This window comes from Amblyraja radiata, chromosome X, assembly GCF_010909765.2.
Source record: "Amblyraja radiata isolate CabotCenter1 chromosome X, sAmbRad1.1.pri, whole genome shotgun sequence".
In the NCBI taxonomy this organism is placed as follows: domain Eukaryota; kingdom Metazoa; phylum Chordata; class Chondrichthyes; order Rajiformes; family Rajidae; genus Amblyraja; species Amblyraja radiata.
The window spans coordinates 1,082,962-1,353,146 of NC_045999.1; the positions used below are offsets into that span (position 1 = coordinate 1,082,962).

The 270,185-nt window shown below is 42.8% G+C and overlaps 4 protein-coding genes and 1 long non-coding RNA gene across 20 annotated transcripts in view; 3 read left to right on the forward strand and 2 right to left on the reverse strand.

The window, feature by feature from the left end:
- Positions 1 to 28,412: 28,412 nt before the first annotated feature.
- LOC116968142 lies at positions 28,413 to 41,429 on the reverse strand. The gene is made up of 3 exons (XR_004410416.1): positions 41,419 to 41,429; positions 33,711 to 33,716; positions 28,413 to 28,540 (listed from the first exon to the last, which is right to left on the reverse strand). It is a non-coding gene; the product is annotated as an uncharacterized LOC116968142 (long non-coding RNA).
- Positions 41,430 to 47,286: 5,857 nt separating this feature from the next.
- nr2e3 (nuclear receptor subfamily 2 group E member 3) lies at positions 47,287 to 71,435 on the forward strand. Its single transcript, XM_033014812.1, has 10 exons — positions 47,287 to 47,302; positions 49,494 to 49,628; positions 56,889 to 57,038; positions 61,624 to 61,774; positions 62,788 to 62,897; positions 63,053 to 63,295; positions 65,538 to 65,719; positions 66,596 to 66,836; positions 68,260 to 68,365; positions 71,246 to 71,435. The coding sequence occupies exons 1-10, from the start codon at positions 47,287 to 47,289 to the stop codon at positions 71,376 to 71,378; spliced, it is 1,467 nt and encodes a 488-aa protein (XP_032870703.1). The 3' UTR covers positions 71,379 to 71,435.
- Positions 71,436 to 77,887: 6,452 nt separating this feature from the next.
- On the reverse strand, positions 77,888 to 231,744 carry myo9a (myosin IXA). Of its 12 annotated transcripts, none has more exons than XM_033014732.1 (43): positions 231,631 to 231,738; positions 208,902 to 209,817; positions 188,404 to 188,498; positions 186,270 to 186,332; positions 184,657 to 184,756; positions 184,430 to 184,486; positions 177,654 to 177,754; positions 177,077 to 177,203; positions 175,564 to 175,653; positions 171,662 to 171,775; positions 169,912 to 170,046; positions 157,513 to 157,634; positions 153,170 to 153,311; positions 150,325 to 150,532; positions 145,092 to 145,211; positions 142,625 to 142,700; positions 136,830 to 136,973; positions 134,641 to 134,680; positions 130,987 to 131,109; positions 129,962 to 130,042; positions 128,628 to 128,738; positions 127,583 to 127,705; positions 126,378 to 126,527; positions 125,133 to 125,437; positions 122,983 to 124,632; positions 120,384 to 120,489; positions 119,391 to 119,603; positions 113,413 to 113,519; positions 111,897 to 112,102; positions 108,547 to 108,776; positions 107,521 to 107,637; positions 107,005 to 107,193; positions 106,091 to 106,138; positions 104,156 to 104,267; positions 103,548 to 103,609; positions 102,254 to 102,446; positions 101,353 to 101,481; positions 99,867 to 99,972; positions 98,086 to 98,217; positions 96,848 to 96,971; positions 84,167 to 84,369; positions 81,236 to 81,378; positions 77,888 to 79,833 (listed from the first exon to the last, which is right to left on the reverse strand). In XM_033014732.1, the coding sequence occupies exons 2-43, from the start codon at positions 209,742 to 209,744 to the stop codon at positions 79,364 to 79,366; spliced, it is 8,010 nt and encodes a 2,669-aa protein (XP_032870623.1). In that variant the 5' UTR covers positions 209,745 to 209,817; positions 231,631 to 231,738; the 3' UTR covers positions 77,888 to 79,363. The 12 variants fall into 12 exon arrangements, with proteins under 12 accessions (XP_032870623.1, XP_032870620.1, XP_032870624.1 ...); XM_033014729.1 differs by having other exon boundaries at positions 79,364 to 79,833; positions 208,902 to 209,820; positions 231,638 to 231,744; XM_033014733.1 differs by having other exon boundaries at positions 79,364 to 79,833; positions 177,654 to 177,751; positions 231,631 to 231,739.
- Positions 231,745 to 231,857: 113 nt separating this feature from the next.
- On the forward strand, positions 231,858 to 236,292 carry senp8 (SUMO peptidase family member, NEDD8 specific). 3 transcript variants are annotated; one of them, XM_033014771.1, is made up of 2 exons: positions 231,858 to 231,935; positions 234,751 to 236,292. In XM_033014771.1, exon 2 carries the CDS (start codon positions 234,758 to 234,760, stop codon positions 235,391 to 235,393), a length of 636 nt encoding a protein of 211 aa, XP_032870662.1. In that variant the 5' UTR covers positions 231,858 to 231,935; positions 234,751 to 234,757; the 3' UTR covers positions 235,394 to 236,292. The 3 variants fall into 3 exon arrangements, with proteins under 3 accessions (XP_032870662.1, XP_032870659.1, XP_032870660.1); XM_033014768.1 differs by lacking the exon at positions 231,858 to 231,935 and adding an exon at positions 232,967 to 233,104; XM_033014769.1 differs by lacking the exon at positions 231,858 to 231,935 and adding an exon at positions 233,829 to 233,888.
- A 14,283-nt stretch (positions 236,293 to 250,575) lies between these two features.
- Positions 250,576 to 270,185, forward strand: part of iqgap1 (IQ motif containing GTPase activating protein 1) — a 54,526-nt gene continuing 34,916 nt past the window's right edge. Inside the window, exons 1-3 of one of the 3 annotated variants that reach the window (XM_033014988.1) lie at positions 250,576 to 250,734; positions 255,954 to 256,053; positions 269,167 to 269,323. In XM_033014988.1, the coding sequence (XP_032870879.1) occupies positions 250,680 to 250,734; positions 255,954 to 256,053; positions 269,167 to 269,323 (312 nt within the window). In that variant the 5' untranslated portion in view covers positions 250,576 to 250,679. Of the gene's footprint in view, positions 250,735 to 255,953; positions 256,054 to 269,166; positions 269,324 to 269,981; positions 269,987 to 270,185 lie in introns of those variants that run through there. The other 2 variants (XM_033014989.1, XM_033014990.1) reach the window with 2 other exon arrangements.

Genomic DNA, 270,185 nt, shown 5'->3' on the forward strand with positions numbered 1-270,185 from the left:
AGACAGAGACAGAGACAGAGACAGAGACAGAGAGACTCAAAAACGTAAAATACCAGGTGGAACTAAAGGAGAATAAAGAGGGGCCAAGATGGAAAGGTGGACATAAAGTGCCAGAGATTGAATGGGGTGTGACTGTAGAGTAGAGGACATGACAGGGATATTGAGAGAGGGAGAGGCAGTGGGAGAAAGGGAGGTGAGAGAATGAAAGAACAACAAGCAAGAGGGATCACAGGGCTAAGAATTAGCGTAAGGGCTGATCAATGTTGAGATCTGTGTGATCTCTCACCCCCAGGGGAACTGTAGCCTTTAAGAACTGATAAGAAGGACTCTCGATCAGATTTCCCATCACGTTGAATAAACCCTGCGTGTATTTCAAAGTGCTGTCACCAGTGCGTTCAGCCTAATAGGATGCTGAGGAGCTGATTGTAAGCTCTATCTCTTCGATTTGAGTGATACATTTCATTAAATGTCAGCCTCCCTTCTTTTTTTCTTCACTAAGCCCGCGATGATATTGTAATATAATAGAGAGAGGAGATGGCACTCAGTGACTGATGTTGCTGTCAGAGAATGGCATGCATCACTACACGCTAGAATGATGTTCACACAAGCTTAATAGTAGCACCATTACAGTGGAATAACACTGACTGGCCTGGATATTCACCGTGGAACACTTCACAGCCAGTGCCTGCATTGTATTGTAGTGGACAGTCCTGCTCTCCTGATCAGAAGAAGGATATATTTGCCCTTGATAGTACAAAAAGCAAAGATGAGGATGAACTGGAATTAGGATTGCTCTTTTCTTTACAAATCTTCCTCCCGCTCAGAAGGCACTTGATTGTTGGTACATGAATTTATGAGCCTGACAATCTGCCAGCTGCCTTATCCAATATTCACTACTCATAAACACAGCGTTTCAGCTCGCTATTTAACCGAGGGATCAGCATCAGAGCGACTGTGTCTTCACTCAACCACATACTTGAAGACATAACATATGTTGTTGATAAAGGGGAACTGGTGGAAGGACTATATTTAGATTACCAGGAGGCATTTGATAAAGAATCGCATCAGATGCTGCTGCAGTGGGAGGAACATCCGAGGACGTACACTCCATTGAGGATAAATGGGGATCCTGTGGATAGGGTGAACTGTTTTAAATATCTGGGAGTCCACATCTCCGAGGATATGACATGGGCATCACACGCCTCAGCACTCGTGAGTAAGGCAAGGCAGCGCCTTTACCACCTCAGGCAATTGAGGAAATTCAGAGTGTCTCCGAGGATCCTCCAGTGCTTCTAGGCAGCGGCGGTGGAAAGCATCTTGTCCGGGAACATTACCATCTGGTTTGGGAATTGCTCTGCCAAGGACAAGAAGGCTCTGCAGAGAGTAGTGCGTTCGGCCGAACGCACTATGGGAACTTCACTCGCCCCCCTGCAGGAACTATACATCAGGAGGTGCAACTCCAGAGCCAACAATATCATGAGAGACCCCTTCTACCCCTGTTCCAGCTGCTACGGTCAGGCAAACGCCTCCGTTGCCATGCGGTGAGAACGGAGAGGTTGAGAAGGAGTTTCTTCCCAGAGGCCATTCGGACTGTAAACGCCTATTTCACCAGGGACTAACTCTACTGAACGTTTTTCCTTCCATTATTTAATATGTAAAAGAATATGTGTGTTATGATTGTGTTTATAGTTTGTTTGGTTGTTTGTTTGTTTGTTTGTCTTTTGCACAAAAGTCCGCGAGCATTGCCACTTTGATTTCACTGCACATCTCGTATGTGTATGTGACAAATAAACTTGACTTGACTTGCAGGGAATAACAGCTTCAGGTGCAGGAGGCAACATATAGTTCTGGATCGAAGACTGACTGGCTAACAGGAAACCGTTTTCAGGAATAGGTCTATTTCTGGTTGTCAGGATGCAATGAGTACCATGCCACAGGGGCTGGGGCTCTGGGCCCAACTTTGTACAATTTATATCGGACATTTCAGAGACTCGCAAGTTGCAAGATGATGCCAGAGTGAGGGGACTCTGTGCTTGTTGTTCCAGAGGAGGATCTATTACGCTCATGTGTGGTCCAGAAAACATAGAAAATAGGCGCAGGAGTAGGCCATTCGGCCCTTCGAGCCTGTTGATTGAAGGATAGCATGAAGAACAAGCACTTACTTCACTGTATCTCTGTGCAGGTGACAATGACAAGGCTGTTGAAACATTGGCTCGGAAGCAGGCACCAAGGGGAGGGTCGCTAAATTTGCTGGTGAGACTACGGAAACCAGGAACGGACTAATCTACCAAAATATCAGTCTGAAGACGGGTCTCGACCCAAAACATCACCCATTCCTTCTCTCCAGAGATGCTGCCTGTCCCGCTGAGTTACTCCAGCATTCTGTGTCGAGCTACCAAAACATGACTACGTTTTCAGCTGTGGATCAACATGCATCTGCCTCTGAAAGTCAACCAGCCTGACTTCAACCTGTCCATCTGATTGAGATGCACCATAGCTAGTTCCACCTGCCCATGTATGGTCCATATCTCTCTCATCCTTTCCTATCCATGTACCTGGCTAAATATCTTTTAAATGGGGAAAAAAAACCTCCAGAAACTCCAAAGGTTGACAACCTCGGAGAGAATACATCCTCCAAAATCTCAAGGTGGCCCCCTACTCTGAAACTGTGCCTTATGGTTCGAGATTGCCCAGGAGAGGACAGAACCTCTCAGCATCCATCATGTCAAACACAGAGCAGTCTTTGTTGCAGTCGACTCTCCGGCACCACTCCCCAACTCTCTCTCTGCCACATCAACCACTGTGTTGCTGCTGTCTCTTGCACCCGTGCAGAACCTCCCGTCTACCCTCACTTACACCATTTATTGTCAATGAATGACAATAAAGTTTTCATTCATTCATTCATTCATTCATTCATTCAATCATTCAATCATTCATTCATTCATTCAATCATTCAATCATTCAATCATTCAATCATTCATTCATTCATTCATTCATTTCAAGGGCCTCTCTCCCCATTCCAGATCTCTCAGTCTCAGGTTTTCTCATCCCTGTCCAGTAACCTTGACCTTCAACCCTTGGAGATGCAACACCTGTCCCTGCACCTCAGATTCCTATTGTTTCTCTAAATAGAAACATAGAAAATAGGTGCAGGAGTAGAGGCCATTCAGCCCTTCGAGCCTGCACCATTCGCCATTCAATATGATCATGGCTGATCATCCAACTCAGTATCCTGTACCTGCCTTCTCTCCATACCCCCTGATCCCTTTAGCCACAAGGGCCACATCTAACTCCCTCTTAAATATAGCCAATGAACTGTGGCCTCAACTACCTTCTGTGGCAGAGAATTCCACAGATTCACCACTCTCTGTGCGAAAAATGTTTTTCTCATCTCAGTCCTAAAAGACTTCCCCCTTATCCTTAAACTGTGTGACCCTTGTTCTGGGACTTCCCCAACATCGGGAACAATCTTCCTGCATCTAGCCTGTCCAACCCTCCTTCTTATTCATGGTCTCAGTCCACGGTTTCCCAACTCAACTTTCATTTGTCTTAATCACATTTATTTAACACATTAGTTTCACACCAAAGTTTCTCACATTTAAACGGGATATGAAATGTTTCTCCCATATTATGAAAACTCTTCTTCTAAGAATCCTTTACGACAGGACCATTAATTAAGCAAGCCTCATTACACAGTCAGATCTAAAGTAGCCACAACTTAAAGTGCTGCTCAAATTCATTCTATTGAAGGTTTTAGGTTGAATTTGTCAATTTTATTGAAGAAGTTTAAAGTCACCCATTATATGACACTACCTTTCTAACATGCCCTGAGTGTGCACTGCTTTATGCTCTGGCCCAGCGATGCACCTGCTATTGACGTATACAGAATGCCTACATATTGTACAATGCATGCCGACAGCACCTCAGCAGCAGACTGGTTCCACCAAGATGCAGCACAGAACTCCACAGGAGATCCTTCATCCCTGTGGCTATCAAGCTTTACAACTACTCCCCGTTCTGTCATGGGGTAGACTGACACTGAGACTGACTCCCCCCGCCCGTCCCCTTAAGTCCCTGTCCCACTTAGGAAACCTGGACGGAAACCTCTGGAGACTTTGCGCCCCACCCAAGGTTTCCGTGCGGTTCCCGGAGGTTGCAGGTGGTTGCCGGAGGTTGCAGGTAGTGGAAGCAGGTAGGGAGACTGACAAAAACCTCCGGGAACCGCACGGAAACCTTGGGTGGGGCACAAAGTCTCCAGAGGTTTCCTAAGTGGGGCAGGAGCATTACTTTGCACATCCAAGCTTTCCACTTGTCACTTTAATTTTGTGTTGCCTGTATTTTATATTTTTAATATAACTGTTGGCAGATCAATTTCCCTCCTGGGATAAATAAAGTACTATCGTATTGTATCGTACAATCTACTCTTACCAGTGACTCGAAGATAGACACAAAAAGCTGGAGTAACTCAGCGGGACAGGCAGTATCTCTGGAGAGAAGGAACGGGTGACATTTCCAGTCGAGACCCTTCTTCAGACTGGAGAAACCCATTGTCTGTAAAGAAAGGTCTTGACAAACCCTACGCAAACCCAAGCCAATTAACCTACAAACCTGCACGTCTTTGGAGTGTGGGAAGAAACATAGAAACATAGAAAATAGGTGCAGGAGTAGGCCATTCGGCCCTTTGAGCTTGCACCATTCGCCATTCAATATGATCATGGCTGATCATCCAACTCAGTATCCCATCCATGCCTTCTCTCCATACCCACTGATCCCTTTAGCCACAAGGGCCACATATAACTCCCTCTTAAATATAGCCAATGAAATGTGGCCTCAACTACCTTCTGTGGCAGAGAATTCCAGAGATTCACCACTCTCTGTGTAAAAAATGATTGTCTCATCTCGGTCCTAAAAGATTTTCCCCTTATCCTTAAACTGTGACCCCTTGTTCTGAACTTCCCCAACATCGGGAACAATCTTCCTGCATCTTAGCCTGTCCAATCTAGCCTGAAATCGAAGATCTCGGAGAAAACCCACGCGGTCACGGGGAGAACGCACAAACTCTTTACGGACAGAGCCCGTAGGCGGGATCGAACCCGGGTCTCCGGTGCTGCAAGCGCTGTAAGGCACGACTCTACCACCATTGCCACTCTCACAGTGGGCCTAATTCTCACAGGTGTCATCACTGGTTATGAAAGCCACGGTTTGGACATCACCTGCTGAGTTCCACTGAATCTTGCTGTTTTGACAACATTACCCCAGGGACCACAGTTTGAAAATAGGCTGTAATCTGTTGCACTGATTTAGTCCCAAAGCTGAGTTAGGAAATCTAATATCAAGTCAACCAGTTTCCTGGGAATTCTTTAGGAATTGTTGCCACGTTATAAAAGCCCGGCTTGATGCTTCTTTTGCCCAAGGCATCCCCGGCTTACATTGGAGAGCAATCAACTCAAAGTGCTGGTAACAAGGAAGATGGATACAACATCCTGCCAGCAGCAGCAGGAGGTGATACTAATGGTGACTATGTCGAAACGGCAGGCAGCAAAAATGTATGAGAGCTGAGCACAGAATAAGAAAATGAGATTTCTGTCAACAGGAATAGCAAATCTACAGCAGAATTGTCACAATCGGCACAGGCCAGGGCTGCAGCTCCCTGTGCAAAATGTGGGGCCGCTGAGATTACAAAAAAATGAAATATTGAGCATTTGTCACATCCCGATTCGATAAGGACAGCTCTGATCTATACATTCAATCTGCGGCAATCCACAAATACACTCTAACAGTGTCTGTATAGCAACTGAAATAATTCATTCATAATTTCCCCCACCAGTTTATATATCCACGACTGGAATAGAATCTGAGGATTGCACAGCAGAGCGGGAGGCCATTCGGCCCAATAAACCCGTGCTAGAATTCAGCAGAGTGATCCCATTGATCCCATTCTCCAACTCATCGCACTATTTTGCAGCACCACTGAATTGAATTGAATGAATTAAATTTTAAGTCTGTACACACATACAAGGAATTTGCCTTGGTGCTTGGCTCGTGAGTAGCAACACGATATACAGTAAAAATATAATATTATCATTTACACAGGTGGAGAATTGAAATAAAATCCCACAGCAAAAGGAGGCTACAGACTTTTGGCTGTTGAGTAGAGTAGAGCCATCAGATCGCACTTTCCGCATCTCAACACTGTGTGTGAACAATGGCTGTGAATATTGCTGGTGCATTTTATCAATCACTTTACATTTATTTCCTCGAGCTTCTGAACCACTGCCACTCCTGATTTTGAACCCCGTCTTAAAGCTCTGCACTATAAAGAAATGTCCCCGTTACTGAACTCCCTCATTTCTGCGGCATTCCAGCAAATCTCTCTGGACCCGATACAAGGCAATGGTTTTAGAACCGGTTTCTTATTGGTACGTACAGTTTAGCATGCTACCCACTCAGCCTATACCATGCACGAGTATAGAGAAAAGCAACCAGGATATAGTGCAGACGATGTTACAGCTACAGAGAACGCAGATAAAATAAAGAAAAAGTGCAAGAACAGCAATGAGGTAGGTTGGGAGATCGGTAATACACCCTTGGCCTATGTGAGGTCCCTGCAGTAGTCTGATAACAGCAGAGAAGAAGTTGTTTCAGCCTTTGTTAAAGTAAACTGTCCTTTAACATAGAAACATAGAAAATAGGTGCATGAGGAGGCCATTCGGCCCTTCCAGCCAGCACCGCCATTCATTGTGATCATGGCTGATCGTCCCCAATCAATAACCCGTGCCTGCCTTCTCCCCATATCCCTTGACTCCACTAGCCCCTAGAGCTCTATCTACCTCTCTCTTAAATCCATCCAGTGACTTGGCCTCCACTGCCCTCTGTGGCAGGGAATTCCACAAATTCACAACTCACTGGGTGAAAATGTTTTTTCTCACCTCAGTCTTAAATGGCCTCCCCTTTATTCTAAGACTGTGGCCCCTGGTTCTGGACTCGCCCAACATTTACTGTGGGATGGGAGATTGCAACCTTCACGAGGTCCGCCCTGTTTCGACTAATGCAATCAACTCGACGTGCACAAACAGAAGATCAAATAGAACAAGTGTTCAAGAAGGAACTGCAGATGCTGGAAGATCGAAGGTACACAAAAATGCTGGAGAAACTCAGCGGGTGCAGCAGCATCTATGGAGCGAAGGAAATAGGCGACGTTTCGGGCCGAAACCCTTCTTCAGACGTTTGGGGCCGAAACCCTTCTTCAGTCTGAAGAAGGGTTTCGGCCCGAAACGTCACGTATTTCCTTCGCTCCATAGATGCTGCTGCACCCGCTGAGTTTCTCCAGCACTTTTGTCTACCATCAAATAGAACAAGTTGTCCAACAACTTTAATCTGTGCATGAAAGAAGAAGAAGAAGAAGAAGTCCTTTACTGTCCTGAATTGAGAATAATTCTCCAGCTAATGCATAACCAATGGCTCATAAAGAGTTTATGATATATTAATAAAGCAAGTGCTCTGTGTGATTTTCAATCGCCTTCTCAATTTATCTCATTCAAGGATTGTGCAACCTCTTTAGCATCGTGGCTTTTAGCTATTGTTTCTCCTCATACTTTCTATCAAGTTGATCATTTCCCTATCTCTGCATTTCATCGTACATGCCTTGAGTAATGGTATCTGGGTGACTGAGATGGTTCCTTCATTGACTGCAGTCCTCATAGTCATAGAGTGATACTGTGTGGAAACAGGCCCTTCGGCCCAGCTTGCCCACACCGGCCAACATGTCCCAGCTACACCAGCCCCACCTGCCAGCATTTGGTCCATATCCCTCCAAACCTGTCCTATCCATATACCTGTCTAATTGTTTCTTATACGTTGGGATAGTCCCAGCCTCAACTACCTCCTCTGGCAGCTTGTTCCATACACCCACCACTCTTTGTGTGCAACAGTTACCCCTCAGATTCCTATCAAATCTTTTCCCCTTCACCTTAAACCTACGTCCTCTGATCCTCGATTCCCCTACTCTGGGCAAGAGACTCTGTGCATCTACCCGATCTATTCCTCTCATGATCTTATACGCTGGCGGAGATTAGAACATACCTCCTCTGGGACTGACACTTGTACTACTCTCAATGGCTCAGTGGAAGGGTGGAAATTTGGGCATAATGGTGTTCTTCCTTCACTATATATCCTATATTTTCATCGTGTGAACGCTGGGATCTCCACAGATATTTCTCACTCCCTCTCTCTCTCCCACTGATTTAATAGTATTACACACTGTGAGCCTTTTGTCTGAGTTTCAAACTAATTAGGTTTTCTGGGATGCATTAACTAAAACAAACCTTTAATCATCCCACACCAGCAGGTTTAAGACACTTTGAGACGGGAGACTTTAATTTCATCTCTGTCCATGTGGTGTTGATTGTGATATTCTCTTCAGGCTTCTCTTCTTTGTTTATTACCATTTGAAGAGTTTTCATTTCACGCTGACTTCGGTTTTTGAAGCAAGGGTTTGATTCTAACAGTGGGTGAAGATGTCTGTGGTGCGACTGTACCAGATGTTCGGTAAGATCTGTACATGCCAGCCTGATGGTCAGACCACGGGCAGGTAGCTGGGAGTCTAATGAGCCTAATGGAAATAGAGCCTGCAGGAGGCAGTGGTATCTATCAACTCACACAGGAGAGCCCGCAGGATATCTATTCAGCAGCAATGATTATTAAACCAGAGTGCAGCATCTCAACAAAAGACAGACCTTGGGCTAGGCTTGCCGCACCCCAACTGTGCTGATGAGATTTCCAGGCTCCTCCATTCCCAAAGTCTCACTCATTCAGGGACAGCTGTTATCAGGCAACTGAATCATCCTACCACAACCAAGACAGCAGTCTGGAATTACTCAGCGGGTGCAGCAGCCTCTATGGAGCGAAGGAAATAGGCGACGTTTCGTGTCGAAACCCTGAAGGAAATAGGCGACGTTTCGGGTCGAAACCCGGAAGGGTTTCGGCCCGAAACGTTGCCTATTTCCTTCGCTCCATAGATGCTGCTGCACCCGCTGAGTTTCTCCAGCATTTTTGTCTACCTTCGATTTTCCAGCATCTGCAGTTCCTTCTTAAACACAGCAGTCTGTGGAATTCTCTGCCTCAGAGGGCGGTGGAGGCCGGTTCTCTGGATGCTTTCAAGAGAGAGCTAGATAGGGCTCTTAAAAATAGCGGGGTCAGGGGATATGGGGAGAAGGCAGGAACGGGGTACTGATTGGGGATGATCAGCCATGATCACATCGAATGGCGGTGCTGGCTCGAAGGGCCGAATGGCCTCTACTCCTGCACCTATTGCCTATTGTCTACAAATGTTCCATTAGAAGCAGAACAAGACTACGTTCCATTAATCAATAAAATCATGGCTGATCAGTCGCCCATTCCTTCCCTCCACAGACGCTGCCTGTCCCGCTGAGTTACTCCAGCATTTTGTGTCTATCTTCGGTTTAAACCAGCATCTGCAGTTCCTTCCTACACAGACTGAATATATATTTGTGCTTGCGCCTAATTTCATTTTATCAAATATCCATCACTTCTGACAAGCCAGTGTCACCTTTGATGTAACAAAGAAACTAATTCATTTCACAGCTTAACTGTTAGTTAGTAAAAGTTAAAAAGATTCTGGAGTGAAAGCGACAAAGTGTTTTGGCAGCTGTCGATGACATTCAAAGATTGCAAATTACTTTCACTGCATCTGCAATCTTCTTTTCCTATATATATTCATTTTCTCCTTCTGTTTGATCTTGATTATTAGATTCTGGGCATCTTCATCTCCCAGAAAATGTATTTGCCAATTCTGTGCTTACAGCCTCTACCGTTCCAAACCCCTGCCATTGTTCAATAACTGATATTGTTTCAGAATATTTATCTGCAAAGAAAACCGCTGTGACACTAAAATATTTTATCTTCTTCTTTGCAAATGTGCTATCTCTCCTGTTGCAATGGTAACACAGGTTTCGTCAACCTGTTTACATTTATGGCTGGTGTTAACATTCTTGTGGTCTCCACGGATGGTGATCTCACCTCAGTGAAGAGATGACTCTTTGACTCTCTTCAGTCATGTTCTACTTCAACTCTTCTTCCATAGAATAAGCTCAATAATTTCTACCCTCTCACCATCTTCATCATTACCCTCGGGGGTTTCACCCGCTGAATCAACTATTCCTTGCAAGCCTTTTCAAATCTTTACCCAACATGGAACCATATATCTTCACAGTCTTCCTCACTTCTTCTCCCATCTTCTCATTGCTGATCGAGTCATAGCGAGATACAGTGTGGAAACAGGCCCTTCAGCCCAACTTGCCCACACCGGCCAACAACTCCCAGCTACACTAGTCATAGAGTGATACAGTGTGGAAACAGGCCCTTCAGCCCAACTTGCCCACACCGGCCAACATGTCCCAGCTACACTAGTCATAGCGAGATACAGTGTGGAAACAGGCCCTTCAGCCCAACTTGCCCACACCGGCCAACATGTCCCAGCTACACTAGTCATAGCGAGATACAGTGTGGAAACAGGCCCTTCAGCCCAACTTGCCCACACTGGCCAACAACTCCCAGCTACACTAGTCGCACCCGCCATATCCCTCCACACCTGTCCTATCCATGTACCTATCTACCCGTTTGTTAAATGTTGGGATAGTCCCAGCATCAACTACCTCCTCCAGCAGCTTGTTCCATACACCCACCACCCTTTGTGTGAAAAAGTTACCCCTCAGATTCCTATTAAATCTTTTCCCCTTCACCTTAAAGGTATGAAACCCTACACGGGTCTTGGGGAGAACATACAAACTCCTCCGAGACAGCACCCGTAGTCGGGATGGACCCCGGGTCTCTGGTGCTGTAAGGCAGCAACTCTACCGCTGGGCCACCAATCTTCCTGTAAACTTCAGCACGTGAATCTTCACAAGTAATCTTCACTTTGTCCACTCTACCTCAACTGCTTTTCTCCCACCTTCTCTTCCAGATTCAGTTGCACCAGACTCAGCTACAGTATGTCCAGAACTAGGGGGTCACAGTTTAAGGATAAGGGAGAGGGAGGTCATTTAGGGCCGAGATGAGAAAAATATTTTTCACACAGAGAGTGGCGAATCTGTGGAATTCTCTGCCACAGAAGGTAGTTGAGGCCACAGTTCATTGGCTATATTTAAGAGGGAGTTAGATGTGGCCCTTGTGGCTAAAGGGGTCAGGGGGTATGGAGAGAAGGCAGGTACAGGATACTGAGTTGGATGATCAGCCATGATCATATAGAATGGCGGTGCAGGCTCGAAGGGCCGAATGGCCTCTACTCCTGCACCTATTTTCTATGTTTCTATGTTTCTATGTCCTGAATCTTTCATTCGTCAGCCGTTCTCCAGTCGAGCAAAGTTGTTCTACATGGCAGATGAGAATTTGCTTACACACAATTGCCTGCCAGGATTTGCTGTTTTAGCGTCTTTTTGTGTCGAACTCTGATCTCTCAGCTTGAGGTTGGACAGTAAGCAGATGTGAAACAATGTTTGATTCCACTTTGTTTCACAAACTGCTCAAACTGAATTAACAGTGGATCATTATCCACACAAAGTATATTCCCTTCAGAACTCACTCCTTCTCTGCAGAATCTTCACCTTCTTGGTAACTGAGTGTAATCTTTCCACATTTGTGCCAGCAATTTGGTACATCCTGGTAAACGCTCTCCATTTGGATGCTCCAGGTTCGGTATCAACTTAGTCACAAAATGCTGGAGTAACTCAGCGGGACAGGCAGCATCTCTGGAGAGAAGGAATGGGTGACACTTCGGGTCGAGACCCTCCTTCAGACTGGTTAGGGATAAGGGAAACAAGAGATATAGACGGTGATGTGGAGAGATAAAGAATGAATGAAAGATATACAAAAAAGTAACGATGATAAATGAAACAGGCCATTGTTAGCTGTTAGTACCAGCGATCCTACAGCGAGCAAGATCGACCACTCGACGAAAAAGACGTAGTACGGCCACGGGCAGATTCACGGGTAATTTTTGGCCCCATTTCCGTAACCAGCTTCCGTCTCCGCACCAAAGATCCCGTAGCGGAGCAAAGATACTAGTGCGGGGACGGAAGCCAGTTACGGAAACATCCTTGTAAAAATAGAAGTTATTTGGGAAAAATCTTCTCCTCATTTTCAGAATTTTAATTTATTAACACAAACTGTTCCCCCGCAACGTTGATTACACTGCGGGTCGGGTCGGGTTACTGAAATGGATGGAAAAAAAGGCCCACGTTCCGCACTACACGTCAGCCCATTGCATTTAGCAGGAGTGGTCTATCTTGCTCTGCTATAGGATCCTTGGTTAGTAGGGTGAAAATGAGAAGGTCTTGCGATGGAGGGGGAGAGGGGGAGAGGGGGAGAGGGGGAGAGGGAGAGAGGGGGAGAGGGGGAGAGGGGGAGAGGGGGAGAGGGGGAGAGGGGGAGAGGGGGAGGGGGGAGAGGGGGAGAGGGGGAGAGGGGAGAGAGAGACAGAGAGAGCGGGAGAGAGAGAGAGAGAGATTGAATGATTGAATGAATGAATGAATGAATGAATGAATGAATGAATGAATGAATGAATGAATGTCAGGGCTCCCTGAAGTGAGAGAAATCAAGTCATCTATACCGCTCATAATTTTATATACTTCTCTTAGGTCTTCCCTTCACCCGTAACATTCCAACAAAATCAATCCAAGCATGTCCAACCTCTCCCTCTAGCTCCAACCCTCTACTCTAGGCAGTTTTCTGGTGAATCTGATTGAAATTCAGTCGCATTCTTTTCTTTTTTTAGCCATAAGAATGTCTACAACCTTCTCTTTAATTGATTGTAGACTTTCATTCGCCCTCAGGCCCAGATAAACTGCATCTTTCCAGACAGAGGGGCATTTGTCCTGAGCTTTAGATTATGTTCACCATGCCACATGAATTCTTCAAGCTTTTAGCAATTTCCCTCATCTGTAATGTTCTTGTGATCAATGTAAAGGCCACGTAGAATTACTTTGCACATTTTCTCCACTGAAGCATGAAATACATTGAGTGATGATTTCATGCCATCAGATGCTTGGTGCTTGTTTCAACTAATTGCTTGCGCTCCCACACACACGCACGCACCTGTCCTCCCAGCTTATATCACTATTTGTTCTCCTCTCCCATCCCATCCCCTCCCCACTCATAGGCCCATCTGCCCCATCGTACCCTGACCATCTCGATCCACCTGTCCCACCCCCTCTGTCCCACCCCGCCCTCTGTCCCACCCCGCCCTCTGCCCAACCCCATGGTATAAATGTAAATAGTCCCTAGTGTGTGTGTGAAGTAGCGTTAAGGGTCTGTCCCACTTGAGCGTCATTTGTACATCCCAAAATCCTGGGGCGCCACACGTGTCACTGCCTACGTCACCACGTACCATGCGCGCGTCACGATGCGCGTCGTGACGCATAAATTATGTCGCGTAAATGACGCGCAAATTACTCCAAAGTGGGACAGGCCCTTTAATGTGCGGGGATCGCTGGTCGGTGCTGACTCGATGGGCCGAAGGGTCTGTTTTCACGCTGTATCTCTAAACTAAACTAAAAACTTTCTAGTGTTCTGTTTTTTGTTCCGCTTCCCATAGAGGCTTTCATCTAACAAACAGTGCAAGTTGGCTTAAAAGTAACGCTAGTTAGCACGGTGATTGAATGAGTATTGGGAGGCTTGAATTATTGATTCAAGGACATGAATTCACATTCCACCACAGAATCTGGGAGAGTTAAGTTAAAATGATTTAATAAATGCGGAACATTAACAATAACTAATTTCAGGAATTAAACGGCCAGAGTGCTGTAATAATCTATCTTATTCGCTGTATCTCAGGAGAGCGGAATCTGCGATCCCTTTGGGGTCTGGAGAATCTGAATCTCAGAGCGCCAGAGATCAGGGTTCAATCCTCCCTTGGGTCCTGTCTATATGGAGTTTACACTCCCTCTGTGTAACTGCATGGGCTTTCTCCGGGTGCTCCGGTTTCCTCCCACATCCCAAATGACGACAGGTTTGCAGATTTAATTGGCCTCTGTAAATGCTACTAGGCTGTAGGGAGCGGATGCGAAATTGGGATAACATAGAACTAGTGGTCGATGGTCGGTGTGGACTCGGTGGGCCGAATGGCCTGTTTCCATGCTGTAGGTTTAAAATCAAATCAATTCAATCACAAATGGTCAGAATGGTCAACACTGCAAACGACTCATCAGTTCTCATGAGTGGAAACTAAACCAGAATTCTCCTAGATTAGACGGGTCCATCCACCGGAGTTCAGCGTTACTGTACTTCTAAGTAATTGTCAGAAGAAACAGATCAAGGCTGACTTTCTCTCTTCCTGTCCCAGAGCATCAAGTTAATTTTACTTCGGAGTCACGTGAGTGACTACGTGAAGAACCCCGCTTCTGACGCATGCGTGTCATATCGCTACACGCATTGCAACGAGTCACAGCAGGGGGAACGACGTTCCCCTCGTGGAGAATTTGAAAGTCGGGAGCAGCAGGTAAGAGACTCTGCGTTCCTTCCACTTACCTTTTAGGTGGAGACATGGACCGGATCCATGAAGGCTGCGGAAAGCTGGCGGGGGAGAACTGCGGAGTTGCGGGCAGCCGGCAGCAGCAGCAACGGCACGCGAAACATCCGGAGAGGAAACAGCTGTGCCCGACTTCGCTCCCGCACCGGCAAAATTCACTTCTCAGCCGGGCGGGAAGCGAAGCAAAAGACGTCCCATATGCCAGTCTCAAGCGAGTCTGGCTTGGAGCAGTCGCTAGCGGCCAGTGCCGAGATTACCGGGGGAACAGCGGTGGGAACACCCATTTAGCGGCTGCAGGAATGGGTGCAGCCGAGAATGTCTAGTGCCAGTGAGCACAAAGACCGTTTGGTGCAGTTGCTGGAGGAGCTCCTCCATGGTGGCAGTCCCAGAAATATGGAGGCTAGCCACAGTGGGCAAGAGGTAAGTCCCACAGCGGTACCCCTGTGTGGGGCCGCAAGATATCTCTTACTCCTCGGAGGAGAGTGGGCAGGACCAAATTTGGTCAGACCCTGACCAAGGCACAGGTTTACATAACCCTGAAGGAGGGGAGAAAGGAAAACTGCTTGATATGGTGGCCGAGTTTTTTCAACCAAATCAAACTGGGGTAGATTTGGATTCTAGGATGGCAGCCAGTATAAATTATATGTCTGACCATCAGTTACAAACACAAACCTTTACAGAGACTCTGGCTAGACATCTGCCCCCAGGGAATTGTAATTCTCTACAAGTACCCAGCGTGAACCAATGTATATGGAAGCATATGGGGAAGGCCACCCGAACACACGACTTGAAAATCCAGAAAGCCTTAAAAGGGCTTACAGCGGGGATCACAGCCTTTGCCCGCACCCTGGAGAAAACAGAATTAACAAATGATCACCAGGACGCTTTAGCTTTGTTCTGTAATGTCCAATTTGAGCTGAATAGCATGAGGAAGAGTGCTATTCAGCCAGCATTAGACCCGAAGTTCGCGGTGATTTGCAAACAGAGAGCCCTCAAACCTCCAACCCTATTGTTTGGAAAATATTTATTTAAACAGGTTAAAGAGCTTGATGAGGAATCAAAGACATTGGGGCTCATTAAGACTAGTGCAAAGTCTTACTTTGGGCAAACATACCAGCCATATGGACCACCTAGAAGAGGGGCGTTTAGCGGTGGCAGTGCTAAACCCAGATACAACCCGCAGCAGCCTTTTTTAGCGTATGGCCAGGGACGACCACCCTGGAAGATGCGGGAGCCTCAACCTCCAACACAACCTCTAAAAACAGAGCCCCCCTTTACAAAGAAACCAAGGAAATAATTCAAAAACCACCAGTAACCATGGAGGTAGGTGGGTCTGGTTCTCTTATAATAAAGGGGAGCACGAGAGTTGGAGGGAGGCTGCAATATTATACGAAAGAATGGAATAAGATCACAGGAGACTCATATATTCTAAACAGTATTCAGGATTATCTGATAGAATTTATTCATTAAAATAACCTTCCAGTGCAACATACACCAGAAGGCACTTCGTACTCACGGAAGCCGAACAATCTATAGCTCACATCGAGCTGCAAAGATTGCATACAATAGGCGTAGATGAGCCTACAATACATGAGCCATTAGAATTTGTACCTAGCATATTTATTAAAAATAAAAAAGATGGGGGTTGCCGGATAATCATTGATCTGTCAACCCTAAACACATTTGTTCAATATGTTCATGTAAGATGGATACCTTTATCACTGCTAAGGATTAGTGTCAACAGGGTGCTATATGGCAAGCATTCACTTAAAAGATGCTTACTATACAGTACCCATTAGAGGTGAACACAGACAGTATTTGAAATTTAACTGGATGGGGTCAACATAACCATAGGATTATGGCATATCTAGACGACATTTTCATTATTGGCAAAACTTACGGATTGGTTGGGGAGCCACTAATTCCGTTTCTAGCTGTGGAGGGAGATGGCAGACACAGGAGGCAGTTTTACTTAACACACGTGGTATAAATTACCTAGAGATGTTAGGGGCTTTTTATGGCCTTAAGTCATATTGCTCAGGCATTGAGCACCAGCATGTTCGGTTACAAATTGATAATACCACTGTGGTGGCATATATAAATTATATGGGTGGAAATATATCGACATCTTGTGATGAATTGGCAAATTCAATTTGGCTATGGTGTATCCAAAGATATATTTGGATATCGGCTACATACCTACCAGGGAAACTAAATTCAGTGGCAGACACCAGGTCACGTAAATTTAAGGAAAACACGGAATGGATGTTGAATAAAAAGGTATTTGCTGAAATTACAGCAAAATATGGTACACCAGATATTGATCTTTTTGCGTCCAGGTTGAATCACCAACTACCAAGGTATGTGTCATGGGAACCAGACCATGGGGCAGAAGCAACAGATGCATTCTCTCTGCATTGGGGGAAATGGCTTTTATGCATTTCCTCCTTTTCTGCCTCATCAATCGGGTACTAAGGAAAATTCATTAAGATTCGGCATCTGGGATTCTCATAGTACCCGATTGGCCTACTCAACCATGGTTCTCGGTTATACAGGGAATGGTATTAGAACCATGTATCATTATGAGGCATAGCCCTAATTTACTAATTCATCCAGTAACACAGGGTAGTCACCCATGCCATAATAGTATGAATTTGTTGATTTGTAGAGTCTGAAAGACCCACTACTTGGCATGAGACTGTCAGACAGAACTATGAATATGATCATATCAGCTCAAAGACTGTCTACAAAAAAAAAAAAAAAAAAAGCAGTACTTAGGACACATCAAAAAATGGGGGAAGTACTGCTTTGATAACAACCTTGATCAAAGAGCCAAGGACATTCCGGCTGTATTGGAATTTTTGACAAGCCTGCATTGTGATGAAGGATTAGGCTACAGTACCATCAATAGTGCCAGAAGTGCTCTTTCCAATTATTTATCGCTAGGAACGGAGCGGCACTCAGTGGGAACGCACCCCCTGGTAACTAAACTCATGAGGGGCATATTTAATGCGAAACCCCCTAAAACCAGGTACTCCCGAATCTGGGATGCGGGTGTCATTTTGACCATGCTGAGAAGCTGGTCGCCTACTACAGCATTATCACTTGAAAAACTCACTATGAAGATGGTTATGCTGATGGCGTTGGTTACTGCACAACGTGTCCAGTCATTACACAAACTAAGGCTGGACTGCTTGATGATCTGCCCTGGAAAACTGGTGTTTGTCATTAATGATCTCATAAAACAAAATAGACCGGGGTCATCGGGGCAAGTAATAGAATTTATGGCGTACCCGAATGACGAACGCCTGTGTATAGTCACACATATCCTACTATACATGGAATACACAAAATTAATTCGAGGGCAGGAAATGGCTCTGCTGATTTCATACAAGAAACCACACAAAACGGGTGACGACCCAGACTATCTCAAGGTGGCTGAAAAATGTCTTAAAGATGGCGGGGATAGACACTAATGTTTTTAATCTCACTCCACCAGGGCTGCAGCAACATCCAGCAGCAAAAAATCTGGAGGTGCCAACAGACCAAATCCTCAGGATGGCAGGAATGGTCATCTGAGAAGACATTTCAGAGGTTTTATAACAAACCAGTTTTGGATCTATCATCGTTTTCAGAAAGACTCTTACGTTCAATAATATAATTTGCCCAAAAAACCAATGGGCTATGATTTCAATTTAATAAATTTATTTTTTCGTAACATCATACAGTTTTGTATGGAGGTGTTTTTAAAAATTGTTAACGATACTTCTCCCAATAATCAAGGCAGACGTGAAGCATGGACTCGTTCCACGGCATGAGGTCACAGAGCTTTAAAATCTTCACGTAGTCACTCACGCGACTCCGAAGTAAAATAGTAAGATTAAACGAGAACTTACCAGTTTGAAGTTTGATCTGTATTTTATGAGGAGGAACGTTGAGGGAATACGTGCCCTCCGCTCCCACCCTCCTATGATCATATCATAAACTGGTATCTCTTTCATAATCTTACTATGTTAGGTCATTATAGGATATCTGTGACCTCACACCGCTGCTTTGAAGGATGACACGCATGCGTCGTAAGCGGGGTTCTTCACGTATTCCCTCAACGTTCCTCCTCATAAAATACAGATCAAACTTCAAACTGGTAAATTCTCGTTTAATCTTACTATTTTAGATCAGTTTCTATTCCAGTTGAGATCAAATAGCTCAGCTTAGACCAAAGTCTATCCCTCCCACAGAACACGACTATTCAACAGTCAGAGATTAACTCATTATATTACATTTAATGCTGTGCATCTTGGTCGCTTTTTAATTCATAATGATTGAATAACAGAATCTAAAGTTGAACGTAAAGGATGTGTGAATTACTGCAAGATATTTACGCCCATTGTATGGAGAAATGCTACACAGACCTAAAACATATGAAAATAGCAAAAGGAGTTGAGTATAAGAACATGGAGGTTCTACTGCAGTTGTACAGGGTCTTGGTGAGACCACACCTGGAGTATTGCGTACAGTTTTGGCCTCCTAATCTGAGGAAAGACATTCTTGCCATAGAGGGAGTGCAGAGAAGGTTCACCAGACTGATTCCTGGGATGTCAGGACTTTCATATGAAGAAAGACTGGATAGACTCGGCTTGTACTCGCTAGAATTTAGAAGATTGAGGGGGGAATCTTATAGAAACTTACAAAATTCTTAAGGGGTTGGACAGGCTAGATGCAGGAAGATTGTTCCCGATGTTGGGGAAGTCCAGGACAAGGGGTCACAGTTTAAGGATAAGGGGGAAGTCTTTTAGGACTGAGATGAGGAAAACGTTTTTCACACAGAGAGTGGTGAATCTCTGGAATTCTCTGCCACAGAAGGTAGTTGAGGCCAGTTCATTGGCTATATTTAAGAGGGAGTTAGATGTGGCCCTTGTGGCTAAAGGGATCAGGGGGTATGGAGAGAAGGCAGGTACAGGATACTGAGTTGGATGATCAGCCATGATCATATTGAATGGCGGTGCAGGCTCGAAGGGCCGAATGGCCTACTCCTGCACCTATTTTCTATGTTTCAGAAAGACAATTAGCCCGAAAGTGATGCAGGAACTCAGTGCCTTAACCCAGCCCACACAACAGCAAAGAACCTGCAGTCACATTAATGCTCAGCATACGCACTGTGTATGTAAACGCGGATATGTGCTGGGGAATTTTTATGACACAGTGCAGAGGGAACTCCAGCCCACATCTAGCCTATGCCGTCCGTTTGCTGGGTGTGTTGGATGGAACTGTGGGGGAGAGACCACCACTCTGTACATAATCAGTGTTGTTCCTGAAGACAGACACGAAATGCTGAGGTCGAACACTGTCCCTGTCTGAAGAAGGGTCTCCACCCGAAACGTCACCCATTCATTCTCTCCAGAGATGCTGCCTGTCCCGCTGAATTACGCCAGCATTTTGTGTCCTTCTTCGGTGTCGGCTCGAAGGGCCGAGTGGCCTACTCCTGCACCTATTTTCTATCTTAACAAATTGCAACATCTCATATGTATCGGAATTAAACTCCATCTGCCATTCTTCAGCCCATTTGCCCAATTGATCAAGGTCCATCTTCACCATCTCATAACATCTTTTACTGTCCTCAGCCCTGTGTCTCTGCCCAAAGAGGGTCTAGGTTGAGGGAGTTTTATTCTGCTAGTAGCCCTTGCTGTCCCCATTCTAGCAGTGCTAGACAGGAGAGCATTGAAGGATATGGGGAACATTTCTCTGTATCCACTTGGACAGTCAATGCAGATGGAATATCACAGTTCAGCTCACATTTATCATACCTACTGTGGGAAGGACCAAGAATTTCTCAATTAAAGTAGGATTATTTAATAATATAATTTAATACAAGTAAAACCATCCTTGAAATGCTGCCAGTAGGAGATTGCACATTGAATGCTGAATTCTCACGGCAAGATTACTGGATGGAGAAAATGTATTGGATATATGTATTATTCAAGATTGTGAAAGTGTTTCATTCTGCAGGTACTGTGAGCAATGAAAAGAGGTGTCTGTTTCAACTGGACATCTGATATTGTCAGTGACCCAGGTTTGATATTAAGGAAATAAGTGAGGAGATGGAACCGCTAGGATCACTCCAACAGCCAGCAGTAGCTCGATGGGCTAAAGGGTCTTTGTATACGCTGTAAGAATTAAGTGGCACAAAGGGAGGTTTTAAATGGTAGACATACATGATCCTTTGGGTGAGCACAGAGCTTCACTTCACAAAACACACGTTATCCTTAAATGTCGATGAGGATAAAAGATTTCCCTTTCCCGGCCTGAAATATCTAAAAGGTCATCTCTCCGGCAGGGTGCTTCATATATTCAAATCATGAATATCTATTTATTATTTGTTGAACAGCGCCTGTATCTAGTCAAATATGTTATTAATAAAACAACATTGCAAAGACTGGAGAAACATTAGCGAGGAATATGCAGAATATGGGCTATGTAATGACATAAACCTTCACTGAGTTACAGAATGCTGTAATATGTCCACAGCCCTGACCTCACTGTACACACAACATGACACAGCATTGTCTTTAATGGCTTCCTAATGCTGTCTAGTTAATGTCCAGCTCTTTTAATATCCTGTTGTATTGCAACTCTTTGTTTCAAAGCCTTTGCAGTAATTAGGTTCAGAAAGTATACATGCCTCTGTGGGCCAGTTACAGTTCATCTAGCTTTACATGTACACGTCCACCAGCAGTGGGGGTATATTTTCATGCCAAGTCCACCAATCTATTCTCCTCACAGCCGGATTCCATAGTCTGCACGGAAATGAATGGATGAATGAATGAGTTTATTGGCCAGGTATTCACATACAAGGAATTTGCCTTGGTGCTCCGCCCGCAAGTGACAAGGACATACAGTGACAAATGGGACGGAAATGCTGCACAGTCCACGGGTATCAAAGCAATTGGCCATCTCTACTGTTCCGTGATACTCAAACTGAAGATCAAGTTCAAGTTCGAGTGAGTTTATTGTCATGTGTCCCTGATAGGACAATGAAATTCTTGCTTTGCTTCAGCACAACAGAACATAGTAGACATTGACTACAAAACAGATGAATCACCACTAATTCTCCAGGACCGAGTGATGATTTCATGCCATCAGATGCTTGCGTTAAAATACAGAATGTTTAGGGGCATCTCCAGGTTAAAATGTCTGACTTACTTACAAACAATAAGTACAGAGGTGTGAGATAGGGATGATGGCCAAACCAGCTGACTCTCTGGTCCCAGATGCAGACCTGCAATCATTCATTACAATCGCTCCACTCCTTTAAACTGTGACTCCAGTAGCAGCATTTCGTACTAAAAGTATAATGTATTTTAAAAACGATGTCTGAAGAAGGGTCTCGACCAGAAACGTCACCGATCCAGAGATGCTGCCTGTCCCTGCTGAGCTACTGCAGCTTTTTGTGTCTATCTCTGCTCTTCTTAATCTCGTCTCAGATCTGTTGGTGTGCTAAACGTTATTCCCTTCATCCTGTATCTGTACATTGTGAACGGTTCGATTGTAATCATGTATTGTCTTTCCACCGACTGGATAGCATGCAACAAAAAGCTTTTTATTGTACTTGGTACACATGTCAGTAAAACTAAACTAAACTTAATAAAAGGATCCTGACCTGAAACGTCACCTGTTCATTTTCCCCAGAGATGCTGCTTGACCCGCTGAGTTACTCCAGCACTTTGTGTCTACCTTCTGTATAAACCAGCATCTGCAGTTCCTTTTTATTACAAGTACAGAGGACTGTTTGAGATTTGATCTGAAGCATCAGATGCAAAAGAGAGTTCACACAGAGAGTGGTGAGTCGGTGGGATTCTCTGCCTCAGAGGGCGGTGGAGGCAGGTTCTCTGGATACTTTCAAGAGTGAGTTAGATAGGGGTCTTAAAGTTAGCGGAGTCAGGGGATATGGGGAGAAGGTAGGAACGGGGTACTGATTGTGAATGATCAGCCATGATCACACTGAATGGCGGTGCTGGCTCGAAGGGCCGAATGGCCTACTCCTGCACCTATTGTCCATTGTCTATTGTCAAAAGTTAACAAAACAAAATTTCAGAGTGCATTATGCCACTGGTATAATATGGTGTAGACAGCCCTATTGATGGAAGATAAACTTAAAGACAATTATATTGAAAAGTGGAGATAACTATTTTCATAATGAAAAGTTTGGAAGGATTTTGGTACGGTCAGGGAACAACTCTTCTAGGGAATTAGCATGGTTTGGATTGGCTGAACTGTCGATGACTGGAGTCTGTGTGTGGGAAGGAACTGCAGATGCGGACTTAAACCGAAGATAGACACAAAAAGGTGGAGTAACTCAGTGGGACAGGCAGCATCTCTGGAGAGAAGGAATGGGTGATGTTTCAGGTCGAGACCCTTCTTCAGATGGATGCTTTATTTCACAGGCTGCAACTCACGTGAAAAGAGCTGACGTCTGCAACAGGCAGCACGTCATCCCTTCACACCAACATCACTCCCTCACACATACATGGCTCTGAAGCATATACTGCAGCACACATCCCTGGACACAAGCATCAAACCCCCATACACATACATCGCTTCCTGACACATCTCTTCTGACATACATCACCCTTCATTCATTAGATGTTGTGCCGTTATGTCACAATCTATCTATTTATATCACCCACACTTCTTCCCATTCCAACACAGAGAATAGTGCAACGGATGATTCATTCCCTGTAAGGAAGTTGGCAAAAAGAAAAGCTGACGCAGATTTCAAGCAGCAAATCTCTCATGTTTTGTCCTCACAGGCGAGCAGTCCTGTGCTGCTGGGCCGAGCAAGCTGTTAAATATTCATGACGAGATGTGATTCACAGTCAGCACCAGAAAACTATCATGCACCGAATATTCTCAGCCTCGTGTGGGGCAGCAGACATTCAAATTACTTCACATATAACCCCTGCATTCCCTCTCTCTCCATCCCTCCCCCACCCAAGTCATACCAGTCTCAAAGTGGTCATAGACATAAAATGCTGGAGTAACTCAGCGGGGCAGGCAGCATCTCTGGAGAGAAGGAATGGGTGACGTGAAGCAGAGTCTCCACCCGAAATGTCACCCATTCCTTTTCTCTAGAGATGCTGCCTGTCTCGCTGAGTTACTCCAGCTTTTTGCGTCTATCTTGGGTTCAAACCAGCACCTGCAGTTCCTTCCTACACATACATTCCAGCCAGCAACATTTCTGATTTTAGGTGAGGAGTTTTGTAACATTTGCAGCATCCGAAGTCTCAGGCTAAAATATTCATCCAAGAAATCTGCTTCCTCTCATACCTAGATTTATCACTTTGCAAAAACGCAGGAAGTGTGGAGTGAAGTTTGTGGTTGGATTTAGACCACAAGTATAAGTCTTAAAGCAAAACGATAACATTTAGCATTGCAAGTAGACAAAAAATGCTGGAGAAACTCAGCGGGTGAGGCAGCATCTTTGGAGAAAAGGGGTAGGTGACGTTACCTGGTCGAGACCCTTCTTCGGGACCTAGGAAGAAGGGTCTCGACCCGAAACGTCACCTACTCCTTTTCTCCATAGATGCTGCCTCACCCGCTGAGTTTCTCCAGCATTTTTTTGTCTACTATCGATTTTTCCAGCATCTGCAGTTCCTTCTTAAACATTTAGGATTGCAATCAGCAACGCATGATTGGGGGAAGGCACCAGCTCTTCTCATAAATCCACACGAGATAAGAGATGCGTGGTCACAGTCTGTCCCATTCGCACATAGCTGCCAGTCTGACGTTTTGCAGCCCACTCACGCTCAGAAACCATCTCACTTCATCCAGGGTCTTTTAAAGGATGTTGCTGCTGAGATAGTGGATGCATTGGTTGCGATCTACCAAAACTCCCTGAATAAGGCAGAGATCCCAGAGGACTGAAAAACCACAAATGTCACAACACTATTCAAGAACGCAGGAATCCAAATGCCTAACGTTTATCATTGGGGAAAATGTTGGAATCCATTTTTTATGTTTCAGATTAGTTTACCATCATATGCCCCAGGGTGAAATGGACTTCTTGTTAGCATGAAGCTCATAGTAAACAGAATAGAGAAATGAAGAATAGATCAATAAATACATTACAATGAACGCACAATAGCTGAATGATGGGAACATTGTAGTGCAATCTCAAGTAGTGACATGGATAAGACAGGTTTGGAGGGATATGGGGCAAACGCAGGCAGGTGGTACTGGTGTAGCCCAGACATGTTGGCCAGTGTGGGCAAGTTGGGAGGAAGGAGAGTAACTGAATGGGGTAAAATTAAGAGTGAGATGGTGTGGCAGCATCTCTGGGAAGTGGGTGTGAAAGTAGTGATTATAACCATATAACCATATAACAATTACAGCACGGAAACAGGCCATCTCGACCCTTCTAGTCCGTGCCGAACACATAATCTCCCCTAGTCCCATCTACCTGCGCTCAGACCATAACCCTCCATTCCTTTCCCGTCCATATAACTATCCAATTTATTTTTAAATGATAAAAACGAACCTGCTTCCACCACCTTCACTGGAAGCTCATTCCACACAGCTACCACTCTCTGAGTAAAGAAGTTCCCCTTCATGTTACCCCTAAACTTCAGTCCCTTAATTCTCAAGTCATGTTCCCTTGTTTGAATCTTCCCTACTCTCAGTGGGAAAAGCTTTTCCACGTCAACTCTGTCTATCCCTCTCATCATTTTAAAAACCTCTATCAAGTCCCCCCTTAACCTTCTGCACTCCAAAGAATAAAGCCCTAACTTGTTCAACCTTTCTCTGTAACTTAGTTGCTGAAACCCAGGCAACATTCTAGTAAATCTCCTCTGTACTCTCTCTATTTTGTTGACATCCTTCCTATAATTAGGCGACCAAAATTGTACCCCATACTCCAGAATTGGCCTCACCAATGCCTTGTACAATTTTAACATTACATCCCAACTTCTATACTCAATGCTCTGATTTATAAAGGCCAGCACGCCAAAAGCTTTCTTTACCACCCTATCTATATGAGATTCCACTTTCAGGGAACTGTGCACAGTTATTCCCAGATCCCTCTGTTCACCTGCATTCTTCAATTCCCTACCATTTACCATGTACGTCCTATTTTGATTTGTCCTGCCAAGATGTAGCACCTCACACTTATCAGCATTAAACTCCATCTGCCATCTTTCAGCCCACTTTTCCAACTGGCATAAATCTCTCTGTAGACTTTGAAACTCTACTTCATTACCCGCAACCCCACCTATCTTAGTATCATCTGCATACTTACTAATCCAATTTACCACACCATCGTCCAGATCATTGATGTACATGACAAACAACAGTGGACCCAACACAGATCCCTGTGGCACCCCACTAGTCACTGGCCTCCAACCTGACAAACAACCATCCACCATTACTCTCTGGCATCTCCCATTCAGCCACTGTTGAATCCATCTTGCTACTCCACCATTAATACCCAACCATTGAACCTTCTTCACCAACCTTCCATGAGGAACCTTGTTAAAGGCCTTACTGAAGTCCAGTAAGTGATTGGTTCAGGAGCCTGAGAGCGGTGAGAAAGAAGCTGCTCTTAAATCTGGACATTATCATTCGTATATGATAGCGGTGTGTACCAAGATACAGTGTAAACGTATTTCAACACTCTCCCAACAAATCATACCACACATAAGTACACTTGGGCCGTACACAAGGTGGAGCAAGGAGACAATAACCAGAGTACAGAAAAGTTTTAGGGTTAAGGAGAAAGTGCAGCTAAGGAAAAAAAGAAAAAACTGCAAGGGCCACAACCAGGTACCTTGGCAGATTGGGATTACCCCTTTATTTGATGAGTGGACTACTCACAGTGGGGTCTGATAACAGCAGGGAAGAAGCTATCCCCAGATTTATTGGTAGATGCTTTGAAGTTGAATGAAAGATAAGATTCTGAGTGGTTGGGGAAGAGTGAAAGGTCTGGGGGGGTGGGGGGGGGGGGGGGAAGAGATTGCAACCTTCACGTGGTCCAGCCTGTTTCGACGAATGCAATCAACCCGGCGTGCACAAACAGAAGACCAAACAGAACAAGTTGTCGTACAACTTTAGGCTGTGCACATCACACGCAAGAAGAAGCAGTGAATGCTCTGGTGGGGATACCCGGAGCTAGGAGACATGGTTGCACGATCAGGGTTTGTTCATTCAAGATTTAGTTGAACTGCGATTTCTTCTCAGAGTGCGTTGGGAATCTTCTCAGATCATCATCATTGTTGTTGAAACCATCAACGGGCACGGGTGCCTTACAATGCCGCGTACGACAGTGTCCGCAACTTCTACTGAAGTGTGGATTGGCTGTTCTCGCTAGGAGCTCATCCGCCCTTTGACAGGTCTTGTCTTTGGTCCTGCTGGGGGTCCACAGCCCCCTCCTCACCTGGCAAACCAGGTGATGTGGACAGTTTAGTCGCCAACTATCCGACCATGGAGCAGGTAGCACGGGGTTACATGGTACAATTGATTCATCTATTCCACAAAAACTATTGACAAAGAATAATGAGAAAGTAACCTTAAGAAATGATCTGCAAATGAAGCTACAATTTATAGTGTTGAGCAGTGTACTAGAGGAGATTGCAATGCTGATGCAAGTGGCTACTTTAAGCCAGTGGGCAGCTGTACTATCAGCTGCGGTGTCCATGTGAGATGCTGCCTGCTTTGTCCATTGTGAAAGGGCAGTGTACTGGTCTGGTGATAATCTCCCCCTCACGCTCCCCTTGTTGATGCATGGTGAAGGACAGCCCCCTGCTGTCCAATCCGCTCCTCACAGCTCCCATGACAGTGGGGCAGCGGGTAGTGCTGCTGCCTCACAGGGCCAGAGACTCGGGTTCCATCCTGACCCCAGGTACTGTTTGTGTGGAGTTGGCATGCTCTCTCTGTGACCAGGGGGGTTTCCTTCGGATGCCAACCTAGTTGGTGTGGATTGCTGTATGAATCAAACTCTTAATCTAAGGAGTATGACTGTCTTTTAGAACTAAGATTCCAGATAACACTCGACCTCATTGATACATATTTCAGACCCAAGTTTTTGAACACAAAGGTGCTGATGCCGTAGACATTTATTGCAGGTGGGTTAACACAGTTCCCTTAGTTTCCAGCTACTACTACTGCGATATTGTACTCCCTGCAACAGCGCAGGCTGAGGGGAGAACTGAAGGTACATCAAAATATGAGAGGCACAGATAGGGGAGAGAGTCAGAACTTTGTTCCCAAAAAATGTCAAAGACTAGAGGGCACAGCTTAAGGTGAAAGGGGAAAAGTTTAAAGAAGATGTGCAAGCCGAGTTATTTAAGAGAGCAGTGGGTTCCAGGGGTGATGGTCGAGACAGATATAGTGGCATTTAAAAAGCATTTTTCAATCTCTTACCTGGCCGGAGATGCGACTGTTTTCCGGATCGTATCTCCGGTCGCTCTGCGGCCTAACATCGTGGAGCTGGAGACCTTGCTCGGGACTGACTTTGAGCCCCACCGTGGGGCCGTGGACTTGCCATCGGAGCCTGTGATCCCTTGCCTGGGATCGACGTTCCAACCGCGGCCATTAACGTCAAGAAGCTCTCACTCTCGGGTAGAGACCGGCGTCGGGAAGCTCCAAAAGCCGCACGACGTTCGACTAACCCCGACCCGTGGTAGACCGCCCGGCGCGGGGGAGCTGAGATTCCCCCCCGATGCAGGAGCTTGATCGCCCCGACGAGGAGGCCCTCTGCCGGCTACGGGAGTGAGATCGTCCCGTCAACGGAAGGTCAGAGGCCCCCGATCACTGGAGGACGAAGAAGGGAAGAGATTGAATTTCTTTTGCCTTCCATCACAGTGAGGAATGTGGAGGGGTCACTGTGGTGGATGTTTATGTTAAAATGTATTTTGTGTGTTCTGTTGCTTTTTATTAGTATGACTGTACGGCAAATCAAATTCCTCGTATGTTGCAGAACATAATTGGCTAATGAAGTATGATTATGATCTAGATAGGCACATGGACATGCAGGGAATGGAGGGATAAGTGCAGGCAGATGAGGTTAGTTTAATGACAGCATGCTTGGCACAGACATGATGGGCTGAAGGGCCTGTTCCTGTTCTGTGCTCTATTTTCTATGCTATCACTCACACAGAGATGGGTCTGGACTACACACAGGCGGGATGTGCAGGAAGGAACTGCAGATGCTGGTTTAAACCGAAGATGGACACAAAACTCAGCGGGACAGGCGGCATCTCTGGAGAGAAGGAACGGGTGACGTTTCGGGTCGAGACCCTTCTTCAGACAGCAGATGGCTTGGAATATACATGGGAGGCAGGTCAGGCATGTCAGTGCATACTGTAAATTCTTAAGGGGTTGGACAGGCTAGATGCAGGAAGATTGCTCCCGATGTTGGGGAAGACCAGGACAAGGTGTCACAGCTTAAGGATAAGGGGGAAATCCTTTAAAACCGAGATAAGAAGAACTTTTTTCACACAGAGAGTGGTGAATCTCTGGAACTCTCAGCCACTGAGGGTAGTCGAGGCCAGTTCATTGGCTATATTTAAGAGGGAGTTAGATGTAGCCCTTGTGGCTAAGGGGATCAGAGGGTATGGAGAGAAGGCAGGTATGGGATACTGAGTTGGATGATCAGCCATGATCATATTGAATGGCGGAGCAGGCTCGAAGGGCCGAATGGCCTACTCCTGCACCTAATTTCTATGTTTCTATGTTTCTATGAAAGACAGCACAGGAGAGAGGGGCTGGTTGGACCAGAGAGGTGGGATAACGGATTAAAGTAATCACAAGGACAGACAGCTGAGAAATGGGACAGTGATGGATGGGCATGCAATGAATTCTGCAGGATTTGCCACGGAGAGAAATTGTCACAATCTTCACACATTTTATAAATAATTTGAAATTGAGTCCAGGAAAAGAGGTGCTGTATAAAAGATACCAGCGAGGGTATGGCTCAGTAGATGAAGTTGTAGGGAATTACTGAATCAAATCTATCATATACTGCATTGCCCTTCCCAAGGGGAGGCTCCTCCAATCTGTCAAAGCCTGTGTCCTTTTTGTAGATCCTCATGCACTACCATAGCAGACAGCTGAGTAATCACTTCTAATAAATCTATGTGCCCATTCAGTGGTCTCTGACACTTCAATTACTTAATCCTGAACGGTCCATTCATTTGGAAACATAGAAACATAGGTGCACGAGTAGGCCATTCGGTCCTCCGAGCCAGCACCGACATTTAATATGATCGTGGCTGATCTTCTAAAATCAGTACCCCGTTCCTGCTTTTTCCCCCCAACATCCCTTGATTCCTTTAGCCCAAAGAGCTAAATCTAACTCTCTCTTGAAAACATCCAGTGAATCGGCCTCCACTGCCTTCTGTGGCAGAGAATTCCACAGATTCACAACTTTGGGTGAAATGGTCTGCCCCTTATTTCTTAAACTGTGACCCCTGGTTCTGGACTCCCCCAACATCGGGAACATTTTTCCTGCATCTAGCCTGTCCAATCCTTTAAGAGTTTTATATATTTCTATAAGGTTCCCTCTCATCCTTCTAAAGTCAAGGTATATTTTTAAGGCAGAGATAGATTGATTCTTGCTTAGGATGGGTGTCAAGGGTTATGTGGAGGCAGGAGAATGGGGTTAGGAGGGAGAGATAGATCAGCCACGATTGAATGGCGGGATAGACCTGAAGGGCCGAATGGCCTAATTGTGCTCCTATCGCTCGTGATCCTATGAAAAGAAACTGGAAATGTCCTACTTGGGTGCAATGCACAGACTTACGATCCCTGTCAAAGCAACACACTAACCATTCGTCAATCCGTTTTTGGGGACAAGTCTGACTGCTGTGGGTTGAAAATAACCAATTCTGCAAATGGTTTTGCCCTCGATCAGATAAAATGAGCTCCTTATTCACTGGAATGTGCTTTTGTTTGTGAAGTGTGGAGTTTGTTGTATTATTCATGACAGCGTATACCCATTTCAAGGCTATTCACAGACGTTATGATGGTGCGCTGTCATTTTAAATGCTCACTGGAGCATATTTATAGCATTCTGCTTGTGGCAAACATCCCAGAAATATTACTAGCTTATCAAAACAAGTATTGGAAAGTTCCAGATTCTCGCCCTGTGATTACAATGTCTTTTGTTTAATGACTGATGCAATACTTGACCTGTGGGACAATTTACTAATGCCAAATGAAAAAATGATGTGACTCTACACACACAATAGACTGAAGCTACGTCATTCCTGCTCCTTGACATTGCCCTGTTCCCTCTGCTCCTTTAAACTGCCCCATGACCTTTGCTCCTTTAAACTGCCCCGTGACCTTTGCTCCTTTAAACTGCCCCGTGACCTTTGCTCCTTTAAACTGCCCCGTGACCTTTGCTCCTTGACACTGCCGTGTGACCTTTGCTCCTTGACACTGCCGTGACCTCTGCTCCTTGACACTGCTGTGACCTCTGCTCCTTGACACTGCCGTGTGACCTCTGCTCCTTGACACTGCCGTGACCTCTGCTCCTTTAAACTGTCCAGTGACCTTTGCTCCTTGACCCTGCCGTGACCTCTGCTCCTTTAAACTGCCCTGTGGCCTTTGCTCCTTGACACTGCTGTGACCTTTGCTCCTTGACACTGCCGTGACCTTTGCTCCTTGACACTGCCGTGACCTTTGCTCCTTGACATTGTTGTGTGGGTCAGTTGGTTAATTGCCCCCTAGTGCGTAGGGAGTGGATGTAAACATGAGGCAACATAGTACTAGTGTGAACGGGTGATCGATGGTGGGCCTGGACTCGGTGGGCCGAAGGGCCTGTTCCCCTCCAGTATCTTTCAATCAATCAAATGTGAGAGTTTACTAGTTCAGCTTAGGAGAGGAAAGAAACTCAGATAAAGGAGTGTTCAAGCTAAACAGCTCTTCCAAGATGAAAGGCAGAGCGCATGATAAATGTAAAAGATCAGGCATCTTTCTGCATGATGGGTGAGGAACTTAATCACTTGATGTTAAATCAAATCACTTCCTCTGTGTTCAAGAGACACCTCCGTATCTGTGATGTATTAGTGCAAGTCTGCAGCGGAGGATTTACAATGAGATTTCTGAATTATATCTATTGTATCTATGTCCCCCAGCTGATGATAAGATGTTCCTGCTACTTGGCCAAAATGATAGTCACCCATCACTATTTAGAGAAAGAGCAATTAGACCCAAGGCAAACTAATACCGATAAAACCAATTACTCAGTTATATTACAATTGTCTGATCTGTCCTCTAAGCTTAATAATTAGATAGTTAAATCCTCAAAATGCCTAACTGAGATGGCACTGCCCAGAGATGCAATTAACCCAACTTCAGCCAAGAAAGTGGTGGATTTGATCACAAGAGTTATAGATACAGCCCTCACTCTGTAACACAATTGGTTTTGGTTCCCTAGGAGATGATAAGGGAATCAATCAGAATGTATATCTCTCCTGATCACTATCTTTGTTTGGGCCAGGAATCAGAATGAACTGAATTTGTCAGCACCACACTCCTTCAAAATCATTTGGGGAATAAAAAGGTTTGATGGAAATGTTAGAGATATGACATGGAAACAAGTGTAGGAAGGAACTGCAGATGCATAAATGTGAGGTTATCCACTTTGGTGGTAAAAACAGGAAAGCAGACCATTATCTAAATGGTGGCCGATTAGGAAAAGGGGAGATGCAGCGAGACCTGGGTGTCATGGTACACCAGTCATTGAAAGTGGGCATGCAGGTGCAGCAGGCAGTGAAGAAAGCGAATGGTATGTTAGCTTTCATAGCAAAAGGATTTGAGTATAGGAGCAGGGAGGTTCTACTGCAGTTGTACAGGGTCTTGGTGAGACCACACCTGGAGTATTGCGTATAGTTTTGGTCTCCAAATCTGAGGAAGGACATTTATAGCCATAGAGGGAGTGCAGAGAAGGTTCACCAGACTGATTCCTGGGATGTCAGGACTTTCATATGAAGAAAGACTGGATAGACTTGGCTTATAGTCGCTAGAATTTAGGAGATTGAGAGGGGATCTTATAGAAACGTACAAAATTCTTATGGGGTTGGACAGGCTAGATGCAGGAAGATTGTTCCCGATGTTGGGGAAGTCCAGGACAAGGGGTCACAGCTTAAGGATAAGGGGGAAATCCTTTAGGACCGAGATGAGAAGAAACTTTTTCACACAGAGAGTGGTGAATCTCTGGAACTCTCTGCCACAGAGGGTAGTTGAGGCCAGTTCATTGGCTATATTTAAGAGGGAGTTAGATGTGGCTCTTGTGGCTAAAGGGATCAGGGGGTATGGAGAGAAGGCAGGTACGGGATACTGAGTTGGATGATCAGCCATGATCATATTGAATGGCGGTGCAGGCTCGAAGGGCCGAATGGCCTACTCCTGCACCTATTTTCTATGTATCTATGTATATGTATCTATGCTTGTTTAAACTGTAGGCAAAAAATGCTGGAGTAACTCAGCGGGACAGGCAGCATCCCTGGAGAGAAGGAATGGGTGATGTTTCGGGTCGAGACCCCTCTTCAGACTGATGTCAGGGGAGAGGGAGATACATAGATAAGGAAGTGTAAGGTGTGAAAATAGGACAAAGGGAATGGAGACCAAGCAAGAATAGGTCATTGTAGAATAGATCATTGTTGGCTGGGAATTAACTTGTTTTTATTAAAAAAATCTCCGTTCAAAGTAAACAAAGAAAAAATGTGGTCAGAGACAGTAAGACTGGTCAGAGAACTGGGAAAGGGGAGGTGAGAAAGGGAAAGCAAGGGTTACATAGAAAGCCACCAAATCCATGCCAACCACCAATCTCCCTTTCACGCTAGTTCCACGTTATCCCTCTTTCTCATGCACCCTCTGCACATTTGGGGTATTTTACAGAAGTCAATTAACCCACAAAAGTTATGGTCATTTTTTTGTTCCATTTTTATTGGATTTGTGAGATTTTCTGGAATTGCGTTGAAGTTCGTGCGTAGCTTATGGTATTGGGCTGTCCGAGTGGGTAATAACCAGACTTCACCAACTTCAAAAGTCCTTTTGAATGGCCACTCCCATCCTTCAATTAGTCTCCGAAATACACATTGATTTTCCCCTGCAATCTTTCACTAACTCGCAGAAAATATTGAGCAGTTTTTCCAATTTGCAACAGGCCGACTACTTTCTTCCAGCTGTTTTTACTTGACCTCCAATGTTCTTACCTCCTATGTTTCACATATGAGAGTAAACATTTAGTGAGGCCTTGCTGTAGAAATCACAACCATTGATTGAGCCCAGTCTCTGCTGTTTGTAGATAACTTGCTCTGTGGAGCATTTCAGACCAAAAACTCTGAAGATGATTAATACGGGCTGGATGGGAGGAAGCCTCTAAAAACTGGTAAGAGTTGCTTCTGGGCATATGCAGTGGATGAAGCGTGGAAACAGGCCATTCGGCCCAACTTGCCCATGCTGACCACCTGCCTGTGTTTGGCCAATTTCCCTCCTATCCTATCCAAGTAGGAAACAAAACCTACCTGTGGACAAGTATAGTCTTCAACACTATCCAATTTCAAATTTTAACATTATCCAATTTTCCTTAATTTAACACTCTGCTTTTATTTTGCAGTGTACATAGTGGATAATTCACACGTTTCCGTCGTTTATTCCATCTGCTGTGATCTTGCCCACTCAGTTTGCCTCTATCTCCATGAAACCTCTGTACATCACCTCTGGACTCACCCCTCCCTTGTGATCAACAGCCAACATGCGTTCTAGGAAAATTAGGCCATTCGGCCCATCACATCTCACCACTGATCTATCTTTCCCTCTGAACCCCATTCTCCTGCCTTCTCCCCGTAACCCCTGACATCTTTACTAATCAAGAATCTGTCAATTTAAAATATGAATGAATTCCATAGATTCACCATCTTGTTCTGACTATAGAAATTCTTCCTCATCTCCCTTGTGAATGTACGTCCTCTTATTCTCAGGGTCTCGACCCGAAACGTCACCCATTCCTTCTCACCAGAGTTGTCCTGCTGAGTTAGTCCAGCTTTTTGTGTCTAACTATTCATTATATATCTACTTTACTTTGCTGAATCCTCTTTGTTCTCTCCTTTAGTAGAGATTCCATTATTCACAATTGCTTAAGTTAATTGATCTGTAATTCCTTGCACAAGTTCTATTTTGCTTCCTAAATGCAGGTATTACTTTGGTTATCTCCAGTCCTCCAGCACTCCACACATTTACCTAATGAATTATTAAATATAAGTAAGATTGCCCACACTATCTATTCTCAAGATTTGTTTAAATGTTTGAATGCAATACATCCTTTCAAGGGCTTTTATCTTCTTTGGGCTTAATTTAATACATCTTGTTTTCGATTTAAATGCACTTATTTCTTTCCTCATTATCTAAAGTCATAGGTATTCTGTGTCCCTGATAAATACTGAAGCTAAGTAATGATTAACTGCAGCCATTTCTCCGTTATCTTTCTATTCCTTAATGGCCCTTTTCCCATCCCAAACACCCATTATTGATGTGTAAAATATTTAGCTACTTTATTTTATGTTCCTTGTTAATTTAATATCACAGTTCTTGTTTGCCTTTCTATTTTTTTTAAATCCTTTCCTAATCTATTTGTGTTCTCTAATACCATCAGTCTTCTGCTGCGTTTATTTAATGTGTGCCTCTTTCTTGACCCTAAGTTATTTCTTGATTCTTTATTTAGCTATGAAGCTGCGAGCTGTTTTAATGGAACATACATTTCCTGCACTCTAAATATCATAGAGTCATAGAGTGGTACAGTGCAGAAAAACAGGCCCTTCGGCCCACCATGTCTATGCTGCCCATCATGCTTATCTATGGGTCTGGTGGCACAGCTTCAGGGACCCTAGTTCTATCCTGACTACTGGTGCTGTCTGTACATTCTCCCCGTGACCTGCATGGGATTTCTCCGGGATCTCCGGTTTCCTCCCACACTCCTAAGACAAACACGTTTGTAGGTTAACTGGTTTCGGTAAAAATTTGTAAATTGTCCCTAGTATGTGTAGGATAGTGTTAGCGTGCCGAAATCGCTGGTCGGCAAGGACACGCTGGGCCAAAGGGCCTGTTTCCGTGCTGTATACTTAAACTAAACTAATCCCACTTGCCTGTACGTATTCATTCCTATCCCTCCATTTCTTGCTCATTCAATTGTTTTCAAACCAAATCATTTTAAACGCATTTTATTGCTGTTAGCCAATATTGTTATCCATTTTATCTTTCCAAATTTGAATCACAGACCCTCAAATCAGCTGTTGTCCAGTCCATTAATAATAAATCTTGCATTAGATAAGGCACATCTCTCGTATCCTCTTAAAATATATTACATCTGGTTACTATTGGTGGAACGTGTTCCCTGCTCAAGCTCCACTTCACTCCCCACTCTGATTCTACAGAACATCACCTTGTTTGGCAATAAATGGGATACATTAGAAGATGCCAATATACATCGGAGGAACCTCCATTCCCTAATCCAGCATCTGCAGATTATTTTTGTCTTTTTCATCTCTGGTCTTTGTCCAAACATCTACCTGTTAAAACACCCCTTCACCTGTATCCACCTATCACTTACACTGCATTGTCAACTCTCTTCCCGCTTCCCCGCCCTCCCCCTCCCCCCCCCTCTACTACAATCAGTCTGAAGAAGGGTCCCAGACATGTTGTAAATTCATATTCTCCAGAGATGCTGGCTGACCAGTTGAGTTACTCCAGCAGTTTATGTTTTTTTCTGTAAACCAGCATCTGCAGTTCCTTTTTGACTCTTTCATCTCTGGTCTTTGGATCTACTGCCCTTCATTCCAAGCCGTCATGATCAAAACTGCTCTCTGGACTTGTGTAGTTGCTGGTTTAACCCGAAGATAGACACACACACAATGGCTGGAGTAACTCAACGGGCCAGGCAGCATCTCTGGAGAGAAGAAAGAGGTGGCGTTTCAGGTCTCGACCCTTCTTCAGACTGAGAGTCAGGGGAGAGGGAAACATAGATGATGATGAAGAGAGATACAGAACAAAGGAATGAAAGGTATGCAAGAAATGTAATGATGATAAAGAACTTAGGCTCTCTGGACTTGGTGGTTCCCAAGGCTTGCCAGCCGGTTTCTGTGAATGATTGAACTTCTAGAATGAAGAATGTTTTTTGTCACAGAACAAAGAAATTCCTACCTGCAGCAGGACTTCAGATTGAAGAGAAATGTTGCCGATGTCTGAGACCACAAGTAAAATACAGCCGACACTGACAGTCAAAACTGGACCATTGTTCCTAATGGTGTGGTGCTTCCCTGGTTAATTGCCCTTGTTTGTTTGAAGAAGTTTGTTGTTAGCTCCTGCAGTAATAATTAGCACCGGAAATCATTTAAATACAAGCAACATCTGATTTGCTTAAGTTTACTAAACCAACAGATGCTTAAAAGGCTTGCAGCAATTAGTTCTGATTGGGAATGAATTGCTGATAATGTATTTACTGCAGCTGTGCTTTCACTGAGATTTGGTTCTCACTGTGATCTCTGCTGGTGCCCTTTCACTCAAACCCTTTTATCGCTGATTCCTTCATGACCCATTTAACCACACAGATCAGCAACTATGCAGAGTCATCACTATTGTGGTTCACCTCACACAAGGACACCCAGCACTCACTGCAACATGTTGTTGGTGTTTGTGTGAAATCTCCTCTTCCCAATTAATCAGGCCCCTTCACAGTAAGCCTCTGAACCTTCCTTCCAGATTGCACTAGAATATATTCAAATTGCAGCACAGATACAGGCCATTTGGCCCAACCTGTCCATGCAATCCAATTTGCCCTCAAGCACCTCTTTCTATTGTTGGCTAAATCTGTCAGCTTTACCCTCTATCCTGTTCTCCCTTGAATATTTGCCCAGCAATTCAAGGCTTTCAAAGTCAGTTCATTGTCAATTAAGGTACACAGTGAAATTCGAATTACCACTTGAATCACTTAAATGCAGCAAATATATTATTCTTTCCCTCCTTGGGCAATAATGTTTCTTCTGAACTCCAGTCAAGATTGGATTGATTAATTACAATCTAATTTTGACCAAAGATCCTACAGCGAGCAAGATGGTCCACTCGACGAAAAAGACGTAGTACGGCCACGGGCAGATTCGTGGGTAATTTTCGGCCCCATTTCCGTAACCGGCTTCCGTCTCCGCACCAAATATCCCGTAGCGGAGCAAAGATACTAGTGCGGGGACGGAAGCCGGTTACGGAAACATCCTCGTGAAAATCAAAGTTCTTTGGTAAAAATCTTCTCCTCATTTTCAGAATTTTAATTTATTAACACAAACTGTTCCCCCGCAACGTTGATTACACTGCGAGTCGGGTCCAGTTACTGAAATGGATGGAAGAAAAGGCCCACGGTCTGCTCCGTTGTGTACTACACGTCAGCCCATTGCATTTAGAAGGAGTGGTCTATCTATAGGATCTTTGATTTAGACTGCCTCTCACTTCACTCTTCCCCACAGAACATGGAACAAGGGATCAAGCTCCTTGGCTCATGATATCGTTACCGAACACGGCGACAATTTGAACTGCACCAGTAAATTTGAAATGTGTATTTCGAAGTTTTACACGTGTTTTCTCTCCCTCACTTTTGTCTGTCCACAACTCTTGTAAATGCCTTGCACACATTGGTATTGTGTGTGCAACCTCCATTTCACCGAGCCGTGTATTCAAGGCACCAACCACTTTGTGCAAAAAGACTTCTCAGAAAGATTCCCCTTCGATTAATTCCCCCTCACACCTTGAAGCCGTGCCCTCTAGTATTTACCACTCCCACCCTGGGGAAAAACTCTTGAGTATCTATGTCTCTCATGATTTTATAGACTTCTATCAGGTTGCCCATCAGCCTCCGGCGTTCCTGAGAAAACAATCTTAAGATTGTCTATTTTCACCTTATAGCTAATACTCTCAATACCCGCCAGCATTCTGCTGAAGAACTTGCTCGAGATAGCCCAGCTATTGCCGATTGTGCAGTAACTTTCGCCAACAGCTTCCGCCGAATCACTTCCCTCTGGAAGGCGACTCCGGACTGTCAAAGCTGCCACAGCCAGACATAAAAACTGTTTTTATCCACGAGTAGTTGCTCTACTCAACAGCCCAAAATCTGTAGCCTCCCTTTGATCTGGTATTTTGTTGGTTCACATGCTTGATCAATGGTGTTTTATCATTAATGTTTTATTATTATTATTAATGTTTAGTGTTCTCTGAGTCATTCCTAACTGTCACTGTATGTCATGTTGTTACTTGTGGGTGGAGCACCAAGGCAAATTCCTTGTATGTGAATACTTGGCCAATAAACTTACTTACTTACTTAAACAAGCAGAAACAGAAGAAGGATCCCGACCCGAACCATCACCCAATCCTTCTCTCCAGAGATGCTGCCTGTCCCGCTGAGTTACTCCAGCATCTTGTGTCTATGACACTCTGCTCCCTCTCCACAGTCTCAACCATCTTCTTCTAATGTAGTGACCAGAACTGCACGCAATACCTCAAATAAGGTCTAATCATACGTAACTGCAAGGTGAATTTCCCAACTTTTATACTCAACAGGCCAACTGATGAAGGCAAACATGCTGTACGCCTTCTTCACCACCCCATTTTTAAGGAGCTAGGGTCTTCGCCTACACCCCCAAATCCCTCTGAGATAGAGAAAATCCCTTTAGAGGCCATTAGGACTGTAAACTCCTCTCACCAGGGACTAACTTCACTGGACCATTTTACTGTTGTGTTGTGTCTTTTTAAAATTGCTGTTTTTTTCTTTTCCACTCCCACAAATATGTAATATGTGAATATGTGATTCTGTTCCATTCTGTTGTGTAGTTCTTTTTTGCACAATCCGCGAGCATTGCCACTTTTCATTTCACAGCACATCTCGTATGTGTATGTGATGAATAGACTTGACTTGATTTGATCAATGCTCTTAAAAGTCCTGCCATTTACTGTATTCTTCTCACATTTACCCACAAAAGTGCATCGCCCCATATTTGTGCAGATTCTACTCCAGCTGCCGATATCCCAGCATCTCTCTGTAGTCACTACAACAAAACCCTTCCTTCATCATTATGATCTTTGTTGAGTTCCGTTTAGTTTATTGTCACGTGTACCGAGCTATTGCTGAGTGCTATCCAGTCAGCAGGAAAACAATACATGACTACATTCGAGCCATTTATGATGTATAGGTACATGATGAGGGGATAATGTTTAGTGCAAGGTAAAGCAAGCAAAGTCTGATCAAGGATAGTCTGAGGGTCACCAATGAGGTAGATAGTAGTTCAGGACCACTCTCTGGTCGTGGTGGGATGGTTCAGTTGCCTGATAACAGCTGGGAAGAAACTGTCCCTGATTCTGGAGGTGTGCGTTTTCATACTTCTGTACCTCTTGCCAGATGGGATTCTGCTGCTGACCTTGCTGAGGCAGCGTGAGGTATAAATGGAGTCAATAGAAGGGAGAAGGGTCTGAAGAAGGGTTTCGGCCCGAAACGTTGCCTATTTCCTTCGCTCCATAGATGCTGCTGCACCCGCTGAGTTTCTCCAGCATTTCTGTCTACCTTCAATTTGTCTACCTTCAATAGAAGGGAGGTTGGTTTGTGTGATAGTCAGGGCTGCGTCCACAATTCGTTGCAATCTTCATCATTGACCACTTAGTTCCACCCTAGCTTCCTCTCTTGTGGTAATACTCCCAGTACATTCCCCATTTCCTGGTATGTACACGTCATCTTGAATGATCCAGCCTCTGATGGCTTCAACAGTCTCTTGACCCTATTCCAACCGATGGCATCAAATCCCTCTGAGAAGCTGAATGGAAGCCCAAGGGACTGCACATCAAAGATCCTATAGCGGAGCAAGATAGACCACTCCTGCTAAATGCAATGGGCTGACGTGTAGTACGGAACGGAATGGAACGTGGGCCTTTTTTTCACCCATTTCAGTAACCTGACCCGACCCGACTCGCAGTGTAATCAACGTTGCGGGGGAACAGTTTGTGTTAATATATTAAAATACTGAAAACGAGGAGAAGATTTTTACCAAAGAACTTCTATTTTTACGAGGATGTTTCCGTATCCAGCTTCCGTCTCCGCACTAGTATCTTTGCTCCGCTACGGGATCTTTGGTGCGGAGACGGAAGCCGGTTACGAAAATGGGGCCGAAAATTACCCATGAATCTGCCCATGACCGTACTAGGTCTTTTTCATCGAGTGGTCTATTGATTGATATAATTGATATAATTGATTGATATAATTTAATTGCCACACAACCAAGGTCGGTGGTATTTGGGTTGCCAGCAGCGGTACAGTAATAAAGAACACAACCACAATAAAAAATTTACACAAACATCCACCACAGCATTCATCACTGTGGTGGAAGGCACAGAGCTTGGCCAGTCCTCCTCCATATCTTGCTCGCTGTAGGATCTTTGCTGCACATCATCTTTTATTCAGGCTCTTTTAGTCTCACCCTGGCCACTCCTTCTTCTCCCCTCTCCCATCGGGCAAGAGGTACAGAAGTGTGAAAACGCACACCTCCAGATTCAGGAACAGTTTCTTCCCAGCTGTTATCAGGCAACTGAATCATCCTACCACAACCAGAGAGCAGCGCTGAACTACTATCTACCTCATTGGTGACCCTTGGACTATCTTTGATCAGACTTCGCTGGCTTTACCTTGCACTAAATGTTATTCCCTTCATCATATATCTCTACACTGTGAACGGCTCGATTGTAATCATGTGTTGTCTTCCAGCTGCCTGGGTAGCTCACAACAAAAGCTTTTCACTGTACAAGACAATAAACTAAATTAAACTTTCACAGTTTCTGCACTCAACACCGAGTTCAACTACTTTGTATTCTCCATCCGCTCATGATTTATTTTGCAGCAGATGCAATAAATGATTCAATTTTCAACTCTTCAAGATTTATTTTGTTTCTTTGTTCCAACCCCGTCTCATTTTGCCTTGACCCTTTCATTGTCTAAAGCCTGTTACCTTTAAGATGTCATCCAAATCTCTCCCTACTATCTCGACTTAATACTTTCTTGACCTTGAACCAGTTTACCATGAAGACATCCTTCCTCGTGCATAAATAAGGCCAGCATTGTAAACATGTTCTTGCAAGTGAAATATCCGAAAGTTGAAATCACCTTTTTTGACATTTGTGACAATTTTTAGTTTTAGAGATACAGCGCGGAAACAGGCCCTTCAGCCCACCGGGTCTGCGCTGACCACCGATCCCCGCACATTAACACTATCCTACACACACTAGGGACAATTTCTTACATTTACCAATTAACCTGCATGTCTTAGGAGTGTGGGAGGAAACTGAAGATCTCGGAGAAAACCCACGCAGGTCACGGGGAGAACGTACAAACTCCGTACAGACAGCACCCGTAGTCGGGATCGAACCCGGGACTCCGGCGCTGCATTCGCTATAAGGCAGCAACTCTACCACTGTGCCTCCGTGGCTGTGCCAACATGGAATGTAACACAATGACAAGTACATGAGGGGGTATAAATAGGGTAGATGAAAAGGGTCTTTTTACTCAGAGTAGTGGAATCTGCAGCCAGGGGACAAAGGTTTAATGTGAAGGGGGAAAGATTTAATAGGAACCCGAGGGGCAGATTTTTCACACAGCTATATGAGGTGGCTATATGTAGAGAGTTGCCAGAGGAGGAAGTTGATGCAGGTACTGTTGGAACATTTAAAAGGCAATTGGACAGGTTCATAAATAGGATAGGGTTAGAGGGAGATGGGCCAAACGCAGGCAGGTATGGCTAGTGTAGATTGGGCATCTTTGTCAGCATGAGCAAGTTGGGCCGAAGGGCCTGTCTTGATGCTGTGTGACTATGTTTTTACATGCAGGGTACGGATCTGAATTGTCACAGAATGATTTAGATGTGGAGAAGGTTTGTGCAGCACGGTGGCCCAGCGGTAGAGTAGCTGCTTCACAGCGCCAGAGACCCGGGTTTGATCCTGACCATGGGTGCTGTCTCTACGGAGTTTGCACGTTCTCCCCGTGGCCCACGTGGGTTTTCTCTGAGATCTGCGGTTTCCTCCCACACTCCAAAGACGTACAGGTTTGTATGTTCATTGGCTTGGTGTATGTGTAAATTGTCCCTAGTGTGTGTAGGCTGGTGTTAATGTGCGGGGATCGTTGGTCAGCGTGGGCTCGGCGGGCTGAAGAGCTTGTTTCCGTGCTGTATCTCTAAAACAAAAACTGCATCCCCACACTTCTTTGATGCAGGCTATTTACCAGATTGCTCTCCAGAGGTAGAATCGGTCAACTGCTTGGGCGGCAATTCAATGCATTGGTTAAGCAGCACTGTACTGATCTAATGGAGTGTTTGTTACATGTTGAGTGTCGGGGTTCACAGCCCATCTGTGGCTGAAGATGCTATTTATATCGGAGCAGGTCTCCAGTTTCAGAAGTCAGAGGGACTTTGTTAATGTCTTGGTAATGCTGCTTGCATTTGAACTTTTCACTTTTTAAATGGACAATTTACAATTTAATGGACAAATTGGAATTCTCTTTTCAGCGCAACAGTCCATTGATATTCCGTTTAAAATAACTTTTACTGTCTTAATCTCGGAACAAAGGTAAGGATACTGTCACTGGGAACAGAGTTTGATGTACTACTTGTATCTAAGGCCATTTTATTTTAACAAGAAAGATCCTTCAGAAATTAGCTGATGTAAAAAGCATGCGGTGTTGCCTAAGAACATAGGAAACCTGCGTGGCCAGTCAGGGGTCTCTCCTCTTTTACCATAGAAACATAGGTGCAGGAGTAGGCCATTCAGCCCTTTGAGCCAGCACCACCATTCAATATGATCATAGCTGACCATCCAAAATCAGTACCCCGTTCCTGCTTTTCCCCCATACCCCTTGATTCTGTTAGCCCTAAGAGCTAAAGATAACTCTCTCTTGAAAACATCCAGTGAATCGGCCTCCACTGCCTTCTGTGGCAGAGAATTCCACAGATTCACAACTCTCTGGGTGAAAATGTTTTTCCTCATCTCAGTCCTAAATGGCCTACCCCTTATTCTTAAATGGTGTGACCCCTGGTTCTGGACTCCCCCAACATGAGGAACATTTTTCCTGCATCAAGACAGTCCAATCCCTTAAGAATTTTATATGTTTCTGTAAGATCCCCTCGCAACCTTCTAATTTACAGTGAATACAAGCCCAGTCGCCCCATTCTCTCATCATATATCAGTCCCGTCATTCCGGGAATTAACCTGGTGAACCTACGCTGCACTCCCTCAATAACAAGAATGTCCCTCCTCAACTTAGGAGACCAAAACTGCACACAATCTAAATATACCATTTTAATAATATGTTTAATTTTTAACATGTGTTCATTTTATACATTTTAGTTATAAGTTTATTAAATTAGAACTTGATTGGTCACAAAATCAAAACAGAAGAGGGGGTATAGTGATAGAAACATTGTGTTGGTCAATGCAGCTTGATTTTTAATTGAGAAGTATTTTTGTCAATCAATAGGTGGCCAAATTGTCCAGGCCAAGCAAGATGCCCCATCTACACACGTCCCACCCGCCCGCGTCTGGCCCACATCCCTCTAAATCTTTCCTGTCCATGTATCTGTCCAAGAGTCTTTTAAATGTTATTATAGTACCTGCCTCGACTAACTCCTCTGGCAGCTCAGTCCATACACCCACTAGGTGAAAAAGCTGCCCCTCAGGTTCCTATTAAATCTTTTCCCTTTTACCTTAAACCAATATTCTTGGCTTCTTGATTCCCACTGATTCATTGAAACCAATGAAAGGGGAAGAGTATCACTGTTGGAGTGGAGGGAAGTAAGTAAATAAGTAAGTTTGTTGGCCAAGTATTCACATACAAGGAATTTGCCTTGGTGCTCCGCCCACAAGTAACAACATGACATACAGTGACAGTTACGAATGACTCAGAAAACACTAAACATTAATAATAATAAAACATTAATGATAAAACACCATTGATCAAGTATGTGAACTAACAAAATACAAGATCAAAGGAAGGCTACAGATTAGAGCAACAACTCGTGGATAAAAACTGTTTTTATGTCTGGCTCTGGCAGCTTTGACTCCGGAGTCGCCTTCCAGGGGGAAGTGATTCAAAGGAATGGAGACAACTGAGAGGACGAGCGAGAGGGGCGTTGCTGGGCACTGTGATTGAACGAGGGAGCTTAGAGCTTCCCTTTTGAACAGCTTAGAGATGAAGCAGGGTGAGGTTCCATAGCCTTTGCCACATGTTGGATCATTGTGGAACAAGCCTACCACCCAGTGGAAATAAAGTGAAACTGCGACGTTTGCATGTCCAGACATTTATTTATTTATCAATACTCTGGCTTAAAAAACAACACCATCCCTTCAGATGCATCAACCTGTTATTTGTGTAGGAAGGAACTGCAGACGCTGGTTTGCACCGAAGATAGACACAAAATGCTGGAGTAACTCAGCGGGACAGGCAGCACCTCCGGAGAGAAGGAATGGGTGACGTTTCGGGTCAAAGGTCTGAAGAAGGGTCTCGACCCGAAACGTCACCTATTCCTTTTCTCCAGAGATGCTGCCTGTCCCGCTGAGTTACTTTGTGTATATCTCTGGTGTAAACCAGCATCTAGGCCAGGTCTATCAGGGGTGAAATTCAGAAACACAGCTCCTGATAGATATTCTCAGATACATTTGAAACCTTCTTAATGCTTATTTTGTATTTAAAATTGAATTATCTTTGATAGCTAAAGAGAAATGGAGAAATGTGTTGCAAAGGCAGGAATTTGTCAGAGGCAGCCATGATCTCTGACAAGTTCCAGCCTTACAAAATAAGCATTAAGAAGGTTTCTAATGTATCTGAAAATATCTGTTAGTAGTGTTTCTGAATTTCAGAATCTGGTAAGATCTGGCCTAGATGCTGGTTTACACCAAAGATAGACACAAAGTGGGATAGGCTTGAGGGGCTGAAAGGACCACTCAGTTCCATGTTGCCCCTTGAACAATAATGAATGGTGTCCTATACTGGGGATGTTAGACCCAACATAATCGAAATGAAAGGTAGACAAAAATGCTGGAGAAACTCAGCGGGTGCAGCAGCATCTATGGAGCGAAGGAAATAGGCAACGGTTCGGGCCGAAACCCTTCTTCAGACTGATGGGGGGTGGCGAGGAGAAGAAAGGAAAAAGGAGGAGGAGACAACACGAGGGCTGAGGAAGGGGAAATCTAAATGAAGATGGTATTCAAAAAGTGAGCAGAAAGCCAGTTGGATTGTGATTCTTTAAAGGGCCTGTCCCACTTTCATCACTTAATCCAAAATCTCTGCCGAGTTTAAAAGACCTAAAAAAAAAAATCAAGATTTTGGTGATCTACGAACTCCTACGACCTTCCAGGAAAATGATCACGAACTGGAGTGACAGAGGTCACATACTGATATTGACTGTAGCTTTTTTATTCACTCACCTTTTTTTCTCTGTCCAGCTGCCGAGCCAGGAACTAACTATGAGTAAAAAGTCGCAATTTCTTTCATCCCGACTATTTTTTTACTCGTGGACATTTTTCGTTGGGTTGGATAAACGTCCCGACTTACCTGATGCCACGAGTACCTACAGCTGGCATAACGAGCCGCTACGATAGAGGAGATTTACTAGAATGTTGCCTGGGTTTCAGCAACTAAGTTACAGAGAAAGGTTGAACAAGTTAGGTCTTTATTCTCTGGAGCGCAGAAGGTTAAGGGGGGACTTAATAGAGGTCTTTAAAATGATGAGAGGGATAGACAGAGTTGACGTGGACAAACTTTTCCCATTGAGAGTAGGGAAGATTCAAACAAGAGGACATGACTTGAGAATTAAGGGACAGAAGTTTAGGGGTAACATGAGGAGGAACTTCTTTACTCAGAGAGTGGTGGCTGTGTGGAATGAGCTTCCAGTGGAAGTGGTGGAGGCAGGTTCGATTTTATCATTTAAAAATAAATTGGATAAGTATATGGACGGGAAAGGAATGGAGGGTTATGGTCTGAGTGCTGGTAGATGGGACTAGGGGAGAATAATTGTTCGGCACGGACTTGTAGGGCCGTGATGGCCTGTTTCCGAGCTGTAATTGTTACATGGTTATATTATATGATATATCTACAAATTCCCATGGCCTTCTACAGACTCGTTACGAACATTCTGCGAGTTTGGATCAGGGGAAAACTCGGGAGAATTTGTGAATTACCTTGTGAAAGTTGGACAGGCCCTTAAGGATAATGCCTTTAGTTAGATCTTCGCTCTGGATTCTAATTTAGCTGTGAGTGGTCAAGCTGATTTCAGTTAAATGATGGTTATGAAAACCACCGAAGATATGTTGTTGATAGATCAGGGAAACAAACGGCAGCAGATAATCTTCCAACAACAACAAAAACTCTAAACTGTTCCCTGGAAGGATCTAATCTTCGGTCAAATCAGGAGGAATTGATTGACCTCATTTTGGTTGCTGCCTGCTATTGGCCATATCTGATGTTGACTGGCGGTGTAAACCTTCTCCCGTTCCTGTTTATCGTGCGTTTGCGTTCAATTACGATCCTTAATTACAGACTTAATCAACGCGGGGAAAACAGGCGCAGATGCGGCGCGGTGTGTAAAGCCAAATCCCAGGTTCCAGAGGAGATGGGTAAGCCGAATGTTTACAGGCATGTTTGTGCCACCCAGAACAGTAATCCCTTTCATCAGGCCAATTTCAAGATGGCGATCCACGCGGGTAAACAAGTCAACACTTTGTGTAGGAAGGAACTGCAGATGCTGGTTTAAACTGAAGATAGACAGAAAACGCTGGAGTAACTCAACGGGACAGGCGGCATCTCTGGAGAGACGGAATGGGTGACGTTTCGGGTCAGTAAGGTCAGTATGGGAGTGGGGAGGAGAGTTAAAATAGTTAGTATTTTAACATTCAGGTGTGTGAGAGGAAAGGAAGTTTTGCTGCTGAACATCCATCTGTAACTGTGGGCATGAAATCCAGATTTAAACGGTGAACTAAAGCACCAAAAAAGATGAATGTCTCACTCTGGGCTAGACGGATGGACCAGAGATTGTTGATAAAAATAAAACTGAGTAAACATCTTTAGAAACATTTCTGAGGCAGTTTATATCGCATTAATCACCAGCAGTCTGTTTTAACTCCAGTGCTACTGTAGGTGCCAGCCACAGGAGATTAGGAATGGTCCTACTGAGCTCCTTACTACATTAATTTGATCAACAGTTAAACATCTTCTCTGACCAAGTGGCCGGCCAGATACTGGAGATTTGACTGTCACAATGTTGATTCCCACAGCGGACGGGTCCCAGTATTAATTACCAATACAATGATCTGTAATTTCTGGTGTTCGATCAAACATCAGCAGGAAGGGGAGATATACATCCCCACTGCTAAAGCTCCTCTTTAATTTGTCTCACTAAATGGTCTCAAGTGCCTCTTGTATTTGTTTAAATCAATTTTAATTAATTGATTGAAACATTTTGATAATTATCGATGGTGATGGCAGATGGTTGCTCCAGCTAATCCTCCCCAATCCAAACTCAGTTGTGTTTTGCTGATTGAAGGACTTTATGGCAGATCAATGTTTAGCCTTCTGCTTAGAGGGACTCAGCGGCAGCTCCTGTGTCACCCCCCCCCCCTCGCCCTCAAGCTGTAATCCTTAAACCACAGACTGGTCACAACATTGCTCACTAAACATTCACCCTCATGTATTATCTGCGCGATACAACTCCTTTCTTTTATCTTTGTCCATTAAGCATCGGGCAAGAGGTACAGAAGTGTGAAAACGCACACCTCCAGATTCAGGGACAGTTTCTTCCCAGCTGTTATCAGACAACTGAATCATCCTACCACAACCAGAGAACAGTCCCTAACTACTATCTACCTCATTGGTGACCATCGGACTATCTTTGATCGGACTATACACGCTTTACCTTGCACAAAACGTTATTCCCTCATCATGTATCGATACTGTAAATGGCTCGATTGTATTGTTTTTCTGATGTTTAAGAAGGAACTGCAGATGCTGGAAAATCGAAGGTACACAAAAATGCTGGAGAAACTCAGCGGGTGCAGCAGCATCTATGGAGCGAAGGAAATAGGCAACGTTTCGGGACGAAACCCTTACGGGTTTCGACCCGAAACGTTGCCTATTTCCTTCAGGATTTCGACCCGAAACGTTGCCTATTTCCTTCGCTCCATAGATGCTGCTGCACCTGCTGAGTTTCTCCAGCATTTTGTGTATCTATTGTCTTTCTGATGCTGCCTCTAAACATAACAAAAGGCACAGAGTGCTGGAGTAACTCAGCAGGTCTGGCAGCATACCTGGAGGACATGGATAGGTGACGTTTTGGGATGGGACCATTCTTCAACATCTCCTATCCAAGTCCCCCAGAGATGCTGCCTCACCTGCTGAGCTACTCCAGCACTTTGTGGGGGGTTTTTTTTAAATACATCTGCAGTTCCTTGCTTCTATATCTGTCCATCAAACCTCATTTGTTATAATGAAGACATTGTAAACGCACTCTCCTCATACAAGTCACTATCCCAGGAATGAATCAGGTGAAGCTCTTCCTTACGAGGGGATACCAGAGGTGGGCACAATATTCATGATGCTGTCTCACCAGTGCTCAATGTAACTGGTGCAGGATATCTCCACAGCTACAGTCAAAGCTTCTTGCAGTAAAGGCCAACACCCAGCATGCCTTCCTAATTGGTTGTTGTGACAGCATGTCAACATTTAGTGTTTACTGCACAAAGACACCAATCTCTCTTTCAAACTCAACGCTGTTCAATTTCTCTTCATTTTAAAAAAATTACTAATTTTCCTTCCAAAGTGGGTGGGCTGGCATATTAATCATAGTATAATCCTGGGAGCATGAACCACCTGTAGTCATGTGCCATTGTTACCACTTAGAGCGGAGAGAAAAAGGAACGCTTTGGAATTATATTGCTAATCTCTTGAACCACAATTACAAACTCCTTGACCTGATGGCCGTCACAGATATGCTGATGGGCTGCCGCTGTCTGCACTGTTTGGCAATCTTAACAGGTAAGTGGTGCTGAAGAGAGAATGTTATACTGTCTCTGCTGCATCTCCTGTATCCAGGTGTGGACTTCTATATATCCACAAGATCAAGCTCAGGCTCGGCGATCGTTTTGTTCAACGCCTCCGCTCTGTCTGCCTAAACCTACCTGATCTCCCGGTTGCCAAAAACTCCCCCTCCCATTCCCACACTGGCCTGACGCTCAGTCTGAAGAAGGGTTTCGGCCCGAAACGTTGCCTATTTCCTTCGCTCCATAGATGCTGCTGCACCCGCTGAGTTTCTCCAGCACTTTTGTCTACCCACACTGACCTTTCTGTCCTGGGCCTCCTCCAATGTCAGAGTGAGGCCCAGCGCAAATTGGAGGGACAGCACCTCATATTTCGCTTGGGCAGCTTACACCCCAGCGGTGTGAACATTGACTTCTCTAACTTCCAGTAACCATTGCTTTCCCTCTCTCTCCGTCCCTCCCCTGCCCTTGTTCTCCCACTAGTTTCACTGCCCTCCTGATTAAAGGTTACTGTTGTACTCCAAGGCGCTGAGAGTGTTCTTCCACCCCACCATCATCCGGTCATCTTCTTCTTTCGTGTGGGCGTGCACAGCCTAAAGTTGTTGGACAACTTGTTCTATTTGATCTTCCGTTTGTGCACGTCGAGTTAATTGCATTAGTCGAAACAGGGCGGACCACGTGAAGGTTGCAATCTTCCACCCCACCATCATCCGGTGAGAGGGCCTGAAACATCGGGCTGTCCGTAGCGGCAACTGTGGAGGCCTCACTAGGCCCCGACCATGGGTGAACAAGAGAAAGATGACTGAACTTTTGTTGCCTTCCCTCACAGTGGGTAACGTTGATTCCACTGTGGGGCATGTTTAATGTTTTATGTTCTATGTTAAATTCTATCGTGTTGCGTTTATCTTATTTGTGTGCCGCATGTAACTCAAATCTCACTGCACCAATTGGTGTATGTGACAATAAATGTCCATTGTCCTCATAATACAATTGGATAGCATGCACAACAAGCTTTAACTCACTGTAACTCAGTAATAACCATATAACCATATAACCATATAACAATTACAGCACGGAAACAGGCCATCTCGGCCCTACAAGTCCGTGCCGAACAACTTTTTTCCCTTAGTCCCACCTGCCTGCACTCATACCATAACCCTCCATTCCCTTCTCATCCATATGCCTATCCAATTTATTTTTAAATGATACCAACGAACCTGCCGCCACCACTTCCACTGGAAGCTCATTCCACACCGCTACCACTCTCTGAGTAAAGAAATAATGACAATAATAAATGGAACAGACATTAAAAAAATGATGTTTTTACCCACTCTGGACATTTACCAGACGAGTTGAATTGGTTCTACACTTGGATGCTTAACATAATCCCTTTGATTTAATCCCTGTACTCTTATAGAAGCAAATCCACCTTCCAAGGTCTGTATGTGCCACACTGGTGATACATCACTAGAGCCTGTTTTAAGTAAGAACCTTGTTGTTTATCTGAATTATATAGTTATTAGACTAACCTGTATAAAATGCATCTGCAACTTCTGTCCTTCCTTCCACTGAACAGCTGTTAAATTTAGCAAGATAAAATACATTGGTATAGTCCTGTGCTCATCTAATTAAGAGCACAGTAGGCATTGAGACACAAGAGAATGCAGATGCTGGAATCTTGAGCATTGCACTGCCCTCAATTAGCCACATCACTATCTGAAAAGCCTTGTACGGAATTAATACAATTCAAACATCCATTTGGCCCAAGCACTCTATATTAGTTGGAAAGAACTACAGATGCTGGTTTAAATCGAAGGTAGACACAAAAAGCTGGAGTAACTCAGCAGGACAGGCAGCATCTCTGGAGAGAAGGAATGGGTGACGTTTCGGGTTGAGACCCTTCTTCAGACATTGGTGATGGTGTTCTAAGCCTTCCCCTCATCCCTCTTTATCCTATTCCATCAGCAGAGCCTTCAATTCCTCTCTTTATCTAAATTCACGCTTTGTTCAAATACAATGGGCTAAGTGTTCGGCTGGCAACCGGAAGGTAGCTGGTTCGAATCCCGCTTGGAGTGCATACTGTCGTTGTGTCCTTGGGCAAGACACTTCACCCACCTTTGCCTGTGTGTGAATGTGTGTGAATGTGTGTGAGTGATTGGTGGTGGTCGGAGGGGCCGTAGGCGCAGATTGGCAGCCACGCTTCCGTCAGTCTGCCCCAGGGCAGCTGTGGCTACAGAAGTAGCTTACCACCACCGAGTGTGACTGAGGAGTGAATGAATAATGCGATGTAAAGCGCCTTGAGTATTAGAAAGGCGCTATATAAATCCCATCCATTATTATTATTATTAGTTCCTTCATATCTCAGTGTATGCCACCCCCACTTCCACTTTTATTTGATCCCAGCCTGGAAGTTGATTAAATCTTCCCAGACGCTGGCTCCGTGCCAGCTGAACCTCTTGTGGAAGCAGCCCAGACCATCACACAAACCAATCTACCTTCCTGAAGAAGGGTCTCGAGCCGAAACATCACCTATTCCTTCTCTCCAGCGACGCTGCCTGTCCCGCTGAGTTACTCCAGCTTTTTGTGTCTATCTTCGGTTTAAACCAGCATCTGCGGGTTGGGAGATTGCAACCTTCACGTGGTCCACCCTGTTTCGACTAATGCAATCAACCCGACGTGCACAAACAAGATCAAATAGACCAAGTTGGCCTACAACTTTGGGCAGTGCATGCCATACGCAAGAAGAAGACCAGCCAGCATCTGCAGTTCCTTCCTACTCCCTTCCATTGACTCCATCTATACCTCACGCTGCCTTCGGCAAGGCCAGCAGCATAATCAAGTAAGTAAGTAAGTAAGTTTATTGGCCAAGTATTCACATACAAGGAATTTGCCTTGGTGCTCTGCCCACAAGTAACAACATGACATACAGTGACTCAGAAAACACTAAACATTAATAATAATAAGACATTAATGATAAAAACACCATTGATCAAGCATGTGAACCAACAAAATACCAGATCAAAGGGAGGCTACAGATTTTTGGCTGTTGAGTAGAGCAACTACTCGTGGATAAAAATAGACTAGTCTTACCCTGGTCACTCCCTCTTCCCCCCTCTCCCATCAGGCAAATGGTACAGAAGTGTGAAAACGCACACCTCTAGATTCAGGGACAGTTCCTTCCCAGCTGTTATCAGGCAACTGAACCATCCTACCACAACCAGAGAGCAGTCCTGAACTACTATCTACCTCATTGGTGACCCTCGGACTTTATTGGCTTTACCTTGCACTAAACATTATTCCCTTATCATGCACTGTATATATACACTGTAAATAGCCTGAGTGTAATCATGTATAGTCTTTCCGCTGACTGGTTAGCACGCAACAAAAGCTTTTCACTGTACCTTGGTACACGTGACAATACGCTAAACTTAACTGAGAAATTTGCGAGAAGGACAGTTGGTGTTCTCGGAGGCTGAGGGGACTTGTAAATGATCTCAAAGTAGATGAGCCCTGTCAAGGGGATCAAGGGAAGAGCAATCTGACAGTAATCTGCTTTCAGCCAGGGCATAACGTCACCAGTGTGCTGATGACGGGAGGAATGGTCAGGTCACCACCACATAACAGCAGCTCAGAGGCCAGTGATCCAGGCTAATATCCGGCTATTGACACCACACGGTAAAACAGGAGCGCATAGAGTGAACAAAGCTGTCCTTGACCTCTGAACTTATACACATCGCAATATTAATACTCAGGACAGCCGAGTGCCGTATAAAAGGAGTGCACGCAGAGAGTGTCTTCAGACTGAGGTCAGGTTACTTAAGTATGAAGAAAGGTCCTGACCCAAAACATTGCCGATACACCTTCTCCTGAAATGCTGCCTGGCCTGCTGAGTTCCTCCAGCATTCTGTGTCCTCTTTTGTAAACCAGCACCTGCAGTTCCCTGTTTCGACTCTTTACTTGAGTATGTATTTGTTAGATTAAACAACACAGCAGGGATACACGTTAACACCCATTCTGTGTGTTTCTAGTTTGCCAAGTTGCTTAATTTACCAATTCAACTGCTCCCTGTAACCTTGGCTCATGAGCAAGGAAAGGTCAAGAAACGCCCATGGAACTCTTTACATCTCTTCCGAAAGTGAACGGATGGGCTTTTAATGTGCCTGACTGTTCTCATATCTTTTCTCAATGCCTCGAGTGCAGATGTATGTAGGTGCATACAGCGAGAGATTTTAAGATAAGGTGATAAGCTGACATATTAAATCCAAAATAGTACCGAGGTGTGACAGTGCAGGCTTAAGAAGCTGTGAAATGACAAGACACACCTGCTGGATCATTAACACAGTCCATGATTCACAAAGTCAGCTGCCACACATGAACCATGCCAAGCAGCTTGCTTTTCTAAATTCCTATTATAGTAATCAGAAATTTACAGGCATAACTGGTGTTCATAGGCCCAATGGCACAGCTGTTAGAGCTGCTGCCTCACAGTGCCAGAGACCCGGGCTCATAGGAAATAGGTGCAGGAGTAGGCCATTCGCCCTTCGAGCCTGCACCGCCATTCAATATGATCATTCCCTACATGGGTGACTTCATGTAGTGGTTGAAGTTATGGGCTGGTGATGTTAGATACTGGTATGAAATCACACAGTACATGTTGTGTGTACTAGAATACAGACACAAAATGCTGGAGTATCTCAGCGGGACGGGCAGCATCTCTGGAGAGAAGGTATAGGTGGCCATCCCTTCTCTACAGAGATGCTGCCTGGCCCGCTGAGATACTCCAGCATTTTGAGTCTACCTTCGATACCTACTCAACAGCCAAAAATCTGTAGCCTCCCTTTGATAGAAACATAGAAAATAGGTGCAGGAGTAGGCCATTCGGCCCTTCGAGCCTGCACCGCCATTCAATATGATCATGGCTGATCATCCAACTCAGTATCCTTCTCTCCATACCCCCTGAACCCTTTAGCCACAAGGGCCACATCTAACTCCCTCTTAAATATAGCCAATGAACTGTGGCCTCAACTACCTTCTGTGGCAGAGAATTCCACAGATTCACCACACCACCACAGGTTCAATCCTGACCCCAGGTGCTGTCTGTGTGGAGTTTGCACATTCCCCCGTGACCGCGTGGCGTGGGTTTTCTCCGGCTGCTCCGGTTTCCTCCTACATACCAAAGTTAGTAGGTTAATTGGCTTCTGTAGATTGTCTGTCGTGTGTAGGGAGTGAGTGCCAATGTGGGATAACATGGAGCTGGAGTGAGCAGTTGTCGGCATGGACTGGGTGGGTTGAAAGACCTGTTTCCATGCTGTTTCTCTACATTAAAACAAAACACTGGGGCCACATCACACAGTCACGATACATTATAATACGATCAAGGATTTTTTTATCTGTAAAACCAGTCACAGTATTACGTCAATGGCCTATTTCAGTTAAGCTATTTGGATGACATGCTCGTCCATTTAAAAGATGGTGGTACCCAAGAGAGAAAGGATGATATTTTTGCTTTAAACCACACAGAAAGACAATTTGTGACATCAAACTGACCAAGGATATTTTCCGCCAAGCTCATGCGTTGCAGAATTAATGGAGTCACTGTGGCACAGCGGGAGAGTTGCTGCCTTACAGCAAAATGCAGCGCCAGAGACCCGGGTTCGATCCCGACTACGGGCGCTGTCTGTCTGGAGTTTGCATGTTCTCCCCGTGGCCAGCGTGGGTTTTCTCCGAGAACTTCGGTTTCCTCCCACACTCCAAAGACGTACAGGTTTGTAGGTTAATTGGCTTGGTGTAAATGTTAAATTGTCCAAGTTGGCGATATGCAGAGTACTGCCCTGCCGACTACAACATTCACGGCTCAGAAGGAATCAGTTGCCGTATCCCGACTTTGTCTCGCAGAGGGTGCTAATCAGCACATGACCGGAAATCTTCCCCAGTTTAGTTTCGTTTCGTTTATTGTCACGTGTAACGAGGTACAGTGAAAAGCTTTTGTTGTGAGCTAACCAGTCAGCAGAAAGACATGATTACAATCAGGCCGTTTACAGTATATAGTTACATTATAAGGGAATAACGTTTAGTGCAAGGTAAAGCCAGCAAAGTCTGTTCAAGGATAGTGTGAGGTTCACCAATGAGGTACACTGCAGTTCACCACTGCTCTCTGGGCACATTTACAAAATTAGTTTTCTTCTGAACGAAATGAAAGCATAAATTTGCAATCATCATAGATCAATCACTTTGCATTGCTGAGAGTTGATGGACTATGCCCCAAGCCCATTCCAGCTTCTGGTTGATAATATGGTAGTTAGCAAATGATGTCCCTGCATCATAATGTGTTTCATATTCAAACATAAATGCTGACTCGTTACATCATTAAAATAATGATTTGTATTTATGTCATACAGTGCTTTTACAGCCAATAACACTTTGATGTACCATCAGTATTATAATGACAGAAATGTGAGAACTAATGTTTGTGCAGCAATTTCACACAATTAGCCACAGAGAGAGAGAGAGAGAGAGCTTGGGCAGGCGCGGACCTGATTCCTTGGAGCACAGGAGGGTGAGGAATGATCTTGTCGAGGTGTCTTAACAACATGGGGGAAATAGATGGGGTAAATGCACAAAGTCTTTTTTCCCCCCCAGAGCAGGGGTATCAAGAACTAGAGGACCCAGGTTTATGATGAAGGGGGGGGGGGAATTTTAATAGGAACCCAATGGGGGAACTTCCTCACACACAGTGGTGCGTGTATGGAACCAGCTGCTGAAGGATGTAGTTGAGGCAAGTACAATAACAACATTTATAAGACATTTGGACAGGAACATGGACATCAAATCAAAAGCACATCAAAAGCACTTTGGCCAATGCGAGTTGTTTTTTAAATGTGCTATATAAATAAATGTGACGACTTGAAATGTTTGGAAGGATATGGGCCAAATATGGATAAACTGGCATAATAGCTTAGATGAGGCATGTTGAAAGGAATGGACAAATTGGGGTATATGACTATCACTCTCCAAGTACTCTATGAATAACAGGACTTAACAGTGGAGCATGTCTTCAATACAACACTGAAGCGCCTATGTCATACAAGACAGATGCTGGATACTTGAACAAAATACAAAGTGCTGGAGTAACTCAGCAGGTCAGGCAGCATGTCTGGAAGCAACGTTGTGGACTGCCCAATTCCCACCACCAGTGCTGCCTGACCCGCTGAGTTCCCCCCAGTAGTTCTTTTGTTGCCACGGTCTCCAGCGTCTGCAGTCTCTTGTGCATCCACTGTCAAAGGAAGAATCTACCCAGTAGTCATCTCAAAGAGAAACAGTGACTTCATCAAAAGCCACTGCATTGTGACAGAGTTGACCTTCCTCAATGGGAATCAGCAACCCAAGGAGAAACTATGTGGTAGCAGAGGTCAGTAACTTTGGTTAAGAAGGGATTAAAAATATTGCAACAAGAGATGAATTAAAAAAGGATTTCTGACAATATCTCACATTAGATATTTATGATCTCTTACTAACAGGGCAATGCCAAATGTTCGCTAAGTGGGTACTCATCGGAGTCTTGCTTTCTGTGACACAGTAGCCTGATCTGAACTTAAGTCTGTAATAAGCTAAATCCACTATGAAAGAAAAACAGAGAAAAAAAACAAAGTCAATGGCTTCACTCAACTAATTACTCTGTTGTTAACATATGGTGTGAATCTAGGGCTCTGCAAAGGATCATCTGTACAGCCTGCCTTAATCCACATGATAATTGTTTTTTGTGCTCTAAGAGGCCTTGTTTGTTTTCCTCCACTAAGGTGAGAGGGACAAAGTTTAAAGGAGATGTGTGGGGCAAGTATTTGTTTTACACAGAGGGATGGTGAGTGCCTGGAATGCATTGCCAGGATTGGTGGTTGAAGCAGATCCTTTAGTGAACTGCAGATAACCAAAGATAGACACAAAAAGCTGGAGTAACTCAGCGGGTCAGGCGGCATAGAAACATAGAAAATAGGTGCAGGAGTAGGCCATTCGGCCCTTCGAGCCTGCACCGCCATTCAATATGATCATGGCTGATCATCCAACTCAGTATCCTGTACCTGCCTTCTCTCCATACCCCCTGATCCCTTTAGCCACAAGGGCCACATCTAACTCCCTCTTAAATATAGCCAATGAACTGGCCTCAACTACCCTCTGTGGCAGAGAGTTCCAGAGATTCACCACTCTATGTGTGAAATTTTTTTTTCTCATCTCGGTCTTAAAGGATTTCCCCCTTATCCTTAAATTGTGACCCCTTGTCCTGGACTTCCCCAACATCGGGAACAATCTTCCTGCATCTAGCCTGTCCAACCCCTTAAGAATAAGATATAAATATTGTTATTGTACTTGCCTCAACTACATCCTGAGGCAGCTCATTCCATACAGGCATCACTTATATCTCTGAAAAGAAGAGCCTCGACCCAAGTCGTCACCGTCAGGCAAAGACCAAGCAATGAAAAGATGGGAAATGTAGAATCTATAAGTCCAGAAAAAGTGTCCTAAGACAACAGGACCACTCTGAAGCGATCGATTCGGGAACTCCAAGCTGCTGAGAGGGTTCTTCCGTTCGAGGGCCTGAAACTTCGGGCCGCTGTTGAGGCGACTGTGGAGGCCTCAATAGGCCCCGACCACGGGTGAACATGAGGAAGAGGGCTGAACTTTGTTGCCTTCCCTCACAGTGGGAAACGTTGATTCCGCTGTGGGGGATGTTTTTCTGTTCTATGTTAAATTCTATAGATTTGGTTTATCTTATTTGTGGGCTGCATGGTAACTCGAATCTCACTGCACCAATTGGTGTATGTGACAATAAATGTCCTTTGTCCTTTGAATCTTCAATGTTGTTTTAGATATACTGGCTTTCTTCTGAATTCCTGAGAGTACAGTTCAATCTTCCTCAATGTCTCCTCATCAAAACTCCACCATCCCAGAAATCATACGAACACGAGACAAGGAGCAGCAGAGGACCGGTGTGCACCTGAATGCGATCCTAACATTCAATCCAGTGAATTCACTATGTTTTGAGTACCCTCGTCTAGGTACAGGGAGTAGAACTCCATACACAGTAGGTGAAATTGTATCAGATTGAAGCCCTGTACAATCTCAGCAAGAATTCATAACGTTTGCATTCCAATCTCTTTGCAATAAAGGCCAACAAACTATTTGCCTTGCTCTTTGCAGCACCAGTTTGTGAGCAGAGTTGGAAGGGTTGATAAAGACATGGAGAGACGCAAAGAAGAAAGCATAGAAAATAGAGACACTAAGGAGACAGATATGTAAGTGACACATGAAATAGCTCTGAAAAATGTATTAAAATTTAATGTACAGCCCACGAATAATATTAACTTAAGACGCAGTTTGCAACCCAATTGTTCCTTGTACACTGTCACAATTCTTGATCCTTACTATCCAGCTGTCAGAAGATCAAGTCCTGGTGAAGTTCTATTCAGGAGAGCAGAGAATTAGCAGAGAATGTTGCCATTTATGCCTTGCCTGGTTCATTATTCATGGGCTGCCCTCACTGCCTGAGAATGAAATTAATATAGTGCAGCTCAGTGAAACTCAGTGATTAGAAATTCAATTAGTTGTGTAATTGAAATGCTTGCTCCCCTTTCAAAAGGAAAAGCAGAGCTACCAGGCACCCGAGCACCCTAGCAAATGGTTGCACCATTATATCCCTGAGCTATCAGATGTACATCAGGAAATTGAGCGTAAACTCACAGAGAAATGCTCGGCTAATGCGAGCAAACATTATAATTCACCTCTTCAGAACTGACGCCTATAATCTAGCCATCAGTCTATAGAAAAAAAGATGCATTGAGATATAAGAAGCATTTTTATGCAGAGCAGTATTTAAAAGTACGGCAGGTAGTACTACAACTGAGTTGAAACTTATCCATCTGAGACAGAGTAGGCTTTAGCATTTAAATTCTTTGTCTGCTGACTGACTGATTGATGCATCTTTCCAACGAACGGTAAAGATTAAGAGACTGACAAATAGGCATCTACTTAGTGTAAGAGGCTAATCTGCCGTGCGGGCTTGAGGAGCATAGGGAAAGCAGCAAGGCTCATTCACACATTGACTCCCTAGACTCCTGGCAGCAACAGTTTGAGGCTTCGGTGAGGAGTGAAGCAGGATCAGACTCACGGCAATTTTCCCTCATTCAATTCTGGATTCTGCCTTTATCTAAAGAGTTGGATTGTCCATTTATCTCTTAAGGTTGGATAGCCCCCCACTGGGGAATCCTGCTTCAACCGATCGGCTGCTCCCAGCCCATGTTGCAAGAACTTGTGTGCTCAGAGGCCAGATCTTCCTCTGAGGTGTAGAATGAGCAGCTCTCCAAGAGAGTTATCAGTCAGCCCAGAGTTGGAAGACAGCCAGACAGGTACGTAAAAAACAGGATGAATGAGTATTTGTCTGAGAGAATGAAAGAATGAAACAATACGATAGAACTTTATTTATCTCAGGGGGGAAATTGGTCTGTCAACAGTCATAAAACACAAGAGGCTACGTGAAACATGAAATTAAAGTGACTTGGGAAGTCCAGGATTTGGGGTGTGCAATGAGAGAGAGCAAATTTTCGAGGTCAACAGGAATGAAGACAGAGAGAAGGAGAAAATCTATGAGCTGGTATGAGAGATGGCAAACAAGGATAGCCATACACATGGAAGAAGTGCAAGGACTGACAAGTAGATAGAAAGCCAGTGGAGTGAAAAGGAGAGCAAGCCAGAAGCAAGGGTGACAGAAGGTAAAACAGTAAAAGATCTGAAAAATGTGGGTGAAAGACTGATAGTCTCAGAAAAACATGTTATTGGAGAGGAGACAGACAGACAGATAGATAGACACACACCTGGAGACAGAGTGACCAAGATTCACTGAATTTGGAGATGATGTTTCAGTACTTGAAGTGCAATTTTGTCAGGGTTCAAATAATGGTAAACAGAGCAAGGAACAGGCATGTTGATAAAGGTACTACAAACCCGTATGAATATTTCAGCAGATTCTTGAAGCAGAGAAGCATACATAGATTAATTAAGTGTAAATGTACTGTGTGGGCCTTCAATCTAAAAAAAACCTTTATGTAATAAACCCCTGGCCCTTTCGGGAACTAAAACCTACTCAATTGCATCCAGTCTGCTTTGGAAAATAATTTTAAGTATAAAATATATATAAAACAAAGATTATTGAAATTTCAGATCGAACAAAATACTGCTCATAATTATACCCATTTATAGTATGAACCTAGAGTTAGAGTGTTCATCCATTGATTATCATGGATCTATTTATGTATTAATAGTATAAATATGAATGTTGACAGCGCGCAGTTATATACTGATGTGAGACAGGCTCCAAAAAGTTTGCATAAATCTCGCTGCAGCAAGACGTACCTGTAATGATACTGAAGACTCCAAGATGCCCTTCAGCTATTATCTTCAAGCTAAATTCCTCATTTTTTTGAAGTCACAGGATGAACCACCTTTTGAGACTCTGAGAGAATCACGTTAGACAAAAATGCTGGAGAAACTCAGCGGGTGAGGCTGCATCTATGGAGCGAAGGAATAGGTGACGTTTCTTCAGAAGGGTCTCGACCCGAAACGTTACCTATTCCTTCGCTCCATAGATGCTGCCTCACCTGCTGAGTTTCTCCAGCATTTTTGTCTACCTTCGATTTTTCCAGCATCTGCAGTTCTTAGTCAAACATGTTTATCACAGTTTTTTGTTATTCAAACTGCTGGCATTTCTTCTTTCATATTAAGTACGATCAATATTTTTGATCTTGTGTTATTTATATTTAATTATCTGATGAGGTAAATCCAAATCTCACATAAGAATGAAGCGTACTATTGGTTCAGACGTGATCTCAGTCAGTGATGAATCAAGTCAGTGTCTTTATGCTGGGACTGATTGGACTCCTTTGCCTGGCTAGGGCGGTCAGGGTCAGTACTGAGATTATTTCTTTTTCCTTCTGTACTGGCTGTAGTAAAGAGTCCAAGTCCAGGAAAGTCTCTCAGCCCCGTGCTGATGTGCAAGGTGTGTGGAGACACAAGCAGTGGGAAACACTATGGTATCTACGCTTGCAATGGTTGCAGTGGATTCTTCAAGAGGAGCGTGAGAAGGAAGCTCATCTACAGGTAAGTTACTGCTGCAGTATTGGAGAGATCGGATCATGAGTCACTGTGTTAACTCTTTAAACTAACTTGTCAAGACTTTGAAATTGTTAATCAATGATTCATTGGGTAAAAAGTAAAATAGACACAAAGTGCTGGAGTAACTCAGCAGGTCAGGCAGCATCTGAGGAGGGAATCAATTGGTGATATTTTGGGTTGAGACCCTTCTTCAGACAAAATTTGAGGGGTAGGTTAATGAATAAGGTGCAAATGCTCTGGAAAAGAGCAAACATGTATTGATAGAACATTGTCCATTCTTCAGGACATCCAACATATTAGATTTTAAAGTCATGGTGCTGGTGTTTTAAGAATCACTAATTTGCGCATATCAAGGAGTCACAAAATAAAGTCGTTCTCATGGTGAAGGCTGAAGGACAACCATCGGTCAGGAGATTAGTAAATTCTCCTGCTTGTCAGTCTTTATATACACTATAAGGGATTAGCTTAATGTTTAATTTACATGACAGCACCCCTGGCAACCTCTGTACTACAGAAAAAAATGACACTTAATATTTACTGTGATGTTTAAATATTTAACCTCCTGGCTGGAAGACAGGAGTACTCCTGCAAAGCTAATATTGCTCAATGGAAAGAAAATGATTGAGATGGAACAATTTGTCACGATTTCAGCTGATAACCTGGTAATCGGGTGATAATCAGGTGCAATAAGCAGAATTAAATCCCGAAAACTGGAGTCAGGGGATATGGGGAGAAAGCAGGAACGGGGTACTGATTGGGGATGATCAGCCATGATCACATTGAATGGTGGTGCTGGCTCGAAGGGCCGAATGACCTACTCCTGCACCTATTGTCTATAACTGTTGTATTTTTCCCCACTTTCTGCATCAGGAGTTCCTCTGTACATAAGATTCCTCGTGCAGTCTAACGTCCTTGGGAAGTTCATTGCCCCTGTATGCCACCAATACAGCACTCTTCAGCATTTGGTGTCGTAGTCTCAGCGACTGTTGTTGATTCGTTTTCAGATGCCAGGCTGGTACGGGGATGTGTCCTGTGGACAAAGCCCATCGGAATCAGTGTCAAGCTTGCAGACTGAAGAAGTGTTTGCAGGCTGGCATGAACAAAGATGGTGAGTGAATGTCAGTCAATGGGTTAGTTTATGCGAGCAGCCACAATAATTATGGCTTGAGGTTTCTGCTTTTGCAGTTGTGATTGTGAAAACTCTTTGTGCTTTGTCTTGTTTCGCTGCTTTACATCTTCACTCTTGGTCTGCTTCCTCCCCAGCTGTGCAGAATGAACGGCAGCCCAGAAGCACTGCCCAGGTACGGGTGGACACGGCCGAACTAGACCCTGACAAGGAGAACATTGCCACAACCAGGGAGACAACCTCGTCGTCTGCTAGCACCCACAGGCCGATCTGCTCTAACATCAGCGCCAGCCAAAGGCCCACCAGCCCACAAAACAACCACAGGTTCATGGCTAGCCTGATGACTGCGGAGACCTGCGCCAAGCTTGAGCCCGAGGATGGTCAGTTGCTCCGTCTTAATCATGTCATGAGTGATAGGAGCAGAATTAGGCCATTCGGCCCATCAAATCTACTCCGCCATTCAACCACGGCTGATCTATCTCTCCCTCCTAACCCCATTCTCCTGCCTTCTCCCCATAACCTCTGACACCCGCACTAATCAAGAATCTATCTATCTCTGCCTTAAATATTTCCACTGACTTGGCCTCCACAGCCATCTGTGGCAAAGAATTCCACAGATTCACCACCCCCTGACTAAAGAAATTCCTCCTCATCTCCTTCCTGAAAGAACGTCCTTTAATTCTGAGGCTGTGACCTCTAGTTGTGGACTCCCCCACTAGAGGAAACATCCTCTCCACATCCACTGTATCCAGGCCTTTCACTATTCTGTACGTTTCAATGAGATCAGTCACAGAGCTGAACGGCATGGAAACAGACCTTGTCCATGATGACCAGGTTGGCATATTGGGCTAGTCCCATTTGCCTACATTTGGACCATTGCCCTGTGAACCCGTCCTATCCATGTATCCGTCCAAATGTCCTTTAAAAGTCGTGATCGTACCCACTTCTTTAGCTTCCACGTTCCAGCTACATATTACGATCTGTGTGAAAAAGTTGCCCTGTGGTCACTTTCAAATCTCTCCTCTCTCACTTTCAGCCAATGCCTTGAGTTTTTGAATCTTTGACCCAGGTGGAAAAAGAACTGTGAGCATTCACCAATCATCTGAACTCTTGCTTATTTATTGCAGAGAATTAAAACATTAAGTGTAAGAAATGCAGAAAAATGTAATCGAGTTTTGATGAAAATACAACATCCTGAACCGCTCCGTTCACAAATGATGCACACTCTGAATATCTGTGAGATTTTATTTTCATAAAAAATGAGGTCTGCTGTCAATTCACAAAAGACATTTAAGATGGAAATGTACTTTTCCTTCCTTTTCGTGTAGGAAAGAACTGCAGATGCTGGTTTAAATCGAAGGTAGACACAAAATGCTGGAGTAACTCAGCGGGATAGGCAGCATCTCTGGAGAGAAGGAATGTGTAACTTTTCCGGTCGGGTCTGAAGAATGGTCTCGACCTGAAACGTCACCCATTCCTTCTCTCCAGAGATGCTGCCTGTCCCGCTGAGTTACTCCAGCATTTTGTGTATTTCCTTCCTTTTTACTGCCACTGATCTTCCTTTGGCCTCAAGACATGCTGAGATTTGTATTATCACGGAGGGGTTGATAATACCACTCACCAAGGAAAGTGGGCTAAATGCTGTATGCGTACGTGCACACAGGCACATGTACACACACACACACTCTCTCTCTCTACAGGAAGGATCAGGAGCAAGAATCATTAACCACTACATGGGCTAATGCAACTCAGCATTCATGGGTGAGATTAATGGATTCCATATGGATCGGGGGTCAGATACAGCATGTAAGGATATGAAAGTATATTCTCCATGCTTTCAATGTACAGGGCTAGCTTGAAAGACCTCATTGTGCTGCCACAGAAACTATTCTGTGTAGGCAGGAACTGCAGATGCTGCTTTAAACCGAAGATAGACACAAAATTGTGGAGTAACTCAGCGGGACAGGCAGCATCTCTGGAGACACGGAATGAGTGACTCATAGATTCAGACTCATATCATTCTGTTGATCTAGATTTATTATTGTACAGGTTCCGGGGTGCAGCTTTGTTTTACATGCTATCTAATCAAATCAAATAATACTAAACACATAAACAATCGAGCCAAACTCAAGTACAATAGGCAGAGGGAAGGGAAAGATACAGAGTGCAGAATATAGTTCTCAGCATTGTAGCGCAAGTGTTGCAGAGATCAATGTCCACAATGGGGGAGAAGTGCGTTGGATTATGGAAGGGCCATTCAGAAGCCTGACAGGAGGAGGAAGAGCCATTCCAGAATCTGGTATGCACTTCCAAGCTTCTGTACATTATAAGCAATGAGAAAGGCAAATGCCCCTGTCCCACTTAGGAAACCTCTGGAAACTTTGCACTCCACCCAAGGTTTCCGTGCGGTTCCCGGAGGTTTCAGGTGGTTGCCGGAGGTTGCAGGTAGTGGAAGCAGGTAGGGAGACTGACAAAAACCTCCGGGAACCACACGGAAACCTTGGGTGGGGCGCAGAGTCTCCAGAGGTTTCCGTTCAGGTGTCCTAAGTGGGACAGGGGCATAAGACTGCAGCGAGGAGGGAGAGTTGGTTTACATTTCACTGTTGTGTGTTGGGCTTGCAGTGGATGAGAACATTGACGTGATGAGTAATGAGCCTGAGAGGACATCCACTGAGTACCAGATGTCCACCTACCCGCCCAGCAGCTCCGAAAGTGTGTATGAAGCTTCCGCCAGGTTGCTCTTCATGGCAGTGAAATGGGCAAAGAATCTCCCAGTGTTCTCCAACCTACCCTTCCGAGACCAGGTATGTCTGTAAAATGGAGACACATGGAACTGCAGATGCTGGAATCTTGTGTAGAACACAACGTGCTGGAGTTGCTCACCGGGTCAGGCAGCATCTCTGTAGGACATGTGTTGGTCACATTTTGGGTCTGGACCCTTCTTCATCTGAAACTTCACCTGACCTTCTGTGTTAGTCCAGCATATTGTGTTCCATGTTTGTAAACTGTTGGGTGATTTGGTATTGGGGAAATTATACTAAAATGGTCTATATTATTAACATTTGTAAGGGCACATATTCAGAACATTATAATGGGGGTTTGATTGGGTGATGGCACACTCTTTTTATTCATTTTTCATGATTTGGGTGGTGTTGGCGAGGCCAGCATTTATTGCCCATCCCTTACCTGTCTTAGAAAGGTTGGCATGGAACATTATAAACTGCAGTAGTCTTGGTGAAGGTACACCACAGCGATTGGCTAGTGCCTCTAGGATCTCATAGCAGATGACCAGTGATATCATGACACAGGCGTAGGAGCAGAAATAGGCCATTCGGCCCATCGAGTCTGTTCTGGATATTTCCAACCCAGGATGGTTTTGTTGGGCAATCTGTTGCCCTTGTTCTTCTTTGTCAGGGTGATTAAATGCAGCACGTTTTATAGATGGTACACACTGCAGCGGTGGCAGGAATTAAAGTTGGGGTGATTAAAGAAGTACCAATCTAACCGGCTACTTTGGTGTAAAATCTCCTGAGCTGCACACAACCTGAGCACATCCGACAAGCAAGAGCCAAGAAGCAAAAGGGTGGGAATGTACAGAGCTTCTCTGATCACAGAGGTGTTTGATGGATAATCTTTTGGTTGTCCCACTTCATCATCTGAAGGCATTTTTATTTTTGCAGGTAATCTTGTTGGAGGAAGCGTGGAATGAACTCTTCCTGCTCTGTGCCATCCAGTGGTCCATGCCGCTGGATGGCTGCCCATTGTTATCCTTACCCGAACTCTCGCACAGCCCTCAAGGAAAGAGCAGCTCTACCATGGCAGATGTCCGCATTCTGCAGGAGACCATAAGCCGCTTCAAGGCCCTTGTTGTGGACCCCACAGAGTTTGCCTGCCTGAAGGCTGTGGTGCTGTTTAAACCAGGTGAGTTGCATTCCCCTGAATTCTTCGTCTGAAACACTGCCCATTCCTTCTCTCCAGAGATGCTGCCTGTCCCGCTGAGTTAATCCAGCATTTTGTGTCTCCCCTCGATTTAAACCAGCATCTGCAATTCTTTCTGACATGAGTTGCATCCCCCTTGGGTAATATGCCAGGTTAAATCAACTCCCCTTCACTCAGTTGTAATGCAGAGTGCTGTACCTGAAGAATTAAACGACAGGCTGAGTATATCAACAGAGAAAAATCCTGAATGACTGAGGGACAGAGACTCTTCATAAGTTCTAAGAGCAGAACGAGGCCATTCAGCCCATCAAGTCCACTCTGCCATTCAATCATGACTGATCTATCTTTCTCTCTCAACCCCATTCTCCTACCTTCTCCACATAACCCCTAACTCCTATGCTAATCAAGAATCTATCTATCTGCCTTAAAAATATCCATTGGCTAGACGTAGTAATTAGAACACAAGAAAGATAGTAAAACACACTAACTTGGCATAGACCACTGACAACTCAATTAGATGGTAGCTTTTTTAGGTTTTTAAATATTACGCAGTTTTGAAGGAAGAAATTTAGAGATTCATAACATTCTAGATTATATGTCTGAGATACGCATCAATTAGTTATATTATTTCCATTGTTGGGAAATAAGTTTGTTCTTTCATGGAGTCAGAAGAAAGTGCAGATGCTGGTTTACAAAAAATGACGCAAAGGGCTGGAGTAACTCAGTGGATCAGACAGCATCTCTGGAGAACATGGATCGCAATCTGAAGAAGGGATCCAACCTGAATCATCACGTATCGATGTTCTCCTGAGATGCTGCCTGACCCTCTAAGTCACTCCAGTACTTTGTGTCCAGTTCTTTTATAATGGCCTGTATTTATTCCAAACATTTGCTCACTCCCTTGGTACAGATGTCTTTTGTAAGGTTTGTGTCACAGCCGGAGACTGGCGCCATTAAATCGATATAACCATGTAATGGACCACTGTCTTTCTTAACATTCTTCATCAACTTTCTCTCACTCTTTCCTGAAAGTGCTAACTCTTTCAAATATGCAGTTCAGTAGCTATTTGACCTATTTGTAACACCTGATCCAAGACAGTGAGAAGGTCCCAAGTAAATCTTAACCTGTTGTTGTCAGATGCATCTGCAGGAGATGTCAATTTTAAACTGGGCAGTTTTTCCTCTGCCTATGCCAAAATTAAATGTATCACTCCAATACCTATGTCTCAGCCTGCACCAGATAATTCAGTGAGAAAAATAGATTAAGAAATGTTCCCTGCATGCGCAAATCACCATTACCAACTGTGCCATAAAGGGGATAGGAGATGTTTACGTACTTTCAATGGAATCGTAATGTTGCTTCAGCAGTGAAATAGACAATTACTAAATCTGTCATCTCCTTCAGAAACACGAGGGCTGAAGGACCCTGAGCAGGTTGAGAATCTGCAGGATCAGTCGCAAGTGATGTTGGGTCAGCACAGTAGGACGCACTACCCAACTCAGCCAGTCAGGTAAGGAGAGGTGGATCTCAGAGAAACGCACTGCTGGGTAACTACAACCATTTCTTGCTCATACCAAAAACAACGTCAGCTTCAGATACAAATGTGGAAAGGCTCATTACACGTCACACGCACTAGTTACGAAACAAAACAGAAGTGGAGACAGGCCTTCCATTAATGCTCACCATAATGTTAAGGCATCGCAACCTCATCCTTCTTCAATCATGAGAAATGTTAACTCCTGGGGGAGGCAAAGAAAAATGACTAAGGCTAAATTTAACTTTTTTCCTCTCTCGTTTATCATACTGTTCACAGTGTACTATGTTTAGATATACTGTTGTGCTGCAGCAAGTAAGAATCTCATTGTTCTATGTGGGACACATGACTCTTGACTCTTGAATTTTCTACAATAATCAAATCAGCTCATGTGACCAACATTTAACAATGGTTAGAAATACGACTGTGCAGAACAAGTCTTTTGCAAAATCTGGTGGATACCAAGGGAAATGACTTGCATTGATTTCCCTTATCCAAACCTTTCACTGTCCTTTTCCAAGAAGAAAGTCAGTCATCCTCTTAAAACATATATTAAAACATTATCATAACATGTAAGAAATTAAAGCCTGCAAAACAGCAGCACTTACAGTGACAGATATTCCAGTGTCTCTCTCAGCTCTTAAAAACCTTCAGTATGAATTTCATTCCTATTTTAACATATACTTGGGCCAGCCTCCCTGCTTTCAGCATCCATTTTGAACTTTGTTCATGGCAAAGAGCTCCATCCCTCAAAATGGCTGTCATGATGATCAGTTTTTCATCCTTTCAACAGCATTATTGATCATTGCACAATCACAGAAATGAGCCCCCCAACACTGCACATATTAACCAACTGGTTCTGCCTCACGTGGAATGATGCATTCGATTCTGAGTGCCTCTCTCAAGGATATCAAGACTGCAGAAAAGGCACAGGAGAGATTTACCAGAATTATACCAGGGATGAAAGACATCAGTTACATGAAGAGATTAGAAAAGCTAGGATGGTTCACCTGATTGCAGAGATGGCCAAGGGCACAGTTAATTGCAATGTTGAAATATGCTGGGTTTTAATAGAATTCATTATCTCACTGGTGGAAGCATTGATAATAGAGCAGTAATCAGTGGTTACAGGTTTAAGGGGAGAGAAAAGAAACGTAAGCAGCAGGAAGTTTTTTGTTTTGTTTTGTTTTGTTTTATACACGCAGTGGGGTTTATGGAAACACCGGCCCAGAAGGGAAGAAGAATTATACCAACTGGCAAAAAAATATATATACCTTTACCTGTAAAGCAAAATAAAAAATCTGGGATGAACAGAGAAATGGAACTAAGTTGATAAATCTTCATCAGAGACAATGGTCTGGTGCTGCAGATTGAGTGCTTCGTGCACTTAGATATTTTTGATTCTATCAACATGGATGGAGAAATTTACTATGCTTATCAGGATCATCCATTCATGTGGTGAAACAAAATATTATATATCTGAACACTCAGATAACCCTACAATATTCAGTGGGTAAAGCAGTGGAGAATATGGAGAAACCATTTAATATTTCACGTAAATGAAGTTTCAAATCTTTTTATTTCATATTTCCAGTGGGAAAATCCAGAAGTCTATACTGCGTGTCATTGGCACATATTAACTTGCAAAAATCAGTTTGAACCTGTATGTTATCCAAGTGATTTACTGGCTTGATGTTCCCCTCAACCTCTCAATATTGATAGCTACCCTGCATAACTACATAACGTACCTTCACAAGTATTTCCTATTACTAAATTATTCAGATTTTCTTCATGTTTACTGGGATAATCACACAACTCTGAGTGGCCTTCAGAATGTACGCACCACAGTCACCATAACTAAATGCATTCCGTATTCATGCTGTATAGCCTGACTGACATATTGCAAAATTCAACTATAAATCTAACAGGCATTCCTGCGAGTGAAATATTAAACCCTGGCCCCCAGCAGTTTTCTGAGGTTTAAGATACGGTGGCATTTATGTTTCATGTACAGAAACAAGGAGTTTCTATATCAACCATCATAACAATGTTCTTGTTGCTAAAATGCCTACCACATGCGCATTATTCATTCCATGGTGATTGATAAAAAATACACCTCTTGATGCTCCTGAACACATCGTCAGTGATGTAACCTGGGGTCATTGGGTGTATTAGGTCTTTCAACATTAGACACCCTCACCCAGGTGACCCAGCTGTGGTTGATCAGACCACGACTTGTGTTCAGGTGGCATTCGCTCCTCCCCATGTACTCTGGGTATTTCCAGACTATTATAAGACACTATTTAAATACAGCATCTCTCTATTTAGCTTTGATTGTCAAGTCTATTGATTTGGTATTGGCATTGGTTACTTTTGCCATTTGTACCTAGATAGAAACATAGAAAATAGGTGCAGGAGTAGGCCATTCGGCCCTTCAAGCCTGCACCGCCATTCAATATGATCATGGCTGATCATCCAACTCAGTATCCTGTACCTGCCTTCTCTCCATACCCCCTGATCCCTTTAGCCACAAGGGCCACATTTAACTCTGTCTTAAATATAGCCAATGAACTGTGGCCTCAACTACCTTCTGTGGCAGAGAATTCCAGAGATTCACCACTCTCTGTGTGAAAAGTTGTGTTGACTTGCCACCTAGTGAAATTAAATCCTTCTATACATGAGTACATCAAACCATACACAAGTACAACAGGAAGTGTAAAGAGAAAAATATCAGAATGCAAGATATAGCGTTACAGCATGATTTATATTTGCAAGAGATTTCATCCTCAGTTTGGTGGGAGTGGGGAGGGGAACGTCAATGGCCTGCATTTATTTTTATCCTCTTTTGTTCCTCAGATTTGGAAAGTTACTTCTGCTGCTGCCGTCACTCCGCTTTGTCTCAGCAGAACGAATCGAACTTTTGTTCTTTCACAGGACCATCGGAAACACTCCCATGGAAAAACTTCTTTGTGACATGTTTAAGAGCTGAAATTCCTAAGTAGCCATCTTTGGATTGCCCTGTGTATTGTTTCATCCAATTTGCTGTCTCCCCACATAAAAAGCTTCCCCCCCCCCTCTTTGTACCTCCATTCTTCACTGTCACGTGTAGGAAGGAACTGCAGATGCTGGTTTAAATCAAAGGTAGACACAAAATACTGGAGTAACTCGGTGGATCAGGCAGCATCTCTGGAGAGAAGGAATGGGTGATGTTTCGGGTCGAGACCCTTCTTCAGTCCCAACCCAAAACGTCACCCATTCCTTCTCTCCAGAGATGCTGCTTGTCCCGTTTAGTTACTCCAGAATTTTGCGTCAGTCTTCGATCTCCACGGTGACTTTCCTGATCGTCCCAATGTTACTTTAACCATTTAACATCTCCATGTATGCACTGAATTTAATGCCAGACTACCCCAACATTTGCAATCAGACATCCTGATGATACTTAAACCTATGAATATATTTCTATATTAGAATAAAGATGGAATCTGTTACCTAAGTGGCCTGGTGTGAATTTTTCCCAACTATGAAAATGTGGTTGAAAAAGGAAAATATAGCCCTTTGAAGTTCCATTTGCTGGGAATATAATGAGACAATGCCAATATACACGAACTAAGAGAAACAAACAGTGTGATTCTGAGGTTTCAGAGGATGATTTCACATTAGAAATGCAAAATGTTTAAGGACATAGACCCTCGCATGGAAAATACAAAACTACCATCGTGCAGAGAGAGAACAGCAAGAAATTACAAGCGGCAAATAGTTGAAATAAAACAAGCGAATAGTAGAAGTACTCCACAGGTCCGGCAGCATCTGTGTAAGCTGAAACAGAGTTAGTATTTCATTTGATAGAAACATAGAAAATAAGTGCAGGAGTAGGCCATTCGGCCCTTCGTTCCTGCACCGCCATTCAATATGATCATGGCTGATCATCCAACTCAGTATCCTGTACCTGCCTTCTCTCCATACCCCCTGATCCCTGTAGCCACAAGGGCCACATCTAACTCCCTCTTAAATATAGCAATCTTTGTAAGATTGATGCTATTTTGTTCTATTTAACTAAGTAAAATGCCAATGGTTTCTCTCTCTACACCAAAGCTCTCAAACCTGCTGTGTGTGTTTAAGTGCTACGTTTTTAACCGTGGCTCAGTAAGAACTGGGAATTCAGTAAGAATTGTCCTGTATAGCTACTGGTCATGAGGCTATATGGAGTTATGAAAAATTCAATGACAATAGCTAGCATGACTATTGTGGATGAATTACAGAAAACAAAAAAACAAAAAAAATTTAAATCAAGGACACACAGTGCTGGAGTCCAAACCCAAAATGACACCTATCCATGTTCTCCATTATCTGCCTGGCCCGCAGAGTTACTCCTGTACTGTCCCCTTTGGTGTAAATCAGCATCTGCAGCTCCTTGTTTCCAAAAGAAATCAACTTGTGGGAAAAGGAATTGGGAAAACTGGAACAAGAAATCAATTGTTCAATTGAAATTCCACTTGAAGGGCTAAAAAAATGTGAGGTATAGAGAACTGTCAATATTGCAAAAATAATATGGCAAGTCTAGTTAAACTTGAATGTTAAACTATATCCAACACAGCGGGTAATGACAGGAAGATGAGGAGTTCTATGATGGGAAGGAATGAGTGAAGGCAATTAATTGAATTTTCCGTGAGAAATACCTGTTGTCTGATTCCAAGTTCAGTCAAAGTTGTGATGTGGAAGTCAGTCAAAGAAATAAGTATTTACCGATTTCTTGAACAATCAAGACATCCTCTAGAATGATTGCCAACAGGCCACATAGATGTAGAAATAAATCTTACAGAGATTGCTTGGAAGACACAAGTAGCATTCCATGATTTCTCTTTCTTCATGCGAATCCAAGCAGATGCCAACTCCCATCTGGAAAAATATCTTAAAAGGAATAAAAATAAATCTATGTCCTTTCTTTGATATCAGCAAAATCCCGAGTCTGAAGAAGGATCTCGACCCGAAACGTTGCCTATTTCCTTCGCTCCAAATGCTGCCTCACCTGCTGAGTTTCTCCAGCATTTTTGTCTACCTTCGATTTTCCAGCATCTGCAGTTCCTTATTAAGCAAAATGCCAATATAACTTGGTGTCATTTTGAAAACAATACTTTGTTTCATTGCAGCTCAGGTCTCCTTTAGCTAGGTATAAAGGTTATGAAGAGAAATATTAGAGATCTCCAGGGATTTTGGACATATCAACCTTTCATGCAGGTGCGTTAGTTAAACATCAGGTATATTTCTCCTTCACAATGCTGAGAAGCACCTGAACTGAGCTGCTGTGGAGGTCTGGAAGAATGCTTCAGACTTGAATATCTGTAAGTTGTATTAAGCAGCCATACATACCTTTCTTTCCACAGCCTTAAATGAACCTGAAATCAGACAATTCTCATGGGGACATGTTGGACTGTATGAAGATAAGGTAAGAGAATGTAGGAGAGATGATAGGCTTAAATGAAGTAATCAGGAGGTAAATGAAAGAGGAGTGATGATTCAGAAGATCTTAACATCAAATGGTTTCACAGAAATGCAACTGAAGTGCAAGTATAATCTTAATTTACCGTAATTAAAATAGTGTTTTTCATTAAATCTCATTTCTACAGCTTACCAGTTCTTGTCAGTTATCGAAATATATGTGTGCGTTGACTGCAGTAACGCAGCAGTTGAAAATGTGCACACAAAGAACGGTGACAAAATTGTCCTTTTTTATTAGGTATTGATTGCAGAATAAATATTGGCCAGAACATCATTTAGAATCTGCAATTATTCCTGAAAATTGTGTTTGAGTTCTCTTAAAATCCATTGCAAACAACATTTGGGCCTCAGTATGTTATCTCACTGCAAGATGGGAACTGAACAGAGCAGCACTCAGTGCTCCACTGGGAGTATCAACTCAGACAAGAGTTGTTTATTCAGCAAACACTTGAAAGTTGTTTTCCTCTGTATAAACAAGGTATTAAACAGAAGACCACATGATTGTTCAGGGCTTTGGCGTTTAGCCAAGGTCCTCAGACACACTGTAAATTGAATTTGATAATCTGCTTGAACTGGTCAGGGAAATCGGGTCAAGTGGTTGCACTCAGTCTCCCAATGCAAGCAATCTGAATCAGTGCCAAGAATGTAAACAGGAAGTTCTGCATGACCGATTATATTTTTGCCGGTTGAGGGAGGAAAATAATCCAATTTTACTTTTTTGATTCATACACCGTGTAATTTTCTCACAGCTCAGTACACAGAATATTATCAGATTAAAGATGCTACTCTCTTAATGGATAAAGATCTTGAGTTCTGAAGGCAACACCAAGGGCGGAAAGGAAGGCAGAGAAGGGAGCAACAATTTGCAAGAAAAAAAGTTAGTGTCGTTTTAAACTCTTGTCCAACATTTTGTGGTCTGACAACTCCCGTAATTTGGAGTGCCTTGAATGTGTAGTATAAATCTATAATCATTACTGAGACCTAACCAAGATCCAACTTAAGACCCAAGACCTAAGAGCCAAAGATGGAACAAGTCCCTTGATCGAACCAAGACCCAAGATCAAACCAAGATTTTAAAAAGTAACTAAGAAATAAAAATAATAATTAAGATTGAAAGATTAATACGATCTGAACTAATCTGCAGGTAATTACCTTATCAGCACATCTTTTACCTTCTCATCTGACTACATTTCCAATTCACAAAAAAATTATGGACAGTTCTCAGAAAATGTGCCCACAGTTGAGAAGAACAGTTCTTCTGCTCAGAGGAAGATGATTATGGCAATTTCTATGGTGTGGATTTTGTATAGTCCCAAGGGTGCCGGATCAGAGTTTCAACCTGCAGTGCATAGTTGTGGGGAAGACGTTTTTGAAGACAGATTAAGAAATGAAACTAATAAGAAAGAACCACTGGTGATGTGGTAAGGGCCTGCCCCACTTGGGCGTCATATGCACATCACGCAGGTGGCGTGCCAGGATTTTGAGAATCCCAAAATCCTGGGGCATCACTGCCTGACCCACTGAGTTCCACAATCAAGTTGCTCAAGATTCCACATCTGCAGGCTCTGTGTCATAAGGTCGTAATTGATAGAAGCAGAATTAGGCCAATCAGACCATCAAGTCAACTCTGCCATTCAATCTATTTCTGATCTATTTCTCCAGAGAAATAACATAAGTGACATAACGGGCTACTAGCAAGATAACAACTACAGAAGTTATCCGTCCTTTTTGCGTGGTTTTTTGACAAGAAACTTGCACAGTTGCACCTCAATATTCTTTGTCAATTCAACGGTACATACCTGTATGTCATAAACATAGATCATAGATTCAATTTCTCTATTCTGGCAATTTATCTCTGAATTATTGTACTCGACACAAAGGGGAACAATACTGATGCATCACTTATACATCCACCAGCTTGCTGATGACAGAGAGTAGAATGATTGGATGGTAACCAGTCAGATTGGGTTTGTTCTGCTGATTGTGAGCATGAGACAACTGGGCCATTTTCCACAGTGTAGCTTAGCTTAGAGATACAGCATGGAAACAGGCCCTTCTACCCACAGACGATTGATCACACTAGTTCTACGTAGCTTGGTTAGAGGCACAGCTAGTTCTACAGCACAAGCCTTCAGCACAAAACTAGCGTGCAATTTGCTGGAATAAATAAGGAGAAACATTGTTCATAGCAGCAACAGTTAATAACCCAAAGTATAAGTTGCACCAGAAATAAACAGATTTTTTATCAAATTGCAGAAAAACAATCCAACATACTAAATTATTCTATAAACCTGTGGCTCTAATATCAGCAATCATTTTCTCAACTTGCTAATTAATTGGTTCAAACATTGAAAAACAGCCACCAGAGGTCAGCCAATATTAATGAAATTATATGCAAAATGCTGTCAACACCATCAGGAGACAAGAGGAAGAGAATATTTCAGAGTAATGAAGCTTTGAACAAGAACATTAAACTTGCAGTATCATAATCTCTCAATAAGTATTCAAGAAACATATTGGCTACAACTCCATAAAAAGACAGCAAAGTACTTTATTAGATGATGGCAAATTATTAAATTAGCATACAAGTGAAAAAGTAACCCAGAAATGTATTCCAAAAACCAACCCTGTAATACCAATTTATCAGCCCCATTTCATTGGCTTGTGTTATAAAATCTGGGTGATACTTTTGTTGAAGTTCTCTGACAGAAAGGGAACGGCTTCCCCCAGCTATGTCCTTATCACATCAGATACACGAAGCAGCTGAAGAGTCAGAGAGGCAGAGTTTTGTACTCCTGTGGCTCGATAACCATTGGACTCAGATGGTTGCAAATGCTCCTGTTTCTGCATTTAATCACACTGCTTTACCCACTCCTTCCCTTAAGTTTGGTTTTCCATTATACATGAATCCACAGGCCTATGTTGTGTACTTTGCACTTGTTAGTTGTCGTGCCAAAAGGGGGTGCAAAGACTGAACTCAGCATGCCATGCTACAAAATAGAAAACACATCTGCAAGGGCTTGTGTTTCAGTCTGACCAGTCATCAATGCAGGAAAATATGTTTGGACATACTGGCTGAAGGCAGTACAAGGTTGGGAATCAAAGAGCGTTTTTAGGAGAAGGCCGAGAATTAACAAACTGATAAACTTTCATGCAAATTACAACAAACAAAACTAATGTATGCGAGCCCAGCAAGGCTAATATATTTGTTCATTCAAACAGAGAAACACATCATTTCCAACCTATGATCAGTTCTACTCTTGCACTCTGTCCTCCTGTATGAGATTTTGTTCCTTTCTATATCCCTGTCCATGTGCAAAATTGTCAATACCAAACAATTAAAAAAATATTTGTTGGTGTCAGTGAGAAAAATTAACTCAAGAGTTGAACCGTTCCCATTCTGCAAAGCTTTATGAAGATCAACTCCCCAGCTGCGGTGAATCAATCAAGAGCTTCGAACAAACCCAGGATTGAACTATGCAAACTCAAGGGTGTAATCATTGACTGTTTATGACTGAATGAGAAATATTTAGATGTGAGCAGTTCAAGTCAGCTTGCTTGCTGCTCTCTGGTTGTTCAAAGATTGCTCTAGGAAAAGGAGAAATTAATACATACACAGGCACACACACACACACGTAGAAAGAACAATAATGCCCCTGTCCCACTTAGGAAACCTGAACGAAAACCTCTGGAGACTTTGCGCCCCACCCAAGGTTTCCGTGCGGTTCCCAGAGGTTGCAGGTAGTGGAACCAGGTAGGGAGACTGACAAAAACCTCCGGGAACCACACGGAAACCTTGGGTCGGGCGCAAAGTCTCCAGAGGTTTCCGTTCAGGTTTCCTAAGTGGGACAGGGGTAGTCTTTAATTAGCTACCTGTCCCCATAAGCGGGGCATAAGGGTTTCGTTTTTTGATGCTATGCTGCATCCACTCTTTCTGGCCCACTGATTTAACCGTAATATCTTTCAGCTTTCTCTTCTATACACAAGAAAAATGTCAGGATGCAAGTTTGACAGCTTCTTCTTTAATAAGCTGTGGGCTATTTGTTCATGAACTTGTTTGTACACCATACACAGATATATTTAAGAAATATTAGATAAATTGCACTTTATACATAAGATGCCACCCCAACTGCCAATGTCAAGAATACAGAGCTGAAACTGTACAGAAACCTCTTGTATGTTGGGATGAAGGTTACTGAGCAGTTTATGTAATTATTATAGAATATGACACAGGATAATATATCCTTTACAAACAGATTTCTTGAAATATAAAGTCATGAGCATACTATAAGTTACAAGAAGCCCAGCATGCCCATTCCAGTGATTGTTACATTCAGTTTTGTTCCTAATCTACTCCACAGATACTCCCTTTGGGCAGGAAGCTACAATCTTATATCACAGAAATCAATTTTTTCAAATTTTTTTTTTTTTTTTTTTAAATGGAAGGTTAAAAACAAAAAACATTCGAGTTAACAGTAAGCATTAGAAATCAGACTAAAATCTCTTCAAGTCCTCTTTGCTTTTAATACTGACAATTCAATAAAAGATATTCTACTGGGCTAAATTTCAAGGACCATGTACGATATTGGCTTACCTACACTATTATCATGCATCACAGGTGATGAGCTGCAATACAACTGTACTGTTGCTCATGTCCACTGCTGTGCGGACGGCTGGTGGATTTGCAAAGCACAATGACTAGTCAGGTTGGTCCCTTTAATTCCACGCTTCCTAAACGCTACATGCCCAGGGAGAAGCAGCATTGCTTGACTGGTAAAGTGGTTCCTGAAACCCTGTAAAAATGCCAGACATAGGATGTATGGTTAATGCATTTTTTTGTGCACAGACATTTTGGCTTACATTTCCCAGTGGCCACTGGCTGTTTCTGAAACATGTTTTTTTTAATTCTCCAACAGCAGTGCCTCAGGTTAGTGAGAAGTGCTATTGTCTGATTGTGAGCATCTTGCTAATTGCGATTTCTTAAATAAGCTCTCTCAATAATCTTTGACCAAAAGCATTGATGGAGTGTAACTATGGGATGACATTTAAATCCACCTTTTTCCTTCAGACTTCTGGAAAGTCCCCTTTTCTGGATGGCAAACACTGTTTAAAACAAGTGCTTCTTCAAGTATGGCCTTGCTACCACAACCCTCTGGACTGCAGATACCCTTGGTGACCGTCAAGGACAGCTGTTTGTGATTACACCTGCAGCCCAGATCCTCTTCGTGGTACACCGACAGGTGCAGAGTCTTCTCAGTGTCTAATTGATTAAGGCCACAGCACAAACCTTCTGGCAGGCTTTTTTTTAAACAGAGAGAAATCACTTCCCTTTGTCATTCCTTGAGGCAATAATGCCACCTATGAGGATTGGACGTATTGTGTGTGATGCACTGAGAAGGCAGCTACCAGAGGAAGATGTGTTGGGATGGATGAAAGACCTCCACTCGATTAGGACAGAAACCTTCAAACGTCTTGGTCTCACACCATGAACTCATTGCTCCCAAATACTACTAGCTGCTGAGTTGCCCCAAAGTCAGGCTCAGCATTTAATTTTTTCTCTGAGCCCCCCGAGGCCCCGTCAGTTGTGTCTTTGGGCTTCTGCGCTGAGCGCTTCATCATCTTAAGTTTTTGTTTGCCCTTTTCCGGATTGAAGGTTCCTCTGGTTGTAAACTGCGGCCTCTCGTCCTGACCTTTAGCACCATCCCCATCTGCCCTTTGCTCGATGCTGTTGTGCGAACGGTAAAACGCTGGCGAAGGTGATTTTGAGCGGAAACGGAATCGCTTTCCTCCTTGCGGTAAACATGACAATGATTGTGACGCCGTGGGTGAGGAATGAACAGTTGGATCAACCGACACAACAGGTTCCGTTTTCTTCCTCTGTGGCCTCCTCATCTTTCTCATTGCTTCAGACCGCCGGTGACCAACGGAACTTACAACTGAACCTCTTTCTGTCAATGAACAACAAAGGCAGATGTTAGCATGAGCACTCCCCTTGGACTGATTCTACTTGAAGCTGCCCAACTTCATCATGTAAAAACTCGCTTCTCAAATCAGATTTTAAATACATCTTTTAGTTCATATCCCCAAGCCAGATTTCAAAGGATTCAGGAAAGTTAGTAGCTGAAGGCAAGAAAGAAAAGTTAGGTTATACCAACTGAATGCCTTTGTAACACGAACCACAATACTCTACCCTCCCACACAGCTGATCCCCATACCCCTAAAGCAGTACTCTCTTCCCTTTGATCAGACACCCGTCATCTGCCCTTGACCCTTTCCTTCTTGTTTCAACGATAAATAAAAATAAAATTGCTGATACAGGACAGACTTAGCAGATCAAGCAACATCTGTGGGAAGAGATACATAGTGAACAATTCAGATTGAAAATACCTTTCCTCAGACCAAGGGTCTTTGACCTGAAACGTTCTCTTTCCGCAGATGCTGCCTGACCTGCAGAAATCTTCCCAGCAATTTCTGCTTTTAATCCAGGCCTCTGCTTCTGCTAAAACACCCACCTTTCCCACTTCACCCCCTAAGTCCCATCATGTCATCATCATTCTGGGCAGCAGCAAATCCATGGCATTCGACACACGCTGTCTGAAGAAGGGTCTCGACCTGAAACGTCACCCGTTCCTTGTCCCGCCATCTCCCCTGACATCAGTCCGAAGAAGGGTCCCGACCCGAAACGTCACCCATTCTTTCTCTCCAGAGCTGCTGCCTGTCCCGCTGAGTAACTCCAGCATTTTGTGTCTATTCACAACTCCCAACCCCGGTTCCTCCACACCAACCCCACCATCCACCCACAGAGACGCCAACCCCTTCTCTTGCCCCTTTCAATCCACTGTATTTCTTCCCCTCTACTCTGCTTCATGGCTGCAACGTGCCCTGCAGGCTTTTCTACCTGATCTTCTCAACAGGTGAGGTGCCAGCCAGGAAATACTTTCTGGCGCCAACTTTACTTTAGTTTAGAGATACAGCGCGGAAACAGGCCCTTCGACCCACCGAGTCCGTGCCGACCAGCAATCTCCGTACATTAACACCGTCCTACACCCACTAGTGACAATTTACACTTATACCAAGCCAATAAACCTGCAGGTCTTTGGAGTGTGGGAGGAAACCAAAGGTCTCGGAGAAACCCCATGCAGGTGACGGGGGGAACGTACTAACTCCGTACAGACAGCACCCATAGTCGGGATCGGACTCGGGTCTCCGGGGCTGCAAGGCGCTGTAAGGTATCAACTCTACCCCAGCTCCACCGTGCCGCCCCTGTAACCTCTTTACTTTTCTATTGGAACTATATGAACTGCTAACAAGCTGCATGAGTTTGAGAACAAATGTCCGTGGAGCAGTTACCTGTGCGTCCCGACATTGCTCCCTCAGAGTCCATGTTTATGTTTTCAAAGCTGTCGGCTGTTCCGATGGATGCTTCTGACTCCAGCGTCTCGTCATCTGAGGCTCGTGGCTCGAGAGCAAGTATTTCAAATGTCAGTTCATCCCTAAACAAAATATAATTTGTAAAATTGTGAGCTATCTACACAGGCAAGAGATGTGTAATATAATAACATGTTCTTCCTGATCTTAAATCTAATTGCTCTATCATACGTGCCTTCGCAACAGCTAGATAAATAATGGTTGAGTTACTGTGGCTCAAATTATAATGGTTGGCTGCCTGCTACTGAGGAATAATGCCTTAATGACATATAATAGTGATCAAGTCATTATGATCGATTACATCTATTCCCAGCAGAATTGAAAATCATGACTTGCAGCCTAACTACATCTTTCCGCTGTGCCCATGGTTACTTGTGCAACGTCGAATCAGTATTCCACACGGTCAAAATACTCAGTGATCACACTAGGATATCCCAAATTAGGATAGCTGGCAGCTTGTTATGTAGGATCTTTCCTCCATTTAGAAATTGGTCTCCATTTAACTGAACTGTGAAAATGAACTTAGCTGAAAGGAATAGGAATCGGAAAAAAACGTTTTTTACATTTCTTTACGACATAGGGTGCAGCCATTTGCCCATCGAGTCCTTGCCTGCTCACACGGCAAACTGATTCTTGCATAATTTTCCTTTATGCTATTCTCACAGGTACCGTAACGATTTACCGTCCCACTTACACTAGGGGCTAATTTACAACAACCAATTAAACATCTAATATACACCGTTTTGGAATAAGGGGAAACAGAAGCATGTGGGGTAAAGCCCTTCACTCAAAAGTGAGATTGTACAATCATCACACAGAGGTCAGGAGCAACGCCAGGTCCCTGTAGCTGTAAGGCAACAGACCTATTAGCCGTGCCACTGTGCCACCCTTAAAATAATGCAATCTCCGGTTGATGGACTCAGGAACAGAACAGAGTGTTCTGACACCCCTTTCATAATGCCATGTATTAACTGACTCATGGTACTTAAGATTTACTAATGACATTTCAAAAAGCACAACAACTGAAATCACTAAAGCTGAGCACTTTTCTGGTTATGTAAAGACACATAAATATAATCAGGGAATTGTTCTAACGCCCCATAGGATCTATGTTAGCTCCTGCTCAGCAGCCTACACTGATCTACTTCCATTCCATATTTTCCCCAAACCTCATGAAATTATTTTCTCCTACATCTATTAAATTCCTTTCAGAAAGGCCTGTGAACTTCTGTAGCAATGTCCTTGAACTGAGGTCCAGATCACCAGAACTCACAGCACTCTTTCCTCATATCTCCTCTGCATATTTTGTCCTTCACATTAAATCTTTTTCCCCTGATTCAAGAGTCATTTGTTATTAATAACAAGCTCTCTCTAATAGCCTACCTAATATTGTCAAGATCAAATCTCCCCTCAATCTTCATTGATTCAATGAGAACCATCGCAACCTCTCTAACCTTGGAACTAAAATCCCTCATCCATGGAAACATTCCCATAAATCTCTTCTGCAATCTCTTTAAGCGCTTCACTTTCTCCATAAAGTGTAGCAATCAAAAAGTTAGTCAATAATCCACTTATCGTTTACCAGATTTTTTAATACATGTTCAATATTACTTGACTGTATTTGTGTCTGGCTGATACTTACAAAGCATTAGGCCCACATACATTACTTGCATCTCACTCAACATGTACTGACATTTCAAAGATTCATCACATCCACACTCAGGTTCGTCTGCTCCTGCTTATTGTTTAAGAACTATGCCAATTACCTTATATTATCTTTCCTTTTCCTTTCTGTCAACATGTATCGCTTCACACTTTGGTTATTAAAATTTAATCTGCCAACTGTCTGCACATTCCATCAGCCGATTCCCCTGTAGTTTCATACCATTCTCCATACTGTTGCCCACACCTCTGAGTCCAGTATTACCTTCAAATTTAAGTATTAGTCTGCACAAACTCGTCCAACTCATTTGTTTGAATTGTATACTTCTGCATATTGTTTAGAACGGAGACGAGGAAACACTATTTCTCACAGTCTGTGGAATTCTCTGCCTCAGAGGGCGGTGGAGGCCGGTTCTCTGGATACTTTCAAGAGAGAGCTAGATGGGGCTCTTAAAGCTAGCGGAGTCAGGGGATATGGGGAGAAGGCAGGAACGGGGTACTGATTGGGGATGATCAGCCATGATCACATTGAATGGCATGCTGGCTCGAAGGGCCGAATGGCCAACTCCTGCACCTATTGTCTATTGTTGGCACAGCCCAGCATTTACTGCGTGCCTCCATGAGAAGGTGGGAGAGAGCTGCCTCCTTGGACCAAAGCAGTCCTTCTCATGGAACTCCCACAACGTTGTCGGTTTGGGAGATGCATGATTTATATCAGCAGCAAATGGCAATGTATGTCTGGATACATGCCCTTCGGCCCAACCTGCCCATGCCGACCAAGTTGTGGATGGAATTGAACATTATGTAATGATGTTATGCAGGGGAAGCAAGCTGAAGGTAGTTTGACCTGGGAAATACATAAAACTAAGCAAACTTTGGAAAACGTCACCGCCTGCTATTCTCCAACCTGAAAATTAATCATTTTCCTCAGCTCTTAGCTTTAAGTCTTGAGACAATTTATTATCCAGGCTGCACTGATTCCATAGCTGCAACTTTGCTAATTTTTCCTCTATGGGATTCTGGCTAATAGCTTTAGAAAATCAATAGTGACAACATTCATTACATTCCCTTTCTTCATCAACATTCGCTATAATTTAATTAAAATATTATACCACGTGGCTATTTGAACTCTTGTCTGGAGCGCAAAACTCTCGAAACCAGTCATGTACTCTAAATGCTTGCGCCTCTTACTTTTCCTTTTGTAGCGTCTCTATTTGTTCAGTTAACACTCTTTCCTCTTGCTGCATGGCTGCTTTCTGTTGCTCTGTCAAGTCCACATCAATCGACTCGTCAGCGCTGGCCATTTCTTCTGGAACATCTGCGACTGAGAGCAACCGCAGTCCTACGGGAGACGTGGGGCTGTTGTGGCTGGAGCGGCGAAGACGACCTTTTCCCTTCAAAAGTTACAGAACAACCCAATTAGTCAAAAGGCGAAGGTAATTGAAATGCAAAAGGTCTGTGCCATTAGTAAAAAATAGGACATTAACTATTAATGTCATAACATTCACCCCTTTTGGCTAATAGCGTTTCAATCTTAACAATGGAAAATCATAGAAATGGTTCAAGATCATGGTACAGGTGTCATCAAGATAGGTAATAGTTGGAAAATGTGTGAGTATCCTATTAAACCAAATAAACCATAAAGATTTAATATTGAATTCTTGGTCTGTGTTGATTGAGCTGATCTTGCAGGGTTCATGCTCACCACTGAATTCCACTGGTCACTGTCTGAATCATACGTGAACATTGGGTGAAGTTCAGATTGCTGTACCAACTCCCTCATAGTTGACTAGCTGGCAGATAAAGCTTAGAGGATGTACCAGAGAGTATCAGGTTTGAAGACTATGCCTGAGTGAGAGATCTTCTCCCACATATGAGCAATAATCAATGAAAAATCAACAAACAGAAAATAAGCTGAAATAGTGTCAACAAGCTCGGTTTTAAAAGTCTGCAATCTGTACATGATAATCTAATTCAAATATCGCTCCTTTTAAAATCACCTCAAATCTAAACACTCCCACCATTCCCCGTACAAAGCGAATATGACTGGCTATGCAGTAATTCTGCAGCTGTCTACCATTTCAGAAGACAAAAATCAGTACAAAAGAAATAAAATCACAAACTTTTAGATTGAGATAATCATTGCAGAGTGGGTAGCTTACAGCTCTCAATTACACCAGTCTTCATCTTGGCAAATAATCTCTGCTAAGGTTCGATTAGTTCTCCAATATTGCAATTAGTGTGATCGTTGCACTCTCAAATTCTACTGAACACTCAGAACTGTCAAAGTCCACACAAGACTGACATGCCGTGAAGTACTTAAATCTTCTTTCTCCTTGACACGGAAGACATCTCATTGTACCATAATGAACAACAAAACACAGAGAGAGTCTCAATCTGTCTCAGATAGAGATAGCTGAATGAGCTGCAGGGCAGAATCCAATGTTCAATACGTTTTCATTACAATGTGTCAAGGAGAGTCTTTTAATAGATGACCAAAGGATTGGACTTTCATTCTGAAAGTTGAAAGGCAAGTTTCCAGTTTATTTCATCTTAATGCACAGATTCTGTAGATACTTGAAACATACCCATGTTCTTCAGCTGAGGATTGCTGTGAAGCACTTTCTACCTACCCACGGTTGCGTGGAATCAGGCAGCAGGGAAAGTGATTTTTGATCCAATCTGAACACGCTGGAAAAGTATATTTTTAATTCTGCCCAACTCACCCATAGCTAGATACCACTCACGAATACACAAAGGAAAACACCAGCATGTCACAGATAAATAAACAAATGACAACACAATCTGGTCACATTGGAACCAAACCCAGCCTGCTCCCACTCCAGCATGTCGCATGAATCTCATCAATTCCGGGCTCTGAGGAAGTGAATAAATGAATTGATTAATGTAAACTGATACATGTAAAGTAATTTTTAGCAGAGGTAAACAGCCACCCTGCAGGGCGTGAAATATTCCGACTTTTAGCTCGCATTCCCATGCAACTGCCCTTTTAACAAGTGACTTTTCATTTGACCGTGTAATGCCATAGACTAGTTCTTCAGCTTGTCCGCCTCTTGCATATGCAATCAATTCTAATTCTAATGGAATGAAATATTCTTCAGTCTTTAAGGACCAATATGAAATGACCACCTCATTCCTGTTTAAACGCATGTTGGCAAAGTTAAAGTATACACCTAACTTGGTTGTAAAGTTAAGTCAATAACACTGTTGTTCATACAACCTGCACCCAGAGGGTACTCTGAGCCAAACCACTTTAAACCAAGATAGGATACTTAATTAATGTAGAACTGATTGGACGAACTGCAAAAGTATAAAATTAAAAACTCGCAGCATCATGGTCAGAGTAAACCATCAAGGAATAGAAAATGGATTGAGAATTCATAACATTATGTTGTAAGAGCAGAATTAGGCCATTCGGCCCATTAAGTCTACTCCATCATTCAATCATGACTGATCTATCTCACCCTCCCAACCCCATTCTCCTGTCTTCTCCCCATAACCTCTGACACCTGTACTTGTGCTTTTTTAGTTTTAAAGAGTTTTAAAGAATTGTACTTTTTTTATTATTTGACGCAGGTTTTGCTGCATTTTAAAACTTCTGCTGCATATCCCTCGTGTGCTGGAGTGGTTGCAGTTCTGGTGCTTTCATTTGGAAGAGCTGTCACCAGGAGAAGGATATCACCACAAGCACATAAAACAGACAAACCAAATTACCTTTTTATTACCATTCAGCTGCATGAGCAACAAAGAGAAAACATGAAAAGTTTCAGCGACTCTTACTTGCGGAAAGATAAAGTGATTTGTGAAAATGGTGTAGATATGGTGTAGGCCATGATGGTTCAGACCTTCAATCAAATCAAATCTCATATTTAATAAATATTATTGTAATGGTGGACATTTACAATGCTACTGTTTCATGTGCTATCTGTGTGGTAACCAGTTCCTAATGACTCCTACAGACACAATACTTTACCATTTGTAGGAGCATACGCAGCTTGCCAGGATAAGGCAGTCTAATGCTTAAACTATTACATACATACTATTCTACTCGTGCATTATCCAGAAATGAAAATGTCAAGGCTTATTAATTAAAAATGCATCATTGCCTGAGTTTTACACCATCAATTAGCAGAATTAAGTTACAGGAACAAAAGTTAATGCTGCAACTTGACACACATCTCTGTTCCCTTTTATTCATGCATCTGGAAGCCCACGGTGTAATCTTAACACATGAATGTATGAAGATCATATCCCCAGAATACAACTGCCTAATTGAACAGTGAACATGATGATGTTACTGCACTTGAAACCAAGAGACATGGACTAACAAGGACCATTGAGTCCTCCACAATGTGGTTCAAATCCCGCGCCTCTCATTTCCCCACTGCTCTCCTTAGCATTCAATAACACATCAAACGTTGCCTTGGATCGATCTATCAATGATTGAGAAAACACAACCGCGGTCAAGTATTCCAAAAAATTCGCAAAGCTCCCAAGAAATTTCCATCTTGATCTAAAAGGCCAGCCTTTGTCCTAAAATGACCACTGCTGAGATAATATCCTAAGATAACAAGTACTGAAAATGAGAAGACACAAAATGCTGGAGTAACGCAGCGGGACAGGCAGCATCTCTGGAGAGAAGGAATGGGTGACGTCTTGGGTCGAGACCCTTCAGTCTGAAGAAGGGTCTGAACCCGAAACATCACCGATTCCTTCTCTCTAGAGATGCTGCCTGTCCTGCTGATTCACTCCAGCTTTTTGAGTCTATCTTCGGTTTAAACCAGCATCTGCAGCTCCTCCCTACACTGAATATGAGAAAATGAATCAGAAACAAACACTTCAGATTCTCAATGATGCTATCCAATCCAATCCAATCCAATAGAGATTTGCCAGAAGAACAAATCTTTTAGCAAAAGCAATCGATGCTAACATGTATAAACAAATTGACTAGAATGCATGAATAGCCAATGGATTTTGAATAAATCAGACAGAACTGTTTTAGCAACAGTTCTTTTATTTTTTTTTTTACCCGTAAGTTTGTTGCAGTTAATACCAAATGAGACAGGAAACTTAAGAACTATTTGTTGTTGCTATGTGCTTAACATGCATGTTAGGAGCAACTGGGAAGAGGCACCCTGCTGCTGCAATGTACAGAATCAAGATCAATGGCATTGGCAAGATCAATGACCTTTCAGACTGTTGATTGATTGATTATACCTTTAATAATCCTTTACAGGAAATTACAGTGCCACGACAGCTTCAAGACAGACATAACACCACACATTTCCTCAAATGGCTTCCATACTTAACAAGTTAAAATACAAGTTAAAATACAAGTTAAAATACAATTAATTTAAAAAAAGTGCAGTTATTTATGCGCATTATATAACCTTATAGCAGCTGGTAAACAGGACTTCCTATGTCTCTCAGTTTTGCACATTGGTGCAATCAGCCTCTGACTGAAGATGCTGCTCTTGATCACCTTCAGGGCATGGAGTGGGTGAGTGGGGTTGGTCATTATTGAACCCAGTTTGTTCAGAGTTCTGGCCTCTGCCACCTGCTGGACCGTTCGTTGCTCAGCCCCGACCACTGAGCCGGCCTTCCTGATTAGCTTGTCCAGTCTGTTTTTGTCCGCTATGCGGGCGCCATCTCCCCAACAGGCCACAGCAAAAAACAGAGCACTGGCCACCACTGAATGGTAGACACTGCACAGTAGGGGTTGGCAGATGTTAAATGACCTCAGCCTCCTTAAAAAATACAGTCGGCTTTGTCCCTTCCTGTACACCGCCTCCATATGACACTTCCAGTTCAGCTCACTGTCAAGCTGCACCCCAAGGTACCTGTGGTTAGCGACCACCTCCACCTCAGTGCCCTTAATGGTGATTGGTGTTGCTTGAGTCCTCCTCCTCCCCCTCCTGAAGTCCACAACTATCTCCTTGGTTTTTTTGGTGTTAAGATGGAGGTTATTGTGTGCACTCCACTCCACAAAGTTACTTATTATGTCTCTATACTCCTCCTCATTGCCCACTTTAGTGAGGCCGACAACAGCTGTGTCATCCGAAAACTTCTGCAAAAAGCAGCTGTTGGTGTTATATTGGAGATCCGCTGTGTAGATGGTAAACAGGAACGGAGCCAGCACAGTTCCTTGTGGAGCCCCTGTGCACGTTGTCTCAGATAATGAACAGAATGTTGAACTCGGGTTAGGTTTTCATCTCAGTATCACACAGGAATCAGAGCAAATTTAACTACCTTCCCCATCGCCTTCCACTCCTACCTGCTTCCCAAGGGACCTTCTGACAACGAGAACAAACATTGAAAACTATCGGGTATCGGCCCGAAACGTTGCCTATTTCCTTCGCTCCATAGATGCTGCTGCACCCGCTGAGTTTCTCCAGCTTTTTTGTGTACTATTGAAAACTATTGTCTGACTGATCTCCTTGGCACAGTTTCTGAAAACCTTGCTGAACAGTAGAATCAGGGAGGGTAATGTCATTCATACCTGATTACTTTTTTGAAGGTTTTAAACTCGTAGAACACTTTATTTTTACCAAGCCAAAAGGCATATTTCAATATAGCAAGGTAGACACAAAATGCTGGAGTAACTTAGCTGGACAGGCAGCATCTCTGGCGAGAAGGAATGGATGACGCTTCGGGTTGAGACCCTTCTTCAGACTGATGTCAGGGGAGTGGGCGGTACAGATAAAACATAGTCGGAGACAGTAAGGTAGACAAAAATGCTGGAGAAACTCAGCGGGTGCAGCAGCATCTATGGAGCGAAGGAAATAGGTAATGTTTCGGGCCGAAACCCTTCTTCAGACGGAGACAGTAAGACTGGTAGAACTGGGAAGGGGGAGGGGATGGAGAGAGAGGGAAAGCATGACTAATTTCTGGGGCTGTTACATTCTCTTTCTACAAGTTTTTTACATTACATTTTATTCCATGGCAGGATGAGGGGTTGAGAGGGCAAAATATATTAACCATGATTGAATGGTGGAGCGGACTCAATAGACCAAATGCCCTAATTGTGTTCCTATGTCTTGAGTATTGATGGCAGTACCCCCGTAGGTGAGGTAGTAACGCTGAGTTACCATTTTGTACTCCTGGGGACGGTACTCAATCGTATGTTGAACAGGGAGTGCAAGAAAAACACAGCAACGATGATCAAACAGTGAAATATTTCCAAGTCGGGATGGTGTGCATCTTGAAGGACCACAGGCGCCCTCTAACATTCACTGCCCTAGTCCTTCCATATGCTCCAAAAGTAGTCTCGAAAAGTGCACAAACATGCTTTGGTACTTTGAAGCAGTACATATTGTAGGGAGCACACCTTGAAACTGTGAGACGTTTGTGGTTGGAGGAGCAAACGAGCATTTAGTGGGGGCTGAATCACATATGTAGAGTGGTGAATGATATGCTGGCCCAGTGAGTGTCTTTGTTCTGGTTGTTTTGACCTTGAATATTGTTGCAGCTACTAATTTAAGCATCCTATCATAACTCTGACATGTTATAGCAAGACACGCGTTGCTAAACAAAGTCATCTTTATTGAGTTGAACAAAGAACAGTTCACACATGACGGGGGGGGGGGGGGTCTCCCAAAGTTCTATATATATATATATATATATATATATAACAGGCACACTCCTAAGCCAAACCCCGCCAAACCTAGTCACATGACCCTGCCCGTCCTAGGGCCGAGCGTTCGATCAATAAGTGGCCTAACCACCGGGTGGCGCCACAATGTCTTCATGGTAAACAGGTTTTAATAGAGTAAAAATAATCTGCTCTGTCATATTTCTCTGGTCACAATATTTAGCTTGCTAGGCAGGGTGGCACCACCAGCAGTGGCTGCCTCGCCAACAGTCTGTCTGTTCTTTATTCTGTTTTTGTTATTTTTAGTATGTGTTATGTTAAAAAGTATGTTTTAGTGTTCCTTGGTTTGTTTTAGGTTGGGGGTTGAGGGGGGGCGAGTTGGGGGAAACTTTTTTTCCCCAATCTCTTACCTGGACGGAGATGTGATTTTTTTCCGTATCGTATCTCCGTCCGCACTGCAGCCTAACATTACGGAGTTTGCTGCCTTTCCTGGAGACCGACCAGGCGCTCCAAGCTGCGGGAATCTGCGGGTCCTTAACATCGCGGGGCTTGCGATCCCTTTGCTGGGGATCGAAGCTCCAACCGCGGGGCCTGTGGACTTTAACATTGTGAAGCCCCGCGGTCTCTGGTAAGAAGACGCCGACTCGGGAGCTCCATGCCGCGGAGAGAGTTTCAACCGCCCCGACTCGGGTGTTTCGATCACCCCGATGGGCGTTTCGATTGTCGGCTGCGGGGCTTTAATCGCAGGTGGTTTGACTGCCCCGACCACGAGAGAACAAAGAGGAAGAAGATTGAACTTGCCTTCCATCACAGTGAGGAATGTGGAATCTGCTGTGGTGGATGTTTATGTTAACTTTTATGTGGTTGTGTATCTTGTTGCTTTTCACTTAGTATGGCAGTATGGTAACTCAAATTTCATTGTACTTTAACTGGTACATGTGCCACTTGTTAAAACAGTAAGGATGTAGTCTTGGTCTTGCAGCATAGGTGTTTCATTGCTCGAGGAGCTGTGAATGGAACTAAGTTTATACACCCACATCTCCAACTATAACCTCAGTGTAGAGAGAAGTGTCAGATTCTTACCTCGATCCGAATATAATAAACACACTCCAAGGCCACTCAATGCAAGGATCTGACAGGAATGTCACGGATAAAGCATCCCATCAAACACTGTCGCCCTCATCTTGCTGCTGTAATTCAGCTCTTCTGCCCATGTTTGGCACATGGCTGGAATGAGGGTTTTGATGAAAGCGAAACTAAGCATTGAGTAAGCATCATGTACTATCTCTCTCAACATCCGCCAACTCTTTGCTGATGAATGATAGTTGAGCAATAGGGCAATAATTAGCTGAAGTGAAATTATCTTACGTTTTGAGAAATATGAAATATCTAAGCAATTTTGTCATTTCTAGGTATATGGCAGTGGTGTAACAGCTAGGCTAGATGGTAGAGAGGTGAACTAGTCTTCACATGACTGCCAGATAATGCGTGGTCAGGAAGACTTTGCTACATAGTGCTTACTGCTATTTCTTGATAACCTTTGTTTAGTTTAGAGATACAGCACGGAAACAGGCCCTTCGGCCCACCGAATCGTCACCGACCAGCAATTCCCGCACATCAACACAATCTTCTAAACACTAGGGACAATTTACATTTACACCAAGTCAATTAACTTACAAACGTCTTTGGAATGTGGGAGGAAACCGAAGATCTCGGAGAAAACCCACGCAGTCACGGGGAGAATGTACAAACTCTGTAAAAACAGCACTCGTAGTCGGGATCGAACCCAGGACTCTGGCGCTGCAAGTGCTGCAAGGCAGCAACTCTACCACTGCGCCATTGTGCCGCCCCTAAATTTTGCAGTAAATCAATTTGAACTGAAAGATTGATTTCAGTGACAGTGGAGGAGGCAAAGTTGAATCCTGCACTCAGCAGTTTTGTTTGCTGTTTGCAAATCTTTCAGCCTTATTGTTGGCTTATCATCTATGCAAAATATATGGATTAAGTATATCAATGGCCACTCTGATTGCTATTCCATCGTGATACAGTGCATTGGAAAACGTCATCTAACTGTTTACCAGCACCAGCGAATACCATTCAAGATGTGGTAGATTAAATGGTCCCGGAAAAGACTAGTTTTACAAAGCTAGGGCAAAAGCCAGGCAGTTGATGAATTGATGGCATGAAGGAATGTACGCATCCAAATACCATGCAAATCATTTTGAAACACCACTTTTACTGAAGTGTATAATTGGTATTAAAACATTTACCTGAATAATTTGCTATTTGATACAATTAGAACAAAATATGAAAACTGATTATTGATCACTGCAGACACCAATGACCAGAGTGACCATCTAGGCTCTGTTGGAACAATTTTGAAAATAAGTCTCCTCAAGTGAACCTTTTTTTATTCAGACACTTCTATTTTTCCGATGGCTTTTTGGTTTGTGTACATGTGGAAACTTTTCACTGGCAACTCACCAGCATTTTATATGGTTGTACCATTAACCAATCACACGATGCAACCTTCATACCAGAACTGAAGTCCAAGCGTGAAAAATGTTACAGGCAACAGAAACACAACTACAAGTGAAGAACAAAAACTCCAAGTAACACAACTTAATTCTGTTCTGGGACAACACACATCTGCATCATTTCCTTGGCTTGGGATAGACTTGGAAGTGATGAACGGGACGGATTATGACAAGGAATTGATGACATGGAGGGAGGAATACCTACCGGAATTGAACTGCGATTCATGCTCATGAATCTAACCGCAATTATTACTGGTTTCTATAGTGGAAAGAACATGAAAAGTAGAGGATCAGGTTAGTTTGGTTGCAATCAACAGAAACATACAGATTAAAAGAAAATGAGTGTTTTTTGTGTGGGTCAGTAAATAACAATATATTGCCTCTGTCTCTCCTCTCGTCACTCTCCCTGGAACTTGAAACACTCTTCCAGTTTTGATAAATGTCTTCCACGTGGCATACCAGTTCCGTTCACGCCGCCTCACATGCTGAGTGCTTCCAGCATTTTCTGCTTGCATTTAAAATTAAAATATGTTGCTATTCTGTAAATTCCACATAACTTTCCCTTTTTCATCCTTTCCCATCTCCACTTATTTTTCTCTTCCTCATTATGAAGTCAACACTAACTGGATTGAAACTCTAAGCACTTATTACCTCAACCAAATGGTCCATATCCATGTATTGGGACAGCTTACAGCTATCAGTTGACTCTCTTAACTCTGACTTCATCTATGTTCACGTATACATTGATCAATATCAGTCACTGGGCAGCAACACTGATTTGAAATATGCATTACCTAGAAATTGTGAAGTATTTGGAGCTTCCCAATTTCCATTACACCTGAGATCAACTCACACACACACACAGACCAGGGACTGCTCGTCACAACCTTTTACACATTAAACTGCTGGGAATTTAAACCAGTCTACCTTTGATTTAATCCAGCATCTGCAGTTCTTTCCTACACATGCTGGGAATTTAAAGTCTATTATTAAACTTAAAACTTATTTGACTTTCTTGATGGAAGAATTGCCAGTCGTGGTAATATTTTACAAATAATCAGCTTTCCCAAGATTAAGTGCAACCTACATTGGAAATGATTATGACAGAGACACACACACAACAGGATTGTGATATCATGGGAGATTTGACAAGATTTAAAGAGATTTGTCAGAAAAAGATTTGCCATCAACCAGACACATGGATCGCATGATTCAAAACAACAAGACACCGGATATTACATAGTACAGAACTAGTCAGGGATTAAATATCTGGGCTTTGTTGCCCACGTGGGCAGATGAGCCTTGCTTTGCAATCTTCAAGCCAGATGAACTGGTATATTTAAATAAAGAAAAGATGTCAGATAAAAAATGAGGATATAAACGTGGAATTATGCATCCAACATTTGTGAATGTGATGCCACACCTACATAACCTTTATAACGTACACTTAGTCTAGCCTCACACACAAGTGATCAAACTCTTACCTTGACACCACTTAAAGGGATGGCGCAGTGGCACAGCAGCAGAGTTGTTGCCTTACAACAAAGGCTTGGGTTTGATCCTGACTATGGGTGTTGTCTGTACGGAGTTTGTATGTGCTATCTGTGACCTCCTAGGTTTTCTCTGACTGCTCCAGTTTCCTCCCATTCCAAGGACGTGCAGGGTGGTAGGTTAATTGGCTTCTGTAAATTGTTCCTAGTGTGTAGGATAGAACTAGTATACGGGTGATCGTAATTGGACTATAGGTGGACCGAAGAGCCTGTTTCCACATTGTATCCACACGGAACTGAAACACTCAATATGGAATCCTCAGCTTTTCATTTTTACAGAAGTTTTACAGAAGTTGGAAACAAAGAGACTGCTTGGGTTAACACAGACCCGACCGACCCGATCGCACAAAGAAAAGTGAAAAGATAATTTTTATTTGCACTTCTCTGAGTGCGCATTTCTTAAAGACTTTTATGGATTGCTTGCTTCTGCACTTTGAAGGTGGGAATCACAAAGCAACAAGCTGCTTTTAGAAGAGAAAGCACTGAAGTTTATTTTGCTGTTCTGCAATCAGTATATATTCTGCTAACTTAATAACTTGCATCATGAGATGTAAAGTGGCAGCTAACAGTGTCAAACATCACTGGTTACCTTTACAGCATGGTGAAATCAAGAGGTGAACGGTAAAGCTGTAACTTTAAAATGGTTGAGGAAAATGGAACCAATGCTGCATGGAATTTTCTGAATCATGCAACCAAGGGTGATGATTTTCATGGCTCTTGTAGAGAATGAGCTTAACATTGCTTTAGTCGTGAGTTACTCAAACCCATGTCAAATTTGATTATTTTTTTTGCATGATAGAAAAATGTTTGCAAAAGTTTCTCTCCAATAGGTGGGTATGGTGAGTAAGAAAATGACGAGGTTGCAGAGTGTGGACTGCAGGAAACATTCCCCCGTACCAGAGTCAGATACAACTACGGCATCGGTTTAGGGTAAGAAGGAAAAGATTTAGAGGGGAGATGAAGGCGGGTCTTCTTTGCCCAGAGAGTAGTAAGCACCTGGAATGTACTGCCCGAGAGTGATTGAAGATCCGATGTTTAAAACATGATAAAGTGTTTAGCTGAGCACTTGAATTGCCGAGATGTGGAGGGCTATGGACTGTGTTGGATGACGGGATTCACAGAAAGAGAGCCCAATGGCAGGTGAACTAGTTAGGCTGAATGGTCTGTTTCCATGCAGTGCAATTCTGAGATTCCATAATCACGTAGACCTTGCCAGATAGACTACATCTGAACAGGAGACTCCTCAGAGCACTTCACAATGTGATAAGATTTCCCTCCAATACTGTTTATTTGTATTTCTAAAACAAATGGCATACCCTAACAAGCCAGTTAAATATGCCACGTTTTGGGAGTGGAAGGTGAAAGCCCCAAGTTTCTGTCATTGTACAGTTGGTTCAAGAAATACCCCAAACACTCTGAAAACAATGCATTCCACGCTGAGTTAATGTTCCAAATGATGTCAAACAAAAGTGGAATGAGTTTACCCAAGGTGATATGATACATTCTGCAACAAAAATCAATTTGAGATGTCACCCTAGATCATAGGCTAGGATTATAGTCATACTATGAAGAAACAGCTACAAGTGCAGCCAAGGAAATAATCTACATTTACTTCAGAAATACAGGGCAGTACTTGGTCTCCACCTACAGTACTCTTCCCCAAACACGCAATGAAAAACAAATATAAAACCACTGGGAGACTGCATGAAACTAAACCGGGAGGTCACTCAATTGGTCAATTAAAGTTGACCTTAAACCTAGCCACCAATTTATTTGAGCAACTAAACAGTACGGAACAGGGTACTGATTGTGGATGATCACCCATGATCATATTGAATGGCGGTGCTGGCTCGAAGGGCCGAATGGCCTACTCCTGCACCTATTTTAACAACCTCATAGAACAGTGGCCACATACAGGCATGTGGATTCGACACCATGGTGGACTGCAACAGTGACTTAGTATTCAGAAAGACAAAATGACAACAAATGATGAACCAATGTAACAGACAAGGTGGTGAATGTACAAATTGTTCGAAAAGTACTGGGATTCTTAATCGGCACATTTTTGTTATGTTTCTTTTAAAGGATAAAAGTTTCTATTTAATGCAACAGGAACAAGAAACAATATTGCAGTAATATAGATCTGTATAAAATTTAAATGAAGACATCTTACTATCGAGCATCGGATGAGCGACAATCTATTCTTGGCTTTGCTCTCTGCAAACTCCAGGCTGCTGATGTCCTTCAGGCGAGCTCGGTACTTGTTCATTTGCTCCACAATTATCAGTTCCACACACCTGCGGAAAAGGTCAGCATGTTACGACAGCATTCTGTTTTTTTTAACACATATCTCATCAGGGAACAATGAAACATTCAGAAACTGGAAAATACCATAAATTCCATCCCAGTTACACCGATTAACATCTATTCTTGTTTTCAACACTCTCCCAACCCGCTCTCTTGCCCGGAAACAAATTTAACTGATCGAAGAAAGCAGTCTGACTGTGCTATTCACCTAACCTCAATACACAAGCCCCCAGCAGAAGTCCACAACTCATCCTTTGCATTCAAGTATCTTGCTCTTCCTGATTTATCTTTAAATTACTTAGTTTAGTTACATTTGGAAACAGGCTCATCGGTTCTCTCAACATGATCTCCCATACACACTAGTTCTATGTTATCACACTTACTTATTGACACCCTACACACAAGGGGAAATTTACACATTAACCGACAAACCTACATGCCTTTGGGATGTGGGAGGAAACTGGAGCACCTGGAGGAAACCCACGCGGTCACCGGAACATGCAAACTTCGAACAGTCAGCACCCAAGGTCAGGATTGAACCCGGTTCTCTGGTGCTGTGAGGCATCAGCTCTACTAGTTGTGCCACTTCTTAAAGTTGTAGCTTCAGTATTTCAGCCTTTCACTACTGCAAATGTTTGTGAATTAAATGTTGTTAATTCACTTTAAATTCAGCAATGAGTCTGATTTAGGAAGCAAGAACAAAGCATGAGAGTAAACTTACACCGAACAAACGCAGAATGTGAAACCTACAAATATGTTCAAAGAAGATGACCAGTGAAGACAAAAGGGTGAAGACAAAAGGAGGTCCCATGCAGTCAGAACGAGGAGTAGCTTAATTGAGAATAAAGAAATGGCACAGCAATTAAACAAATATTTTGGTTCTAGATTCACAGAGGATGACAAAATGCTGGGGAATCAAGTCACATGAAGGGAGGGATTAAAGGATCTATTAATATAAAGGACATTTCCTGTGATCTAACCAGTTATCATCACAAATTTAAAACAAAGTTGTTCCTATCACGAGCTTATTTCCATGGAATGATTGTTGCGTCATTATTACTCTTTTATTCCAAGATTTACTTTAAGAAATGGAAGCATCCTTACGCTGTTGTTTTGGAAATATCTTGAACACTTTGCAAAGGGTCTGTGGTATCTGGACATCGAAGAATACACGGAGCAAAGACGATGGCCAACGCATTTGAGGACATCCGGTTGGTGTCTTCTTGCAGGACAATTCTAGAAAGCAGCACAAAACAGGAGAATGGTGAAACAATTATGACAATCATTCATTCCTCCGTATGATCAGAAAAGGTTTGCTACAGAGCCACTTGAATAAACGTCTGGGGAAAATTTCTGTCTTCCATTTGATAATTGTGAATGGAAACAGAAGGTATTTCATCATCAGCACCTGTACCCAATATAGTGCAGAATCCCACAACACCCTGCGATTGGCGGATTGGAGCTAGACAGCAGAACACATGGCGCTGGGGGTGGGGATGGAGGGGTGATCAGGTCTATAAATAACATCTGAGCCATTACACTTTCAAAAAAACGCTTTCATGCAATCAACAGCAGTCTGATGAGACCTCACACATCAACGTGGTCTGAATAAGCTGCAAAAATGATAAACCAAAGGAAGTTTTTCTGAAAAGCATATATTTAATATGAGCCATAACCCCATGGTATTGCCTCAGTGATGAATATCATCTGACCAAGTTATTAAAAGCATTTTTGCATTAAAAATATTTCAGCAATTGATGTAACTTTCTGTGCTCACCGCCAATATACAAAGTACTGGGATTGTTACTCTCTAGTGCAGTAACATAACTCCCTGCTCACAATGAAGAGAGTTGCTGATAAGGATCTAGATCACTATGCGTGAACGTTGTCTCCTGATGTCAACTGCGTTTGTATGTCACTTCTAGAGCACCTCTCGCTTCCAGCAATAACGGAAGCTGGGAAAACATTCAGACTGAAGAATTCTTGTAGATCACAAACCAGGAAGCGAAACAAATATTTTTTGAATTTAAGATCATGACACAAAGATTAGAACGTAAAGATAAAATGTGAATTAGAAATTGTGTTATTTTGCACTACTTGTAGCCGCGCTAACCTTGCATCTTTCTGTTATTTTGCATTCGTATTTATCTTTACTCTTTAACCCAAGAGCTTCATGTGATTAAAGAACGTCTTTGTACCTGGGTGGATATGACAATAAACTAATCCAAATCTTAATACGAATCTGTAATGAAACTACTATGAGAAAGAAATAGCACAGGTATGATTAATGGAGAGTAGTCAGTAAATCCCCAGAAGCTCATAACGTGCCTGCCAGAATATTAATAGAGGTTGATAATAATTTTCCAGAATTCCATGTATAATGGAATAGTTCCTGCAGATTAATGCTGTAAAGAGGAGGGCAGGTGAACTATAGAGCAATTACCCTAACGTGGGTAATAGGGAGACACAAGAAACTGCAGATTCTGGAATCTTGAGCAAAAAAACAGAGCGCTGGAGATAATCAACAGGCCGAACGACATTCACTGAAGGAAGCAGACAGATGATCTATTGGGTCAGAATCCTTCTTGAAACTTCAGATGTAGGGGGAAAGTAGCTGGTGAAGAGAGGTGAGGGATAGGGGCAGTACACGAGTTGACGTGAGAGGTGGATTCAGGTGAGATGGGGTGATTGACCTGTCAATCATCCCCCCTCACCTGAATCCACTATCACTTGCCAGTTCTTGCACCTGGCCTCGCCCCCTCTTCCGTGCCAGTTCCCCGCACCCCTCAAGTCCCTCATCTTTCAAAAAATGATTTTTCTTGATATAATCCTTTAATGTGGAATTACAATGTCAAAATCCTGAAGCATCTCAGTTGAATATTTACCGTACAAGATGAAAGATGAGTCGTTCTAGTGTGTTGACATGAGTCCGTGATAACTGATCAATTATAGAATATACACCTTGAATCATTTCCTTCCGGTCCTGTAGACCTGCGAACAATGAAGACAACCTTCATCTCTGCAATTGAATTGAATTGATTGATTGAATTGAATACCTTTATTGTCATTCAGACCTTACGGTCTGAACGAAATTTCGTGCCTGCAGTCATACATACAATAAAATACAACAATAAACACAAATTAACATCCACCACAGTGTATGCTCCATAGCACCTCCTCACTGTGGTGGAGGCAAAAATCTTAGGGTTACTGTCTCATCCCTCCTCTTCTCCCTCTGCGCTGAGGCGATTCCCCACCGGGCGATGGCACAAACAGTCCCGCGGCTCACCGAACCCCGCAAAAGGGCCGGCTCAAACACCGCGCCCCGGGGTGGTCGGAGCTGCCGCCCTCCAGTCCAGCAGACGCAGCCGCTGGCCCGCGGCTCAACCCAGGACTCAGGTCACCGCCGCCAGAACGCCGTCCCAGCCACCGGAGCGCCGTTCCAGCCCCGAGCAGGATCGCCCTCACGTGAGTGCCGCTCCTCCCTCGAGCTGGGCCGCTCCGACGGGAGCGCCGTTCCTCCCTCGGGCTGGGCCACTCCGACGGGAGTGCCGTTCCTCCCTCGAGCTGGGCCACTCCGACGGGAGCGCCGTTCCTCCCTCGGGCTGGGCCACTCCGACGGGAGTGCCGTTCCTCCCTCGAGCTGGGCCACTCAGACGGGAGCGTCACAGGCCCTCACGAGAGAGTCTCAGCCCCTCGTCAGGCCGCCCTCACGGGAGCGAGCCCAAGGCGAGTCCTGACAGGGTCTGCCTCCAGAGCCTCGAGGTCGCCAGCTCCGCCATTAGGCCACAGCGCAGACGGAGGCAGAGAAGGGGGATACGACAAAAAGGAATGGGTGACGTTTCGGGTACCATTTCTGCAGCGATGTGAATTAGCTAATTAAATGCAGCAGCACAAATGCCACATCCTGTTTACGAAAGGAGAAATGATCACACGTTTATTTTCCATACCATTAACTTTATTTCCAAATAAAAAACGTATGCAGGTGAGAAGAGATGGCATTTGTGGAATCTGCGAAGAGGAAGAGTTGCCCCACTATCACTCACTTTGAATAATCTACTGATACTCATGGGAGGATGGTACAGAAGTTATACTTATCCAAAGGATTGTGGCGCAACAGAAAATGTATCCAATGATTCATCACCTCTTCAGCAAGACATTAGACTTTAAATCTTTAGAAGTTGGCTTCACCCCAAAACATTTGATTTTAACAAAGCACAACTAATTGAGCCACAAATAAATATATTTTACTATTCAGGGAATTGATCCGCACAGTACAGTATTACCACAACTTTTTAATGTCATTCTTATTTTGTATTTTGTCAAAATGATTGGATCCAAAAGAGAACTGGGATTAAAACTTGCACTTACCCATTGCACGTAGAACATCATTATAGAATTCAAACGTCATCAGAGGATTAGGGAGATCTCGCAGCCATTGTTTGAAAACACTGGCAATAACATGGATGTTGTACTCATCCAAATTCATGCTGTTGATATCTGCAGGAAGAAATCCCTGTCAGTCCCAGAAGCAGCTACCATGCATTTCCTCTCAACACTCTATGAATGGAGAATTGAACTCTATGGATGGCCCTTGTAAGGCTCAGTGCCATTCTGAGCTCTCTTCCATAACCTGCAGTCCACAAGGCGAAGGTGCTTCCAAAGTGGAGTTAAACATTTCTCTAACTCTGATCCAGGGGCAATGATGTACTAAAATGTTCCCTGCCATTATTATGATGTATTATTATCCTCAGAGAGACATTTTCTTTGCCTTTCATTTTACACTTTTAAATTCACGGATACTTATTGACCTCTGCCCAGTCCATCATCGACTCTGACCTCCCCACCATCGAAGGGATTTATCGCAGTTGCTGCCTCAAAAAGGCTGCCATCATCAACAAGCACCCACACCATCCTGGCCACACACTCATCTCTCCACTACCATCAGGTAGAAGGTACAGAAGCCTGAATTCTGGTACATCCAGGTTCAGGAACAGCTTTTCCCCCACAGCCATCAGGCTATTAAACTTGCCACCAAACAGACTCCGAACTGTAACAGCCTATTGCACTTTATCTGTTTATTTATGTGTATATGTGTAGTTTATGCTATATAGACACACTGAACTGTTCTGCATTTATGCTTACAATATTCTGTTGTGCTACAGCAAGCAAGAATTTCATTGTCCTATCTGGGACACACGACAATAAACTCTCTTGACTTGATTCCCTCCTATTGATCTGCAGGAGTCCATGACTCCTTAATGGACCTTACCTGTATCCAGGCCTTGTTTCAACTCCTTGATTTTGTTAGTTGATCCTGACTTCCTATAAATTCCCTCTGTATATAGGCCATGCATTTCAATGTAATCGATCAGCTTCTCCACCACAAGTGGTACTGTCCTCTCGTCACTGGTTAGACGCGAGACTTCCACTCCAAACTGCCGAGACGATAGCTCAGGTTCATACTGTGTAGAAGGAAAGGCAACGATCAGGCCATGTGGCAACCAAATGAGATGTTCAAATACTGTACCTCCAATGAACCTAATACGTGCTGTCCAGTGCGAAGCAAGCAGTTAATAAAGGGAAGACCAAACCTTTATCCGCAGTCTGTAGAATTATAACTAGCCTCAACAACATAGATGGGGGAAAATAATGAACCTTGGGAATATGTATTTCCTCCTCTGCCAATGTATATGGGTGTGTTTACATTGGGTCAAACATGAACGACTGCCAATGCTCACCATCTAAAGAACAACAACACGGACAATACACCAATGTACAGTTTAGTCTCCCAGAATCAGTCATTGTGGGCAAGAGTGGAGAAAATGGAAACAAAAATAGAAAATGGTTGGAAGCACTTAAAAAGTCAAGCAATATCTGCAGGGAAAGAGAACCAATATATCAGGGCAAACATTAGAACACACATCAGCTGACATTGCTGGGAGTGGTGAAGTTGTATGAACGGACCTTGGACAAATAATCCAGTCATCGAGTTTAAATCTCTCTGCAGCATTTATGTAATTTAGTGGAGAAAAAGAGCTCAGAGCAAATAGAAACCTCTTGCATTCCAACTTCCTGAACAAGCATAACTTAGGTTAAAGTGTCAAAGTGAGGGTGATGGGAACTGAACTCATCCTCCATCATCTTCCTGCAATTCACCCACACTACAGGTAACTCACAGCCGTCAATTAACCTAACAAGAAGCACATCTTTGAAATGCTCACGTGCTCAGCTGGAGAACACTCAAACTCAAGGTCAAGATCTAATCTGGATCACCACCCGAGAAGGTGGAGAAGGCAGAAATTCTCACAACATTTGAAAAGTATTTATATGAGCACTTAAACTGTCCTTGCAAATACAGAGTATGTGCTGTAGATGTGATTAGTATGTATACATATTTGTTAGTTGGCACGCATACGGTGGGTTAAAGAACCTGTTTCTGTACTTTATGATTCTATGACTACCACGTAAGTGTGAACAATGATTACGGTTTAAAATGCAGACCTTGTATTCAGATGGCATACCATGAAAAGGTTTTGAAACTATGCCTACGCAAGACTTCCTACCTTTTTAGAGCATTTGATGTTTGTTTTCAAACAACACTTCCTATGGCAAGCATACCGACACACTGGAAAACAAAAGAGCATAAGTGGGATAACTTATTCATTTGAACCTCTGAGAGATTTATACATGCTTGTTCTGTACACAGAAGTCCCAGTACACATGATTAATAAGCATATGTATCAAGTGCTGGAAAACAGAATAATTACCTTTTTAGAGGTGCCAGTACAATGTAGTTAGGCAAAAGAATACAAATAAGTTAACTTGATACTCATTTGACAGACAAATATTTAAATAGCAATTCTAAAAGTCAAGATATGATGAAATGTTGCATTCTTCCCCAGCCAACATCAATATGAATAAAATTGAGAGATTAGAAAGTTACAATGTGATGGTAAAAAGTAGCGGGAGCATTTTCCCCCATGTGATCATGGAATATGTTACTAAGCAAGGGCAGTCGGCCTCTGAAGTGGACATTGCGAATAGTTAAATGGATTTCAAAGAAGAGTTCAAGGGATCCGGTAAAACAGGAATCAATTAAACAACAATGCATTTGCTGTGACAGAGCCATCCCCCTTCCTTAAATCCTGCTGCAATATTGCTGGGAACTTACGTTTGCACACACAGGCTCTCTCCATCATCCAGATGAGAGAGGAGCAGCACTCGCAATAAGTGGGAATACTGTACTGTGTTGATTTGAAAATGTGACCATTGTATTCCTCCACCTGCAAATAGACAAACTTGGGTTGGTTAAATCATTCTTGTTTCACTGTCGTCACTACAGATCCAAACAAACCTACAAAGCTGCCATTTTGAAAGCAGATTGTTACACATTAAATGGACTTCCAAAAGGTTAAAAGGAATATTAGCTTCACATCATGTGCAATACATTGTAAAATACAATAAGAGTAGGCCTTTTATTCCCAACATTCTATAAGAGTGTTCTTTAAAAGAGTGTGGTTAATGCAAGGATTTAAACATATTCACATCAGATGAAAAGATAAAGTCAGATAGAGTTGAGGAATATTTTGGGATAAGCCTTTACATATGGATGGTGCATTACATTCAAGTACAGCCCAGGATAAGGCTACTAATCTCAGAAATATGAAGGGAAAACAGGGCTAAACAGCTGCAAGCGATAAAGCCCAGACTGTGCACACTAACTATCAGTGATTGTTTTACAAGCAGAATGAGCTCAACTTTTCCTGATGGATCATGATCAACTGATCTTTCTACCTCACAGAATGAGTCAACATTTCCAGAGATAGCAGCAAAATGAGGTTCACAGATTATGAAATGTCAGTGGCAAGCCGCAGGACACGGAGAAATGGATCGAAAATTAGTCTCTAAAGCAAGAAAAACAACTCGGCCTTCAACTGAGCCACTGGTATTTTCTGTCTCATTCCTGTGCAGAAATAGTGCCTTATGAGCACAAACAACTATTACCAAAGCTATTTGTGTTTTGATTAACAGTCAAAAAACATATGCCTCCTTAAAAGATAAGTTGCTCAGGCAGCATCTCAGGAGAACATGGATAGATGACAATTCTGGTCAGGACACTTCTTCAGACTGATTGTAGTAGTGAGGTAAAATCCGGAAGAAAGACAGGGGCAGGACAAATCTGGGTGAGTGATAGGTGGTAAGGAACTGCAGATGCTGAAGATAGACACAAAAAGCTGGAGTAACTCAGCAGGTCAGGCTCTGGAGAAAACGAATAGGTGACGTTTTGAGTCGAGACCATTCTTCAGACCTTTATAAGTGGATACAGGCTTTGACAAAATTCAGCGATGAAAACATAAAAGGTAGTGAGAGAAGGAGATGAGAGGCCTGAAAGGTTGTGTGAGTAAGCATCTACATTCTCCTACAACAGCTTCTCTTGCATTCATGGAGAGAAGGAATATCAATACAAATGGTCAATGTAGTGCTATGTCAGATAATAATGCTCAATTTCAGAATATGGATTAAATAACCCCCAAAATAAAACAGGTCGGGTCGGGGGGAGTTGTAATGTAATCCCATGCTACCCTCTCCATGGTCGGATAGTCGGCGACTAAACCGTCCACATCACCTGGTTTGCCAGGTGAGGAGGAGGCTGTGGACTCCCAGCAGGACCAAAAACAAGACCTGTCAAAGGGCGGATGAGCCCTAGTGAGCCAACAGCCAATCCACACTTCAGTAGAAGTTGCGATCACTGTCGTACGCTGCATTGTAAGGCACCGTGCCTGTTGATGTTTTCAACAATGATGATGATGATGATGAAAATAGAACTCTATCCAAAATTAGTGATACCACGACCTGGGAATAATGAAAACTGTGAGATAGGAAGTAATTCAGAGAAAGCTCAACCAACAGATGCCTTGATCAACACACTTATAGAAATGGTGTCAGCATGATTCACACTTAGAGGTGAGGGCAAGTGGGATGAAGAAATATAGCTTATATAATTCCACTACAGGAATTAGGTGCAGTTTAAAGATGTTGTAGGACATAAGATGTTGTCCTCTGAACCAAGCACAGAACATGCATGACAGGAGAATCAGACACGTACAATATCAGTTTCTTTCTTCCGTCTCTTTTTCCTTTCAGTTTTTTGTATCTGAAAAACAAATTTGAATTTTGGATTGAGTGTGTAACATTTGTCTAAAATAATATTAAAAATATAAAGCCCTTGCCGTTACTGTTTACGGATATGGGCCACATGCTGTAGACGGCACTCACTTAGATGGTGCATCTTGGTTGGTATGGACAAGTTAGGCCAAGTTAGTTTTCATGCTGTATGACTCCACCATACATGAATGATACGTATACATACTGTGCTACTAGAATGAACACAAGACCAATTTCAAACACACAATTTGCTCTCCTTTCTGAATTTTGAGCCTTGAGGATCAAGCCAGTTTCTCTGGCATCTGCCAGCTCAGAAAACAAGTGTTTGCCAACTTGCAAGTATTGAAGAATGTCAGCTAAACTGAAACCTGCAGTCAGCCAAGATCCACCGGGAAGATTACTGGGGAAATCAGGGGCAGGATTTCCAGCAGAATACACCAATACGCATTCAAATATTTCTCCAATTGGTATCATTCATTTAGCATGAACGTGAGGATTCATGCTAAATGAATGATACCAATTGGAGAAATATTATGAATGGACCTCCATCCATTACTTTACTAGGAAAGTAGTTGTTCTGGTCTCAGCTTCTTATGAAGTATGTCCCATGCTTACTATCCCCACTCACCATCAAGATGTTCACCTGCTAACTTCCCTACCTTCCACGGTCTTTCCTTTCAAAGGAAATTTGAAAACCAAATGTAGTGTTATCTAAACTCATTACTTCTCCATTTTCCTTACTTTGTGTTTTCATTTCAAGATCTGGGGCTTTGTATTGTGGACCTATGATTCACCATGATATCCACTGAACTAAATGTCGTTCAGAGTAAAAACTAAATGTTTGAAACATCTCACCTTCCCAGTACCACTGTCCAGAATTTTGTGTTCTAACATGAACTCATCCAGGAACACCTTAAAGGTGTTGACCCACACTTTGACAGGTGACTCATTCCAATCCCGTCGCTGCTGCCTCATTGTCTTCTCTAGGATCTGCTCAAACAGTGCGTACAGATCCTTGTACCGGATACTCTTCCCATCGTCCATCTGCAGCAGAAATAACATTACAACTAAACAAAGGAACGGGATGTCAAAGCATGAAATCACTCACAACATACACTTTATAAATCACTCCTGCACAGAGCAGAAGAACAAGTTGCTCCATCCTGGAACACTGATGAATCACTAATAGCTCATTTGATGATTTTTTTCCCCACAAAACAACTATTCAGAGATAGGATTTCAGGCAGTTCCACTGAACCAATAAAGAAATGTTCATTCCAGAAAACTCAAGAGCCACAACAAAAACTACTCATTCAGTTATTTCCTGCTTTCATATCTCACCCAATGAACAAGCCAAAAGCCTATACTCACCGCTAAAGCTGTCGAATAAGAGTTAAAGATATTTAAACGGAATTCCTTCAGAGATTTCTTGAAAACTACATCCACAAATGTATCTTTCTTGCTGTCATCAGTGTCCAGGTCAGTGATCTGCAAGTAGAATACTCTTAAGTATTGACGTGAGCAATGGTTAGCATGAGAACATCCATATTTCATCAGAAGATTATACATGGTTGGAAAATTACATTTTCAGCATTGCAGTTGAAAATCTTCCAATGTCTTGGTAGTATGTACAGTCGTAGTATTATGCTACTATGATATAACCATATAACCATATAACAATTACAGCACGGAAACAGGCCATCTCGGCCCTACAAGTCCACGCCGAACAATTTTTTTCCCTTAGTCCCACCTGCCTGCACTCATACCATAACCCTCCATTCCCTTCTCATCCATATGCCTATCCAATTTATTCTTAAATGATACCAACGAACCTGCCGCCACCACTTCCACTGGAAGCTCATTCCACACCGCTACCACTCTCTGAGTAAAGAAGTTCCCCCTCATGTTACCCCTAAACTTCTGTCCCTTAATTCTGAAGTCATGTCCTCTTGTTTGAATCTTCCCTATTCTCAAAGGGAAAAGCTTGATCACATCAACTCTGTCTATCCCTCTCATCATTTTAAAGACCTCTATCAAGTCCCCCCTTAACCTTCTGCGCTCCAGAGAATAAAGACCTAACTTATTCAACCTATCTCTGTAACTTAGTTGTTGAAACCCAGGCAACATGATGCAAAGTAAAATGCACTGTCCATACAACATACCTCCTAACCAACCCTTTACTTCTCCCAGCCCAGTCTCAATCCATTATGAACGGTCCTGTAATTGTCCAAACTCATTTACAAATGCAGGACAATAAAATGCCTCCTGCCTTTTGTCTGGTCTAGATGGGAACTTGGATCCAGGGACAAAAGATGCCATCCCACCTCACTGCACCACCTCTGCCAATATTTCATTGCACAGATCTGAAGACTGGTGAACATATAGCTTCATATTTACCTTCTTCTGCAGGAATTCATTCATACACTTGAAATCATTGGCACAGGTGATGATCTGTAAGGTGTCATGCTGCAGCTGAAAGAGCTCCAGGCCTACATTGCTGATCTTCACACTTCTCCTTCTCTTCACTTTTGGTGACGGTTCTCTGTTCTCTTTGAACTCTTTCCCTCGCTCTGTTCCTAAATCAGGACTTCGAGGAGGAGTTAGGTTCGGAGGTGAAGGAGCCTGACCTGCGAGAGAACAGCAAAGTTCAAAAGCATCACCAAACTCATCTCTGCAACAAACGCATTGTTTTTTTCTCATCAATGATTCAATATTATGTTACAATCGCAAGGATATATTCAGGAACTTTAGTCGACAAGAATATTGGCATTTATTTTGCCTGTATTGATTGTACCAAGAGCTCCCAGTTTTAATTATGTAACTTTGCTGATCGCTTCAGTTTATTGTGCTAAGCCGAGGCCAAGAACATCCCCAGAGGAAGAAATAGGAAAAGCTCTAAACTTATTAAATAGTTCTACTTTTATTAAATTCCTCACCAAATGCATAACAGCGGGGATAGATATGCCATTAATTCTGTTGTCATGCTTTACTATTGAAGACCCCAAATAAGAACTGCAACAATAGGTTCATTATTGCTATATTTAGATTTCTCAACACCCAACATATGAACTGTTGTGCTCTTCAGCCTTCAGTTTTTGCCATTAATTATATAAAGAAATCTCCATTTTCTTTTTACAGTTCAATATATCTTTCAAAAACAGTTGAACTTGGTCAAACTTTCAAATTTTCCAAATTCAAAATAAAATCCCACATTAATAGTCCCGATCAATTCTATATACCCGTTAAACCAAACATTGAGTTTCTGTAAATGTACCGTACTCCTTTTCAATCTCATGTATGAGCACAAGCATGTTATCCGGGAATATAAAATTCAATTGAAAGCAAGGAATTTGAAAGTATTAATCACATAAAATGTAAACTTGTCACAGGAATAGTCCATCTTGCTCATGCTCCATCATTCAATAAGATGTCTGAACTTCTACCTCAATGCTACTTTTCTACACTAACCTCAGAAACCTTGTCACTCTCTGTCAGAGTGAGGCCCAGTGCAAATTAGAGGAACAGCACCTCATGTTTCACTTAGGCAGCGAACATTGACTTCACTAACTTCAAGTAACCCTTGCTTTCCCTCTTTCCATCCCTCCCCCTTCCCAGTTCTCCGATCAGTCGTACTGTCTCTGTTTGCTTTGTTGTTATCTTCTCCCAGCTAACGATGATCTATTCTACATTTTCCTTGATCTCCAGTCTCTATGTCCTATTTTTACATCTTACATTTCCTTATCAATGTATCTCCCTCGCCCCTGGCACCAGTCTGAAGAAGGGTCTCAACCCGAAACGTCACCCACTCCTTCTCTCCAGAGATGCTGTATGTTCCGCATTTACTTGAGCATTTTGTGTCTATCTTCATGTACCTATCTAAATGTTTCATAAATTTTGTGATAGTATCTGCCTCAACTACCTCCTCAGGCAGCTTGTTCCATACACTTACCACCCTTTATGTAAAAAAAATTGGCCCTCGAATTCCTTTAAAATCTTTCCCCCTGCAATGTGAACATTCCTAATAAATTAACCATTTGGGTTCAATTAGTCTGAAAATGCACACTAAATTATAGTTCAAAGTGAGAATGCATTTGACTAAGTAGCCTGAAATCTGACATTGCAGTGCTTTCATTCAGAGTGAGTACATCCCTCTTCACATTGCAACCTGCCCCGTGGTATTGCCAACTATTTTTTAAAATGAGACTTTGTACTTTATTTCATTCCTTCCCTTTGATTTTATACTTCCTTGGGGATGTACTGTAGCATTAATTAACTTTCTAAGATTAACTTTTAAATTCAAATTAAGAGCTGAGCATGCAAATTGTGCCCTGAGGTTGGCGGAGATTGTCTGAGGCTTAAAAGGCACATTAAATCTATTAAAGGCACCATGTTCCAGACATTAAAGGAGTCTAAGATTCTGTTAACTCCTGCCCCAGAAAGGCATTTTGTTTGAATATTGAGACGATATATGGCCAAATCAAGTTGCCCTTTTCTTCAAAGTACTACAAGTTTGTGGTGTTACAGGGCATCTATCATTCCAGCCATAACCAAGTGAAGCCTAATCACGCCTTATACTGCACAATCCATCTTCAGTTCCTATGCCCATCAGACCTGGCATAAGAACAGCAATTCAATTCAAATTGGGATTCCCGGCCTGTAGATTAGTTAAAGGTACCCCTGGTTATATTTATCATTATTTTTAGTCATTCCCAAGTGTTTTGTATTTAGTACTTTTTATTTTTAAACTTTTAATTTTAATTTTTTAAATAGTCTTGGTTTTTTAAATGTTGCTGCACATCCATCACATGAAATTGTTTAACAAAACAAGGTTCCATCCCTAGCCTTTCCCTTGTCATTTGCGGGGTTCAGACACCTTGCTATGCCTCCCAGATGTAGAGGATCAGCTCATTCAGACTTCCTCATCCAGCCCAACTTAGTGGAAGGCAGGTTGCATGCAACTCGATTCTACCATATGAATGAATAAGAATGAATACGTTTATTGGCCAAGAATTCACATGCAAGGAAGTTGCCTTGGTGCAGCAGTACACCGTGGCAGCCATCGTCAGTGCCAGCAGCAGCAGCTACAGTTTAAGGTGAGAATGGGATTTGAACCATATAATTTTGGTTCAAATTTTGAGTGAGATGATTGAGTTGAAGTTTTGTTACATGATGAATGTACAATCAATGGGTTCATGACACTCCTTCCAATACGATCTAGCTGTCAATTTCAGGCAACAAGATCGTCATTGTGCTTCCAATCTTCACTAAGTTTCATGGAATAAAAAAAGAACTTTAAATATAAACCACATTTGTCTCATGGTGAATAAATACAGAACACAATCAGTCACAGGAAAATACAATCTTAAGGGAAAAAATTGATTAACATTCCATATATAGTCTCCAAGTGTGAATGTAAGCAGCTGAAGATATCAAAAGCTTCAGTAACCAAAGATGGGCTAATAATCCTTAATATTGTAGGCAGAATTTTCCAAATCAGTTTGCAACAAATCTGTTTGGTACTGTAAAGGAAACAGGTTAAACTAGTGCCCTGGCCAATGCTTTTCCAAACACCATCAAACATGTAAATTATATTTATAACACATCCTTGTGAAAGTGCTACAAGCAAAAATTGCTTCTGCGATGTGTCGCAATAACCATATAGGAAGAATCGTGAAGGATTTCTGTAAAACACCAAGTATTTGATAAATAGTAACAACTGTTTTAAATGAGTTATTTATTTATTTTACCTTTCAACATACTGTCCTTTCCTTCCAGCAGTGGTAGGCTGCGTGATTTCCCACTCGGTTTAACCTCCTGGTGCCACGGTGGTGCCTGTATGTCCTGATCCATACTCAGTTCCTGGAGTTCTGACTGGGTAGCCAGTTTCTCCCTTGACAATTTCTTTTCTCCCTGTTTTTTATTTCCCCAGAATTTCATTCGACCCTTCAGAGCTCTACATTTAGAAATCAAAGGTCAGAGAAACATACATTGGTGAATTTAGATTAAAAAAAGACACCCACAGTAAACTCCAACCGGGAATAAATTGTTGAAAACAAGGAACGCCAGATGCTGGTTTACAGTAAAAGACAAAGTGCTGAAGTAATTCAGCGGGTCAGGCAACATCTCCAGAGAACATGGATAGGTGACGTTTCAGACTGAAGCAGGGCCCCCGACCCAAAATGTCACCTATCCACATTCTTCAGAGATGCTACCTGACCCACTGAGTTACACCAGCGCATTGTGTCTTTTATTCTGAATTATTTGTTATTAGCAGAAATTAGCTACTGATTGGCTACAATCTCGCATATTTACATGCAAATGTTCATTAATATGCACTGTCCCTATAAACAAATTATTATTATTATTATATTATTATTCATTTCAGTCATGATTTTCAGCTTCCTCACAAACTTTTACTTGAAAAGCAGGTCATGGCTACAGATCATAAATACTCCAGTGATCAGCTGGAGGCATCAAAATACTGGCAGCGGTTTGAATCAATGCTGCTGGTTTTTCAGAAACCCTTTTATATAACACTGAATCTTTGGAAATGTGAGCCGAAAAGTTTTAGGTAACCAGAATTTTAAGTAAACATGTCTAGTTTTCAGCAGTTCAATTAAAACTGAGCGACAACTAATTGGAAACTAAGTGGGGAGCACAACTCACGATTCATTAACTAAAACAGGTAGAAAATCAGAGGAAAAAAATAAAACTCATCTTTGGTCACCGGAATCTTAAAAGTTCTGGACTGAAACATGTACGAGTACCCATTTTGCCTCCAGATGACGTGGCAGAAAATTTAAAACTCAGCACATTTTCTTTTGTTCTTAATTTAACTATTAGAAATAATAGATCTAGTTTGCTGTGACCACAGACTGAATATATTTGCAATTTGTTCAGCCTTGAATCACTATTACAAGAACACGTATAGCTAATGAAAGTTTCAGCCCGAAACGTTGCCTATTTCCTTCGCTCCATAGATGCTGCTGCACCCGCTGAGTTTCTCCAGCACTTTTGTGTACCAACTAATGACAATGTCTGGTTCCACTCTGCAGCAGACTGAAGGATGACCTGAAGCACTTCAAATCTGAAGAAGGGTCTTGACCCGAAACGTCACCCATTCCTTCTCTCCACAGATGCTGCCTGTCCCACTGAGTTACTCCAGCATTTTGTGTCTATCTTCGGTTTAAACCAGCGTCTGCAGTTCCTTCCCACACTTCAAATCTTGCCCAATTAGCACCAATGTGAAATAAACACTCTCACCTTCCATCTGGGACGTTACTCTTCCGAATAGAGTCCGATCTACCCAATTCATCTTGAGATTGCGCTTTGTGCAGTTTCTTCTGCTCTGCATTTTTAGTAGATTGCATCTGCAAACACAGAATAGAAGCTAACACTATTGAGATTATTGACCATATTTGCCTACGATTAATTTGGCAGTTTACTGATTAAAAAATAAAATCTTTTTTGTTTGTTTGCAGAATTCTACATTTAAAATGCATTTTGGTCACTGGAAACATATAAATGAATATCAATTCAAAGACCACATACTTTTAAACTGAATGAAAGCAGGGGACTGATGATCAGGGAATTGAATCCTTAGAATACAAATCTGAAATTTGACTTTATATGATTCAACTGGTAAGCACTTTATTATAAAGAACCTGTGGCTGAATAAAAGGCTCATCTCTTCTGATGAGTAAAGTCAGCTTATCTTCAAATTTCGAAAGTTAGTACACATCACGTCCACCTTGAAAGACTAAGAAAGCTTCACACAAATTGAAATTAAGTAATGAGGGGTAAAGTTTCTGGGCACTTGCAGAACCTGAAGGTTGGTCTACTCATGGATGGATTGAGTCCTGCTCATATGCCAAATGTTCATCTTGGCAAAGTTAAATAATGCTCCTTTATTAGATGTATTACTAACTGACACATCCAAAATGGGAAAAAACTTCCGGAACTCATTAGTTTTGATGCAATTGTTAACCATGGTTTTGTTTATGGGTTTAGTACAAATATGTTACATTTTGTGAAAAGTGGAGGGTAAACTTCAAGGAATATTTCTGATAAGCTAAATCAAAAAAGGTTCCTGCATTGAACAAGAATGAGTACACTGAAATACCTCTTCACTGAAAGTGTCCACATCGAGTTGGAATGAATGTAAATGAATAATGGGTGATGGAAAGAGTTCAGCTTGTGAATTTTGAAAGTTCGACAAACCAAACATATGAAAAACTGCGCTGTAACCTGCCAAATTTGACCACTGGCCACCATACATTTATATAAAGTGAATGGAAAATTTATCTTCCAGATGGAAGCATCATGCAAGAATGAAAATTACTGAATTATTGGAAGACAGTTTCATCTCTAATGTTGAAGAAGTCTCAATGGGCTTCAACTGTGACCAACTTCCGTAGGAATGAAACCTTCAGCTGCTAAATGAACTTGCATTAGCTAGTTGTGCAGATTACCAACATTTGTTACTTTGTACAGAATAATGTATTCCCAAATTATAAAGCATTTTGTAAATCAATATTTAATATATTGAGGTGAAAGGAACAGAAACAAATTGAAATAAAAAGGTATTGTCTTTTGGCAAGAAAACGAGTGGCTGAGGGATTGAGATAACTCAGTGAACACTGCACTATCCAAATGACACAGCTCTGTATCAAGTGGACACATTACAACTCAAGCTATCTTGGTGACTTCTATTACTGACTCCGTGACCTCAATCTATTTGGGGGAGTGGGGGATAAAACAACCAAGGCCATATCTCCTGACCAAGGAGTCAGGGGATATGCGGAGAAGGCAGGAACGGGGTACTAATTGGGGTTGATCAGCCATGATCACATTGAATGGTAGTGCTGGCTCGAAGAGCCAAATGGCCTACTCCTGCACCTATTGTCTATTGTCATTGCTCTGAGGAGGGGTCTCGACCTGAAATGTCACCCATTCCTTCTCTCCAGAGATGCTGCCTGTCCTGCTGAGTTACTCCAGCATTTTGTCTATCTTCCATTGCTCTGAGGGTCCTTCCATGAAATTAAGTGTGTCTGTGATTGAGCAATCCTACTCTAAATGCTCCGTATACATCTACTGCTCCATAAAAGGGAGACAAAAATGCTGGAGAAGCTCAGAGGGTGAGGCAGCATCTATGGAGCGAAGGACCATAGATGCTGCCTCACCCGCTGAGTTTCTCCAGTATTTTTGTCTACCTTCGATTTTTCCAGCATCTGCAGTTCTTTCTTAAACATACTACTCCATAAAGGCGATTTCACATCAAACGGAGAGCTTCTTGATTCCCTCTCAATTACTCAGTTGTATGATTCAGAACACAGTCTCAACTAATATGAAATTAAATCCTGTACTTTTTTTGTAAAGATACTATTTTAATAAATTATACATCTTTTTTCACACCCACTCAAATTCTATACACTTAAATTATGACTGATTTGAACAAAGGACGAGCAGCTGCTATGAAACAATGCAAAGGTTATCTATCATGGGCGATATGTGAAAGAAGACAGCTAGTGCCAACGGAAGCCTGAGGGTGGCAGTGTGTCATTAGTATTGGCTTGTGCACGCTTGTCTCACTGCACGCTTGTCCATGCAAATTCACAGAGGGGCGATCACATTGTTCTTCTTCAAGTAAAGATCCAGGTTTTGACTTCAAAGGAAATGTTACCCCCAAAACTGCATTGTATATAATAATTGCTGCGATTGATTTAAAAAAAACAAATCATATTCACACAAAATTGAAATTAAACCTCAATGTTATCACTTTTGAATCACTAACAAGCACGTTTTCTCCTTTATCTGAAACTATTTCACAAAACACACCCCAACTGATTAGAAGTCAAGAACCTAAAAGTCAGGGCAGATATGGCAGTGGCATGAAGATGAAGAGACGTTTGGATAGGCACATAGATATGCAGGGAATAGAGGGATATTGATTATGTACAGACATTGTGGGCTGGAGGGGCTGTTCCTGTGTTGTGCTGTTCGATGTTCCACGTTCAAGAGGCAGCATGGTTTACACCTAACTCTCACGTTAACTTTATTTAATTTTAAGGACAATGCGGCAATATGTCTCTTGCAAAAATCTGCACCATTGTACAGACATACTGTTTTGTTCATAAGGTACACCCCCATCTTACACTGCACTCCACGACAATCTGCTACAAAATACGTCCTCTACATTCTAACACATAACCAAAGCAAAACCAATCTTTTGGGAGGGGAGCTTAAGACAGGATGGGGAAATAAATTATTGGCAGAACAATGTGTCTGTGCAAGTGACATTCAGCCAGGCCTCTCTTAACTCTTGTCACAAAGGATGTCAGATTTACCCAATTACCTCTGTAGCTTCAACTGTGCTACTCTGTAAATATTAAACATACTTCGTTGGGGTCACCTTAAATAATATTTCAAGGATGTGAGATCTGCAAATCCTCTCTGCTCAAACTCTGCGAAGACATTCTTTTGTCAGACCCTTTGAACCATTTGGAAAATGTGGGCTTTTATTACCCCTCATCCACATTTGTAAGAGGGCATTATTCAGCCTTGTCACGGGAATTGTAATAAAATTTAACGAACGGTGGGAAGCATTCAGGGGTACAATTATAAATACTGACACTCCTGTCTGTGATCATGTCTGGAGAAAGCTTCCTGCTAAGTAACGTCTGATCAATCAGTAGAGACTTACTATCCATGATGATGAACTCAGAATGTCAGGCAAAATACATATAAAGTTCAAGTACCTTAATTGTCAGGCTTTAAAAAAAATCCCCTATGTTATATCAGTAATAGTGTAGAAAGTGTGTTGAACCATTCCTCTGCACTTCATTGATTTTACCCAATGAAGAAGCTGTGATTACCACCAAAGACACACCGCAGTTTCCTTCACTAGTGAACTCTAAGCTTGTGCGTAACTTGGAACTTTACTTCAACGGTCAATAATTTGCCTTGTCTTCTCCGCACCAAGCATCTAATGAACTGACTGGCAACCAAACAGCTGAACAATGTAGTTTTAATAAGATCTTATCGCTTATACCAGGAAGAGCTTTGCTTTAGATCTGATTATGAGCTGCTATTAGAAAGTACACTGAAGTGGAGAAGGAAGAAGCTGCAAATGCTGGAATCTTGCAGTCTGTTTTTTGCTTATAATATTCTTTCCCAGCACAATTTCTAAATGGGTACAAAGTGGCCGGTTTGGAATCCATCAGGCTGTAAGGGTAGGGAGATATAATACATGGCTGAATAACCACACCCTTCATACACTGTATATGCATTACAATTCAACTTTAGCAATCCATGCAGCATCAATACCGGACTCCATCTTACAGATTGCCACATACAAGGCAACAAAACAACGTTAGCTTTCTCTTTCCACAGATGAGGCCTGACCTGCTTAACTCTCTCCAGAATATTCAAATTTTATACAATAACAAGCACTGTTATTGGGATGAAAATTTGCTTCATCGATAGTGCCATGGATTAGAGGGTTGGGGATGGGGAGTCAGACAGGTGGCAGCATAACTTCCTGAATGAATCTAGTACCTTATAAAATACAGCCCTTAGTCCACACATGACCTACCTTGTCAGAAATTGTTTGATAACCTTTGGGTAGGAAATGAAATTGCAACCATAATGAAAAACATCCACAAGAGATACAACATATAAAATATTCATATTAACCAACATTGACACTTCACTCTTATTAAAAAGTTGAAATTAAATTTTTCAGCACTTTTTTTTTTGTTGCAAAGTCAACACCAAAATTGCCCATGAAAGGAAATAAAGAGATGTTAGCTACCCCACATGCTGTTAATTAAACTCAGACATTAGAATATAAATTGATTTTAGGTGTTACGTGTGAAAGAGACAAAGTAGACGTAAGTGCAACCCAAGCAGTTTGATTAGTTGAGCTGTGACATGCGGTAATTTGGTAAATAAAATCGACCAGGTGAATTCTGTGATGGGCAATATCCAGGGAAGCAGTAAGTGCTAGTGAGGATGATTGTCTTAGTAATGGAATGGCCCACATCCAGTTCAACAACAGCGTGATTATATCTTCTAGAGTTGAGCAGGGATTTCCAATGCAAGAGTTATCTAAGTACCAAATACATGACTGTTTTAAAAGGAAACACTCAATCACATTACAAAGAACATTACTCAATATATCCTTCGCCTTGTGGGATATCTTCAATATTCATCTCATATCGCCTTTTCCTGAAAATGTTGAATCTTATTGGGATAGGTTCTTTGGATGGCTGCAGTAGTTTCTTGTGAAGTTGGTTCTGCCGCAGTTAACCAAAGGCATTGCTTCAATTGAGTTTATTTAGGTTGAAAAGCTACAACAACCAGCGTCATTAGTCGCGGAACTAATGACACAAAGTGAATGATTCAAGAGATGAGTGCTTCAATAGGAAGCACGTGAATATTGTTACGCAAGTTCTGCATGTCGAGTTGGTAAAATTTACCAAATACAAAATATATAAATTCACAGGCAAGAGACCAAATGTGAGTAATAATGTTCCTTGTCTTAACGACTACCAACACAATTTTTTTGTGAAGGTTCAGAAACTAGCATAACACATCATAATCTGTGGAATTTTAAACTAAAAAATCTCCAGTTGCTGCAAATCTGAAATAAAAACAGAAACTGCTGTAAATACTCAGGTATAATAGGTCATTAACCTGAATTGGTAGCAATTACTAACTCTAACAATGTTTCTATTTTACAAAAGCTACCTGCTGAGTATTTCCAGTATTTTATGTTTTTATGTAGATTCTGCAGAGAATCCAACTTGGTAATTTGGTTCATGAATTCAGGGATCTGGCAGTAAAATCTGCACTTCATTATTAAAAATAAACCCTTTGCAATATATATAATGTGGGCTGTGCGTATTATACCTTGGTCTGCTGAAATTTAACAATTGGATCATTGTTAATAATCCAACTAAAATTGCGCACAACAAACAAGCAGGAAAATCTTTTGGGTTCAGGGCGTCATTACCTATGTGTATAGACATTTAACTGCAGTACACAACAGAGTTAATATGACACCGTAATCCACAGGAAAGGGCATTGTGCTCAAGTATTGAGTGTTACCTTCTAAAATCGGATAGGTGAGGGAGGTTAAGCAGTTCCAGATGTCAGTATTGCTTTCTACTCCAGAGTAAGGGTTAGCAAAGAGATGCTCCCAGATTTGTCTTGCACCCAACTGGCCATAATTTATTTACCATTTCTGAGTCACTGTAACAGGCCTGTCCGGCACTGTCCTTGGGCCTCAGCTCAGATCTAGGTTGGTTGGGGGAGAGGGGGGGTTCATTGGAGGGGTCATCATTCTCCTCTTCCTCAGTCTCTCCTTCCCCTTCAGCGTTAGTGCTCCTAGTCAAGAAATCAGAGCGGGTCCGCGCCATGCGGGCTCTCTTTTTGTGCACTGGTCTTGTAACCTGATTGACCGAATAACATACAAAAATCAAAACATGTAACTCCAAATGATGCAATGGGTCGCCATGAGCCCTGAGGAAGATTGCATAAAACACACGAATGGACAAAAGAGAAGGCAAGTTATAGTAGTGAAGATTGTAAATACTGCAAGAGGTCAAGGCCATAGAGATGCTTAACAAAAACATACAAAGAACCTTGTGAACAGTAGGACCATATATAGTAGCGTTAGGACGTACAGGTCAGGGCATTTCATGTTACATGGCATAACTGCTGGATTATTGAACGTTCTTTCCTCTGGTGACCATACTGCTATTTCAGCTGAAAAGTAAAGTTGGGGCAGCTGATGGTGACTGAATTGAGTTTTGATTAAGAGCCCCCATCCATGCCCACAACAGTCAAAGACTGATAATATTCAACACTCCAATTTACTCATGAGCAGCAGCTCTTTGGGATTGATACAGCAAGACTACTTTCTCCTGTAGAACCCATGTCAATGTACCCAAAACAAGTTTGCTTGTTCGGGAAATAGGGGCGTGGGGAAAAGAAAAATATTAAGAAATCAAATTTAAAGATTGAATCCTTTCATGCTTATTATGAAAACTCATGGGTAAAGGATCACAATTTTCCAGTTTGAAGCTGTGATCTTGTTATGTTCCACCGCTGGGTATTGTACAAGATTAAATTTGAATAAACCTCATTCACCACAGACTTGTGCTCCCTTCACCACCTCCATCACCATGTCCACAATTTCACAATCTACCAAACAAGATGAAAGTGCTTACATCAGCTACTTTTACGAGTGATGATCTTGCCATCTTTTCTCTGAAAGCTTCATCTTCTTTGGAAAAAGCAGGAGATTTTTCCAGATTCACAGAATCTTTGTCAATCCTGTAAAGTGTAGTAATAATAATGAATAATACTCAGAGTGAAAGCAGATTTCTCTGGTTTTAACAGCATAAGCAATCGGGACAATCGCCATGAGTAAACACAATGACCATCATAGGCTGAGCCATACACCTAGGTACTTCAGGATGTGTCCTAAACCTTGGAGCTCAGCAGCTCAGGCAACAAATACCATCTTCTCCCTGGGATAGACAGGGCAGACTGCATGTTGCAGGGAAAGGAAATGGTGGGTAGAGAGTCCTGGATTTCCATCCCAACTTTCTGTCCCAGGAATCATGCTCAACTATACATCAAATGGAGCATTTAATTCAAGGTGGCAATTCCTTGCAGTAATGAGGAAGTGCGGCACCATCAAAAGCTGCCATCATTTAGAAAGAAATGTACCCACAACTGTGACTACCTTTCAAAAACACTTCATTAGGCGTAGAACACTTTGGAATGTCCCGATGGTGTGATATATGCTGTACAAACCCATTCACAAAATCATGATTAAGCTTAGTTGTTATGCGCTGTGGTTATAAAGACTAGTGTACAAAAAATAGCTATTAGGTGAGTATCAGAGGGCTGTCTGCATCTTGGAGATTAGACAAATATAATTTAACTATCTAAATTCCAGCTCTATACTCAATTACATTTTGAGGATTTCCTCACAGCTCACCATCACCGTCATTCATAGAGCTGTACAGCATGGAAATTGTCCTTTTATCCCACCTTGCCCATGCCAACCACGATGGCATGCTGCCAGTCCCATTTTGCCCATCACCTGCTAAACCCTTCCTATTCATATCATTGTCCAGATACCTTACAAAAGTCGTAATGTGTTTCTACAACTTCTCCTGGCAGCTTATTCTAGATATGGACTACCCACTGAGTGAAAAGGTTGCCCAAGGTCCCTCTTAACCCTCTCCCTTCTCATCTTATGCCCAATGTCCTCTAGAAAAGACCGAGAGTATTCACTTTACCCATGCTGCTCATGATCTTGTACACCTCACTAAGGTCTTTCAGTAGAATAGAAAGAAATCCAAAATAATTTGGAGCTGTGGGTAAAATACTTCAAAACAATTTAGCCTAATTATTTTTTAAACGCTTCTTAGATTACACTCTCTTCTCCTTTGTGTTACATAGAGTCATTAGTCAACTCTTTCAACACTCAATTATTAACTTGCACCTTAAATTGAACACTGTACATGTTTCGGCAAGCAAGTGAAAGTGAGAGTTAGTGGCTCAGCAATGAAAATAGCGGTGAAATATATTGATGAATTGAACTTTCTTATTCTGTATATCTGGGGGGGTCACTGGCAAGGCCACCATTTATTGCCCATCCTCTAACTACTGGACAAATCTAGGCCTCCTGCTGTTGGGTAGGAATTTTTAACATTTAAACCCAGAGATATATTTCCAAATCAGAATGTATGCAACTTGGAGGGGAATCTGCAGGTGCCAGTATTCTCCCAGGCCAGCTGCCCTTGCCTTTCTTGTTGGTGGAGCTCGCGACTTTGGTCAGTGTAGTCCAAATAGCCCAGATGAATAACCGTAATACATTTGTACATAACATAGGACATAAACCAGTTGGCCAATTAAACAACCAATTTTTGGGATGTGGTAGACAACTGGAGCACTCAGAGGAAACCCACACAGTCACAGGGAGAACATGCAATCTCCACACAAACAGTACTGGAGGATTGAGCCTGAGTTGCTGGAGCTGTCAGCAGCAGTGGTGCTAGCTGCATCACTGGGCCATTATGATGGTGTTGAACCTCTTGTAGTTGCTGCAGCTGCACTTATCCAGACAAGAGGAAATGATTCCATAATGGTCTGGACTTGTACCTTTCACTTGGTGGAAAAGCTCGGAGGCGTCAGGAGGTAAGTCACTCGGCACAGGGCTGCATCTTATTGTCATGGCTTCACCTGGCTGCTCCGGTTGACTCGGATGTCCAGGATATTGATGGTAGTATAATTCACCAATGATAATGACACAATGTCAAGAGTTGGTCAGACATGCCTCTCTTTGTGAGACACATCATTGCCTGGTGCTATTCTGACATGAATGTTATGTAGAAAACTTTCAAAAGGTCCTGTTTCTTGAGCTATGTCATAAGGTCATACGTGATAGGCGTACAATTAGGCCATTCAGCCCATCGAGTCTACTCCGCCATTTGATCATGCCTGATCTATCTCTGCCTCCTAACTCCAGTCTCCTGCCTTCTCCCCATAATTTATGTGGGGGGGGGGGGGGAGTTTATTCCTGTAGTTTATTATTTTTCCTTGATTTAAAGAGATAACTGCATAAAATGTGAGTGTTATTGAAATGGAACAAGCAAATAAGCCTTTCCGAACCAGGCCAGTTTCTTCATCACTCTCCACCTAAGCCTCACTGATTATTCCACTGCTGCTCATGTTAGTGCTCTATTAGAATTTGTTTTGAGCAGACTTTAATCGAGTTTATTTATACTCAAGAAATCAAGAAAAATAACTTACTTGCTCAGTGTATTCTTGTCCTTCGGCAAAAAGAATAAGACGTTGTTCCTGTCCTTGGCAGTATTATTGATCGACTCTTCTTTTGTGCTTACATGCCCCTTTTGAGGTTGAGCCTGCGGGAAGTGCTCTGAGCTGGGAAGAGTTTCACGGGACTCCAAGCTTAGCTTAGGGGCCCAGCCGTCTGGCTTATTGAATTCCTGTTGGCCACTTGGTTGCAGCTCAAAAAACATCGTGACAGGTCTATTTCTTCCTGTCGACTGACCCGAGGTATTGTCAGTATTTAAAGATTCTGCAGTGTTCAATAACTTAGACTCAGTGTCTGCTGCTGAAAGCGAATCAGAACTGATAGCTCGATCCCATTTTCTGTCTTGCTGCAAAGACTGAGGCCTGTCTGCCTGCTTGCTTGGAGATTTGTAAAGAACCTGAGGACAATCATTCTGTCTGCCCTGCTCTATCTTCTGTAGAGCTTCCCCTCGCTGTCTCTCAAACATATCCTTCTCCTGCTTTTCAAAAACTTTGCGTTGTTTCTCAAGGATTTCTTTCTGCTGCCTTATCTGTTCCATCATTTCCTTCTCATTTTGCTGCCGTCTCTGTCTCTGTCTCTCTGCCTGCTGTACATTTAACCATTCCAACTTTTCCAGAATTGTGCTCTGTGGGAAGGAATCCATGTTTGCGTCCATGGCAGGTTCACCATAGAGCGGTGAGGCCTTGTCATCTTCTGCTCTGCTTGTTTTGGGTACGATGGTAGTGTCTTTGAATGTATGGCTGTCAGTACCTACAGCGGTAATGTCATTTGGCACAGGGCTACTATCACGATTTGGCAACAAGCTTGAAAAGCTGGATTCCTGCTTAGCCAATGGTCTAGGACTGGGAGACCAATCTTCCGAACTTGATCTTTGAAAATCACACTCCTTGTTGGCTGTTCCTGGAGACATGGAAATATGACTGTGAGAATTAGTGTTAGCATGAGAACTGGAAGACAGGTTATTTCCATTAAGTTGGAGGTCAGTGGACAGACCGTGATCAATGAACTTTGGACTAGATGATAGACTATCCTGAGTAGTATGTAGGCCGGAATCAGAGACCAAGTCATCAGAAACAGTTAAAGATAGTTTTCTCTTATGGCCATCATCACCACTGGGTGCCTCAAAACTACCTCTTGAGCTCTCACTGTCTGGTGTTCCCTGAGGAGACAAGGAGTTCACACTGTCAGAAATCAGCTCATTGGACCAGCGCCCTTCCTCTGAGGGAGACACACCTCCTGACCTCACCTTCAGCAGTCCAAGACTGAATATGGCCTGCTCCAATTCTCTCATTCTCCGACTGTTTCGTTTGGCACGCACCACTTTCTGTTTATCGGGGTCTCCGGGCAACGACTTTGGTCTCTCCCTCACTGTGACACACTGGAGCACATTTGCACTATTGGCAAAGTTGAAAGTTCCAGCCTGTATATCTGGAGATCTATCATTGCAGTCAGCAGGTACATCCTGAATGTCATTGTCTTTCAAAACAGGGCTCTCATTCAGTTCAGATTCAATTTGTTTTAGCTGAGAAAGATTTTCATCCAAGTGTTCATCCAATCCTATTTTTTGTTCATCATCCAGCTGTTTATTATTTTCTTTACACTTTTGTCTTTTCAATGCCTGAAATCTAAAACAAGAAGCAAAAATTCAATTGTGATCAATAAAGGGGCTGTAATGTATGTGTTTTTGTTCAGTTAAAATGCTCTCAATGCTCATTGCATAATTATACTTCAGATAATGGTTTCAAATTCAATCATCGCAGCTGCAAAAATACTAGAATTCACCTCAGCAAGCCACATGGGGAGGGAGAAAGAGTGAGAGGGAGGGAGAAAGAGTGAGAGTGAGAGGGAGAGGGAGAGGGAGAGGGCGAGAGCGTGGGAGAGAGTGCAAGAGTGTGCAAGTGAGAGAGCGAGCGAGAGGGCAAGAGTGCACAATGAGAGAGAGAAGGTGAGAGAGGGAGCGATTACTCTCCAGTAATGATAACCTGAATGCAAATATGAGTAGCAGTGAATGTATCTGTGACGGACAAGCTGTATACACGCACTGAGTATTGCTGCAGCTGGTCATGTATATAATTTAATTGTAAGGTATACAAATAAGATGCAAAAACAAGTCTTGTAGTATTACCTGCGCCGCACAACAAATCCTCGGTTTGCTGCTTGAATTTTAATGATGCTATCCCTGAAAGCTCTGTACGTTTGCATTTCCTTGTACCTTCTCCAATTTGTCTGAATGCAGAGTGCTGCAAGCTTGTACCTGTAATAATCACGCCAGCACCTTTGTATAACAATAGCTGCATCACGCATTTGCAAGTACACCTTTCTCTGGCTGTAGCCTTTCCACACAGCCTGAATAGTAGTTGCTGCTGCATCTGAGACACTGGGGTCTGTGTAGATGAGGTTCTGACTCATTTTGTAGTTTTGCCAATAATTCTGCAAAGAAATAATGAACAGAACTGAGAAAATCTAGAATATCATCACTTCTGTTTCTGTTTGTGTTGCCATAAAAATCAACATCGTTAAAAAACATTTTGCAAAAAGGACATCCAACAGCGTGTTCTAAATATGCACATAACTAGTCAAGGGGGGTGTATACACTGACAAGAAATAGTTAACAGCAAGGTTTAGCCACCTCTCTGTTCACATCCAATCTGCAAAGCCCTAAAGAAAACTCGTTTGGGCAGACTTTGTCCAATCACTAGTGGGAACCCAATCAGTGTCCAGCCCAATCATGGGTATTCACCTCCCCATCATCAAAAGGATCTGTAGAAGGCGCTGCCTCATAAAGGCAGCTAATATCGTCAAAGACTCTCACCGCCCCGGCCATGTTCTAACCTTGTTGCTACAAAGGAAAAAAGGTAGAGAAGCCCGAAAGCCGTCATTGCCGGGGTTCAAGAATAGGTTCTTCCCTGCGACAATCAGGCTCTTGAACCCCACTGCACGGCACTAACCACAACCCTACCTCAGCAATGATCTATTATGGACATTATTTCAGGTTGCACCATGAATTTGGTGTTTGAACTATAATGGTTTGATCACCTAGTATTACTGATTATTAATTTATTGTATTACTGATTATTGCATCCATATTTGTTGCATTATTGTTATCAGTGAAGCAAGTAAGGATTTCATGGTTCCGTTTCCGGTACATATGACAATTAAACACTTTGAGCTCTGCTTTGACTCCTGCTATCAAAACAGAATCAATCAAACTTTATGGCACAAGCTGCCTTTTGCAGACAAGCATGAGAGGACAAACAATGTATAAAGTGCAGAGTTGCTTCACCTTAAGAGGGGCTCCCTCCCAAGAGTAGTATTAAACCTGTGTACTGCGCTCTGCTATGATCATGGCAGCTTTCAGTTATGTACAAACCTGTATCACAACTGCAGCTCGTTTCATCTGCAGGAACTGTCGCCGTTCAAGTGCAGCGCGAAACCACCTCTGAAGCAAAATTATTCTCCTAAGGACCTCCTTGTGTAGCATGTTTTGCAATCTTTGACGCTCACTCTCCTTCATAAATATCTACATTAGGAAGATGCAAGACAAATGCAACAGTATTACACAGCAAATAACGCATGAACAAGTAAATACACAGATGTGATAATGTCCCCTGAAACAGCACCATCAATGAAGCAAAACATTTCTGTGTGCTACATAGTGTGAGAAAAAGAGACTGCAATGGTATTTGATAACAGAGTCAGAAGGACGGAACTAAGGCAGAGTCCAGGGATCTTGGAGGAGCAGAATGGCCAAGGTTATGTTCCTGACTCAGTGGTCAAGGCGTCAGTGTATTGGTGTTGGGTAACTGGGAAGGGGGTGGAGGTGGATTCAAATTCTCAACTTGAGCCTATCTAGCTTTCTGGTGACTCATGCCTAAAGGTACAAATGGATCTTGGATGGAGGGAGCATTTACAGTCAAGTTCAATCCTCAAACCTACAAACTTTTACCATCAAACTCGTCAAACTGAGGCCATCATCACCACTGGGTGCCTCAAAACTACCTCTTGAGCTCTCACTGTCTGGTGTTCCCTGAGGAGACAAGGAGTTCACACTGTCAGAAATCAGCTCATTGGACCAGCGCCCTTCCTCTGAGGGAGACACACCTCCTGACCTCACCTTCAGCAGTCCAAGACTGAATATGGCCTGCTCCAATTCTCTCATTCTCCGACTGTTACGTTTGGCACGCACCACTTTCTTGGATGGAGGAAGCATTACAGTCAAGTTCAATCCTCAAACCTACAAACTTTTACCATCAAACTCGTCAAACTGAGGTAGGGAAGCTGTGGTTCAACTCATAGCTAACATGACCAAATGCATTCAGAAAACCAAACAGACGTCTGCCATTATCGGAAGATGTTTCCATCTTCTCTTTGAGCAAATACAGCCACTTTTGGAAGAGGCAATGAAAGCCCTCGGTTGTATCAGAAATATTGCAACACACCCTTTATGAGCTTGTGACTAGAGTAGGATTTCAATGAGCATCATACATTTTGTTGTCATTATAAATTGACATGATGGCTTCTAACTGTACATTCAGTCAATCCAGCCAATTTGCTGTTTCATACTGTATCACTCACCATTGTCTCGCCTACTTGATAGCTGTTTGTGTTGAGGTTCACACTTCTCACAAAATCCCGAATACTGCGTTGAGAAGAGGTGGTACTTTGCGGCAAAAGCACATGGAAATGATCGGCGAATTCCTGAAATATTTCAAAACACATCTCACGTCAGCTGTGTTCAGTACATCAAATCAAGCACTCTACTGCTCGGGAAGGCATTACCCAGGCACACCAGGAAGAGAAACAAGATAAGGATCAGAATCCAAATCCAGGATGCACTTCCCCCAGCAATAGAAATGACATTACATGCATGCTGAGACACCCACTAGGATCCAATCAGGCGCTGTTGAATGCGATGATCTCAGCAAAGGCAGCAATTGAATCACAACAGTAGGTAGTGTTGCAGCAGACAAAGAGAACAGAAAATACAGCTAGACTTCCACTCCTGATCACAACATGGAATCCTGCCAGATATACACTCATGAATGTGAATGTCACCACAGACATCCAGATAGCCTGATGACATTTAGATCACCATTTGTATTTGAAGAACAACCAATTTAGTGGTACCAGGGTGTGGCGGAAAGGAGGATGGACAATAGAGCCCATGAACTGCAAACTGAATAACTGTCGGAGAGGTGACAAATCCTGAGGACCTCATTCTAAAATTACTCTATAAAGGATAAGTAATTGGAATGAGCCTACCAGACAGGGTATAGATTTGGAGATAGTCTGCCTTGTATAGAACTGAAGATAAGGTCACAGATGTTAATGCAAACAACCAAGTTCTACAATTTCTCACCTTATCTGACATAAATGTTAATTTGTTAATACAATAAAGTTCAAATTGACCCAAGTCTAGAGAAGTTTACATAATTCCACCAGCTTTCAGCATTTGGTGCAATGAGGTTTAGATATTTCAATCACTGGAATTCAGTTCAACGTAATCAACTAGCTTACGATATTTATGGTGCACTTTTTAAATTGATACAATTTATAAATCCAATTTAAAGCAGAATTATGCATAAAACAACAAAACTCACGAGTAATCAGAGGTACTTGCCTGGAATGTGTACTTAATACTGTAGCCTGATTGTCGTATCCTGACAGTTTCCAGCATGCCTGTATACCGCAGTTGTCTCAGGACTAGATGATCATTGAAGCGCAATGGAAGCTGTAAAGTTGACAAAAATAAATGTTCACAACTGTTCCCACCTTGCCTAACAAACACAATGCGCTTGCTCACTTGATCCTAATCTTTTTGACCACATTCCTTCCAGTTACAACCTTTCCAGATGCCTAAAGAAGGGTCCCCATGCACCATGTCTCCTATCCATGTTTTCAGAGATACTGCATGGCCCGCTGAGTTACTCCAGCACTTTGTGTCTTTTTTGTTGTTGTAAACCAGCATCTGCAGTTCCTTGTATTTACTCTCCAGATCCTAACTGATACAGTATCCTTCTCTTTAATAGTGATCCCATCACAACAATTCCAGTTTTATTTCCTCTGTGGTCCATGAATGTCGCATCACTAGACGAGCTCATCTCTTTTACTTGTAGCTCCATTCTTAAATTGTTCCAACTGGTTTTCTGCTGAAACAATCCGAACCAAAACTCTAAAGAGCACCCTTCGATATTCTGACAACATTGCTCTCTTTCTCTTTATTGACCAGTCCGTCTTTATACAAACTGTATTGGCCATTCTTGAGTCAATTGCTCTCAGTTATTTATCTTTTTACTGCAATAATTTTACTGCACATGATCCCCAAGGTCTCTCCAACTTGCATCCTTGATCTTTATTCTATCTCATCAATATGTTGCCCAATCAACATCATCTTGTAATAATCTTGTCTGAAGAAGAGTCTCGACCTGACCCATTCCTTCTCTCCAGAGATGCTGCCTGACCCGCTGAGTTACTCCAACATTTTGTGTCTGTCATCTTGTAATGAGACTGACTTTCAGATGTACACTGGGCACACCAAGATCAATTAAACTACCACTCACTTCTATTTCAGAATAGTTGAACAGGGTGACCTGTTCAAACGCCCCCCCCCCCCCCCCCAACCATGCTTCAGACTGCCACACCAGTATTTAAAAAATGCATTCTCATAACAGACTTAGCTCCATAATCTCATCCAGCCTTGACTGCACCCGAGAAACCTCCTTAAATGTTAATGGTTTTATGCAAGTGCAAACTATTATTCTAATGAATTATAATTATTATAATGTTGCTCTCTCCAAATATGTTTCCCATCGTCTCATGTATTACTAGCAATTGCTGCATTTATTTCAGATTTCCAAGTCACCTATCTGTACAATTTACCCTGTTCTACCAAGTTTAGTCTTCAATTCTGGTTTCTTAACTATTTGTCATTAAATTGAGGAATAGATACAAGACCTTTTCTGCATTTGATCGGATGCACTTGACAAAGTAAGGCTCTGCCTGTCCCAAGGTCTCCATGAGCTTATTGAGAGAAGCCTGCATGAGGAAAAAAAGTTGTGAATGACTATTTTCTCCATCAACAAGATCAAATGTACACAATGACAGAAAATAAAATGACATTAATCCACCTCCTATGCTGAAGATAAAGCATTACACTAAATGCAAGTATAATCAAAGCACTATGCTCTGTGGTCCCTCCCATACCGAGCTGAATGGTAATGAGCAACAAAAGTATTAACAGGAGATGGATACTCCAAGAACATCCCCGTCCTCAGTGAGAACGGAGGTCATTTATAAAATGCACAAATTGGCAACGGAAGCAATTGGTAAAAATCCTATCATCCCAATTTACTTGAAACTTAAAGAGTCATATCCATGGCATGTGGAAAAAGGGTTATACAGAAGGATGATTTACTATTCCAAAATAAATTGTCTTAAAGGCATAGACTTAGAATGCACGCAAATGGCACTTCAGTAAATCAGTCAACCTTACAAGGTATTGCCCACAGGGGAACACTTCTCAAGTTAAGAGGTGAATACGATAATTATCCCCATCAACAGCTCATGTCAATTCTTAATTAAATGCTCTTCTTAACCACCTCAGAAATAGTTTATTCAAGGCATGGTGCGGCAAGAAGCCAACCAGCTGAGGTTATTTAATGTACACAGAATGCTAAGGTGCAAGAGAAATAAGTTATGATAAATCCATGTTTTTAGTCCTCATTATATCCATACTATTCAATGTTTATTTGTTTTTTTCTACATGCTTGTAGGTTTGTTAAGTCTCTTAAGTGATGTGAACGACCTACATGTGCAGGCATGAAAGATATCCCAAAACAAAAAAGATTCAGAGTTATCAGAAACCATTGGATTACTGGCTACTCAGTGAACACATACGAGTATCTGGATTTAGTCGATGAAGATGTAGCATTGAGCGTAAATATTCAAAAAGAAAATGTCAGAGGAAAGAACCCACTTACCTGGAATTGAGCACTGATGCTGGGCGGCTTTTTCTTTTTGTGCAAGTGGAGTAGAGACTTGGTGATGCGGTCATGAAGAGTCAGGCTTGCCAGATACTTCAGTGACTTCACATCTAATAAGTGCTGCAGAATGGAGAGAAACACAAAGCGCCATTTTAAAACAGCCTCAAATGCTCTCATGTCAAATGTTTTCTATGGTTTAAACAGCGCTAGCGGCGAGTAAGTTGGAATGGAAAGATCAGCGAGAGACATTGACTACATTCTATGTACATGTTCAGGTTTATTGACATATGCCAAGTTCGGTGTGGTACAGGTACAATGAAAAATCTTACTTGTTGCTGCATCCCAGGCACGGAGATTCAGACATGTACACAGAAACAAGTTATAAATAAATTATATATGAAATTCCAAAAGAAAGAAAAGACTGCAAAAAAAGAGATTAGTGCAAAATCGTAATTGAAACAAAAACAAGTCGTTGGTAGTGCAGGGGGTGGGCAGTGTTCGGTTGTTGAGGTCGGATTAGGGTTATGTAGGTTGGTTCAAGAACCTGATAGTTGTGGGAAACTAGTTATTCCTGGTTCTGACGGTGTGAGATTTGAGACTTTTGTACCTCATGCCTGATGGTAGAATTGAAAAGAGGGCATGGCCCTAGTGGTAGGGATCATTGCTATCTTAGTGAAATATGCAAACCATAACACAAGGAAAGTATGAGGGGAAAGATGGAAATGTTCTAATTCATTCACAAGATGAGGACATTGCAGCTAATGCCACCACTTACTGTCCAAACCAAACTATCCTGATCTGATGAGACATTTAAAAGACAACTACATACATGGGTGGGTCTGAACTCACGTTGACCAGATGAGATAAGGACAGCAGATTTCCTTCCCCAAGATACACCAGTGAACCAGATAGGTTAATAAATAATACTGTCATTTCATAATGGTATTTTCCTGAGACTAGTTTTATTTTGAAATCTATTTAAAGACAAAATGAAACTTTGTTGATTGGAACATGAATATTTTTGTGGCCTTTTTTGTCCACGGCATGGGAAGACGTCAAGAAGGCACACAGAATGGAACCAGACACCTTGTCACCATGTCCATGCACCTACATACACCAATCCCACACTATTCTCCCTACGTTCCCCTCACTTCACCTCAGATCTTACCCCTCACCACGCACAAATGTCAATTTAGTTGCTGATTAACCAAACCATCTGCATGGCTTGCAATCAGAGATGCAGCGTGGAAACAGGCCCTTCAGCCCACCGAGTCAACGTTGGCGTATGCCAAGTTCGGTGTGGTACAGGTACAATGAAAAATCTTACTTGTTGCTGCATCCCAGGCACGTTTAAGAATAAGGAGTAAGCCATTTAGAACAGAGACGAGGAAGCACTTTTTCTCACAGAGTGGTGTCTTTGGAATTCTCTGCCTCAGAGGGCGGTGGAGGCAGGTTCTCTGGATGCTTTAAAGAGAGAGCTAGATAGGGCTCTTAAAGATAGCGGAGTCAAGGGATATGGGAGGAACGGGGTACTGATTGGGGATGATCAGCCATGATCACATTGAATGGCAGTGCTGGCTCGAAGGACTGAATGGCCTGCTCCTGCACCTATTGTCTATTGACCATTAAGAAGCCAATCAATAAAGAGCCTGACAAAACGGACAATTTGCTCCATGTCCAATGCAGGAGTTTATTCAGTAAACATTAGTGAAGTTGGATATGAACTGCTGGAAGAACTGGCACGTTTCACTCATCAGCAAGCCTGGAAGTTTCCATCTTTGGTAACTGTTGAAAGGAGGGAAGCTGTTTGCCAACTCAAAAATAACAGTGTGTTCATCATCCAACACTGACTATGAATCATTTGCAGCTTTACTGCCACAACTTACACTGTTACAATGACTGGCTCCAAATTCAAATCAGCACCCAGTTAGTGGTGTAGAAATGGGATGCCCGTCAGAGGTAAAGAAAGGAGGGGGGTAGAGAAACAAAAGTACTGAGCTACAAATGCTTCCACCAGTGGGAAAGTCTAGGACCAGAGGTCATAGCCTCAGAATTAAAGGACATTCCTTTAGGAAGATGAGGATTAATTTCTTTAGTCAGAGGGTGGTGAATCTATGGAAATCATTGTCATGGAAGGCTGTGGAGGCCAAGTCAATAGATACTTTTAAGGAAGAGATAGAATCTTGATTAGTACGGGTGTCAGGGGCTATAGAGAGATGGCAGGAAAATGGGGTTGAGAGGGGGAAAAGGATTAGCCATGATTGAATGGCGGAGTAGACTTAATGGGCCGAAAAACGAGATTTGGGTGTCCTTGTACATCACACTGAAAGTAAGCATGCAGGTACAGCAGGCAGTGAAGAAAGCTAATGGCATGTTGGCCTTCATAACGAGGAGTTAAGTATAGGAGCAAAGATGTCCTTCTGCAGTTGTGCAGGGCCCTGGTGTGACCACACCTGGAGTATTGTGTGCAGTTTTGGTCTCCAAATTTGAGGAAGGACATTCTTGCTATTGAGGGAGTGCAGCGTTGGTTCACGAGGTTAATTCCCGGGATGGCGGGACTGTCATATGTTGAAAGATTAGAGCAGCTGAGCTTGTAAACACTGGAATTTAGAAGGATAAGAGGGAATCTTATTGAAACATATAAGATTATTAAGGGTACACAAAATTGCTGGGGAAACTCAGCGGGTGCAGCAGCATCTATGGAGCGAAGGAAATAGGCGACGTTTCGGGCCGAAACCCTTCTTCAGACTTCAAGGGATCATCAGTCTGAAGAAGGGTTTCGGCCCGAAACGTCGCCTATTTCCTTCGCTCCATAGATGCTGATGCACCCGCTGAGTTTCCCCAGCAATTTTGTGTACCTTCGATCTTCCAGCATCTGCAGTTCCTTTTTGAACAAGATTATTAAGGGATTGGACACAATAGAGGCAGGAAACATGTTCCTGATGTTGGCGGAGTCCAGACCGTGGGACCAGCCTAGTCGAACCTCCTGTGACTTTGGAGCTTCCCGACATCAGTCTCTCCCCGAGACTGCGAGCTCCTCGATGTTGAAATCCGCAGGCCACAGTTTGAGCGTCGATTCCAGGCAAGGGATCGCAGGCTCCGATGGCAAGTCCACGGCCCCGCGGTGGGGGTCAAAGTCAGTCTCTAGCAAGGCCACCAGCTCCATGATGTTAGGCCGCAGAGCGACCGGAGATACGATCCGGAAAACAACCTGATCTCCGGAAAGGTAAGAGATTGAGAAAAAAGTTTCCTTCGACCCCCTCTCCCACCTCCCACATAAAACAAACCAGAGAACATTAACACATACTTTTCAAACACACTGAAAATAACAAAAAAGACATAAAGACAGACAGACCGTTGGCGAGGCTGCCATCGCTGACAGTGCCACCCAGTAGAATATGTGGATGATCAGCCATGATCATAATGAATGGCGGTGCTGGCCTGAAGGGCCGAATGGCCTACTCCTGCACCTATTGCCTATTGAATGACCTAATTCTGCTCCAATCATTTATGAAATTCAGAAGACTCGTCTGATGCTTTAACAATTTCTCACAAGAGTCATTTTAGCAAATCACAACTCTCTGTGCAAAAGCATAATTTACAATGTCATTGTGATCAGCACACATCAGTAACATCAGTACACATTCTCACCTTTGGCAAAACTGGTTTGGCTTTTGTGTTCTTACTCCTCCTAGTAAAAGAACAAAAAGGGTTGCAATCAGCACACAACGATTTGCTATTGTAGTCAGACATCATCAGTGATATTAAAGCAACCATCACACTGGGTTTCTTCACACTTGTTATGATGGTCATAATAAAACTATTTGGACAAAACACATCTGAATATATTGACATCAGAAAGATGTCCCAAGTTTGAGTGGGTGAAACAGGTGAATGCACAAATTGCACTATGGCTAATGGAAATTCTTACATACCGTTAGTATTAATCCCTTTTGGATTAATGTCCAAAATTGTTTTGTTTACATAAATAAAACATTCACAAGAAATGTTAGCAACTTGAATGCAGTGTTTTTCTCAGGATAAGGGAATCAAGAACTAGAGGCCACATGATTAAGGTGGGTGAGAGGGAAAGGATTTAACAACAACCTGAGGGATATTTTCACACAGAGGGTGGTGGATATATGGAACAAGCTTAGAGTAAGTAGTTGAGGCAGGTACAATAACAACATATAAAATACATTTGGACAGGTACTTGGATGGGAAAGGTTTGGAGGGATATAGGCCAAACACAGGCAAATGGGATGAGCTTAGATGGGACATCTAGATCAGTATAGATGAGCTGGGCTGGACGCTGGAGGACCCATTTCTGTGCTGTACAACTCTATGACTCTACATTTGGATTTAGTCACCTCATGTACAAGCTTCAAGGATTCCCCATTGTTCATGATGTTGGGGCATCATTTAGTTTCTGACTTAGACATGCAATAACTTCCACACATCTCCTCAGAAATATGATACACGGAAGGCAGAGCACAGAGAGGCCCTGTATGATTTCTTGATAGTCTCACAACCCAAAAAGTAATAATGCATACTGACAATGTGGAGGAGCCCAGCCAATGGAGTCTGCATCCATGATGTAATGCATCAGGTCTACAGTAATACAGCCTTCCTGAAAACCTCAGGCTATTGCTAATATTTGACTATTGCTAAATCTATCTCTCCAACGTTACTTTCCATTTCCCATTCCTGAAGGCTGCAACTTTTGCTTCCCTACATTTCCACAGGCACTGATCTCCACCATGTGGACACTATTTATGACGACCTTGTTTTGTATTGGCAAGGTTTTCAGTTATAAAACGCAGAACATCACGCACTTTATAACAGCTTAGAAGCAGGACGCGTTTTTGTTTCTCCCTGTCTCCTTGATCTGGAGATATCAAATTGCAGTATGTCATAGCAATTCTTGATTAAATTAAAAATAGCAAACATTTATTTGATGCAGCAGTAAAGGCGTACAAAAAGATATTTCATATAAATTCCTGGTTAAAAGAGAGCCTACAAAGTAGACGTGGAAATCAGATTAAGAGGAGGCTCTTTGTCTCTTCGAACCTGTTCCATCATTCATCAACTTCATGGCTAATCCTCTATCTCAGCCTCTTTTCCTGCACTCGCACCAGATCCCCGTTTCATGAATGTGCAGAGATCTATTAGTCTCAGTTCTGCCTGAATTAAATAAGCCTCGACAGATGCAGAATGGAGAATTCCTAAGATTCATATAGACATATGGAAGGCTCCTGACCCAAAACATTGCCTATCCATATTCTCCTAAGATACTGTCTGACTTGCTGAGTTACTCCAGCACTTTGTGGCTTTTTTCCTAAGGTACATCATCCTGTGACTGAAGAGGCTTTTCCTTATGTCAGTCCTCGATGGCCTATCCCTTCTTCTCACATTGTGAGCACTAGTTCTGGGCTCCTCAGCCAGGTAAAACAATCTGCTTGCATCCAGACCTGTACGTTTCAAAGACCTTACCGTTCATTCTTCAAAACTCGAGAGAGAGAGAGAGAGAGAGAGAGAGAGAATACAGGTTTTGATTAATCAATTTATTCCCATACACCAAACACACCAGGAACCTGACTAGTGACTTTTTTTGCTAAGCCTCTATGGTAAGTTTTTATTTCCTCTCTAAAAAGCAAAGTGCTGGAGAAACTCAGCAAGTCAGGCAGCATCTGTGGAGGGAAATAGACACATGCTGTTTTGGGTTGGATCCTGGTGTGGTCTCACCAAGGTTCTGCATTATTGCACTAAAATAGATGCAGTTAAGTTTCGATCCAAAAATTATTTGCACTTTTAGGATGGATACAGAACTGTATACTTACATTAGAATGCCGTGAGCTCTTTCCAAAAGCTTAGTGCTGGCAGAACTTAGAAAAATGCCTTCATCATCAATCAAGGAATGGCTAGGGTTGAGCCTTGTGGTCTGGACACTTGTTCTTCCATTCCAGCTTATGCCCTGTAGGTCACTGTGCAAAACAGAGAGAAAAACGTCAGTGGTAAAAATACAAATAAAGCCCACCTTTTCCCAGATCTAACACAAAAAAAAGGAAATAACTGAAGTACCCAGCAGGCTCATCAACATCAGTAACACCAAAAGTAGATTCATGTTGACGCATCACCCTTTTAGACTGGCTTCCGGTTGATATAAGGGTCTGTTAAATTTTTATTGAAACAATGAATTTAGGAATATGTCACAATATACTTATGAAATTGAATTGTGAACTGTTAGCTATGCTTCCCCCCCCCCCCAAAGATACTGCCGACCTGCCACGTGTTCCCAAACTCTTCAGGTTTTATTTGTTTTAATCTGTTCATTTATTTTCTTGAATGTAAGATTATGATTACCGCATTTCCGTGGATAAGATATAAAAAAATCAGAGACTTAATCACTACTGATCCAGCCTCTGCAGACTTTAATAATCGTCCTCTCTCTGCCTTTGTCACCTATTCCTCAGAAAAACTCAAATTCAAATTGAAATAATTCTGCAATCATTCTCATTGTAATAAATGTAATGACTTGAACACACAGACATACTGAGGCAGTGGCAATGCCATACCAAAACCCATTATTGTTTTGACCTGTTAAATGAAACTGGAAGATGTAAAATTGAATCGGCCAAGTACATGTATTTAAATGCGATTCTTTACAACCTTAGCAAGAATATTAAAAAGTGTTCTATGATAACCTTTAGCATTCTCAGTTTAACAATGAAAATCTGAAATCAATAGAACAAGAAATATGAAATGCACATGATGAAAATACTCAACACTTTAACATGAAGAATAACAGAGCTACCATGTGACAAAAGGATTTAAATCTTGTAGTTCTTAAACCAGGTTCGATCAGATTTTGTCTAGTTTTAATTTTAGAGATTTATCTGGGTGTAACCTCTCACCCTTTCTTCACTGTCTGCATCTCCAACTTTTGTATCAACTGCAAATTACTAATCAACTCATCCACACTTTCATCCAAGTCACTTACATATATCACAAACAACTGAGGTCCCTGTACTGATCCCTGTAGGGATTTGTAACTGTGGAGTTTAAGATGCACGGGGTGGGTAGGGATGATCATTTGAACATGAAAGAGAATTTATTAATTTTAGAAGTCCCATAGGTGATCGAAGGAATTGGTCTACTGAACAAGAGTGAACAACTCTCATTTAAATATAGGGCAACAAAATAAATCACTTCCTGGTACGTGCAGCTTTCATTCCTAACACTTAGACAAATTGAAAGGTTTATTCACAACTACAATAACTGGGAGTAGAGAACCCACGATTTTTATTATTATTCTGCTGGCAAACCCATATGTTCAGAATGAAGTCACACAGGAAGCAGCTGTATGATTAATAAGGTTACTAAGCAACTAAAAGGATGAACAATAAATCACAAGTGTATGTCTTCACCAAAGCAATTATGAAGACATTTCAGAAATGAGTTAGCAATGCAGTGAGATCAGTTTACACTTTTACAATCTATCTCCATGTTAATTTAACAGCCTCTCGCCATTCGCAAACACCCAGAATATGCACCATTATAAGAACTCAATTAGTATAATTTCTGATTTTGTTACAATCAAATTTCCCAGATGGTCACTGCAGGCTGAACTTCATAGCTCAAAATTTGCTTAAAGTTCTTGCCATTTAACCCAGTAATTAAAAATTGACATGACCAGTATTGTTATAACTGGGCTAGTCCTGGTGAAATTAAATGGAAGTTATGAAATATTAAACAGTTATTGATTCAAAAAATAGGTCCATACTAAAACTATGTCAAGCTGCATCACCGAATAAGACCAATCACGCCAGCTTCCTGAACACTTGAGCTCTGATCACTCATGCTGATAGAAAAGCCCTCTCTGCAGACCATACTTGCAAGAAATGCAGACATTCCAATGCTGAGAATAGCGCACATGCTCAACTGCTCACATAAAGAGCAACAAAGGTGAGGTTCACTTTGTGTTGTGACCCCAACCCAGGATAGCAGAAAATAGGCTGGTTGCCCCTGGTTGTGAGAAAAGATGGAAACAAATAGATTAACGCAATGCTCGTGTAGGAAGGAACTGCAGATGCTGGTTTACACAGAAGATAGATACAAAATGCTAGAGTAACTCAGCAGGACAGGCAGCATCTCTGGATAGAAGGAATGGGTGACGTTTTGGGTCGAGACCCTTATTCAGACTGAGAGTCAGGGGAGAAGGAGGCACAGAGATAAGAAAGGGTTTGTGAAAATGAGACATCAAAGGGGACGAAGTTCAACGAAAATGTAAAATAGATCATTGTTAGCTAGGAGAAGGTGACAACAAAGCATACAGAGATACATTTTAATCAAGGGGACACAGACTGGTCAGAGAACTAGAAAGGGGGAGGGATGGAGAGAGAAGGAAAGCAAGGGTTACTTGAAGTTAGAAAAGTCAATATTCATACCGTTGGGTGCAAGCTGCCCAAGCAAAATATGAGGTGCTGTTCCTCAAATTTGCACTGGGCCTCACTCTGGAGGGGGATTGACAGTGGAGGGGGCCTAGGGCAGAAAGGTCATTGTGGGAATGGGAGGAGGAGTTAAAGTGTTTAGCAACCAGGAGATCAGGTAGGTTTAGGCAGATTGAGTGTTTCTCTCTCCCGACTCTCAATCTGAAGAAGGGTCTCGACCAGAAACGTCACCCATTCCTTCTATGCAGATATACTGCCTGACCCACTGAGTTACTCCAGCATTTTGTGTCTAACACAATGCTCTTGATTTGTGACTTGTTATGGAAGGTGCAAATTATTTGCTCATTATTCTTTTGTCAATAGCTTTGTTAGGCAACTAGGCAGATTAACACTGCAATTATAAGAAGATAGCTTTTACAGTACCTGCACCCTAAGTAAAGTAACAAAATATTTTGTGTAAATGTTTTTAAGACAGCCTCTCTTGGCTGGGATGTCACCAATTACCCAACAGCCTGTTAATGCTCAAGGTTTAATACCGCACAAGTATGATGATGTCAAAACACAATTTCCAAATTTGCAGATGACATAAAACTTGGCAGCACTGAGAACTGTGAGGATAGAGATACCAACAGACAGACATATGGCAGAGGAAATAAAATGCAGATAAATGAGGTAATGCAGTTTGAGAGGAAGAATAGGGAAAATATGGTCTCTTCCTGTGCCGTAAGTGTTCTACGATTCTATGAACTCACGGTTCAGCACAAGTCACTGTGTTTTTGCTAGTGTGGCAACGGGGATATACCGTGGCACAGAATAAGCCATTATTTTCTTTAAATAATTGATGGGAATAAATCAATATTCTCTTCAGAGCAGCAGACTATAGGAGGGCTAACAAGTAAGGCAACCAGAGATTCCCAGGGCTGAACCAAATCTCAGGTCTGACTTTGGCTTGCAGTCAAAGCTCAACTTGAGCCAATAAAAAGGGGGAAGTGTGAGAAAAATGATGCTCAATACACAAATAGCAAATAAATAGTGTCACATTTTAAAATTCAAACAATTCTAATGAATATTGTTTTTTGGGCTTAAGCTTCAATCTATTACACAAACTCACTGCTTTGAACTAGATTCAAGAGAGTTTATTGTCATGTGTCCCTGATATCACAATGAAATTCTTGCTTTGCTTCAGCACAACAGAATATCGTAGGCATTGACTACAAAACAGATCAGTGTGTCCATATTCCCTACGCTCTCCTCTCATTTCATTAATCTTTTCCAGACTATCTATGGTTAATAAGCATTCACCATCACCTCATAATCACTCGATTGTCACTCTATAGGCATTCCCTTTGCTCCATCCACCCTGGCTGCTTCTCTGCAAGTTCAACCAGCTGCGATTTCTAACTTCTCTCCTCTGGTGAAAGGACATCAACGCAACATCTGAGATATTTTTCACTCCAAAGATGCTGCCCGACTCACTAAATATTTGCCGCATTCTCTACGTTTATTAACATCCTAGATTTTAGTGGGAAAGCATTAATTTTCCCCTGAAGAGTTTGGTAAGACAGTAGTACTTGCAAGTTCCTAAGTTCATGAAATGCCCACACATTTATAACATGCCTCATGATCTTGCTTTATGGTTTTTAATGAGTGCCAGTCAGAGAAAATATGCTAAACCCTTTCCTTTTCAAGAATTCCTGCTGTGATATATACTTTATGAAGAATATCAAAGTAAAATGGAATCACTCCCACCATATGTCATAGAAACTGAAAAATAATTCAAACTTGCCAAGGCACAGTTCAAATCTAATGAATAAATCAGTCACATATTTGCTAAGTATCTCTCAGAATATCTTTCTAAATATGTTTAGAAGAATGAACAATATTATCGTCAACTTCATATTCACAGATATTATTACACAAAATAAACACAAGTATTGCCAAACTCATAATCCACTCTCAGTTTGTGTAACAACCATAGCTCATAACTTAAAAAAAATAACAAGCCTCATAAAAGGAAATCCCTAAACTTTATTATGAGCCAAATCAGCATTTTTTTAAAGACTCTTAACAGATGCAATGCACATTTCCAGCATTTCCAGCTTTTATCATCTAGCATTAATAGAATTCAGATGTGTACACAATGTAGTGTACGAATTGTGAAAGGTTTGGATAGAGTGGATGTGGAGAGGATGTTTCCACCAGTGGGAGAGTCTAGGACTAGAGGTTGTAGCCTCAGAATTAAAGGATGTTCCTTTAGGAAGGAGATGAGGAGGATTGTCTTTAGTCAGAGGGTGGTGAATTTGTGAAATTCTTTGCCACAGAAGGCTGTGGAGGACTAGTCAATGGATATTTTTAAGGCAGAGATAGATAGATACTTGATTAGTATGGGTGTCAATGGTTATGGGAAGAAGGCAGGAGAATGGAGATAAGAGGGAGAGATAGATCAGCCATGATTGAATGGTGGAATAGACTTGATGGGCCGAATAGCATAATTCTGCTCCTATCACTTATGAACTTAAGACAGCCGCATACATGAAACACTATTGTTGTTTTGAATTCAATTCTGATTCAGGCAGAGCATAAACAAACACCAAGCTCTTTTCATTCACCTCCTTAATACAGAATTCCTGTTGCCTAACGGCCTAACCCACTTCTTAAAGCATAAATAATTCTCATTTCAAATATCATTTCATTTTTCACTTAGTTATGAATTTTGAATTCACCAAGATGAAGAACATTCATGTGTAGGAAGGAACTGCAGGTGCTGGTTTAAACCGAAGATAAATACAAAATGCCGGAGTAACTCAGCAGGACAGGCAGCGTGTTTAGGGAGAAGGAATGGGTGACGTTTCGGGTTGACTGAAAGTCACGGGAGAGGGAAACAAAAGATTTAGACGATGATGTGGAGACACAGCAAAAAGGGGGAGCAGCGAGAGAGGGTATATCTCTCAACATCATCATCCATATCTCTCGTTTCATTTTCCCGTGACTTTCAGTCTGAAGAACAGTCTCGACCCGAAATGTCACCCATCCCTTCGCTCCACTGTTTTGTCAAATTTTATCTCTCGTATTCAGTGATGGAAATTCACAGTAATTTGCGTCTGCAACAACTTGGATTTAAAGGATGACAAATAACTTCAAAATCACTATCGTTGACTTAAGTAAATGAAGAAATCCATTCCTACCGTGAGGGTTTGTCGTTGATGGTATTTGCTCCCTGCAAATTAGACAACGGTGTTCTGGGGCTTTTTCTTGTATTACCTAATACAAAAACAAGTGCTAAAATGGTGATTAACCAGATGGAAATGAACAGCAGCAAAATGAAGCATGCATCTGTTACAGCATGCTGCAGGCATATGAGCAGTGACAATCTGAATATTCCTTGACAGCAGATACAATGCAGAAACAGGTACAATACACACAAGATACGTCTGGGGAACGGAGAATAGTTGCAACAAGCACTTACTTCATAAACAAAGCAAAAAAAAAGTTGGTAAATTATGTCCTGGTCTTAAGTTCTGCTCTTTTATACTCCATAACAAAGCAAGATTTTAATTTTCAGAAAAGGTAAAATCACAGCCAAGATTTTCAGTGCCTAACCCTTAGAAAGCACAGGATTGAGGCACGGAAGTAAACATGTATCACGTACAAAATAAAACAATGGTCAATGAGGTTACAAGACCAGAAGCAAAGACAATAGCAAAAATGTTTAGGAAAGATCACGGGACCACCATTGAAGAGTTGCTCCAATGGAAGCAAGGATTCCAGTGTATAGCAGGAAGTGTTTTTAATCATATTCTCTGCCCAATTCGTCTCAAATTAAATTGGCTTGTCCTCTAAGTCCCATGAGATAGATGAGTATAATAGCTCTGAAGTGGTTGTCAGAGGAAAGCATGTTGCACATGTAAATGACCAAGCCCAAAGCAACTTGGAGAACAAAGATAACTCATTATACTTGACCAAAAATTATGGTAATCATTTTAACAAAGTGCTTTAATATACACATGTTACTTGATGTCTTGAACTTGGGTGTTAGAAGAAAAAATGGGTCTGATGTCCATTAAGCAGCAAGGCACACACACTTTCAGCCTCACTTGCATTCAAATTCATGACTTCTGGACAAACTTTTAAGAAACAAGTCTTAATTTAGTGGATGAAAAAAAAATCAATGAGGGTTAATCCCTCATTCATCCCATGGATGAATACATAGCCACCTATTATCAACATGATAATGAATATATTTCATCCCTTCCCACTGGTAAAGGAAAGAATATCACTACTCTCTGAAAAAATCCTCCGATCCTAAAGTAGTGGAATTCACTCAGCTGACAAATGGAAAAAAATTACTTTCAAATTCTCTAGATTTTTCTTTTACAATTTTTGTTTCTTGGCATTAATTAGAAAAAATACTTCCTGCATAAAAAAACATCCCATATAAAAACACAAGATGACTTGTTAGCACAAGCATTAATGAGATCGTCGGTTAAAAGCTCACAAAGTAATGTGGTTCCCTCACTTCACCTTTTGCATGAATCCCTCATTGTTTTTAAGTTTAGGACAGATTCATCTTTAGTCAAAACACTACATTTGTATAAATGATTCCCTACTGCTCTAATTTATTATTTGTGGAGATTAATCATTTGAACTTTCAGTGAAACCTCTCCCAAAGCAACATTTCTAGACCTGAACCCACCAGTAAGGAAGGTGGCATTGTATTATTATATTCATGTGTGTATATATTTATATTACGGTATATGGACACACTGATCTGTTTTGTAGTCAATGCCAACTATGTTCTGTGTGCTGAAGCAAAGCAAGAATTTCATTGTCCTATCAGGGACACATGACAATAAACTCACTTGAACTTGTATTTTCAAGCTCAACCTAAAATACACAAACATCTGATCACCTTAGTCAACAAATAAACTATACAAGGAAAGATGTCTGACAGTAAAAGTGCTAGTTACTTTATGTTTGTCATTTCCTCTATTGTGGTTGTTGGTACTGTCTGGCTGGATTAAGAGACCAGTGAAATTATTAGCACTCAGGCAAGACGATCTGCTGAGGTCATGCACAACAAGAGTTAGTCAACACATAAAAGAGAGCTGGGAAAAGGGACAGACATGATAACAAAACCAGCAACATTCACTTGAGCAGAATAGCCAAAGAAACATGAGGTGTATATTTACTTTGATTAAAAATACCTGGCGAAACCACAGAATCTTGAGGCTTTTTTCATTTGAAATTGAGAAGAATTTTTTTCTGCAAAGTAGCAACCCGTTTCTCATTTCATTCCCTGCGTGTCAGTCAAAGTACGGAAGAAGCATGAATAATTTACATAATGTGCCTTTTTTGTTGAAGTCTGTGGTTTCAAATCCACGAACATCCCTAGTGTCCTTTGGCTTCAAGTCAGTGGTCTTCATTAGCCAGTGATCATCTGTGAGCTAAGTACTCAGTTGGATCATTTTAAAATATAGTCCAGCATAGTACCGACCGACTGGTAACACTGGAGTTACTAACCTCAGTTACTTGGTCATATCAACAGCTGTTTAATACTTTAAAGAGCTAATGAAGACCACTAGTGTCAAGTGAATGCTCTTGGAATGTCATTTCCTGCAGGTAAGTGGAATATTGCTGGATTTTGAGCCTTACTGTACTTCTCTTCCTTGCACCTCTGGAGGATCTCTAAACTCCTCTGATGGACTGGGTGATGCAGAAAGCTAAAACTATCGACACTTTTCAAAACCGGGTATGGAACAGCATCATCATGCCCTTGGAAAGCAAAATGAAAACAAAAGAAAAAAATAAAAGAGATACAAAGTAAAGATATTCACGATAGGAATTTGAAAGGTTGAGAAACAACTACAAGGATCTAAACACGACAAAAATAGTAAAGCACATCTATCATTAATATCTACGTTGTAGTTAGAGCATGAGTCTGCCTTGCCATCTAATTTAACTTCAATGAGTTAAATCTCTAGTGACTTGCAAAAAATGTCGACACACTTGAGTAAGATATAGACGTAAAAGAAAGACAAAATTTACATTCATGGGTACAGATTATATCTTTAGAAAGTTAGCACTAACCTATAAAACTACCAGCAGTGAGTGAAATGTGCATTGATTTATTCTTAGTGTTTAAAAAGCATAGGAAAAAAATCAGTTTATGTCCGAACTTTATCATTTTTCATCCAGGTTTTAATCAATCAAAGCCCCACACAAGGTTCTCAAATATCTTTTTCCAAAGGGGCAGCCAAATCATTATTGTTAAAAGTTAAATATTAGTGTCATTTTATTTTCAATCTCTGCTGATCCAAATTAGCTTCACCAACAACTCAAACTGTTGTGCGATTTTCAAGCACCATAAACTAAATTAGACATGTTCAAATAATCTTAAATGGAGTCCATGGATCAGCAAACCCATTAAGCTTCTGGTTTTCAGTGGAGTGGGGAGAGAAGGCAGGTACAGGTTACCGAGTTGGATGATCAGCCATGATCATATTGAATGGCGGTGCAGGCTCGAAGGGCCGAATGGCCTACTCCTGCACCTAATTTCTATATTTCTATGTTACATGGTTAAGATGTAGCATTTTAATTTTTGAATTGAATTGAATGCCTTTATTGTCATTCAGACCTTACGGTCTGAACGAAATTTCGCGCCTGCAGTCATACATACAATCATACAATAATAACAACAATAAACACAAATTAACATCCACCACAGTGAGTCCTCCAAGCACCTCCTCACTGTGGTGGAGGCAAAAATCTTAGGGCTGCAGTCTCTTCCCTTCTCTTCCCTCCTCTTCTCCCTCTGCGCTGAGGCGATTCCCCACCGGGCGATGGCACAAACAGTCCCGCGGCTCACCGAACCCCGCAACGGGCCGGCTCAAACACCGCGGCCCGGGGTGGTCGAAGCTGCCGCCCTCCAGTCCAGTGGACGCAGCTGCTGGCCCGCGGCTCAACCCCGGACTCAGGTCATAGCCGCCAGAACGCCGTCCCAGCCACCGGAGCACCGTTCCAGCCCCGAGCCGGATCGCCCTCACGCGAGTGCCGTTCCTCCCTCGGGCTGGGCCACTCCGACGGGAGCACCGTTCCTCCCTCGGGCTGGGCCACTCCGACGGGAGTTCCGTTCCTCCCTCGGGCTGGGCCACTCCGACGGGAGTTCCGTTCCTCCCTCGGGCTGGGCCACTCCAACGGGAGTGCCGTTCCTCCCTCGGGCTGGGCCACTCCGACGGGAGCACCGTTCCACCCTCGGGCTGGGCCGCTCCAACGGGAGCACCGTTCCAGCCCCGAGCTCTGCATCCGGAGTCTCGAGGCCGCCAGCTCCGCCATCAGGCCTCAGCGCAGACGGAGGCAGAGAAGGGGGATACGATAAAAAAGTCGTATTCCCCCGAAGAGAGAGACAGCAAGCCCCGTTTCACCCCCCCCCCCCCCCACATAAACACAACCTAAAAAACAAAAACTAACTAGACAAAACGAAAAAAAATGGCATCTTCCACAATTGCCATAAGGGCATACCAGCACTTATAAAGGCATAAAGGAGGACTAATTAGTGCGGTTTCACAGTGATGTTAATACCATGCACTGTTCCCAAGTCTAAGTAAGGCAACTCAGGACATCATGGGAAGGAAAAAATCATCAATGTACAATAAATATCAATGAGTGGCTTATTCTGATACTCAACACACCAACAAATACACCATTAAATACATACTTTTTGAACTGAGGCACTAGTTTTAAGTTACTGGAACTGACTGGTTATTCATAGATCTGCTGATTCGGTCAGTTTTCACAAATGCACTTCCGTTTTCTAATGATAACGTGGGAGAAACAGATGGTATTCTACAAAGAGCTGAAGATATACAGAGCAGTGTTCTACTTCTGCAGCAGGAATAGACAGACCTATGCAGAGCAGGGCTGTACTAGGCAGAGCAATCCGTGTGTAGAGCAGCTGCCACAGCATGATGATGCGTCTTTCTGTAAAATGAATGCATCTCCCAGGCTTTAGAGAGGAAGATGTGCACTGATTAAAGAGAGAAGTAGCTCACTGACATAAACCATCATCTAACATACATCTAATTGCACACAATTTGCCTGATTTACAGAAACAGGTCAATCTCAGATTACAGAACGTACAGATTCAATAGAGGATTTGGCCAAAAATACCCTCCAAACCCTGCAAGATGAAAATTTCAACCACTATATGATACTTAATGATGTGGGACTTCAAATTTTTTTTTCAATTAGATAAAGCCTTAGATTATGGTTTATGTTGCAAGGAATATGCATCGTCCACTTTCTGTAAGTCAGACATTTTTACTCAAAAGCGGTTATTTATCTTGGCAGCTACCTCTGGAACATGATATGATAGCTTATTCTTGAAATAATAATCCAGATCATCTCGTTGGTAGTATCTATGATGTATCATTGGGTCAAATGGTTGTGTTACACATCTATTAATTTCTCAAATTGCCATCCATAGCATCATATAACAAGTCCATGATTAGTTCCAAGAGTAATGATTTTTAACAGTAAATTAGAGGATTGAATCAACAGACTAACCATTGAATAATGGCAAGCTGTAGGTTTCAAAAGTCACTAGAACGACACGCTATATTTGGTTAAGAATTCAAATCAGCTACATAAATATCTGTGATGTTTTTCTTGGCATTAAGATGAATAACCTATTATTAGTCAATTCAAAAGTACTTCCATTTGAAAGTAAGGTACCAAAGTTAAAGGCTTTGCCAGTATAATGGAAGGATAGCCATTTTCAAAAAACTCTTCCCTTCATTATTTCTTTATCTGTACCCAATTATTCAGAAGACATGAACAATATAAATAACCAAATTGAGTGTTTAGTTGCTCATAACAGGTGAGTTGCTCAATTTAAATCCCCAGGGCAAGCGTTTAAGATCCACTTTATATGTGACTGCATTTGCACAAAGCGTGTGCCCAGCTGTGTATAGGAGCTGGTCTACACGAGTAGAAAGGTGAGGAGGCCGGGAAGCTTACCTTCATTAGTAGTGAGTACAGGAGCAGGGACATCATCTTACAGTTGTGCCAATCGTTGGTTGGGCTGAGTTCACTAATGTGTGCAATTTTGGTAGTCAGGCTATAGGAAGGATGTGATTAAGCTAGAGAGGGGGTGGAAAGATTCACATAAATGCCACATGGACTGTAGGGCTTAAGGATGAGGAGACAATTGATAGATTGGAATTGCTTTCCCTGAAACAAAGGAGGCTGGGGAATGAACTTAGAGGTTTATAAAATCATGAGAAGCATAAATAGTCTGAGTCTTTTTTCCAGGGTAGGGGAGTCTAAAATTAGAGGGGGTAGGTTTAAGGGGAAGCGATGTCTGTGGACACGGGAGCTGCGGACACGGGGGCTGTGGACTCGGGAGCTGAGGACTCCGGCTGTGGACACGGGAGCTGCGGACACGGGGGCTGTGGACACGGGAGCTGCGGACTCCGGCTGATCGGGAGGTCCGGGCCGCTGAGGAGGATGTTCACCGTCAGGGTTCGGTGTCGGCGTTCCACCAGCCCGGCGTGAGGGCCTGAACATCGGGCCACCCAGGGCGGCGACTGCGGGTGCTAGGAAGGCCTCGACCACGAGTGAACATCTGGGAAGAATGGAGGGGAGGCTGGCTGGACTATGGTGCCTTCCTCACCTTGGTGCCACTGTGTTATGTTGTGTATTGGACTTTCTCTGTTTGTGCTTTTTTTTTCATTCTATTTTATCTTTAATATGTTTTAATATTTATTATTGTTTATTTATTTTTATTTTTATGATACTGCCTGTAAGGGAAATTCATTTCGTTGTCTCTAACTGAGACAATGACAATAAATTTGAATACAATACAATACAATACAATGTCAAAGAGATCTGAGAGGATTTTCTTTCCCCACCTGAAACATTAACTCTAATTCTCATTTCAGAGATGCTGCCTGACCTGCTGAATGTTTACAGCATTTTTTAGTTTTATGTCAGAATGTATTCAGCGATGTAGAGACTGTGCTAAAACAAAAAAAAGCTTGTCTTTACACCGTTTGCAGAAATCCAACATAATATAAACAATGGATTAACTATTGCCACGGGCAAACACTGGCTCCTTGACACATTCAATAGATTTCTCTTTACACCAGGCTTGACCGGAGCAGAATTTTAGAAAACAGAAATAATATCTGTAAATATGTTTTGAAAACCTTTCAATTTTCCAACAACGTAAAAGGTGAACATACTGAAAATACTCAGCAAGTCAAATGAAATCTGTGGAAGGAGAAATAATGTTTCAAGCTGATGGCCTTTCATTGTAATTGTCCTATTGAAATGTCTTCAACCCGAAATGTTGTAGTTTTTCCTCTTCCCCACTGTCCCAACACGTATTCCCATAATTTTCTGGTTTTATTTCAGATTTAAAGAAACTTCTATTCAGATTAATATCGGATTTCGGATCATTCTAATAAACTGTGCTGACAAACAGATTTACTCCATCCTGACCCAGGACAATAATCCAAGCTGTACTTCTGTCATATGCGGTGCATTTCAAACCTACACTTTGGATTTTGAGTTTATTTTTGGTATTTCACTGCTTTAACCCCAAATTTAATATAAAGACAAAGTAGTGAAACTTCTTTGCAGCCTTTGAGTTGAATAATGAGAGTGCAACTTTCAAGTCATCAGAAGAACAAGTATCTTCCATATACTAAAACTGCTCAACATACAAATTTGTTGGGACAGTGTATTAATATATTAAATATTGAATGTGCAGCACCTTTTCCAGGAACTTTTGACACGTCATTCGATATTAACTTAACAGTTGACCACACAATGTCAATGATGCAGCATTAAATGCACTGACAGTCAAACGCACCCAAACACCTACCATATCCCTTACCAGGTTTCTTCTCAACAAAGCGTTTTCCAGCCTCGCGGAAGGCCACAGCTGCTCGGAAGTAGGATCGCAGCATTGACCAGCGGAACACAGCCACTGGGTCAATACCAATCAGACTGCAGATAAAGGCATTCTTACTGCCTTTCAGAAGTGCAACAATGTCAGGGCGCATGTGGTCTGTGTTCTTTTCACGGAAGTCCTGCACCAACATAGATTTATGAAGAAGCTTGGTCATTGAACAATATATCATATTTTTTTTTTTTTAAATGTTAAAGAAAATCAGCGACTCACAATCCTGTCTCCAACAAATTTTGTTTTTACACAGGCATTCAGTTACAATGTTGTCACATGAAACTGCAGAGGATATTTGGGGTTGGGACACTTCTTCAGACTGAGGAAAGGTCCTGACATGAAATGTCGTCTGTCCATTCCCTCAGATGCTGTCTGACCTGCTAATTTCCTCCGGTACTTTGTTTATTTCATTCAGTGCACTGCGACCTATAGTCAACCAAATTCCCAGGGTGAAAAACACTAAAGGCCATAGATTTAAGGTGAGATGACGAAGGTTAAAGGAGAGCTGCGAGACAAGCTTTGTTTTGGACTGATTGGAAGGTGCCTGGAATGTACTGCCAAGGGAGGTGGTAGAAGCAGACAGTATTAGCAACGTTTAAGAGGCATATAAAAAGGAAGAGAATTGAGGGATACATATAATTTAAACTGGCATCACGATCGTCACAGACATTGTGGGCTATAAGGACGGATTGGTCCTGTGCTGTCCTGCTGTGAGTTCCACATTCCTCTTGATTCAACATACAGGTGACCATTCAAATACTGAATCTTTCTGTCACTCAGTTTGGTCATGGCTATGAGCTTGAGCTTTCTCAATTTCACTTATCTGCCTTGGTTCCCATTCCTTAATACCCTTAGATTTAATTGACCTCATACTCCCACAAACTTCATCTGCTTTGCAGAGAACCAAATTTGGACAATGCTCTTACATCATCCAAAACCTCAGCTCTAATGTTCATGCGTTCTTATTCCACAAAAAGAATTAGTATCTTTCTTCCAAATTAATCAAATCCTTTAACCTTGGACCTTGAAATCTAAAAAGACTTCAATCTTTGGACCTGAAATACTATCCGTTCTTCTTTCCATTGATGCTTCCTGAGCTGCTGAGTGTTTCCTCAATCTTCATGTTTCTATTTCATAGTACAGGTGCACAACCTTTTATCCGGAGTTCCGGAAACCGAAAAACTCCGAAAACCGGCCATTTTCCCCAGGAGGTCGTCTGCACACCAAAGCTCGCGTTTGGCGCCAAACATGACCCGAAACGACCCACGGTCAACCCAGGTCTGTACTACTGTAGCGGCTGCCTCCTCCCCAGAGACCGGGGAGACACTTAAACATCTGTAAATCATTGCTTAAATGTTAAGTCAGTTAGTTTGGAGGGCTTTTATGTGAAGGGGGCGGGGGGGGTGAAGGGGGAAACTTTAATTCTTAGTCCCCTACCTGGTCGGAGAGGCGGGGAGCTGTCAATGTATTACCGGGTCGCCGGGCAGTAAGCTCCGGAGCGCTGTGGCCGCCAACTCCCAGCTGGGGCTGCGGGCGTTGTAGCTCCGACCCCGGCAACTCTACCCCTGGCTGCGCGGCGCTCCAAATCCAGCGCCGCCCGTGGCCGGACGCCCGCAGCCCCAGCTCCAGCTCCGCGATGTTGTGTGTCGGCGGCCACAGCGCTCCGGAGCTTACCGCACGGTGACCCGGTAAGGCATTGCCCGCTCCCCGCTGGTATCCCAGCGCTGCGATGCCGCCGACTCCCAACATCGCGGAGCTGGGGCTGTGGGCATCCGGCCGCGGGCGGCGCTGGATTTGGAGCGCCGCGCAGCCAGGGGTAGAGTTGCCGGGGTCGGAGCTCCAACCGGCGCCGCCCGCGGCCGGACGCCCGCAGCCCCAGCTCCGCGATGTTGGGAGTCGGCGGCCATAGCGCTCCGGAGCTTACTGCACGGCGACCCGGTAAGGCATTGCCCACTCCCCGCCTCTCCGACCAGGTAGGGGACTAAGAATTAAAGTTTCCCCCTTCACCCCCCCCCCCCCCTTCACACCCCCCCCATAAAATCCCTCCAAAATAACTGACTAACATTTATGCAATGATTTACAATGATTCCCCGGTCTCCGGGGAGGAGGCAGCCGCTCCAGACTTTTCAAGCCGCCCGCTCTACCTACCTAATCTACGCTAAAAATCTTCCATTCGGAAATCCGAAAAATTCCGAAATCCGACAAGTGTCTGGTCCCAAGGCTTTCGGATAAAAGGTTGTGCACCTGTACAAGAATCCACAGTTTTTTCTATTCTCGGTGAATCGTACTTGGTCACTCCCCTCTCAAGGGAAGGCATCAACTGGATGCACCCCACTCAGTAAAGAATCCTTTTAATCTCCACATAATTATAGAATCAATGTTCAATATATCTTACTCAAGGCTTGGTGAAGGCTCTCTCTGAGGGACCTTTTTCTAGATGGAGAGTTTTTTTGTTAACAGTTAGACTACCTGCCAGATAGTCTAACACTCATTGTTAGACTGAATTACCTGCCAAACACACACATTTCAACAAAGGATAGTAGATTATGACCAGAATTAGATGATGCCATGCTGCTTTTGCTGCTGTCCTTTTAAACATGGAGCATTTTAGCGCCTGTTGCAGCATTAATAAAGGATCATGTAACATAGTTGCAAAGTACATTGTTGCTTTCAACAATTGGTTTCAATGTAGTGTGCACATCCCACCTTTAACTATTCCATAAACCGCATGGACAATAATACCAACTTTTAAACCAGTACCCACCTTCACTTGGTACTTGACCTTGCCTGCATAATGCTTTATGATAAAGGCCTGCTCCATCACTGCAGGAAACTCAATATAGTTGTTCCCCTCATGCTGTCGCTTGAATTTGTCAAGCAGCGTCTGATTTGATGCCTGTGGAAAACTGAATTAAGAAATAAACAATTATACAAAAAGCAAAGACAGAGGAATCATCATCATCATTACCGAGGCAACTGAGAACTTAGAAGTCAAGACATACCACAGAGCCTATATGCACCATCACCTCTCTTGGTGAAAAACAAACTTGGTCGATCAGATAGACCTGATCTCAGCTCCATGGACCTTGTGGCCATCTCAGCCAAGCACTTGACCAGTTCCTGTCAGAAATGTAGCTAACTTCAAACATAAATTGCACAAGTGTACAAGTTGCAACTTCACTTTTAACAGTTGTGCGATCTTGTGGGCTACAGAGCAAGCAAACAATGCTGCTGATTGCAATGTGTACACTTGTACGTTTAATTATAACTAATCAGAGGACAATGCAAACCAAGTTAGCTTTCAGAGATTGCACAACAGGACTGCACTCCAATTCCAAATGTGTTTAACATAATCAAACCAAAGTAGTCATCATAGGTTGGCATAGTTAGGAGAACAGCCACTGTTTCCTACGCAAAGACATAACCGTGAAAGCCATGTTGTAATGTTAAGAATATATCTCCCGACTGGAGAAGAATTTGGATACGAGAATGGGTGGGTGTGGGTGGGGACTGTTTCCTTGTTTACCCATTGTCGTGATAAACATAGGCAGGAATCCGAAGGAGGTTCTCCCTTGGGATTATGAGGAGCTCAGGGAAAAATTGAAATGCACAGCCATAAAGGTGATAATCTCTGGATTATTATTTGAGCCACGTGCAAATTAGCAAAGAGAAAAAGAGAAGAAAGGAAACAGTGTACAGTGGTTGAAGGGTCACTGGCACTAATACTGAGGGAGGAAAGAGCTGCTCGTTGGGGTGATCTTCAGTCGAATCATGCTGGCAAGAGCCTCCCGGTGAATCGCATGAAAAAGGTTGTAGACAGAACTTTAAATAAAAAGGACAGGAGAGAGCTCCAAGAAAGGGATATTTGATAAATCATGAGAAAATCGGAGATTGCTAGCACAGCATAGTGAGGGGAGAGATTAACAAGGTAAGTGTGACTTAGACTGGGGCAAAAAACACAAATAAAAGTATGTGCTACAGAGCCAATCCATAGTTAGTAAAAAGCTGTAAAAAAATCTAAGTTTAACAGTGTTTATTTAAATGTACTCAGCATTTGCAATGAGTTACACCAGTTGGCAGCACAGATAGCAACTTAATGATCTAATAGGAATCAGAGACGTGGCTGCAGGGTTTCCAGAACCGGCTGCTTAATATTCCAAATTATATGATGTTCCAAAGGAACAGGCCAAAAGGGAAAGGAGATAGAGTAGCATGATTAATCAAGAAAGGTATCAGAGAGGTGTTGAATTGTAATATGGAAGCAGTGGATAGCGATGTAGAATCAGTTTGGATTGATGTTATGATAATCAGGGGGTAGAAGATGCGGGTGGGAATAATCCACTGGCCCCCATAATGTGGCCTCTTGATCGCACAGACCATAAATGAGGAAGCATCTGGAGCATGTCAGAAGGGAACCACAATTGCCAGGGGCATTTTAATCTGCATATTGATTGAATGAACCAAACTGGCAAGAACCTGCAGAGTAACATCAAGGAATTGCTTCTTAAACCAACACGTTATAAAACCTATCCAGGAACAGGTTATTTTTGATTTAGCCATGAGTAATGAAGGAGGATTAAAAAAGATTTTGTGGCTAAGGATCCTCGAGGAGGAAGTCATCATAATATGAGAAAATTACGCGTGACGGTTGAGGGTGAACACCACAGAACCACAAACAGTGTCTTCAACTTCAATAAGGGCAATTATAATGGTTTGTAGGTGGAGTTGTTAAACAACAATTGAGAAAATAAGCTAAGAGACAATCAGTCTATGACGAGTGGCAGATATTAAATCAGCTGGTCCAAACCACTGTAGAAAGTTTAGTTTAGTTTATTAGTGTCACCTGTACCAAGGTACAGTGAAAAGCCTTTGTTTCCTTACTATCCAGTTAAAGAAGACTATACATGTATACATTCAATCTGTCCACAGTGCAAACATAGTAACATAGAAAATAGGTGCAGGAGTAGGCCATTCGGCCCTTCGAGCCTGCACCGCCATTCAATATGATCATGGCTGATCATCCAACTCAGTATCCCATACCTGCCTTCTCTCCATACCACATGATCCCTTTAGCCACAAGGGCCACATCTAACTCCCTCTTAAATCCAGCCAATGAACTGGCCTCAACTACCTTCTGTAGCAGAGAATTCCAGATTCACCAAGGATAAAGGATATATATAACCTTTAGTCCAAGATCTAACATTGAAGTATTTTAAAGTCCGATTAAAGATTATTCAGAGGTCTCCAGTGAGATAGAAGAAAGGACAGGCCGCACTCTAGCTGATGAGAGGACCATTCAGTTGACTGATAACAGTTGGAAAGAAACTGTTCCTGAATCTGAAGGTATACATTTTCAAACTTCTGAACCTCTTTCCTGATGGGAGAGGGGAGAAGAGGGAGCGACCGACTGGGATGAGATTGGCCCTTGATTACACTGTCGAGGCAGCTTGAAGAGGGATTCCATGAGAAATAGGCACAATCCTTGGTTAACAAAAAAAGGTTGACTACTATATTAGGTTGTTCAGGAGGCCATACAAAGTGGGTGATGATAGGCCAGTGAGGTTTTAAGGATCCAGCAACAATCGGGTGAAAGGCTCATAATGGAGAAAATTGATTTTGAGAGAAACGATGTGTGCAATACCAAAATAAGCTGGAAGAGTTTCTCTGAATATATAAATCGGATGAAGGCTGCTTAAGTAGGTGTGAAACCTCCAGAGAAGGAGGCTGGTGAACTAAAAACAACAAACAAAGATATGGCAGGTATGTTAAATCAGCATTTTTCATCAATTTTAACCACAGAGGACATTGCAAATATCCCCAACAGACAGACTAATTTCAAATAACAGGAAGGGACTCATAAAACTCTCAGTCATAATAGGGAAATTTCAGGGCTGGTTGCAAACAAATCAGCCAGAGCCCATGGCCAACACCCATGGGTTTTAAATGAAGTGCCTGCCTAGATAGTGGTTCCATTAATTAAAATTATTCAAACATTGCTCATTTCTGGAAGGATACCAGAATACTGGAAAGCTGTCAATGTAACTCCTTTGTTCAAACCGGGAGAATGAGATAACTATATCAGGTAACGATACGCCAGTTAGTTTAACATCTATTGTTGGCAGGATGTTATCGTTAATAATCAAAGAGGAAATAACTAATCATTTAGGAAAGCTAAACATAATCAAACCAGGTCAACATTGTTTTATAAAAGGTAAATCAAATATGCTTGAAATCTTTGCGGATGTGACAGGGAGAGATGGTAAGGAGATACTATTAATGTAATATATTTAGATTTCCAAAAGTATTTGACGTTTATACAAATGTTTTTATTGGAAGTCTTTTCATAAAAGCATTTGTGGATAAATTAAGAATCGAGTGTGTTGGAGTAAGTGGGTAAACGTCGATTGGCTAACACGATAAAAACAAAAAGCTGAAATAAATGGGTCCTTTTAAGGCTGGAGTACTCGAGGGACTGGTTCTTGGCCCTCACTTGTTAATTATTTACATTAATGCCCTGGAGGAGGGAACACAGTGTAATGTTTCCAGATTTACCAATGATAAGAAAGTAGGTACAGGTCACGGTTGTAATGAGACGTCGTGATTTTGCAGTTTGATTAAGTGATTGGGAGAAAACCTGGCAAATTGAAATGAATGTGGGAGAATGCAAGGTCTGATAGTGGCTCCTACCACTTTGGTAGGAGGAATCTAAAGGATGTTTATCATCTATATGAAGACTGACTGCAAATGAATGGTTCAGAGGGATCTCGCTGTTCGAGCACATGGATTACAAAGTTAGCAGGCAGCTCCAAAAAGTAGTTATGGCAGCAAACAGCATGTTAGCCTTTATTGCTAAATGGTTGTATACATGATTGGGGAAGCTTTGTTCCAGTTGTGGGTAAAATGGGAAGGGAAGGGAAAGAGGGTGGGATGAGAGTGTATGAAGAAGAGTAATGGGGCACAATGTCTAGGGTGGCATAGTGGAAGAAATATCTGAGGACTAGGTTAGGATAGCACAGAAAAGAAAAGAGGAGTGGAGTGCACACTTAAAATTGGAGAATCTAATGTTCATATCGTTGGTATTTGAGCTATCCAATGCTCGGTACTTACTTGCACTCCTCATCCAGTAGGTGGAGCAAAGCTGTGGGTTTCTTGATGATGAGATTAATGCAACCACTGTTGTCAATATAATCAATATTGTGCCAACTGATGCCTTCTGCTCTGTACTCCTCCTGTAGTACAAATTATTCAATTGAGATTAGAGAATGACAAAACAACCACATAATCCAAAATACTGGGAAATTATTCATCCAGGAACATGCAGGACATGTAATGGCATTCTATTTCACTTTTTCTTCCACAGCCTTTCCATCGTACACCTTCAATGCTGGGAGAACAGGTATTAATGCCTCCAAATAAATGAGGTAATTTGCACAATTGGGAATATTCATGAATATTAATCAGAACATAATTTATGTTCATATTAACTTGCGTATAAAATCATGAGGGGAATAGATAGGGTGAATGCACAGAGTCTTGTATGCATAGTAGGGAAATCAAGATCCAGAGGACATATGTTTAAGGTGAGAGGGGAATCCTGAAGAGGCAATCTTTTCCACACAGAGGGTTGTGGGTATATGGAATGAGCTGCCGGACAAGGCAGTTGAGGCAGGTACCATTACAGCATTTAAAAACACTTGAACAGGTGCATGGATAGTAAAGGTTTAGAGGGATATTGGCCAAACGTGGGCAGGTGGGTTTGGAGTAGTTGGGCATCTTGGTTGTTATTGGCAGGTTGGGCCAAATGGGCCTGTTTCCGTGCTGTATCACTCTATCTACGACTTGATGAAACACCAACTTGCACAACTTAATTGTAGAAGGTCTCAGGTATCTGAAGACGTCACTTTACAATTCCAAAATATTGGCCGTATGGACTTTATTTTATTCTATTGACTATATTAACACTCAGCAACACTTTGTTCTGGAGGCAGTTTTTGGTTATCTGCCAGCTGTCATTAAACGTGCCTCCCAATACTTGTAAGTAATAATTGTGCCCTAATTTCCTATCTTAATTACAAATACACATTTGAATGGTTTGTGTCTCGAATGCCTCATGGTCTTGCCTCACCTTCTGTACGTCTAATTCTGAAATAATGTGCTACACAGTCTCCTGACTCTGAGATTCATTTTTTTGACCTTTACACCCAAGCTTAATTTTGCACCTGCTTTTGATGCCTGGGTCCTAGATTCACACCAGTCCCAACACCACCAACCAGTCATGGAATATTAAGTTTAGAACCACGGAAATTATAGGTTTGATCTACAGACCATCATTACAAACGTTCTCCCTTTGAAACTCTTCACAAGACTGACAGGCTCATTCACAGGACGGAGGATGATATCCACAGGTTGAAAGGTAACAAATGTAACCCACACTATCTACGAGAGGGAAGCTGAAAAAATCTATACACCAGTTAGCTGGCAGCAGTAGCAAGAAAAATAGTGGAGCCCATTATGAAGCAGTAATATGTCAATTACAAAATAGTGACAGATTTGCTTTAAGCCAACATGGATTAACAGAAAAGAAATCACATTTGACAAATTGGTAAAGATGTTTTTTTAGTTTGTAACTAACAGAATGGATAAGGGCAAACTAGTTGAGATATGCTTGATGGCCTTCAGTAAGGGACTATATAAAAAAAATTATCAAGCAGAATTTCTGTGCACTGATAGGGATGATATACTGGTGTGGATTGGAGATCGGTTCATAGACATGGGGCAAAGGGTAATTTTCAGTTTGAAGGCTGCAGACATTTGTGCTGAGACTCAGCTGTTCATCGTCACTATCAATGATACGGATGATGCGATCATGTGGAATACTGTCTGTGGATGATACTGAGCAAGGCGATAGTGTGAGTGAATGGGTGCAGACGCACAAATAGAAACATACGTAGAAACATGAGAATTCACTTTGTTGGGAAAAAATAATTCAATAATTGATATTTAAATGGAATGCGACTGAAAAGTGCTGGTACACAAATCACAAAATTAACATTCAGAGAAAACATGCAGCTTGGACCATAAATGGTGTGTTGTCTTAAACTGCAAGTATCCTTTATAAATAGCTCATATACCAGTACAGGGTGGAAAGGGGGAGTTAATAAAAGTAGTATTTTTGGCATTCCAAAGGGCATTCAATGATGTCCCACAGAAAAGGCTGTTGCATAAGAAAAATCCACCAGTTGGAATAATAAACTGGCATGGACAGCATAGTGGCTAATGACAGGAAACGGTGTCAGGATAAATAGGTAATTTTTAAATTAACTATTAGTAACAAGTTAGACAAAAATGCTGGAGAAACTCAGCGGGTGAGGCAGCATCTATGGAGAGAAGGAATAGGCGATGTTTCGGGTCGAGACCCTTCTGAAGGTCTCGACCCGAAATGTCGCCTATTCCTTCTCTCCATAAATGCTGCCTCACCTGCTTAGTTTCTCCAGTATTTTTGTCTACCTTTGATAGATTAAGTAAGTGGGCAAGATTCACAGATGGAGTATAATGTGGGCAAACATGAGTCTCTGGAAAGAACCATATAATTATTTAAATAGAGCGAGACCACAAAATGTCGCAGTACAAAGCGATCTGAAGGTCCAAGTACGTGTCGAGAAATGTGAGATGCAATTATTCCACGTAGCTAGAAAGGCTAATGAAATGCTGGCCTTTTTGGCAAAAGGTGTGCATGTCAAAGCACAACAACTTTTCTACCATCTTAAAGAGGGCCGGGGTGTCTATACTTGGAATTCTGCACACAGTTTTGGTCTCCATATTGGCATCTACTTCATGTGCATGCAGTCCTCCTAAATGCACAGGAGGCTGCTACCTGACACAATTCCTGTGATGAAGTGGGTGGCACTCGAAGGAAGGTAGTGCAGTATAAACCCAACACTAATTTCAGTACAATAGAATGAGAGTTAAGCTTAATAGACATGATTCTGAAGTGGGGAGGGTCATCCAAGGTGCATACTGCGAGCATGTATTTCCCCTATTGGGAACACATGATTGCACCCCATCACTCACAGTGGCTGCAGAACGTACATCTACCATATGTCCAAAAGTACCTCCCAAACCACATACATAGCTACACAAGGAATTAGAACGCAGCCTGCATATTCCCCTCCAAATTTCACATCTCGCTGGCTTAGAAATATATATTTCATTGTCACTGGATCTGCACCTTGAAAGTCCACCCCTATGGTACAATGGGTGTTCCTTTGTCACACTGATACATGGCAGCTTACCATTACCTTTTCAAGGCCAAATGAGCTTGCTACCATTGGCAAGACCCCAAAAATTAAATTAAAAATTAATAAATATATCAGTTACATTGCTGCTTGGCAGCTCCAGCAATCTGGGTTTGGTCCCACTCTTCAGTATTGTTACATAGAGTTTGCACATTTTCCTTGTGACCACATGGGTTTCCCTCAAATGTTATGATTTCCTACCACATCCCAGGAACATGCTCCTTTTTTTGCTCTAGATTCCAGCTTCTGCAGTCTCATGTCTCCAAGGTCATGCTTGTTGGCAGGTTGATTGACTACAGTAAATCACCACTTATGTAGTGGGCAGCAGCAGTATCAAGGTGGAATTGATGGGCATGTGAGGAAGAGTGGTGTGGAGGGAAATAAGCGGGATCAAGGAATTGATGGAATTTCATTGAGAACTGCAACAGACTCAATGGCCCAAACTGCCTCCTCTTATGTGGTGTGAAGTGCGGGAATCCTTGTATACTAGCAAAATAACATATGATTAATTGAACCAAACCCAGCACAACTGCAAGCTCCACTTGTTTGGCGATCATCACTGACTTTACATTATTCAAACGGGTGCAAGGAACTCTCCCAATAATCATTCCTCAACCAACTGCTTTTAAAAGCAGCAGTCATCAGACTGTTCTTTATTTGATCTTGTTAAAGCTCTAAAGATGCACCCACTGTGCTGTGGAGATGGAGTTTCAAGAAAGCATGTCCCACCAGATTCAGGAACAGCTTCTCCCCCATCATTGTCACTCAATGGTTCTCCCATAATCTAGTGGAGACCCGATCGTCCAACCTAACTCATGGCATACCTTGCACTTTTTCTCTGTAACTATATAATGCAGTAACACTCTCTTCTGTAGTCTGGTATTCCTCTCTTTGTCTTCATGTTTACTTGTGTACGGCTGGATTGTACTCATGTATAATATGATTTGACTGGATAGCTTGCAAAGCATTTCACTGAATCTGGATGCATGTGACACCAATATGAAAGCCTTGTCCTCCCCTTTAACTTGCAGCATATAAAGAAGAGACCTATTTCTTAAGTACATAACATATAAATGCACATGATTTTTTTGTTTGCCCTTCTATAAAGTTGCACAACTAAAACAGGGCTTGCATTGTTATTAACCCAACACGCCCCACCCCCATCACTCAGCATATTTAAACGCAAGGGAGAGGCAGCTGTGACTATTCCTCCTTTACTGCTTAACTATGCAGTGTGTATATAATGAGCCAGTCTGCAGAGGGAGGGCATCACATGGAATCACTGCTACCATATATGACCTCATCTCAAATTCTGTTTCATCCCTTTAGGTTCCAAAATGCTTGCTAAAGTGACCTGGCCCGACTCCAGCCAACAAAACAACAGCAATGTAATGTGTTTTTATGTTTCAGCAAGCTCTTTAAAAAGAAAGTCTCATAGGGTTATTAATATGAAAGGCATTTGTAATATTTCCACGCTCTGGAATTTAGCATTTCCTGGAATTTATGAAGACAAAAAATTTAGAAATGCAAAGTATAAGTTGCAGACAAAAGCTGTTTATTCATCTGTCTGAAAACATAAATGTGTCAATATTCAAAATCTCTTTCCAATAATACCATAATTTAGCAAGTTGTTGAAATGTATTTAAACCAAAATATTGAACAGCTGGAAAGACTGAATTTATAAGGAAATATAGTATTCAGTGATAAATCTTGACCATTTAAGGAGACTGCCATGTATTAATATTGCATTATTCCCTTGAGACATGTGGTGACGAATCGGGCAAGGCTGTTAAGTGGCTAAGCACCAATAGTGTTTGGGACACAGATGGCATAAAAGCTTTTAAACTATTTAAAATTGGTTCAAAACAAACAACCCAGGCAAGTGCGCAGACAGTACAGCAAGGCAGTTCTGGGCAACCAACATCTTTTATGTTCCCTCCCTTGAGAACATTCGCACAGCCAAGTTTACATCTACTGCTACTTAGCTTCAACATTTTTCAAAGCTTAAAGATAAAGCACAATCCTACTTGACCTCCGCACACCACACACAAAATCTGGAAATATACTTCATTTTATCTTTTCTATGCCACTCCATTAACCTAAAGTCAAGTGGCACTAAATTAAAAATTCATCAGTATTCAACATCCTTTGTTCACTGCTGTCAAGTGTTTCTTAACTTAAGTAACAACTGCAAGATTATTATTCCACGAGAAAAAGAACATGCACTCGCCTTCACACACATCAGATGTCTGCCTTTTTAAAAATGAATCCCACCAAACTTTCAAACCTATTTATCATGCCTGCCTCAAAATCCGTTTCTAGTAAATGATTCCATAAATCTGATGTCCTTGGATTAAACCAATCTCTTTCATAGCATCATTCTTGTATGTGTGGAATAATTCCCTTCAAGGCCATCTGCACATACATCTTTGTGTGCTGCTCTGAATTTGAATCTAATACTTGCATCTCCATTCCCCTCCCCATCTTAGCCTTTCCCCTCCCTCCCTCTCTCCCATTCATACTGCCACAAGGTTGCATTGCTTGTCATCCTTGCCTTTATCAACTGGCCAAGAGGGTGAATAGAGAAGTGGGCAAGAGCATAGGCGCGATTAAGTCGAGTGGGTAGGAAAAAACGCAAGGAAAAAGCAAAGAGAAAAATGTTCATGATATCACCTAGAATATTTTTGAACAGATTGCACTGAAATTGAAATGCACTTGTGGTTCAGCAACTGGTTATAAATAACAAGAACCACTTACATTTATCTTGTGTCATAAGACAACAAATTTTCCACAGGAGGACTGCCAGACAAAACTTTATAAGAGTTACAAAAAGCAGAATCGAGTGAAAGATCCAATAACACAGTCAAGGTGACAAACCAGGGACTATATTAAAATGGATGAGACAAAGGGGTCAGGGAATATAAATTCTAAAGTGTACTGCAATGGCCTGACCAATAATATGGAAATTGAGGATGTACAACAGGCCATAGTGATACAGTGTGGAAACAGACCCTTCGGCCTAACGTGCCCACACCAGCCAACATGTCCCAGCTGCCGGCGTTTGGTCCATATCCCTCCAAACCTGCCCTATCCATGTATCTATCCAACTGTCTCTTAAACGTTGGGATAGTCCCAGCCTCAACTACCTCCTTTGACAGCTTGTTCCAAACACCCATCACCCTTTGTGTGAAAATACGGAGGAATATACGCCCATATAATGAGGAACAGAAAAGCCTGGCGGAAACAGCGAACAGAGGAGGAAAGCAACACTGTGACTTAAGCAGAAGCCAAGGAGTTTGATATTCACATTGGTGATGGATCAGTTGTGCATGTAGGTTAGAAATTACAGAAAAGAAATATTCACAACTGTGTCCTTGCAGCTTTGAGATGAATCCATTTGGAGGATTATAAACTGGGTCATCTTATTAGTTATGCACTAAGTATATCACTTCTCACTTCCTCATGAATGTTGATCTTGAATTTTTTAAATTACAACATACAAAGAGAACTTCCCTTGAGTGCAATGATGGATCACTTCATTGGTTTTGGGGGTTTTTTGGAAGAGAAATGAGAAAGCTAGTAATAGTGGAAACAAGCATCTTACATTCTTTAAAGTACATCATTCTGATACAGTAACTGAAATGTATGTATGCTACTGCTGCCCATGTGCAAATCCATACTGAGTAAAACAATAAACTATTTGGGATTTTAACTGCAGATGCTGTCGAGCGTAGGTGGGCTGATATATGTCGGGAATTCAGTCTGGCACTTTCTTGGCTTCTGGCTCAGTACTGTACTGATAAATCAATTGTCAACTGACATCATGGTAGATGTGTGATGAGGGAAATCAATATGTCCAGGCGACATTCCCGGGGGGCGCTGTCCTGTGCGCGGCTGTCCTGCCAGCAGTTGTCTGTCTTTTCACCGTTTTATTTTTATTTTTAGTTAGTTAAAGTGTTTTGTTTGGAGTTCTTGACTTTTTTGTGTTGGGGGTGGGGGAGGGGGGGGAAGGGGGAAACTGCCTTTCAGGGTCCCTACCTGGTCGGAGAGGCAGCTTTTCTCCGGGCTGCATCTTCGACCCGTCCTCGCGGCCTACCAGCGGGCCTGGAGCGGCGTTTCCTGTCGGGGACCGCCCAGAACCTCGACTTCGGCGGCGGCACAGCGCTGGAGCGCTATCGCGGAGCGGGCGATGCCTTGCCTGGGTCGCCGCGCTGGAGCTCCGGTGAGCTGGACCGGCGATAAAACATCGCGGAGCTGCGGGTCTGAGGAGCGACCAGCTGCGGGCGGCGGCGCTGAACTGTACATCGGGAGCCTGGGATCTCGCGATGAGATTGCCAGTAGTGGAGCTCCAAACGGCGCGGCCTTGTCGGCTTTGGAAGCCGCGGCCTCCAGTACGGAAGCGGCCGTTCCAGGGTTCCCAAGCCGCTGAGAGGACTCTCCCGACGCCGGACCAACATCACCCGGTAGAACGGCCTGGAACATCGGGCCTCTGTAGAGGCAACTGTGGAGGCCTCAATAGGCCCGACTATGGGTGGACATGGGGATGGGACTGGAATCTGTGCCTTCCCTCATAATGGGAACCATTGTGGGGGGATGTTTTTATGTTTAAATGTCTTTATTACTGTTATGTCTGTATTCTTTCTTTATGTGCTGCATGGCAAGAAGCATTTCACTACACCTAGGTGTATGTGACCAATAAAATAACCATTGAACCATTGATATCATGCAAAGAAAATAGCTTATCCTACACTGTGATATTAATACACGCTTCCACATTCTATGCTTCAAGATCAAAACAGCACTGTTAATAAGGGTGGACGTATAGAAGTTGGGATGTAATGTTAAAATTGTACAAGGCATTGGTGAGGCCAATTCTGGAGTATGGTGTACAATTTTGGTCGCCTAATTATAGGAAGGATGTCAACAAAATAGAGAGTACAGAGGAGATTTACTAGAATGTTGCCTGGGTTTCAGCAACTAAGTTACAGAGAAAGGTTGAATAAGTTAGGGCTTTATTCTTTGGAGTACAGAAGGTTAAGGGGGGACTTGATAGAGGTTTTTAAAATGATGAGAGGGATAGACAGAGTTGACGTGGAAAAGCTTTTCCCACTGAGAGTAGGGAAGATTCAAACAAGGGGACATGACTTGAGAATTAAGGGACTGAAGTTTAGGGGTAACATGAGGGGGAACTTCTTTACTCAGAGAGTGGTAGCTGTGTGGAATGAGCTTCCAGTGAAGGTGGTGGAGCAGGTTCGTTTTTATCATTTAAAAATAAATTGGATAGTTATATGGATGGGAAAGGAATGGAGGGTTATGGTCTGAGCGCAGGTATATGGGACTAGGGGAGATTATGTGTTCGGCACGGACTAGAAGGGTCGAGATGGCCTGTTTCCGTGCTGTAATTGTTATATGGTTATATGGTTATATATGACATGTGGTCTAAATATGCATATCTTGTCTGTACGTCTTCACACCTTTCAATGTAGAAGTAGATAGACACAAAATGCCGGAGTAACTCAGCAAGACAGGCAGCATCTCCGGAGAGAAGGAATGGGTGACGTTTCGGGTTGAGACCCTATGTACAAGTATCTTTATTGTTAATTCACGAGATGGATGTTGCTGGAAATGTCGACATTTATTGTCCACAGTGCTATTTTTTATGGACCAAAAGACGCAGGCACGCATATCATTCCTTGCTGTTGGTGTCCATGGCGAAGTGTTGTCCTATAAGCTGCTTACCTATTGAAGGGCCTGACCAGTTTAGTTTATTGTCTCGTGTTAGTTTATTAACAGTTCGGTTTAGTTTGTCATGTGTACCGAGGTACAGTGAAATAATACTTTAAAAATTCTTTTGGGATATAAAAAATGCAAACAAATTCAAAAATCTAGTTTTTTACTTTTAAGATTAGCTTATCTTGGCATGTTTGACACTAACACTGTAGGCAAGAAGGGCTCGTTCCTGTGCTGTACTGTTCTAGGTTCTATATCATCGTCTTGAAACATTAACTACTCCTCTCCCCATAGATGCTGCCCAACCTGCTGATTGTCTCAAGCATTTTCAAAGCTTTTATTCAAGAATTAATTGCTGGGAGATGCAAATATCTTTTATTTGTTCCAGTTTTTTGTCTCAGTGAAATGAATCTTTTTTCCCTCTCCATGTTTCTCCTGACAGGGTAAAATTGTAATATCCCTGGAGAAATATTCGCTTTTTGTTTTCTGAATACATTGCGCAAAACTTTGCCAGGAAATAGAAGTCAAAAGTTCCTCTGAGACGGTTTCAATTATGAACAAGGAACATGAAAGAACGCGCGAAAGAGTGGTTAATAATTAGCTGCAGTTTAAATTGGAGAGCTGTAGCCATGTCTGCTTTATAATCTAATTGAAGGAGAGTATGACAGTACCTCATGCAATGCTGCCTTGATGAATGAATTCATTCAGATTGACTTGCAGGGCATGCCTACAATGCAGGAGCAGCTGACCAAGAATAGACAGAAGACTTTCTGTAATATTTGAATGCAAAAAATGCAGCTTATTGAACAACAAAACAAAGAACCTGAAATGTCAGCTGCTGCTTCATGGAACACTTCATGTGACACTATCTTCGGGTATGCAACAAGAAACAAAATATCTCACTTTGTGTGTGACCGTAGAAGGAACAGAACATTGAAGAAAAACAATATTGTTTGAATTGTTGGCACAGAGCCACGAGGATTGTGAACACTAGTATTAAATAGCTTCGAAAATAATCGTGTACCAATATCCAGTTGTCACATTTTTCCTTAAAGTGGCACTTGGTAGAACAGCTTCAATATGAAACAGTTGCAATGAAGCAAGGGTGGACAAAATTTAAATAAGATATTGTCTCTTACCAAAGAAGGAACAAGGATAGTATTTAAAAAATATATTCAATCACATATAGTATAATTAATTATGAGAGGCATAAACAGGAGAGTCAGAATCTTTTTCAAAGCATGGAAATGTCAAATACCAGAGGGCATAGCTTTAAGGTCAGAGGGGGAAACTTTAAAGGGGATGTGCGGAGCAAGTTTCCTTTTACACAGAGAGTGGTAGGTGCCTGGAATGTATTGCCAGGGGTGGCGATGGAAGCAGATACGACAGTGGCATTTAAGAGGCTTTTAGATCAGCACATGATATGCAGAGTATGGAGGGCACAGATTACGTACAGGCAGAAAGAAGGAATTTGTTTAATTTGGTAACACGCTCTGCACATTGTGAACTGATGGGCCTGTGTAGGAAGGAACTGCAGATGCTAGTTTACACCGAAGATAGACACACAAAATGCTAGAATAACTCAGCGGAACAGGCAGCATCTCTGGATAGAAGGAATGGGTGATGTTTCAGGTCGAGACCCTTCTGAGGGGTCTCGACCCGAAACATCAGCCATTCCTTCTATCCAGAGATGCTGCTTGTCCCGCTGAGTTATTCCAGCATTGTGTGTCTATCTTTGGCCTGTTCCTGTGCTTTACTGTCCCACATTCTATATTGTGAGAAATAAGACCGATCCAAGTACCAATCAAGAAAAGGTGGTGAAAGTCATAATTCTGTTATGTGCAGACTGAGAACTAAATTAATTCATGCATCTGCACAACAATACTTTAAAAGATGGTGATGATGATGATGACACAACTTGCCGAAGGCTGACCACCCACACAGTATTCCTATTAGTCATTTGTGGGATGTGGATGCCTGTGGGCAAATATTGCCCACTTCAATCTGCCCTCTGAAATAACCTAACGGTTAAGAGTAAACCATATTGTGGTGGGTCTCGATTCACGTGAATGAACCCAAGAAGAGGCCATTTTCATATGTCTCTAACATCTCTCACAATCTTCTGCAGATGCACCAGAGAAAGCATACTATCAGGATACGCCACAGCTTGGTTTGGAAACAGCTCTGCCCAAAAACACAAGAGAAATTGCAGAGTTGTGGATGTAGCCCAGTCCATCATATAGACCAGACTTCCCACCATCGACTCCATCTACACTTCACGTTGCCTCGAGCAAGCAGCCAACATAATCAACTATCTTTTCGCTCTAATCCCCATTGCTGCCAGGCAGAAGATACAAAAGCCGACTCAGGAACGGCTTCTCCCACTCAGTTATCGGACCTGAATGTTCTCCCACAAGTTAGGATGTAGTGCTAATCTTCCAACCTACCTCTTTGCAGACATTGGGTCTTTTCTCTGGAACTGTAATGCTACATTGCTGTAAATAAAATTCTACACTCTGGTATTTTTCTCTTTGTTCTGTGCATGGCTTTATTGTATTCATGTATAGTATGATGTGATTTAATTGGATAGCACGCAGCCTAAAGCTTTCACCATATCTCGGTACACATGACATTAATAAACAAATACCAATACCATATGCACATTCTGCTATGCAATAAATCATTCTTTGATTCCTTAAAGGTCATAGAATCCATCTCTGCCTTAACTATAGGTTGCAATTGAGTATTCACATACCTCTTGGGTGGAGGATTCCAAACATTTACAACATTCTGGACAAAGCCATCTCTTCTCATCTCAGACCCTAAAGGTAGAGCCCATGTTTTGTTTGAGACTGACACCATAGGTTCTGGACACCACATCCATGGGAAACATCATGGTGACATTTTGTGAACTTTATAAATTATTACATTCAAATAATTCATTCTGGGTCTAAGAGAAGTGAGACCAAACTTTGAAGAGGACACAAATATAAGGGACATTAAATAGCATTGAGAAGTAAATTTAGCTGTAAAATTGTGAAATTATTAGATATGTGAAGGGGGGGGGGGGGGGACAATTAGGTGTAAAGGAGGATGGAGTGGGGTGGAGGGTTGGGATTAGTACTACAGATTTCACAATGAGTAAAACCATACTGTGGCAATCCTACCCACCTCATCAATGTTGATAGCCTCATAGAATTATGCAGAAAATAATGGGCCTGTCCGACTTAGGCGAGTAGTTTTAATGGAAACCACCTGGCGATAACCTACGACAGCACCTACGACAATAGACCACTGACGCCCACAATATTTCAACATATTGAAAATTTTGCGGCAGTCACCTGTAGTTGCCCAAATAATCACCCAAGTGGGACATGCCCATAAGACTAAAATACCAACAAATCTAATTGGCAACCTCGCCTAGGATGATGCAATGTTAAGTTTCTCATTCAGGGGATAAGAATCATGAAATCAATTTTACCTGCTCTATTTTGAAGATATGTTGATTGAAGTAGTGCTGAAGTCGCTCATTTGCAAAGTTAATACAGAACTGTTCAAAGCTGTTATTCTCATAGTCCTCAAATCCAAAGATATCCAATACACCAATGGAGAGAATCTACAAAAACAAAAGTTGTATTTACTTTACTGACAATTTACTTCTAATTGCAATTCAGATTAAGAATCTCAGATCTGAAAGATTAACTCTGTTTTTCTTTCCACAGATGCTGCTGCACAGCTGAGTGCTTCCTCCATTTTCTGTTTATATTTAGATTCCAGATTGTGCAGACTTTTGATTTTCATTGAAACTAAGAATGAAATGATCCAATTTAGTTTAGAGATACAGCGCGGAAACAGGCCCTTTCGACACACCGGGTCCACGCCGACCAGCAATCCCTGCATATTAGCACATTTATTTAGCGAATGCAAAGTCCTTTAGCCAAGCAGTTGCCTCTTGATCTGCTGTATGAAGGGTGACAAGTCCTCCTTTGAGTCTTTGTTGAGGGCATGCTTCAATGATGTGTTGCATTGTTTGCTGCTCTCCACAAGCACACCGTGGGGTTGGGCTGCTGCCCCATTTGTGAAGGCTGGCCAAGCAGGGGCCATGTCCAGTCCTGAATCTATTCAGCGTCGTCCACTGCTTCCTTGGGAGATTGGTGCCAGGGACCGGTAGGGTGGGGTCTGACACCAGATGTTTATTTGGGACGTCCTTGGACTCCCATTCCCTTTTCCAAGCTGATTGGATGGTGAAATCAGCTGGTGGTGGGTTCTTCCAAATTGGTCGTCTAGATGGAAGTCGAGCAGTGGGTGGGTTGAAGATGTCCATGTGAATTGGCAGGTGAGGGGAGTTTTTGGTCTTTTGGAGCACCCTTTGAGTGAGGACTACTCGCCGGATGTGTGGAGGGGCTATGTTGGATAGGACAGGGAGCCAGGGGAGTGGTGTTGAGCGGATTGTTCCTGTGATGATCCTCATTGTTGAGTTCAATTGGGTGTCCACATGGTGTGTGTGGGATGACCTGGACCAAACATGGGCACAATATTCGGCTGAAGAAAATGCAAGGGCTAGTGCTGAAATGCGCAGTGTGGGGGCTGCTGCCCCCCACTTTGAGCCAGCAAGCTTACTGAGGAGATTGTTTCTGGACGTCACATTAACTCACACTGACATTTTTTACTTTTACCAAGCCAATTAACTGAAGACCTATGTTGATGAACACAATTAATAGCACCTGGCAAACGGATAGTCTTTGTGCCAGCATTTGCACCATACTTCAATAGGACTAATAATGTGGCAGTAACACAAATAAACCATTAGTAACAGGCCATTTTTTTTTTTAGAATATAAATGTTAAAATATATGATAGCACTTCAGACCGAGGATCTGTTCCTTTACTGGCTTATCTTAATTTTTTTACATTTGGGTTAGGAGAGCTGAAATTAAAATAGAAAAGTGTTTCTGCAGCTGGATCTTGTTCAACAGCTTGCAACCATACTTCAATGGGGCAGCAAAGTGGTGGAAGAGACAGGAAAAACTGCAGGCGGTCCGAGACAATACCATTGCACTATGCAATGGACAAATGCAATTGCTGGATAGCATTCATGATGCCTGAAACTCCACGGCCATATCATCATTGAGAATACAAACACTTACATTTATTGAAGAAATTAATGCGGAGGCATCTAAATGCCAAACCGCCTCTTGAAAATTAATCTATCAAAAAGCCGCTGTGACTCACCTTATGCTCTTCCAGATCTCGATTGTTAAGAAGAGCATGGTTAATTCGGAATACAATCCAGTCAAAAAGGGCATCGTACAAAGACTTTGCCATTGAGTCTCGTACAGTTATTGCCTGCAATACAAATAAACTATTAGTAATCGGCCATTTTTAGAGCATAAGTTTAAAATACGAGAGCACTTCAGGTCCCAAAAAATGTTCATTTACTAGCTTGTTTTAAAATCTTTATATTCGGGCTAGGAGAGCTGAAATTAAAACAGAAAATTGCTTCTGCAGCTAGATTGTTCAACAGCTTATAAACATCAGCTGTTAAACTGACAATTAATCAGACTCTTTAAGGGCTTTGAAGTAATTAATTTTCTTTAGAAAATACTCCCTTATGACTAAGCAAGCATATTGACTGATCTATTTATTCAAACATCACTACTGACACATTAGAAGGGATCAAACCAGAGTCAAAATACTATGTATTCAGTTACATTCCAGGACAAGCCCTTAATCGAGGCTAATGACTCAATGCAGTCAGGTGCATTTGCCACGTTGGCAGAAACCTCACCTTTGAGAAAAGACAGTGAATCATGACCAGGTTGACTGCATTTACAGGTGATAAAAGACTCATGGCACTAATCACAGATGTCCTATTTCTCGTTCTCACTTTATTTACTGTGCCACAGGCTGCCACTTCCGCCCAGAATCAGCACTTAACAGATTAGCTGTGAAACTAGCGGCAACATTTTCTCCCAGAGGGAAGTCCGTATCTGGAATGAGCTGTCAGAGAAAGCTATAGAAGTGGATGCAATTACAATTTTTTATAGACTTTGGACAGATATATGGATAGGAAGTGTTTATAGGTCTATGGGTCAAATGTAGTCAAATTGGAATAGTTCAGTAAGCCAATCACGTTGGCATGTATAGGTGGGTCAAAGGGCCTGATTCTGTGCTGTACAGCTCTATGACTCCAGAGTATTATAGAAGTATTAGTGTAGAGAATCATTTCAAAAAAGTAAAAACATCCAGGTATTCTATAAAGGTTTGTTCACAAATGTAATTAAATTCCCAGTAAATACAAAGATACCCTTCGTCCCCTTGCTTTATAACCATGCTGCAGATTTACTTACCATTAAAAAGCAATAAACCAATAATAGCAAATTTACTGCCAATAAGAGAAAAAAAAAATTGGGAATGCCAGAAATCTGAAGGTGCAAGTGTTGGAAATGTACACTTGGTGTCTCAGCACATGGAAAGAAAGATCTTTCTGTTTTACAGAAGTCTGCAGCCAAAATAATAACATATTTCTCTTTCATTACTGGCATGCATTTCTCACTTTATCTGCTTCCTAACTCTGGTTATTTTAAGGATTGTCTCCACAATTTTCCAGCAGATTTGTTCACATATTTTATCTGCTGAAAGAAAAAAATATTGAAACCTAGCTCTCTTTCTAAAGTCCAAATAAATGCACAGCATTGAATCTCTAACACCTCTAATGCAAGCCATAAAAATGTGATAAGAGTCGAAACTAATACAGGCCAGCCATGCTGCAGCAACGACAGCCAAGAATGTAGCCATTTTTCTTCAGCTGTTGCTCATCTAAGAAACTCACAAATTTCCAGATAAAAGTGGCTTGGATTCGTTCGGCTTGGTTTCCCACTCCTTGTCCCCCCTTCTCCGCACTCTCTAGGTGGGGGGGGGGGGGGGGGGGGGTGTGCGTGTGGGTGTGTGTGTGTGTGTGTGTGTGTGTGTGTGTGTGTGTGTGTGTGTGTGTGTGTGTGTGTGTGCGTGTGCGTGTGTAAGCAATCATAGTTTTGATAATATGCATAAGTTCTGGGAAGGGGAGAGTCACTTTGTCTGTGCTATCAAGAACAGAGCAGTATCAAATACAAAAGGATGCCTCCAACAGAAATCTTTCATATTTGCATTAATTATTAATTTAGTGTTACCAAAAAATGCTTCCCAAAAATCAAGCTTTTGAATTAAAAATGCTTTGATTTCCCTTGAGTCCCGCTTACATTTAGAATGTTGAACAGTGGAGTACAGGAACAGGCCCTAAGGCCCATGATGTGTGTGCCAACCATGGTAGCAAATTACGGTAAATAAAATTAGATTAGATTAGATTTACTTTATTAATCCCCTTATTCAGGGGAAATTCAGATGTCCTTGCAGCACACTAATAAAAATACAACATAGCATTCAAGAAGTTCAACACCAAAACACAAAAACATCCCCCCACAGTGGTTCCCACTGTGGGGGAAGGCACAAAGTTCAGTCCCCATCCTCTTGTCCACCCAGAGTCGGGCCTATTGAGGCCTCCACAGTCGCCGCCACGGCGCCCGATGTTCTCGCCGGGTGATGGTGTTCCGGCGTCGGGAGAACCCTCAGCGGCTTCTATTTGCTTCCATATGGTCTATATCACTTCATTCCCTGCATATTAATTTGACTTTGTAAATGTATCTTAAACAGCGCCATCTTATTGCTTCCACCACCTACCCTGGCACCACAGCCAAGACACCTTCCACTCGAACACTTGCCTCACGCATCTCCTTTAAATTCCCTCTCCCCCTCATCTTAAAGCTATGCCCTCCAATATTTGCCAATTTCACAGTGGGGAAAAATGTTCTGTCTACTCCTCCTATCCCTCACACAGTCTTACAAACATCTCCATCAGGTCTCTTCCCATCCTCTGACGCTCCAGAGAAAGCAATTCAAACCTGTCCAACCTTTCCTGATAATTAATACTCTTTAATCCAGGTAACTTCTTGCGCAGTGTACTTTTATAAAAATAAAGAAGACCCACACTGGCAACAGCGTGGACTGAAAACCTGTGCTTTGTTTTCTATCTACATGCTACTGCCGTAATATCTTACAACCACCTATTTTAGTGACATCTACAAAAGGCATCAGTCACTTAACTATCCCTATATGCCCCATGTTTAGTCCAAAAAATGAAAAAGCAAGAATATGACATCTACATGACTGGCAAGTTGGATTTTGACCTTGGATACAATTTGCAGCAAAGCTAGCCAAACATCAATCAAACAATGATTGTGGAACAAGCTACCAGAGGAAGTCGTTGAGGCAGGGACTATCCCAATGTTTAAGAAACAGTTATGGACAGGCACATGGATAGGACAGGTTTGAGAGATATGGGCCAAATGCAGGCAGGTGGAACTAGTGTAGCTGGGACACGTTGGTCGGTGTGGAACAGTTGGGCCGACGTTTCCACACTGTATCACTCTAAGTAGTAAATGCAATTGATCAGTTTGTCCTAGCAGAGGGCACAAACTAACTGTGGAACCCTGTTGAACACCATTGAAGCCAGCTGCAATAACACAAAAGAATCCTTGGAGTTTTATATAAATACTACATGTGGAATAAAGAACGTGACAAATCCCTATCAAATATTACAAGAGCAGACAGCAATTTGAGCAATCTAATTTTCACTTTCCTTTCAAAGACAGACAGACCAAGGACCAATTTCATTCAGGTCAATGAAAATTTAGCTTCCTGTTGAAAATGAAATTTAAGTCATAATTGTTGTTATAATGAAACAAATGTAGATATATTTCTTTTAATCAGTTATATTTCTTTTAAACATTGCCTAAAATTCAACATTTACACAGAAAAAGTTGATTATGAAGTCATGTTTCCCATTCACAGAAGATAAGACACAGAATGCTGGAGTAACTCAGCGGGACAAGCAGCATTTCTGGAGAGAAGAAATGGGTGACGTTTCGGGTCGAGACCCTTCTTCAGACTTCATCTCTCCAGAGATGCTGCCTGTCCCAAATGAGTTCCTCCAGCATTTTGTGTCTATCTTCGGTTTAAACCAGCATCTGCAGTTCCTTCCTACACATTTTCCATTCACAGAATACACATTGTAGTCATTCTACTGTATTTTACGTTACCTCAGATAATTTATAGGGTAGGATAAGTCTTTCTCCAACTGTCACAGTCTTCCGGGTGGTCAGTGCTTCAAAAAGTGTCTCCTCTTTAACCTAGTTTAAGAACAGTGTTTATCAAAGTGAGTAGCATAATGTAGACTTCACTATTGGCAGCAATCATGGCACTCGAGGTATTATTACACATTTGAGTCCTCTTCTGTAATGTCTTTACTTTATATTTATGATGTTCCTTGATCAAGATGTATTTGACATGGTAATCTTTCTCCCAACTTCAGAGGTAAACCTCGTCTCTAATTAAACTTAATGTTGTCTTTCCTATAGCAGGGATTAGCAAATTTTACAGCGTTAATCTTTCTTCCAGCTTCAGAGGTTAACCTCGTCTCTCTATTTGTAATCCCTGTTCAGAGGTTTTTATTTTCTTCTGCAGGGTTACAAATAAGCAGAAACTCAGATGCAAAATATCCTAGATGCGATTGTCTAGAATTGGCTTTTTGTAATTCCCAATTGAAACCAATTCACCAATGAATGTCATGTCGTCAGTAGCAAAGACTCAAACATCTGGAATTCCTTTCTCTTCTACCTATTCACCATCTTCCAAATCATTCCATGCAGGTTTTTGAAGGTTTCTAGGACTTAGGTTGTGCTATTTGGATTATTGCATGCAGTTGTGGTCACCCTATTACTGGAAGGATGTGGAGGATTTGGAAAGGTTGCAGAAGCTTGCCAGAATTATGTCTTGGCTAGAGGGAGAGACTTGGATTGTTCTTTTTCCAAGAACATTGGAGGTTGCAGGGAGACCTGACAGCAGTACTTACAATCATGAGAGGCATAGATAGGTTAGAGAGTCCTAACCTTTTACCCCAAGATGGGGAAATCAAATACCAGACGGCATAGTTTTACGGGGAGGATGGCAAAGTTTAAAGGAGATGTGCCAGGCAAGTTGTGTTTACACGGAAGATAGCGAGTGCCTGGAACATGCTGCCAGGGGTGGTGGTTCAGGAAGATGTGATAGAGACATTTAGGAGACTTTTGTATATTCACATGGATGTGTAGGGAATGAGACATGGATTAATGCAGGTAGATAGGAGTTAGTCTTGGCATCATGTTCATCATGTTCAGCATGGACATTGTGAGCTGAAAGTTCTTCTGCTGTACTGTTCTATATTCCGTATCTAACATCACCACGTGCAGCTTGGTGTTAAATAGTGTTTACTTTCCCTTCTGTGAAATACTTTGGAATATTTTGTTACATTGGAAACACTAAACACAAATTGCTCTTCTTGTATTTGATGATTACATTCCATTATTTTCACCCATTGCATGTAATGAGGACTTACAAATTTTATTGGGCAAGAAAAACTGCTCAGAAGCCAAACAAGGGGCAAATCAGAGAGCAATTCTACAAAAGTTTCAAAAAACTTCAAATGAACTTGCACCGCATTTACAATAGGAATTAATTCATCAAAAGAACAAAGAACACAGTAAAATTAGTAGAATTGTTGACTGGATTCACTACCTCCAGAAGCTCTGAGACGATGGGTAACACCTCTGGATTACAGATGTCAATAGAATCGTCACGATATGACTTCTTTTTGTATTTTATATTCCCAAGGTGCAATATTGCAGATAGAAGAGAAAAAATTCTGTAAATAAAACATAATTAAAATAAAATCATATTCAGGATACTTTTCTGTCTTAGAATTCAGAAGATTAGTAGATCCTGGACTCAAAGCACATAAATCACCCCCTGGATTTCACCAATGTTGCTCAGCATTCTTTTCAAGAGAAATGACAGCGGGTTACTGGAACATTTGAGCTCACACACACACACACACACTTCTCTCTGCCGAAGTAACTTGACTTTCCCCAACCCGGGGTAACATCGTCATTGATGTAAACGGTATGCAACTCAGTGGAGATCACCTAATACAACATGGTACAAGACTGAGGCTTTGAGAAATCATGAAAAATAGACATGGTCTCCAGCGTATAAATGCTCCAGTTAAAACCACAATCTCAAGTTATTTTTTAATATTTAATACCTGCCTCAACAATACATAATCAAGTTGTGTATTTCCAGCCAATCAACTCACCGATTCCGTGTTTTAGGCAGAAATCCAACCATCTCCATTGCCAGCTGTAAGCGCTCAAAGTCGTGCTTCAGATCCTCCCCCTCAACTATAAAACTGTCCTGCTGAATTTAGATCAAACAATTTCCAGTTAGACAATATTATATACAAGTGCTACAATCAATTGTCACCCCTCCTCCTAGAAATCACTGGCTCCTTCCTGGAGTATCTTTTCACATATATTAGTTACCATCACTTGAAATTGGCTATTACTTAGGTAAGAGCCTTGACGTTGAGCCTGATACATTGTCTGACTGCAAAGAACAATATTATTATCATCCAATATAGATATTTGCAGAAAATCAGAAATAGAAGCAACACTGATTGTTGACCCCCTCCAATTGCCCCAACACACCAGTCTTCAAACTTTATGCCATAAATTCACAGCTCTCTCAGTGTATAGATCAAGAACAGTACTTGTCTAAAAAACCCACGACACTTTTGATTGTTATTTGCCCGAATACTTTCAGAAATCAATAGGATCTCTGCCTATCAACAAAAGCCCCCAAATCCAACAGGAGCTAGTATCTGAAGTTTACTTAACTACTCATACAAAGAGATTGAATTTCACAAACGGCCATCTTAAAGCCCTGTCCCACTGTATGAGATCATTCAACGAGTTCTCCCGAGTTTGCCCTGATTCAAACTCAGAGATTTACTGTAATGGCCGCTCGTCGGTACTCGGGGCTCTCGTGGACATTTTTCAACATGTTGAAAAGTCTTCCCGAGCTTAACGCGTTTCCCGAGTACCTGCTGTTAGCGTTACGAGCCGCTAAGAGACGTCCCCGAGCTCCGACGTACCCGCTACGTTCATTCTACGTGCTTACCATGAGTTTGATTTTTTTTTAAATCGGGAGAGCACTTGAATGAACTCGTACAGTGGGACAGGGCCATTAAGATTCGTCCAGGTCCATCAACAAATGTTTGATTCACTGAGAGCAAATTAGAGCAGTAAGGTAAAATTTGGATTAGAGAGCATTAGCTATAACATGCTAGAACATGCTGCCAGGAATGATGGTGGAGGCAAATATGAAAGGAGCATTTAAGAGGCACTTTGATAAGCACACGAGTAGGCACAAAATGGAGGGATATGGATTACATGTAGGCAGAAGAGATTAACTTGGTATCATGATCAGCACAAACATCGTGAGCCGAAACTGTGCTGGACTGCTTTATGTTCTATGCATCCAAGGGAGGACTTTTGGAAGTTAATTCATGCACCATAATTATTCCTATCTAATCAGTGCCCAATATAAAGGAGCTGAAACAGCATGCTCTAAACATACACCTGTCTGCTCAAAACCAAAGTGATTAAGCTGTTGAGAGGGCAGAAAAGATTCAGAAGGATGTTTCTGGGATTGGAGTTATGACAAGAGAATGGATAGGTTGGGACTATTTTCTGTGGAGTATAGGCGGCTGAGGTTCATGAAATCATGAGTGGCATAGATACAGTGGATGTTTAAAAAGGAACTGCAGATGCTGGAAAATCCAGCTACAGTGGAAAAAAAAGCCTGTGATCATCCACGGTATCAAAAATGCTGGAGAAACTCAGCGGGTGAGGCAGTCTGAAGGGTCTCAACCCCAAACGTTGCCTATTTCCTTTGCTCCATAGATGCTGCCTCACCCGCTGAGTTTCTCCAGCATTTTTGTCTCCCTTAGATACCGTGGATGATCACAGGCTTTTTTTCCACTGTAGGGGAGTTTAGGTTTAAGATGAGAGGGAAAAGATTTAAAGGGGACATAAGTGGGCAATGTTTTTCAACAAAGGTGATGGATATATGCATAGGAAGTGGTAGAGGCAGGTACAATTATAATGTTTAAAAGGCATTTTGAGAGGTTCACGGAAAACAAAAGTTTGGAGAGTTGTAGATCAAGTATTTGCAACTGCAACTGGCTCTGGAAGGCACGTACAAGTTGGAACGTAATTCTTATTTCTGTGTAAATGACTATTTGTAGCAATGTTACAAAATTTTGAGATTTAAAAAATCAAGTCTGTAATTTATCCCATCAGATAAAGCATAAAAAGAAGTTTAATTTGACACCTAATTCACTTTCATATCTCATGTATTTAAAAGGTTATGGCCACTTTCATACTCGGAAATTAGCATCTTGTTCCCTATTGATTTTCTATGGACGTAACAAAAAAGCTGTGATCGTGGACAGTCAAAAGCCCATAACTTTCTTAAAAATTAAGAGAACTGAATGAAATTTTCAGTTATCATAGGTTGAACCATTCTGAAACAAATATAAAATAATCTTACTTGGATGACCTGAAATTAAAGCATATAATTAGTTAGTTACCCAAGTGTAGCTAATTTCAAACTTCAATTACTAGATCTAAACATCTATCCATTTCTTAATAAATGATTAACATTTTTAAATAGCCTAAGTGTGCAAATAATATTCATAAATAATTCACAATAAAACATGATTTTTAAATCTCATTTACATTAATTTATAGGCCAAATGGAAGGAATTTAGTGTTCAATTGCTGTAAATTAAAGTCCATTTTAAATTAGCTTTCTAGTGGGATCCTGTGAACGCGCTGGTTTAGAATGTTCACATTGCGCTAGATTTGTGCCCCTCAAATGCCCAGAAAAATACTGCGGGATATAATGGGCCCAAAATGAGCTCCTCGCAATATTAAACTTTGTATAAAGGGATCTTAAGAAGCCCTTTTTAATGTAAAAATAAGCTACATACCTTCTGTGGTTTGCTCTATGGGACCCTGACAGCTGCCGGTGGTCGCGGGTTTAGAGATTGATTTTTAAACTACTATAACTATTATCCAAGGCCTTTAAAACTAATAATAGCTTTTGCGACGGGGTCTTCCAGCGATTTTTCGTTAATAATTAACTAGGCTGAACATCTTCGATTTGAACAGCCTAGAGAAAATCGCGTTTTAAACCCGCCCCCCTCTAAACGGCGCCAAAATCGCGCACACCCGTAGCGACAGATTTTCAGCGACGCTTCAGGTAGGCTTTGCAACATACCTACTATTTGCAGTATATGAAGCAATTACCCAAGATTTTCATATGAGTCAGTAAATAAAGCAATCGCAAGGATTCATAAGGCTATTTTGGGATAGGGAAATAAGTGGAAGTAAGGGAGCGGTTCTGCTGTAACTTCGATATTGGGATTTAACTACTATTTTAATCAATGAGAAACATTCCAGTGCTTGTGTAGCTTTGTTTTAATTCCATATTCTGTTGATCTTTTACAGTTAAATGTGGATTGCCCTCATACTAAATGATAAATCTTTGTTAGACAAAAATGCTGGAGAAACTCATCCGGTGAGGCAGCATCTATGGAGTGAAGGAATAGGCACGTTTCGGGTCGAGACCATTCTTCAGTGATGTTGGGGGGGAGGGGGGGGGGGGGGCGGGAAAAATAAAGGAAGAGGCAGAGACAGTAGGCTTGTGGAAAAGCTGGGAAGGGGGAGGGGGAGGGGAAGGATGGAGCAAGCAAGGACTACCTGATATTGGAGAAGTCAATGTTCATACCGCTGGGGTGTAAACTACCCAAGCAAAATATGAGGTGCTGTTCCTCCAATTTGGGCTGGACCTCACTCTGGCAATGGAGGAGGCCCAGGACAGAAAGGTCGGATAAGGAATGGGAGGGGGAGTTGAAGTGTTGAGCCACCGGGAGATCAGATTGGTTATTGCGAACTAAGCGGAGGTCAGTTCGCAGTCTTCAAAATCAAATCAAAGTAATCAAAATCTGCAATGATGGCTAAACATATTCCTGTAATATGGTGACAAAGAGGAACTCTTGGGTAATTCTGGGCAAACCACAAAGAACAAATCCACAAAAACAGCGAGGGAAAGCCATGCACATCTGCGTTTGTTACAGTAGCATACAATTATGTATAGAAGAAGTGTCTGAAGAAGGGTCTCGACCCAAAACGTCACTTTTTCCTTTTCTCCTGTGATGCTCTCTGACCCACTGAGTATTTTGTGTCTATCTTGGGTTTAATCCAGCATCTGCAGTTCCTTCCTACACAATTATGTTCCAGATGTTAGTCCAGTATTTGAGGGGCTGCACAAATACTGAGCTCTCAGCTGAATGATGAAACAGTTCGCCTGATGTCATCAACTACGAGTACTTCCTTCTGGGTCAACTTAAAGGTTTTAGATTGGCAGTGCATGAGGGGGTAGTTCGTGGTGGGAGCACGAACAGACAAACAGATAGAATGAGCCCCTGTATGCAGACAGAGAGAGAGTCAGACAAAGAGTTTTCTCAGGTTGGCAGACAAAGATGACCATAAGGAACCGAGGCAAACGAGAGTGAGGGGCAACGAGATTAGCAAGAAGGCAGTTTGGATGTGGGTGTGTAAGAAGGAAATGCGGATGCTGGTTTAAACCGAAGATAGACACAAAAAGCTGGAGTAACTCAGCGGGACAGGCAGCATGTCTGGAGAGAAGGAATGGGTGACGTTTCGGGTCGAGACCCTTCTTCAGACTGAATGTGGATTGGATCTTCAGGTTGTACCCGAAACATCACCCATTCCATCTCTCTAGAGATGCTGCCTGTCCTGCTGAGTTACTCAATCATTTTGTGTCTATCTTCAGGTTGGATGTGGGTACAGTCAAGCAAGCAGTTTCATGCTGCAATTTGAATACATTGTATAGCGTTTCATTTAATTGCAGTGTTAAGCTCATTCTACAAAGTTAGAGGTACTGTGCTTCAGAGGGGTTTAATTAAAGATAAAATAAGATGACAGGATTAGTATTGTGGAGGGATGAGACCAAACAAGCCTTCTTAATTACAAGTGATCATGTGGTATCTCATTAAATGATACAACTGGAGATTTAACATCAATGATCAAAGCTCATAAAAGGCTTGACAGAAAGATCTTCAAATAGATTCACGGCACCACTGTCAATGTGATTTTCCTCATGTCATCATTTATTCATGATGATTTTGCTTTTTGCAAAAGATGGGATGAAGAAATGTGTTGAATTTATAAACTAACTTGCATGGTTGCGCATGTTGGCTGTGGAGGGGAGAGGAAGGGGGCTTTCTATAATACTAGATTTGTAATGATTAAATTCATAAAGATAACCACAGCTTTGAAAAGATGACAGCACGTGTATTACATCGGGTCAGACATCTGACTTGCTAGGCTTGTTAAAACGATATAAACGATTCCTGAGATCAGTCACTGGACAAAATGGATCGCCACAAAGATGTCAGAATTTACACACACTTTACAAATTCACAGGCGACGCCATCATTGTGGGCCGGACATCAAATAATGCTGAGTGGGAGTACAGGAAGGAGATTGAGAACCTCGTGTCCTAGTGTCGAGACAACAATCTTTCTCTCAATGTCAGCAAGACAATGGAGATAGTGGTCCATCCAGGACTGCAAGAAATTGCAGTGAATTGTGGAAGCAGCCCAGACCGTCACACAAACCAATCTCCCTTCCATTGACTCCATTTATACCTCATGCTGCCTTGGCAAGGCCAGCAGCATAATCAAGGGCAAATTGTACCCTGGCCACTTCCTCTTCTCTCCTCTCCCAACGGGCAAAAGATATAGAAGTGTGAAAATGGCAAAAGATATAGAAGTGTGAAAATGCACACCTCCAGATTCAGGGACAGTTTCTTCCCAGCTGTTATCAGGCAACTGAACTAACCTACCGCAACCCGAGAATAGTCCTGAACTACGATCTACCTCATCAGGGACTCTCGAAATATCTTTGATTGGACTTTACTGGCTTTACTTTGCACTATACGTTATTCCCTTATCATGTATCTGTACACTCTGAATGGCTCAACTGTAATCATGTATTGTCTTTCTGCTGACTGGTTTGAACGCAACAAAAGCTTTTCACTGTACCTCTGTACACGTGACAATAAATTAAACTGAAACTGAAATACTTTGTTTCAAAAGACTTCATGCCTCAAAAGACTTAATGCAAACTCGTTGCTTTTACAATGATGCAAACATTACAAACATAAAACAGTCTCATACATTAAAAACACACAAACAGTTAAAAGATTTTGAGAAAACATTTCTACAAATAGTGCCTTATATCTATCAGTATTCATAGAGACGACCTGAATTTAACACTTCATAAATAACACACCCCATTTGGTATGCAATTGTTAAAAACTGCCAAGATGACACACCTAAGCTTGAGGCTTAAACAATCTTCTGATTCAAGCACAAAGAATAAACAAACAGCAATCTACCTTCCCCACGCAAAAACATGAATGGAATCACCAATATCCAATATTCTGTAGAAACGTCACCCATTCCTTTGCTCCAGAGATGCTGCCTGTCCCATTGAGTTACTCCAGCATTTTATATCTACCACCAATATCCAATGTACCACCTTAATCATTCCAATGCTTATATGTTCTCATAGTTGACAAACTCAAATTATAACATGTTTATTGTGGAAAGAAAGTAGAATATCCTTTTCTGAAGAACAATGTTAAAGTTATTCATTTTTACTCCAGATGAGTCATCTCAATTTTAAGTGATTCTTTGATACTCATTATTTTAACTGTACAAATGATTTGGTGTTGTGATGGAATTCTGATCAAAGATTAGTTACCTGAAACACTGACTGCTTCAGCCACCACAGATAGTCTATTGCAATAACCATTTTATTGAAATATTCAATGTAACAACTGGCATATTTTGACAATTATCTGAATGCATAACTTGAGGATGAATAGTGGTGAACTAGTATCTCACCACTGGCACGGCAAAACTTGAATACTAACCGGCTCTGAATCAGAGTAATAATCATCCCAAGTCTGTCTGACCGGTTTCTTTGTCATCTAAGAAAACAAGGAACATTATGTTACTGCTCTCGGTACTTACAAAGCCAAGTTAGTTCAGTAATAATTGATAGAACATCAAGATCTTTGCCCTGAATATAACATATTCTGTCTTCAATGGAACACCTGCCAAAAGTGCGGAATGCAAACAATCTGCTTTTGGAGCTGACCTGGTTCAAATAGTGGTATTCCTCAGGCTTTAGCAGATGGAAACTTTTTTTCTCTTCTTCACTGGCACCTGCCAGCAGGTAGTAGAATACGTGATAGTTCCTGAAATGGCATTACATAAAATATTATATTTGCGTAAATATTATAGTCAACAGCAGAGGGGAGGAACAACAGCGGTGTAAAAGATCACGTGCAGATATTTCACGTCCAACAGTGTTCATAACAAATAAAATTTTATCAATTTTATAAAATTACAAGAGGCATAGATAGGGTAGACAGTCAGAACATTTTTCTCCCAGGGTGGAAATCTCAAGTACAGGAGGGGAAAGCTTTAAGGTAAGAGAGCAATGGTTTAAACGTGGGGCAACATTTTCACCCAGACAGAAAGTGGTTGGTGTTGCCAGGGCTGGTGGTGGAAGCAGATATAGGGGCATTTAAGAGGACTTAAGATAGGCAAAAGAATATGCATGGAATGATAAGGATCATGTACAGGCATAAGGGATTTAATTTGGCATCATGTTCGGCATAGATATCATGGGTTATGTTTAAATTACTATAGGACACCAAGGGTTAATGTTGTGACAACTAAAATCAACAATACAAAGCCAGATTATCGTGCATTATTCTAGTAGAATAAACATTTTATGATATTATGATAGCCATGATATTTTATTATTTTCATTCAGTTTTCGATATTGATTATTTTTGTCTCGATATTGACCCTTCCACATCAAATTCATGGGGCAGTATCTGAATCGAATCAAAGTAATTTTGCTGTAGGATTGGCACAGATCTTCAATTCCAGAGATTATCATCAATTAATATGTTATGGGTGGTTGGGGATGAGAAAATTTCGATTGGTTACCACTTAAAATCCTTCAAATAAGCAGAGCTCTCAATCATCTGAGGGATATATGATTCTACTATTCAAAAAGCACTCAAGCAATTCAAATCTTAATTAATATACAAATAGGCAATGGCATTTTGGCACATGTACAAACATTTATTTCTGGAGCTGCTTCAGCTGCAGTAATAGATGGTGAAACGATGTTGCAACTCCGTCCACGGCATCATGGTTGTATCATTAAGCAAAAAATTGTGAAATGTGTAGATATTGTAATTAGAGGCCAATTTTGTTCAATAACAAGTGGATTGAGACTCAGTACTCGGTGTCCAAACAGTACTAACATTACTATTGAAATATAACAAGTCTACCCAAACAGAAGTTAATGTCAACCAGCTGTTGCATCAATATGAATGAAAAGAGAATCGTGGAAACTGAGGCTCACAAAAAAGGATAATGGCATACGACTTTACAAATGCAACTAAAACATCAATTTCACAAGACACACTTGCCTCAAGAATTCTTCTTTAGCACCATATTGAAGGAACATGTTTAACATGAGGACAGCCACATAAAGCTTTTGTTTTAAATATTTGATTTCAGATTAATACTCGAACTTAGGTCATCGTGCAATCTTAACACAGAAATATTTCTAGTCACGTGTAGGGTCATATACTTGTGTCAGAAAGATTAATACCCACTGTTGTTCGGTGCTACCTATAAAGATCTTAGTGTTACATTGTCTCTTAAAAAGTTCTGCATGCCTCTTACCGTTCATTATGTTCCTGGTAGACCAGCCTTGACTTTTCCAACAGATACTTTTCAACATAAGCTCTGAAAAAACAAATTGGTGCTCCTGGCTTAATCAGAAAAATCCACAGAAATACAACAGTCACTGTTTAAATAAATGACATACATTCATTGAAAATATAACATCAACATTTCTACCATAGATTTGGTATAAAGAGAGTGCAATAAAGTATCATCAGACTGGTTCCTGGGATGGCTGACCTATCATACAAGGAGTGATCGATTAGCCGAGGCTTCAATTGTTCAGAGTTTAAAAATGAAAGGTTACCTCGTTGAAATATAGAAAATTATTAGAGGACTCAACAGTATAGATATAACCCAGATGGTTGTCCTGACTGCAGAGTATATCAATGAATGTTTCATTTTCAAATTAAAAGGCTGACCATTTAGGGCAAACATGAAGAGATATTTATTCAGAGGGTAGTGACTTGTTGGAATTCTCTATCCTAGGAGGCTGTGGAATCTCAGTCATCAAATTCATTTGAAACAGAAACACTAAAATTGGTGATAGATATGGTGTTGAGGCAAAAGATCAGCCGTGATCTTAATAAAAGGCAGAGCAGGTTTTGGAGTCAGAAGATTTACACCTATTTTCTTATATTTGCATGAACAACCAAAGTCACAGTTCAAAGAAATGAAAGTGGGGAAGCACCCGTAACCGCAGACTGATGCTTAATTTGGAAGCTGATGTTTTATTAAAAAAAAGGCTGAGTGGGTAACAAATTCTATGAATTGTTAATCATGAAAATTGTCTGTCATCATTGGCCCTTGAACAACATCCTGAGTGTATACTTCTGTCATATATAAATATATACACACACACACATTTATCTATCTGTAGTCGAAGTGGTAGGAGAGGGGAAAAGATGATTAATTAAGTGCAATACAACTAGAAAGCGTTGTTACTGTGTAAAAAAGACACAAAGTACTGGAGTAACTCAGCGGGTTAAGTGGCATCTCTGAAAATATGGGTAGGTGATGTTTTGGGTCGGGCCTCTTCTTCAGACTATTGACATTTCAGGTCGGGGCCCTTCTTCAGACTATTATTGTGTGGTTGGGCATAAATTAACTGTAACATCACTTAATGTAAAGTAACACAACATTCAGGAAAAATAAAAACATCACATATACTACACAATCAAGTTGGAGTATGGAACTTTATAACTGAAGAAGTGGATGAGGTAAATATGTTAAAGAAAAATCAAATGCTGGAAACATCAGCGTTTAAGTTCAAACAGCTGGAGGAGGTACCTTCTGCACATGGTCCTCAAAGACACATGAACTGCCCTAAATCTCACATATGACAGTGTTATTACAAGCAACAGGTCTCAGAAATCCACCCAGGATCCAAAAAAAGTGGTTGTTTTTATAATGCTATTAACTTTTTATCCCGTTCCTCTTCCGTTTTATGTAATCTATAACCCCCCGCAAGTCTGTGTAAAATGTTTTTATTCGAGGGCATCATCTCCTTCTATGCTGGAGCAAATTCCCATTTTGGCTACTGTTTTGCACATTGTTTAATTCTGCACTTACATTGTACTCTAGAAGATTCACAATCTCCTCTAATTCAGTAATACACAGAAAGCATGGCCATATATCGACATTGTTCACAATCACCTACAATCTTCATGATCAGTCTTTCCACATATCCATGTGTGCTCATAATCAGAAACTAAGATCATTAAAAGGAGCAACTATGCCAGATTTTATTGCCCTTCCAATCCAGGACATACTTGCAACCCTCAACTGCTATCAAAGCTAAAATCAGTTAAATCAACACAGCCGGGATGAAATCTCTGATCTCTTCATTTGTTTGGCTCTACATATTTAATAATTGAATTTCAGGATAATCTGAAACATGAATACAGAAATAGACCATTAAGCCCCACAACTGGTTCTGTTATTCAACAAAAGGATGGCTAAATCATGACATATATACTACATTCAATTGTGCCAAATGGTCAGAGAGAACGTGAATTGGGGAAGGGGGAACAGAAAAGTAGTTGGGGGGGAGAAAACAGAGGATGGGGAGAGTGAGAAGTGGAGAATGAGAGTGGGGGAATTACTTATCATGTCAGATTCACATATTACTCACCCTCGCACCGTGCCTGTTTCCTGGTAGTTGACTTGAATGAATTTACCAAATCGGCTGGAATTGTTATTGTGAGCAGTCTTTGCATTCCCAAAAGCCTGTTTATAAAACAAAAATCAAGTGTCTAAAACTTGGAACAATGACTCTACTCATAATCAATTTCATCCCCGCATTTCTGTTAACACAGAGAATTTAAACCAAGAATCTGTTTTAAAATATAGAACATTTTTAAAGAATGCACAATAATAAAAAATACTACAAAGCATGTATGGTTTCCAATTATACATCTATTTTATATTCAAATCGGGGCAAATTAACGTAGTAATGCAGAGTAGGAAGTGTGGACCACGCAGCCCCTTGAGCCTGCTCACCATTTAATCTGAAGAAGGGTCTCGACCCAAAACATCGCCTATTTATTCTCTCCATAGATGCTGCCTCACCCACTGAGTTTCTCCAGCATTTTTGTCTACCTTCGATTTTTCCAGCATCTGCAGTTCTTTCTTAAACATTTAATACCTTCATGGTGGTTCTGATTATAACCTCAACTGTGCTTTTCCATCTAAACTTGATAACCTTTCTCCTACTTGATCATAAACTATCCAACTCTGCTACCTTTGGGGAAGAGTTCCAAAGATTCAAGGTTCTCTGAGGATAAGACATTCTGTCTCATCTGCCTTTAATTGATTAGCACTTAGTTGTAAATAGTGACCTCTAGTTTAAGATTTCCCACAACCTCTCTGCACCCACACTGTTAAGTCTTCTCAGCAATAGTGCAAATATCCATCAAGTTACCTCTAACTCTTCAAAGTTCAAGTGAATATAGATTTCAATTACCCAACTTTTCCTTATAATACATAATCAGAGGTATTAGTTGAGGAAAATTAAATTGCTTTAAATACATTTACATCTTCCCTTAAACAAGGAGATCAGTACCGTATCGAGTACTCCAGATGTCGTCTCATCAATGCTTTACATATCTGAAATGTAACCTCCCAACTTTTCTATTCCATTTTTTAATCAATAAGTAACATTGTTAGTTTTCCATATTACATGTTGAACCTGCAACTAGCCTTTTGTGAATCCAAGCACAAGACCCAGGTACTACAGTCCATGTGTTAGATCTTTGACTAGTCATTTAACCGATCTACATTTCTCTATAGTATGTCATCTCATCACAGGTAGATTACCATAAATACTACTCCTACCAGATCTTCTTTATCTCATGCTTAACTCCACTTAACTGTGAGAGACATAACTGTGATTTAGGTAAGCGTCCAATTATTGTGTATGTTCCCAGTTTACTCTTCCCAAAGTGCTTCTCCTCGCATGTATAGGTTTAAATTCCACTTTGCATCATACCAGCTAATCTACATCATCCTGTAGTCAGCCATTTTCCTCACTATCAAAAAAACACCAAGTTTGCATAATCTGCAAACTTACTACTCATTGCTCACACATCTACATCCTGGTAATGTTTATAACAAATTGTAAAGGTCCCCGCAGTGACCCATGTGGTATACCACTGGTCACAAGGCATCTAATCACAAAAACACAGCTCCATTTCTGTCTCTTATTAACAACCCAAATTTGGATCCTTGGATCCCATGGGTTCAAACCATTCAGACCAGCCCCCCCATGTTGGACCTTGTCAAAGGCCACACTTAAGTCTGTAAGCTACATCAGTCACACTCCACTCATTCATATATTTTGCTACCACTTCAACAGGATGTATGACTTTTCCTGTGGGGTTTTTTCAGTAATAATACTAAAACGTGCAAAAAGGAGCTGGAGGCTTTATTTTAATATAATTATTCATTATGCGAAAATGGAAAAAGACTGCAGTCGAATTGCTTCCACCCAATCATCACCAAACAGAATTAAAGATTGTGCTAACACAAAACTCTAAATGTAAGACCATAGTTTCTTGGAACTAATCCATTCTGAGAAAAAACTAACAACTTGCGTCAGAGTGCGCACTCACAATGGACATTGGTTTGATTTATTGTTATTGTGGCTCCTTGCTTGCATTATACTCGCCAGTCCTTCATTTATACTCTAACACCACATTTCAGCTGCATTGGGACAACTTCAAAGCTTTCCTGCTTTTATTTTCAGCACAAGCAATTTCCTGCTTTAATTATTTGCCTGAAAGATTACACATTACATTTGCTTCACATTTTCATTATTCACAGAAGAATATACAGATGTGAAATGTAAATGACTGAAACACAAGGCAAGAAAGCATCATAAACCTTAAACTCCAAATTAATAATCTCAAAACAGGAGATTACTTTGTTATTAAAGTGTATCACATACACACATATGCACAAGTTTTAATGCCAAGACCATAAGTTCTGCTATTTATAATTCTGAACCCAAGATCAACCTTTTGTCATAGGTCATAAATGATAGGAGCAGAATTAGGCCATACGGCCCATCAAGTCTACTCTGCCATTCAATCATGGCTGATCCATCTCTCCTTCCTAACCCCATTCTCCTGCCTTCTCCCCATAACCACTGATATCCGTAGGGTATCTATCTATCTCTGTTTAAAAAAATATCCATTGACTTGGCCTCCACAGCCTTCTGTGGCAAAGAATTCCACAGATTCACCACCCTCTGACTAAAGAAATTCCTACTCATCTCCTTCCTCAAGGAACGTCCTTTAATTCTGAGGCAATACCCTCGTCCTAGACTCTCCCACTAATGGAAACATCCTCTCCACATACACTTTATCTGAGCCTTTCACTAATCGGTACATATCAATGAGGTTCCCCCTCATTTTTCTAAACCCCAGCGAGTACAGGTCCAGTGCCATCAAACGCTCATCATAAGTTAACCCAGTTATTCCTGGGATCATTCTTGTCGGTTGCGGAGAGAAAGGAGGGATGGGAGTTCAAGGGGGAGGAATGATTGCAAAATGTAAGGCTCAAATAACTCTTGTTGTCAGTAATGAAGTGATGGTATTTACTATGTGTAGGAAAGAACTGCAGATGCTGGTTTAAATCGAAGGTAGATACAAAATGCTGGAGTAACTCATCGGTACAGGCAGCATCTCCTTCTCTCCAGAGATGCTGCCTATCCCGCTGAGTAACTCCAGCATTTTGTGTCTACCTTCGATGGTATTTATTGCTGACTTGGATTGTAAAGATCTGTCATTATCTCTGGCATGAATTCCTTACATTGGTTATCGGGTGACAGGTGACAGGCCATGGATGACTGGTCTTCATTTAACAACAGTAACACCATCAGGTAGACAAGGTAGTCAATCACAATGAGGAATTCTCACTGACCAGGAACTCTTAACTTCATCATTTTACACAGAAAAGTAGGGATTGAAGCATTCACTATATTATGGTGGAAGATAATGTCTCAAAAAGGTTATAACTGAAATAATATTACAATGGGCTAGTATCTGGTAAAGGACTCCAAGTGCTGGATCATTGGGTCAGGCAGCATCTCTGGAGGACATGAATAGGTGACGTTTCAGGTCTGGAACTTTCCTCTGAGTTACTAAGCGCACTGCGTCTTTTTTTGTAAACCAGCATCTGTAGTTCCATGCGTCTGTAGAATTTTGAAATATTTACCTAAGGGAATGAATACCAACAAAATAACCAGACAAGGCAAGTTGTCCAGCAGTATTTGGAAATTGGAGGAACAGCACCTCATATTTTGCTTGGGTAGTTTACACCCCAGCGGTATGAACATTGACTTCTCTAACTTGAAATAGCCCTTGATTTCCCTCTCTCTCCACCCCTCCCCCTACCCAGTTCTCCCACCAGTCTTACTGTCTTCAACTACATTCTATCTCTGTTCAGCCCACTCCCCTGACATCAGTCTGAAGAAGGGTCTCGACCCGAAACGTCACCGATTCCTTCTCTCCAGAAATGCTGTCAGTCCCGCTGAGTTACCCCAGCATTTTGTATCTAACTTTTCTAGCAGTAATTATGCCTGAGTAAACAATTAGAATCTCATACAATCATCTTTGATGGTTCATGTATCTGCTGTAATAAAAGTACAGTGCTCTAAACATTACGCTGCATTCCACAGAGCATTCTGTATGGCAACAACTGAGGGGGCAGAAGTTGATGAAAACATCACAGGGATGGTTTTGTAATTGTCAATTATTGAAAGCATCAGAATCAATACCGTGACAGTTTCTCAAACCTAACCTGTGATCAAAACTTCAGAATGTTCTAAGTTATACTGTTTCTCCAGCAATGATTTCTGATTTGTGTACACTAACTATGCATACCAATGGAATTAATTATGTCAAAATCCAGTCACCAAGTGATATTTAATCTGGCTTTAACTTGTTTTCCATTGTTTAACTCGCGTACAATGCCTCGACTTGTTTAAACAAATATTTGAATTTCTGATGTTAGCCCACGCCCATCCTGCTCAAAGTAGTTCAGCTCGTTGCCACAGAAATCAAGTACTGAAGAAAGCAGTATTCATCAATCTGATATACCCACTCATCACATGCCACGTTCCTTTACTGCAAGTGCTGGAGACGATTCAGCATTTCCCATATGGAAGCAGTGAGTGATAAACCTATGGCCAAAAAGAGTGTCTCTCCAGTTACAGAACACTAAGCCAACGCTATGTCAATTGCCTTATTTGTTGTTGAGAGCCAAGCAGGGTACATTTGCTGAGGAACAGATGAAGTGATGGTGGTAGTCTACATATTTTTTCTCTTCAATTCTTCAAAGGTGAGCATTTATCACCCATTACTAAATCGCTGCAAAGGTGGTGCTGAGCACCTTCCTGAACCACTGCTGTTGGGTCCGTGACAATGAAGACTAACATGTCCTTATTCCCAAAAGATTTGAGCACAAAGGTAAAGATGTCAGTGCACTTTAGGACCTTGATAAGAAGATGGAAGTTGTGCGTGTAATGTACTTGGAAACTGACCGGACCAGCAAGTGGGAGTATTTTTGGACATCTTTAACTTCCCCCTCCTCCAATCTGGTTCCCAAATGCTTTAAGAAGACCATTATCATTCTAATGCCAACAAAAAACAAAGTAGCATGCTTTAACTTCAGACAGACGGTTCTGACATCCGCCATCATGAAGTGCTTCGAGAGATTGGTCATGGCGCACATCAACTCCAACAGCCCTCATCCACTGTAATTTGCCAACTGCCACATCTGGTCCAAACTCGACACCATTTCCCTGGCCCTACACTCATCCGTGGAACACCTAGATAACAAGGACACCTACGTCCTGTTTCTTGACTATCATCCTGTCTTCAACACCATAGTTCCATACAAAACCAAATCCAACCTCCTGGACCTAGAACTCAGCATTCCCCTCTGTAAATGGATGGTTCACTTCCTGACCCATAGATTGCAGTCAGTAAGGAAGGGCGACAAAGCATCCTCCACAATAATTCTCAACACGTGTGCCCCATAAGGATATATACACTCATGACTGCGCAGCCAAACTCTGGCCTAACTCCCTTTACAAAAGTTTGCAGATGGCATCACTTTCGTGGGGCAGATTTCAAACAATTACAAGTACAAGAAAGATTGAAAGCTTAGTAAGATGGTGTCACAACAAGAACCTCTCCCTCAAAGTCAGATAAAACAACGAGCTAATCAATGACTTCAGGAAGCAGAGTAGCATTCACACAACGTGCAATGGTGTTGAAGTGGAAATGGTTGAGAGCTTCAATTTCTGGGGCAAAAATATTACCAACAATTTGTCCTGGATCAACTGATGCCACAGCCAAAAAGCACCCCAATGCCTTCATTTCCTCAGAAGGCAAAGGAGATAATTCTGAATTCTGATGGATGACGTACATTACTTTAGAATGTACGGAGCATTTAAGAAGTGAACTTTGCTGCAAAATTTTGCCAAACTGGCAAAACCTCACCCAGAATACCGTAAGTAGTATGGTCTCCACATTTAAGGTGTTATATACCTGCATTGAAGGCAATGAAGGGAAGGTTCACCGTCATGAGTCTTGGGCTGAAATAAAATTGACACATGAACGTATGCTCTGTTGGGTTAAGAGGGTGAGGTGATTTTACTGAAACACATGATACTCAGGACTATGTGATAACATTTCCCCCAGTTGAGTTATCAAGAACCTGGGGCACAGGTTCAGAAAAAGAGGCCAGCCATTTAAGATGGAGATGATGAGAGGGACTTCCTTCTCTCAAGTTGCAAACCTTTGGAATTCTCTTTGACAGTCGTGGAGGTGAAGTCATTGAATATATTGAAGGACATGTAAAAGACAAGAAAGTAAAAGATATGATGAGAGGGCAGCAGAATGGAATTGATGCCAAGCCTAGGTAGGCATGACCTGACTGAATAGCATCGTAGTAGCAATGTTACAAAATTTTGAGATTTTAAAAATCAAGTCTGTAATTTATCCCATCAGATAAAGCATAAAAATAAGTTTAATTTGACACCTAATTCACTTTCATATCTCAAGTATTTAAAAAGTTATGGCCATTTTCATACTGGGAAATGAGCATCTTGTTCCCTATTGATTTTCTATGGACATAACAAAAAAGCTGTGATCGTGAACAGTCAAAAGCCCATAACTTTCTTAAAAATTAAGAGAACTGAATGAAATTTTCAGTTATCATAGATTGAAGCATTCTGAAACAAATATAAAATAATCTTACTTGGATGACCTGAAATTAAAGCATATAATTAGTTAGTTACCTAATTGTAGCTAATTTCAGACTTCAATTACTAGATCTAAACATCTATCCATTTCTTAATAAATGATTAACATTTTTAAATAGCCTAAATGTCCAAATAATATTCACAAATAATTCACAATAAAACATGATTTTTAAATCTCATTTACATTAATTTATAGGCCAAATGGAAGGAATTTAGTGTTTAATTGCTGTAAATAAATGCCCATTTAAATCAGCTTTCCAGTGGGTCCCTGTGGAACGCGCTGGTTTAGAACGTTCACATTGCGGTAGATTTGTGCCCCCAAATGCCCAGAAAAATACTGCGGGATATAATGGGCCCAAATTGAGCTACTCGCAATATTAAACTTAGTATAAAGGGATCTTTAGAAGCCCTTTTTAATGTAAAAATATACAACCTAACTTCTGCCATTTGCTTTATGAGACCCTGCGGTTGCTGGCGGTCGCGGGTTTAGAGATTGATTTTTAAACTACTATAACTATTATTCAAGGCCTTTAAACCTAATAATAGCTTTTGCGACGGGGTCTTCCAGCGATTTTTCGTTAATAATTAACTAGGCTGAACATTTTCGATTGGAACAGCTTAGAGAAAATCGCGTTTTAAACCCGCCCCCTCTAAACGGCGCCAAAATCGCGCACACCCTCAGCAGCAGATCTTCAACGACGCTTCAGGTAGGCTTTGCAACATACCTAATCGTAGGCTGCTCTTCCTCCTGATTATGATGTTCTTACATTCTGACCAAAATCTTCATCTATTTCTGAAAAATATACAACACACTAGAAAATCCACTGAGGATAAGATCAGAACAGCTTTTCCCTGCCTGGTTGTGAATTTGATATATTGCAATGAGGTAGCCCACACCAGCACATTATCTTTGGTCAGCCTAAACTGGATTGTGCACATTCTATTCTGTTCTTCACGTGAATGATGCATACCAAAGCATGTTAGGAATGCTGACACTGCTTGCTAATTAATGTTCATGATTTCCCTTCAAAATATATGGAGCTAAAATGGTTATCTGACATGCACCCTCTCCACCTCAGGTGTAAAAAGTAACAGGTTAAGGCTACTTCTACAAACTACATTGATCTATTGAAATTGTTTTCTGCAGAATCTTTTAAAAGTCCTGCATCAATTATATTTCATAAGAATAGCTAACACTTGCTTTATCAGTACTTCAACATTTAGTTAGAATACACTTTCAACTGTGAAATAATTTAACCGTCGACCCATAGGTGCAAATATGAGCAATTTATTGAAATCACAAGGAAAATATTGATATTGGTTTATTATCGTCACAAACAGCAAGATGCAATTATAAGATCTGTTTGCATGCTACCCAGTCAAATCATACTATACAATAGCACATTCAAGCCATACACATGCACAAAAAGCTATGCAAAGAGTAAAATACCAGAGTACAGAATATAGTGTTATTGCATTATAGCGGTACAGATATTAAAAAGAGCAAAGTCCACAATGAGGAGAACTGGACTGCAATCTAATTTATGGAAGAGTTGTTCAGTAGTCTGATACAAGCTGGGAAGAAGCTATTACTGAATCTAGGTGGTACATGCTTTCAAGCTTTTGTAACTTCTGCTTTACAGGAGAGGGAAGATGAGTGCATGACGGGTGAAAATGGTCTTTGATTATGTTGGCTGCTTTTTCGAGGTAGCACAAAATGTAGATGGAGTCGATAGTGGGAAGTAGTTTGGGTAATAGAATGGGATACATCCACGACTGTAACTTCTTGCAATCTTGTGAAGAGCTGTGCTAAACCAAGGTGTTATGCATCCCCATAAACTGTTTTTTTATGGTAAATCTGTAGAAGGATTTTGGCCAAAGATTGACATGCTGCAGGTACTTCAATATATTGCATCTTCAAGTTCAGATCTTCTCAAACATGATCTTACATCATTTGATCTATTACACTGCAACTTGCACTTAACATACAATTATTTAAAATGTGTGAATATTGTATGTTGGATCATGTAATTCTTCTTCTTTCGCTCAGAGGTTCTCAAAACTTTAAGATAAGGAACGCACCGGGTTCAATTTCTTTATGTGAAGTTAGGATTGGGACTATGGTAAAGGACTTGGTGCCCAATTTGGTTTGTTTGATTTTCTTTACTGTTAAATACGGCAAATTCTCAAATGTGGACAGTGAACGAGAATAAAAATGGCTACAATATCTCCAACAACTGATTACACTGCTCTGTGGGTTATAGGCAATAGATAATAGGTGCAGGAGTAGGGCATTCGGCCCTTCAAGCCAGCACCGCCATTTACTGTGATCATGGCTGATCATCCACAATCAGTACCTCGTTCCTGCCTTCTCCCCATATCCATTGACTCCGCTATCTTTAAGAGCTCTATCTAACTCTCTCTTGAAAGCATTCAGAGAATCCGCCTCCACTGCCTTCTGAGGCAGAGAATTCCACAGATTCACAACTCTCTGGGTGAAAAAGGTTTTCCTCGTCTCTGTTCTAAATGGCCTACCCCTTATTCTTAAACTGTGGCCCCTGGTTCTGCACTCCCTCAACATCGGGAACATGTTTCCTGCCTCTAGCTTGTCCAATCCCTTAATAATCTTATATGTTTCAATAAGATCCCCTCATCCTTCTAAATTCCAGTGTATACAAGCCCAGTCGCTCCTTTCTTTCAACATATGACAGTCCAGCCATCCCGGAAATTAACCTCGTGAACGTACGCTGCACACCCTCAATAGCAAGAATGTCCTTCCTCAAATTTGGAGACCAAAACTGCACACAATACTGCAGGTGTGGTCTCGCCAGGACCCTGTGCAACTGCAGAAGGACCTCTTTGCTCCCAAGAACAATATTGTGTAGCTGACCATGGCAGTCTTGTATGAGTAGTTTAAAATGGCACTCTAGAATGAAATAGAATGCCAAAGTTTGTTAGTCTGAAGTTTAGAAAATCCTGAAAGGATGAACTTTGAAATTTCCAATGTGGTAAGATGCTGTGGCATGCCCAGCATTGAGTATTGTATGCAACATCTTACTATGAAGGTGCCATCAGGATTAAAGAGATGCAAGGCAGATTGTGTGAATGTAGAAACCAGGATGGAAGATTATGCCACCAGGTACAAGAATAACAGAGGGAAGGAGATGGTAGCTTCTGGAGATGATCCATGGAGTTGATGACATTAAGATTTTCATTTAAAGTTACTCTTAATCAAAGTCCATGTTGCATTTCATCCTCTGACCTTAAGAAAGGTTCGCATGATTGCAATCAAGTAGAGACTGAATGGTTGCCACTAAAATGAGAGCTGTCCATTCAAATTTCCAGATTTACATTAATCAGTGTTAATGTAATTATACTAAGTCCTCACTGGTGGGAGAATCAACCGGCGGTAAGTAAAAGCATGATCAGCATTATGCAAAAGTGATTAACAGATTTTTTTTGGAACTGCGCTTTGCAACCAATCTCAAATATACTCAAATTGAGCGGCCCAGTAGTGCAACCATAGAGCTGCTGCTTCACAGCACCAGAGACTCAGGTTCGATCCTCACTAAGCGTGCTGTCTATATGGAGTTTGTAAGTTCCCATGTGGCCACGTGAATTTTCTCAATGTGTTCCGGTTTCTTCCCACATTTCAAAGATGTGCAGGTTAGTAGGTCAATTGGCTTCTGTAAATTGCGCTCAATGTGGAGGATAGATCTAGTGTAATGGTGATCATTGGTTGGGGCAGGCTGAGTGGGCCGAAGGACCTGTATCTACACTGTAGCTCTATTTTTAAATACAATGGTACATTGTCACGCATAATGAAAATTCTTTTTTACATACAGTTCAGCAACAATCTAACTTTACATTAGGCACAATGATATGCAAGTGCAAAAGTTTAAAATTGTAGATTACGCTGAGGCAGCATACAAGAGACACATTTCTGCCGTCTGCTTGTACCTTTCAAGTTTAGAGCTGTTAAAAATAGACTCATAACATTGAACAATTATACCAACTTTATTTTTCTTCAGTATAATTTTCTTGTAAATGTTCACCCCTTTGATTTTAGCATCTTCTTCCATTTAATGCACGCAGTTCAATTTATAACAGTGAAACCCCAACCCTCCCTCTAGCATTAGGTCTTGGATAATGCTGTCACTGTAACCACTTTCATGTCAGTCATGAGACTGGTAACAGATCAGAGCACACTTTACTGTTCTTAACTAAGATGTTCTCTGAGTTTCCTTTGATGTAAAGGATGGTCTCATATTTCTGTTCTGATTTGGATCAGTTTTATGTCTCTCTGTATTTGTAGTGGATTGTTTGACACGTACTGTTTTAGTTCCAAAAAACTATGGAAGACTAAAATTAGCATTAAAGTGTTGAGGATGTTTTCACAATCAGTATGTTGAGGAATCAGCAAAGAAACAGATCTGGAATTTTGGGAATTCTCGTGGAGGGTTTCATGATGATGTATTTCTTTGGGAGAATGTTCCAGTGATCCTCAGTGGTAAACAAAGTGTACTATATAAGAACTTTAGGTCCTTCAGACCTTCACTTTCCCATGACATTCAATAAGATTGTGGCTGATCCTTTACGTTGAGTACTATCCAACACTAACCCTATAGTCTTTGATTCCTGATTTCTGTCTTAGATTCACTCAGTGAAGGAACTCAAAAAATAAACTACTGGAAGAATGCAGCAGTTCAAGTAGCATCTGTGGTGGCTATGGTGTGGTTGATGTTTCAGGTTGAGGCCCTGCATCACGACTGAACATAGAGGGAAGATAGTCCGCATATAGAAGTGAGAGGGAGGGGTCGCCAGAAGGTCGTAGGTGGCACATAGCTGTGGTCATGCATTTTGGTACGGACATTGTTGAAGATCAGAATGACCAGCGGAACGAGAACAATGAGAAAACTTAAAAGAAATCCGATAGAGAGGAGAGTTTCATCAAAGTGCGTCTGGTGGGGAGAGCACTAGGGGTGGGAGAGGGATCCTGCAAGGAACAGGCAGAAGATAAGATAAGTGGCAGGCCGTTGAAGATAAGCTCACATCTCCCTTTATTTTAGGCAGGATCTTGGCATTTCTTCCTACCTGCTGTGCATCAGGTGGAGTGTGCTGAGGAATATGCCAAGGCCAAAGCACCCATTCAAAGTCTTGAATCCTCTGGCTCTCAACTTATTGCAATGGGCTTTTATTAACATCTTCACGTTTACCCTGCTCTTGAATAAAAGCTGCCTGAAGGTGATGGAATGCTCCAACTGTATTCTTCTTCGGTAATTTGTGTGGTTTATATATTCTACTGCCTCTCTCGCCCCCCCCCCCCCCCCCCCCCCCCCCCCCCTTTTATTTCCCTGGTGCCAAACACAAACTAATGTACAGCTGTTAAGCAGCAACTTTAAAAACAATAGAATTTTATTTAAAGGTTTTGGATAGATGGATATAATTTCCAGCCGTAGAAACACACTATGGGGGCTAGCTAATGTAATGGTGGTTGCTGCCCTCAGCTAACTACAGCATGTGTAAATGTACCCCAATACTATGTCAAAGATATTTCTTATCTGCTGAGAGACTACATAATGCTTGATCAAATACAGGCATACCTAACTTAACGCCACCCTGCATTGCACTAGCACGCTTTAATTTTGGAGTATTATTTTTCCAGTCTGCACCTTGGCTTTGATGAATACTGGGGGCTTAATAATAGCATCATGTAGCTTTTGAAAGTACTGGTACAGTGAAGGTGTAATTATCTTTTGAACCTGGAGTGTCAGGAGTGCTGAGGTGTTGAAAGGGCTGCTGTGGCTGAACATGTGGTGTTGCAGGCTTCTTCTGCCGGTTGCATACGAGTGAAGAGCGATTTTTCCTGGCTACAGGAGACCGGAGGAGTGCATGGGATTGTATTTGCTGTCTTCTGCAGGACTAGACACGCCTTCTACCGGGTGAGTATAGGTGAGTTACCCTGGCTAACGAGTGACTGGAAAAGTGCAAAGGGTTGGATTTACTGGAGGCATCTTCTACTGAGTGCATATGTGCGATTTTCCGGCGCAATTGTGGCACAGGATCGTGCAGTAGGCAGGATTTGCCAGCTCCTACAGGTCTCCAGGCACCGTCTAAAGTGTGCATTTAGCCACTAAGGTTCAGGTGGGCATCTTTCATGCTTCACCGGGTTAGTTTTTTGACATTAAGTTTATAGCTAGGTGCAGGCAGGTATGTTCCAGCACTTCCCTGGATTATGGTTCAGGGATTCCCATTAGGGTTAGGATGAAGACACAAAGAACAGCAGTGCTGGAGTTCCTCAGCAGATCATTCAGTATCTCTGGAGAACATGGAGGGGTGATGTTTTGTTTCAGGACCCTTCTTCAGAGCTGTGATATACAAGCATGCGATGGAGTACTTCCAGTCTGGAACCAAGCTGCATGAAAATTACCTTCCTGTAATGTGATAACCAGAACTGCGCATATTACTCCAAAGCTAGCCTACCCAATGTTAGCTTGCTACAACACGACTTCTCAAATTTAATAAACAATGGTCCGCCATATGGAGGAATGCGGCCACTTTCAGGGAGTTATGGATTTAGACCCCATGATCCCTCTCTGCATCAACACTGTTCATGGTCCTGCCATCAACAGCATACTTTCTCCTTACATTTGACCTCCCAAAGTGCCACACATCGCACTTGCCCAGATTAACTCCATCTATCATTTCTTAGTCCACGTCAGTAACTGATCTTTATCCTGCTATTCTTGAACAGATTTCTTCAGTGACCTCAATCCAATCAATCTTTGTGTTTTCTACAAACTTACTAATCAACTCTTCTAAATTTTGGTTGAAGTCATTTATAAACATCAGGTCCCAGCACAAATCCTTGTGCAACTCTACACCTCCAGTCACATTGTTTTCTTTGATCAAGCCTATTTAGTACCCCAGTTACCAACTTATTGAGGATAAAAACGACTTAATCTTCTGAATCAGCTTACCGCGAAGGACAATGTCAAATACTTTACTAAAGTCCATGCAGAAAATATAAATTTTTGATCCATCATCTTCATAATCTCTTCAAAAAACTATGGCTGCATCATGTTCCCAGGAAATTCCAACACTTCCCAAACCAAGACTTGCACCATCAAGCAGGACAAAAGCAGGAGGCACAAGAACACCACACCTGCAGGTTCCATCCAAGTAAATCACTTTCATACTTTGAAAATAAAAACTAAGATCATACACACAAGACACACTCGAGTGTTTTGTTTCAATTCAATATTTTCAGTATTCTAAGCAGGCTAATTTGCACTACTCTCATATTGCCAATTGTTTACAGCACTAACGCTCAACCCTGCGAAACAGATTTAAACAATTCTGTTGCATGTATAAACATGCTGCCAAGAAAATTGCAGCAGCAATAATTCATACATCAGAAGCACAAGTCCCAGTATACGGAGATCTATCCTGGCTGACAGAACTACAAGCACACATTCAATTCCATTCCCTATCCTATCATTGTGCAGAGAAAAACAAACATGAAACACTGTTATGGGATGTGGCCATACCAGAATCTAAGGAATTCCAAAATAAAATTAAGACCATTAATTTAGACCTTGTGATTTTAAAATGATTCCTAGCCCACATTTTGCAAGCATGACAATGTTTATCATGAACAGTCTACAAGTCAGTTTATCATTATGTTTGATGATTGTTGTTTTCCTTTGTTTTCATTTACAAGATCATTTCAATGCAAATTTCCTGCTGCTCTGAGCAATCAACCAATACTTCAATTGGAACAGGCTTCCTCGCTTGGATCGTATAATTAATGTGTCACAATTTAGCTGTCAAAAAAGACATTCGTATGCTGGCAAGAAATCATTTCTGAAATTAACAGAAAATGCTGGCAGTATTCATCAGGGCAAACAACATGTGGAGAGAGAAGCAATTGGTGTTTCAGCTCCAAGGCACTTCATTAGAACCAGTTCAGAAAGTCGCCGATCAGAAACCTTTGGATTTCTATTCCTGACCTGCATACTCTCCTAGTCTTTCCTGCCTTTATCCACCTCTAATCATATTAACTCAGATGTTCAAACTCATTAAAATACTTTGCAAAAGATTTATAAATAATTGTATTATTCTAGCTCATAGATAGGAGCATTATAATTAGCAATAAAAAAGTACATTTTCCTTCATTGAAGACATTTTGCGTTTAAAGATTAGAATAAAGATTAAAAATAACATCAAATCTTAATGAAGACATCTGGGGAAAACAAATAAGCCCATAGTGAATGGTGGAAAGTTGGATTATTAACTAATATATTCAATTCCCTCACCTGCTAAATTGTTGGCATTCCATTCATCCAGTATCTACTCTTGCTTATTTTCCAGTATTACAGTGGAGAGTGAATAGGAATCAGAACTCTGTGACAGTAATTTCAGTGGCCTCAAAGTACTCAAACTAAATGTAGCACTAATAATATAATACAGACTGAGAATATTAGCCTTGAATACTCATGGTCCATCTAGCTTAGAAATGTAAACTAAACAATGCCTTAGCCACAGTCTGAAGCAGGGTCTCGACCCGAAACGTCACCCAATCCTTCTCTCCAGAGATGTTACTCCAGCATTTTGTTTATACCTTAGCAACAATTTCCGTGTTGATTTAGAAAAAACATAGAAACATAGAAAAATAGATGCAGGAGTAGGCCATTCGAGCCAGCACTGCCATTCAATATGATCACGGCTGATTATCTAAAATCAGTACCCCATTCCTGCTTTTCCCCCCCATATCCCTTGATCCCTTCTAACGTTTGCACAATTGCTCTCAGAAACCGTGCAGTTGATGGAAATAGAAGGAAAAAAAGCAAATCAGAGTGTTCCATAAGTAACCCACTGGAATGCTCAGAGTGGAAGATACGTCTAGAGTTGGCATCTCATTGAAGGTGATGAAAACTATGGAGGATGATGCTGGTATGTTGATGCTGGCAGGGCTGAGAGTATAAGTGCGGGAAATAGACCAGGCATGGTTAAGAACTATGAGAGCGCAACCCAAGTGGGAGGGAAATATAGTCAGACATAGAGGAAGCCATCTCAGAAGCAGTATTCTTTTTTCCAAACATGCAGAGCTGGCGGAATTGGAATAATTAACCAAACTGGAGTCAGACATTAAGCTATATAGCATGGAAACAGCCCTGTTGGCCCAACTTATCCATGCATACAAGTTGCTAAGCTGAGTTGATCCCACTGATCTGCACCCAGTCCATATCCCCCCCCCCCCCCACCCCCTCATCTCTGGAGAGAAGGAATGGGTGACGTTTCAGATCCAGAGCCGCTACCTGTCCCACTGAGTTACTCCAGGTTTGTGTCTATCTTCAGTTTGAACCAGCATCACTTCCTTCCTACACAGATAAATCTTGAAGTTCTATACTAGGGCAGGGACAATATAGTCATTCATGCTACAGATATGAAGGAGGGGTCCGAGTAAACCAAAGAAAGGTCTGTCCACATAACCCACAAAGAGCAAGGCATAGCTTGTAACCATGCAGGCTCCTGTGAATATGTGCATGCTGTGAAAATGTTCTCTAAACAGAACAAATACTCTATGGAAAGAGAATCAGAACCAACTATCACAATGGAAACAGTCAAAAATCAAGTTTTCAGTTGCAGAAAAAGACTATTATAAAGGCTAGTGAATAACAAAGGGTACAACTGAGGAGGCTTAAACTGAAGATAAATTATATCTATAATACCAGAGGAAAAATAAATAAACGTTAAATGTTGATAGCATGAGATGCAGCAATAGAATGGCTGACTTTCGTGATTTTTAAAAATTCAATGCCGAGCCCTGAAGCACGTAACATGCCCTGAAGCCCGTAACACGCCAAGTTGGAAGAGGAGATTTCTATCCTCAAGCTTGCATCGATATTTGTTGGAACAGTATTTCGAGATTAAAAACAGAGGTGGGAGTGGGATGGAAAGTTCAAGTGACAAGCAAGTTGAATATTCAAGGTCACCACTGCGGATAGAAAACAGTAATCTAGTTGGCTTTGTTTCCACAATGTAAAGACAACCACATGTGAACCAAATCAAGTATTTTAAGTTGAAAGTAACAAAAGTAAATTGCTTCTTCACTAAAAATGTTTTGCCCATTTGAAGAAATCAAACAGCTACTCTGGCAGTTTTTCAGTTCATGATTTCATTTATTACATTCACAGTTCATTTGGAAAATTAACCCATCTGTATTGAATTGCTTCAGTTGTAGTGAAAAGGCTTCCTAGGGACATTTCACCACAATTATGATAATGCAGCACACACAAGCCTGTGTTGTTAATAGTTGCATATGATCAGAAATATTTTGAACAGTCATCAAAAACATCTGAAAAATGATATCCATGTTCCTGTTCATATATTAAGTGCAATGATTCAAAATTATTGGTATTAATGGAAAAGCAGAAACAATCAACTGCAGATGCTTATTTATACCAAAGAATGACGCACAGTGCTGGGCTAACTCAGCAGGTCAGAGTAATTCAGTCTGCAGATGGGTCCCGACTTGTAATGTCACCCATCCTTGTTCTCCAATGATGCTGCCTGACCTGCTAAGTTACTCCAGCACTCTGTCTATCTTTTGTGCAATTTTTGTTGAGTGAGAATTGTGTTAACAGGATAGAATTAACAAGATTGCTGCAACTGGTAACTATCTGGTAACTGATACCCACTGTAAAATTTGAGTATGTGTCAAATGGGATGCATCCGAAATGTGAAAATAAGCCACTCAGGAAGAAAATGAAAAATCAATTGCTCATTTCCAATTACTTAATGCAGAACACTACCTGACAATACCACTTCTGGAATGCCAATTATGGTATTTTTTAGACAGGATATTAAGGCACTTGAAGGTTTAAGCATATTTGCGATGTTTAAGTGCCTTAATACCCTGTCTAAAAAATACCATAACAAATATGGACCCAGCCAGCAATACATTGACCTTCAGCTAACCAAACATCCATCAGGTTTGCACTTGAATTCTCCAATAATCAACATTAATCAGTAACAGGCTGATAGCAAATCAGGTTACTCAAATAACCATCTGCAATGCACAACACTTCAACTGTTATTATAAACCCAACTAGTTTGAAATTAACTACCATGTTGAAAATGAATGACCTTCCATATTTAGCCAGCAGCACTTTAAACAAGAAATCGATCAAACTTACATTTGATCACTTCAGATTGTTAGCCAACAGCTTTTTTTTGCTCAAATTTTGCTCTGCAATTTTTTTCTACTAAAACATTTTCAAAATAATAAAAATATTAAAAAACAAAAATTTCTGCTGCCACTGTTACACATTACAACTATGTAGTTCAGAAATAATAACAGATAGTTCATTCGTTCTATGAGCAGAATTTGGCCATGCGGCCCATCAAGTGTACTCAGCCATTCACTCTATATATATTTAAAACAAAGCACTAAGTCAGCAAACCACACCAAAATCATTGGCTCAAGATATCATCCTCAGAGCCTCAAAACAAGACCTCACTTTGCCCCATCCCTATTGAGGTTTTGATTGGATACAATTTACCTTCTTTGCAAGTTCAGCTTATTGTTTACGAGTATGTGAATGTGGAGAGCATGCTTCCATTAGTGGAAGAGTCTGGAACTAGAAGGCACAGCCTTAGAATTAAAGAACGTTCTTTTAGGAAGGAGACGAGGAGGAATTGCTTTAGTCAGAGGGTGGTGAATCTGTGGAATTCTTTGCCATAGAAGGCTGTTGATGCCAAGTCAGTGGATATTTTTAAGGCAGAGATAGATAAATTCATGATTAGTACAGGTGTCAGAGGATATGGGGAGAAGGCAGGAGAATGGGGTTAGGTGGGGAGATAGATCAGCCATGATTGAATGGAAGAGTCGACTTGATGGGCCGAATGGCCGAATTCTACTTATGACCTCATGACTTTAGTATCGACAAGAGCCTGCAAGTTCACAAGGAGATAAAGGATGAAAGAGGGTTTAAGAATGTTTTCAAAACTGAATAAAAATGATAAATAATAGAAGCAGGTTGAAGTGAGGGAAATTTTGCGGGGACTTAATTGGATAACAAATTCAAATTTATCATGGACTAAAATAAGTTTTGGACTAGTTTGGAACAAGTCAATCACTCATCAAATTCAGATTAATTTGTCACAAGCTGCAGATAAATTTCTTGTTCTCATGAAGCTAACAGAATAAATATACATGGTAATGATAAATACACCCAATATACATAGAGTGTGAACAAGTAGAATGGTGCAAATAGTTTAGTGCAATCTGAAATAGTGCCAAAACATACAAAAGTGCAATAAGCTCAGAGGAAGAGGCAGCACCTCCAGGAGAGTGTCCAAAAGAGGTAATTTGTTCAGTTGTCTGATGGTAGTGGGAGGAAACTGTTATTAATAATTCTGAACATCTGGGCTTTCAAACTCCATCATCTCCCAGAAGGTAGAAGAGAGGCAAGGAGATGGCCAGGATGAAAAGTATCTTTGACAATACTTCCAGCCTTCCAGATGCATCATGCCATGAAGATGGATTGGATGGAAGAATGTAACAGGTCTGTGATGCACTGGTACATCATTCTGTACGTCAGAATCATTTTACTTCTAATTTATCAAGGGAGAATTGTGTTCACAAAATTTCCTAAAAATACAATGATTGTTCCTGGAATATTTATTATATTTAACAATTTAACAAAAGGAGGAAGACTGACTGAACTTTATTGCCTTCCATCACTGTGATCACTGTGGTGGATGTTTATGTTAAGTTCTATCATGTATTGTGTTCTTTACAATTCGTACAATTATGGCTGCATGGTAACTCAAATATCACTGTGCCATAATTGGTGCATGTGACAATAAATGTGAACTTGAACTTGAATTTCATTCACATTGCTAGAACTTCAGTATTCGAATTTAATGATTAAGTGTAACAAACTGCAGGCAATTAAGTTATATTATAACCAGGAATTTAGTCTTTATTAGTGTATCGATGATGCACCTAAATGACCTTTGGAAGGGAAGGGATTGAAGGATATGGCAATTAAATTGACAATTGAGGGGACTGGGCAGTTCTAATGGAAGAAATAGACTCGAATCAGTTGGGTTGACCACTGTGATCTATTTTATGTTCAAAATGTAGGAAAGGGGCATTTTCTTCCTCATGCTGACATTACTTCAGATTAAATCAAAATAAACCAAAGTCGCCTTTAAATAACCTGATTGAGATCTTGCAAAATGCTGTTTATTGCAATAAAAAGCCACTTCCTGTTCTTAAACCATCTCAGATTGTCAATCAGTATAGGCACAACCAATATAGACGCTTCTTAATAAATTCTATCTGAGATCTTTGAGAGAGGGGGAAGTGAAGAATACCTGATAGCTCTTCGTACATAAAGCTTTGAAGCACACGACCTTAAAACCCCTCAAAATAATCTGTGTAATTTATAGATCCAATCCTAGGTTTTCAAATGAAAATTTGGAGGACCAGTGTATATTCCTCGGTAGGGTACAATTGTGAAAATTGCTATTTTTATTCACCTTTTCCAAATATAATGACAAGTGAGAGAGTTGGACCATAAATTACATTTTCTGACATGGGGCATGGTAAAATAAGATTTGAGGAACCTCTAGGCACCTGGGATACACATTTACATTGATTAGTCAGCTTGAGTTTCAGATTTTTAACACCAGATGCACTGGTACACTATGTCTCACAAACAGCATTACAGTACTTGCTTCATGGAGAATTTGCCGTAAAACAAAAATAAAGCAATACATCTGTTCACTTTCAAGGAAGGTTTTCTTTCAATTCCGTCAAGAAGAAATCACGTGATGAATCTTACCTCTAGCACAGGTCCAGCTCCAAGAATAATCTGCTCCACTCCACTGGCAAATCCTTTCTGGCTCAAAGCAGTTAGATGATGGATCAGGAAGTTCGTACTTTGTGTCTTTCCTGAGCCACTCTCGCCCGAAATAACTATACATTGGTTCTTCCTGCGTTGTAACATGGCATGGTATGCCACATCAGCAATAGCATATACATGGGGCTCCAGTTTACCCAGTTGGTGATTATCATACATTTTTACATACTTGGGGTTGTAAATAGGAAGAAATTGAAAAGGATTTATGGCAATTAAAATTGTTCCAACATAAGTGTAGATTTTCTCTTGTTTAAACCTATTACGCAGGTTGTCCAGAAGTGTGTTTTCATTCAAGTCTGGTAGATTGCACAGATCATTATAGTCTTTTTGCTGTGGTTGAGGTAAAAAACCCCGTTCCATCATACTCCGCCGCTCCTCCGTCACCCTCAGCCATGACTGCAGATTGTTGTAATGAATAGAACCATCAAGGTTTTTCTCTCGAAGCAGGAAGCGATAGTCCTCACTGCTGAAACTATTTTCCAGGGCAGTGCGTGGCCAAAGCATCATGCGTTGTACTGGACAGTCGGTTGGATTGAGTATCCATTCTTCCCCACCAAATTCCTTTACTTCTGCCAAGACATAACATTTTGTCTTCTCTAGTTGTAATTTGTAAATAAGAATTTCAATAACTTCTGCTGCACTGGTGCTTTTCCTTGCAGCGACAGGGCAATAAATGGTGCCTTCTGCTATATTCCCTGGGTATACCCGTAACGTAAATTCATTGTCTTCACAGCGTCGTCTTCCACCAACATCATGCACATTCATATTGGATCAGTTGTGCCATCAGCACTAATAACACATCCATACAGAGGACCAGTCCTTCTTCATGATATCAGACCTAAAATACAACAAAAAGAAGTAGAAATCACATTTCCGGCTGCACTTAAGAACGCAAAATGTTATCACAACAATCCAAAAGCTTTAAAAGAGGCTCAATTAATAAATACCTTGGCAGATTCAATTATCTACATTACCAAATAAAATTGCAACTCTAAAGAATCATGCAACTTTGCAGGAGTCTTCCATGTCCTTTAGACTCCCCTTTAAAAGAATGAGCAGCTCAACTAGCAGCACAATTATATTTCCTAATTTTGCTTCGAAGCTTAACTCTAATGACCATATGCTTAGCATGTCTCTATCCCTTTGAAGCCTCTATGTCATCTTCTGTCCACAATTTGACCAAAGTTTGGAAGTTTGTAGTAGGCTAAACTTTATGATGCATTTGAATATATAATAAACGGGAATGTTGTTAATCTGCAGAAATGTGTTTCAATAACTAGGAGGCAAAAGACGTTGAAACAAGGATAGAGCTCTCCCCAAATCCCTTCCACAAGCAGTTGTAATTTTGCTTCCAATATTTCATAAATCATGCAAGAAAGATGAGTGCAAATATTTATGTATACAATGCCCTCCATAGTGTTTGGGACACTATTACAAATTGTTACTTGTAAAATTGTTGCTTGTTTTCAGCAATCAAGTTACTTATAAATTTCTACCTACACTATTTCTGTTGCCGACAGAATATAGATCATTGCTTCTTAACCTTTTTGGCATGCGTAGGCACATATGCGAACAAAATACTGTTTGTGGTATGTTCCTAAAAATGGGCTCAACAAATGGATATGTTATTTATGATCCCTTCATGTCCCCCAGTAAAGCCCAAAACGACCCCCCCCTTGGGGGTCCCGACCCCCAGGTTAAGAACCACTGACAAATAGGCTAATTATTCCTCTTTGCATCCAGTGCCCCTCCCCTCCCTGTTCATCTGCAATGCCTTTCCAGTTTTTCTATCCAAGTGGATGAACTCCCATGTTTCCACATGTTCCTCTGCCATGTCTTCGCCACTTCACTCAACATTTTTGGAAGTTTGAGTTTAGTGTATCTTTCTGTCGTGGAGGTTTAGTGACATGGGACTAAATTTAATGACCAATTTATGAAAAGTGGCCTACCAGTAATAGAATAATTCAAGCCACTAAAATGGCATACTTGGATAAAAGTGGAAAATACGTAGATTGGCTGATGCTTGAAACAAGTGTTTTCTATTATAAATTTTCTAGCTCTCGCCAGATTGCAATGGTTCTCAGTAATTGAGTTCAACTAAACTCAATTGCTGAGAACCACTGCAATCTGGTGAGAATCAGAATATGAATTTAAGTTAATTTTACTTGAAGGGAAGAGGTATTGTCTGCCCCATAAATCTTGATTTAACTGCAAATATGACTGTTTAATGTTGTTTGGTAGCTGCATGAGGACAAGTGGTAAAAAATACAAATTAAAAATACAGCAAGGTCAGATAAGTAAGCCTCAACTGATCAGCCAAGTAATTTTCTTTGGTTAGTTCCCCTGACTGACTCCTTGTAGTCAGCACTTTATCCAGAAATATATAGAGGAGGGGAATAGAAACTAAAGATGGAAAAGTTTGCCCAAGTTTTTTCAGGACATAATCTTCAGGGGGTACTAGACCAAGTGGGACCCGTTGGATCCCGTCCCCTCAACGCGTGGTTGCGGGGGGGGCGACCTGCGGCATCACACTATATAAAATGATGAGCGGCTTAAGAGTATAAACAGTCAGAACTTATTTCCCAGGATGGAAGAATCAAATACTAGAGACATGGCTTTAAGGTGAGAGGAGTGTGAGAGATGTGCGGGTCATTTTTTTTGCAGAGCGGGTGGCGAGTGCATGGGATGCGCAACCAGGGGCAGGGTTGAGGCAGATGCGATAATGGATTTTTGTATAGGCATATAGATATGCAGGGAATGGAGGGATATGGTATTGTCAGACACAGACATTGTGGGCTGAAGGTCTTGTTCCTGTGCTGTACTGCACTGTTCTATGTAGATTAGCAAAATTCCTAACAATTAATACATAATTTTTGAGATACATACTTTATTCGAAATGTGTAGGAAAGAACTGCAGATGCTGCTTTAAATCGAAGGTAGACACAAAATGCTTGAGTAACGCGGCGGGACAGGCACCAATCATCTCTGGAGAGAAGGAATGGGTGACGTTTCGGGTCAAGACCGTTCTTCATACTGATGGGAAATGATTATTTACATCTAACTAAAGAGATTAATTATAATTTGACTGAAAGATGAAATGCATAATAAGAATGTAAGAATTAGAAGTAGGTGGAGGCCATTTGGCCCTTCAAGCTTGCTCTATCATTTATCACGATCATGGCCTTCATGAACGGTATCTCCAGAACCAGATTGGTGAATGCTTGCGACATTCCCTCTACGCTTTTAAGTAAGCAAAGCAAAACTGAACATATTATTCTAGATCCAGTCACAGCGAGTGGCAGCGAAAAGCAATAAACACGAGAACAAATAGTTTAGAAATTAATTTTAAAATGATATATAGATCACAATGGCCAATATCAGCATTTCCACATCAATGTTAAATAGCTCATTTTCTTTGAGAATGTTCCGTCTCCACATTTAGAAGCAATAGTTCAAGAAAATAAAGCATTTAAAACAAAGCAAATGCGCATCATCATGCATATTTCACTGAAGGTAGAGTATTTCATGTAGACACACACGCGTGCACACACGCGCGTGCACGCACATGCACACACACACACACACACACCTTTTCTTCTCCTGTATCACCTCTCATTTAGCAACTTGATTGTCAGCCTTTATCAGAAATCAATGGCCTGAAACCCAATTACACAAACTGTTTTAAGCAACCGCCTAGTTACAGCATATTGTGTTATTATTAAACCAATCACACAAACTGCAGTGAGCAAGGAGTCAGCATCTGCAAAGTGGAATGACATCACACAGAAACTCCACTCCCATTGCAGCCGAAGCAGCAAGCCCAGACATTGCATTTCGCTCAGCTTCACCAAAGACTTTAACTCATTAAACTAAAACATTCTTGCAGCTTAAAAACACTTTATCCTTTCTGCAAACCCTGCACCAAAACCTGCGAATCCTTTTGAATGCCAGATGTCACCAGAAATCATTTCAAAGCCTTCAGAGAATTAGAAAGTAGACTGTTCCTCTATAGGAGCGAGGTTAGTGAATGAGAAAGAGATTTAACCACAAGAATCATACAATCTTTTTCTCTAAACTGGATTGAAGGAAACTTTTCACCATACAACAAAATGGATTAATTAGAAAACAAAACTAACCCCAATTCCTTAAAACATGCAACCTTAGTGCAGTAATTGCAATACATCATGGAAACTGACCCTTCAGCTCACTGACTTTGTGCTGAGCAATTTCTACCCATTTATACTAATCCTGAATTAATCCTTTTTTTTTTTAAATCTCAATTCCCCATGATCTCCAACACTTACTACAAAATAGTGGCAGTATTCAGGGGCCAATTAACCTACCAACCTTTATGTCTTTGAGAATTGGGAGGAAACCAGAACAAATGGAGGAAGCCATGGAACGTACAAAATATACGCAGATCAAGATTGTAGCCAAGTCGCTGGCACTTCAAGGCAGTAACTTTACTGGCTGCACCATTGCACCGCCCTGTAACAAGAGTCACACAAACGCCAATACAGTATAACCATTCTATTTTAGAGTTGTTTTTGAAACAGTGCACGACTTCTGCTGCTACAATATTATCAGTCGAGCTATGCGCACGTCACATGATTCACAATTATATGTACGAAGTTACCCAATCTAAACACAACTAGTCTCCTTAATAAATCTGGCCAAGGGATTAAACAAAAATAAATCGGTCATTGTTCATTGCGTCATTTCCATTCACCGAGTCATAATGAAAGAAAATGTCATTGGTGTTGGACAACTACTTACTTCCTGTCATTTCTTTTTAAACTAAAACAAGGGATCTGTAATTTTCAAAAGGAAATGTGAGAGATACTGTGGAATTTGTTCAACCGATATGTTCAAAATTTGAATTAGTTTTAATAAATTAAAGTAAAACATCTGAGGCATGAATCACAAAAAGTAAGCAGGCAGGTCCAACAAGTAGTCAAGGAAGCAGCTGGCATGTTGAGACTATTGCAAAAGGTTTCGGAATTCAAGAATAAAGTGCAAAAAACAGGCTTCTCGAGGAACACAACAGGTTACGCAGCATCTGTAGAGGGAAGCGGACAGTCGACATTTCGGTTCGGGAGGTGGTCCATCCATTTCCCTTCGCAAATGCTGCCTGACCCACAGAGTTACTCCAACAGTCTGTTTTTTTCAAGATTCCAGCATCTGTAGTCTTTTCCTTTCTCTCGGAGGTGTTTTGTTACACTTCTACAAGATGTTGGTGTGGCCACACCCGGAATACTGTGCACAATATATCCCTTACCCATGAAAGGATATAGTTGTATTGGAGTTAGCCCAAAGGAGATTCACCAGGCTGATTCTTGGATGAGAGAGAGATACTTAAGTTTGTGTCTGCAGTTTGGAAAAATGAGTGACCTAATTCCAATTTATTAGATCTAAAGGGGGTTAAAAGTTGAGCTATTTTTGAGTTGGAAAGTTACTAAGGGACATGCTGCAAACCAAGGAAACATTTAAAAATCAACGTGGACAGAAATTTCTTCCGAGAGTAGTGAATATCTGCAATTCTCTGCTCCAAAGGGTGGTGGAGGGTAGATGATAGATATATTCATAGCAGGGATAAATAAATGTGAAAAGTCTAAAAAATTGAGGACCTTGAAAACTGGATCATGGAACTTAGACAAGCGTAGATCAGCCATGATGATTTTGAACAGTGGAGCAGGCTTGAGGAGCCAAGAGACTTCCCTCTGTTTCTGTTATCTTGTGTTCTGTATTACACACCTTAGTTTTTAGATGCACAGGTAAGGAGACAGGATAAAAATCCATCAACTGTAACTGGCTCCAGCCGCCAGGGCAGTGAAAGGTTCAACAAAACCGACATCGGAATTTTTTACTGTTAAATTATTACTATTCCAGGCAAAAGGAAAGGAAAGCATATCAAGCAAGTGTAAGGAGAATGCAAAAAGTGGAAAAGGAAACTTAAATTACACAAACATGAGACGGAAATCCCATTACCCTCAAGGTGACTTTTGTAATTTTCCTGCAAATTCAGAACTGCATGATTAAGCATAACTATTTTCTATTCTTCATTACTTCCACAAATAAATCAAATAATCTGTGGACTGTCAGCAATTTAACTTTTACTTTAACAACTACCTGTACAAGGAGTGTCCAGCAAGGTACAGTAATAACTTGAAATTATTTCCAACCATTTAGTTATTTATTAAAAAAATTAAACAACTGCAGACAAGAGTGCCGACACTGGAATCTTGAACAAAGTGTTGGAGGAACTCAGCAGGTCAGGCAGCATGTGTGGAAGGAAATCGACAGACAACATCCAGGGCTGGGATCTGGCAACTGCCTCCAACAATATTGTTGCATTGTTCTTTGTATAAACGTTTCAAATAAAGAAAGGAAGAGGAGGAGCCAGTGGGCTGCAATAGATGCTCCTCCAACTCCCCCCTTGACTCCATTCAAGGACCCAAGCAGTCTTTCCAGGTGCAGCAGAGGTTCACCTGCACCTCCTCCAACCTCATCTACTGCATCCGCTGCTCTAGATGTCAGCTGCTCTACATCGGTGAGACCAAGCGTAGGCTTGGCGATTACTTCGCCAAACACCTCCGCTCGGTTCGCAATAACCAATCTGATCTCCCGGTGGCTCAGCACTTCAACCCCCCCTCCCATTCCGAATCCGACCTTTCTGTCCTGGGCCTCCTCCATGGCCAAAGTGAGGACCACTGTAAATTGGAGGAGCAGCACCTCATATTTCGCTTGGGCAGTTTGCACCCCAGCGGTACGAACATTGACCTCTAATTTTAGGTAGACCTTACTTTCTCCTCCCCTTCTCAGCTCTCCCTCAGCCCACTGGCTCCACCTCTTCCTTCTTCTTCCCGCTTCCCCCACCCTCAGAACAGTCTGAAGACGGGTTTCAGCCCGAAACTTTGCCTATTTCCTTCGCTCCATAGATGCTGCCTCACCCGCTGAGTTTCTCCAGCATTTTTGTCTACTGTCAATATTAGGTGACAGGCTGGAAGAGGCCAGATGCAAGATGCCATCTAAATGGGCATCAGTCAGTCGGTCGGAATTTACAAATTACTTATCGATCCACTTATGCAATAATAATGCCCACTTCTACATCCTCTAGAGAACTGGCACCCAAGTAATCCCATGAATCTGGAGTTCAAACTGATCTCACTAATGGTCATTAAAAAAAATGACAAAATTGCTGTAAAAACCCAACTGCTAAAGACCATCAAAAGAAAGAAATCTACCATAATGACTAGATCAGAACAATATTTAACCCTAGACCTGCCAATGTTTTTTTTTAAGTGTAACTCAAGGATGAAGTATGGATGTTTAGTTACTAATGACAGCAAAGGGAACATTTTGTCCTTATGGATTAAGATCATGGTATATTAAACTGCATCATCCACTGAAGCTATTCATCTTAATATGACTTGTTTCCAGTTCATGGAAACAATTGTAACAAAGGAGACAGAAAACATATCTGAGAGATACTGCCAACCTATCCTATTTAATCGAATGGTCCAAGGTTTTTTTATTACATATACCGAGGTATAGTGAAAATCTTTTTGCATACATTCATTAAATGTATTACTATACACAAGCACAACCCCAGATTGAGTACAAAGTATATAGACAAGAGTCGCGGGTGTGACGCCATTTTCATAGTCCAAGCAGCAGCTGCCCATAAAGGCCCGTTGCAGCCACAGTAGCCTCTATCCAAATCATCCAGCAAACTAACGTCCCTGAAGTAGTCAATGACTCCCAGTATTTTTTCACCTATGCTAGATTTCAATGGGAGAAAAAATGCCTTGTTTGTAATATTCCCACAGCTCCAAAAAATTCAAGAATCATTATAAATAAAGCTTAAATTGTCCATGCACAGGACACTGTACAATGTATAAACATATTCATCCGTCCTCTCGTTAAAAGTGTTAAACTGACAATCTGACCATCTTTCACTCCAAGAGGAAATCGGGTATTAATCAATCTCTTAAAAATAAATGCATTGGCAAGATTCATTATTCTTTCAGAAGATATTGATAGCAGAGAGGAGACAAACTGAGACCTGAATCCTGCCCCAAAGACCATCAAATAAACAGGACAAATCTCACACCAGGGACTGTATCACAACACGGGGCAGCTGATACCAGTTTAATACAAGCTTCCACATCAAAATAAGTTAAAATACTAACGGTTGCATTATTTAAGTTTCATTGTAATCGCTTGTTAAATTCAATGGCCACTTCCAGTGAAACTGAGACTGTGTTCTTAAGTGACAATGGTATCCAATACTGTGGAGACTGTTTTTTATCCCTGCTTGTCAATTTCCATCGGAACATTTACATGGTTCTCTAGTTCCAGCCTCTTGCATCTTCTGACCGATACTGCACTATATATGTACATAACCTATTTGGACCACAATATATAAATAGTGTTCCCCAATTCATCAAAATACATTAGAGCTGATTACTGATGTAAAAATGATTCACAGCAGAACCATTTGTACAACAAAACCATATTTCACAATTACCAATTGCCTCGTGTTTATACGCACACACACGCCTACCTCGATCGGAGCAATTTTCTCTCAACCCCACCACAGCCTGTTCAGTCTGAAGAAGCGCCCAGACCTGAAACATTGTTCGTCCATTCCCATTGTTTGACCCGAAAAGTTCCTCCAACACTGTGGTTTTGCCCACCACAGCTTGTGGCTGCTCAACAGCACAAATCTATCTTAAAAACACTGCATGAGTTGCATACACACAGTAACTTACTAAAAGGGCGAAGTGGGTGGACGTCTAACTGATCTTTTCATTGCACTATACAGTAAATTTGTAAAGAAGCTTATATTTTGGAATAACAAAAAAGTTACTGAAAGGAACTGATCTTTATTTTTGACGGCGCTAGTCAGGAAACTATGATACAAATTGTGTTCCAGATGCACCATATATAGCAGTCTGTTCCTTTCTCCTCACCCTTTAGTACACTGGCTTCCTATCAACAATACAAATTACTAAAACAGAAACAATTGCAAAGGAAGCAAATATGTGAATCTATTGTTCAGTCCGGCTTCAGCAGCTTGACCTTTTATTTTCCTGATTTTTATTTCATTGTTTATTTCCCATCCTAAGAAACCAAATTCAAAATGTTACCTATTCAAATATAGCGACTTTTGAATATACTGAGGAAATTGGTTTATCATTTGCAATAATAGAAAACAACCCCAGTCAAACACTATTGCTCTTTTAAGAGTTCTGTTTGATTTGCAAACCATTTTGTACACTAATATTTTAACTTGGTACCAACCCACTTTGGGATCCAACTTCTGAAATACAATAATAGTATCCCAAACAAGCAACAAAAACAGCAAAAGCTGTTTCCAGTCAAGGACGTTTCACCAGAACTGGAATGATTAGAAAACAAATCAGTTTTAAGCTGCAAAGGGGGGGGGGGGAGGGGTAGAGAACAGAGGGAATATCTGTGATAGGGCACAGACAAAATTGGTTAAAACAGCAATGCATCAAAAATGGCAGTTATAGAGAAAAGAAAAACTGATAACGGATATAGCTGACATCTGGTCATATAAAATTAAAATAATGTTAAAAATCAGAGCCCAGGTAGATGCAAAATGCCCAATGGATGGCAAAGTAAGTGCTGTTCCTCACTCTTGTATGACGCTATAGTAGAGCAACGTAGGAGGCTGAAAACAAAGAGTGGGACAGAAATGGAGAATTAAAATGAAAGGCAAATGCAAACTCAAGCTCCTCACTGCCAATGGAACAGAAGGATGACTGCAAAATGGTTATCAATCTGCATTTAGTGTCTCACGTGTAGAGGAAGACTACAGTGAGAGCGCTGAATGCAGTACACTGAATGGTAGGAAGTGTAAGTGAATACTTAATACATTGGGAAGACTGGTTTATTGAATGATGGGAAAGGTAAAACGGGTTTCATTTTCCACACTGACGTGGAAAGGTGCTGTGACAATGGGAGATGAAGATGGGAGAATCAATAATCACCAAGATTAAGATAACAGATAGGGCAGAAAACAAGAAGTCTAGTAGGCTGTCATGATTCCACTTTTCTCATCACCTCTTGAAATCTTGTCTCGGCACCCTAAAAGATGGATACAGTCCTTATATCCTTGACAAAATTCTCCAAATTCTCATGGCCCTAGTTACACTCACAGGACAAGTCATATGGTTCACCCTTCCACCATCGACCCGTTGATATAAACGGGACTGTGGGTCCCCATCCTACCCCTTCCAAAGTCCACAATCAGATCCTTGGTTTTGTTGGTGTTGAGAGCCAGGTTATTGTGCTGGCACCATTTGGTCAGCCGGTCAATCTCACTTCTATATTCGGACTCATCTCCATCAGTGATACGTCCCACAACAGTAGTGTCGTCGGCGAACTTGATGATGGAGTTTGCACTATGACCGGCTACGCAGTTATGAGTATAGAGTGAGTACAGCAGGGGGCTGAGCACGCAGCCTTGAGGTGCTCCCGTGTTGATTGTTATCAAGGCTGACACATTTCCACCAATACGAACAGACTGTGGATGAGGAAGTCGAGGATCCAATTACAGAGGGATGCGCAGAGACCCAGTTCTGAGAGCTTGGTAACCAGCTTGGAGGGGATGATGGTATTAAATGCCGAACTGTAGTCAATGTTTATGCAATGCCATATAATGGCTTGCAAAATACTCACAGAAGATATCAACCCAGGTTCAATACTGACTTTTGTTGCTGTCTGCTTTGAGTTTGCACATTCTCTCAATGATCACATTGGTTTCATTAGGTTCCACCCCCTCCCACCCCACATCCTAAATACGTGCAGGTCGATAGTTTATTGCCACTTTAAACTGACCCAGGCGTGTAAGTGAGTGGTTGAATCTAGGGGAATTGGTGGGAATGTGGGAGGAATAAAATGTGATCAGTGCAAACCGCTGCTTGATATCATTTTAGTGGGCATGTTTCAAATCATTTATGACTTAATGATTCCATTTGTGTAGTATAAAGATCAATTCAGATACTGTAAGATATTATCCTTCAGTTCTTATAAGATCACTATGATTAAGCACTCAAATAATTTGCAGCAGAGTTTTAAGGAAAATGACAGCACAACTAATTTGCACCATGTAGGTACATTTTCATAGCTAATTGAGCTGAAACGTACTTGGTCATCAATTAACCCAAAATACCAATAACTACCAAAACAAAACAATCCATAGCCGATTTATCAATGTATTTGATTTTCTTGCACCAATCTTAGGACTTATTATTGCCGATTATTCCTGAAAACATAGGTTATTTGTTGCACTGTTGCAATTATGTAATAGAGAAAAGTGAAGCCATTGCTGGCAACCAAAACCATTGTTCCAAAACACAATATGCATCGGGTTCATGCATTTCTTAAACACTTGGGGCAAATTAATCACCAATTTTATTTAAGCTGAACATGAACTTCAAAGGAAGTTTTCAAAAATTCAAGATCTTGAGCACAAAAGGTAGAAACGGACGTGTTTTGGGATCTGAATGAGAAGAAAGATACCAGATGAAACGTGTAGGCCATGCTTGAAAAATGGCTAACTTTTTTTTAAGATCATGTTTTAAGCAGCAAAAAATGGCAACATAGAAATAAGCTACAAGCACACATGATCATTCCAAATCTGATAACAACTGAGTGACAATTAAGCTCATTTTGACCTCAGCGCAGGCAGCACCCTTAATGAGGTTGGACAATAGTTTCAACTCCCAGAAGAAATTTCTTCCTGATGACCAATCTTTGAAAGTGCAAGGACTTTCAAGACTTTAAAATTTCAAGATCCTCCTTCATGTCTACAAAGCTCTCAATGGGCTTGCCCCCACCTACATTAAACGTCTGCTCACCCACCAAACCACCTCCAGGTCCCTCAGATCGGCCGACTTGGGTTTGCTGAATATACCGCAGTCTAGGCATAAGCTCGGGGGCGACCGCGCCTTTGCGGTTGCAGCTCCTAGACTGTGCAACAGCATCCCTCTTCCCATCAGAACTGCCCCCTCCATCGACTCTTTTAAGTCGAGACTAAAAACCCATCTGTACTCCCAAGCCTTTCTTGACGTCCTCTGAGCGAGGGCTATATGTACGTATGTAGTTTGTTTGTTATACTATTCCTACACAAATGTAAAGCACTTTGATCAACGAGAGTTGTTTTTTTAAATGTGCTATATAAATAAATGTGACTTGACTTGACTGGATGGGAAAAAAACTCAGAATGAAGCAACGGTATTTGTCCACTAAAGATACTTAAATAATTATTTACTATTTGACAATGACAACAAAAGCTTATTCACATTTCAGGCAGCTTTTGTCTGACAATCAATAAAAATGAAATTGCAGCAAAGGATGAATGTTCAGCAACAACCTCCAACTGTTTGCAGAGATACACACAACCCTTAACAAAATCAGATTACCTTTAGTGATTATTTGCAGCCTATTTCACCAGAATTCGGGCACAAAGACAAACTCATGCATGAGGAAGCAAAGCCCGGGGCTGTATATCACTGCAAAGCAAGATTCTCAGCTGAGGATCATTATATCCTACATCAATTCAAGCTACAACATACAACACACATAAAAAGGCAAGTCACATCCCAAGCTATCAATTCTCAGCATAACTGCATGAAGTAAGAAGACATCATGGTTTAATAAACATTTCTTCACAAAAAAGGTGTTGCATGTTTGTAAAGTTTAACATGCTGGAGGAAGAAACATTAATCATCTCTGATGTGGCAATTACAGCAATTTTGCATTGTTAATATTTTGAAACCAAAATCAAATTGTTCCCTATACAATTCTCTTGTTTGCTGTTTCAACGACCAGGTCAAATCTCATAAATGAGACATACGTTATGGCGCCTGACTGCAGAAATACTGTGACATTGGTCTTGAGTTCTAACAACTCTATACTGCTCAATAAACTGTTCTCTGCAATTCACTTTTTTTTCCAATGGGCCAGAGATCCAATCAAAGAAAAATGAGAACTGAATCCAGACCGACAAAACAAAGGTCAGTACAAGGTGGATCAATACCAGGAAATGGAAAAAATGTTATAGGAACAGAGAAAATGGGGTGGAAAGGGATTACGAAATATAGCAACTTGAGCAAATTAATTGATAATTTTTTGTGTGCACAATGAGTGCACCAAAAAAATTCATGCTGACGTTGAACACATTATATAACAATGGCATTACAACCGGAAGTTTTCAGATATTTCTGGATGACCCTCGTAAATGCTGCTCACACTATAATTAGATCCTGTGTCGCCATCACACACCCATCCATGATAAAGAGCAATTTCCATTAGACACCAGTCTTCACCGGATGCACCCTCAACAACATAAAAACTTAGTTCAAAAATCCATTCACCTGCAAAACTCCTTCCATTGATTGTACTCGGCTACAAAATACAAGCAAACACAAGAACATAGTAGGAGTGGACCTTTCAGCTCCATTGTTTAATAATCCTTTAAGATAATACCTATCTTTATAATTATAACATTTATCCACAATATACTACAGTATAATGTGGATAAATGTGAGGTTATCCATTTTGGTGGCAAAAACAGGAAAGCAGACTATTATCTAAATGGTGGCCGGCTAGGAAAAGGGGAGATGCAGCGAGACCTGGGTGTCATGGTACACCAGTCATTGAAAGTGGGCATGCAGGTGCAGCAGGCAGTGAAGAAAGCGAATGGTATGTTAGCTTCCATAGCAAAAGGATTTGAGTATAGGAGCAGGGAGGTTCTACTGCAGTTGTACAGGGTCTTGGTGAGACCACACCTGGAGTATTGCGTACAGTTTTGGTCTCCAAATCTGAGGAAGGACATTATTGCCATAGAGGGAGTGCAGAGAAGGTTCACCAGACTGATTCCTGGGATGTCAGGACTGTCTTATGAAGAAAGACTGGATAGACTTGGTTTATACTCTCTAGAATTTAGGAGATTGAGAGGGGATCTTATAGAAACTTACAAAATTCTTAAGGGGTTGGACAGGCTAGATGCAGGAAGATTGCTCCCGATGTTGGGGAAGTCCAGGACAACGGGTCACAGCTTAAGGATAAGGGGGAAATCCTTTAAAACCGAGATGAGAAGAACTTTTTTCACACAGAGAGTGGTGAATCTCTGGAACTCCCTGCCACAGAGGGTAGTCGAGGCCAGTTCATTGGCTATATTTAAGAGGGAGTTAGATGTGGCCCTTGTGGCTAAGGGGATCAGAGGGTATGGAGAGAAGGCAGGTACGGGATACTGAGTTGGATGATCAGCCATGATCATATTGAATGGCGGTGCAGGCTCGAAGGGCCGAATGGCCTACTCCTGCACCTAATTGCACCTAATTTCTATGTTTCTATGTTTCTATCTTTTATCTCAGGTAGACAAAAATGCTGGATAAACTCAGCGGGTGATGCTGCCTCACCCGCTGAGTTTCTCCAGCATCTTTGTCTACCTTCGATTTTCCAGCACCTGCAGTTCCTTCTTAAACATATCTTTTATCTCAGTGCTGTTTCTCTGTATTAACCAAGATAGCTAAAATCTATTAATTCCTGTCTTGAACATAGTCAGCAATTGAGCCGTCATCCCTCTTCGATACAATTCCAAAAGTGCACTGTCATCTGGGTGAAAAATAAAACTTTGTATTTGCAGAATGGCTGACTCCTTATTTTGATACTGATCACTTATTCTGGAAACCCCAGGCACAATAAACATGTATCTTGCCAAGGGTAACTTGCCAAAAGATGTGCCTTGCCAAGCCCCACAAGAATTTGGCACACTTGAGTAAGATTCAACCGTATTCTTCTGCGGGCTGCTTTGTAAGGTCCAGTGGGCTTATCTCTTGGGATGGCCTCACATTATGTGTCAATCTGCTGAACCGTTGCCCCACTGCCTAAAAAAAGCTAATCATTCCTTTCCTTCCAAAGATATGGCCTGACCTACTGAACTTGGTTTTTTTTGCTTCAGATTCCAGCATCTGCAGTCGCCTGTGCTTTAGTACATGACAGCTGTGGATCTCTGTTGGATTGACCACTGTTTATCCTTTCTCCTGTCCTCCTTTCTTCACATTGTCTAACCCATTTGTAAACTCTATCCATTTAGCTCCCAAACAACAACAGAAATGTTGTTGCAAAAATAAACAATTTTAAAGGATTCAAGGAACCCATAAAGAAAGCTTCACTCGGCCTGTGTAGGAAGGAACTGCAGATGCTGGTATAACCGAAGATAGACACAAAATGTTGGAGTAACTCAGGGGACAGGTAGTATTTCTGGAGAGAAGGAATACTTGAGATTTCAGGTCGAGACTGTGGCACCAGTGGAAGAAATGCTGCCTTAGTTCCAGCAATCCAGATTCAATCCTGACCCCTGGGGTTGTCGTATAGTGTATGTACTCCTTGCAACCGTGCGGATTTGCTCGAAATACTCCAGTTTCTTCCCACCCCAAAGAGTTTGGATGGGATTAATTGAAATTGCCCATAGTAGACTCTGAAGAGAATTAATGGAATGTAAGTAGTATCAACTAGTTTGGATGCTTGATGTATTGTGCCAGCTCAGTTGGCTCTTTCCATACTTTATAACTCTCCAACATAGAATCGAGACGGTCATATCATTTCACCACCGCTCTTCACAATCATCTTTGTAGCGATATTGTGCTTTACCTCCAACAAGTTTCCTCTTGAAGTGGAATTAGCTTGCAGAACAAAAAGGAAACCGGTTCCTTTAGGAAAATGCTGCATTCCCTTCCTCTCTCCAAGCAATAACATGTGAAAATGAATAACGAAAATCTTGTAAATGCGGATCACTTTCCAAACTTCAGCAGACATCCTTCTAGGAAACACATCGATAACAAAATTCACTTCTAATGTATCTTTATCCAACAAAGGAAAAGTGTATTCAAAGACCAAGGGCTCCACTCCTGTTCCAACTACCCACCATCTCCTTCCCACCTGGTTCCATCTATTATTTGCCAGCTCATGCCTTAACCTCCTTACACCGATGATTTCCCCCAGACATTGTCAGTCCTAATGTAGGGTGTCAACCAGAAACAACTATCCCTCTGCATCCACAGATGCTGCCTGACCTGCTGAGTTGCTCCTACAGTTTGTTTTTTTGGCTCCATATTTCATCATTTGCCCCTCTTTGAGGATAGTTGTGTTTGGTTTTCTGAAGCAACGGCATACAGAGTAATTTTTAAGACTGCTCTACCACTCGGCTCATAGCACAATGACCTGTGAATAAGTTTATCACATATATAACACTAAAATCCTGGATGTGTTGCCTATTCTATCATCTATTTACTGGTCAGACCTAGAGCTGAAGTGGCCTCCTTCCATGAAATGAAAATATTGTGTGATTCCCAAACCTGTTTTTTCTTCACTTATCTATGCAGGAAAGCTTGCCAATATGAAACTCAACAACAATTAATTGACTTTATATAACACGTTTTGCAAGTAGAGAGATATATTGGACAAGTACAGAATTGCAATCAGCTATGATAAACATTAAAAGCTCAATCTTACAGTATTTTGCACTTCAGCTCACACAGGGAATGCTCACTTTGTCAAAGTACCATAGGAATTAATATTTGCAGACCCACACCAAATCATGGAGGGTGTTGAAAACTAATGCAGAAAAGCAAATTCAAGACTCTCTGTTCCAGACTCTTTGTAGGATATGTCGAACAATCCCAGCTCCAGTAAATCTAAGGCGTAGCCATGGGCATTTGTATGGGCCCCAGCTATGCCTGCCCCTTTGTAGGGTACTTAAAACAATCCCTGTTCCAGGCGTACATTGGCCCTATCCCCGAACTCTGTCTCCGCTGCATTGACAACTGCATCGGGGCTACCTCCTGCACCTATGCAGAACTCACGGACTTCATTAACTTCATTACTAATTTCCTTTCTGCACTCAAATTCACTTGGACCATCTCCAACATCTTCCCACCTTTTCTTGATCTCGCCATCTCCATCACAGGAGATAGACTTTCAACCGGCATCTATTATAAACCTACTGACTCCCACAGCTATATCACTACACTTCTTCCCACTCTGCCTCCTGCAAAGACTCTATCCTCTACTCCCAACTCCACTGTCTATGCCACATCTGCACTCAAGATGAGGTGTTCCATACCAGGATATCTGAGATATCCTCATTCTATTGGGGAACAGATGTTCTCCTCTTCCATCATAGATGAGGCCCTCACAAGGGTCTCCTCGATATCTTGCAGCTCCGCTCTTGCTCTCCGCTCCCCAATCGCAACAGGGAGAATCCCCCTAGTCCTCACCTTTCACCCCATCAGCCGTCGCATACAGCACGTAATCTGCTGGCATTTTCGCCACCTCCAATGGGATCCCACCACTAGCCACATCTTCCCATCTCCACCCTTTCCACTTTCCACAGAGATTCGTCCCTTCCCACCCAAACCACCCCTTCCCCTATGACTGCAGGAGATACAACACCTATCCCTATTCCTCCCTCGACACTATCCAAGAACCCCAACAGTCTTTTCAAGTGAGGCAGAGGCACACTTGCCCCTCCTCCAACCTCATCTACTGTATCCGCTGTTCCAGGTGTGAACTTCTATATATCGGCGAGACCAAGCGCAGGCACGGCGATCGTTTTGCCGAAACCCTTTTGCCTAAATGGCGATCGGTTTGCCTAAACCTACCTGATCTCACAGTTGCTGAACACTTTAACTCTCCCTCCCATTCTGACCTTTCTGTCCTTCTGTCAGTGAGGCCCCACACAAATTGGAGGAACAGCATCACATATTTCACTTGGGCAGCTTACACCTCAGCTATGAATATAGACTTCTCTATTTCTCTTGCTTTCCTTTGCTTGCTTACCCTCTCTCCAACCCTCCCTCTTCCACCAACCAGTCTGACTGTCCCCTTGATTAAATTTTATCTCTGTATGCTTCATTGTCAGCTTCTCCTAGCTAACAATGATTTATTCTACATTTTCCTTGATCTACATCCCCTTTGATGTCTTGTTCTCACATCTTACACTTCCTTATCTCTGTGTCTCCCTCTCCGCTGACTGTCTCAAGAAGGGTCTCGACCCAAAACATAACTCATTCCTTCTATCCAGATATGCTGCCTGATCTGCTGAGTTACTCCAGTATTTTGTGTGTATCTTCACAGAAAAGCAATTGACAACTTTACCACAGGACAATCAAATCATTTCATCTACCATTCAACAGAGATTTATAATCAAATCTAAGAAGTTTCAAATCAGTACATGTATCAGGATTCAGAGGCCAAAGCCAACAACTACTAAAGTCAGGGACGACAGATGGCACAATGGGCTAAGTGTTCGGCTGGCGACCAGAAGGTGGCCGGTTCGAATCCCGCTTGGAGTGCATACTGTCGCTGTGTCCCTGGGCAAGACACTTCACCCACCTTTGCCTGTGTGTGAGTGATTGGTGGTGGTCGGAGGGGCCGTAGGCGCAGATTGGCAGCCACGCTTCTGTCAGTCTGCCCCAGGGCAGCTGTGGCTACAGAAGTAGCTTACCACCACCGAGTGTGACTGAGGAATGAATGAACAATGCGATGTAAAGCGCCTTGAGTATTAGAAAGGCGCTATATAAATCCCATCCATTGTTATTATTATTAAAGTCAGTTTCTGAACTTCCTTGGAAATAGAAACATCTGCAATAGAAGAGTTTAGCAAAGAATACTGAGAGGGGTCATGGCTGCTTATCTCAGAATAAAGAGTTGAGAGGAGATTTGAATAAATTGTTGAAAATCATTAAGTCAAAGGTATAACTCAGGAAAGAACATCCCATTTGTCAATGACTTGAGAACCGTACATTAAAGGTTGTTGGTAGATGAACCAAAAGGAAAAAATCTAATCTGGACTAAAAATAAAAATCTTTGTGCAACAAATAGCCATGAAGCAAGATAAATGTAAAACAAAGTACAAGATTGCGAGACTAGACACAAAAAGTTGGAGTAGCTCAGCGGATCAGAGAGCATCTCTGGTGAAAAAGGAATAGATGGAACAGGAATAACCGATTCTTCTCATAAAATGCATCATGGGCCCAGAGAGCCAAATGGCTATCTTCTCTTTAAAAGTTATAATTTACATTGCCTTTTATGCAGCTCCACAGCTAACATAAATATTATTTTTGGCTTCTTTTCAAAAGAAGCTTTCAACATTATTTTTGAGCATTCAGTGAGATAATCAACAATCACTTGTTTATGCTGGAGCAACAATGATACAAGATATGCTTACATACAGATTTAATCCATGATTAAATAAATGATCAACACACATGTAAGCACAAATCACAATGTCCACTTAAACCTTCAATCAGAAATAAATTTGATGATTGGATTCCCACACAACAGAAATTAACATCTTCCAGAGAAGAGCAAGTGGCTGATAAAACAGTTGAAACAAACAAACTTAAGAAGCAAGCAACAGAAATTGCTGAATAACCATTATCTCCTCTCAGAAAATCCTAAAGGAGCTAATTTAGCATTAAAAAAAATTACTTCTGGACAATGTCATAGATTTACACTATTCTCAATCCAATAAATTGAGCAAATTGATCTTGCACTTCATAAAGCAAGTGGATTCTAATATCTCACTAATGAATGGAATAATCAAGTAATGCCACCCATTTATCTTGAGGTTACGACCACTCAACAAATGGATAAGACATTCATGTCGCAATTATCCAGAAATTGTGCTAAAAGCGTAGATAAAATGGGCATTAGCAATATATACTAATTGTCTAAAGTCATAGACCAAAATAACTGAAGCCTTCAAATTAGTCACCAGCTTGATCTCAACTGAGATTTTATTTGAGAAATATGTGCGCAGTGCAGACTAAAACTGAAATAAAAACAATAATAATGCAACAAATGAACAGCACTAAAGACCAGATTGAAAAAAAAACAGGAAACACCTCTTATACATATGGAATGCACAATAGGAAAACACGCCATTTGGTTCAAATGATACACAGATATTAACAAGATCTTTGCATTGTTAAGAAATTTCCGTTACATTAAAATGTATCTAATTCCACCAAAATTACCCTTAAACGTATCACTTTTAGCCTCGTATATTACAAATGTTCTGATTAGTTTCCCGATTTCTTACTGGATTTATTAGTGACCTGAAGAAGGATCTCGACCTGAAACGAGAGTCAGAAGAAGGGTCTTGATCCGAAACGTCATCTATTCCTTCTCTCCATAGATACTGCCTCACCCGCTGAGTTCTTCCATCATTTTTGTCTACCTTCGATTTTTCCAGCATCTGCAGTTCTTTCTTAAATATTAAAAATGTTGTCGCTTACTAGTGGACTCTTCCGTGATTGAAATATTTATGCTCACATTTTTATGATTTTCTTGGCTCTTAGGTCATTTATTTACATTTTAAAGTATCCCTTCCTTTTAGAACTCAGTCGAACGAAGCTAACCAGAAATAGAATCCAGTGCTATGACTTTGAACTTCCCAACAAAGTACTTTGAACTCACTACTGAAGAAAATTGCATAGTGGTTGCAGTAATCAGATGTCAGTCATCTGAAAGATTGAGTGTCTGACATTGTCATTTGATAGATTGTGCAGTAATCAGAAAAAGCTCTTCAGGTAAATATTGAGAGTGATGCGGTACACAAAATATTCTGCCATAGAATACAAAACATTCTTTTACACCAATTCGCCTGACAAATGCAGCCCAAGTAATGGTATTGATGATACAGTTCCTTTCATACCAAATCTCAATGTTTTAGTTTACATATTTGGATTTAAAAATTCAATAATTCATTTTATTCAATTCTAAAATTACACTACATTCCAACACTAAACAATCAACATTATCATGTGTAGGGAGAAACTGAGAACACTGGTTTAAACTTTCCCAACGAGTGATCTGCAACACTCATTCTTGCTGCACTCACTCTTGTTGTGATTCCTCCTGCTCTCTGACCACGTTTTAACTGGGATTTGCATGTCTTCCATTCCGTTGCCCTGAGTACAATCGATATATCTAGTTCTCCTTTATCCTGATTCTCAGTCTGAAAAAGGATCTCGACCCGAAATGTAACCTATTCTTTTTCTCCACAGATGCTGCCTGACCTGCTGAGTTACTCCTGCTTTTTGTGTCATTCAACATTATCGCATCATTTACCTCCATTTCACTCTTCATTCTACTTATTTCTATGAATGAAATTAAACTAATGGCAGAAATTCCCACATTTCAACCACTGCCCAAATATTCAATACAATTTTCCACTGATCTGGTATCAAAAACCCATCACAATTGCAAAATCATCTTCTCAGCTCTCGTACACAAGCTTAAACATCAAGTTCCTCTTATAAGTATAACTTCATATCCTTCGCATCATAATTTGCCAGTCAAAATAAAATCAAAACACAATCTGAACCCTTTGTCTCCAGATTTTGCTAAATCTGCTGAGTTCCTCCAGTAAAATGGAGAAACTGTACAAGGAAATAGATGCCATGACCTGAAACGTTGCCTATCCATTCCCTCTACAGATGCTACCTGACCTGCCGAGTTACTCCAGCATTTTGTATTTTGCTCAAATTCCTCCCAAGATTGTCTTATGGCTCCAGATTACATTACAACTTCACACTCCTTTGTTTTGCGATTAAGATACACGCGCTGTGCACAATCAACTGCAAAGGTCTAATTACCATTTACTGTCTGATGTTATCCATTCAAGATGACAAGATATGAGATTGAAGCAGCACCTCTCCGAAAACCGAATGACGGCTCTTTTAACATCAGATACTTTCCAATTAAGTTTCAAAAATATTTCAGACAGCATCCCTGGAGAAAAGAAATAGGTGACGCTTCGGGTCGAGACCTTTCTTCAGATAGTTCGGGATGTAGTTAAGCGCATCAACTTTCTGACAACAAATAACAAACCCCACCATAGCAAGAAAATGCCTTCCACAGTAACATTTCGTGGAGAAACCCACGGTAAATATGTAAACAAATGTTAATATATTTTGAGGAAAAAAGACTTCAAAGGCTGTACGAAACAAACTGTGTTTGCCTCCGACAATTGGGAGATTTTAACCGTCCGTTACCGCGACCGTCCTTGCCATCTACACCTGTACCAACCGGACACCTATCAACCCCGTTGGCAACAGGAGGGTTTTGTGTGTGTGTGTGTGTGTGTGTGTACCCCAGGGTGGTCGGTGTTGAATAGCCCTGGTGGGACCGGAGCTGGCAGGGGGGCAGAGTGCCACCGTGCCCGGACACTGCAACACACAGATTGCGCCTCCGCACCGATGCGGTGCCGTCCCGGGTGCTGCGTGACAGACAGAGGGATACACGGGCGCGGGGGATGTGAGTGAGGGGAGGTGGCCGGGGCCGGGCTCGGGAGCGCGCTTCGGGGGGAGGGGGGGGGGGGGGTCGCAGGCTCGGGAGCGCGCTTAGGGATGGGGTCCCGAGGGCCTGTCCGGCCGCACAGATTACAGATTTGAGGGGGAGGCGGACACTGACAGGCCCGACCCCGGGCGGGGGTCCGGCGCGGTCAGCACGGTGTCCGGAGCGGCCCGAAGGGACAGGACTTGCCGCCCCTCCTGTACTGTACTATCCCCTCCCTCCCACCGCCACTCCCGGTAACCGTACCGACCCGCTTGCTGGCGACTGCAGCCCGGGTCCCGCCGTCAACGCCGCTCCCTCAGCGCCGGCTGTCCGCTCCGCTCTCTCTCGCTCCCGCCGCCGCCGCGCTTCCGTTGGGCACGAGCCGGTGCCCCGCGCATGCGCCACGCAGCCACGGCCGGGCGGGGGGGGAGCGGGCTGACGCATGCGCCGTGCGGCATCTCTCCGCAGGCCGGGGCCGCAGCCGCAGCGACACCTGCCGGCACCGGCGGGAAGCGGGTGGAGCAGCGGCGGCTCTACGCCATAGCGTCGTGTGGAACCGGCTCTGGCCGTCAGGTAATGGTGCTCATTAGCTTCGGCCGTTGGTTTCTGAATAGCTGAGGGAGAGGGGGAAGTGAGGAGTGTGCGTGTGGTGTGCAGGGGTGACGGTGAGGCCTAGCTGCCGGGGCCGCTCGCAGTTAGGGTCTCCCCGGCAGGGTCTGGGGGAGAAGCCGGGGCCCGGTGCTGGCGTCAGTCACCGGCTGAAGGCCGTGGGGCGGGGCATTGCGGCTGTCACTCACCCGCCACGTGGGGCGGGGCATTGCGGCTGTCACTCACCCGCCACGTGGGGCGGGGCATTGCGGCTGTCACTCACCCGCCACGTGGGGCGGGGCATTGCGGCTGTCACTCAACCCGCCACGTGGGGCGGGGCAGCGGCGGACAATCGCGTGTTGATGCCGATGACGTCACCCGCTCTCGGGGGCGGGTCTACGGCTGTCAATCACCGCCCCCTGGAGTGTGAGTCACGTGCCGGGGGCGGGGCCGCATTGTTGGCGCATGGCTGTCAATCATGCCCTAGAAGGCGGGGCTTTTCCTCAGGACTTCAGCAGTGTTATAGGTAACTCCACCATCTCTCCCTCCGCACTCCACCACCCTATACCTCCTCTCTTCCCTCCACCTACATCACTTCCTCCAGCTTCACAATTCAAAACTCTTCAGTCTTTTTGTCTCACACCTTTGTCATTTCATCTCCGACCTTCGTTCAGCCACCTACCTACAACAAAACCTTCCTCACCTGCATACCTGCCAGTTGTTCTGCCTCTCCTCCCATCCATCTTTCTCCCCCCCCCCCCACTAATACAACCAGTCGGAAGAAGGGTCCCGACCCAAAACGTCAACTATCCATGTTCTCCAGAGATGCTGCCTGACTCAATGAGTTACCCATCACTTTATATATTTTCTTCAGCAGTAAGTGGGTTTATGTATTGTCATAGTATTCACAGTATTAGGGTGGGTCTTGCTTCCAGCTGTCAGAAAACAGGAAACAGTCAACTCCCACATCTGTTGAAGATAGTGAAACATATAAGAATGTGTTTAACTGCAGATGCTGGAAAATCGAAGGTAGACAAAAATGCTGGAGAAACTCAGCGGGTGAGGCAGCATCTATGGAGCGAAGGAATGGTGCCAACTATGCTGGTGCCAACTATTCACAAGCTGTATCGACTCTCTGGCCAAGGGGACAAAAAGTAACGTTTCTATGTTTGTTTCATGACATGAGATTAAGTGGGAATGTGAGCAGAAATTAGGACATAAAGAGGCTTAACGGGGATCCAGTTGAGTAACAGAAGGACAAAAAGTGCTGGAGTAACTCAGTGGATCAGGCAACATCTCTAGAGAACATGGATAGATGACCTTTTGGGTCAGGACACACACTGATCGTGGCAGATGGAGGGAAATGTTTATCAAGAAGACAGGCACAAAATGACGGACTAACTCAGCGGGACAGGCACCATTACTGGAGAGAAGGAATGGATGACATTTCAGGACGCGTCTGAAGGAGGGTCTCGAGCCGAAACGTTACACATTCCTTCTATCCAGATATGCTGCCTGTCCCCGCTGAGATACTCCAGCATTTTATGTCTATCTTCGGTGTAAACCAGACCCTGCAGTTTCTTCCTAAGGTGGTGAGGTTTATCCATCTCAGTAGAAAGAAACGGAGATACTGAGTATTTTTGAAATGTTGACATTGAATCCATGTCTCAGGAATTTATCATCCAATATCAAATTGTACGATCAGATTACATGTTGAGTATTGTGTTAATTTGACATCTAGACATGTTAAGCATTGGAGGTCATCCATGCAGAAGCAGAAAGATGATCGCAGATAGAAGGCCTGGGAACGTTTGAATCTTTTCAGCCATGGCAGGAATCAAACCAGAGATAATCTGAAAGATTATTGTAAAAGAATAGCTGGTTAGAATATGAAGTAAAATGCAGCATAAAGAAAATGAAGTCACTTCAAATTAACAGGTGGTATATTTTTAACTAGTATCACTTAGATCACCATAATTAAAGGACCAAATGATTGAAAGATACAGCATGGAAACAGGCCCTTCAGCCCACCGAGTCCACGCCGAATATCAATCACCCATTCACGCTAGTTCCACGTTATCCCACTTTCGCATCCACCCTCTATACACTGGGGGCAATTTACAGAGGGCCAATTAACCTACAAAGCACACAATTTTGGGATGTGGGAAGAAACCGGAGCACCCAGTCACAGAGAGAACGTGCAAACTGCACAAAGACAGCACCCAAGGTCAGGATCAAACTGGATCTCTGGAGATAGACACAAAATGCAGTAGTAACTCAGTGGGACAGTTGCATCTCTGGAGAGATGAAATGGGACGTTTTAGGTTGAGTTTCGCTGGAGTTGTGAGGCAGCAACTCTACCCATTGCACAATTGAACAGTGCAATAGGACATTAGAACCTTATCAGATAGATGAGTGACATGACTGTATGGGTTTGTGTTCATATAGTGATGGTGATCTCTTATGTAGACAAAAATGTTGGAGAAACTCAGCGGGTGAGGCAGCATCTATGGAGCGAAGGAATAGGTGACATTCCCGCCCCCCCCCCCCCCCCCCCTCACATCAGTCTGAAGAAGGGTTTCGGCCCGAAACGTTGCCTATTTCCTTCGCTCCATAGATGCTGCCGCACCCGCTGAGTTTCTCCAGCATTTTTGTCTACCTTCGATTTTTCCAGCATCTGCAGTTCTTTCTTAAACAGTGACCTCTTATGTAATCTGCCTGCCATCTCTGATATAAAATTACCTATGTGTGCCTGCAATCAATATGGACATGAATGTAAAGTGCTTTTGTTGCTTTTCAGGAGCAGCATGAATTCGGTGATCCTAAGCTACCATGACAGCTTGATACGGCACTCAGACATGCTGCTGCTCAACCCACCCAACTGGCTGAATGACCACATCATTAGCTTTGCCTTTGAATACTTTGCCACCGAGCAGTATAAGGAGCTGCTGGGCAAGGTGTGCTTCATCAGCCCTGAGGTGACCCAGTTTATCAAGTGTACGACCAGTCAGGAGGAGCTGGCCATCTTCCTGGAGCCGCTCGCCCTGAACCAGAAGAGCTTGGTCTTCCTGGCAGTCAACGATAACTCCGTGCAGGCGGCTGGCGGGTCTCACTGGAGCCTGCTCCACTACAGCAGGGACAAGGACTGTTTCAGCCACTTTGATTCCTGCAGCAGCATGAACGAAAGCCATGCCCGTCAGATTGCCAGGAAACTGCAACACTTCTTGGGAACCAAATGTGAAGTGCCTTTCCTAGAAGAGCTGGCGCCAGTCCAGAAAAACAGCTATGATTGTGGGATGTACGTTATCTGTAACACAGAGGTTCTTTGTGAGCAGTACCTCAGGGGTGAGCAGAGGCCACTGATGATGGTCGTCACCCCATCTTACATCACCCAGAAGAGAGTTAGCTGGAAAAAGCTGATTGAGCGGTTGTCGAAGGAATAACTACTTCTTGCCTGAATGTCTACCTTGTTTTGTGGATGAGTCAGCTATATTTTTGTTTACAGTCGTCGTTACCTTTACAGAGTTGGGGAATGTTTCAGGTCAATATAAAAAGGCGGTGGATTTTTGAATGTTGTGAAAGTTGTCCCTTTTAAAACGGCTGAGGAATCTTGTTCCTCCACATCCCCCAACTCTCAGCAAAGTAAGTTTGCAGTTGGCTATCTTGTAATATTGAGAGTGCACTATATTACAGCTACACAACGACTCTGTCATGTAATCTGACCCTGCATAAAACTATTTAACCAAAAATTACACTGCTATTGGTCCATGGGGGAGAAATAGTAATAGAACTGATGGTAACATGCCATTGCTGTACCTGTTAAACAACAGTGCCACATGTGATAGTGCTCCACAACACCTCATTCACCCGTGGCTGAATTATGTGCAAATGATATTTAATCTGATATTTCCTTGAGGTTTCCTTGTTTTATCTTGAATCTAAAAATGCTATGTGACTTGATGCAGCACCAAAAACAGAATGACAAAGGACTTGCATTGCAGTACCCTTGTTTTTGAGACTATATCCTCAAGATTTACCTCGGGCTTTCAATCATTCAACCCCCCTGATATCCAACAATCCACAGGCTTTCGAAACATGAAACTTGTTGTCATTTGATAGTTTTATGATTTAGCATCTTCTCTGTGTTGGTTCTTCCTATTTTTCAGTCATGACAGGGGTTGGTTCATTATGGTTGAGTTGTCATTTTAACTATTTGTTACATTAGGGTGGGGAATTGGAATTAAAAATGTCATATTCACAAAATACATTTTAAACCAGCAACCTGTTATTTTCAGAGAATGTTTTGTGCTGTGCTTCATTACATTACAGTAAAACACAAAAAGTGCTTGAGTAACTCAACGGGTCAGGCAGCATCTCTTGAGGACGTGGATCGGCAACATTTGAGTCAGGACCCTTCTTATGACCTCCGGCGATCTCCCCTCCTCAGCTTCTAACCTTAAATAGTTCTGCAATCCTGTAATAACCGTTCCATCTCCTTCCAGAAAAATATTGAGTGTGAAGAATGTTTCTACCCAAACATCAGCAATCCATGTCCTCCAGAGATGAAGCCTGACCACTGAGATCCCACACCACCTTGTGTTTTACTGAAGATTCAAGCATCTGCATGAATGTGACTCAATCACATTCATAGCTACTGTTTATACGCATGTCCTGATCGATTCTCTTCAATTGTCACAATCATGCTTTGGAATCTCTGAAACTGCAGAGTCTTGGAGTCAAACCGCGCAAACCAGGCCCTTCAGCATAGCATGCCCATTTTAACAATCAACTACCCATCTACACAATCCTATTTACCAGCAGGATGTGTAGGAAAGAACTGCAGATGCTGGTTAAAATTGAAGGTAGACACAAAATGCTGAATTAACTCAGCGGGACAGGCAGCATCTCTGGAGAGAAGGAATGGGTGACGTTTCGGGTCGAGACCCTTCTTCAGACTTGATCCGAAATGTCACCCATTCTCTCCAGAGGTGCTGCCTGTCCTGCTGAGTTACTCCAGCATTTTGTTTCCAGCTTCGATTTAAACCAGCATCTGCAGTTCCTTCCTCTACCCTATTTTTCTAAAATGCTCCATCCCTGGTGAATCTTCTCGGCTCCCTCTCCATGTCCACCCTATGATCCTCAAACTGCACACAGCACTCTGTGTGATTTCCCTTTTGCAATTTCCCCTTGCCTGAAGTTGTTAACTCTTGCTGCATCTGGAGATATTTGTTACTTTGACTCTTATGTGATTCCAGACATCACCACCCATTCATAGATCAACACCCTACAACCTGGTTGTGTTTCTCATCGATATTCGTGAAAACGGCCAGTTCACAGGGCCACAAACAGCAGTCCTGGTAGACCACATCCTCTCCACTGACTTTTGTGTGCCTTCTAATGTGCTGGCTCAGATCAGCTCGCTCAGCACAGACATAATTGAATCTGAAAACTTATGTGCTCATTGGCTGAGCTTTTCAGAAGTTCATAGTTCTCGGAGCAGAATTTGGCTATTCGCCCATCAAATCTACTCTGCCATTTAATCATGGCTGATCAGTCTTTCCCTCTCAACCCCATTTTTTGCCTTCTCCCCATAACCCCTGACACCTGTACTAATCAAGAATCTGTCAATCTCTGCCTTAAAACCTCCACAGATTCACCACCCTCTGACTAAAGAAATTCCTCCTTTCTAAAGGTATGTCTTTTTTGGCCTCTGGTCCTACACTCTCCCACTGGTAGAAGCTGATTGGCAACAGAATATCGACCCAAGCACTTAGTTATCGAAAGAATAGTCTTCCTTTGGGAGGAAGCATCAGTCTGTTTTGGAGTTGCAGCCACATTCAGTAATTAAATGGTGTTTAGTGGGGATCCAAGGAAGAACCTTTTCACCCAAGTGCGGTTGGAATCTGAAAGGCATTGACTGCAAAGGTAGGGGCAGAGACAATTAGGATTGCAAGTTCTATATGTTGTGTAGAAATCTCACATTGCTATCAGATGCATGTTCAGAGGTGAGAGCAGACTGTATGAAGAGGTTGCCCACAAAACCAGCTGAGAGCTGGGCGTTCCCCATGCTTTAGCTCACACAATGTTTCAAAGACCTCATCACTTTACAAAGCAGGAGGACGCACCACTTAAATGCAAAATAACATTATATTCTAGTTCAATCAGTAAATTCACAGTTCAAGATTCAGGTTCCAGTTCAGACACTTGAGCCCATAATCCAGTTAAGAGCAGCACCGACGGAGGAGTCCAAGGTGGAAAATACCCTCTTCCAGTCCTCTGCTAAAATAAATTCATCAGTAAGATAGACACAAATGCTGGAGTAACTCAGTGGGGCAGGCAGCATCTCTGGAGAGAAGGAATGGGTGACGTTTCGTGTCGGGACTCTTTACACTGCTTCAGACTTCAGTCTGCTAGTCTGAAGAAGGGTCTCGACCCGAAACATCACCCATTCCTTCTCTCCAGAGATGCTGCCTGCCCCACTGAGTTCCTCCAGCATTTTATGTCTGTCTTTGGTTTAAACCAGCATCTGCAGTCCCCTCCTACACATAAATGTCACGGTATATCTGTTCAAAGATCTTCATTCAACAGCCTTTCTTCAAACGTTATGCAGATTACTTGGCCAATCGTCTTAACATTGATGCTGTGACTTTGCTGTTTATTTACAGTGCCCTCCATAATGTTTGGGACAAATAGATAGATAGATATAATTTATTGCCACACAACCAGGGTCGGTGGAAATTTCGGTTGTCCCAAAGACAAGGACCCATCATTTATTTATTTGCCTCTGTACTCCACAATTTGAGATTTGTAATAGAAAAAATCACATTGTCTCAAACATTATGGAGGGCACTGTATGTGACTCCATTGCTTCACCTATTTGAATGTTGACAGCAAATTTAATAAACGTTTGTTCAGTGACCAGATAATGTTTTGATGCAAGCAATCTTATGGAAGTAAGAGCCATACACCAACATCTCCAAGATCTCAAGTGCCTTAACTAAGTTTGGAGATGCCATGTCCTAAAGTTTTGAACTTATTTCTTTTTGGGTCTCTTCAGAATTCCAAGGATGGAGTTTAAATATCATCTGGAACATATTATAAAAAGTTTGGAAGTTCAAATAACCCATATATTTGTAATGTTCTTGTGAGACATCTATCCATTTTCTTTTGGAACTTCTAAGCTACCTGTTCCCATGTTGCTGCCTCTCTCTGATGGCACAGACACTGACCACCCTCTGGTACAGTCTGAAGAAGGGTCTCGACCCAAAACGTCGCCTATTTCCTTCGCTCCATAGATGCTGCCTCACCTGCTGAGTTTCTCCACCATTTTTGTCTACCCTCTGGTACATATGTGTTTGTCTTCCTTTAAACAACGCAATCTAAAGAGGTTTGCCATCTTTGTATTCAATGCAGTGGATATAAGTGAATTATTTCCGGTCCAATAGAAAGGCAAGATTTGAAAAGTAGTCACAGTTGCAATATGCGACAAGTGACAATAAAATATATTCAACGTGCCAGTAATAAACCTAAACTAACATCCAAACATGCACCTTCCGTTCACCTTTAGCCTCTGGATGGTGATTGACTTTGGCTCCCAGGTAAGTAGTGCCTTAATTTTAAAATACTTAACCTTGTTTATTAATAAACTATGATCTTTCTGATCCCTGCAACTCTCAGAGTCAGTTTTGAACCACTTCTCACCTCTATAATTACTCCAGCTTTAGGGACAGGGCGCTGGCTGGCAATACTCGATCCACCGGAGTGAACTTCCTGAACTTCCCCCACTTTCTGTCCCATTAAATTCCCCAGACCCCACCTAATATTGACATGTGTCAACAGACGGTTGCAGTTACAGGAACAATGGGGCTTTGTGAGTGCAGGATAAGTCCACCTTTTAGCTGGAGGCAGCAGATGGCAGCCAAGAGCAGAAAGGTTTGCTGCCTGTTGTATTTTCCTCACAGATCCATCAGACGGAGCTCTCGCCTTTATATTCTTCAAAATGTCCGATTTCCAATCTCCCGAGTTCCCACTTCGGACTTGACCGTAAACCAACACATTATGATTTAGACACAAGGATCTGCAGATGCTGATTTACAACAAAAAAAAACAAAGCACTGGAGTAACCACTCCAAAAGTTACTCCAGCAGTCTGTGTCCATTGTGATTTATTACGTTTTAGATAAGCCTGCTTGCTTTCAGTTTTAAACTTTAAAAAGGTTTATTCTACATAATTAAAGTTCAGAGTTAAAAAGTTAATGTACGTTTTATTTTTCATTTTCTCCAAGACTCCAATAACAACATCTGGTGAATCTGTGGAAATCTTTGCCACAGAAGGGTGTGGAGGCCAAGTCGTGGATATATTAAAGACAGAGATAGATAGATTCTTGATTAGTACCGGTGTCAGGGGTTTATGGAGAGAAGGCAGGAGAATGGGGTTAGGAGGGTGAGATAGATCAGCCATGATTGAATGGCAGAGTAGACTTGATGGGCCGAATGGCCTAATTCAGCTATCACTTATGATCTTATATGAACATGCTGCCTGGTCAACTCATAATACTGAAACTCATGGGATTAAGGCAGGGTATTGACCTGGCTGTAGAGGGAAGGGGAAAAATGGGCAGATGTCAGATTGGCAGGATGTGACCACTGGAGAGCCTGCAGAATCTGTTTCAGTGCCTCAACTACTCAGCATTTATAAATGATTTACATAATAGTGCAGAAATCCAAGTTTCATTATGACACAAATATAGCATTGTAAGCAGTAGACCGAGGATGTGCAGGTGGAGGCCAACACAGGACGTGGATGGGCAGCGTTTCGGGTCGGGACACTTCTACCCTGATTGGAATCAGCAGGGTCCCGAGTGGACTACAATCAGGGTAGAAGTGTCCCGACTCAAAACGCTGCCTATCCACATTCTCCAGAGATGCCACCTGACCCTCTGGGTTATTGCAGCACTCTGTGTTTTAACATTGCAAGCAATATGGCAACATTAAATTGGAAAGATGTATTTATAGATTAAGTGATTGAGCAAAACTGTGGCCAGTGGATTGCAACAGAAGCATAGATTAAGTCATCAAGTTTGGACCTAGCAAATGGAACAGAGTATACTTTAAAAACTGGAAACCGTAAAGGTCACTATTCCTTTTCACCAGAGATTAGATTAGATTCAACTTTATTGTCATTGTGCATAGTACAGTGACAACGGAATGCTTTTTCACCATACAGCCATACGAATATAAAAATAATAATAACACAGAACACGATAGTCTATAACATAAACATCCCCCACAAAGCGGTATCAAAGTTTCCCACTGTGAGGGAAGGCACCAAAGTTCAGTTAACCTCCTCTTTGATGTTCTTTGATGTTCACCCATGGTCGGGGCCTTCTGAGCCCCCCGCAGTCGCCGATGTTCATGCCCTCTCGCCGGGATGATGGAACTCCGACGTCGGAACGGAAGAACATCCTCAGCGGCTCGGACTACGAATCGGCCACTTCCATCCGGAGTCCGCTGCTCCCGAAGTCCACAGGCCGAGCTGGGCGGAGATTCAACGTTAGCGGCCGTCGGCAAAGGGTCTCAGGACTCTGCGATGTTGGTCAGCGCCGCCCGTGCTGGGAGCTCTGCAAACCACAGCTCCGCGATGTTGCAGGCCCAGGTAAGGCATCGCCCGCTCCACGATGTATCCAGCGCTGCGCCGCTGCTGCTGAAGCTCTGGTCCAGTCCCCGGCAGGAAAGGCCGCGCCAATCCAGTTGGTAGGCCGTGGGGGGGGGGGGGGGGGGGGGCGAGGACACGACTCGGAGAATAGTCGCATCCTCGCCAGGAAGTGACTGGGAAACGGTTTCCCCCTCACCCTACCCCCCTCCCCCACATAAAATACTTTTAAAAAATCCTCCAAAACATACTTTAAACAAACTAAAAATAAAAAAAAGATAGATAGACAACAGACTAGGCAGAGGCTGCCATCATGCGGCACCCCTAGATGCTGCCTGTCCCGCTGAGTTACTCCAGCATTTTGTGTCTACGGTTTATACCAGCATCTGCAGTTCCTTCCTACACAGTGCTGAACTACTATCTACCTCATTGATAAACCACGGGCTATCTTTGATCGGACTTTACTGGCTTTACCCTGCACCAAACATTACTCCCTTATCATGTATCTGTACACTGTAAATGGCTCAATTGTAATCATGTATTGTCTTTCTGCTGACTGGTTAGCACGCAACTAAAGCTGTTCACTGTACCTCGGTACACGTGACAATAAACTAAACTGAACTGAGGTTGGTACCAGGCAAGTAGACATACCAGGAAACAAGATCATACAAATCAGTGTATTCACTAGAATTTAGGTTAATTTTAATGATGTTTTCAGGAACTTGGTAAGTTAAAGAGAAAAGTTGATTTCTGCTGTTTTGGCAATTTTCAAGCCGAATAATTAATATAATTCATCCACGGGCGAATTTAGGAAATGTCTAATTTCCTGTTTTTGTTGCACAAATGTCTCGTTTTTTTGGAGGGTGTTTCTGGACTGAAACTGCTTTTACACTGAGAAAGAAACAAACTACTGGAGGAACCCCAGGCAGCATCTGTGAATAGAAATGAACAAATGATGTTTCAAGTCAGGACCCTTCACCGGTCTGAAAAAGGGTCCTGGCCCAAAACATCATTTGACCATATCCTTCCAAGATGCTGTCTGGGGTTCTGACCCTCTCTTGAAAACATCCAGTGAATTGGCCTCCACTGCCTTCTGTGGCAGAGAATTCCATAGATTCACAACTCTCTGGGTGAAAAAGTTTTTTATCTCAGTCTTAAATGGCCTACCAGGTGCTTTACTGGAAGTTGGACAATTTTATGCTGGACAATTTTTACATTTATCAAGCGAATTAACCTACAAACCTGTACGTCGTTGGAATGTGGGAGGAAACCGAAGATCTCGGAGAAAACCCACGCAGGCCACGGGGAGAACCTACGAACTCTGTACAGACAGCACCCGTAGTCAGGATCGAACCTGGGTCTCCGGTGCTGCGTTTTGCTGTAAGGCAGCAACTCTACTGCTGCGCCACCTCCCCTCTTCCTTATACCAAGCACCATTCCCACTTGGCATGTGGCCGGGGTGATATCCCTTCCCTTTTTTGATGGGCGTCTCCACCAGACTCTGGCCCCCCAATGTCCAGCACCGGATGGACCCTAGACTATGGCCTCCACCACAGAGCCTTAATAATAATAATAATGGATGGGATTTATATAGCGCCTTTCTAATACTCAAGGTGCTTTACATCGCATTATTCATTCACTCCTCAGTCACACTCGGTGGTGGTAAGCTACTTCTGTAGCCACAGCTGCCCTGGGGCAGACTGACGGAAGCGTGGCTGCCAATCTGCGCCTACGGCCCCTCCGACCACCACCAATCACTCACACACATTCACACACAGGCAAAGGTGGGTGAAGTGTCTTGCCCAGGGACACAACGACAGTATGCACTCCAAGCGGGATTCGAACCGGCCACCTTCTGGTCGCCAGCCGAACACTTAGCCCATTGTGCCATCTGTCGTCCCTGACTTTAGTAGTTGTTGGCTTTGGCCTCTGAATCCTGATACATGTACTGATTTGAAACTTCTTAGATTTGATTATAAATCTCTGTTGAATGGTAGATGAAATGATTTGATTGTCCTGTGGTAAAGTTGTCAATTGCTTTTCTGTGAAGATACACACAAAATACTGGAGTAACTCAGCAGATCAGGCAGCATATCTGGATAGAAGGAATGAGTGATGTTTTGGGTCGAGACCCTTCTTGAGACAGTCAGCGGAGAGGGAGACACAGAGATAAGGAAGTGTAAGATGTGACATTGACACACATTCACACACATTTACACACAGGCAAAGGTGGGTGAAGTGTCTTGCCCAAGGACACAACGACAGTATGCACTCCAAGTGGGATTCGAACCGGCTACCTTCCGGTTGCCAGCCGAACACTTAGCCCATTGTGCCATCTGGCTGTCCCTCAGCACGTACTCCTGCAGTCCGGAGCGGGCCAGTTGGCAACATTCCTCGACGGACAGCCCAGAGAAGTTCACCAATCAGTTGGTAACACTGACTTGCAAGTTCAGAAAGGCCAACTCATTCTCCTAGATAAGACATTGAATAATGGGAAAATTATAAAAATGCACTTGAAATAATTCAACAAAACAATTTTCGCACATCACCACCATTATTCTTTGACTGCTGTAGTCACCTTTTTGCACGTTTGAATAAGATCAACCATCATTCTACTAAACTCCAAGTAATGATAAGTATGGGTGTCAGGGGTTATGGGGAGAATGGGGTTGAGAGGGAAAGTTAGATCAGTCAGGATTGAAAGGCAGAGTAGACTTGATGGACCGGATGGCCTAATCCTGCTCCTGCAACTTATGAATGCAGACCCAAACTGTCTGGATAGGACAAGCCACAGGCCCAGGAATTAGCGGGTGTATCTCCTATCGATGGTCTCCCATGCTATGAAATTCCTTTTGTAGTTACAGGGTCCACAACTGTGTACAGTACTCCGGGATTGGCCTCAGCAACACACTGTACAACTGCAGCAAAACTTCCCCCCGATTCAACTCCAACCCCTTTGCACTAAAGGTCAACATTCTCAACGACTTGTTGGACCTGCCTGATAACTTGTGGTGATTCATGTGCTGGATCTCCCGAACTCCAATCACTTTCCATTAAGATAATAATCTGCCTTTTGATTAAAGTGTATGACCTCATACTTCCCCACACTGTACTTCATTCACCATGACTTCACCCAATCATTCAATCTATCTACAACCTGACACAAATCGTAATGTTATTCCAACACGCCCTAACACCCATTTCCGTATATTTGCCAAACTTTAAAACCTTACATTTAGTGGAACCTTAATCCCTTGTGTTACAACACTATACTACAAGGCTGAGAACCATATTCTGCACTCTGTGTCTTACCCTTTGCTCCACCTACTGTACTTGAGTTTGACGAATGTATTTATGTAAAGTATTATCCGATCTTAGACACAAAGTGCTGGAGTATCTCAGCGAGACAAGCAGCATCTCTGGAGAGAAGGAATGGGTGACGTTTCGGGTCGAGACCCTTCTTCAGACGGTGGGTCAGAGGATAGTATACATCTCGTATCTCCCTTTCTCCTGACCCCCAGTCTGAAGAAGGGTCTCGACCCGAAACGTCACTCATTCCTTTTCTCCAGAGATGCTGCCCGTCCCGCTGAGTTACTCCAGCATTTTGTATATCTTCGGTTTAAACCCGCATCTGCAGTTCCTTGCTACAAATATTATCTGATCTGTTTGACGAGCATGCAAAACAAAGCTTTACACTGTACCTTGGTCCACAAGACAATAATACATGATCTAAATTTCAATCTTTGTTCCTTCCTCCATTAATGTAAATAGTAAACAATTGAGGCTAAGATACCGCTCCCAAAGAAGGGTCTCGACCCAAAACGTCATCCAGAGAAGCTGCCTGCCTGTCTGAAGAAGGGTTTCGGCCCGAAACGTCGCCTATTTCCTTCGCTCCATAGATGCTGCTGCACCCGCTGAGTTTCCCCACCAATTTTGTGTACCTTCGATCTTCCAGCATCTGCAGTTCCTTTTTGAACAAGCTGCCTGGCCCACTGAGTTGTTCCTGCACTTTGTGTCTTTTTTTGCATATTAGCAATTAAAGTTCCTTGTTTCTACATTTCACTGCCTGTATGCCTACTTTGAAGAAGTTCTCCTTTCTTTCACGAGAACAGTCAGAAAAAGGGTCCCGATTCAAAACCTCACCTAACCATGTTCTCCAGACATGCTGCCTGGCCCAGCACATTGTGTCCTATTTTTTAAACCAGAATGCCGTCTGGATTAGAAAGTATTATAAGGAGAGGTTGGATAAACTTGGATTGTGTTCTCAGGAGCACCGGAGGTTGAGGGGAGACCTGTACAAAAGTATGAGAAGCATAGATAGCGTAGACAGTCAGAACATTTTCCCAGTATGGAAATGTCAAAGACTAGAGGGCATAACTTTAAGGTGAGAGGGGTAACGTTTAAAGGAGATATGCGGGGCAAGTATTTTTACACTGAGGGTGGCGGGTGCCTGGAACGTGCTGCCAGGAGTGGTGGTGGAGGCAGATACAATAGTGGCTTTTAAAGGGCTTTCAGAGAGGCACATGGATATGGAGAGAATGGCGGGATATGGATCATGTGAAGGTAGAGATTAGTTTAACTTGGCATTATAGTCATAGTCACAGAGTGATATAGTGTGGAATCAGGCCCTTCGGCCCAACCTGTCCACACCGGCCAACATGTCCCAGCTGCACTAGTCCCACCTGCCTGCGCTTGGTCCATATCCCTCCATACCTGTCCTATCCATGTACCTGTCTAACTGTTTCTCAAACGTTGGGATGGTCCCAGCCTCATCTACTTCATCTGGCAGCTTGTTCCATACACCCACCACCCTTTGTGTGAAAAATTATGTTCACATTGTGGGCCGAAGGGCCCATTCTTGTGCTTTGCTGTTCTATATTCTATTCCTCAGTTCCAAATTAAGGAGGACAGGACAATGAGTACTGTTCTTGTTAGCAGTGCTGCTGACATGTGAGTCACCACAGCAAAGCTTGCAGTCTCCAGTGCCCGCAGTGAGGTTGAACACACCAAGGTCATGCTGTTGTTTTAACTTAATATTCAAGATTCAAGAGAGTTTATTGTCATGTGTCCCAAATAGGACAATGACATTCTTGCTTTGCTTCAGCACAGCAGAACTTAATATTAGTACCTTAACTAACTAACTTAATATTAGTTAAGGGGAAAAAACAGTAAGATTACAGCTTGAAATAGAAATTGTAATTTTATAGAACCTATCAGGGCCTGTCATTCCCCAAATATCACACAACCATTTAATTGCCTTTTTTTTTTTAAAATGTCAAAAGCACTGCTATAATGTAGGGAGCATTGTGAAGACCAAACCCCAACAGAAATGCAGTTATGGTCATTTCAGTTCTGTTCGTTTACCGATACGGAATGACTCGGAGAGGAAGAAATTTTTTAACACAGAAACATAGAAAATAGGTGCAGGAGTCGGCCATTCGAGCCTGCACCGCCATTCAATATGATCATGGCTGATTATCCAACTCAGTATCCTGTACCTGCCTTCTCTCCATACCCCCTGATCCCTTTAGCCACAAGGGCCACATCTAACTCCCTCTTAAATATAGCCAATGAACTGTGGCCTCAACTACCTTCTGTGGCAGAGAATTCCACAGATTCACCACTCTCTGTGTGATTTTTTTCTTTCTCATCTCGGTCTAAAAGACTTCCCCCTTATCCTTAAACTGTGACCCCTTGTTCTGGACTTCCCCTACATGGGTTCCTTTGTAAATTATAACATGTGGCCCTTGTGGCTAAAGGGATCAGGGGGTATGGAGAGAAGGCAGGATACTGAGTTGGATGATCAGCCATGATCATCTGAGTTGGATGATCAGCCATGAACCAAGAGAAAACAGAATATGCGGCTACTGTTTGACAGATGAGGTTGAAACAGAGGTGCACTTCCTCCTAAATGCAAATATTTTGACAAAACAAGGAAAGCATACTTTGACAAACTCAGTGTGGCAACCCCTGACTTTAAAGAACTAGATGATACATCAAAACTAAGAATAATCCTTGGCGAAGGAAATAGGGCACATCTTGGTGCACGATATGTAACAGCATGCCATAACCTGAGAGACGGCAAATGACCAACATGCACATATGTACGCACACACTAGTCGACATTAACTAACACTAAGAAATTAATATTGAATTGCTAAACTTGCTATTGTGTTGTACTGCTTACAGCTGCAAGAACGTGTAGCAACCAATAACTGCATGACCCCACTGACGAGCACCAGGCCACCATATCTAGCACCATCACCGACTTCATCAATTCCCACGCCCTGCCCGACCAAGCTTCCAACCTCATCGTTCCCCAGCCCCGCACGGCCCGTTTTTACCTTCTCCCCAAAATCCACAAACCCGGCTCTCCCGGCAGACCCATTGTCTCTGCTTGTTCGTGCCCCACCGAACTCATCTCCACATACCTTGACTCCATCCTATCCCCCTTGGTCAAATCCCTCCCCACCTATGTTCTAGACACCTCAGACACCCTCCGCCGCCTCCACACATTCCACTCTCTGGGCCCTCACCCCCTCATCTTCACCATGGATGTCCGGTCACTCTACACCTCCATCCCCCACCACGATGGCCTCAAAGCCCTCCGGTTCTTCCTCAACCAGAGGAGCAACCTATACCCAGCCACTGACACTCTCCTCCGCCTAGCGGAGTTGGTCCTCACCCTCAACAACTTTATGTTTGACTCCTCCCATTTCCTCCAAACACAAGGCGTAGCTATGGGCACACGCATGGGCCCCAGCTACGCCTGCCTCTTTGTCGGGTACGTTGAACAATCCTTGTTCGAGACGTACCAGGGCCCCATCCCCGACCTCTACCTCCGTTACATTGACGACTGCTTTGGGGCCACCTCCTGCACCCACACACAACTGACTGACTTCATCCACTTCCCCACCAACTTCCATCCGGCACTCCAATACACCTGGACCATTTCCGACACTTCCCTACCATTCCTTGACCTCACCATCCCAATCGCAGGGGACAGACTTCTGACCGACATACACTACAAACCAACTGACTCACATGGCTATCTGGACTACACGTCTTCCCACCCTGCCCCCTGTAAAGACTCCATCCCCTACTCCCAATTCCTCCGCCTACGCCGCATCTGCTCCCAGGATGAGACGTTCCACACCAGGGCATTGGAAATGTCCTCGAATGGAGTGCCCGGGGAGGGGATTCCCCTCCGCCACCATAGATGAGGCTCGCACCAGGGTCTCATCCATACCCCGCAACACTGCTCTCTCTCCCCATCCCCGCACTCACAACAAGGGCAGAGTCCCCCTAGTCCTCACCTTTCACCCCACCAGCCGGCAAATACAACACATAATCCTCCGCCATTTCCGCCACCTCCAACGTGACCCCACCACACGCCACATCTTCCCATCTCCCCCTATGTCTGCCTTCCGCAAAGACCGCTCCCTCCGCAACTCCCTTGTCAATTCTTCCCTTCCCTCCCGTACCACCCCCTCCCCGGGCACTTTCCGTTGCAACCGCAAGAAATGCAACACCTGTCCCTTCACCTCCCCCCTCGACTCCATTCAAGGACCCAAGCAGTCGTTCCAGGTGCGACAAAGGTTCACCTGCATCTCCTCCAACCTCATCTACTGCATCCGCTGCACTAGATGTCAGCTGATTTACATCGGGGAGACTAAGCGGAGGTTGGGCGATCGTTTCGCCGAACACCTCCGCTCCGTCCGCAATAACCTACCTGAACTCCCGGTGGCTCAGCACTTCAACTCCCCCTCCCATTCCCAATCCGACCTCTCTGTCCTGGGTCTCCTCCATTGCCAGAGTGAGCAACACCGGAAATTGGAGGAACAGCACCTCATATTCCGCCTGGGTTGTTTGCGTCCCGATGGCATGAACGTTGAATTCTCCCAGTTTTGCTAGCCCTTGCTGTCTCCTCCCCTTCCTTAACCCTCGAGCTGTCTCCTCCCATCCCCCCGCCCTCGGGCTCCTCCTCATCCCTTTTTCCTTCCTTCTCCCCCCCACCCCCACCCCCACCCCCTATCAGTCTGAAGAAGGGTTTCCGCCCGAAACGTCGCCTATTTCCTTCGCTCCATAGATGCTGCTGCACCCGCTGAGTTTCTCCAGCATTTTTGTGTACCTTCAAATAGAACAAGTTGTCCTACAAGGTAGACAAAAGTGCTGGAGAAACTCAGCGGGTGCAGCAGCATCTATGGAGCGAAGGAAATAGGCAACGTTTCGGGTCGAAACCCTGAAGGAAATAGGCAACGTTTCGGGTCGAAACCCTGAAGGAAATAGGCAAAGTTTCGGGTCGAAACCCTGAAGGAAATAGGCAACGTTTCGGGTCGAAACCCTGAAGGAAATAGGCAACGTTTCGGGCCGAAACCCTTCCGGGTTTCGTCCCGAAACGTTGCCTATTTCCTTCGCTCCATAGATGCTGCTGCACCCGCTGAGTTTCTCCAGCATTTTTGTGTACCTTCGATCTTCCAGCATCTGCAGTTCCTTCTTGAACACTGCATCTCGTTGTCTCTGTAATGTACACTGGCAATGACAATTAAAGTTGAATCTGAATCTGAATCTAAAGGGCTATCGGCCTATTGCAAGTTTATGTACAGGGACATACCTATCCATACACTGTATACTTGTATTTATACTTATGCATTTCAAATATGTATGTCATGTTTTATACTTTGGCAATACAACAATGTTTTTTTTATCATGCCAATAGTTTGAAAAAATTGAATGGCGGTGCAGGCTCGAAGGGCCGAATGGCCTCTACTCCTGCAGTATTGTCTTTGTATCTATGAGATCTAAATGCAAAGGGTTTATATGTGACCCTGGAGCGTGTGGCCTTGAACTTAGTACCTCCTGTGCTGAGGGTGTGGAGATGGAAGGCTGGCTGCAGTACAGGGCGCGGGCAACAGGGGGAGCGGCCGGGGAGAGGAGAGGAGGAAGCGGGGAGGGGTGGATGCGGGGAGGGGTGGAAGAGGGGAGGGGTGGAGAGGAAGAGAGGAAGGAAGCGGCGAGCACACAGAGCACAGAGCAGAGAGAGAGTGTGTGTGAGGCAAAGGGCAGCGCGGCCCCAACATGTCCACGTCGGACGAGGCGGACGGGCTTGGCGCCATCAGGCCGCACTATGGCTGTGAGTAACCCGGGGCTGGGGGGGGGGGCCGCTTGAACCCCTCGCCCGGGGGGTGGGATGGTGCTGGGTATCTCCTCACAACAGGGCGCGGCCACCGGGGGCGGCACTGAGCGGCTGCGGCCTCCTCCCCTCATCTGCCCTCTCATCCTCACTCCCACCCTCACTCCTCTCCTCATCCCCCCCTCATCCTCACCCCCACTCCCTTCTACCCCATCTCTCTCTCACTCCTCACCCCATCCTCACTCCCACCCCCCCTCATTCCCTCACCCCCCCCCCCTCATCCTCACCTCACCCCCACTCCCACCCCCCCTCACCCCTCTCCTCACCCCCCCTCATTCCCTCACACCCCCCTCATCCTCACTCCCACCCCCCCTCATCCTCACTCCCACCCTCACTCCTCACCTCATCCCCCCCTCACCCCCACCTCCACTCCCTTCTACCCCATCTCTCTCTCACTCCTCACCTCACCCCCCCCCCATCCTCACTCCCACCCCCCTCACCCCTCCCCTCACCTCACCCCCCCTCATTCCCTCTCACCCCCCCTCATCCTCACTCCCACCCTCACTCCTCCCCTCATCCCCCCTCCCCATCCTCACCTCACTCACACCCCCCTCACCCCTCCTCATCCTCACTCCCACCCCCCATCATCCTCACTCCCACCCTCACTCCTCTCCTCATCCCACCCCCTCATCCTCACCCCCACTCCCTTCTACCCATCTCTCTCTCACTCCTCTCCTCATCCCCCCCTCATCCTCACCTCAAGCCCCCCCTCACCTCACCTCACTCCCACCCCCCCTCATCCTCACCCCCGCTCCCCCTCTCCCCATCTCACTCACTCCTCACCTCACCTCACCTCACGCCCTTTCGTCACCCCCATACTCATCCCCTCATAATTCCTCTCACCCCCCCCCCTCCCCCACCCCTCACCTCATTCCTCTCTTCACCCCCACTCTCTCTCCGCTGGCAGACGGCCCTGGGGAGGGGCTGATGGCGGGAAACCCTCTCCCAGTCCAGGAACCCAGTGGGAGTAACAGTGGTCCCAGAGGGAGAGACAGAGGGGGAGAGAGACAGAGAGAGAAAGAGAGACAGAGATAAAGAGAGAGGGGGAGAGATAGAGAGCGAGAGAAAGAGAGAGACATAGTGAGAGAGAAGGAGGGAGACAGAGAGACAGACAGAGAGAGACTGGGAGGGAGGGAGAGAGAGACAGACAGAGGGAGAGACAGAGGGATAGACACACAGAGAGAGAAAGAGTGAGAGAAAGAGACAGAGAGAGACAGGGAGAGTGACAGAGGAGAGCAAAGATACTAGAGGAGGGAGCGAGAAAGAGAGAGAAAGGGAGAGAGAGACAGGGAGAGAGAGACAGAGAGGGAGAGGGAGAGAGAGAGACTTGGCGCAGAACTGAGCCCAGCAAGGGAAGTAGACACAAAAAGCTGGAGTAACTCAGCGATGAGGCAGCATCAATGGAGAGAAGGAATGGGCGATGAACCTGACACTAACAGGATCTCTTCCTTCTGTATTTCTCAAATCTAATCATCATCTATCAAACTTTGATTTGGAAACTTCAGTGGATCTCCCACCCCAACAGGTCCTCCCCTGAGCAGGCCAAGTGGGCCCAGCAGCCTTGGGCTCCGTTTCCAATAGCCTGGCTAAGTTCACCTCTCCTGGGCACCCTCTGTGATAACCTCTCTGGTTAAGGCCCCAAATATTTGTTGCTTCACTAGATCCCCCATTTTATCTTGGGTATGAGAAAATTAAACTGATGCATTTGACATGTTCTAATTTAACTCTTCCCATCCTGGCCTGGGTAAAGTTTATCTATCCTGCACCAACCCTTCTTAAAGCTCTTTTAAATAAATGGGTTGTTTGCAGCAAGAAAGAGGGAGCTGTGTGGAGAAAATTCATGAGATGGGAGTTATGGGGAGGGTGCAGGAGAGAGAGTTTCAGTGATTAACAACTAGGGAATCTTAGGACTGAAATGGTGAGAGTAATTTTTGTATTGGAACATAGACCAGCACAGGAACAGTCCCTTCAGCCCATCAAGTCTGTGCTGAGCATGATGCCAATTTAAACAGATGTCTATTCATGTGTTTGTCTAAATGTCTCTTAAACGTTGCTCCCATGTCTGCCTCCATTTCCTTTAGCAACACATTCCAGGCACTCTAGGTCATAAAACATGCCATAAATCTCCTTTGTACATTACCCTTCTCAACTTAAAACTATGTCTTCTAGTGTTTGGCGTTGCCACCTTAGGACGGAAAAAAGGTTCTAACAGTCGACCCTTTCTTTGGCCCTCACAGTTTTCTATACTTCGATCAGGTGTCCCCCTCGGCCTCTGCTCCAGAGAAAACGACAACCTCTTCCTGTATCTTAAACTCTCCAATCCAGGCAGCTCTCTGGTAAACCACTTCTGCACTCTCTCCAAAACTTCAATTTCCTTCCTTAAATTGGGCAACCTGATCTGCAAAGGGGGAGAAATGCTGCCTGTACCCGCTGAGATGCTCCAGCATTTTGTGTCTATCTTTGATTTAAACCAGCATCTGCAGTTCCTTCCTACACCGAAACGTCACCTATTCTTTCTCTGCAGAGATGCTGTCTGACCCGCTGAGTTACTCCAGCTTTTTGTGTCTATCTAGGGAGAAATGTAAGGTCCCCCAAGAATGATCATGGAGGTGTGATTGTGCAGATAAGGCTCAGTCATTTGGCAGTCTGGTGTTGGAAGTTGATGGCAGCAAAGATGATGAGAACCTATCAGGGCTAAAAGGGGTGGGGTAGATCGTTTATAATAATGTCACATAATGGTGTTAATAATGGTTTGAGATTGGAGGAGTCTTTGGAGGAGATGTGTGGGTAGGGCAGGGAGAGCCAAGAGGAGGGATTTGAGACGGCGCAGCTTACTACCTTACAGCGAATGCAGCATCGGAGACCCAGGTTCGATCCCAACTATGGGTGCTGTCTGTACAGAGTTTGTACGTTCTCCCCGTGACCTGCGTCTTCGGTTTCCTCCCACACTCCAAAGACGTGCAGGTTTCTAGGTAAATTGGATTGGTAAATGTAAAAATTGTCCCTAGTGGGTGTAGGATAGTGTTAATGTGCGGGGATCGCTGGTCGGCGTGGACCCAGTGAGCCGAAGTGTCTGTTTCTGCACTGTATCTCTAAACTAAACTAAACTTTACTGTTAGTGCAGTCGATGTCTCTGCCATTTTCCATGAGTCTTTAGTTTAATTCAGAATTACCCTGGAAAGTGGTCCTTCAGCCCTCCGAGTCCACGGCCACCAGCAAACACCCATTCACACTAGTTCTACGTTATCCAACTCCCTACGCACACAGGGCAATTTACAGAGGGCCAATTAACCACAAAACCTGCACATCTTTGAGATGTGGGAGGAAACCGGAGCTTGTGCCAATCTCGTGGAGATCATAAGACACAGGAGCAGAATTAAGCCATTCGGCCCATCAAGTCTACTCCACCATTCACTCATGGCTGCTCTGCTTTTTCCCTCTCAACCCCATTCTCTTGCCTTCTCCCCACAACCTTTGATGTCCGTACTAATCAAGAAGCTGTATTAGTAACGCAGTGTTCTTCATGCGTCAAGCAAGTTGTAAACTTGCAAGCTATCAGTAAATGTTTGCTGAGGCAAAGTGAGAGTGAGGTTTCACTTTTGGTTGCCAAGTCGCGTTGCCTTGGGTTTGGAAGCCATTTTGTTTCTCTCGGGTTTTCTCCCATCTCTGGGGAGAGCACCAGAGCTCTGCTGTCACCTCATCCTGTAGGCGGGATTGACATATGACCAAAGAATGGGTCGACTGGGTTTGTATTCACTAGAATTTAGACTGATGAGAGGGGATCTTATAGAAACATATAACATTCTTAAGGGAATGGACAGGCTAGATGCAGGAACATATGTTCCCCATGTTGGGGGAGTCCAGAACCAGAGGTCACAGTTTAAGAATAAGGGGTAGGCCATTTAGGACTGAGATGAGGGAAAAGTTCTTCACCCAGAAAGTTGCGAATCTGTGGAATTCTAAGCCACAGAAGGCAGTGGAGGCCAATTCACTGGATGTTTTCTTTCAGACTGGAAAAGGGTCCCGACCTGAAACGTCACCCATTCCTTCTCTCTGCCTGTCCCTCTGAGTTACTCCAGCATTTTGTGTGTATCTTGACTCTTGGCAGTCTAAAGAAGGGTCTCGACCCGAAACGTCACCCATTCCTTCTCTCCAGAGATGCTGCCTGTCCTGCTGAGTTACTCCAGCACTTTGTGTCTATCTTCGGTGTAAACTCGCATCTGCAGTTCCTTCCTACAACCGTTCCCTCACCTTTGGTGTGGGGAAGGCCCAGATTCCTAAAACATTCCGATCTCCGAGGACAGCTGTTATCATGTGGAGTCTGTAAACATGCCAGTGAATTCCAGACAGCATTTTGCAGTGGCACCTGTGAGATGATTAAAAGGTAATCTTGGTGCTGGTTACATGAGATGAAACAGCGTACCCTCCCTTGCCTGAGGCGCAGGGATCAACCTCACACCTTAGCTGGGACCTTCCCAAGAGTAGACTGAGCCTCCGCGTCACCTGGTGAGTGGTCATGTGATAGAAACATAGAAAATAGGTGCAGGAGTAGGCCATTCGGCCCTTCGAGCCTGCACCGCCATTCAATATGATCATGGCTGATCATCCAACTCAGTATCCTGTACCTGCCTTCTCTCCATACCCCCTGATCCCTTTAGCCACAAGGGCCACATCTAACTCCCTCTTAAATATAGCCAATGAACTGTGGCCTCAACTACCTTCTGTGGCAGAGAATTCCAGAGATTCACCACTCTCTGTGTAAAAAATGTTTTTCTCATCTCAGTCCTAAAAGATTTCCCCCTTATCCTTAAACTGTGATGCCCTCTCCCCAGACACATGTCTGAAGAAGGGTCTCGACCCGAAACAACACCTGGCTAACAGAATCCAGGGATACGGGGCGAAAGGAAGAACGATGTACTGATTTGGATGATCAGCCATGATCATATTGAATGGCGGTGCAGGCTCGAAGGGCCGAATGGTCTACTCCTGCACCTATTTTCTACCTTTCTATGTTTCTATCTAAACCTAAGGACATTGGTCAGCATTGATGTGATGGGCCGAAGAGCCTGTGTCTGCATTGCAGCTTCTGATTCTACGCTACAGACAAACGGCGGGTGAATATTCTTCCTGTGACTATTTTCTCCCCGTTTGTTTTCCAGCTGTTATGGATAATGAGCGGCTCACGGCTGAGGAGATGGATGAACGCAGGACGCAAAACATTGCCTACGAGTACCTGTGTCACCTGGAGGAAGCCAAGCGGTGAGGCCCTCTCTCCTTACCCAGCCATCGCCACTGTGAAGGCTACAGTCAGACGTCAGGCTGTTGTTTCAACTGTGTGCTTTAGCAGATTGTACCTGGTAGACAAAAATGCTGGAGAAACTCAGCGGGTGCAGCAGCATCTACGGAGCGAAGGAAATAGACAACGTTTCGGGTCGAAACCCTGAAGGAAATAGGCAACGTTTCGGGTCGAAACCCGTAAGGGTTTCGTCCCGAAACGTTGCCTATTTCCTTCGCTCCATAGATGCTGCTGCACCCGCTGAGTTTCTCCAGCATTTTTGTCTACCTTCGATTTTCCAGCATCTGCAGTTCCTTCTTAAACAGTAGATTGTACCTGCTTGTAGTGGGATGTCAGGTTGTTGTTCGGCTGTCGGTTTCGTGTGTGCACCCTGTTACAGTCATACACCAGACAGTTGTTCCACTGGGGGGGCTTTAGTGGATTGTACTTGGCTACAGTCGGACGTCAGGCTGTTGTTTGCCGGTGGGTTTTGTCGATTGTGCCTGGTCACAGTGTCGTCCGACCCATAAGGTCGTAAGTGATAGGAGCAGAATTAGGCCATTCAGCCCGTCAAGTCTGCTCCAGTATCCAATCATCTATCTCTCCCTCCCAACCCCATTCACCTGCCTTCTCCCCATAACACCTGACCCCCGTACTAATCAAGAGCCTGTAAATTTCCGCCTTTTGAATACCCTAATTTCCTAATCTGATGAATGACATTCTTGCCATAGAGGGAGTACAGAGAAGGTTCACCAGACTGATTCCTGGGGAAAAAATCATTTTTTACACAGACAGTGGTGAATCTCTGGAATTCTCTGCCACAGAAGGTAGTTGAGGCCACAGATCATTGGCTATATTTAAGAGGGAGTTAGATGTGGCCCTTGTGGCTAAAGGGATCAGGGGGTATGGAGAGAAGGCAGGTACAGGATACTGAGTTGGATGATCAGCCATGATCATATTGAATGGCGGTGCAGGCTCGAAGGGCCGAATGGCCTCCTCCTGCACCTATTTTCTATGTTTCTATGTTACCCGTTGCCTTGACCTCCACCGCCATCTGTGGCCACTGCCAGTTGGAACCTGCAGTGCTGAGCACCGGAAATGAAGGCGGATGTCAGCGACAGATTTAGAATCAGGGGCAGGGCAGGGCTGGAGGAACCTGCTAGTGTAGAGCAGTGAAGCAGTGAAGCTCGGGAGATTGTGTTAGAATTGCCGGTCGTGGCAGGGTCACGAGCTATAGGAGTAGAATTAGGCCATTCGGCCCATCGAGTCCAGTCCACCTTTCAATCATGGCTAATCTCTGCCTCCTAACCCCATTCTCCTGCCTTCTCCCCATAACCCCTGACACCTGTTCTAATCGAGAATCTATCTATCTCTGCCTTAAAAATATCCACTGACGTGGCCTCCACAGCCTTCAGTGGCAATGAGTTCCACAGATTCATCACCCTCTGACTACAGAAGGGTGCTGAGAGGGGTGAAATGTGGGAAGGGGGCTGATTCAGTGCCTCTTGTTGAGGGTCTCTGGTCCCTGGGGGTGAACCAGTGAGCGGGGTGTCGTGCGTGACTGCTGCAAGTCTCTGTGACGTGGGACTGACTGCAAGAGGAAGCTGTTGTCGTTGAAGCAGAGCTCGGCGAGCTTGGCCGCCCACAGCTGAGAAATGGCGCAGCAAGGTGTCCTTGCATTCCTGTGGCGCCTCTCCCATCCCTCTCGGCACAGTCCGGGAGCATTTAACACACACACTAGGGACAATGTACATTTATACCGAGCTAATTAACCTACAAACCTAAACGTCTTTGGAGTGTGGGAGGAGACCAAAGATCTCGGAGAAAACCCACGCAGGTCCCGGGGAGAACGTACAAACTCCGTACAGACAGCGCCCGTAGTCAGGATCGAATTCGAGTCTCTGGCGCTGTGAGGCAGCAACTGTACCGCTGTGCCACCGTGCTGCACGACAGAGAGAAGATGCTTCCTTGGAAAGAGTCGGGATGGCCGATATATCCTCCCAGTGGGAGTTTGTACTGATGGGCATTCCAGGAACTTTTACTGCTTTGAAAGGAAGTGAAGGGTTTCCTGAAGGGACTCCAGTTAGTGTGTGTTGTGTTGGAAGACACACGTTAAGGACAGAGTGCTAGTAGAAAGTTGGGCAGTGTGCAGAGAACTGTTTACATAGACAGAGGAGGTCACTGCTCATCAGACACAGGAAGACAACGCACAAAAGACAGACACAAAAAATGCTGGAGTAACTCAGCGGGCATCTCTGGAGAAAAATAATTGGTGACGTTTCGGGTCGAGACCTTTCTGCAGACTTCTCGACCCGAAACGTCACCCATTCCTTCTCTCCAGAGATGCCGCCTGTCCCGCTGAGTTACTCCAGCTTTTTGTGTCTACAGTTTAAATCAGCATCTGCTGTTCCTTCCTATGCAGTGCGAAGAAAAACAATAGGTGCAGGAGTAGGCCATTTGGCCCTTCGGCCCTTCGAGCCATGGTTGATCATCCCCAATCAGTTCCCCGTTCCTGCCTTCTCCCCATATCCCCTGACTCCGCTATCTTTAAGAGCCCTATCTAGCTGCTGACCTGAGTCGTCGGCTGTCCGTTCCTTCCACAGACGCTGCCTGACCCAGGCAAATGGGACTGGCTAAGATGGGGCATCTTTGCCGACGTGAAGGAGTTATTATGACTCGGTCGCTCCATGGGAGAGAGTCCGTGCTGGTGGGGGAGGTAACTCCAGTCCACGGGAGGAGGCACAGGAGCAGTGTGTTGTAATGGGAACAGGGAACATCAGCCGGTAATGCAGGGCTGGGTGAATGGGACATGGAGCCAAACTTTGAATGAGATCAATTTTCAGGGAATTGGCCATGAAATCACTGTCTGAAAAAATCAGCGAATTGTGTCTCTGTTAGTGTCTGATATTGATCACTGTCTCAAATCAATGACTCTTCTCTCCTCTTTTCTCTCCTCTTTTCTCCCTTTCCACCCTTCTCTTCTCTCCCCCCTTCTCCCTCTGTTTTTTCCTCCCTCTTCTGTCCCCCCCATCCTCCTCTCCCCCCTCTCCCCCCCAGTGCAGGCTAGACTGATGGAGCCTGCCCTGTGTCTCTGTCACACTCTGACAGAGCCGTTATAAATATAGCAGCTGAGCTGTGTGGTTTGGGCTGGAGTCGATGCCAGGGCTCAGTGATGAACGAGCTGTGGAACTCATGAGTCAGCCTTGTTTCCGCCTGAGACTCTCCCACCTCCACTCCCTTTACTTCACGCACACTGTCGCCACGTTGGAGGCCTTCTGTTCTGGACCTTCTTTCTGATCACCTCCTATCACCACTTCTTCCTGGAATCAAGCTTTGCTGTGCTCAATAACAACCTGTGTTTCTGCTGCATCTTTTAACACCGTAAGCTTCACAGGACTGAACAAGCACTGCACCATGTGGGGATATGCCTGGGTTGACAGGGAGGAAGCTTCAAGCCTTAGACAAAACACAGTGCTGGAGGAACCCAGCAACATCTGTGGAGATGCATACAACCTTCTGGAGTAACGTGCAGGAAGGAACTACAGATGCTGGTTTAAACCTGAAGAAGGGTCTCGACCCGAAACATCACCCATTCCTTCTCTCCAGAGATGCTGCCTGTCCCGCTGAGTTAGTCCAGCATTTTGTGTCTATCTTTGGTGTAAGCTAGCATCTGCAGTTCCTTCCTACACGTCTATAGAGCTAATGGTAGACAAAAGTGCTGGAGAAACTCAGCAGGTGCAGCAGCATCTATGGGGCGAAGGAAATAGGCAACGTTTCGGGCCGAAACCCGGAAGGGTTTCGACCCGAAACTTTGCCTATTTCCTTCAAGGTTTCGACCCGAAACGTTGCCTATTTCCTTCAGGGTTTCGACCCGAAACGTTGCCTATTTCCTTCGCTCCATAGATGCTGCTGCACCCGCTGAGTTTCTCCAGCAATTTTGTCTACCGATTTTCCAGCATCTGCAGTTCCCTCTTAAACTCTATGGAGTTAATGGATGGGCGATGTTTCAGGTCCGGACCCTTCTTCAGGCACGAACCAAACTACGGTCCATTCCCTCCACAGGTGCTGCCTGACGCACTGGTCTCCTCCAGCACTTTGTTTTGGTCAAGATTCCAGCATCAGGAATCTGGGCATCACAGTGGCGCAGCGGTAGAGTTGCTGCCTCACAGCGCCAGAGACCCAGGTTCCATCCTGACTACGGGTGCTGTCTGCACGGAGTTTGTACCTTCTCCCTGTGACCGTGTGGGTTCTCACCGGATGTGGTTCCCTCCCACGCTCCAAAGTCGTACAGGTTTATAGATTGTAAATTGTCTCTAGTGTGTCGGATAGTGCTGGTGTACCGGGTGATCGCTGGTCAGCACAGACTCCGTGGGCCGAAGGGCCTGTTTCCGCTCTGTATCTCTAATGACTAAACACACACAACAGCGCATGGGGATTTACCAGGGTTGTTCAGGTCTTAGACAAAATCAGTGCTGGAAGAACTCAGCAGGTCAGTCAGCATCTGTGGAGGTAATGGGTGGGTGACGATTCAGGTCAGGACACTTCTTCAGTCCCGATCCAAAGGAAATTGTTCCCAGTCCATTCCCTCCACTGATGTTGCCTGACCCGCTGGGTTCCTCCAGCACTTTGTTTTGTTCAATATTCCAGCATCTGCAGTTCCTCGAGTCCATGTATTTCCAAGTGTTGGACTTGGTTGGTGTATTCATGAATTGCGGGAAGCTCCTGGTTGAGACCAAAGGAGGGACTTGGAACTGGGTGGCAGGTTCACGTTATAGCGGAATTAGGCCATTCGGCCCATCGAGTCCTCTCCGCTATTCAATCAAGGCTGATCCCATTTTCCTGCCTTCTCCCCATAACCCTTGACACCCGTTCTAATCAAGAAACTATCTATCTCTGCCTTAAAAATATCCAATGGCTTGACCTCCACAGTCCTCTGTGGTAATGAGTTTCACAGATTAACTACCCTCTGACCTAAGAAGTTCCTCCTCCTCACCTCCTTCCGAAAAGAGTGCCCTTTAATTCTGAGGTGGCGAGGCGGGTACAGAGGGGGGAGAAGGTGAAAGGAGAGCATGTTGGTGTGAGATATCAGGCGGGCTTCTGTTGCAGCCCACCAAGGCACAGCTGATTACAAGGGGAGGCTTCCGGCAACTCAGGAAACCCCGCGGCACTTCCTCACCAGCAAGGCACTTCCTGCAGTGAGCTTGCTGCAAGCAGAGAGCCTGGCAGGCAAGTTGTGCAGAGCAGCCTCCCACCGACAGCATCCATGAGATTCATCTCACCAGCTGTCACCAGCCACCAGAGTTGATCCAACATGTGGGACGGAACTGCAGACGCTGGTTTAGACACAAAGTGCTGGAGTAACTCAGCGGGTCACGCAGCATTTCTGGAGAGAAGGAAAGGGTGACGTTTCTGGTCGAGACCCTTCTTCAGACTGAGAGTCGGGGGACCGGGTGACACAGAGATATGGAAGGGGAAGGGGTGAAAATGGAAGATCAAACGGGACGAAGGTGAAGGGAAATGTAGACTGGATCATTGTTGGCTGAGTGGAAGGTGACAACGAGGTGTACAATCAGTAACGGTTCTGACTGACTACACCATCTCTCCACCTAGCAGGTCTCCAGATAGAAACATATAAACAAAGTTGCATCTCAGCACCAGTGTAAATAGTTAATATATTTCGTATCTAGAGGAGAACTGCAGATGCTGGTTTACACCGAAGATAGACACAAAATGCTGGAGTAACTCAGTGGGACAGGCAGCATCTCTGGAGAGAAGGAAAGGGTGACGTTTTGGGTCGAGACCCTTCAGACTAATGTCAGGGGAGGGTGCGGGACAAAGATAGAATGTAGTCGTAGACAGTAAGACTGGTGGGAGAACTGGGAAGGGGATGGAGAGAGAGGGAAAGCAAGGGCTACTTGAAGTTAGAGCAGTCAATGTTCATACCGCCAGTGTCCCGGGTTCGACCCCGACTACGGGTGCTGTCCGTACGGAGTTTGTACGTTCTCCCCGTGAGCTGCGTGGGTTTTCTCCGAGATCTTTGGTTTCCTCCCACATTCCAAAGACGTACAGGATTGTAGGTAAACTTGCCTTGGTAAATGTAAAAATTGTCCCTAGTGTGTGTAGGATTGTGTTAATATGTGGGGATCGCTGGTTGGCGCGAACCCGCTGGGCTGAAGGGCCTGTTTCAATGCTGTATCTCTAAGCTAAAAGATCTTTCACAAGCAGCCAAACAACCGATGAGGCTGAGTGTTACTGGGCATCTTTGATAATACAGTCTGTGTCACTCTCCCAACAATGTTTCACCTGTATATTTGCATTCAGCCCTCGAGGTTGACTCATCTGGCCCAGAGGTCTTTAGTTTAATTGACTTTACCAGTTTACTTTAGTTTAGAGATACAGCGTGGAAACAGGCCCTTCGGCCCACCTAGCCTGTGCCAACCAGCGATCCCCGTACACTAGTTTAGTTTTGAGATACAGCACGGAAACAGGCCCTTGTGCCCACTGAGTCTGCGCAGACCAGCGATCCCCGTACACTAATGCTGTCCTACACACACTAGGGACAATTTACAATAACCTACAAACCTGTACGTCTTTGGAATGTGGGAGGAAATTGGAGCACGTGGGGAAAATCCACTCTGTCACGGATGTTGTTTCATGGATACAGTACTAATGGGTGGTCGATGGTCGGCACAGATCTTTGTCACTGCTTACGACTCTGAATGAGAGAATGTGTAGGAAGGAACTGCAGATGCTGGTTTAAACCGATGATAGACACAAAAAGCTGGAGTAACTCAGCGGGACAGGCAGCGTCTCTGGAGAGAAGGAATGGTTGACGTTTCAGGTCGGGTCTGAAGAAGGGTCTCGACCTGAAGAGTCTGTAGAAGGGTCTCAACCCAAAACATCACCCATCCCTTCCTGTTACTCTGTGGAGATGCTGCCATTGAGCTCTATGTGCCTATTTTCTGAATGAGAGAAGGTTTGCTACGTGCAACTACTGTAGCTACCATGCTTGTACACGGGGTGAATCAGCACTTGTCTGAGCGAGATCCCGAGATGATGCAAGATGAGAGAGCAATGTAAATGCTGCTGCTGTGACCCAGTCCTGACGGCAGGAGTGGTTTGTGTGTGTGAGAGAGAGACTGAGACTGAGCTCACCAGGACACGCCCTGAGATACAGCCTTGTGGGAGTTTGTGCGTCAACAGAGCTTGGCAAACCCTGGCAGGTTTGGGCCTTGCTGCCTGTGTCTCTCACTCCCCCAGCAACCCTCCCCTCCCCTCCCCTCCAGCAGGCTTGTTATTTTTATAAATTCAACACAGTCATGCGACGTTGAGCAAGAAGAAGCTTCCTCAGTGACGTGGAAGGTGCCTGGTTTAGTTTAGTTTAGAGATACAGCGCAGACACAAAGCCCTTCAGCCCACCGAGTCCGCGCCCACCAGCGATCCATCCCCCTACACTAACACTACCCTACACACACTGGGGATACTTGACAATTTTACCAAAGCAAGTTAACCTTCAAACCTGTACGTCTTTGCAATGTGAGAGGAACCCGAAGAAAAAACACTGGGTCACGGGGAGAACGTGCAAACTCCATGCAGACAGCACCCGTAGTCAGGGTGGAACCCGGGTCTCTGGCACTGTTTACACCACCCACCTCCCTCACAGTTCTGGCCGCCATGCCTGGCCTACTTCTCTCCCCCCACCCCCACCCCCCATCAGTGTGTGGCCTCCTGACCCTAGTGCTAACAGCTGGCAGAAGACTTGGAACGAGCTGGATTACACCGCGGAGATGGGGAAACCACTGGAATGTTGTCACAATCACAAGTTTCACTCTTGGTCTTGAGGGAAGGAAACCTTCCTCCTTGAGCAACAGAAACTGCTGGGTCAGGCAGCGTCTGTGGAGGGAATGGACAGGCAACTCTTCCACAAGGCCAAAGGCATTGGAGCAAAATGAGGCCATTCGGCCCATACAGTCTGCTCCGCCATTTGATCATGGCTGATTAGTTTAGTTTAGACACAGCCTGGAAACGGGCCCTTCGGCCCACCGAGTCCGCACCGACCAGCGATCCCCGCACATTAACACTATCCTACACACACACACAAGGGACAATTTATACCAAAGCCAATTAACCTACAAACCTGTACGTCTTTGGAGTGAGGGAGGAAACTGAAGTTCTTTGGGAAAACCCACATGGTCACGGGAAGAACGTACAAGCTCTGTACAGCCAAGCACCCATAGTCGGGATGGAACCCGGGTCTCTAGCGCTGTAAGGTTGCAACTCTACCGCTGCACCACCACACCACCTCGTTCTATTTTACTCTCCCAACCCTATTTTCCTGCTTTCTCCCCGTAACCGGTGATGCCCAAACGGGGTCGGGAACTTTCTTCAGACTCTCCCCTGAAGACCCCTGTCACCATTTAACGAACAATGTGCCTCCTTTCCTGATGCAAGTTCTGTGAGACACTTTCTCACCGTTCCCCCTCTGTGATACCTGCTGTTCGACCATCTTCTGACTCTGCAGGCCGGCACTGTGGCGCAGCGGTAGAGTTGCTGCCTCACAGCGCCAGGGTTCCGGGTTGGATCCCGATGACGGGTGCTGTCTGTACGGAGTTTGTACGTTCTCCCCGTGACTGCGTACTTCAGCATTCCCCTGGGTGCTCCTGTTTCCTCCCACACTCCAAAAACCTGCAGGTTTGTAAGCTAATTGGCTTTAGTATAATTCTAAATGATCCCCAGTGTGTGTGGGATAGTGTTAGCGTGCAGGGATCGCTGGTCGGTGCGGACTCAGTGGGCCAAAGGGCCTGTTTCTTCGTTGTATCTCTAAACTAAACTAACAATCTGGTGTGCATGAGGGATACCTGTAACAGGAACACCTCTCCAAGCTGTTGTGTTGCATCCACCAGCTGTCGTAGGAAGGAACAGCAGATGCTGGTTTAAACCAAAGATGGACACAAAATCCATGTAGTAACTCGGCGGAACAGGCAGCATATCTGGAGAGAGGGAATGGGTCTGAAGAAGGGTCTCGACCCGAAACGTCACCCATTCCTTATCTCCAGAGATGTTGCCCATCTCGCTGAGCTTACTCCAGCATTTTGTGTCAATATCTGCCAGCCGTGGGTGGATTGTGTAGGCAAAGCATCTCTCAGCTCCACCAGGATGACGTGGAACAGGAGAGTAGTTGTCAGACTGGTTCTCCCGGGATTGTGGACAATACATGCAGGAATATCATACTCTCCCTCCGCTCCCCGGATGGGCCAGCACTCCCACTAAACACACAACTCTGCCTGTGTCTCTCCCTCGTGCTCCCTCAGTGTGAAGTTTACACACACATAACACAGCCTTATGTAATGTTCAAGTTCAAGTGAGTTTATTGTCATGTGTCCCTGTATAGGACAATGAAATTCTTGCTTTGCTTAAGCACACAGAAAAATAGTGAGGCATTTACTACAGTACAGATAAATGTGTCCATATACCATGATATAAATATATACACACATGAATAAATAAACTGCAAATAAAGTGCAAATAACAGAAAGTGGTTGTTAATAATCAGAGTTTTGTCCGAGCCAGGTTTAATAGCCTGATGGCTGAGGGGAAGTAGCTATTCCTGAACCTGGTTGTTGCAGTCTTCAGGCTCCTGTACCTTCTACCTGAAGGTAGCAGGGAGATGAGTGTGTGGCCAGGATGGTGTAGGTCTTTGATGATACTGCCAGCCTTTTTGAGGCAGCGACTGCGATAAATCCCCTCGATGGAAGGAAGGTCAGAGCCGATGATGGACTGGGCGGAGGGAGGAGCTGCAGATGCTGGTTTAAACCGAAGACAAGACAAAAAGCTGGAGTAACTCAGCGGGTCAGACAGCATCTTCTGGGGAAGAGGAATAGGTGACATTTCGGGTCGAGAAGGGTTGGGTCTGAAGAAGGTTCTCGACACGAAACTGGGCCTCTACTCGCTGGAGTTTTAAAGGGACCTCATTGAAACTTACAAAATAATGAAAGGCACAGATAGAGTGGATGTGGAGAGGATGTTTCCAGCAGTGGGAGAGTCTAGGACCAGAGGTCACAGCCTCAGAATTAAAGGGCGCTCTTTTAGAAAGGAGGTGAGGAGGAACTTCTTTAGTCAGAGGGTGGTTAATCTGTGGAACTCATTGCCACAGAGGGCTGTGGAGGCCAAGTCAGTGGATATTTTTAAGGCAGGGATAGACAAATTCTTGATTAAAACGGGTTACGGGGAGAAGGCAGGAAAATGGGATTAGGAGGAAGAGATCAGCCATGATTGAATGGTGGAGTGGACTCGATGGGCCGAATGGCCTAATTCTCCTTCTATAATGAGTGAACTAGTGAAACTTCACGTTTCTTATATGCTGCCTGACCCGCTGAGTTACTCCAGCTTTAAGTGACAGTCTTTGATTAGTTCTGGAGAGACACTGTCATTCAGCCAGTGTTACATCAGCATTGTAGCAAACTCACACAGTCTCAATCCATCCCATTCTCCACTGTCCCACACAGGGCAGGCTGGGGTTTCATTTTATAATTATGAAATAACTTAATTCACACAAAATATAAAAGTAAAATCTGAAAGTTATTGGAAAGATCTGACCGCAGTCTAGTGTAGTTTGGAGATCCAGCAGGGAAACAGACTCTTCAGCCCACCGAGTCTGCACTGATCAGCGATCCCTGCTCACTAACACTATCCTACACACACTGGGGACAAATTACACTTGTACAAAGCCAGTTAACCTACAAAATGTGTACGTCGGAGGAACACTGAAGATCTCGGAGAAACCCCAAGCGGTCATGGGCTAGAACGTACAAACTCTATACAGACAGTGCCCGTAGTCGGGATCGAACCCGGGTCTCCAGTGATGCAAGCACTGAAAGGCAGCAACTCTACCGCTGCGCCACCGTGACACCCAACATGCAAAGCGATGTAGAAACAAGGAACTGCAGATGCTGGTTAATGCGTAAAAGGATACATTAGTGTTGGAGTAACTCAGCAGGTCATGCAGCATATCTGGAGTGCGTGGACAGGTGACGTTTCTGGTCGAGACACTCCACAGATGCTGCCTGTCCCGCTGAGTTACTTCAGCATTTGTGTCTACAGTTCTGAACTACTATCTACCTCATTGGTGACCCTCGGACTATCTTTGATCGGCCTGTACTGGCTTCACCTTGCACTAAACGTTATTCCCTTATCATGTATCTGTACACTGCAAATGGATCGATTGTAATCATGTATTGTCTTTCCGCTGACTGGTTAGCACACAACAAAAGCTTTTTACTGTACCTCGGTACACGTGACAATAAACTATACTGAACTGAACCCAGGAGCTCTGGGGAACTAATTTTGGATGCAGTACATGGCTAGCTGGAAGCGTGGCTCCGCCGATGAGCCTCATTAGATGTGTTGTCACTCGGGACCAACGATCCCGGAGGTAGCTGTCTATGGCTGGTCCCACAACAGCCCATCCTCCTCCCATCTCCAGCTCCGCACCAACCCACCCCTCACGGCTCATCTTCCACGACCAACCCCAGCAGAACCTCGACACCTCCCATATTGCACCATCATGTATTGTTGTATCTGTTGTACCGGTTTCTCCATGAGCTGCCTGATGTGATCCCTGGTGTACGTAACAATTAACTGATCTCCTCTGTCTATCTCTCTCTCTCTCTCTCAATCTCTCTCTCACCGTCACGCTATTTCTCCCTCACTGTCTCTCTCACGTCTCTCAGAAGGTCATAAGGAATAGAAGCAGAATTCGGCCATTCGGCCCATCAAGTCTATTCCACCATTCAATCATGGCTGATCTATCTCTCCCTCCTAACCCCATTCTCCTGCCTTCTCCCCATAACCCCTGACACCTGTACTAATCAAGAATCTATCTCTGCCTTCACAATATCCACTCACTTAGCCTTCTGTGGCAAAGAATTCCACAGATTCACCACCCTCTGACTAAATAAATTTCTCCTCATCTCCTTCCTAAAAGAGCGCCCTTTAATTCTGAGGCTGTGCCCTCTGGTCCTAGACTCTCCCACTGGTGGAAACATCCTCTCCACATCCACTCTATCCGTGCCTTCCATTATTTTGTAAGTTTCAATGATGTCCCTTTAAAACTCCAGCGAGTAGAGGCCCAGTTTCGTGTCGAGAACCTTCTTCAGACCCAACCCTTCCCGACCCGAAATGTCACCTGTTCCTCTTCCCCAGAAGATGCTGCCTGACCCGCTGAGTTACTCCAGCTTTTTGTCTTGTCTTCGGATTAAACCAGCATCTGCAGCTCCTCCCTACATTACCAAAGGCTGCAATAGGACTAGAGAGGCTATGACCTCTAGTCCTAGACTCTCCCACTAGTGGAAACATCCTCCCCACATCCACTATCCAAGCCATTCACTATTCTGTATGTTGCAACGAGGGCCCCCGCCTCATTCTTCTAGACTCCAGCGAGTATATGCCCAGTGTCGGTGTCACGGCCCGGTGCTGCCGTGTGTGTGCGCGCGCGTATGTGTGCGTGGGTGTGTGTGCCGTGCCGTGCCGATGATCCTCTCTCTGTGTCAAGAGCAGAACTCACTATCAAAACATGGAGGGGACGGGGACACCATTTTTTGGCGGCCACGCGCGCATGCGCACACACACACACACACACACACACACACACACACACACACACACACACACACACTCACTCTCACACACACACACACACACACTCACTCACTCACTCTCACACACACACACACACACACACACACACTCACTCTCACACACACACACTCACTCACTCTCACACACACACACACTCACACACACACACACACACACTCACTCACTCTCACACACACACACACACACACACACGTGCGAGGCTTCAGAGGCTCAATCCAGCGCTAAAAACGGAGATTTTAAAATTGGGATCACAAAAACTTGGGGGGGACGTCCCCCACCTCTCAAAACATGGGGGGGACGTGTCCCCTCTGGCCCCCCCGGGTTTTCCGCCCCTGTTCTGTGTGTTAGTACAGGCCCAGTGTTGGTGTCACCGGCCCGGTGCTGCCGTGTGTGTGTGTGTGTGTGCCGTGCTGATGATTCTCTCTCTCTCTGTGTTGCAGCTGGATGGAAGCATGTTTGGATGAGGAGCTCCCACCCACCACTGAGCTGGAGGAGGGGCTGAGGAACGGGGTGTACTTGGCCAAACTCGGCAACTTCTTCAGTCCCAAGGTTGTGTTGCGCAAGAAGATCTATGACTGCGAACAAACCAGATACAAGGTAATGGTCCCGTCTCCAGGAGCAGCCCCTGCCACTGACCAACGGGGAATGTCCCACCACCCTGGCCAACACAACACCTGAGTGCCCTTTTCCCCAGACAGCATCTTCTGAGGAAAAGGAATAGGTGACATTTCGGGTCGGGAAGGGTTGGGTCTGAAGAAGGTTCTCAACATTCGGCCCTTCGAGCCAGCACCGCCATTCCATATGATCATGGCTGATCATCCACAATCAGTACCCCGTTCCTGCTTTCCTCCCATATCCCTTGATTCCGCTATGGGTGCTGTCTGTACGGAGTTTGCACGTTCTCCCCGTGACCTGCGTGGGTTTTCTCCAAGATCTTCGGTTTCCTCCCGCACTCCAAAGCTGTTGTAGGTTTAGTTGGCTTGGGTTTGTACACCGGGTATAAGTGTAAATTGTCCCTAGTGTGTGTAGGTTTGTGCTAATGAGCGGGCTTGCTGGGCCGAAGGGCCTGTTTCCGCCATGTATCGCTGAATTAAATAAACACATCACCCTCACCCCCCGTATTTGGGCCCCATATCTGAGGAAGGGTGCACTGGCTCTGGGGAGGGTCCAGAGGAGGTTTACAAGAATGATCCCAGGAATGAGTAGGTTAGCATATGATGAGCGTTTGACAGCACTGGGCCTCTATTCGCTGGAGTTTAGGTTGAGGGGGGACCTTCAACGCAGAATAATGAAAGGCATTGATAGAGTGGATGTGGAGAGGATGTTTCCACTGGTGGGAGAGTCCAGGACCAGAGGTCACAGCCTCAGAATTAAAGTGCGCTCTTTTCGAAAGGAAGTGACGAGGAACTTCTTTAGTCAGAGGGCAGTTAATCTGTGGAACTCATTGTCACGGAGGGCT

Coding starts and splice junctions, on each gene's coding strand:
- nr2e3 (XM_033014812.1), top strand. Junction 65,720..66,595: donor ACCTACCCTTCCGAGACCAG/GTATGTCTGTAA, acceptor TTATTTTTGCAG/GTAATCTTGTTGGAGGAAGC. Junction 66,837..68,259: donor TGTGGTGCTGTTTAAACCAG/GTGAGTTGCATT, acceptor CATCTCCTTCAG/AAACACGAGGGCTGAAGGAC.
- myo9a (XM_033014732.1), bottom strand. CDS start 209,744: ATGAATGTGCATGATGTTGGTGGAAGACGACGCTGTGAAGACAATGAA. Junction 107,638..108,546: donor ATGAATTCCTGCAGAAGAAG/GTAAATATGAAG, acceptor TTCTACTTGCAG/ATCACTGACCTGGACACTGA. Junction 99,973..101,352: donor TGATGTTCTACGTGCAATGG/GTAAGTGCAAGT, acceptor CATTGTTCGCAG/GTCTACAGGACCGGAAGGAA.
- senp8 (XM_033014768.1), top strand. CDS start 233,037: ATGGTGCCAACTATGCTGGTGCCAACTATTCACAAGCTGTATCGACTC. Junction 233,105..234,750: donor TCTGGCCAAGGGGACAAAAA/GTAACGTTTCTA, acceptor GTTGCTTTTCAG/GAGCAGCATGAATTCGGTGA.